The 288,358-nt window shown below is 40.0% G+C and overlaps 11 protein-coding genes and 1 long non-coding RNA gene across 15 annotated transcripts; 4 read left to right on the top strand and 8 right to left on the bottom strand.

Moving 5' to 3' along the window:
• Positions 1-9,028: 9,028 nt before the first annotated feature.
• Positions 9,029-10,328, bottom strand: LOC124286260 (the record flags this gene model as incomplete). The annotated part of the gene is made up of 2 exons (XM_046722606.1): positions 10,150-10,328; positions 9,029-9,809 (listed from the first exon to the last, which is right to left on the bottom strand). A coding segment is annotated over exon 2 (481 nt), but the record flags the coding sequence as incomplete, so codon positions are not given.
• An 18,111-nt stretch (positions 10,329-28,439) lies between these two features.
• LOC124286300 lies at positions 28,440-44,289 on the bottom strand. The gene is made up of 5 exons (XM_046722658.1): positions 44,238-44,289; positions 41,832-42,586; positions 41,397-41,549; positions 31,404-31,546; positions 28,440-30,766 (listed from the first exon to the last, which is right to left on the bottom strand). The coding sequence occupies exons 2-5, from the start codon at positions 42,574-42,576 to the stop codon at positions 30,626-30,628; spliced, it is 1,182 nt and encodes a 393-aa protein (XP_046578614.1). The 5' UTR covers positions 42,577-42,586; positions 44,238-44,289; the 3' UTR covers positions 28,440-30,625.
• A 5,582-nt stretch (positions 44,290-49,871) lies between these two features.
• Positions 49,872-60,466, top strand: LOC124286288 (Golgi SNAP receptor complex member 2-like). Its single transcript, XM_046722641.1, has 2 exons — positions 49,872-50,307; positions 60,025-60,466. Exons 1-2 carry the CDS (start codon positions 50,036-50,038, stop codon positions 60,386-60,388), a joined length of 636 nt encoding a protein of 211 aa, XP_046578597.1. The 5' UTR covers positions 49,872-50,035; the 3' UTR covers positions 60,389-60,466.
• On the bottom strand, positions 53,904-73,522 carry LOC124286291. Its single transcript, XR_006901003.1, has 4 exons — positions 73,300-73,522; positions 72,932-72,937; positions 58,062-58,068; positions 53,904-53,914 (listed from the first exon to the last, which is right to left on the bottom strand). It is a non-coding gene; the product is annotated as an uncharacterized LOC124286291 (long non-coding RNA).
• Positions 61,588-79,312, top strand: LOC124286289 (FK506-binding protein 2-like). Of its 2 annotated transcripts, XM_046722643.1 has the most exons (7): positions 61,588-61,639; positions 66,322-66,387; positions 68,687-68,749; positions 70,380-70,473; positions 72,963-72,996; positions 73,977-74,047; positions 79,066-79,312. In XM_046722643.1, exons 1-7 carry the CDS (start codon positions 61,601-61,603, stop codon positions 79,266-79,268), a joined length of 570 nt encoding a protein of 189 aa, XP_046578599.1. In that variant the 5' UTR covers positions 61,588-61,600; the 3' UTR covers positions 79,269-79,312. The 2 variants fall into 2 exon arrangements, with proteins under 2 accessions (XP_046578599.1, XP_046578598.1); XM_046722642.1 differs by lacking the exon at positions 61,588-61,639 and having other exon boundaries at positions 66,028-66,387.
• A 7,849-nt stretch (positions 79,313-87,161) lies between these two features.
• LOC124286332 (diacylglycerol kinase theta-like) lies at positions 87,162-145,526 on the top strand. Of its 3 annotated transcripts, none has more exons than XM_046722700.1 (23): positions 87,162-87,530; positions 92,522-92,601; positions 114,884-114,986; positions 116,302-116,390; positions 117,525-117,656; positions 120,622-120,751; positions 122,464-122,472; positions 123,326-123,442; positions 124,037-124,134; positions 124,406-124,478; positions 127,143-127,299; positions 127,632-127,734; positions 128,419-128,532; positions 129,290-129,440; positions 131,646-131,803; positions 132,351-132,502; positions 133,155-133,303; positions 133,828-133,936; positions 134,247-134,450; positions 134,941-135,262; positions 136,833-136,931; positions 137,362-137,488; positions 137,776-145,526. In XM_046722700.1, exons 1-22 carry the CDS (start codon positions 87,356-87,358, stop codon positions 137,482-137,484), a joined length of 2,847 nt encoding a protein of 948 aa, XP_046578656.1. In that variant the 5' UTR covers positions 87,162-87,355; the 3' UTR covers positions 137,485-137,488; positions 137,776-145,526. The 3 variants fall into 3 exon arrangements, with proteins under 3 accessions (XP_046578656.1, XP_046578655.1, XP_046578654.1); XM_046722699.1 differs by having other exon boundaries at positions 120,622-120,763; positions 127,155-127,299; XM_046722698.1 differs by having other exon boundaries at positions 120,622-120,763.
• Positions 145,527-147,565: 2,039 nt separating this feature from the next.
• On the bottom strand, positions 147,566-160,918 carry LOC124286259. Its single transcript, XM_046722605.1, is given in 5 exon segments — positions 147,566-149,410; positions 151,973-152,163; positions 152,652-154,117; positions 154,120-160,192; positions 160,194-160,918. Coding segments are annotated over 5 exon segments (9,570 nt in total). The 3' UTR covers positions 147,566-148,295.
• A 16,436-nt stretch (positions 160,919-177,354) lies between these two features.
• LOC124286258 lies at positions 177,355-187,834 on the top strand. Its single transcript, XM_046722604.1, has 4 exons — positions 177,355-177,411; positions 178,585-178,740; positions 185,704-185,818; positions 186,459-187,834. The coding sequence occupies exons 1-4, from the start codon at positions 177,355-177,357 to the stop codon at positions 186,743-186,745; spliced, it is 615 nt and encodes a 204-aa protein (XP_046578560.1). The 3' UTR covers positions 186,746-187,834.
• Positions 187,835-203,074: 15,240 nt separating this feature from the next.
• On the bottom strand, positions 203,075-203,758 carry LOC124286257. Its single transcript, XM_046722603.1, has one exon. The coding sequence runs from the start codon at positions 203,756-203,758 to the stop codon at positions 203,075-203,077; it is 684 nt and encodes a 227-aa protein (XP_046578559.1).
• A 6,339-nt stretch (positions 203,759-210,097) lies between these two features.
• LOC124286236 lies at positions 210,098-238,382 on the bottom strand. Its single transcript, XM_046722579.1, has 3 exons — positions 238,006-238,382; positions 216,836-216,979; positions 210,098-212,472 (listed from the first exon to the last, which is right to left on the bottom strand). Exons 1-3 carry the CDS (start codon positions 238,208-238,210, stop codon positions 212,222-212,224), a joined length of 600 nt encoding a protein of 199 aa, XP_046578535.1. The 5' UTR covers positions 238,211-238,382; the 3' UTR covers positions 210,098-212,221.
• A 3,532-nt stretch (positions 238,383-241,914) lies between these two features.
• Positions 241,915-253,611, bottom strand: LOC124286266. The gene is made up of 3 exons (XM_046722615.1): positions 253,137-253,611; positions 251,562-251,705; positions 241,915-243,802 (listed from the first exon to the last, which is right to left on the bottom strand). The coding sequence occupies exons 1-3, from the start codon at positions 253,420-253,422 to the stop codon at positions 243,279-243,281; spliced, it is 954 nt and encodes a 317-aa protein (XP_046578571.1). The 5' UTR covers positions 253,423-253,611; the 3' UTR covers positions 241,915-243,278.
• Positions 253,612-260,605: 6,994 nt separating this feature from the next.
• On the bottom strand, positions 260,606-281,668 carry LOC124286256 (protein kinase C-binding protein 1-like). Its single transcript, XM_046722602.1, has 24 exons — positions 281,587-281,668; positions 280,973-281,029; positions 279,435-279,596; positions 278,877-278,998; positions 278,580-278,723; positions 276,979-277,092; positions 276,535-276,627; positions 274,540-274,627; positions 274,255-274,310; positions 273,536-273,616; positions 273,070-273,129; positions 272,336-272,517; positions 270,241-270,434; positions 270,010-270,074; positions 268,650-269,800; positions 267,811-267,874; positions 266,275-266,340; positions 265,267-265,360; positions 264,579-264,703; positions 262,827-263,090; positions 262,275-262,349; positions 261,783-261,905; positions 261,190-261,346; positions 260,606-260,740 (listed from the first exon to the last, which is right to left on the bottom strand). The coding sequence occupies exons 1-23, from the start codon at positions 281,651-281,653 to the stop codon at positions 261,266-261,268; spliced, it is 3,528 nt and encodes a 1,175-aa protein (XP_046578558.1). The 5' UTR covers positions 281,654-281,668; the 3' UTR covers positions 260,606-260,740; positions 261,190-261,265.
• Between the last annotated feature and the right edge of the window lie 6,690 nt (positions 281,669-288,358).

Raw genomic sequence — 288,358 nt, 5'->3', positions numbered from 1 at the left:
TGTTACTGATGGCGGCAAGACTTTGCCACCTGTTAGCCATCGCTGTGTTAACAGTATAACAAATATATCACTGAGTGACTGTATTTCCTACAATGTCTAAAACGGGTAATGTTACTCCTATTTTGAAAGAAGGAAATGCATCCCTCCCAACTAATTACAGACCTATTAGTTTAATACCTATCCTTTGGAAAATCCTTGAAAGAATAATGGTAAAGCATGTGCACGACCATTTCCATGAACATAACATTTTAAGTAAATTCCAGTCAGGTTTTACTGCTAGTCATTCTACTACATCTCAACATAGGCATTTATCATAATATATGCTCAGTCCTAGATAATCACCACCTTTACTGTATGCTGTTTTGTGATATTTCAAAAGCTTTTTACAGGGCATGGCATAAAGGTTTATTGCACAAATTAGAAAATGATGGTGTTCGTGGAAACGTACTTAGTTGGTTAACTAACTATCTATCTGGGCCCGGTTGTTCAATACTCGGTTATCTTAACCGCCGGTTAACTCCTAACGGCCGGTTAAATCCTTAACCGGCCGTTAGGTAACCGAACGTTAAATATGCGTTGTTCAAAACATGGTTAGTCATGCCGTTAGCTAACGTCGCCGTCAAAGTTTAACAGTGTGGTTAACGTCACTGGTTAGTTTCCATATATCCCATAGTTCCGTTTTCTGTTTACTTCCGGTTTACCAAAAATGAAAACGCAAAATGTCGCCTGCACCCCAAGGAGAAAGAGAAGTCGAAATTTCTCTGCTGACGAAGAGAATGTAATCCAGTCAATGGTTGAGGACAACTCTATAGTTTATCATAGGCATGCGAAAGTCGTAGCGCTACGAACGTTTTGGATTGGAACACAAGGTTCCAGCCGTTTGCATAATTTATATTTCAAAGACAAATGATCCCAGCTCTGAGTGGGACCTACTTCAATTCCAACAACAGAAAAGACATTTTAATGAAAAACTATAGCACAGCTATAGATAAAATATGATGAATCCATGGAAATAATATTAATATTAGAAGCATGTGTTGTTGTCCGTGGATAGAAAATGTATAAATATTACACACAGAGTTAAGCTTAGACGGCTACAGTCTTAATGAATCTTTGAATTCCCACAAGACCTATCGCTCACTTTTCACTCCTTAAATTGTCATGACTGTATGGCCAAGTCGTGAAGATGCTATCAATATCATTTATTAATTATTTGCCAAGTCTGTCAAAAAGTGTAATGTATGAACACACATTGCCAAATCTTTTAACATCAAACAATATAGATGTTGTGACTATAATACCATTAGCTTTTATCTGAAATATGCATTCAATGCCAATAGAAACTTAATATGTTACTAGCACCACGTGCAAGCAGATCAAACTGTAATTGTACTATAGGCCTCAGGGCCAACACTGCTGAATAAAAATGATCTATTATCCGACCTTACTGTTGACAGGAATCTCGTGAATAATACTGTGCAATATCGTCATTATCTGAACGCCTTCACAGACGCATATTCCGGAAAGATGTCTTGAAAAACATGAAGCTGCGTCTAATTTATAGATGAACATAATTTCCTCGATACTCATTAATCAGATGGACCTTCATTTAGTTCAATTCACAAGTGACTGCAGAAAATGCATAATTCTTTTTAATGACTTCACGATCGGAAAACATGTATTATATACTCTCCCAAAAAAGAAACGCATATAGGAATTTCAACTGTATTTTTATGTTTATTTTGAAACATCTTGTAGGCTTTATGAGTCAATGAAATATAGCGAAATTGCACACTGGGAATGCAGACTTATCCGTCTTTGGCACCAACTCGAGGGAAGTCAGTTTGAGTGTCACATGGAGACGTGTGGTGGCGCTGAAGTCAATACCTCGTGTGACCACCGTGGGCATCCAGAACTGCACGGCATCGCCTCGGCATCGAACGAATCAGTCTCAGAATCTCGTGTTGCCCAATCGCAGCCCACTCTGCCTGTAGTGCCTGTGCGAGTTGCTGAAGTGTCTGGGGCTGAGGGTTACGGCGTCGCACCCGTCTGTCCAGGGCATCCCACAGATGTTCGATCGGGTTTAAGTCCGGTGATCTTGAGGGCCAGGGGAGCACATTGATGTTGTGGTTCTGGAGGAAGTCTCTAGTGTGACGTGCTGTGTGGGGCCTGGCATTGTCCTGTTGAAACAACTCCCTCTGGCGATCAATGATTGGAAGGAGGTGTGGGCGTAGGATTTCGTCACAGTACCGTTGAGCTGTCAGATTGCCCTGGATCATCACCAAATCACTTCTCCTACGGCAGGTGATCTCACCCCATATCATAACACTGCCCCGGCCGAATCTGTCCACCTGGGGAACGCATGCCTCGGCGAAACGTCCAGGTCGACGTCTGTACACCCGCATTCTTCCATCGTGTGGTTCCAATAGAAATCGTGATTCATCACTGAACCAGATTCTACGCCAATTCGGTAGGTTCCAGGCCTGAACGTTGGTGCACCATTGAACTTGATGTCGACGATGTTGTTGTTGAAGCACAGGGCCCAAATACGGTCTTCTGGCACGTAAACCTGTTCCTGACGGTCTGTGCAGAAAGCCTCCTCAATCCGGGTATTTGTCGAGCGGTACTGGTCGCCGTAGCTGTTCGATGACGCAGGTGATGTACCCGGATGTAGCGATCCTGCGCCGCAGTGGTCGCTCGAGGTCGCCCACTACGAGGGGCATCTGCTACCGCATTCTGCCGGCGATATCTCTCCCAGAGCCGTGAAATGGTACTTTGGTGAACATTCCTGCGTCGGGCAACTGCACGTTGAGACTGGCCAGCTTCAAGCAAACCAATGGCGATATGACGGTTGGCTTCACTTAGACGTGGCATTTTGCGTTCGTCAACAATATTCCAAATACAGTGAATAATCGACAGACAGCGATCAACCTTTTATACCCATCATTGAGACTATCTGATCCCCAACTTTCACGTGCATTGCATGTGAATTGTGTATTCTGTGACACTACACGCCGAAATTGAAAATCATGCTGTTAAATACGGGTATTTTACGGATGGTGCGTTTTGTTGTGATGTTTCAAACCATAAACACCATAGGACTCATAAACAGAGCAAAACCTTTTGTAAAATGAATCACGTTTTAATTCATTGCTACATGAAATTGCTATTTTCTTGATGCGTTTCTTTTTTGGGAGAGTATATTTCATAAGTGTATTATAGAACGCTGTAGTAGATGAACATAATTTCCTCGATACCCATTAATCAGGTGAACCTCCATTTAATGCATAGATAGTTCTTTTCAATGTCTTCAAGGACGGAAAACATGTATTATATTTCATAAGTGTATTATAGAAAGCTGCAACGATTCGGCAGAGAAATACTATTGTGCCAGTGTATTCCTTATATGAACCTATCAGTGTATAACATTAGCATTCAGATATTGTTATAAAATAAGTTAAAAATTCCAAATATTATCGTGTAATATGACAAGAGATAGTGTTGTGTTCGCTGTGACAAAAAGGTTTCGATATTCAAATATAACATTTAATCAAAGTGACTACGAAGTAGGCCTGCATATCACTCACAACAGAAATAGATACATAATAATGTTTTGTTTCTTTTCCTACACATCAGTTGCGAGAGCAATGTGTATGCTAACTAAGTTTTCGTCAATTTATATAGCATTTTTGAAAGATGATTTGCTTCAATTAAAACATTCGAAGAATGAAAAAGAAATTAGGCCTATTGCTGAAATGATTAGTAAAAATATAATTAAAATCCATCTATGGGAAGGGATGCCAGACGGACATATCAAAACAAAATCGGATAATTACTTGGAGTATAGACCTTCAAAAATAGCATATTAATTAACAATGATATCAGTTTTTCATAAAATCACTAATAATTCTGAAACGTTGCCGATAAACCTGGAATCGTGTTCAGATGTTTTCATAAATACACTCACACGAACGCCCAAGTGCACTTTGCGCCCTATTGGATAGTGTTTACAAAATCACGTTTCGCGAAGGCCGGTATTGAAACGCCAATTACATCACTTATATTTCTTATTCAGCGGCGACAAATGAATCACTGCATTCTAAGGCTGGGACGGGTACTCGGGTACTCGAATCCGGGTCGGGTACAGCTGGAATCGAGTCCTATTTCTAGGAATCGAGTATCCGGAAAGGGAGAGAGCTCTGTAATGACAAGGGCAGACAATAGCTTGTCTTTTTCATTTTTGACTTAACACACATTTACATCACTGAGTGAGTGAGGGAGTGAGTGAGTTTAGTTTTACGCCGCACTCAGCAATATTCCAGCTATATGGCGGCGGTCTGTAAATAATCGAGTCTGGACCAGACAATCCAGTGATCAACAACATGAGCATCGATGTGCGCAATTGGAAACCGATGACATATGTCAACCAAGTCAGCGAGTCTGACCAACCGATCCCGTTAGTCGCCTCTTACGACAAGCATGGGTTACTGAAGATCCATATTCTAACCCGGAAATTCACGGGTTTTTACATCATTGGTATTGTCCGATTAATGAAGCATAGTTTTAATGACTGTAACTTATCTGTGCATGTGCAGTGAGTAGTTAAGTTACAGTAGCAGCAGGAACAAAACGTTCGTTGTTATAACGAGGAATGTAAGTAATGGTGTTACTCTCTATATTGGTTAAACAGACGTAAATTAAATAGCTTGAGGTCAGTTTTAATGTCTTATTACCAACTGTTCAAGTTTTCCACAATAATCTCTGTCAAATCGTGATTGAATATTCAGAAAGTTGACCCGAATGTATTTCTTACATTTCCGGGTACTCGACTCCGATTCGGGTACGTACATGCGGGTACTCGATTCCATTGTTTCCTACTCGTCCCAGCCCTACTGAATTCCTCATACATTTTAGAATCTAATTACAACTGGTCTTTTTGGCACCAATACCAAGTGTCTAGATAAAGTGAAACGAAAGATATTGGGGGTGCTCGAAAGACAACACCTGTTTGAAATGTAAACAAAGAAAATTTCAGACTTTACACTGTGTAGCATTTTCTCAAATTTTCAGACACCCATTTGCATGGAAAGAGCATAGTAGCAAGAAATGGGAAATTAAAAATAGATACAATACAGGAATGTGATGTGTTAACACGGAACTGTCAAGTTTCTGTGCTGCGTGACGCCATGACTGATGCAAGTGTTAAAAGATGAAACGTAGGCATCATCCATGTACTTGTACAACATGTATTTTAGTTCCTATGATGTGCATAGATACAGTTTCGTATGTAACTCTTCGTCAGAATAATTTCCAATATCGAAGTCCAGTCCACGATACACCCTATCCTTTCTTTGCTGAACTGGCATCATGAAAGCAGTGTTAGCCATGAACGCCATTTGCGAGTTAACCACACTGTTAAAAAGTTAGCGGCGGTCCTTAGGTGTGTTAACTTAACGTCACGTTAACAGCCTGTTAAAAGTTAACAGAGTTTTGAACAACAAGATAACCCTCTGTTATTAGGTAACAGTCGGTTAAATGTACTTAACGGCTGGTTAAAAGATAACCGAGTTTTGAACAACCGGGCCCTGATAGACGACAGTGTGTCTCTGTTAATGGAACATTATGAAAACCAAATGTTACTGCAGGGGTTCCTCAAGGATCTGCCCTTGGTTAATTTGTGTTCCTTGTATATATCAATGATTTACCTGGAAATTTACAAAATATCACAATAATGTTGGCCGATGACACATCAATCGGTGTTGCGGGAAAATATGTAAAATCCATAGAAGCAACTCTCAACTATGATTTAGCCCAATTGAATAAATGGGCAGAAAAGTGGTGTGGTGTGTTCTAACGGTTATATCTAGCATACTTTAAGACATAGAGGGGTGGTGGTGGTTCTAACGGTTATATCTCTAATACATGTAGAGGCGGGAGGCCTAACGGGTATGAACAACAATAAAACTTTCATGCATTTATAACCCACATTTTCGAACCCTTTTATCGGTCTCTAAAAGGGAGCTGGCAATAGATTTTAATGAGCTTCGTCCTTCAAGCCTGAAAACCTTGTAATATGGTTGATTAATCCTTTGTCATTTATCAAAAAAAGTAGTGAGGTTGTGCTCTATTATTATAGATTTCTAAAATATATGGACACTATTGGGACGTTGGTAACTGTCATCAGACATTATTTGACGACATTTCTCATGGTTTGAATATAGCCGACTTTATAGAAGATAAATATCAGTTTACAACACAACTGCCTAAATCTTGGTATTTTCGGAACCAGAGAAGGGATATGCCGATATTTAGGTCGTTAACCTAGCATATTATGGTCACGATATAATTTTTTATTTATTACCGAAGTCTTTAATTGCGGAAATTACGCGATAATCTACTTTCCATCAAAGGCAGTCTCCCCGCCATCGTTGTATTTAGAAGGCGGCTTCTTAGAAGCAACGTGACGTCATAACATTGTTCATGATGTCATGTCACCATGATAAAGTGGTATTTTACCCGGTGCATATCGCATGAAAACAAATTATCCCCGATATGTTTGCCCTCGTAGGTTATAAGCATTGTTATGATCATTCGTTGAGGTTAATGCCACCCGTTGAATTCTTTGTTGTATTTTGAGCGGTGAAACTAAATAAATGATTTCTTTGGTCTACCCATAACAATTAAGGTGTCAACTTCCACTGTATACCTTACAGAAAGAAGTTTTGACTTTACTTTGATAACGAGCACATCTGATCGATTCCTTGAAAGCAAATGATGCAATTCAATATCATTTCTACATTTTATTTTAAATGCATCAATCAAATACAACAAATGAGTAGACAGATTGACTGCTATGTGGCAAGGAATAACCAGGCGCCAGCGATTTATGATATTCTTAGCAAATGTAACTTAAAATTCCCTCTCATAAAAATACAATAATATATAGTAATATGATGAAGAAAATAATACGAACCAGGTTAAACTATGACAACGCAATATAAGAATGTATGATCGAAACATAAATCATAATAAATCACATATGATTAAAACATTAAATTAACTTCAAATATGTCATTGCGTCAACATTGAAAATAATTCGAAAATGAATAAAAAAGAAACGTACATTTCAAAGCGTAAACAAACAATATCCTGTTATTTTGGGATATGCTATGAAGAACTTCAAAATGTAATAGAAATAACATTAAATTATTGAAAGCTATTGCTCGTAACATATGTCCTTGCGTCAACATCGAAAATAACTCCATAATGAAAAACAATTAACTTTAATTTTCGAAACATACACAAATAATCTCTGGCTTTTTTTAAGACGTGTCACGAATAATTTCACAGCTGGTAGAATTAACACGAAATTATAGAAACCATTTGCTAACAAAAACTTGAAAATTAATAATCACAAAGCGTCACAAACATAGCTATTACCCCCGCCACATGTCGATATCTGAATGTCGCAATTATCCTCTGTCTGACCCTGAAAATTATGTAAACGTTACCGAAACTGTCATCTGATGCCTTGATGCAAAATGCGAACAAATTCCATCCATTAAGTTTGGAGATATCGCAAGAATACTCGCTGTGACCTTGAAAATAATCCGAAGGTCACTGAATTCGACTGGCGTTAGACGATACTCCCAACGCATCTTGGTACTACCTTTAAGCAAAACATATTAATTCTGTCTTGTATTTTCGCACTAAAAAGTTAGACATGTGCAAAACACTTTTCACTGTGAACTTAAAATGAGCACAAGTTTCCCAATCAATTGGTGTTGGGGGAAATCCCGCCAATACACCTTGATATAAAATTGGATCAAAATCTATTAATACTTTCCTGAGTTCGCGGCTACCAAGCTTGGCATGTGCAAAACTGTTACACCTTCGCTGTGACCTTTAAAATGACTTCAAGGTCACTAAATTCAAGTGGTGTCGGTAAATCTCCGATCTCCAGTCAATAAACCTTGGTACCAAATTTGAACAAAATCCATCATTTCTTTCTCGAGTTCTTTCAGTAAACAGAATGGGGAGTCATTTGAACAAGCGATTGTAGTTTTGAAATTGCCTTTTTGTGCAGTTTAATATCTACGTTTGATTCTAGCCGACTTCTACCAATCTCAAACATAGCATATTTTGTTTCCTGAAGTTTGTGATGCATTTTATTGCAGATTTTACGTTTTTTGGGAGTACCAAGCCAAGATACAAAGTCTCACAAAATGGGGATCGTGAGGCTGCAACATAGCAAAACCAATTTGCTTGAGGCTGACAGATAATATGTAGAAAAATAAAACATAAAAAAACAGCTGCATTTGTATCATATTCTAGGTGAGGCTGACTACTATTTGAACGTCCCTCGTAGTTATACCCGTTAGAACACCCACCCACCTCTCCGACTCTACATGCATGCAAGTGTGTTAGATATACCCGTTAGAAACCCACCCCTACCCCACCCCCCACTTTATATGTATACATATCAAAACCTCAAAAGATATTTGCGAAAAGACATGATACAGAGGACAGATTATATCGATTATATATCAGGACGAATATCATTTTCGTCATTTAGCTAAGATTTGTCAATTCTTTCTTGGGTTATCGCGCTAACAATCTTTATGTTGGCAAAACCCTCAGATTTTTGCTGTGACCTTGAAAATTATCTCAAGGTCACTCCATTTCACTTGTGTCGGTGAATCTCGCCAATATACTTTGGTACCAAATTTGAACAAAATCCATCATTTCTTTCTTGAGTTATCGCCCTAACAAGCTTATTTGATGTATGAAATGCAACGAAAACAAACACCCGCGTATTTACGAGTGATTAAAACTGTTATTACAATTTACGTAAATATTTATTACATTTTACCGCAACGAAAATTATTACAATTTACGTCAATTTTATTACAATTTGCGTATTACAATTTACGTCAATTTTATTACAATTTACGTTTTATTACAATTTACGTCAAGTTTATTACAATTTGCTGCAAGTATTACAATTTGCGTTTTTATTACAATTTACGTCCTTGTCTCAGGGAGTAAAATCTTTCCTGGAGGAGGGGTAGCTGGTCTCCATCCCCAAAGACTCTTATCAGGACCTTAAAGATCTCTTCCGGCTGGCCTTTCAGAAGGTCTCCACGCCCTTGAATTTCTTGTCGGGCCCTTCCTGCCAGGTTGTCTATGATCACAGCAGCGGTATCTGAAGGATTCAGGCGCCTGGATTCAGCGTGGCTCCTGATGTCTGAAATCCACTCAGCCAGGGTGGGGTCACCCGCCCTCTCCGGCCTTCCCCTGAAGCGGTCCAGCTTCCTCCCTGTGACCATCATGACTGGCTTTTTCGACTCCTCTTGCTGGTTCCTAATCCAGACCTCCTGCTCCTTAATTCTCATTCGGAGCCTTTCCAACTCCGAAGAGAGTTCCTCCACCTTGTCAACTCCCTCATTAACTTCCTGTTCTCCTGTTCCTTCCCCCTCCCCTTCACCCTGTGGTCTATCTCCAGGCATCCTTAACTCAAGACCCTAAGATCTAACTTGAAGGAATCTTTAAGGGAAAGAAACAGGAAAATACCCAAACAACATTTAACAAAATTAAAGCATTATCTAAATCTTAATCTTCTACTGCTGATGCCCGTCGATCTTCATCTTTCTGGTTCCGGTAGCAGCGATATCCTGCAGTCCTGTGTCCTGTCAGGCCAGCAGTTGAGGGTCAATCCGTCGAGTCAGTATCCCACTTCTGACACCATGTAAAAAGCAGAACAGAGTCGTTCTCTGGGTCCGTATTTTATTGTACTGAAGATGATAGACCTAAACAATAAAACAAAACATTCAATATACATGGTAACATCATGGATGGCCTGTCACAGATGAAACATGTACATCGTAATCCCATAGAATTTTAGATAAGCACAGTGCATAAAAGTACAATATAAACATTCACATGGAAGAAAGCATCTTTTACATACAAAGTCAACTGTACCAATAGCACTTGCATAACTTCCAGCAAAAATACCAGACCCAGTGGGTATGTCACCTCTTATTTAATAGTTTTACACAAGTTAATCTAACTAATAACATACAATAACTAACATGAAAAATAAATGAAACTTTACACCGTTTTCCAGTTGAGGTAGATATATAAACTCACCCCCAACTACCTTGGATACATCTGTCCACAACCGGACGGGGCTTCCTTGCCTAGTAGGATGCGACTACAATACAATGAGTAAACTGACAATTTCAGGCAAACACATCGTGGCGATAATAATGATGAATTGCATACTTTTCTACAAACATTATCACACTCGGGGCTAATCTTAGTGCTCCCGCTAACACGCGGTTTTGAAACTAACAAGTTGGAACAAATCAAAACAATGGAGTTGGAGTGAATAATTACGGTTCACGGAAACTGTAGAATGGTAGTGAGCAAGGGAGATAACTGCTTACGGGGAGTGACAAATAAAATAACAGTACAACCTAAAATTGTCACTAATTAGTGGATCACTTAATACAAACAACATTTTATACACTATTCGTTCCCACACAACCATTGAGCAAAAACATGCTTTCAAGTTACAATTCTACTCTATAAACATTGATGACAGCACATTTAAAAAATGAAACATTTTCCCCATAACGAGTTATACATGGATGGCTACGAGATAATCACAATTACTAAAACAATCAACTTTCTGATCAAGTAAACTTTGCCAGTGGCTGTATCACAGACAAATACACTGTTATAGCATAACAACACAATTGATAAGCGAAGGGAGTGTACTTACTCGTTAAATGGTTGGCTCATTAGAGCTGGACAAAAACAATGCGCTCTGTGGTCAAACAACGTGCTGCTCGGCTGGCTGGCTAAACAAAGGGCCTGCCTTGGGCGCGAGATGAAGCGATAAGAGGAGCATTTTGGGTAAGCTCAAAGTAATTACTTACAGCTGTTATTATTCTTTTGTGAATGTGTAGAAATTAAAAGGGATCTTAAGCACAGACCTCAAGTACAGATGTGAAAATATAGGAGAGGTGACATAAGAAATAACCTCTTAATCAGTAATGTTTACAAAGTTTTCCGAGCCCTGACGGAGTTTGTCGAAGATAATGTGAGTAAAGACGTGTGACTGATGGCACTTTACATGTACAAGGTGACAACGTTCGCGAGAAGCATGTGCGAGGCAGGCAAACCTGGGTAGGGCTAAGTGTACATGTAGACTGTGTGCATGTCTCTTATCATTACATCTGCCCTCTCAAGTACGAAACTTCTCCAACCGGTGGGGAACCATCTGAAACATCTAACATGGTTAAACATACAATAATTAACAATCAATCCACTCACAGTCTCATGGGTGACTTGGACACACAGCCATATCACAGACACAGGAGACGTCACAGACGACGAAGATGGACTCGACAACGATGGAGTTGTAACATCAGCAGTTCCCTGGTCCAGGAGTGCGTGATGACAACAGAATATCACAACGATTCCGTCGAAGTAGACTACCATTATCTGTCTGAACATTGTAAGATCTATGGCCAGCATCCTGAACGACTGTACCACGTTGCGACCATTACACCGTTGATGATCACTCACTGCAACTCTGTCACCATACTGTAGCCTACGCAAGGGCTTTGTAGACCTGTCGTAATAGTGCTTCTGTTTTAATTTCTGATTCTCTTTAAATTTAACAACTTTACGAGACCTGGAAACTTGCCAAAGTTTCTCCTCAATAGTGAGATTAGCGCGAATATGTCTGCCCATGAGAATCTCTGCAGGGGATTGCCCACTATCCAAAGGAGAGCTTCTGTAAGCAAGCAATCCCATATAAGGATCCTGATTTTCCTTACACAAAATGTTTTTCACAATCTGAACTGCTTTTTCTGCCAAACCATTCGATTGTGGATAATTTGGACTAGACATGTTATGCTTGAATTGCCATTCATGTGCAAACTGTCTAAATTCATGACTACGAAACTGGGGACCATTGTCTGTAAATACCTCATCTGGGATACCATGGCGAGCAAACACTGTTTTCATGGCGGTGATGACTCAACGAGACGACATATCTGTCTAGGAGCATACTTCCGGATAGTTGGAGAGATAATCTACAATCACCAGATAATCCTTCCCACCACAATAAAAGAGATCTGCAGCAACTTTCTGCCAAGTGCGAGAAACTGTCTGATGAGGCTGCAAAGGTTCAGGCCGCTGTCTGTTCCTGTAGGTTTGACCCATAGAACAGTTAGACACAATATCGTCAATGTCATGATTGAGTCTTGGCCAAAATAGAGTTTCTTTGAATCTACGTTTACACTTTTCCATACCAAGATGACCAGCATGAACTTTGTCTAGCATGTACAATGTACTTTCTGAGTGAGGTAGGTATTACTACTCTAACACCTTTGAAGATGACACCATCTACAACAGTCAAATCGCAAAGATTCACGGGACATAAACTTCTATGCTCTGGCCAACCTGATTCAATAACTTCCATCAAAGCAAATAGCACTGGATCCTTCCTTGTCTCCTGACGTATCTCAGCATAGCATGTCGTGGACACAGGGAGAGAAAGACGATCATGTCAGCGTAGGCTTGAACACATTCTTCAGATGACGAAACAGAACCGGGCTTTGATGAAGGACATGAGCGTGACAATGTATCAGCTATAAACATCAACTTTCCTGAGGTATGCGAGACTTGAACATCATACTGTTGCATTCTTAACATGAATCTCTGTATTCTGAGAGGGCATTCATTGAGAGACTTGTTGAAGACTGAAACTAATGGCTTGTGATCCGTTTCTACAAGTATGGACTGTCCATATATGTACTGATGGAAATGTTCACATGCAAAGCTTATTGACAACATTTCTTTTTCAATTTGAGCATACCTTGTTTCAGCACTGGTAAGTTTATCATACCCAAAAACCTCTGGACATCTTTCTTACAGGTAGGTCTCTGCATAGATTGTATTGCTCCAACCTTTCGGACATCTGGCTTCACGTCATCACTGCTGATCACATCGCCAAGAAATGTCAACTCGGTGACCCCCAAAACTTCAAGTTATTCTGACGTGCGATATCAAGAACCTGAGAAAGATGTTTATCATGATCTTCAGGCGTTGAACATGACACAATAATGTCATCCATGGAGGTATCTACACCTCCTACTGAATCAAACAAGGCATGTATCATCTTGTGATATACTTCTGGAGCAGAAGATATGCCAAAGGGGAGCCGTAGGAATTTATATCTTCCAAAGGGTGTTATGAATGTACAGAGCTTAGAACTCTCCTCATCCAGCTTCAGTTGAAATAACGTGCATTCGAGAACTTTGCAGTGATTTCCTCTCATGTAGGAAGTTTAAAATGTTCACGTTTAATGGACTTATTTAAGTCTTTAGGGTCGAGGCAGACGCTCAATTGCTTGTTTGGCTTTTCAACAATTACAAGAGGACTCACCCGATCTGTTGGCTCATTCACCTTGGTTATGACGTCAAGCTTCTCCATGCGGCTGAGTTCTTCCTTCAGTCTGTCATGCAAAGCAAAGGGTAGTCGATGACATGCGTGCACAACAGGCGGAACATCATTGTCGAGCTTGATGTGGTGAACACCTGGCAGATCACCCAGACCCTGGAACATGTTTGCATAGTCTAAAGGTAACTCAGCACCAACAGAGAGAACACGACGTACCAAATTCAGCTGGTCACATGCTTTCAACCCTACAATAGACTGAACATGTAGTTACAACACACATGAGATCAAGTTGTGTGTTCTTGTGACAAACTGTAGCTGTAAACTGACCCATTACAGGAATATCAACAGGAGAGTAACCAGTATTGGCTTGTCAAGTAGCCTGTTGAAATCTTTCTCAGAAAGGATATTAGCTTGAGCACCTGTGTCAAGTTTAAGTGGCAAGAACGTGTTACTGACTTGTAAGGAGACTATCCAATCTTTGTCAGAAACGACATCAGTATCAATTGAATCCACAAAGAGTTCATCTTGGGTTTCCTCAACAAAGTGAACTTTACTTTTCGATGACTGATTCTTGGACCTACAAACTCTAGCAAAGTGATTCTGTTTCCCACAATTATCACATAATTTTCCAGATGCAGGACATCTTCTAGGAGCGTGTGTAAATCCACAATAGCCACATGTATCAGATTCCTCAGACGAACATGAACCATAACTCTGGGACTTTTTTCTGTTAGATTTTCGATGGCCAGATTTTGATGTACCGATTGGGAGTCTAGTGGATGAAGTTCCTTAACTTGGACTTTACTAGCTTCAGCAACTCTGCACATAGTAATAGTCTTATCTAAAGTCAAATCATCTTCACACAAGAGCCTTTCCCTTAATGCATCACTTGCAATGCCACAAATTATCCTATCTCAGATGAGAGAATCATACAAATCTCCAAACTCGCATGTTTTTGCTCTGCTCTTTAACTCTGTAACATACTGGTCTATTTTCTCCCCCTCCCTCTGGCTACAGGTAAAGAAACTGTGCCTTTCAAAGGTAATGTTACGTTTGGGAATGCAATAAGCTTCAAATTTATCCAAAATTGGCTGAAGTTTCATAGCATCCGTTTCATTCTCAAAATGAAATGTGTTTTAAATCTCAAGTGCATCTGCTCCAATACCAGACAAAAAAATAGACGACTTTACCTTGTCACCCTTCCCGTCCTTGTCAGAAGCAGTCAAAAAACAACTGAAACTGTTGCTTGAACTTACGCCAGTTCTCCGCAAGATTACCAGTCAACAGCAAAGGTGAGGGTGGATGTAGTTTGTCCATTCTCTGACGAAACCACTCCTGACACCATGTAACAATAGGACGAGGACCAACAATAGACTAAACAGCACACGTTTAATTGAGAAACTGAATGCGATGTGTACAGGGTGACACGGTTAGCGAGAAGCACGTGCTTGACAGGCACATCCGGGTAGGGGACCGGTCCGGCTTGCCTGGCTTAGTGTACATGTCGACGGTTTACAAGTCTCTTATCATTACAGGGACATGGTCTCACAGTGTGGTATCTGTTGTTGCTACAGAAAGCAGCAAATGAGAGAACCATGAAGTCACTCAGACACCTTGGCAAAAACTAGGATCAAACTTATTTGAAGCATTACATTGGTTTGGTACTACTATTAAAAATTCTTGGAAGTGCAAAAGTTAGCAGATATGAAAAGTTCTACCACCATAAATAAACAGTTTGCACGACATGGGATACCTGACACAGTTATCTCAGATAATGGGCCACAGTACGCAAATCATGAATTCAAGAGGTCACAAAAAAATATGGATTTGAACACAAGACCTCGTCGCCACAATACCCTCAGAGCAATAGATTAGCAGAAAGAACAGTGCAGACCATGAAGAAACTGTTCAGGAAAGTAAAGATGGATGAAGAGACCCATATCTAGCCTTGCTAGACCTTCTGAATACTCTGGTTGGTAATGTTGGCACAGCAACACAACTATTAATAGGAAGACTCACGAAGACAACACTACCCATTAAGCCATCACTTCTGAACCCAGGGTTCAACCATAAGGGAGTGAGAAAGAACTAGGACAGAGACAGATAGAACAAAAGAAGTACTTTGACAGGTACAAAGCTGCTGTCAGAACTACAGGAAGGAGAGACAGTAAGCATTAGAGAAGGGATAGAATGGAGACCAGGTACAGTGGTACAGAAGTGTACTGAACCACGGTCTTATGTGGTAGAGAACAACAACAAACTGTACAGAAGTGTGCTGAACCACGGTCATATGTGGTAGAGAACAACAACAAACTGTACAGAAGTGTGCTGAACCACAGTCTAATGTGGTAGAGAACAACAACAAACTGTACAGAAGTGTGCTGAACCACGGTCTAATGTGGTAGAGAACAAATGGTTAGTCTTTAGTTTGAAACCAAACCGTTTTCACTATAAGAAGTCTCAAATAAATGAATGCTTTATCTATGTATCTTCCAGCTTTGGAACGTGTTTTGCCGCATTTTAACCGTGATTAAGGTTAATTGATTATGTGACTTATCGTCCAGGTGAATGTTTAAAAGTTGCTAATATGTCATAACTGCAACGACATATTAATATTAGATAATCTTGAAAGCGCAGTCAAACTTAAAACCAAAAGAAAAGAGAAGTACATTGATTGGTTTCTTTTCCCGGACACATCCAATCATATTACAGCATTTACAGGCGTAATAAGGTATCACCGGCCCAGCTCATGAATATTAATCACATAATTGATCGCGTAGAACTGGGTCACAGTGACACTTACGTTGCCTTCACATTCTGTTTGCAAATAAAAAGGTAATAGATACTTCCATTGACATTGAATATCAATTGCTTTATTCAGGAACGTTTGGATTCACATATACATGTTGCATTATTCGTAGATTGGAAGTTGGAACAGCTACGTGTATGCTTGAATGTTGGTTTCAGATAAGCATCCAAATTGTCGGGTACTCGGGTCCGAGTCGGGTCTGACACCTCGAGTACTCGAGTCCCAAATTTTGGACTCGTGAGAGCCCTAGTCTTATGTGGTAGAGAACAACAACAAACTGTACAGAAGTGTACTGAACCACAGTCTAATGTGGTAGAGAACAACAACAAACTGTACAGAAGTGTGCTGAACCACAGTCTAATGTGGTAGAGAACAACAACAAACTGTACAGAAGTGTCCTGAACCATGGTCTAATGTGGTAGAGAACAACAACAAACTGTACAGAAGTGTACTGAACCACAGTCTTATGTGGTAGAGAACAACAACAAACTGTACAGAAGTGTGCTGAACCACGGTTTTATGTGGTAGAGAACAACAAACTGTACAGAAGTGTGCTGAACCACGGTCTAATGTGGTAGAGAACAACAACAAACTGTACAGAAGTGTGCTGAACCACAGTCTAATGTGGTAGAGAACAACAACAAACTGTACAGAAGTGTGCTGAACCACAGTCTAATGTGGTAGAGAACAACAACAAACTGTACAGAAGTGTCCTGAACCATGGTCTAATGTGGTAGAGAACAACAACAAACTGTACAGAAGTGTACTGAGCCACGGTCTTATGTGGTAGAGAACAACAACAAACTGTACAGAAGTGTACTGAACCACAGTCTTATGTGGTAGAGAACAACAACAAACTGTACACAAGTGTGCTGAACCACGGTCTTATGTGGTAGAGAACAACAAACTGTACAGAAGTGTGCTGAACCACGGTCTAATGTGGTAGAGAACAACAACAAACTGTACAGAAGTGTGCTGAACCACAGTCTTATGTGGTAGAGAACAACAACAAACTGTACAGAAGTGTGCTGAACTACGGTCTAATGTGGTAGAGAACAACAACAAACTGTACACAAGTGTGCTGAACCACGGTCTAATGTGGTAGAGAACAACAACAAACTGTACAGAAGTGTACTGAGCCACGGTCTAATGTGGTAGAGAACATCAACAAACTGTACAGAAGTGTACTGAACCACGGTCTTATGTGGTAGAGAACAACAACAAACTGTACAGAAGTGTACTGAACCACGGTCTTATGTGGTAGAGAACAACAACAAACTGTACAGAAGTGTACTGAACCACAGTCTAATGTGGTAGAGAACAACAACAAACTGTACAGAAGTGTGCTGAACCACGGTCTAATGTGGTAGAGAACAACAACAAACTGTACAGAAGTGTACTGAACCATGGTCTAATGTGGTAGAGAACAACAACAAACTGTACACAAGTGTACTGAGCCACGGTCTTATGTGGTAGAGAACAACAACAAACTGTACAGAAGTGTGCTGAACCACAGTCTTATGTGGTAGAGAACAACAACAAACTGTACACAAGTGTGCTGAACCACGGTCTTATGTGGTAGAGAACAACAAACTGTACAGAAGTGTGCTGAACCACGGTCTAATGTGGTAGAGAACAACAACAAACTGTACAGAAGTGTGCTGAACCACAGTCTTATGTGGTAGAGAACAACAACAAACTGTACAGAAGTGTGCTGAACCACGGTCTAATATGGTAGAGAACAACAAACTGTACAGAAGTGTGCTGAACCACGGTCTAATGTGGTAGAGAACAACAACAAACTGTACAGAAGTGTACTGAGCCACGGTCTAATGTGGTAGAGAACATCAACAAACTGTACAGAAGTGTACTGAACCACGGTCTTATGTGGTAGAGAACAACAACAAACTGTACAGAAGTGTACTGAGCCACGGTCTTATGTGGTAGAGAACATCAACAAACTGTACAGAAGTGTACTGAACCACGGTCTTATGTGGTAGAGAACAACAACAAACTGTACAGAAGTGTACTGAACCACGGTCTTATGTGGTAAAGAACAACAAACTGTACAGAAGTGTACTGAACCACAGTCTTATGTGGTAGAGAACATCAACAAACTGTACAGAAGTGTACTGAACCACGGTCTAATGTGGTAGAGAACAACAACAAACTGTACAGAAGTGTGCTGAACCACAGTCTAATGTGGTAGAGAACAACAACAAACTGTACAGAAGTGTACTGAACCACGGTCTTATGTGGTAGAGAACAACAGCAAACTGTACAGAAGTGTACTGAACCACAGTCTAATGTGGTAGAGAACAACAACAAACTGTACAGAAGTGTACTGAACCACGGTCTAATGTGGTAGAGAACAACAACAAACTGTACAGAAGTGTGCTGAAGCACGGTCTAATGTGGTAGAGAACATCAACAAACTGTACAGAAGTGTACTGAACCACGGTCTTATGTGGTAGAGAACATCAACAAACTGTACAGAAGTGTACTGAACCACGGTCTTATGTGGTAGAGAACAACAACAAACTGTACACAAGTGTGCTGAACCACGGTCTAATTTGGTAGAGAACAACAACAAACTGTACAGAAGTGTGCTGAACCACGGTCTTATGTGGTAGAGAACAACAACAAACTGCACAGAAGTGTGCTGAACCACGGTCTAATGTGGTAGAGAACAACAACAAACTGTACAGAAGTGTACTGAACCACGGTCTAATGTGGTAGAGAACAACAACAAACTGTACAGAAGTGTACTGAACCACGGTATAATGTGGTAGAGAACAACAACAAACTGTACAGAAGTGTGCTGAACCACGGTCTTATGTGGTAGAGAACAACAACAAACTGTACAGAAGTGTCCTGAACCACGGTCTTATGTGGTAGAGAACAACAACAAACTGCACAGAAGTGTGCTGAACCACGGTCTAATGTGGTAGAGAACAACAACAAACTGTACAGAAGTGTACTGAACCACGGTCTAATGTGGTAGAGAACAACAACAAACTGTACAGAAGTGTACTGAACCACGGTATAATGTGGTAGAGAACAACAACAAACTGTACAGAAGTGTGCTGAACCACGGTCTTATGTGGTAGAGAACAACAACAAACTGTACAGAAGTGTCCTGAACCACGGTCTTATGTGGTACAGAACAACAACAAACTGTACAGAAGTGTACTGAACTACGGTCTTATGTGGTAGAGAACAACAACAAACTGTACAAAGGTGTGCTGAACCACGGTCTAATGTGGTAGAGAACAACAACAAACTGTACAGAAGTGTACTGAACCATGGTCTTATGTGGTAGAGAACAACAACAAACTGTACAGAAGTGTACTGAACCACGGTCTTATGTGGTAGAGAACAACAACAAACTGTACAGAAGTGTACTGAACCACAGTCTTATGTGGTAGAGAACAACAACAAACTGTACAGAAGTGTGCTGAACTACGGTCTAATGTGGTAGAGAACAACAACAAACTGTACAGAAGTGTGCTGAACCACGGTCTTATGTGGTAGAGAACAACAACAAACTGTACAGAAGTGTGCTGAACCACGGTCTTATGTGGTAGAGAACAACAACAAACTGTACACAAGTGTACTGAACCACAGTCTAATGTGGTAGAGAACAACAACAAACTGTACAGAAGTGTGCTGAACCACGGTCTTATGTGGTAGAGAACAACAACAAACTGTACAGAAGTGTACTGAACCACGGTCTTATGTGGTAGAGAACAACAACAAACTGTACAGAAGTGTACTGAACCACGGTCTTATGTGGTAGAGAACAACAACAAACTGTACAAAAGTGTGCTGAACCACGGTCTAATGTGGTAGAGAACAACAACAAACTGTACAGAAGTGTACTGAACCATGGTCTTATGTGGTAGAGAACAACAACAAACTGTACAGAAGTGTACTGAACCACGGTCTTATGTGGTAGAGAACAACAACAAACTGTACAGAAGTGTACTGAACCACAGTCTTATGTGGTAGAGAACAACAACAAACTGTACAGAAGTGTGATGAACCACAGTCTTATGTGGTAGAGAACAACAACAAACTGTACAGAAGTGTGCTGAACCACAGTCTTATGTGGTAGAGAACAACAACAAACTGTACAGAAGTGTGCTGAACCACGGTCTAATGTGGTAGAGAACAACAAACTGTACAGAAGTGTGCTGAACCACAGTCTTATGTGGTAGAGAACAACAACAAACTGTACAGAAGAGTGCTGAACCACGGTCTAATGTGGTAGAGAACAACAACAAACTGTACAGAAGTGTGCTGAACTACGGTCTAATGTGGTAGAGAACAACAACAAACTGTACAGAAGTGTGCTGAACCACGGTCTTATGTGGTAGAGAACAACAACAAACTGTACAGAAGTGTACTGAACCATGGTCTTATGTGGTGGAGAACAACAACAAACTGTACACAAGTGTACTGAACCATGGTCTTATGTGGTGGAGAACAACAACAAACTGTACAGAAGTGTACTGAACAACGGTCTAATGTGGTAGAGAACAACAACAAACTGTACAGAAGTGTACTGAACCACGGTCTAATGTGGTAGAGAACAACAACAAACTGTACAGAAGTGTACTGAACTACGGTCTAATGTGGTAGAGAACAACAACAAACTGTACAGAAGTGTACTGAACGACGGTCTAATGTGGTAGAGAACAACAACAAACTGTACAGAAGTGTGCTGAACAACGGTCTAATGTGGTAGAGAACAACAACAAACTGTACAGAAGTGTGCTGAACAACGGTCTAATGTGGTAGAGAACAACAACAAACTGTACAGAAGTGTGCTGAACCACGGTCTAATGTGGTAGAGAACAACAACAAACTGTACAGAAGTGTACTGAACCACGGTCTAATGTGGTAGAGAACAACAACAAACTGTACAGAAGTGTACTGAACCACGGTCTAATGTGGTAGAGAACAACAACAAACTGTACAGAAATGTGCTGAACCACGGTCTTATGTGGTAGAGAACAACAAACTGTACAGAAGTGTACTGAACCACGGTCTAATGTGGTAGAGAACAACAACAAACTGTACAGAAGGGTACTGAACCACGGTCTTATGTGGTAGAGAACAACAACAAACTGTACTGAAGAAACAGGAGAGACATACTGAAAACAGCAGAAATTCAGTCAGAGACACCTGAAATAGAGTCAACACCCGAGCAGGAGGTTACCATAGCAACAGAGGCTCGAACACCAGACACAGCCCAACCAAACTGCATCAGTCAACCGTTATCTTCAACCGGTTAAGTCATCAGCCGTGTGAGTGGTCGATTCATCAAGAAACCTGCCAGATATTCAGACTAACTGTAACATGTATATAACCATTGTGTTATAGTACAAAACAGTCGGATTTTAATGATGGGTTCAAGCAGTGTATCTTAATTACTGTGAAGCTGTGTATTTTTCAGTGACTTTATCAGTTGTCTCTGGGACTTAAGCAGACAGTGTGTATTTCAGGATTTTAAAATTTAGTATTGTGTGAAAGAGTACATTAAGTTTATTATTTGTTGTTATTTGAAATAACATCTGATAATATTCACATTTACGTCTGATATTTTATTAATTCCAAGATTTTGATACTAAGTAAGGATAATTCATAAAGAAATGTTGCAATTGGAATTATTAGACAGTTTATTCTATATATAGACTTAAGGGTGAAGGTGCGAAGTATCATGACAGTATCATGAGCCAGGTAGTGTTGACCTTGATAAGACTGTCAGAGTGATCTCCCTTGATTCCATGCTATACCGCCCACGTGAGCCTCGTCCATCACACAGACAACCTAGTTCAGATCATGTGGGAAGAGTCATATAGAGGGGTTTCAGAGTTATCCCATGATTCCAGCCGCCGCCGTGTTGGTTGTCATTCACATCGCCAGTGTTAGGTGGCCTCAGACCACAGTTAACCCCCTTAAGTTTTACCATGACCCAGAAGGAAAATAGGAGAATATAGTGCCTTGTTTAAATGGGCTGTTCTGTTTGTGCTAATGTTTTCAGTGTGACTATTATTATTATTATTATTATTTTACAGATAAAAGCTAATATGCAGCTGAACAGAGAGGGTTCAGGTGATCCTGGCACAGTCAGGCTGGTAAGGCTCATCATCAGCTCAGGGCCCTCGTCCCCTCTACACACAGCCCAGACAACGAATGGAACTTCTCCCAGGAAACACTGCCTAGTCGAACCCACCAAGACCTTTCCGGAGAATATGAAGGCTCCCCAATACTGCAGCCTTCTGCATTACCCAGAGTGTCAGAAGGGCTGTGCTCCCGGGGGAGAACCCGGGCACTCTCCTGATCTACGCCAAGAGATCAGGAGGTACCAAAGCAAGGGCACCGAGAACAATGGGGAGCCTGACGTACAGTGTACTTGGGATGCAAGCGAGACATTTCAAAGGCGAGGTCCGCATATTTATCATGCTTTTCCTGAATCTTGCCAATCACATTGCTGTCAAAAGGGACAGAAAATTCAATGATATAAATAAATTCATTGGCGTTATCAAAAAGGACAAGATCAGTTTTGTTGGAACTTGGCAGGAATTCTTCTGAGGCTGTATATGGGCCTATTCCACAGAAGTTTGAAAGCATCATTTTCCATGACGCCCAGGATTATGTTCAGGGTCGTACCATGGATGGAGTCCTCGGAGTCAAAGCCACAAGCATGGTGAAGACGGTAGTAAAAGCAACGAGCTGTGCCATCATGTCTTTTAAGATATGCTGTTTGTGCCAAGGAAGGTCATCCACTGACAAGGTGTTGGACAGTCTATTATTATTATTACTTGTGATAGCTTAAATGAAAGGTCAGACATTGTACTTTATTGCCAAATTTCTTTGGTCCACAATCTGCATATGGTAATGACACCAGCCTTCCATGATTTGACCCTAAGTTCAAGGCTGTTTAATGTGTTTCAGCTCGAAACATCCGGTGATCATTGTTGACAGTGGACACAACAAAATTGAGATGGTGAATTCAGGTGGATTTTTTGCCGGTTAAGTGACAAGTGGCAGGTTGGTCAGCATGCAACAGGACGACCGATATTAATTATGGTGGACTGATATGTCACTGTAGATAGCAAAGAAGGAAAACAATTGTGGTCTGAGGCCTGATATGGTGAAGGTAGTACAAGTGTTTAATTTGCTATATGTTTGTTATTTTTCAAAGCATTGACTTGAAACTTTGCATATTTATTGACAGGAACGTTTGAAATATGCATATATACATGTTTTCAACTTGAAATATATTTTTTTCATTTTTTAATGAATTTATTTCAATTTTCATATTTTCAATATGAAAGCATATTGTTTTAGTTAGTGAGCGGAAGGATCATATTTAGCAATATTGGTTCCATTATGGTGAACGTATGTATCACTACAGCACACGTGCCTTGTTCATTACCTAAAATGGCTAATATTCAAGCCTTTTCAAAGGTTTAGAGCTAAGTTTTTGAAGGATTCAGTCCTCATTGAGCACAATGGCACATGTCATATCTGGACTGGAGCAAGCAAGCACAGTGGGTATGGGGTATTGATGTATTTTTGCCCCATAGCCTACCAGTGGCGTACTACTCATGCTCACTGAATTAGTTTCATAGTGCACAGGGAAAACTTTGACATAGGTCGTTATTACATCAGCCATTTGTGCCACAACTGTAAATGCAGCTATGTCGAACACCTGTCTGCTGAACCGCATAGCATCAATGCAGACAGAGTGGCCTGTGTAAACAGGGGTATGTGTCAAAGCCAATGCACCTTTCCTGGATTGCCTTTTGGCATTGAAGTTATAGAAGAACAAAAAAACAAAGGCAAAGTATATGAATAATACTATATCATATAATATAGCAAAATATTATTCAAGTTTCCTGATTTTCACCACAGTGACACTTGGTTGTGACACAGCACTTATTCACAAGACATAGCTTTACAGCAATTACAGCTTACAAGTACACAGTGTCAGTCATTTGCTAGTAATTAGCATGATAGTTTTGCAGCATCACTGCACACTTTCAATATTTTGAATAGGAGTGTTCATGGTTTTTGCTGAAACACGGCACCGAATGTAACTGACCCTTTCTGTAGTCCCCCCTCTGTTTGTCAGTCTGTTCAGACTTCAAATTTTCACAGATTTTGCTTCCATGCATGTATTTTTTCCAGCATAGTACTAGTAGGTACATTCACATGTGTATGAACAGTTCTTCAGCCATTCAACAAAGTTCATGAGATGGACAATGAAAGCAAAGGGAAGTAACTCTATGGCTGTACCAAGTTTGTGTAAAGTTACTATAAAGTTCCAGGCACAATGTTATATAAAGGTAAGTAGCTGTGGCAGTGTGCCTATACTATATAAAATCAGATGTACTTTATCTTATTGGTGTTGGTCAAGAATGGCCCAGTGTTTGCCAAAGAAAGGAAATGAAAGGCTAAATGCCAATAATACATGAAGTCAGATATAATTTATCTTATTGTTTGCGATACAAAGTTCAAGAAAGGAACAGTGTTTGCAAAAGAATTAATAGGCCAATAGTATATAAAGTCGTATGTAATTTGTCTAATTAGAGTTTTACAGGCCTATGTTTGAGAAACAAAAATTAAAGATTGGCACACTGTGTTTTCTAAAAAAAGGAAGTCACTCCCTTGGACCTTGGAAATAAGGTCAAGGTCACTCAAATTGTCTGGTGTCTGCATAATCCCCCAATGTAGGCTGTCACCAAATCTGAACACGTGTGCAACAGTTCATGAGATATCACGTTAACAAGAATCAGGACGTACATACGTACAGATGGACGCTGAGGAATACACAGTTCCCCCCATCCATTGATAACATACGCATGTTGATGTCAAGTTTCATTAACATTTATCATCTTCATCTTCATCTTCATCTTCATACATATAACATGCACATTTTGTTGGTGATTAAAAAGAACAGCAAGCATAAAAGCAAAGTTTCAGTTAACAATTGAATATCAGATCAAATAATCATGAGCTAGAACTTATTGAGATTACAAAGTTACTTGCACCATGTGCAACCTGCTAGAACAGATACAGAAATGATACATGTCCAGGAGATGAAAATGAAACAATCCAACTGTCAAAATACATAAAAACTGCCATTGGAGATGGCAGATACAGTATACTGTATTAATGGGAAACTAAATCCAGAAATATATTTAAGGAATAAGAGCGAGAAAAATGGATGATTTCTTTCAATTCAATATCAAACAATTAAGGGTGAAACATCAACTTGATTGTTATGAATGTAGCAGGCCCTTTAGCTTAACAGGAAATTAAAGAAAATAGTTTTATATCAATATGTATCTCTGTGACATGAATACTAAAATATAAAAAACCACTGGTAAATGTAATCATGTTTGACCCCACACAATTCCCTAATTCCAAATTATTACCAATAATTTAGAATTACAAAATGTATCTTCACTTTATTATATACTATATCATTACTACTGTTTTATATTATCATTTACTTATATTTATATTTCAATAATTTACTTATCCCCACTTATTCCAAATTGGCTTATCTCAAAATCATTACTGTATTTGAAACTGTAACTAAAGAGGATATTTATATCCAGTTTTTACTTGGATGTCCATGTCCATTCAAAATTTTATTCCTAAATATGGCATCCACGTCGGTGACATCAACTTAACAAATGTTAGATAATAAACAGCATGATAAGAGTGCAAGCAGACTACCAAAGCTGACATTCACCTTGCTGTCGCTAGTCAACTGAACAAACAACAAACTGTATTTTTGAATATTGTTTACTTTAAGATGTTGTCTAAACATATCAGAAGAAATAACTGAAAAAGATTCAATAGGTTTTTTTGTAGTATACGAATAAAGAAAATAATCCAGGGTAATTAGCCAAATCTAGTCAATCAGTCAGGGGCTGTGGTATAGCTACTGTGTATATGACATCTTATTTAGCCATCAGATGTGTGATTGAATGTTTTCATCTTATGGTGACATGTTTTGTACAGATGAAGAACTAATGCAATGTGTCTTCATGGGAATGGCAGCAGGAGCAGGATGGATTTAGAGATATATGGCGTTGAAACATGTATGCATTCAAATCACTTCACCCAAGTCAGAGGCAAGAATGGACTATTTGGCAAAAATGTGCACCAAAATTTAAGTCAAAACTACTGTGGGTTTGATGTTTGTAATAACTTGTTCTTTCCTTCCCTCCCCCACCCCGCTTTGATATAAGAGCAAGGGTGGGGAAGAAGTAGCCTAGCTCGGCCCGAATCTCCCCCTTTTGATATAAGAGCAATGGTGGGGAAGAAGTAGCCTAGCTCGGCCCGAATCTCCCCCTTTTGATATAAGAGCAATGGTGGGGAAGAAGTAGCCTAGGTAGACCAGAAACTCCCCATTTTGATATAAGAGCAAGGGTTGGGAAGAAGTGGACTAGTTAGTCCAGAATCTCCCCCCTTTTCATAGAAATCAGAACAAAATATCCTAGTTTAAACAGGGGGGAAACTTTGGCCTAGGGGGGGAACTTTAGCCAAGCCCAAACTTTCCCCAGGGTAAGAATATCCTAGGACAAAACCTCCCTGGAAAAGTTTAGACCGGGGAAGAAATGGCCTGCTACCCATGGGGACAAACTAAATTGTCAGTCCCGACCAGAAGTGATGTCGTTTAGGAAAGAATGTTAGTACTCTCAACAAAGGCAAAAATAATACTTAAACACAATATGTATACAGATACTTCATTTTAATCTTTATTAATCATCAACATTAGTGTAAAATGAGTTTGGCACACATAACTAAATCAAATCGCATGTTTAGCAGTCATTGATGAACAGGAATGATACCAAATGTACAGTAGAAAGTACACATTTTAACACGAAGGTAGTAGAAAGTACACATTTTCACATGTATACAGTAGAATGTACACATTTTTACATGAAGGTAGTAGAAAGTACACATTTTAACATGAAGGCAGTAGAAAGTACACATTTTAACACGAAGGTAGTAGAAAGTACACATTTTCACATGTATACAGTAGAAAGTACACATTTTCACATGTATACAGTAGAAAGTACACATTTTAACATGAAGGCAGTAGAAAGTACACATTTTCACTTGTATACAGTAGAAAGTACACATTTTCACATGTATACAGTAGAAAGTACACATTTTAACATGAAGGCAGTAGAAAGTACACATTTTAACATGAAGGCAGTAGAAAGTACACATTTTCACTTGTATACAGTAGAAAGTACACATTTTAACATGAAGGCAGTAGAAAGTACACATTTTCACATGTATACAGTAGAAAGTACACATGTATACAGTATAAAGTACACATTTTCACATGTAGAAGTAGAAAGAAAGTACATTTTCACATGTATACAGTAGAAAGTACACATTTTCACATGTATACAGTAGAAAGTACACATTTTAACATGAAGGCAGTAGAAAGTACACATTTTAACATGAAGGCAGTAGAAAGTACACATTTTCACTTGTATACAGTAGAAAGTACACATTTTAACATGAAGGCAGTAGAAAGTACACATTTTCACATGTATACAGTAGAAAGTACACATTTTAACATGAAGGCAGTAGAAAGTACACATTTTAACATGAAGGCAGTAGAAAGTACACATTTTCACTTGTATACAGTAGAAAGTACACATTTTAACATGAAGGCAGTAGAAAGTACAAATTTTCACTTGTATACAGTAGAAAGTACACATTTTCACATGTATACAGTAGAAAGTACACATTTTAACATGAAGGCAGTAGAAAGTACACATTTTCACTTGTATACAGTAGAAAGTACACATTTTCACATGTATACAGTAGAAAGTACACATTTTAACATGAAGGCAGTAGAAAGTACACATTTTAACATGAAGGCAGTAGAAAGTACACATTTTCACTTGTATACAGTAGAAAGTACACATTTTAACATGAAGGCAGTAGAAAGTACACATTTTCACATGTATACAGTAGAAAGTACACATTTTAACATGAAGGCAGTAGAAAGTACACATTTTCACATGTATACAGTAGAAAGTACACATTTTAACACAAAGGCAGTAGAAAGTACACATTTTCAAATGTATACAGTAGAATGTACACATTTTTACATGAAGGCAGTAGAAAGTACACATTTTAACATGAAGGCAGTAGAAAGTACACATTTGAACATGAAGGCAGTAGAAAGTACATATTTTAACATGAAGGTAGTAGAAAGTACATATTTTAACACAAAGGCAGTAGAAAGTACACATTTTCACATGAAGGCACTACTGCAAAATGAAAAGGTACATATGATCTTTTCATGATGTAAGCATATGGGTCCTTTTACCAAGCATATGTACCAACAGAACCTGTGATTGTGACCAGACCATTAAGGTGCTACATTAATATGTTAATACAGGTTACAATGAAGGGTTGAACACCCACAACTGTAATGCTCCTATTAAGGAGGGTGGAGTTCCACAGAATCATGCATGCTTCTAATTGGCACCTGGTCCTATTATTCCTCTATTTACACATTTTTTATCAAAACCATGGGGTCAATAGTCAAAAATATTATTTATTAAACATTAAAAGACCCATAACGAAATATACATGCTGCTTTAGTGTCTGCTGACAAATAATCAAATAATAGCATCATGTATAACAGAGTGACCTTTTTAGCAGGTCAAATAATCCAATAATAACCTCCCTTATAACAGAGTGACTTTTTAGCAAGTCATATAATCAAATAATAACATCCCATATAACAGAGTGACCTTTAAGCGGGTTTAATAATCCAATAATAACCTCCCTTATAAAAGAGTGACCATTTTAGCGGATCATATAATCAAATAATAACATACCATATAACAGAGTGGCCTTTTAAGCGGGTTAAATAATCAAATAATATCATCCCTTATAACAGAGTGACTTTTTAGCAGGTCAAATAATCCAATAATAACATCCCATTAAACAGAGTGATGTTTTTAGCAGACATAACAGAAAGAAGCCAAAATGTTCTCAGCATTTTGGCTTTATACATAATTGAGTTGCCATGCCCAAAAGTCTTTGTCTTCATTTCTGTGTTTTCTTAGACTCACATGCAGTGTCAGAAACAAAAATATCCTAAAATTCCAAAGCAAGGCTACAATGCCTTGGCAAGTCTGAGTTTCTTCAGGTTCTGAAATGAGGATATTCTCTTGGCTTCTATCAGACATTTAACATCAGTGTGGGAACTTTTCTGCAGTTGATCTTCCTCAGCCTGTACCATGTTACAAGGCACTTATGAGGCACATATGTGACAAGTTAAACAGCTGCCCTTAAACTGAGTTTGATTCTACCATGCATATCATGTGTAAATCTCTGCACCTTGTTGTCCACTCTCAGCCTACTATTGCTGAAGGTTTTGTGAAACCATACTCTCTCACTCACAAATCATAACTGATTATAATCAGATGTACATCATTCAAACTCATTTGTAAAAATATTAATTTGTACCGACCTAGAAGTCACAGCAGACATTCCACACTGCTACACACACTACAAAGGAATGGGGGCAAATATCACAGTAGTTTGTAAGAAGCTAGTATAAAAGTCACACTGCCATCATCAACATGTGTATAAACATAACAGCAATACATTTCTCAACTCACATATTTGTAGACATATCCATAAACACATCTGTGAAAATATCTGTAAACAATATCTAAGAAACCAGAAAAAACAATTAAATAAATGTTGATTTGACGTCAGATTCATGAAGAAGTTCGTGAACATGATGGTTAATTATAAGATGGGCATCCTTATTGTACTGGAAAACCCCTTGAAACAATGAAGGGTCAAAGAAACAAGTAACTACTCAGGCAGAAAATATCAACAGGAAGGGAACTGAAACCCCCTCAAGCAGCCCTGACATCAGGTGTCATGAAGTTGAGGCATATGTGTCTAGGTGCACCGAAGGCCAATAACACATAATCACACCTAAACAACAACAAAATATGTTCTACATATCTGACAATGTATATTGACATAATGAAGGTTTTCTTGCTGTGACCTTCACCTGACCTGGTCAGCCTGTACAACCAATAAGTCAGGAAATGCATACATCCATACAGTATAGTTCTCCACTTAACCGTCATTAACCATTAAAACAATAAATTAAGAAAAGTGTGCTGATGTTCCTGAATATTCTCTTTAAACTCTTTATACAACTGTAATCATGTTGTTTTTGAAACAAAAAAATCTAATCTAAGGCTGATCATCCTTACAAAACTGACACAAGACATTGCAGAAGAATCCGGGCTACATGACTGAGCAGACTCTGGACTTCTTGTTCTTTCGCTCTAACTCCAACATCTGCTTCTGTAAGGCCTGCAGCTCATTTGTCTTCTCCATCAGCTTCACCATGACTTCTTCCCGGCCTTCTTGAGACTTCTCTTGTTTCTGTGGAGGTAAGTAAGACTGAATAACACAGCAGGGCCTTGTTCTGGAAGAGTTAGGGACAGTTTTGGAAGGGTAGACCGAACAACACAGCAGGGCCTTGTTCTGGAAGAGTTAGGGACAGTTTTTGGAAGGGTGGACCGAACAACACAGCAGGGCCTTGTTCTGGAAGAGTTAGGGACAGTTTTGGAAGGGTAGACCGAACAACACAGCAGGGCCTTGTTCTGGAAGAGTTAGGGAAAGTTTTGGAAGGGTGGACCGAACAACACAGCAGGGCCTTGTTCTGGAAGAGTTAGGGACAGTTTTAGAAGGGTGGACCGAACAACACAGCAGGGCCTTGTTCTGGAAGAGTTAGGGACAGTTTTAGAAGGGTAGACCGAACAACACTTCAGGGCCTTGTTCTGGAAGAGTTAGGGACAGTTTTGGAAGGGTAGCCTGAATATTAACACAGGCCTTTGATCTACAGTGATATTGTGACAGGTGATCTCATGCCACTTTGTCACAGATATGTATTAAAAATACTGACAAGAAGTAGTAAATCTACTCTCATCCCAATCATATTACCCACCATGGTTTTACATCCTTACCATTTATCTCGCATGATCTAATACCATGTCTTTAAATTAGGCATGACCATCACCTGTCTCTCCCAGTGTTGTATTTCCCGGGCTTTCAGCATCTGAATACTGCCATCCCGACGCAGAAAGGCATCACCACGGTACAAGTACAGCTCAGCATGATCATCTGGGTCCTTCACCTTCACCTCTAGGACCTTCAAATTCGCTGCAACACAGATCACATCTAAGATCTGTTCTGACAGTCAGTTCTAGTTGTTACGTAGTGATGATTTAGTGTTCTTGCATTTGATATTTCAAATCCACAACATTACTCTTATTTTCCTGTCCTGCATCATACAAATTTAATTTATTGCAGTTAAAAGTACAGGTATCAAGCTCCACACTGAAAACACAGTATGTTTGTCTCCATTCTACCATGACAAAATTAAACATGCACTCTTTGTCATCAAGTGGATTTGAATGAATTTAATCCCTTGTGACAGAGATTGAAAGAAGAGCAAGCGAGAGCGAAAGAAAAATCATTTTTCTGGCACTCGTTTTGTAAATACAATATGACATCTATGTGTGTGTTAATTTCTTTATTATCCCCTACTCTTCAGAAAGCTTTAATTACAAATAACAGTGTTTCCCCGGCAGTGCCAATGCTGAAGGTGATAGCCGGGAAGTGTATTAATACAAATACAGCAAGGTCAAGGTTGCTGTGCACTGACAGGAACTGTTGTAGGACTAAAAATCTAGCGCCAATTTAAAACAGTCACATTCTGACAAATACAAGTAAAATATGACACAGTGTCAATTTTAATTACCATATAATTCCCTTTCTAATAATAATTTTTAAAATCATTTGTGAAATTTGAATTTCTCATAGTCAGACGGAGGAAACGAGAGTAACTGAAGCTGTAGTAAACACTGTATCCGTAGTAAATAGTTTTAAATGAAAAAAAAGAGTCCTGTATTCCAATGTCACGTGATTGTCTCTACCGGCTAATAAAAAAGGCCTCTTAGGTTTATTACATGTGTGCTACATATTGTAAATTTTACAATAAATTGTATATTTATATACTTATCCTATCTCACGGTATGAACCCCTCTTCTCCTTCTACGACCATGTGTGGAAATGTGCTGTCAGCTAAGTTGAATCAAATCTTCATGGCCTCTGACCCGCCCTGACCTCTGCCCCCACTCCGATATCAGCACCTGTCAATCATCTTCCTAAGCGTGCAGCTCGCTCAGATGATCACATGACCCCCTCTGCCTGTCATTCTTGTCTTGGAGCTTCCAGTAATCTGTGATGTTGGGCAGGTCGGGTGCGTATATATCGTGTGAGATAGGATAAATATACAATTTATTGTAAAATTTACAAATTTTTAAACTTATCCTATCTCACGGTATGCATAATCCCACGGTTGGTAGGCGGGTCGCAGATTACCCCGTTACTACTACAACCACGGGAAAATGCATAACCCAAGGAGGCCAGGAGAAAGCACCTACTCCCGATTTGCAAACTCCAAACTTGGGATGGGTTTCTTCATTAACCCCTTGGCTTACACAGCACCAAAAAACTCTAGGGAGTGGGCGCTCCCGAATTAATGTGGTTTTCAGCCGCAACTTTTCACAAGCAAAAGGACGTAGTTTGGCAAGTAGGCCCTGCCGCTCCACGATTTATCAGGTGACTCCAGACATTAAAATCGAGGACCTTAACCCGGTCAGTCCCTGCTTCGAAACTACCCCCAACAGACACGCTGGAAGGCAGTGAAAGAGGGAATAGCTCGGTTGCTCAACTAGTTTAACGTTCAATCTCCCTAACGTACCAAAAGTGAGAAAGAACTAAGGAGCGAAACGCTCCGAAAACTACGCAGGTAATCGTAAATCAACACTTACTGACGTAATTGCTCAAAGAGTAGAGGTCAGTAGGTGGAATAGCGACCATCTCTGCATGTTGCACAAGACTTGCCTCACAGTCTAACTAGTCATAGGTATGACAGTACAAACACGCCCTAGTTCCCTAGGTGAGAAGGGCCTAAGCCCAAAGTAAAAAAGTACCAAGATATGGATAACATTGATATCTTTTATTATGTACAGAGCAAAACCGACCGTAGAAGGATTGCTTTATCTGCGAAAGACAACTGCTGTGCCAGGACCAAGGGGCCGAATTGATGTAGGCCTTCCACGTCTGTCACCGAGAGGTCCCTCAGGTAGTGTGAAGCAAACACCGTGTCGGATCTCCCAAAACAGCCCTCCATGATGGACTGAAGGGAACAATTCCTGTGAAGAGCCATGGTAGACGCAAGGGCTCGAGTCTCATGAGGCTTAGCCGTTGATGGTGGAGGTAGGTCAGCAACGGCATAGGCACGCAGGATCGTAGTTCGCATCCAAAACTCCAAGGTATAACGGGACACTTCCGAGGTGGAGGCAGTAGATATTGGAATGAACAATCTCTTACGCAGTCTGCGGCAATCCTGCGAGGCAGCTAGGTAATTCCTTAATGCCCGCACCGGGCATAAGGAAAGATCTTCAGTGTCTTCTGGGCCCTAGATAGTAGACAACGGTGGTATCGTAAAAGTGTGATCCGGCTGTCCTGGTAACTGATTTTTGGCAAGAAAATCCCACCGCAAACCAAGGAAAACTTTCACATGTCTAGACCTTTCAAACCGTACTCGAGAAACATCAAGAGCATGCAACTCGGAGATACGAGCAGCTGTAGCCAAGGCCAAGAGAAAGAAGGTCTTAAAGGAGACATGTTCGAAATCTTTCTCCTCCAGAGGTTCATATTCAGCTGACGTGAGATGAGCAAGTACAACGGATAGATCCCAAGCTGGAGGCCGGAACTTCCGGGATTGGTCAGCCAATTTGAAAGACCTTAGGAGAGACTGGAGTTCAGGGACAGTGGAAATCTTCACATCTGAGGCTGTTGCAATAACTGTGTTAAGAGCAGCCAGATAGGTAGACAATGTAGAACCTTTAAGTTTCCTGGAGGTTCGGAGATGCTGAAGATATTCTGCCACCATCTGCGGGGATGCACTAGTGGGGGATGAGATGCCCTTCTTCCTGCAGTATGCTTTCGAAACTTTTCCACTTGTCATCGTAGAGTGACCTTGTAGAAGTACGATACGCTATTGTAATGGCAGTAGCAACCCGCTTCGAATAACCTTTAGCCATTAACGAATGAAGATGCGTCAAACGTGCAGATGGAGCGTCAACGGGGACCAATGTAGTTGGTCGGAGTGTGGATGAACCAGTAGATCGAGTCAATCGGGAAGCGGCACAGGATCTGGTTCAACTAGGTCTTGAAGATTTACGAACCAACTTCTGGCCGGGCAGTAGGGCGCGACCAAAAGCAGAGTCATCCTCCGAAGTTGCGCGCAGTTTCACTAGAATGCGAGGAAGAAGGGCCATTGGCAGAAACGCGTAAGGGTTCAAGTCTTCCCACGGGATGGCTGGAGCATCGAGGTCCCAAGCCAGAGGGTCCGGTATTGGTGACACAAACTGAGGCAGCTGATGATTGAACCTCATGGCGAAGAGGTCTACTGTCAGAGACGTCATTGGAAGGCAGAAGGTCTGAAACACCTGAGGATGTAATTTCAAATATGTTGGAGAGGGATGACTCAGACGAGACAGAGCATCTGCGATGACATTCTTCTTGTTGGCTCGTACCATGATGTTGAGAGAGTCCACCAGATCGAAGAACTGTTGAGTCCACTGTAGCAGTTGTGGAGACCCTGTTGCCCCATTCTGTTGATCTGCCAAACCACTGCTGCGCTGTCCAATCTGACCATGAGGGACGTTGCTCGTAAGACATCCTGCCAGTGACTGATTGCCAGAATCACCGCCCTGAGAAGATGAGCTCCCCACCCGTGTTGAGACGCATCCACATACAGATGCTGAGACGGAACAAATGGCTCTAAACAGACTGCGGCGCAAACTTTCAATTCTTCCATCCAAAACTGAAGATGAGGATGGAGCTCCATAGGTAGAGGGATCAGAGCACCGGGATCTCCCACTCTGATGTAAGGTGCCAGAAATAGCTGTACGGGACGGAGTTGTAGTTGACCCCTGAGGGTCAATGCCTGAGCCGACGTCAAGAGGCCCAGGAGCTCCTGCCATTGACGAAGCGTCCTGGGTTGCGCTAGTGCTAGGGAAACCAACTGCTGTATCTTGCAGAAACGATCCCTCGGAGTAAACAGTTTGTTGACTTCTGTGTCGAACACTGCTCCGAAGAATTGAAGTCGGCGCATTGGGACTAGTTCCAATTTCTGCAGATTGATTAACCAGCCTAATTGGCGAAGAAGCTGTATCGCAAACTGCATGTGACGAAGCAGAAGGGCATGATCGTTCTGTGCCTGAATGCAGTCGTCGATGTAAGCTTCGAACACTATCCCCTTGCGGTGGAGGAAACTGGCGATAGACCACGGGGCCGAAGAAATTCCAAACGGGAGAACACGCCACTGATAGTGGAAACCCTCGAAGAAACTGAAGGAACTTACGATGGGCCGGGAAGATCAGGATGTGGAGGTACGAATCCTGCAGATCCAAACTGACCATGTAGTCTCGCGGCTTGATAATAGTCTTGAGGAGTGCCACCGATACCATTTGAAAATGTGGCGGAGGCTGCAGAAATCTCTCGTTGAATGTCTTCATGTTGAAGATTAACCTCAGTTTGTCCGAATCCTTCTTGGGCACCAGAAAATTGGAGAATAGAGCCCCGGTCGGTCGGGGCCCGACCCAGGGATTCGATCGCAAGTTTCTTGAATAAGGTGTCTATTGTTGATCGAAGAACAGTCGACTGTTGTGCGGGATACGTTCTGCGATCCGGGAGTAAAGTGAGAGGAGGATTCCCGATGACTGGCAGCTGGAACCCCTTGGCTAACATGGACCGGCCGTAAGGGTCTCCCTAGATTGTCCAGTTGGGAGCATAAGTCCCAAGCCGGCCTCCTACTGGGGAAGTCTGAATGGGCATGACTGGAGGTGGAAGATACCAGCCATCTTGCAATGTCATCAAGTCATTGTTTGTCAGGTTTATGCGATGTGGGCTGGTCGGCAGTGGAAGCTGGTCATGGAGCAGTGGAAGTCCTTCGCTGACAACTGGATCGTCCTCTTCCATAGGCACCCTTTCCACGAAAGGAAGCTGTAGAACTCGATCGAAGGTCCGGATTGACAGGAACATACCAGGCTGTCGTCGCTGTCGCATCAATTCTTCCACCTGCAACCGCTGGAACTTTAATAATTCCACTGAGACTTGTAAATGAGCTTCTTGACCCGGCCTGTTAGCGACCTCTCTAATCGCCCCGTTGAAAAGAGACTTGCCAGACCATGGTTGACGAAACAGATCCGTTCTAAATCTGTCCTCCCATGAGGATAAGTGTAAAGGTCCTTTGCGACGCATACCCGTGACATACGAAAAGAAGTGAGCCAGCTGATCCAATATGGTTTGGAATTGTTCTTGCAATAAAACAATAGCTGCTCGAATGTACGCTTGCTGATGGGACGTAGCGTGTGCAACTGACATAGCCACCGCTTCGGTAGTCGTCAACACCATGTTGAGTGGAGCCATAATCTTCCTTATGGTACCATCTAAATGTAGAAGCTCCCGATCTTCGACCAGGAAGTGCGAGTAGGCCTTCGCTTAGTTCCCAGCAACATGATATCATCATCCACTGGAGGGGGAACGATGGTCGATGAAAAGCCATGTACATGAGCAGATGCTAAATTGAAGCGAGGAGCCGCAAAGCCATCTTTAATCTTCCTCAAGTTACCGAAAGCCTCATCCAGAGACGCTGCTAATTGAGTGGCACACAGTCGAGGAGGGTACGTGATGGAGCCAAAGTCACCTGGCTTCATATCAAAACTGGATAATAAATCCATCGCCGAAGTACTGCGCTGTAGACGGAGGTTATCAGCAATCCAGACAAGTAGTTGAGGTGTGTCAACAGCATCCTCGCTAGCATCCGAGGGAGACGTACCCTCCGAAGAAATGGATGCTGAATCTCCTCTACAGGTAGAACTAGAGTAGTCGCAGGTTTCGCAGGTGAGAATACTGGTGCCTGATGCCGTAATGCTGACGCTACCGCCAACACAAAGGCATCAAAGTCCATAGGCTGAGAAGTCGCCCCATCAGACACTGGATTCCAGGATACCGGCAAACAGGTCTCGCCATCGATACCATTGTAGAAGGGACAGATGAAACCGTAGTAGACCCCGAGGAATGAAGAGGCACCTCATGCCGAGTGGATGAACATTCAGCCGATTGAGACATGCCCCCATGAGATAACGATGAAGATGTAGGATCCCGAGCGTGGAATTCCAAAGCTGGACTGAGTGGGCCTAGCGCTGAACTTGACACCTGGGCAGTAAGCGCTGAACCCTGATGAAACATTGAACCATGAGACAACACTGTAGGCAGTGAGCTGTGAGGAAGCACCGAACCAGAGACACCATAAGTAAGCACTGAACTGGGAGTACCATAAGTGAGCGTTGAACCAGGAACCCCGGAAGAAACGTTGCACCGGTAATACTGTGAGTAAGCGCCGAACCAAAGCCAATATGAGTAAGCACCGAACTGGGAGCACCAGGAGGGCGTCGAACCAGGGATACCAGGAGGAAGCGCCAAACTGGGAGGAAGAGCCGAACCAGGAACACCGGGAGCAAGCGCCGAACCAGGAGGAAGCGCCGAACCAGGAACACCGGGAGTAAGCGCCGAACCGGGAGGAAGCGTCGAACCTGGAGGAAACGCTGAACCGGTAATAAGCGTTGAATCAGAAACCCTGGTATGAAGCGCCTAACCAGTAACTCCGGGAGGAAGTGCCGAACCGGTATTAAACAAGAGCTCCGAACTGGAAGTAAGTGGCGCTCTGAGCAAACACGTGGGATCAGTGACAAGCGGCGCTCTCCCTGTAGGTAACTGTCTTTATTACCAACGTGGTCCACATATGGGTAATTGCATACTAATCTTGTACGTCACACGAGTGTCGTATCGCGTTGACCTGTGTCGTAACGACATGACCTGAGATTCGAACGATTTGATTGGATAACCGATGACCTCTCAATTAGGTCATGTTGTGATGGAACTACTTGTTCATTCATAACAAACACGTGAATTTATTCATTCTACAACTTAGATGCATTGTGGGAATGTAAACATTGAGAACGTTGCCGCGTCACTGTTTCATTGTGAGTCGAACTGAGACATTATATGCGTTGAAAAACATAAACGCAATGTTCCCAACAGTGATGTTAGCCGAGTGAAGCAGTTGCAAACCAAGAAACGGGGTGCTACGGAGTAGTTTACTGAAGGAGGCTGTACGAGAGGCGATGACAACTGACATGCATCGTGACGTCGGTTACCAAGGGGACAGACGAGAAATGGCGTAGTGACGTCATTACAGTGTGACGTCATGCAAAAGTGTACGTCAGAACAAAATTCTTCCGCAACCTCTTTATGAAACCGGTTTCGGTTTGAAACCACAACAATACCAAAACTACGCTATTTTGTCAATTTAATGCATGTAAGACGTGGGTAATAAATAAAATACCACACTTGGTCTCATTACATACGAATTATACCAAACTCGTGACCTTCCTATGGTTTCTGACCTCACTTTTGCTTGGTCAGATACCATAGGAAGGACACTCGTTTTGTATAATTCGTATGTAATGAGACCTCGTGTAGTATTCTCTATTGGTGTAAGTGTCGCTTCAGAAGTAAGCGGCGCACTGGTAGAAAGCGCCGCACTGTAAGTAAGCGTCACTTGTGATGTAATGTTAGGAATCACACTAAACGCCGCATGAGTAGTTCCCGCCTCCGAAACGTAAGGGTGCTGAGGAACATTCACCACCAAAGACGGCCAGGGTTGAATACCAGACGTTTATAACACAACAAATTCTTGGTGGTGAAGAATCTTCTAGTGTAATGGGGCTAGAAGACTGCGGACGAAATAGTTGACGCAAATTTTCACTGAGGTAGGAATCAGACGCCTCGGCTAGGAAATCTTCATTAGGAGACTTGGACCTGCAGATTTCACACGGCGGTCTAACTTTTCGATTCAGATGGACCCTCAGATGGATTTCAATGATCTCTGTCAGACTTGGGTCTACAAGCTACCCAGCGATATTCAGAGAACGCATCGTCGTCAAGGTTTGCACACAAATTGCAACGTCTAGACCATTCACACTGGCCTAAACAGTCAACACATAGGTTATGAGGGTCTGCTGCCGAGAAATTACTGTTGCAATTATCGCAATGTTTGCGTTTTTTGGAACCATAACGATTCGATTTTCCCATTGTAGAAACACAATCAAGCTCTCTTATAGCCAAAGACACGTCCACACAACGTAGCGACAAGAAAGAGAATGACAGGCAGAGGTGGTCATGTGATCATCTGAGCGAGCTGCACGCTTAGGAAGATGAATGACAGGTGCTGCTATCGGAGTGGGGCCAGAGGTCAGGGTGGGTCAGAGGCCATGAAGATTTTTTATTTTTATATTTTTTTATTATTATTATTATTTATTTTTTTTCATGGTCAGAGGCCATGAAGATTTGATTCAACTTAGCTGACAGCATGTTTCCACACATGGTCGTAGAAGAAGAGGGTGCATACCGTCAGATAGGATAAGTTTAAAAATTCGAAAATATGTCATCACTTATTTTAACACATATGGATAACAAATTGTTGTTAGCCTTCAAGTTTATTTCTACACCACATCACTGTTATGATGTCATACCGCTTACTGACATCACAGACCACTACTAAAAGGCACCAAATTTCAAGCTCTCTGTCACCCAAAACTCTCTTACTCAATTTCTCTCATGCTGGCTGACAAACATGCATTGATAGACATATTCTAAAGACGTTAATTGTTGTTGTTTGTTGCTTCACGTTGCACTCAGCAACATTCCAGTTATATACCAGCAGTCTAAATAATCTAGACCAGACTATCCAGTGATCAACATCATGAGCACCAATCAATGCAAATGGGATATGATGATATGTGTCAACCAAGTCAGCAAGCCTGCCCACCCGATATTGTCAGTTTTGCGACATGCATGGGTTGTAGAAGACCAATTCTAACAAGGATCATCATTGTAAGTTATCTCATTTCAAAATGCCTCAAGACAATGACTGTGAAAGAAATAGTTTTTACTAAATAATAGCACCTGCAGTGTTCCAGATGTAAAATCAGCTGTTTACATCAGAGGTGGTTATGACGATTTGTAACCTCTGATGGACCAATCAGAATCAGAAGGCAGAGGTGGGATTTTAGATATTCATCCATCAAGGGTATGGATGTATAATACACAATTAATAACAAAAAATGTTTTCACAAAACATGTGAAAGACATGCTGAGGGGACATTGCACCTATTCAATCAAAATAATATTAGCCCGTCATTCTCAGTATCACTAAACTAAGGTCTCAGTCAGGGCATTCCATCCCAGTTCTCTCAAGAACCTTTCTTCCAGTCAATCAGAGTGTTGCTTACTAGATTAAGTAAGTGACAGAATGTGTTTACTATTCATGCAACCTCAAAATGGTTAATTCAGTGTATTCTGAATGGCCATCAAACTCTTCATCTATCACTTGCTTCAGTGGGATAAACAATGGAAATGGAAGAGACATTACCTCTGGTATGCACTGCCACACAATCTAGGCTATGTATTAGACATGCTAACATTTTCTACTGATCGGATTGAAACTTCTAAAGCATAGTCTGGAATGGAAGTTATCAGTCTTAACTACTGCTTGACAAACCTGCTTTCTGATCAGTCAATGTCGACTTCCTGTCAGTCAAAATTTAAGTTCTGACGTGACCTGTAATAGGATATCCTCAGATCTTTGCTAAGAGGTATTGAGAACTGAGATATGAGTTAAATTAGAATGACTATTTAGCATGTCCAAGATTAGTAGTGTCATTTTTCCTGTGTTGTCTGTAGCACAATCTGGTGTTGTAACATCGTAACAAACATTCAGCTGTTCAAAATTTCAAATTACATTTAAAACATTCTCTCATGTATTTTATATGTTTTAGCATTCCATACACAGGTGGGCAAACTGACTCACAGGAGAAAGAGTTGGCTTCATCCAGGACTGGTACAAAGTCGACAGTGTACAGGTTGGGTAGCAATGTTGGACTTATGGACTTGATGGCATGATCTATGGACAGTCGGTGTTTGTCCTCATCTTGCTGGTCGCACACAACACCAACTACATAGCCTGTGGACAATAACATCACATGAGCACAACACAACCACATTTTGGCCTTAATAAATGATATTTTCAATATGGCCGTATGGGCAGCTATGTCTAAAACATCACCCAGTTGTTTCAAACAAGTCAAAGATGCACAATTTTATGACAGAGACATTAACCAATGTTTAGATATTGCTATTTTATCTGTTAACAAAATGCCAACTGCCAAAAGAAAATATTAAAATATTTGACTGTCGTGAAAACATACATTTTCCTTGTTTCTAATGTCCTTGAAGATTCACCTACCATCATTGTCTACACCGATGAACAATGTCCCACCATTCGAGTTGAGAAAGCCACATACATACTTCCCTATATTGTCCTGTAACAGGTATTTGCGTTCACTTGCAACAAACCCTCCCTGTTTGAACTCAGCAGTCCGAGTCTCATTGCCTAAAGTTTCCCGGTAATGATAGAAACGCTTAGGTGCATTGGGACCCAGTCCACTGACTGATGTAGCCATGGACACCTGAACACTTTCAAGGGGTGGTAAGACTGGTTTTGATGTTTGTGTCGCCAGACCCGTGGTTGATGTCTGTGCATGATTGCCCTGATGAGTCGGACTTGAGAACGGAAGTTTCTTAACCTTATCAGCCAATGAGAACTGTGGTTCAGTGCCATTGTCAGCACCATTGTTACTGCGGTCAACTATTCTTTGTGGGGACTGTTTTGGTGGTTTCTTGTAGTCAACCTTGAGACGCTTGTTTGGGTCTTGTATTGAAGTGAAGTCAAAATTGACATCTGCTCTGTTAGTCTCGGAACTCAAGCGATGAAGAACGTACTTCACTGTTTCAACATGTTGCAGATCAACAAATGCATAGCAGTAGTCTGATTTCTTGCTGTTGATGACTGTTATATGGCGTCTTCTGATGTCAAGGTTGAGGCATTTGAACAGGAGGGTTAGGTAACCTTTCAGCTTTCGAGCAACCAGATCTCTCTTTAACCCTCCGACAAAAATACATGTGTCATCATTGTCAAATATCAAGGACATGGCCAGCAACCTGAAGTAAGAGACAACTATCAGTACATGATAAACAAGACCAAATATCATGTTCTCTATAGAATGTCAACATTTTTCTAGAGGAAACTTTGGATTCATAACCAATAACATGATACATCCAGATTACTTGAAGTTCAGATATTGTTTTTAAAGTGCCCAGCATAAACTTAAATCATTGTCTAATTTTTCTGGGCTTGGGATTCCCATAATTTACACACCCGTCTGAGACAAGTAAAGTTTGGATGTGTATATACACTTAATAAACCCCACAATTCTGCGGGAACAAAGAAAAGTAAAGACATCATGGGCTGTTTGAAAACAAAATTTGTATACTTACTACTTAGCCTGCAATATATTCACGTTTCTTAAGAATGAAGATACATGTGTGCTGAAAAACAAGTTGTCGTTCTAATAATTCATGCATTTCCAAGAATATGTAGGACATATCAGGAATATACCCTTGTGTCATGTAAGTTCGATCACTTAAGAACTGTCGCTAAATTTTCAAAGTTATATTCATATAATCTTTTTTTTCAAATATCTTACCTCTAAACTTGTTTATTTATGTCAAACATTTCCAAAATCCAGGTATTTTTACTGTTTTTCACAATCGCGGCATGGTCGCCCTCTCACTGTCAACACAAGTGACCCAGAAAGCTACGTCACATAAGTTCGATCATATGATTGGCTGGCTTGTCGCGTAAACAGGATGACTTGTAAGGACGATCTCTTGTGTCAAATTCAGAGCTAGAGCAGTCCCAAGTAATTTTTATGGTATTTATGTCCATGAAACGTTCATTTTATGTTTCAATACTTCTAAAAACGATGAAAAGTCACAAATATTCAGCTTATATACAAGTATTATGCTGGGAATTATTCTTCAGGCACATCGTGACGGGCATCAAACCTCAGATTGTAGACAAATACCACGAACTGGCTTGCAGAAACGTAAATGTGTTCTGTGCTGACATGTAGGGTGGGTACATTGTGCCAAGGTAGTATTTATCAATGAGGCAATAGCTCGAACTTCATCAGGTACAAATTCACGGAAATTCGCAAGAAGCATTAAGTTTTCTATAAGAAATGGCCATTACTTGTTTCCAAAGTTTTAAATTTTGACAAGGATATCGGTCACAATTAGACCAGCAACGTAAACAAACAGAAGACAGGGGTGCTGTCAATTTACAACGTGTGAAATTTATAGTTCACATTTTATTTGAGCTGATAAAGTTACATTATTGATCTAGTGTTAAAAAGAAGTTGTTTGCTGAAAATGAGCTATAACTTACATTTGGTAACTTGACACGAAACATTTTCCGGTCCAAACGAATGAAAGTGGTGTCACCAGAAGATCAAAGCTGCAGATATCGTAAGTTATCGCTACGTATTGCGACAATTACCATTCAAAATGGGCGATCGAAGTTACATGACGATCGAACTTGTGTGACTTGACGATACATATCCAGGAAACGTGAAGGAAGTTTCAGTAACCACACAAGCCTAGTTCCATGTGAGAAAATGCTCTTTTCCGGAATCAAAAGGTGATTTACAAACTCCAAAGAAAAAGATCACCAGATCTCCCTGGTATATTCTGGGAATTGCATAAATTATTAGATTGGCAACTCGCTGTTCAGTATATTGTTTATACATACGTCTTTGCTTCACGTCAACAAACATAACGACCTTTTTCCGACAGCCGGCAACACACTGGGTTTATCTAAAAGTAGGAATTTCAAAAGCGAACAGGGAATGTAATTCCCTAAACCCAATCTGAGGTAATCTCTCGTCGTTTCGGAAAGAAACATATTTCAGGCATAAAGGGCACAGTCTTAACATTTTATTTTCCTGAAACCGCGCTGATCGAGACTAGTCAAATATTATATAGATATGCATGGTTGTATTGTTTATATTTCTTTCCAGAAAAATATTCGCTAAATGGCCTCTGAGCACAAAATACCGGTTAGCGAGTTTTTGTCCAAATATAATAGAATGTATTTCTTCATTTGCAACAAGCTTGTCATAAAGGTCACATGCAACGTAAAACACAACTTTGCAGATTCTGATACCTTTCGGTATGGACTTACCGAAACAAATCATCAAAAATGCAAATTCAACTTATAAAGTTGAAAAATAACGCGATGCAAAAAACTGCGCGAAATCGGAGTTCAAACGATTCACTAATTTTCCCCCGACTTTCCGGGGGAAAACTGGTTTCAACAGCTGGGCTGCGCTCATAGCACGTGCGCAGTGAAATAGGTTCGCGCAACTTGGAAGCGGGCTGTCTGGTGAATACTCGGTGAAGGATTTGGTGTGAGCTATTTTCATAATGTTTTGTTGATATCTCACAGGCGCGAGCTTTTTATATGTTATGACAGTAAATAAACTGTTTATATAATTTCATTTGTCTATTTCACCAGGGATACTCTACAACAGGGATAGGTCACTCGCTTGCTTTCTTTACCATTTGTACTAATTAACGTGTGCCTCGTCATGCTCCAACGCACACAGTGACTTGGTTCGGTCCCAGCGCAACTTCGGCTGCGTTTAACAGTACTTCAGCCAGTGTATTGTATCAGTCGGAATTTTACAATGAATGAATGAATGAATTAAGAGCAAGAATTTTATGTGAATGAATGAAAGAAATTAAGAAAAAGAACAAAAGAAAAAGAACATATGTGAATGAATGAAAGAATAAATGATACACCACGGCCATCCCTCCCCAAACATGTTAAAGAACGCTAAACTGTCGGTAGAACACAAATGTTAACATCAGCTGTCCTTTTCCAAAAAAAATGATGATGAGTTTTCACGTGTTTCTTTAATTGTATCTGAACAAACTGAAAGACATATCCAACTTCTAAAAATGCCACTCAAAGAAATATTTCCTCATCGTTATAATTTAGTGCTGAAATATTGCTAAAAGCGGCGTAAAACTAAACTCACTAATTCACAGTGTTGAAATAGCTCCGGAGAACATATTAATCAATCAAACTTGCCCCAGTATGTCTAGTGAATGTAAAATCACCCACACCCTGATCACCCTCACATCTTCCATTCATTATATATATCAGGGATACTCTACAACAGGGATAGGTCACTCGCTTGCTTTCTTTACCATTTGTACTAATTAACGTGTGCCTCGTCATGCTCCAACGCACACAGTGACTTGGTTCGGTCCCAGCGCAACTTCGGCTGCGTTTAACAGTACTTCAGCCAGTGTATTGTATTAGTCGGAATTTTACAATGAATGAATGAATGAATGAATGAATGAATGAATTAAGAGCAAGAATTTTATGTGAATGAATGAAAGAAATTAAGAAATAGAACTGTCGGTAGAACACAAATGTTAACATCAGCTGTCCTTTTCCAAAAAAAATGATGATGAGTTTTCACGTGTTTCTTTAATTGTATCTGAACAAACTGAAAGACATATCCAACTTCTAAAAATGCCACTCAAAGAAATATTTCCTCATCGTTATAATTTAGTGCTGAAATATTGCTAAAAGCGGCGTAAAACTAAACTCACTAATTCACAGTGTTGAAATAGCTCCGGAGAACATATTAATCAATCAAACTTGCCCCAGTATGTCTAGTGAATGTAAAATCACCCACACCCTGATCACCCTCACATCTTCCATTCATTATATATATCAGGGATACTCTACAACAGGGATAGGTCACTCGCTTGCTTTCTTTACCATTTGTACTAATTAACGTGTGCCTCGTCATGCTCCAACGCACACAGTGACTTGGTTCGGTCCCAGCGCAACTTCGGCTGCGTTTAACAGTACTTCAGCCAGTGTATTGTATTAGTCGGAATTTTACAATGAATGAATGAATGAATGAATGAATGAATGAATTAAGAGCAAGAATTTTATGTGAATGAATGAAAGAAATTAAGAAAAAGAACAAAAGAAAAAGAACATATGTGAATGAATGAAAGAATAAATGATACACCACGGCCATCCCTCCCCAAACATGTTAAAGAACGCTAAACTATCGGTAGAACACAAATGTTAACATCAGCTGTCCTTTTTCAAAATTACTTTGAGACATGTTTTACATTAGTAACTAATTCAGATATCTTATTGCATGTGTGAATGACATGGGCATTGACAGAATGTTAACTGACACTGTCACAGACCCCTCAAGAACAGAAAGTTTAGAACTATCACAAAGCGTTGTAAACACCTTCCAGTTTGTCAAATACTAAGATCAACAAGAAAGAAAGAAGTTTTAGAACTATAACACTCAAGCATCACAAGCACCAATGGCGATATGTCATATTTTTCACACACCTCAAATACACACTAACAAAAAAAAAAAAAAAAGTATCAATGTTACTTGCAAAAACCTTTCACCTGATGGTATATTCCCCTCATAAAAATTGAAGGTGTATGTGAAAGATGTTTTAGAACAATAACTAGAAACACTCAAACAACGCCCTGTAGTATTTCAATGGCAGATCGGCGATATGTCATATTTTTCACACACCTCAAATACACACTAACAATTTTTTTTAAATTATAAAACTATCACTATTACTTGCAAACACCTTTCACGTGATGGTATATTCCCCTCATAAAAATTAAAGGTATATGTGAAAGATGTTTTTGAACACTAACTAGAAACACTCAAACAACGCCCTGTAGTATTTCAATGGCAGATCGGCGATATGTCATATTTTTCACACACCTCAAATACACACTAACAATTTTTTTATATTATAAAACTATTACTATTACTTGCAAACACCTTTCACCTGATGGTATATTCCCCTCATAAAAATTGAAGGTGTATGTGAAAGATGTTTTTGAACACTAACTAGAAACACTCAAACAACGCCCTGTAGTATTTCAATGGCAGATCGGCGATATGTCATATTTTTCACACACCTCAAATACACCCTAGCAAATTTTTTTAGTTATAAAACTATCACTATTACTTGCAAACACCTTTCAACTAAAGGTATATTTCCTTCTAAAAAATTAAACGAATATGTGAAAGAAGTTTTTAGCGATATAAGTTAAGGTCTTTTTCTTCGCTGTGTCTTGAGAATTGAAGCCAGTGAGCTACAACATGCCCACTTGAAACTTTACTACAAAGCTACTGTACTTATACTGACACTAATAACAATTATTTGACTTGAAATGAAGTGACAGAATAGGTAACTTATCTTCTACATGTAGGTTTTCAGTTGTCACAACACTCAGCGTATGTAATCAGCTGTTGAAAATAAACCGGGCTCAATCTTAAAAACCACGCTGCCGCCATATTGGCTACACTGGTCACGTGACGAGCCGAGGCATAGCTTAGGAGCTTTCCGAGGAGTGACCACTCCCCCTTATAGAGTCTCCCTGATTTCACCACACGTTCTTCTTATTGAGTCACTTTCTCAATTCGATACTTAAAAGCAATGTCATCATTTAGTGTTGACAGAATTTGTAACTGTGATATACAAATGTAGATATGTCGTTGTCACAGACAAAACTCAATGTCTTGTTTTATTGACACCCGTGTGTCTGCCTGGCTGTCTGCTAATGACAATATTCAATACACAACTGCGATCACTGACCACATGCAATTTGAACTTAACACCAATCAGGCTATACACCATAAACAAAACGCATTGATTTATGGCCCGAGTTCGGTCTCTGTCACATTATGTAATTACACAGACAGGCAGGTGTGATACTTGAACACATGACATGTTATGATGTCTGTTGATTGCAAAATGTTATACACAAAAAATGAGCATGTATTTACAAAACCCAACATCTCTATATATACACACACAATGAGCCGTGAGGGCATCTGCAAATGAACCAGCCGTTACACTTGAGTGCACACCCACCCGCTCTGACTGGGTTCGGTATCCCGGCTGCTTCGTTTCTTGGGAAGTAAACCGAAGTACACAATATTGCACTTTTGATTTGCGATTGTACGCTTATAATTTTGTTTATATATTTTTTCATAACCAGCAATGTATATTATATGTCATGAATAAGTGATAATTGTGTTTTAATTATGTTTGATTTTTTGGTTGCATGTGACCTTTTTAACCAACTGCACTTGTTACTATTCATTTAAATATCCGTATTTACCATCATGTACAGAGGCCATCAACTGATACTAAGATATATGATATTGAACGTGACACAAAAAGTTGTTCTTAGCTCGAAAACTATCCGACACAACACTTTAACCCCGGTGTTACCCTTTCTTGCAGGTACAATGTACAACAGAGTGAGTATAGTTTAAGGCCGCTTTTAGCAATATTTTAGCAAGATCAGGGCCGGGTACGCCATAAATTGACTGCACACATTCCCAGATAGCATTCGGACGTTGGCCCAACGTTGGCAATGTTGGCAAAACCATTGCCAACGTTGGCCCAACGTATGAATGCTAACTGGGTTGTACCCATGTTGGGAATCGAACCCGGGTCTTCGGCGTGACAAGCGAACGCTTTACCACTGGGCTACCCCACCGTCCTACGAGATACAGAACCCGCGTGAAGGTCCGGGTTAGAATGAACCTTCTATTCAGTAACCCATGCTTGTCGTAAGAGGCGACTAACGGGATCGGGTGGTCAGGTTCGCTGGCTTGGTTGACACACGTCATCGGTTCCCAATTGCGCACATCGATGCTCATGCTGTTGATCACTGGATTGTCTGGTCCAAGATCAATTATTTACAGACCGCCGCCATATAGCTTGAATATTGCTGAGTGCGGCGTAAGACTAAACTCACTCACTACGAGGTACAGACAGGTAACATCCAATTTTATTGAGATTACAAACAAAATCATCATTAAACATGATTATTCTTTTCTCATTTTGAGAGACTTCAGAAGATTTTTCTAAAGACGTTCTTTTCACACGCAGCACTTTAAAGGGGCTTCAGCGAACAGCGATAATCCAAGCAAACCACAGCATCGTGCATTTATCTTTATGAATGCTGCACATCAAATACCCTATTTTCAATTGAAAAAGAACGGTAGGCATGTTAATTGCTTTGTGCAATGTGCATATGTTTCACACTGATACCACACTCATTCGGTCGTTTTCGTATTTATTCGCTGTAATGTTGACATGTACTACCAGATCAGTTCATCTTTTTACAAACCATTGTCGTAATCATAGTGCCTGTAATTACATTTGAAATAGAAGTGGTAACTTCTCCATCACAATAATTCCTTTCACAACAGATCAATTATAAACCCAGTAACACAACCTTGTTGCATTGTTGACAAAAGTAGTATTTTCATGTACGACATGCTGAAAACGCTATTACACCGGAAGTGAAATTCGGCTCGACACGTCGAAGATAACACCGGTGATGTCGATGACATTTTACACATATTGGACAGCAGTACCGTTAGACTATCAACCTAGTAGGAATCGTGGTGGTAAACATTAGTTATTCCTTGCCCAATTGTGTATTCATCAACAATGGAGTCTTTGTACCACCAAACCAACAAATTATTGCACGAAGTGCAAGGCGACCTGGGGAAGATGGAACGTTGCCCAGCTGACAGTGTTCACATTATCGAAAATGAAATTCAAGCGAAGATTGATCATGTTATAAGTTATTCAGAACGGCTTACGATGCTAGTCAATAAAGAACCCCCAACCCGTAGAGCAAACGCTAAACTACGAGTGGACCAACTGAAGTACGACTGCCAGCACCTACAGGCAGCCCTCCGCCAGTTACAACATAAAAGGTGAGACGCCATTCAAGTCACAGTCACAATTTGGAAAGAATTCCAAACATTCCAGACCCATGTTTAGATGGACACTGTTAGGGTTGGTGTTCATATTCGTATTAAATATAATATTTGTTTTTAATTAATAAAAATAATATTATATTTGGTAAGACATTCCCCCCCCCCCCCAAAATTTTAACGATGAGGAAAACTTTATTTGAGTGGCATTTTTAGAAGCAGAATATGTCTTTCAGTATGTTCAGATACAATCGTTAAAACTCATCCTTATCAGATGAGGAATATATATTCAGGTGATATGATTTGACAGAATGAAATTTAAGATACAGCTAATAATACTTTGAAGTGGAGTGTCAGTTAATTTTAGAGGGTTATAGCTAAAACGGCACCACAGCAGAACGGCACCAAATTTGTTCGGCGACAACGGCACCATATTGGTGAAAAAGGCTACTGATTTCTGGGCTAAAACGGCACCATATATAAAACAAAGTATGACGTTGACTTATGTTTTATTTCATTTCATTATAACATTAGCAAGATTATATCAAAATATGAGTCATTCTCAAAATCTGTGCATATTTATGTTAGATGTTTGTACCCGACAAACTTAAGTCAAAATCAAACAAAAAATATTATGGTAACTAACTTATCCCAGTATATTCTACACTTTACAGTAACAAAATTAGGGAAAATATATTTTTAAATTTACTTTACACCAACCAATTTTACTCAATTTTCATGTGTCACAACTCCAGTGGCTGATGTCACAGATGTACCATTTGATTTTTTTTCTTTTTCATAAGAAATAAATATACAATTTCAAAACTCATTGGCCATGTTATATTGTAAAACTAGATATTTTAATATATATGTACATTAAAAAAATATTATCTTTGGATTTTTTCTTTTCAAAATGATGTTACAAATTTCCATAAAAGGCTAACTATCTTGTCGTGAACCTGGATAGGCTGACTTGGTTGACACATGTCATCGGTTCCCAACAAGCCTGGTGATCACTATATAGACGCAACTCCAGTACATTGTTGCTGAATAGCTGGATACATAATTGAAATAATTTGACAACAAAAGCAAAATACTGTGACAAAATAACAGATAAAAAAGATTGAATAATAAATATGTTCGGTATGGTGTTGGTTATGCCTAGCAACTAAATGAGCAGCCACGGAAAATCAAGTTATATAAAACTTGCCTTACATTGAATATATACGTAGATTTAATAATTACCTGAAGCGGTTACTTTTAGAAATGAACTGTTGTAATGAGTTCAGAATGTCACTATTAGTTGAGTTATTCAATGCGCGTTATCGTATAAAGTAGCTTTCACATCATATCCTTGAATATAAAAAATACACCCTTTGTTCTTAAATTTTGATAGTTCCGACATAATAGTAGATGTATTTACTATCTGCAATCCGATTATCTTATAACAAACTAGTTTTCCCCATAAGATTTTAGTTGGTGCCGTTTTCGCCATAAGATTTGTAGCCGTTTTCGCCAAGTCGAGGTTCCGTTATGTCCAAATGGTGCCGCTTTCGCCAGGTGCCGTTTTGCTGTGGGGACGTTTTGGCCTGAACCCATTTTAGACGGTAGTATACAGGACAAAAATAGTTAAGGATATATGTACATTTTGAAATTATGAATACGGATCTATTTAATCATTGACACACTGATAAAATATCCATCATAAAAATACCAATATACCTAACATATTTTGTCCAGTATATATAATGGATATGATTTGTTATAATGATTTTTAAGACAATTTCTAGTTTCCTAACACTGCCATGCTGCCCGACTGTGGCTAAAGAAACCAGTCCCAGAAAATATTTTAATGAAAATTGTAAATGAAGAGGAACAAGTTTAATGGATTGACAACTTCTTTATTGCAATAAATGTGATGGCTTTGTGTAGATGCTAAGACCATTTTCAAGCAAGTGTTTGCATGTCATTCAGTCATGCTTTCCAATTATTTCGTTGGAGAATTCTAACGATGTATTTTTCGTTTTTGCAATTGAACAATTTAATTTTGTCAACAATCAATCAATGACAGTGCCCCAACTAGCTGCAGTTACCATATCTCTTGTGTCATTGCTGGAGGCTATGGAATGTACCATAAGAACTGTCAGCCAAAAGAACACTTCGACATCTTAGATTGTCTGCAAATCGTAAAATATTTCATAAATCAATGGAAGTTTTTTCATCATTCACTTACCTCCAGATGTGTAGTCTCTGCTTCATCGAATCTTTGAATATGGATTCCAGATCAAAATCAAAGGTGGTTTATTCAATTAGGTTGCCTTCTTGTTTTCCCTAACCAGTACCAGTAAAGTGATGAAGGCGATGGGGGAAAACTACAGCGTATTTGTTGTCTTGACCAAAGCAGAGCTCAAGATAAACTATCTATATAAAAAATACACAGCAAAGTTAGTATTGTTTGCTTGCAAATACGCGTATAACATTTTCTGAAAAAACAATGGTATAGCACCACTCAGCATTGTTCATGATGTAAACCAAGTACCCATGTATCCTTTCAACTAGCATACCCTTGTTCCTTCATACCCTTTGCAGATCTATATACATAAGTCAAAAGCAGGCATCTCTCTGGAGAATCTCCCCTGAAAAAACTTGTTTTTGTTGTTTCTGATATTATTAGTTGAAACTGATGGTGTTACCATGGTTACATGTGGTATCAACCTTTTACCGAGTTTACTAGTGTCAGTCTCATTAGTTGGACCTTTGAACTTGTTGAGAGTTAATGCCTTGTTTGAGTGGCATTATCAGTGAATCATATGACTCTGGGAAGTGACCTTTGACCTCTTGTATGTGTTGCATGATGTTACTATTCTTGTTATGCAGAAGGTGTTGTGTGATTATTAAAGTGATGTTTTGTTTTTGTATGTAGTGTATGATAATAACTAGTGTATCAACCAGGAACTTCAACTTATCTTTGGGGTGGTGGGGTAGCCTGGTGGTTAAGGAGTCCTCTCGTCTACAACGAAGACCTGGGTTTGATTCCCCACATGGGTACATAGTGTGCAGCCTATTTCTGGTGTCCCCACCGTGATATTGCTGGAATATAGCAGCATAAAAACTCACTCACTTCAACTTATCGTTATCAGTGGTATTGAAATGCCTGTTGTACGTGTGGAAAACTTCCATATTGTAATGATCATGATGATACCAATGCTTAGCATAATTATGTTGCTCAGCACTGTTCACAATTGGGTCACTTCATTGGGCTTCATTAGGTATGTTGAATCATTAGTCCCGCTAAATACTTTCACGCTAAATACCGCTATGGCGCAGAAATGGAATATTGTTGTGTAAAAATGCCTACTGGATTTGTATCAGACTATACATTTGTGTTAATGAGTAGAGAAGATGTTCATGAAGTTACTTTTCCTTATCCTGACTCATGCTTAATTGCTTGTCTCTTTCTTCTTGCGAATGATAGTGGAACACTTGAATCCCCTTTGAAGCTCCCTTCAAAAAAGCGGACGTAAAATCACTCACCCAGTGTTACCTCCCTTGTGACTCTTTTGGCGGGAAAATGCGTCACATGATCAGATATGCCCCTCACTCTCTCCTTCGACCTTGAGGACGGTTGTGAGAGTGCCTGGGTCCCCTATACGGCATTATATCCTTTATTTTTTAGGCCTTTACTACTAAGTTAGATGTATACGGTTTTAGGATTAATATACCAACAATATGGTTTGAAATTTTGTCAGAATTATCGGTATTTGTTCACGTTGTTGACATGTGTTTTCATCGTGTTTACATTTGATGAAATCTTGCAGTCGTTGCAGATACCGGTTGTCGTTTGCTGATCCACATTTAATATATCCTAATTGTACTTCTCCATGTTCTTCCAGCTTTTTCTGTCAGTTTTGTCAGCATTTATCTGAATTTGAATTTAATAATTATTTAAATTACATTTTTAGGCGTGCCAAGGACAGGTCTAGACGACTTTCACAAGTCACGTCTAAACCAAATGATTGCGTTGATAACCGTTTGTTGTTGCCTACTGACATTCACCATTCTAGTAGTTTACCGGCTGTGTCTACGGTAGTGGTGTAACGATTCATCGATAGTATCGATGTTTGCATCGTCAACTACTCGATATGAGTGCATCGATACAAAACACGTTTAGGCAATATATCAGGATATTTATATCGCGAGGGTCCATGATACATCGATGTATCGCCACAAGAGACGATATTCCGATACTACTTAAATATTACTTAAAGTTGTAGGGAGTATTGCATAAGTAATAGGAAGGGAGTCTCTTTGAAATTTTTCTGAATTTTAAAAACAAACTGAACCTAAAAGGAATTATTTTGTGTCTGCCATCTTTTTTTACATGAACAAAAGAGTTAGTGTATCAGTGAAAGAAGTGTGAACATTTTTCAGTCTCTGTTAACTGTAAAGACTTGTCTTTAAGTAATTGAAACATGTTTTAGTTGTTTGACAATTAACACCATTTATTAACAACTATGAACGATGTCTTAGCTTTGTTAAGAAAGAGAAGATAAAATTTAGAAAGCATACTTAAGAGTTTTTTCAGTGATTCTGGTATAAATTACTGTATAAATTGTCTGTGAAAGCATTGGTGCAGAAACACAACTTTCCAAGGGAAACCTGGATCAAGGTATACTGAATATGTTTGATTGTATTAAATGCTGAAACTTAATTACATGAACAGCCTTTTAAGTGTGTGTGAATGTAACACATGTTCTGCCTAATAACAAATAAAGATTCAGTCATTTTATCTATCATATATGTCCTGTTTTTAGAATTGTAAAGTATCGGGATACGTATCGTATCGCCATCACTGTATCGTGATGATAATCGTCTCGCAGGTTCCTTGCCAATACTTTCATGATATATCATCTCGCCTCATTAAACTGGTATCGGGATATATCGTCTCGCCACTAAGGCCACGATACACAGCTCTAGTCTACGGAGCAGGTCGCTGTGACTGACGGCAGCTCCGGCTCCAAGAAGAGGTCGTCTACATCAACTATAACCTCATCGCAGTTGAAGAAGTCGAGGGCATCGTCTTCTCAGAAGAAAAAGTCGTCTACTAACAAGACTCCGGCGAAGTCTTCACATGGGGCAGCGCTTAAGATGAGATCTTTTGCTACAGAGATCATCCCAGCAGATGAAGTAGACGTTTATGATGAGCCACCCATCCTCATCCCTGAAGTGCCAGTGAGGAAGAAGACGAGGTCTTTATCTACAGTAACAGCAGCAGTCATCTCAACGCAGTCAGACGTTTTATCAACGCAGACATCGGATAGAGATGGCAGTTCGTCACAAGTGCAGCAGTCCTTGGGAGAAGCCTCGGTACTCTCAGATGGGTCGTCCGCAGTGCAGCAGCAGCAGTCGTCGTCGCAGAGCTTCAACCCCCGGGGTCTTCATGCAGCAGTTTACACAGCAGATGTTGGACCTGATGGAACGAAGGTTCGCGCAGGAGAAAGCAGCGACGGAGGCCCCATCTACATCGAGCCAACAATCACAACAGCCAGGGAGACAGTCTACTTACATCGGTATTACGCGGCGAAATCCTTCGTGCGTTTTCCACTCATCCTGCTATACACGTGTTCACTCGTGTAACTCCGGGAGATTACGGGCAAGGCCGAGTGTTGATGAAGAAATCAACGACTGCACAAGATTTTACGAGGATCATTTTCCTGCAACACCGGTGACGTCACATCGCGGGAATCTGAGATGAATCAAATGCTGCAATTTGATTGGTCCATGAGAGACAATGCCTTGCGCAGAAGTCGGGCATAGCTCACATACCAGGAAGTCGTCTACAGGTGTAAACAACTTTTCAATGTGGGAGAAAGGCTCCATTTACAGTCAAGTTAGCAGGGTACAGCATGTTTCGACTGTCTCCACGGGCCATAGGACCTTACCTGTCAGCAGATTGAAGATTGTTTATCCGGCGATTTGCAGCAACATACATTTGACGATTTTTGCTCGAGGCAGCCAGTCTACTATAAATAGACTTCATAGCGATGGCAGTTCCAGTACATCTAGAGACGACGAATTATGCATCATCACTGCACTTTGTTGGGATTCTGAGGACAAGTCTTCTTGACATATTATCGGAAGATTGAAGAAATAAACTTCAAGTCAGGATTCCAGAACCGGACATTACTCCGTTTCCATTACGGACATGGCAAGGGTTCCACTAGCTACTTACTTACAACGTAGGATATGAGCAGATTTCTGGGAAGATGTTCATCTCACCACAGAATCACATGGTCGTCTCAGAGGATCGTTGGGTCAAGATACAACAAATGATATCTCAAGCACTACTCTCTCCGTTACCTCTACGAAGTTGGCAGAGCCTACTTGGTCTTCTCATGTCAGCACAAGACATGACACACAGAGGACGACTACAACTGCGCCCACTACAAGTGTTCGTGAACGCTCATCTAGACAGTCTGGACTCCTTCGGACTACCTGACGGGCTGAAACCATATCTTCTATGGTAGACTCGGAAGTCGAATGTTTGTGGAGGAAACTACTTATCAGAGCCGGAGTGCAACACTCATCTCTACGTAGATACATCACTTCAAGGCTGGGAAGTTCACCTTGACAACGAAGTGGCAGCAGGGAAATTGTTGAGTCAGGAGCAGAGTCTGCACATCACCATGCTTGAGATGAAAGGAGTAATAAACACCTTACTACACTGGTCCAGCATACTGAGGAACGCACAACTGATGATCCATACGGACAACTCCAGAGTGGCGTTCCACATCAACAAACAAGGATCAACAAGGTCAAGGAATCTTCTAGACCTCAGCTTTCATCTGTTCAGCATAATAGACAACCTGAACATCGACATAAAGCATGCCACATTCCCTAAGCCAAGAATGTGATAGCAGACGCCCTATCTCGTCCAACACAACCATCCCCAACGGAATGGATGTTACATCCAGAAGTCTTCAGATGCATCATACAGAGGATAGGATATCCGCTGATAGACCTGTTTACCAAAATTCGTCTCTCCGGTTCCAGATCCACAAGCATGGGCAACAGATGCTCTAAGCATCTCCTGGGAAGGACTATGCATTTCCACAGGTGTTGCAGAAAATCAAGCAGACAAAGAAGCTGCAACTGATTTTGGTCGCGCCCTACTGGCCAGCGAGGGTATGGTTTCCTATCCTCATACAGGTACTAGGAAGTCCAACCATACAACTCCCAGAGTGGCCGAACCTACTAATTCATCTGCACACCAAGCATGCACACGGGAATCCAACAGTATTCCAGCTACACGCATGGATCGTATCAAGACTTGCTTGAAGAAAAGAGGATATTCCGCCAGAGCAGCGAAAGCAGTCACACTAGTTCTACGTAGATCAACCCGCAACTTGTACGACAACAAGTGGCAGAGTTTTGAGAAATGTGCATTTGAGGAAAGGCTTCACGGCAATGAAAGCAACACATCCTCAAGTGGCGGAATACCTTTGTCACCTAAGACAAACGAGGCGGTTAAAAGGTTCAACACTTTCTACATACCTAGCGGCCCTCAGCATGGTTATCACCATGAAGACAGGTATTAAGCTGACCAAAGTACCAGAGATACTGGCTCTACTGGAAGACCAACAAAAGAAATTTAAAGCGCATGCTTGGGATCTCAATGTAGTCTTACAGCATCTCACCAGTGACGCTTACGAACCACTAGAAAGGACATCCTATGAGTTTTTAGCACATAAAACTCTGTTCCTGGTCGCCTTGGAAACAGCAGCTCGGATATCAGAAATACATGCTCTGGACTTTGAACGAATACGATATGATGCACATTGCAATATCATACATTTGGGATTGAGATGGGATTTCATAGCAAAGAACCAACTGCCCAGTCAGCCAGACAGACAACTCCACATCCCAGCACTCTCGTCAATCCTTGGGCCACAGGATACTCAGGATCTATCCTTATGTCCAGTCAGAGCTTTAAAAGTCTACCTACAAAGGTCTAAGACGAGGAGACGAAAATTCAAGCGCCTTTTCGTCCCTCTATCTACGGAGAATCCTACAGAAATCTCAAGTACAATATCAATATGGATCAGAGCCATCATCTTAAGAGCCTACAAAGCAACAGGACTTGAGCCTCCACGAGCCTCCAATCCTCATGAAGTCAGAGCACTGGAATTGACACTCGCTGTACATGGAAACTGTTCCATCTCGACAATAATGGAGGGCTGCTATTGGAAGTCAGAGACGGTGTTTGCCAACCACTACCTCAGAGACATTGCTACCGAGGAGGTCTCTGGCATCCACCAGTTTGGGCCTCTTGTTGTAGCACAACAATTGACGGTTCCTCAAAGGCGCTGAGATGAATCTCACCCTTTTATCACATGACTTGTAAAAGCCAGCGCTTGGAAGAGTTAGAGCTTAGAGTCTATGTGCACGTCTAAGATAGGCTAGCATGAGTGACAGACCCTATAAGCACTTACTCGTATATGAAGAAGGGTCACTTCTCCATTGATGCGGAAATCAAATCATGGAGTCGTATAAATCCACTTTTACTGTCAGGAGAAGCGGTTACGGAAAATCTGACACGTTGTGGTCCCCCAAAAACTCATCAGAGGAAGCTGGAAGGAAGGATCAGCATAGTACTATAAGAAGTTCCCACAGGGGGGTATGCAGGACGTAAATCAGCATGGAATCCAGAGTGGCTTGACCCACCACTGTTTCCGTTTGATTCTACAAGCAATTAAGCATGAGTCAGGAGAAGGAGAAATATGTAATTTTTTTATTAAAATTCATATTTTATACTTATCCTGACTCATGAGGTAAGCCCTCCCAACCTCCCCTCATGGCACTCTTGATTCCCTGTAATCCAGGTGTCGGGCGCTTATTCAGGAGAGAGTGAGGGGCATATCTGATCATGTGACGCATTTTCCCGCCAAAAGAGTCACAAGGGAGATAACACTGGGTGAGTGATTTTATGTCCGCTTTTTTGAAGGGAGCTTCAAAAGGAGATTCAAGTGTTCCACTATCATTCGCAAGAAGAAAGAGACAAGCAATTAAGCATGAGTCAGGATAAGTATAAAATATCAATTTTGATAAAAAAATTACATATTTTACATCAGAGATACTGTAGAAATATTGACATCAGTTCTTGAATGAATACTAGTCCAGGAAGAGAGAATTATTTTTAAAAAATCATACTCTTTGATATATCATATATACCGGTATGTGACATTGACAGTTTGTTGGTGGTCAGCTACATAGCAGCTGTCTGTCTTGTGAAAACAATTCATGTCCTGTGTGCAGTCATCTATCTGGCTGTGTATACTGTTCTGTCTTATATTCCATTTCTCATTGAGTAGGCTTTGAGTAGACAAAACCTTTTCAATGGTGGTCAAATGAAACACAAGGTATATTTGGGGTAACACTTTCTCATTTGGGATTTGAACTTTCACTCTCAGAGTAAGGCACTTAATCACCAGAATACAAAGTCAGCAACTTAACCCACTCAGCCACTGAGGCTACCACAAAAATGTAAAGCTCACAGCTGGTAGTCTAGACCGCAAATTGTGTGCAAGCCTTTCTAACATATGTAACATAGCATGGATTCCATATGCAGAGATATATCATATTTCAAACATCTATTTACATTAACATTTAAACATACACAGTATCACATTGTGGACATTCTCTATTATTCATTGCCAGATATGTTCGAGAAGAAGAGGAGAGGGAAAGAGAGGCTCTTCTCACGACATCTTTCACTGCCAATGATGACACATCCATCTTTATTGACGCATCTGTCCAGCATCATAGTCGACTTCAAAATGCCCATCGGGGGTTGGATGATGCCATCGGTTCCAGTTCCAGCATTCTGCAGAATCTTCGCGATCAGAGAAGTACACTGAAGGGAGTGCACAAGAAGATTTTGGACATTGCTAACCATCTTGGTTTGACTAACACAGTGATGAGAATTATTGAACGAAGAACTGCTCAAGATAAGATTATCTTCTTTGTTGGTGTTTTAGTCACCTGTATCATTATGTATCTTGTATGGAAGTATCTTTCATAAGTCTGTTGTTACCCGTGAAATATTCCATTGCCATGTCATTTAATCAGAAATAAATTATTGTTGTTAAATGCTCTTTTTGTATATCTGTGTTTGTCTTTTTTGTTATCAGCATCCGATAGGGATTTTAGCTTGGTTGTCTCCAGAAACCTGTTGCTTTTCATGGAACTGAGAGGCCTGTGGTCCTGTGCATATAGCTGAGGTCACAAATCAGACGAAGTTACTCTATGTTGGGTGCGGACACACCTTGGATGGCAGACCGTGTTTGGCAGCTTGACTCCAGAGAGTGTCTGGGACTTCAGTCCTGCCCCACAACGAAGCACATATGATACATATGGTCTCACTTTTGCTGCTGTTCACCCAGCAGAAAATGGGTACCCAGTGGAATAAGTCATGTGACTATAATGTTCTAGCACCTAACAGGCAGCTTGGGTGCTGTGCCTTGATTGTTAGCGCTATGAGCATACCTAGTGTGGAGTTTGGCACTATATAAAGGGACACATTATTATTATTATTATTATAAACTAAATTGAATGGGTAGTCATCCTGATTGATTTGCAGATTGTGTGGCATCATATCCTACAGGCTCCTGTGACATAGCCACAATAAACATACCAGTGTTAAACAAAGAAATATGGTATCTGTCGTCAGGTGGTCAAGTACGTAATGACCACCATCAAACATGTCAAATGACTTCTGGCACTGAATCATATTTACTCAGCTACTCTACCGAGTAATGCTTTAATTTCAAATTATTTGTAAATATTGATGTAGTTATTTAATACATAACTGACTGACTGAGTTTGGTTTTACGCCGCTTTTAGCAATATTCCAGCAACATCACGGCGGGGGACACCAGAAATGGGCTTCATATTTAATACATAAGATCAAGGTGTTGACATCACTGTATGAACAGATAATGGCATAGTTTAGAAGTCTGATGTTAATGAAATTTACGACATATACAGCACCCCTGTTTAATTCATTGTACTTGAGGTTTTAAATATTGCCCAGTTTGGTCATATAAATGTAAATTCGAACATGGTAAAAAAGTAAGATGTTTTGACAGCTAAGGAAGGTGACTGTACCGACTTTTGCCTGGCGTCAGTGAAGAAGTAATCATACGTTTCTGAGGAATGGACTCTTCCAAGTACTGCTTCACGTCGTTGTTTGATTGGGAGAGCTGCCAGGTCAAACAGACGAAACCAGGAAGTCATGGCACTGTCTCCAACGCGTGTTTTGCAGTTATGTTTGGTGTCTTTGCTTGTAATTGCAGAATATCAGTGTTTGGATTTCCCTTTTGGTGAAATTTCAAAAAAAGAGTGCTTTCAAGGAAATTTTTGTCAGTCATTAAATACAAAAGAAACTATTGTGCTTTGATAAATAAACCGCTGTGATCAGTATTGCTAACATAATCAGTGGAAAGGATGCCCATGAAAAATGCCACCATACAATTGTGCATACAGGATATAAGCATACAGGTGTGCCTCAGTCAGGGCAGTATACAGGTGTGCATCAGTCAGGACAATATACAGGCATGCATCAGTCATGATAATATACAGGTGTGCATATGTCAGGGCAGTGTACATGTATGCATCAGTCAGGGTAATATACAGGTGTGCATCAGTCAGGGCAATATACAGGCAGGCATCAGTCCGGGCAGTATACAGGTGTGCATCAGTCAGGGCAGTATACAGTCATGCATCAGTCAGGGCAATATACAGGTATGCATCTATCAGGGCAGTGTACATGTATGCATAAGTCAGGGCAGTATACAGGCATGCATCAGTCAGAGCAGTATAAAGGTGTACATCTGTCAGGGCAATATACAGGCGTGCATCAGTCATGACAGTATTCAAGTGCATCAGTCAGGGCAGTTTACAGGTTTGCATCAATCAGGGCAATATACAGGTGTGCATCAGTCAGGGCAATATACAGGTATGTATCAGTCAGGGCAGTATACAGGTGTGCATCAGTCAGGGCAGTATACATGTGTGCATCAGTCAGGGCATTATACAGGTATGCATCTATCAGGGCAGTGTACATGTATGCATAAGTCAGGGCAGTATACAGGCATGCATCAGTCAGGGCAATATACAGGTATGCATCTATCAGGGCAGTGTACATGTATGCATAAGTCAGGGCAGTATACAGTCATGCATCAGTCAGGGCAATATACAGGTATGCATCTATCAGGGCAGTGTACATGTATGCATAAGTCAGGGCAGTATACAGGCATGCATCAGTCAGAGCAGTATAAAGGTGTACATCTGTCAGGGCAATATACAGGTAATCATCAGTCAGGGTAATATACAGGCGTGCATCAGTCATGACAGTATTCAAGTGCATCAGTCAGGGCAGTTTACAGGTTTGCATCAATCAGGGCAATATACAGGTGTGCATCAGTCAGGGCAATATACAGGTATGTATCAGTCAGGGCATTATACAGGTGTGCATCAGTCAGGGCAGTATACAAGTGTACATCTGTCAGGCCAGTATACAGGCATGCATATGTCAGGGCAGTATACATGTGTGCATCAGTCAGGGCATTATACAGGTATGCATCAGTCAGGGCAGTATACATGTGTGCATCAGTCAGGACTGTATACAAGTGTACATCTGTCAGGCCAGTATACAGGCATGCATCAGTCAGGGCAGTATACATGTGTGCATCAGTCAGGGCATTATACAGGTATGCATCTATCAGGGCTGTATACAAGTGTACATCAGTAAGGCCAGTATACAGGTATGCATCCGTCATGGCAATATACAAGTGTGCATCTGTCAGGGCAGTATACAGGTGTCCATCTGTCAGGGCAATATACATGTGTGCATCGGTCAGGGCTGTATACAAGTGTCCATCTGTCAGGGCAATATACATGTGTGCATCGGTCAGGGCTGTATACAAGTGTACATCTGTCAGGCCAATATACAGGCATGCATCAGTCAGGGCAATATACATGTGTGCATCAGTCAGGGCAGTATACAAGTGTACATCAGTAAGGCCAGTATACAGGTATGCATCAGTCAGAGCAATATACATGTGTGCATCAGTCAGGGCATTATACAGGTATGCATCAGTCAGGGCAGTATACATGTGTGCATCAGTCAGGACTGTATACAAGTGTACATCTGTCAGGCCAATATACAGGCATGCATCAGTCAGGGCAATATACATGTGTGCATCAGTCAGGGCAGTATACAAGTGTACATCAGTAAGGCCAGTATACAGGTATGCATCAGTCAGAGCAATATACATGTGTGCATCAGTCAGGGCAATATACATGTGTGCATCAGTCAGGGCAGTATACAAGTGTACATCAGTCAGGGCAATATACAGGTGTGCATCAATCAGGGCAATATACAGGTGTGCATCAGTCATTGCAATATACAGGTGTGCATCAGTCAGGGAAATATACAGGTGTGCATCAGTCAGGGCAATATACATGTGTGCATCAGTCAGGGAAATATACAGGTGTGCATCAGTCAGGGCAATATACAGGTTTAAGTCTGCAGGATGTGACATTACATTTTGATATTTTTATGAATAAAAGCAATAGACATGTATCTCAGTATACAATTTATGAAATGCTATTTCTTCTTTTCACCAAACTTGGACCAACTTTCATACTCTCAAAGTCTCTATCGTGCAAAACAGCTGTTCCACTGAGATGCTGCATCTTGTTATACCTGGACATTAAGTGCATTACCAATTCAGTCTTCACAGGTGTTTTACATCCCACATGTCTCTGATGAGGCTTCATTCATACTTTCAGGGTTGACACTGACAAAGACAATGTCACATTTTGTAATATTCATGTTGTTATCACTGAAAATATGACATGTACAAAGTGTAAATATTAATTTCAACACAACTTTGAAATGATTTAGGGAACACTGATCTGAGGTGAATTTAGAACTGTTTATTATTTTTTATTGCAATTTATCTTTGCAATAGAAAAATGAAACGGATACAACAACACAACTACTTGAATGTGAAGCAACTGTTAACATAGTACTTACACTGCAAATCTGGTAAAAACAAGCCTTCTCACTCAAGTTTACACAGTATTAGCGCTTATGGTTATGTGTGGAAAAAAACTCGAAAACATTCGTGCAAAATAACTGAAAAAATGTTTCATTTTTATTTGATCACCCAAACTTGCAGGTTAGCAAAAATCAGAAGACAACAAAATTAATTTTGGCATAATGTTCAGAACGTTTTGGCTTACAAAATGTCTTTGAACATTATATCATTTATATCACTACATGTCAGCTTGATACTGGAGGAGAGACAATCTGATGCTGGTACTACACATGTACCACTTCCGTGAATATAGGCAAACTTTATGGATCACTACTCATTTCGTGAATGACATTTTGATACAGGTGCCCTTGTCAAGCACTCACAACATGTAGTTGTCATCCATAATGTTGGTCTATAATGTACTTCCCATCTTCTGGAGCATTGCCACTCAAAGGAGTCACTTTGGTGAAACCCATGAGTCTAGGCATGATGCTAGACCTTTTCTGCCCAAACCATTTACTGTGCCCTTTTTAACATAAACAAGCTTTTGTGGAACTCAATGTTGAAATTATGATAAAATTGTAAGCACCCCCTGTATTTTTGCAATAATAGGTTTTCAACACGTTACATAAAACTTCTCAGTGGAAAAACATGAGATTGTCTGATCTGTATGATCCTTTGACTCATAAAAAACGACAAAATGACTGGAATCCATGTTGATTTTATGATGATAGTTGCTCACTTGTAAAAACCAACTGATTTCATACAAAACCATGTCTGTGCAAGTATGCCCCAGGAATCTTTAATGTTGAATGTATTGGTGAATGTGAACATTCAAAATGTCATATTGCATGTCTTACATGATTCAAGGTCAGTATCGAGTGTAACCTCCATGTGACTGCATCACAGCCAGTACACTCCTACTCATACCCCCTGTCAGCCTCCTTATCCTCTGAAGGGCAGTCTACACAATTCCTTGTGTAGAGCAGCTTCCAATTGGACCAGGTTCTGTTCAGGAGGATCCCTTTGTTGCACACAACGACCAATCATGTCCCACATATATTCCAAAGGGTTAAAATCGAGGATCATTCAATCATAAGATATGTCACGGGGTGCTTAACTAAGTTCTCTGAGTATATAATGAAACTATATCAGATAAAGCATGGAAACAAATAACTTGACTAAACTTATCTCTTGTGGCATATTTAATTTAATGTAAACATTTTCAATCCTTTTGTTTTTACGTTTTGTTCAACAGAACTTCAACACAAAAATAAGATAAAGTCACATATGGTCAGTGTGAGATTGTATGTCCACCCCATGGAAATAGGCAAGAGCTTACTCTACATAAATGGAATACAATGAAATTTGATATATATTTTTGTTTATTTGAAAGCAGACACTGTTTAATTAAATCATGCAAGCTACACAGACTTATACACAACATATATACATATTTGCTGTATGTTAAGCGAGTGAGTGTATTTAATACAATAATCAGCATTTCAGCTGTATCGCCTGATGAGCAAATATTTTTAGCGGTATTATATTAGTACACTAGTAGAGTTGTCCTACTATCAGACGACCAAATGAAAAGGGTTGTAGATAATGACCTGCAGAAATGTATGCACGATAACCCCGCTTGTGTAAGATTATATATTCAAATCTGTATGAGTTAGATTCTAAAGCGAACATGGTAAAAAGTAAGACGTTTTGACGGCTAAGGAAGGTGACAGTACCGGCTTTTGCCTGGCGTCAGTGAAGCAGTAATCCCCCCGGTTTCTGAGGAAATGGACTCTTCCAAGTACCTGCTTCGCGTCGTTGTTTGATTGGGAGAGCTGCCAGGTCAAGCAGACGAAACCAGGAAGTCATGGCACTGTCTCCAACGCGTGTTTTGCAGTTATGTTTGGTGTCTTTGCTTGTAATTGCAGAATGCTTTGCGAAGAACAAAGACCAAGTTCAAATTGTTGTCGAGGTATGAAAGAAATGTAATATAGCTCTGTCGCTATCAAGGCACGTCTCGCTCGTAATTGATTCCGTTAAACCATCAATAGTATATAATCACTTCGATTACAAGTGGTACATTTCCATTCTGGTAACTGCAATTTTGGTTTGAAATAGGTTTTTGTCTTGTTGGGGTTTTGAGTGTGTCTTTTTCAAGTGCATCAGTGAAGTGTGTGGTAGCGGAGAGCGTATAATGATACTTCTATGAGAAATGGCACCAGTGCATGTGTAATGATATTTAAAAATACTAGCCTAATGAGAACGTCTTAAAATACGAGAATGTAGATAAGAAGTTGTGGCACGTACCGACATGTACACGTTGATCATAGGGATACATTGAACAATATGTCTGGCGAATGATGTTTATTACAATCAGGAACATGTAAACCAGCTACTACAAATCAAATGATACTATATTCTATAATTTGTGAAAGTGAAACAAAATTAAATTGATCAAGTTTAGATGAAACGATTTTAAATACTCATGTACGTAATTACAGCGTACAAGAATAACATTCATCAGTATCAATTCTTTTCAGAAGAATTGCAGAAATAATTAATGGAATATGTCATACGTATACATATGTATGTATGATATTTATGAAAAAATTTCATTAAATCCTAAATGTGGTTAAGCAGTAGTTTAATCATGTAGAATGCTATTCCCAATTATTTTTCGTTCCAGATTTTTTTCTTTGTTATATCCTTTGTTTCTTCTGACAAAGCCCAACCTTTCACAAATATTCCCACGTCCAAATGTAATTAATTCAAGTACCCTATTCCCAAATATGTGATATATAAGAATGCTGTTGCAATATTTCAACTTCTAAGAGACCGAAACTATCATCCTCAGATCCAGCCAACATGCTTTGAAATAAGATCCAGGTCACAATCATGGGTCAGGTCAGGGCAAGCTAATGATTTCCTTATGTTACATGTGAATACCTAAAGTTTACTGTTCTGCTTTAGTATGTCATTTGTGCATAACATAAACAATTTTTGGATGTTAGTGGTGAAATTGAATCTTCATACCTCAGTGTACATTACATGAGTAGTACTGATATGAGATGCAGTGTGTAGCCTGTCCTGTATTGGTTCATGGTTTCGGTATTTCCCTTAAGATTCCATGGGCAAATTGGGCAAAAATTATTACATTGTTCAAAATTGTGATCTTTTTTGTAAGTTTTTATTTCCTGGATTTAATGTCAATTTAGCTTTGCATTCAGTGCAATAATGTAAAAGTAAGGATGCTGCCTGTGCCACATAATAGATTGGGCTGTTGTCAGGGATAAACATACAAGTTAGGGATAGTTCATTATTCATTCATTCATTCATTCATTCATTCATTCATTCATTCATTCATTCATTCATTCATTCATTCATTCATTCATTCATTCATTCATTCATTCATTTATTCATTCATATTTTATATTTTATTTATTTTGTTGGGGAGAAAAGAGGAAATGATGATTTTTATTTATTTTATTTTATTTTATTTTTTTATTTTATTTATTTTATTTATTTTTTTGGGGGAGGAGAAAAGAGGAAATCACCAATTTTGTTCTGGGGAGCTAGGGGCTCATCAATTTTGTACACACGTGCACTGGGGGGGGGGCATCAAGTTTGTACATAAAAATATGTGTAAAACTATGCTTAGAAATTATGGGAAGGGGAGGGGGTAATTGATTTTGTATATGACATGCAGGGGGGTCACTTATTTTGTACATAAAGTTTAGGGGTGAGGGGGCATTCACATTGTACATGCTTCTCCATAAATATCATCATCAACCCCCCTAGCCATTTCTTATGAACAGTCCCTTACCTCTACAAAGCCTTAACATTACTTGTAGCTATGGTAACAATCAATCCTTTTATGTTCTAGTTGGGGATTGTATACTGAAATTTGTTGAGTACTTGGTGCTGAATATCAGCCTTTGAACAGGTCTAGATAAATCCCTGGTTCCTGTCCTAATATGAAACCAATCCTTAACATCATTTTGCAATTTCCAAATGTCACCAAACTGATACAAATCAGCATTTTGGGCTCATATATTCGAGTGAAGTATCATAGATGACATGCATTAATATTGTGGGTTATAAACTATGACATTAGATGTGGAGTAATCTTCGTTTTTCTTTTATTACATGTAAAACAATTAAAAATAACAGTGCATAGTTATGTGCAGACAGTTTCAGCCAGATGAGCTATACATCTCATGGCTCCATACCTGATGTACTTGTGTAATGAGTGTAATATTCTGTTTGTCTAGAGGATGCCAGAGGACTGTCCCCAGGTGGCAGGAGATGGAGACCAAGTGACAGTACATTACACTGTAAGTCTGCCATTTGATTGGTCCACGGTCACATGTTTTTTGTGGTGGACGCTTAGGAACGATGTGCTACATATTTTGTTCCTTGTTGCAGTATTGAACTTGAGGATTAATCAGCTTGCTAATCACTTCACAATACAATATTACATATCAAATATAGTTGCGAGCAAGCATGTTCTATCTCGCCTATTGTGTCTGTCACATATCTGATGAAAGTAGTAATAGTTTTAGTTGATATGAATCATATCATTGCTAGTCGAATGCTCTTTGACTGGAAGGTCTTTAAGTTTCGATACATTCACCACAAAACCTTTTTTCTCAGATTAAAAAATATCACTTGGGTATCATGAATCTCAAAACAGAAGAACCCTATATTCAAACAGCTATCTTAATTACCTGTAACAATCATGAAGAAGATATGTACCAAACAGTGATACTTTTCACATGCACTGTAGAACAGAAACTGATCTGCTAACGTTTGAGATACATACAGCTAACTTTCATTGTGTTCTCTAAAGAACCGATGAAGATAGCAACTAAAGTGTGGAAAATATAATTTCACTTGTACCTCTGTTGTCTTTGGACATACATTACTGCAATCGGTAGTTATAATCGACACTAATAGCTCACTTGTACAGGTACATTTTGGTCGAAATCGGACAGTTGGTTTTAGAGTTACGGGTGTTTGAATTGTATTTGAGGGCTAGAAATCGTCCAAAACGGAGCCAGAACACGTTTTGGACAGGCGAGCGGATCTTCCAAATACAGCCCCCGGGGTCGCAGGGGGTGATGTACCTATTAAGAAGTTCTGGAGAAGAAATAGTTCCCTCTTTAAAAGGCGGTATCTCAGTTGTTCTTCGGTCTACGGTCAAAACAATTAGTGTTCTGGAATCACCAAGACTTCATCTATCATACTTTTTGTGCAGAATTTGTACAATGGTCACTTGACATCAGGTATGTCTAGAGCTGATGGTTCGAGGTCAGCACATTTTGGGAGCAAACTAGTCAGAAAACTGCTGCAAAACATGGCCAAAAACTGAAAACAAAATTAACTGCCAAACGGTACATTTTAGTGACTTGTTGGGAATTTGACTGTGCATCTGTACAAGAGATTTGGAAGAGTTGGAACAATTAGTTCTTGAGATATTTGCTGTCAAGCTTTGAACTTTTGGAATAAATTTTGAATTATCTCCCCTTTGCTATTGGGCCCAGAGCCTAGAGATTTTTAAGGGAATATCTTCACCTCGGTGGGCATCTGTGTGATTTTTTGTAAGTGATTCAGAGCATTGATTTAGGAGGTATGTTTTGTACAAAAATCGGTGGAATGATAAATAATAATAATAAAAATCCGAATGATTACAATAGGTCTCCTGCCTAGAGGCAAGGAGCCCTTATTAAGCCCCAATGTGAAGGATCCTCTGTCATTACCATGTTTAAAAGTTAAAATTGTGGAGGTCCCAAAATTCATTTACACTGGTAGAAAATCTCAAGGAACTGTTTAAGTAGTTTAATCATCAAATCAATAATTTATTTGTCTATCCAATTTTGGTAAAAAGAAAAGATAGACTGTGGCCTATGATACATCTGTCAAACATATATTTGTCTAGTTTGATTATTTGTATTTGAATTTTAGGGCTACCTAGAATCTGGAGCAGTGTTTGATTCATCTGTCCAACAGAAAAGAGATCCAATAGCATTTGTCCTGGGGAGCCATCAGGTTATTCCAGGTCTGTAAGAGCGATGTGACTGAAATTGTGACAAAGGTGACAGTGTACTAACCATATGTGTCTCAATAGTAAGATACACATCTCAATATTAACAATATACATCTCAGTGGTAACGGTACATGTGTCAACAGTAACTAAATATCTTTAGAGTAATAATACATGCATCAATAATAGCCGAACACATCTCAATAGTAGCAATACACATCTCAATAGTAGCGATACACATCTCAATAGTAGCGATACACATCTCAATAGTAGCAATACACATCTCAATAGTAGCAATACACATCTCAATAGTAGCGATACACATCTCAATAGTAGCATACACATCTCAATAGTAGCAATACACATCTCAATAGTAGCAATACACATCTCAATAGTAGCAATACATATCTCAATAGCAGTGGTATACATCTCAATAGCAGTGGTACACTTCTCAATAGCAGCGATACACTGCTCAATAGTAGCAATACACATCTCAATGGTAGCAATACATATCTCAGTAGTGGTACACATCTCAATAGTAGCAAAACACATCTCAATAGTAGCAATACACATCTCAATAGCAGTGGTACACATCTCAATAGTAGCAATACATGTCTCAATAGTAGTGGTACACTTCTCAATAGCACTGGTACACATCTCAATAGCAGCGATACACATCTCAATAGTAGCAATACACATCTCAATAGTAGCAATATACATCTCAATAGTAGTGATACACATCTCAATAGTAGCAATACACATCTCAATAGTAGCAATACACATCTCAATAGTAGCAATACATGTCTCAATAGTAGCAATACACATCTCAATAGTAGCAATACACGCAATAGTCTCAATAGTAGCAACACATACACATCTCAATAGTAGCAATACACATCTCAATAGTAGCAATACATGTCTCAATAGTAGCAATACACATCTCAATAGTAGCAATACACATCTCAATAGTAGCATACACATCTCAATAGTAGCAATACACATCTCAATAGTAGTGATACACGTCTCAATAGTAGCAATACACATCTCAATAGTAGCGATACACATCTCAATAGTAGCAATACACATCTCAATAGCAGTGGTACACTTCTCAATAGCAGTGGTACACTTCTCAATAGCAGTGGTACACATCTCAATAGTAGCGATACACATCTCAATAGTAGCAATACACATCTCAATAGCAGCGATACACATCTCAATAGTAGCAATACATGTCTCAATAGTAGCGATACACATCTCAATAGTAGCAATACATGTCTCAATAGTAGTGGTACACATCTCAATAGTAGTGATACACATCTCAATAGTAGCAATACACATCTCAATAGTAGCAATACATGTCTCAATAGTAGCAATACACGTCTCAATAGTAGTAATACACATCTCAATAGTAGCGATACACATCTCAATAGTAGCGATACACATCTCAATAGTAGCAATACACGTCTTTATAGTAGTGGTACACATCTCAATAGTAGCAATTCATGTCTCAATAGTAGTGGTACACATCTCAATAGTAGCAATACACATCTCAACAGTAGTGGTACACATCTCAATAGTAGCAATACACATCTCAATAGTAGCAATACATGTCTCAATAGTAGTGGTACACATCTCAATAGTAGCGATACACATCTCAATAGTAGCAATACATGTCTCAATAGTAGTGATACATGTCTCAATAGTAGTGATACATATCTCAATAGTAGCAATACACATCTCAATAGTAGCAATACATATCTCAATAGTAGCAATACATGTCTCAATAGTAGTGATACATATCTCAATAGTATCGATACACATCTCAATAGTATCAATACACGTCTCAATAGTAGCAATACACATCTCAATAGTAGCAATACACATCTTAATGGTAGTGGTACACATCTCAATAGTAGCAATACACATCTCAATAGTAACAATACACATCTCAATAGTAGCAATACACATCTCAATAGTAGTGGTACACATCTCAATAGTAGCAATACACATCTCAATAGTAGCAATACACATCTCAATAGTAGCAATACACATCTCAATAGTAGCAATACATGTCTCAATAGTAGCAATACATATCTCAATAGTAGCGATACACATCTCAATAGTAGCGATACACATCTCAATAGTAGCAATACACATCTCAATGGTAGCGATACACATCTCAATAGTAGCAATACACATCTCAATAGTAGCAATACACATCTCAATAGTAGCAATACACATCTCAATAGTAGCAATACACATCAATACACATCTCAATAGTAGCAATACATATCTCAATAGAGACAAAACATATCTTAACAGTAAATGTACCTGTCTCTTTGGTAAAAATTAGAATTACATTGGTTGCGACAACTTAATAAGGTAAGGAAATGAAAAATCAACACCTGCCATGCTAGAAGACATTCAATTAACATTTGCAGTGTCTAGATGTCCTACCTTCTGATTGTTACACACCCATCTGCAGTGTTATTTGTATGTTTCAGGCTGGGAAGAAGGACTTCAAGGGATGTGTGTTGGGTTTGTATTTCACTGGAATATTTCTTGTATAAATAACCTTACAGGCAATGCACGTCTTAAGCCCTTCTGTCCCCCCTCCCCCCCCCCTCTCCTGTGTTTCTGCTCTTCTGGGCCCTGATCCACAAAGTGTTCATAGCGCTACGACATTTGTAAGCGTTTGATAAACTATAAAGTTACGAACAGGTTGTAACGTTACAGAACGCTTTGTGGATCGGGGCCCCTCTCGTTAGGATTAATGGTAATAATTGTTTTAGCCATGGTCCTAAATGTTTATATCAATTTTGAGTAATTGTATGTGAAAACATTACATATAGGCTTAAATATGTGTATTCTCAGTGTATATACCTTAACAGATGTAATGTAATGGTTGTGTTTGTTCCTAATGACAGTTTGACCAAACAGTACAGTTATGACATAGATTAGCCCACATTCTAGTCACCAAAAGACTTTTTTTTTTTTTCTTTTTTAAAATAATATTTGGGTAGTACTTGGGATGGAGATTCATTGGACAAAATGGATATAGAGTTTGGAACTGGAGATTATATGGACAATCCTACAGTAACCTTGGTATCTGGGATTTATGTTGAAGAAAATTGCTCAGCAGAGAAATAATCTCAAAATAAAATATTGTTTCACACTTCTTTCAATGTAGAAAATTGCTTGTTTTGAAGCAATGACCTGTTTAACGTGCATGTTAAGCCTGAAGTGAGTCAACATTTGTATGTACACATCGTAACTCGATGTTTTACTAAACATATTACGTGTTTGGGGACTGTGGAATTTATTTTGACCAGACAGCTCATTTAATGCCATTAGCATAAGACATAGGAGCCAAACATTGGGATTGAAAAATCCACTGTGACTTAAAAAGGATACTCATATCTGAGTGATCTTGGACTGTTTTAAGATTTTATTATTAATGTTTTAGGAATCTGAAGCTGGTATATGCAATGTTTTTATTGGCTTTTTGCTTGTTCCAGTGAGAAGAGGAAATTAGTCATACCACCAAATCTGGCTTATGGGCCCAAGGGTCATCCACCTGTCATACCACGTGAGGACTTGATTCCTTTTGTTGTTAGAGTGAGTGAGTGAGTATGGTTTTACGCCACTTTTAACAATATTCAAGCAATTTCACGGCGGGACACCAGGAATGGGCTTCACACATTGTACCCATATGGGGATTCGAACCTTGGTCTTCAGTGTGACAAGCAAACGCTTTAACCACTAGGCTACCCTGGCGCATCTCTTGTTGTTTAGGTATAGGTTGGTTACAAACAGAAATGGTACATGTGATAGGATTGGCATGTTATGTGTACTACTCAAAACAAGTTAAGGCAAACCCATTTTTAATATGACTAAAGTAAATCTGTCTTGGCATGAAAGATTCTGACACTAGTCCTGAGGACCAAGTAAACTTTATTTCACTCACCCTCAGAATTTGTAGCTATTCCTGCTTGAACTTGTTTACATTTTCTATCAGATTTATTCCTTACCATATTGTAGCAAATTTGAGTAGTTGAAACTTTGTTCTGTCTTAACCCTTCTAATAGAACCAGTCAGTAAAGACTACCATTTTGATTGCCCTTAAGACAATTTGGCTTAGAGACCAGCATGAATTTCAAAGGCTGCTGTATGGAACTCCATTCAACGTATTTAGAGTATAAAAAGCTCAATACTTCTCATTATAAGGAGCTTTATTTGATCTTCAAATTGAATAAGAATCCCTTAGGTACAATTATCCACAATAATTTTTATGCCATATGACAAACACATGTACACCATTTTGGCTGTATAATTTGCACTTGAGTGCATGCTATTAGTAAAATATATGTCGTCATATGATGACATCACATTCTAGCAGTGGGTATATAGAGGATACTAAGCGACCTTCCATGTAATACCATTTTTATCCCCCGCCGCGCGTTTAGCTCGAAACGGGGGAAATAGTATTAGGCTCCGTCCGTCCATACGTTAGGTACATCCGTACGTACATACGAATTGGAATATCTTAAGAACCGTTTTCTAGATTTTTTTCATATTAGGTACCTAGGTTCATCACAGTATAAGAAAGGTCCAAGTCAGGTTTGGTGACCTTGACCTTCATTTCAAGGTCACAAGGGGACTTTCACGTTTTACCTGCATGTTAAGCTATCTCAAGAACCGTTCACTGGATTTCTTCATATTCAATACAAAGCTTTGTCTAGGGAAGGCGCAGGGCCCAGTCAATTTTGGTGACCATCACATAATTTTCAAGGTCACAGCGACACTTTGAAGATTTCAGCATGTTAACCTGAATTGTCAGCAAGATATTTCAAGAATGGTTCACTGGGTTTTCTTCAGACTTTCAAGACTTCCCTTAAATGTTTTTCAATAAGCAATTTCTTTAGTACTATTTTTGCATATTTCATACACTATGACATTCACCTTAGTGACAATGCTTGTTATTATACCAGTTAATGATTTGGTATCAATAGAGCAAAAGCCAGTTGAATAAAAATGGTATTTCATGGAAGCAAGTTTAGTATTCTGTTTATTACTCTAGAAACATAAACTGACAGAAACTGCCTACAGTGTGATGACTCTCATATCAATTTTCCGCGAGTCAAGCAAGGTCTTATACCACAGCGACAGAGGCATTAGCATTGTAACATCATAACTGTAACCATTATGAAGTCACATGTCTAGCAGTATTACACTAGTGTAATATTGCCATAAAAATATACTATTCACACTTTGTTAAGGATCAAATCATGGATTCAACAGAAAACTATGATGTGGGGTCAAATTGGATTTAAATATCTAAGCTTATTGTAAGCATGGTTCCTAGGTTTCAGTATGTCATTTCATCTTGTGTATCCCATACCTGCTATGGACAGGTGTTGTGTACTTGTCAATGACTCGTTCCATGATTTCAAAATGGTTGATTGGTGCCATGAAAACCAGTTTTATGGTTACTCATGTATCAAGTGCATAAGGTTAGATTAAAGTGACTGGGATTACCATATTATTATTCATCCAGTTTTAAATGGATACAATTTCAAATTATGAATCTAGGTTTAAGTAAAGTTGTGAATTTTTGTGATCCTTAGCAAAGTGTGAATAGTATATTACACTGCAGTATCTTCCACAAGTGAGTAATAACATGTTTTATGATATAACAGTATGTCACACAGAATAACAGACGTTGCATAGCTGACCAGAGCTTTAATTATGAGAGAATTATTTCAAGAATAACAGACTTTGATAGCTGACATAGCTGTTATTACAAGAGAATTTTCTCAAGCCTACCAAAAGAGATTATAGTACTGTCGGAAATGCTAGAAAAATGCTTTTTAGCCTTAATATCTTTATAAAGGTGATACATGTACTATGTTGTCAATATATCAACTCGTCTATTGTCTACCTAATTTTTATTTCAACCAATTTAACATTCCCATGCATTTAAAGGGCAGTTTACAGGAGAGAATTTGGTACCAAAACAGCAACTTAAGATTTTTTCAGAGTTCAACAACAGAAATCTGAAATAGTCTTTACATTTATGCTAATAATACAGGTGGTGTAAAAATATGAATTAACGTTTTTCCTAAACAAATAAATGTTGAATGTTTGTGTTACTTTACTTAATTATCATTTCTTTATTGAAGAAATATTAATATAAATGTTAAGTCTTGATAAATAAGTTTCCCGTCATGCATGCACATCTTTATCACAGCGTCCACTGTGGCCAACGATTTGCAGTCTATTGTTGCAAAGGTTTATAGGTTTTTTCTGCTTAAAAGACAGAGGTAAACCTTTCATTAGTTTAGAAAGGGTTTATTACAGAACTTGTAGAGCTGTTGGCATGTCTTACCAACAAGTTTACAATATTGTAAACAAATCAGACAAGAGAGGGAGCGTCTCAAATGCAAAACCGGGACGTAAAACCATCCTTGACAACTTTGACAAGGGAGTGCTTAGACGGGCGGTCTACAAACTTTATGAGAAGAAAAATATATATATTCTAAAGAAGCTACACCAGTGACTTCGTTAAATCTTTGGCCAATGTTCACAACTAGATTAAACTGACCGTATTACATCCATATTTTGCAATGAAATATACTGTTGACATGCAAAACATTTATTAAAACGTTGCACATTTCTACAATCAATCGATCGAAGATAACACAAGTGATAGGATTCTTTCCAATGTACAGTAATTCAGTATGTTTAATTCAAAACAAATACACATACACAAATGATCCCTTACATAACCGATCATTATACTATCGCATACACATATTCAACATTTTGCAGAAAAAACATCTATTGAGATGACCCCTCGCCCGAGCGTGTGCTCAGGTGTCAATTTCACCTGTCGATACCGTGCATGCTGATGACGTAACACAGGCAGTTAATGTTTGTATCAAATAACGTCCCACTACTCCTTATTTTTCTAAGTTTTTGGTATTTTCATCAGTAAAATCACATTTTAGAGCATGTCTCAAAATTTATTCCCTCGGTCTACATTAGGTAGATGTTTCTTGAAGTGATATTTGTTATTTATGTAACTGTAATACCTATGAATTTTTAAATGAAAGTCAAAAAGCATTTTTCTAGCATTTCCGACAGTACTTTAGTTGTTTATTTCTTTCAGCCATATTAAAAGTTTTCCTTTTGCCTACTGTCCTAGGTATTGAGATATGTGTGCATTATGTGCTGTTGTGATGATGATGTGTGCTGATGATGCCAAGTCAGATATGTTAAAACTCTCATTTGTTTTATTATCCCCCGCAACGCATTTTGCGGAGTTATTAAAATGGACTTTTCCGGAGCAGAACTCTAAAACCATTCAATATTTCTTCACTAAACTTGGCACATAGATAGATCTGGTGGTGTACTGGTGCCTTTTGGTTGTTTTGGAATTCTGAATAAAACATTTTTGGCGTTTCCATGGCAACAAGTTCGACTTAGAATGAAATTAGTGGTAGTGCTCGTTTCCGGGAGCAGAATTCTAAAACCGTTCACTATTTCTTCACCAAACTTGGCACATACATAGATCTGGTGGTGTACTGGTGCCTTTTGGTAGTTTTGGAATTGTGAATAAAATATGTTTAGCGTTTCCATGGCAACAAGTTTGACTTAGCCTGAAATTGGTGGTAGTGCTCTTTTGCGGAGCAGAATTCTAAAACCGTTCACTATTTCTTCACCAAACTTGGCACATACATAGATCTGGTGGTGTACTGGTGCCTTTTGGTAGTTTTGGAATTCTGAATAAAATATTTTTGGCATTTCCATGGCAACAAGTTTGACTAAAACAGAAATTAGTGGTAGTGCACTTTTCTGGAGCCGAACTCTAAAACCGTTCAATGCTTGTTCACCAAACTTGGGACATACATAGATCTGGTGGTGTACTGGTGCCTTTTGGTAGTTTTGGATTTCTGAATAAAATATTTTTGGCATTACCATGGAAACAAGTTTGACATAGACTGAAATTAGTGATAGTGCTCCTTTCTGGAACAGAACTTTAAAAACCTTTCAATACTCTCCTTCCACTTTTCTATATACACACCTAAATATGTGACATAATCATAACTCGTAGACATAATCATGAAGAGTATTTTGCCATTGCGGGGGATATTGATGACTTTGTCTTCTTGTTTTTCCTACTATGCACTTGAAGAAAATTGACTACGTAATTATTCAAAACCACACATTGTAAGCTTATTTATGGTCAGGCAGTGATTATTAAAACCAGTTGCTTTATATGTCCAATATGGAATGTCATTAGTGTATAAGGGTACGTGTGTCTGTGTTGAGAAAACATGTTCTTTTTTCTCCATCATTGTCAGCGGTGGGGTAGCCTAGTGGTGAAAGTGTTTGCTTGTCACACTGAAGACCCGGGTTCGATTCCCCACATGAGTATAATGTGTGGAGCATATTTCTGGCGTTTTCCACCGTGATATTGCTGGAATATTGCTAAAAGCGGCGTAAAACTAAACTCACTCATTCCATAATTGTATTACTTTCATGACCAAAATGTGAAATAGTATTATCTATTATCCTCGAAATATCCTGTATTCTTTATTCCAGCTGATGCCACTCTGACCTTCGAGACTGAGCTAATAAGTCTGAAGAAGAAGTCCGCAGATGAGTCCATTCTGAAAACACTCCAGTTCTTGGCAATGCCAGCTCTGGTGGTTTATGTTCTGTATTACCTCTATGACAAGTACAAGAAGGAGACCGCACAAAATACGTCTAAAAGTGACAAACCTAAAGGAAAGAAGAGGAGGTGATGTTTTTTTAACAAAAATAAAATGTGTATTTTTATACATTTTAATTTGTCTGTTGTTAAATTTGTACTTCAGGAAACGTGGTATAAGGAGACAACGAATTGTCAATTCTGTATTAATTTTTGTATATTTTATTGAGTTATGATTTTTCATTAGAATGGTGAGAAAAGTCAATGAGGTGAACACGACATTCAAAATGATACTTTACCTCCAACGGCATCAGTTGCATACCACTAAAAACTGTTAAGATTATTTCATGTTATTGATGTTAATTTGACATGGCATCAGTTGGAAACATACCAACTAAACACCTGATAAGTATTATTTCTTTGGTCCCATTGATGTTATCACTATTAGAGTCTGGTTAACATGGCATAAGTAAACAATGCTTAACTAATCGTCTTCTCATCCCTGGATTAATTTACTCAACAAAAGGCTGGATAACTAAATTAGCGATCACCACATGATCCGACATGAGGGGCAGTCGTGTCAGTCTCCAGTCAAACAAACATCCTACTTACAGCTCCCTGGCATCAAGCAGTTGACAATACACTGACAGCTGGAGGCCAGCCCTGATAAGTTGTTCATTGTTACATATGCATACATATACATGCATATGGTTGTCATTTGCAGGTTTTTATAAGTTTGGATAAGTAAAATACCTGATAAGTAAACAATTTTGGCAAGTCCCTTGAAATTTTACTTATCAGGTTTCCACTGTACATCAGATTACATTGATGGCATCTGTGTCAAGCACTGTTTTACCCTTCTGTCTGTTTGAACCAAATTCATTTGCTAACTCATTCAGGGTAGAAATCAAGGAAAGGGTGACATAAATATGGGATGGTCACAGTAATGGAGGCATGAGTGGCCCTGTCGGTCTAGTGCATCACAAGTTGCACCCCAACTTTTGCTAGAAATGTTTTGTGGTGGGTTTGGAGCCCAGATTAAGATTCTTTGTTCATCAGAAGTAAACGTCTCACGACTGTCACATGGTTTTTCTCTAGTACCCATTTGACATGCATAGACATAACAGACATTCTTTTTCACAGTGTTGATATAATGCTTCAAAGGTGATCACAAATGACAAACTAAAAACCCTATTGATGGCGACTTAAAAGATATGCCACAATGTGTAGAAACTCAATCTTTTCACGCTTCATTTGACCGGTTCAGGCTTGATTACTTCATACTTGTACTCAAAAGCTGATCTACACCTGACTTTGCTGAGATGACCTTGCATGTTGTGAAAGGTGTTCAACCCATACTGGAAAAATATGTGAAGCCAGTTCGTGGTTCCCCTTGTAATGGGTGGACTACAGAAGAATGACCTTGTACCACTCTCCCTCACACATTTGTCAGGAAGGAATTCAGATTGAGGGTGTCTAGTTTCCATGTTAAAGGGAGACCGTGCATCTGTGGCCCATTTTCAGTTTAATATGTTAATAGGTGCCATGTTTTAAAAGTGGACATTCTCCAAGTGATTAGGGTAAACGATTACCTGCAAGATGGATACGCATCTTGAGTGTGATCACCAGTGAAGGTCCGGGTTAGAATATTGTCCTTCAGTAACCCATGCTTGTCGTAAGAAGCGACTAACGGGATCGGGTGGTCAGGCTCACTGGCATGGTTGACACACGTCATCGGTTCCCAATTGCGCAGATCGATGCTCATGCTGTTGACCACTGGATTGTCTGGTCCAGATTCGATTATTTACAGACCGCCGCCATATAGCTGGAATATTGCTGAGTGCAGCGTAAAACTAAACTCACTCACTCACTTGAGTGTGATCAAAAGTTGGCAGTGTTAAAAAGCGTTTAAGGACTTCAGGTACTTTTGTAACACTTGTCTCGGTTGTCGTCTCCCTTTATATACACAAACCTCAAACAAACGTCAAACCTTCTTTGCGTTGCTAACCTCTGGAATGCCCACTTGTAGGCAAGTAGGTTTTCTGACAAAGCCTAAAGCGTAGGGACGTACTATAAGAACTCCAGGACGTTGCGACCCTATGATGTCTCTAAATACTGGTGTACCAGAGACTGAAGGTTACTGTCATGTCTTCGTTTCCGAGACTTTGGAATTCCAGTTGAACAATGAGAAAGACATTCCAATCAGTTTCAACTTAGTACGGCGACCCTTGTACATGCACCAATCGTATATCCCAGAAGGAAATGTATGTAGGCCTTTCTGATGCATTTCTTCATGCAGGGAGCTCCAATGCTGGTGTCCATATATTATATACTTAGGCAGAGGGGTATCGTATATGTAGAACAAAACGTTGAAGTTTATGAGATTGGCGACCAACTAGACCCTGTACAAGGCCAGTCACACACGAATATGATTCGCCTTGCCTGACGTTAAATGTTTCCATCGATTTACTGTTTTAAGGGTTTTTTGTTTTGTTTTGTTTGTTGTGGTTAACTATCAGCTGGTCCGCTACAAAAATTGTTACAAGCAATGATGAATCAGAGCATTTCTGAAAAGGTGCCAGAAGCCTTGGAACCCAATGTGCTGCTGAAGCTTTTACCACACCCGGGTATTTCCGCAGTATGTTCTCACATGATCTCACAACATGTATTTCGTCAGTTCGGGATGCTTGATGACACCGCGTAAGCCTGTTTTGTCCAATTTCATCAACAGAACATCAAGTCACCTTGATGCCTGCAAAAATATGCTTTCTGGTTTTGTGAGTGAGTCGGGTTTTACGCCGCATTCAAGGCGGGTCGTGGATTTGTAGTTGGTTGAACATATCCATTTGTAGTTGGTATAAATACATTCGAATTTATCGTAGATAACACATACGCTGAGCCACATTCTATATTCAAGCACGGGTAGGGCGCATTTACATATGAATTATCACAATACCATATTAAAGAAATATATAAAGTATACCAGATATACAGATTAATTTTCAGATCGCGGTAGATACCCTGCATTTATAGCTCAGGTCACAAATCAGTTGAAGTTAAGCAAAGTTGACCGTGGAAATGTCTTGGATGGGTGACCGTGTTTGGCAGCTTGATTCCCGAGAGTTTCCAGGACTTAAGTCCTGCCCAACAACGAAGCACACGTGATTGGTGTGGTCTCACCTTAGGCAAGTGAGTGTTCAAAATTGCACCCAGCAGAATAATGGATACCCGTTGGGATAAGTCACGTGACTATTTACCTTCTAGCGCCTCACAAGCAGATTGGGTTATCCGTGGTAATAATTATCAGATTGTTTGGGCGCTTGGAGCATGCATTATGCGTGGAGAAATGCGCGTGATAAATGGACTATTATTATATTCATTACCAATAATACAAAAAATATCATTTAATTCTGAACGAAAGGTGAGGTGAGGTGAAATTGGGTTTAACGTCGTGCTTGAGAATATTTCGCTCATATGACGACGTGCATGCGTGAGTATGTGTATGTGCGGCTGCCTGTACTAGCCCAGACTGAAGCTGGTATTATAGTGCTAGCCCACTGAGATACCATGCCGCAGTGAAGCATGAATACCCCACTCAGACACATTATACTGACTCCGAGCCGACCAGTCCCTGTTGTACCCATTAATGCCGAGCGCTAGGCAGGGACCAACAAGTACCATCTGAACGAAAGCAATGAATTGTAGCAAGATCACGAGAAACATTTAAATTAATCATACTTACAGGTGAAATAAGATATATTTTGGGTGTCACAGACTCCAACAAATCCCACAGTGAATGTGATTTAAGTAAGGTCTCGATTAGTAACTATGACGTACCATCATCTGACATCTTTAGCATGTTTGGGTTTGACCTGACCAGTGAGCCGAACCACCGACCTTCCGCACACTCTGACCACTAGTCTACATAGGTGGCATGGTGCTGAGAATCGGATGAACATAATCAATACGACTCCTTTATAACGATTTCATCTCTACTTTATTTTAGGATAGCCTTCATCATTAATTTACAATTAATACTTACAAAATTTAAAGGAACCCTGGGTGATGGATAAAACTATTTGAGTTTCACCTCCCAAACACAACAACAAACCCGTGTTGAACCAAACATGAGATTATCTTCCTAAGATTTCGTGGTCTTTAGTCTTACTGTGAAGAACAATGCATCGTCACAAAACATGCCTCAAAACATTTTCTGCTGAAAACAATTAAAGGTTTTCAATGGCATTAGTGAAAGTGGTTTTATGCCACTGTCAGGAATGATCCAACAAGTTCGAGGGTTCCAGTACAGTACAGTTTTGGGTAGACATACCAGTGAGCGATAGCACGTAAAACATGTCCAGCCTCGGGGTGCAGTGATATAACCTGCCAGGTCAGCAATATAACCACGTGATCCTCACCTCTTATCTCTTCCGACAAAGATGTACTAAACATCGTCTACCCGGAAAAAGTCCACGTGGTCAGGCGTGCTGAACCGAAAACTGGGTTGAGGTGATTAGTGTTAGTGCGTGTGTGCGCATGCGGTTATGTGCGGACTAATGCCGGTTTATAGCGTGAATTAACAATGGTTAAGTTAAACTGAATACCCCGATTACACACAGTCTACTAACCCTGAGCCCAACAGTCATTATGTTATCTCCTCAATGTCGACAGCTAGGCAGGGTAACAATACCATTTTAAATGTCTTTTTGCATGATCCCATCATGGGGTATGGAGTCGAACCACTGATCGTCCGCTCCCCAGGTAGGCCTCCTATCCACCAGCTCCTATCCCACGATTACCAGGGACGATTAATGGTAGCTGGTGAGTTTGGGGTTACACCCTTTTAGCAATATCACGGCGGGGGACACCAGAAATGGGCTTTTGTCTGTGCATCGCACCCATGTGTGGAATCGAACCCGGGTCGTCAGCGTGACGAGCGGACGCTTTAACCACTAGGCTACCCCACCGCCGCTTACCGTTTGTGAGCGGATCAGGAATTTTAACTGGGCTCGCACTGGAAGTGAAAAGTCAGCTTGGTGGGAGCGAGCTGGAATGGTGACGCTACTCTACATAGCCACCGCACACCTGTAGCATGCATGGATCATCGAGTGTCTTGAAATGGGAAACGTCGACGCCAGATATTAATTACGGTAAATAGTGGTGAACATTATATGAATGGAAATTAAAAATCAGTGACACCCAGCTGTTCACGAAAAGGGTAAGTACGTCCAGTTTAACTGGTAGCATCAACAAATCATAATTTGCATTAAATGTGGGTTTGTTGTCATACAGTTCAGACAAAAGCTGGGATTCTTAGACGTGCGTTCCGTCCATTGTGATTACACTTTTCTCCCAGGATCTTCTGGTCTTCGGCCAGTTGCTTACCTTACAGTTGTGTTTTTGTGCCCCGCGTATCATAGTCACCACACAAGGTGTTTGTCATGGTATCCAATAAAAGAATATACAGTTACACACGTTTTATGTCTCTGTAAATTCGAACGAAGTGGAAAGAAAAACAAATACGACTTATAAAAATACTGCTTTAGTAATCTGCAGTCAAAAATGAAAATACAGTAAATACAGCAATAGACTGTACATAGTACGTCTGGGCATGATTGAGTCGAGTGGGAGCAATGATCTATATAACCTTCGTGTTCGTTACCAGAATAAACTATTGACAAAGCAAGGCGCTCTTTTCACAGTTACAAGTGAGGGATCGTTTGGTGATTTTTTTCAATAACCCCTTCTCTGGCACGATGTTTTCTCAAAGAGAGTCGTACGACTCTTGCTTAGAAGTTGTTCGACCAGGCTTATAGCACTGGATGCCTTTGTAAAGCTTTTAAACTGGTTTGTGGCCGACATGCAGAGGATAAATCAGATTTTGACAAAATTTATGTCCGATGCAATTCACAATTTGACTTACATCTTGTTGCCTTTGCTGGTGTTTGAGCACTGACAATACGCTTACCTGTCCGTGAATACCTGGTATCGCCACTATTTTATTGGAGAATATTTATTTATATAGCTCACATATCCACGAAACTAGTACATGCTCAAGGCGCTGGTATACTATCGTATTCGGATTCCAATACACACCATTGCATTCTTATATGATATAGCCGTGGTCGTATAATGGACTCTGCCTTTAGCATAGATTTCTTATGACTACGGAAATAGTTTTCCCTTTTTGTGTAGATACAAATTAAGCCTATGTTCTATATTTCCTATTATAGCCAACATGATTGGACAAATACCAATCAATTAACTGAATAATCACTTATCGACACTAAAAAATATTGTACCGATAGGAGTAAATCTTTTTTCAGGTAACGGCACCTGGCAACATTAACTTTGCAATCACTATGTCCCTTCACAAGGTTTTCCCAAGCGTATAGCTAGGTGATACTGTGTCAGCGTTCATGTTCTCTAATTCAGTGCAGCAATGCCTCGCCATGGTTTATCCCAAAATCATATATTGGTATTAACGAGAGGAATCCATCTTGGTTCAAAAAAGTGATTGCTTGTATAAAAAATAGACACAAACAAAAGTTATTGAGAGCAGTAAAGTGACACTGATATCAACATACCTAATGTTAATACAACAACAAAAAACAACAACAGATTAAAGCTAGTGATACTGTACCACATACACATGAGAACTCTCACTATAATCAACTTAATGTACAAACGCAAACTATTCACAAAACAAAACTGGCAAATCAAGCAATGAACAGTTCTTGAAAAGACGAGCAACCCAAATATACTATCCATCAAAAGTTTAGACTCACTAGTGTAAATATAGCCACGTACTTCAGTCAACTGTTCTAAACTAGATTTTGCGAAATACTCCATACTGTTTAAAGGTACTGTTTACACATGAACTGAAGTATTGTAAAACAAATTCGTAACGTTGAAAAGATGATTGTCATGAGGTCAATAAATGATGACACTCAGTGAAATTTGGCGAATTCTTAACAAAACTTTACACCAAAACACAGCTGTACACATGCACGATATTTGCACATGCTTTCAGCAATTTGATGCACGATCTCTGTGCAATTCATCTGCATAAGGTTTGCAGTTGGTTCCCCCAAGTTAGTGGAGAAATTCATCTTCAATGTAACCATATATAAATATATACATAACATATCGTGAGTGCTTGAAGTGAGTCTAAACTTTCGATGGGTAGTATACATAATACATTAACGTTTAAACTATGTTTAAAAATGTGTTTATTTGACAGTATATTCACAATTACCATGCACAAACTATTTTCCGATATTTTTTTCATTTCTTTCTCTCTTTTTTAGTCAAAGACCAAAATTAGGTGGTTTATCATGTTCGTAAGGCCTTGGCAAAAAACCCTGCCCCCTAATAACTTCCTCCTTTGATCAACATAATTCTGTCTCTGTTACGAAATTTAAAAATTCAAACGACAAATATGGCATATGTTCTACATTTTATATATAACTATTTGAACTCGGCAAATAGCTGACGCAGCTAATGTGGCAAGCGTACCAGGAAGCAAGGCGCCACACGACAGTGTCAGCACGGCTATATGCAGCTATCAACCAAGCTAATAGACTGGGCTGCCATACATAAGTAGATTAAACAACATCATGGCGAGAACGTACATAAACCAAAGCATATCAAACTTCCACAACCATTCCAAACTTTTCAGTGTGTTGGTGCATCTACTTCTCCTGTCAGGGCTTGAGCTTCAGCTGGCAGTGTCAGTGTCGGCACGCTTTCGCAGTAGAACATCACATGCCGTTGTGAGGGATTCACGAGCCTACATGTCACTGGCATGAGTTTGACAAAACTGTACCTGGTTCAAAATGGCAAGGTGGCACTGGAACCGTCTTTGAATTTCCGTAACCACCCGCCATTTTGTTCCTGGAGCCTCGCTATCATTACGAAATGCTTCGCGGAGCTGTCCAAGAGTCTCGCTTTCGCTGGTAGAGGCCTCGTTTCCGTTGAGGGATTGATTGGCATATTATGATACCAGATTTATCCCCGGTATAAAATGGCCGGCTTCTCCAACCTAGAAACTAACTGAATATGTTTTGGAGTACTGAATTCCTGGTGGCTTCCCGGCCATATAGGCGAGCAGTCCTGTGTCAGGACTAGTAGAGCGTGTGTTTTATTCGCCTAGGTGGTTTGAGATCCTGACGCTGCAGTATGATGGCCGAAGAAGCGGAGCGAGGGGATAGCCCTGGTGGCTCCCAGCACGATCTCGATGTTCAGCTAGGACATGGTCATTTCTTCACTAAGAAAACGTTTCACAAGCCAACCTACTGCCACCACTGCACGGATATGCTTTGGGGATTAATTGGGCAGGGGTATGTGTGTGAAGGTAAGCCAACATCAAGCTGTATCGGCCAGCTTTCCACGTTCACTGGCAGAGCCAAGCATTGCCATTACCTCATTAATTTATTACAAATCCGTTATCAATTTTAATAATATGTCGGCAACGTCTATCGCTTGCTTTCGCTGCAATTTTTGACAGTTATACACACTGTTTAATATGTAGCTTCTTCGGGACATGCTGAAATGATGTTCGTGTTCAGGAAAAGAGAGTGCAAGAGGGAAAGATGGAATGGTTTGACAGACTTACTGACTCGATCCTTCCTACCCTTTTACCGTAGAGCGGTTAGCCGGCTAGCTCCAAAGCTCAGCTAAATCCCTTATCGTAACTATCATTGCCAACGGATAAAAAATGATACATTTACTCATGGGTAGAGTGCATGATGTATTAAATGTGTTCATTGTGCTAACGGCAGGGAATGTGAGGTATAATTTCTATTACTGCCTCTTTGCCAAGCCATGGTAAACTATGGGATGTTGAGTGGAAGCAATGGCATATGTGATATATGCATGTGTGTATTGCAAAGGTGTGTACAGCCTCTCTCCAGTAGGATATTCCTCAATACATATACAGATCATTAGCTGAGGGATACTGTTGCAATTACATGCAAAGCTGTTTTAATTAATATATTCTGAGGGTGTGCATTGTACTGAATGTTATCTGCTGACTGACTGAATGGCTATATTGATAAACTTGTCACCTGTTGCCTACCCCATGGGGATTCCATGTTAAAATTACTCAAGGTAACCTATGCTCGTCATATTAATTTAATAGCTACTAAAAATGAACCAGCTTGTCAGACCTGGCAACTGGATTGATTGCTTGTGAACATGACCGGACATTGGGACATTGCTCATTATGTCAACCACTGGTTTGTTTGGTCCAGATTTACAGGCAGCACTGATATTTCGGAAATATACCTGACAGTGGCATTGAACAACATGCACTCATTTACTGTTAGAACTGAGTGACCTCAACTCACCTGGCACACACTTTCTGTTCTATATGTGAATAAAACATGGACTTTGAACCATTTGTGTCTTGTTTTACTATCAAATTGTTTTTGTTGACCAATTTGTTTAATAGAATATGCATTTGTTAATAATAAATGAATGAAAATAATGTATTGATATCTGTCAACCAATGAAAAAGAATATTTGTTTTGCTTACATAAGGGAATGTTTTTCACAGTTTTAAGTTGTTATTCGCGTTTATTTTAAGAATAAGTGAGTATTTTCTAACGCTGCTTTTAGCAACATCACAATAGTGGGATACAAAAACATATATTTTAAGAATTAACAACAGTTTCCTGCCTAGTTTAGTAAGTCAAAAAATATTTTGAGGTGTTGACAATAATTTGATACTTTCAGAAACTTGTAGTTCTTTTACATTTGTTTATTATGATGTTACGTAATGAGAAAAAATGTAAATGCTGACCTTGATGTGTACAGAATGGAAGTTGATTGCATCCTCTAGTGCCTCTATTTGCCATTTTGTCTAGCATTAGGTAATAGTAACTTTGTGTCTGATGAAAGCCACTTTGTAATTTTCTCTCCTAATCTGTTATATGTATTCATTTTTTTATCTATTATCTTTTATCAACTTGTGTACTTAGTGCTGGCGATAAAACAATATGATAGTTGGTTATATATAGTAACAAATATGGCAAGTGAATTCTCAATGCTGACATTTTAAAATGTTTATGCTTTACAAGTGTTTAGTAAATTTGTGAGCTAGTTATAAAGTAGCCAAGTGGTTAAAGCATTTGTTCGTCATGCTAAACACCGGGGTTCGATTCCTCACATAGGTACAATGTGTGAAACCCATTTTGGGTGTTGATTGCCATGATATTGCTGTAATATTGTTAAAACCAGTGTAAAACCCAACTCACTGTAAATCATAAATGTGCTAATAACAGTATTTGCAATAGTAAACATGAGAACACCGAAACTTTACCCAGTCTAAGCAAAGACACTGGAAGGGGCTGACCAGTGGTCTGTTTCCATGGCAACAGGGTCTAAGCTATTTCTACTACTCTGTGAGAGTGGCCTAACAATGTGTCCCACCAGGTACCCATTCCATAGCGAGATATATTTCAAAGAAATATTATTGTTTCAAAAGATTACTAAATGTTGAGAAAAAAGTTTAATGCTGACTGTTATATTAAACAGTTAAGTTAATGTAAAGCTGGATACAAATTGTACAGAATAGGGAAAAGTAGTTAGGGGTGAAACGGTATACCGCGGTATTAGTAGAACCACGGTATTTTGCCTACGGTCCGGTATACCGTAAAGCAATCCAAAAATTCGGTATTTTCGGATTTCGTACAGTCAATTTCTTAACCTTTTTACACCTTTCTTAAAATGTCTAGAACTCCTTCGAATCGTTTTGTCAAAATCTATGCATTTCTTTGCCATATGTGAATTTTCTGCATTATGATCATATCTCGTATACTGTAAACCGGAAATATTCTGCGTCAGTTTATATTTTGCGAAAATTGCTTTTCTCTTTCCCGAACCGAAGGTCTTGTACCGCAATACGTGCCATACCATGGAAAGAGCATACCGTTTCACCCCTAAAAATAGTAAGAAAAGGGTAGAAGTGCATGCCCAAAAAAGACATTTTATTGCACAGACCTGCTGTTGGTGTAAATTACCAGGTTTGAAATTAGCTTAAGTCGACTAGTCTTAAGACTAGTGAAATCTTGAAACATCAGCAACATTGCCAGGACTATTATGTAGATGCTACAATGTAGAAGATCATTTACCCAGCAGACGAAACTAGATTTAGACTAGTGAAAATAAATAACAATATCTAACCCTGTTGTAAATACCTGCTTCTCTATTACCTCAACGCTAGACTAACGCTTAGTCTCTGAATATATGTAATTTTGATAGTAACAAACAAACCCATTTAAATTGAAAAGGAGCCCCAGGGAGACCAGAGATACAGACCTAAGGAAATCTAGACTTGCTTCATTTAGGGCTTTAGCATTGCAGAGAGTGCTTGGCAGCAGGGAAAATAATATTTTTCAGGGACTGTTAGACAGACTACCTTAACGCTACTGTATTTAGGTACACATAATGATATTTCATTGTTTTATCTGTCACTAAGTCTGTGGCATTGACACTTTGCCTTTAGTGAGACTACACAGTACACAAACCATCAATATTTAGCCAGTCAGCTGATTGTCACATTTCAGTGATGTGATGGGAAACAAGTACAGAAAGGAAGGAATAAGATGTTAATACTGGACAAATGTGTGGCCCAGGTGTCTCACATTATGAAATGAGAGCATTACAAACATTTTGAAAAAAGTTGTAAAACATTTGCTCAATATTGTAAGTTAAATGTTACTTTTACAATAGTAATGCCATTGTTTCAGGTAAATAGCACGATTTTAGCATCAGTCAAGGACAGTGGATGAACATTAAAATGTTAGTCTGTCTTGCAAAAATATGGCCTCAATTGCCAACTCTACATGCCCATTCAAACCTATTCTAGGTTTTCCTTCCAAAACATTGCTACAATATTACAGAAGTTATTGCCCATGATGAGTATAAGTGACTAATGGATCAGTCATCAGACTTTGTGATTGTGCTTCATTGTACCCAGTTTCTGGAGGTCCCTGCTGTGATATTGCTGGAATGTTCATAAAAGCAGCAGAAAACCTCACTCACTCACTGACTCCAAGATCATGTGATATTGCCCAGTCACATTATGCACTGGTTTGTCTCATCCTGATTAGATTCTTTGAGAGCGATGCCATGTAGCTATTTGATTTCAAACCTAAATTGTATATTTAATGATCGATAGGTTTGCCAGCACCATAATCATGCTCAGGTTGTCAACACAGTGGTAAATGTTCTACCATATGGAGCTGACATGTCCTCAATGAGCTGAAATACTGTTTAAAGCTGTACTAAATTTAGATTGTCATGTTTAGGTGCTTGTATGACATTTTGGTGTTGTAACATACAGCATAAGTGTGACCATAACCAATAGGTCAATACTACATTACTGTCCTCTCACCCGACACAGCTCTCAGGTGTCAACTGAATTTGAATAAATTAGCCCAGTAAGTAACCATGTTGACTGGCCTAAAACAAGTTTAACCTTCTTAGGCACGATACAGGAACAAGTACACCCTATCATGCTTGTTCCTGTTGCAGTCTACAGCAGTACAATATAAATATATGTGACACTGGCAACAGACCAGCCGATGTTTGAACTTGAATACATTTTGGAGCTGGGGTGCAACCTGCTTGTTTGGTGCAACTTAGTTTTCATGTCAACGTGCACGTGGTACGTTTTGAATAATGCTCTTGAGTCTTACTCCTATTTCATGGTAAACCTATTCAAGGCCAGCATTTATACAACCTCACTCACCTGCATTCCTTCATATGCCCTGAATATTTAATACCTGTATTTTTTATACAAGTTTGACATCTTTAAAAAATATGCCATTGAAATAACTAAGGTAGCAAGAGATAGAGGCAGTAGGGAATACGATCCAACCAATCAAATTACTACTCTTGGATTCAATGCTTTTCATGAAACACTGCCATGACCTGTGAAATTCAGACTGTGCTAAAAAAATCCTAAGTGGATCTGAACTTTTGGGGTGACTAAACAGACAATGTTACGTAATTTTTTATTTATTTTGTTTAAAAGAAACTAAAGAACAGCCAAACGTTTTCATGTGAGTGTTACCTTGTCATGACAAGTAAGTGTATTGTCATGAACACATTGGGTGTTCTTTGACATGACTATGTTTTTTTAGGAATGTTTTCATATGAATGTTTTCATGTCTGGACACATTCTCTAGTCATATGAAAAAATCTATATGTGACATGATGGTTTTACTGTAGTCATAGGGGAAAAAATCAAACTTCTTTTCCGTAGAAGCCGTAACATTTTCAGCGTTGTGTATGTGTGACAGTCACCCAAACCTTACACTAAGCTGTTTACTTTTTCAGTCTGCAACTTTGTTGTACATGATCGATGTCTACGAACTGTTGTGTCAGCTTGTTCAAGTATTGCTGCAAATCTTGTCAAGGTAAGTTGTATATTTGTTTAATGTTGCTCTTTATTAATGTATTCTATCATTTTGAATGAAACGTACTTACATGCTCAAATTTAGCATTTTCAATTTTCAACTGCTTGATTTCTGCGGGCAGTGTAAGACAGTTTGTTTGAGGCATATTGACAACTTGATTAGCTGGTGCGGCAGATGTTTTTGACGAGTCCTGCAGGTAGAGGTGAAACTGTGCACTCCTACCATGGTAAGGTACGTATAGCAGTACAAGGCCTTCGGTTCAGTCCGTTTTGGTTTGGTATTTGAGATAGGATCCTAAGGCAGACAATTGACAACAAGAGCCAAACCTTACAGAAATGCATAGATTTTGCCAAAATGATTCAATTTCTAGGTACTTTAAAAAGATTTAAAAAGGTTAATAAATGACAGTACAAAAAACAAAAATACTGAATCAGGGCTCCAGATAATTTTTCAACATCAGGAGTACGTACTCCTTATGTTTTCAATATAGGAGTACTGGAAAAAACTTAAGAGTACATTTAGAGTACTGAATGGAAATTAGTAATCAGTATTCTTGTGTTTCGTTTGGTATATGCACCACAACATTGCTTCTCTTGTGTAAACAGGTCAATAAACAATAAAACAATACTTTTTCATATAAATACGTCTGTAAATGATTCGTACACCATTGCTGTGGTGTGTATCTGCTATGTTTTCAAAATTATTTCCTATCGTATCGTGCATAATTTTTATACGTACATACGTCGATACGGCCCTTATCTGGAGCCCTGTGAATCTTAGGATTGCATTACGGTATACCAAACCGAAGGCAAAATACCGCAGTTCTACTAATACCGCAGTATACCATTTCACCCCTGTATGCACGTTCCCATGTCTTCCAATGGGCAAAATCTAAAACTGCTGGATGTCAGGAGGCCTCTCCAGTGCATTTTGGAACCATGTCTGATGTATTATTCAATAAAGACGCACTGCCTGGATAAATAAGCTGCTATGAAGAAGCTATTTGTTGCTATTTGAAAGACTGGTAAAAGTCACTATATATGTTTAGTGTACACTAGAAGAGCCTTGACCTTTATACCTGTTCAATTATTTCAATTTCGTTTCACTAAAGTTTCCTGTGAATATAATCTGAGAAAAAGAATATCAAAATTTACGAAAATGTTATCAGGACTGATTTGAGGATAATTTTCATGAACTGTTACCAAACCCAACCATGACCACCAAAAATAACAAACAAACAAACAAGAGATGCTCAAGTTCTTTCAGTTTTATTGTGCTTTGGTATTTGACATATTTTATGGTATTTAAGGTTTGCTCTTCCATGAAATAAGAAGTATAATTGATTTTACCTAAGTACACAATAGAGAAAGTCTCTGTGCCAAAACCAGGCCCAGCCCTGTATTTTAGCCTTAATTTACCACATTTAAATCTTTGATATGTATTTACATCAACTGATCTTCTACTCAACTCTGGCTTCGTACTAGTGGCACGAGTCACAGACTGAAATAATCAAACTGTGTTGGTTGCAACTCATCAGTCTATATATTGCATGTGCCTGCTGACCTTGGCTAAAGGTGATCACAACAGTAAACTACCTTGTCTGCAAAGGAAGTTTAAATTGTTCCCAAGGCTCATGAGGGAGATGGTTTTCCACAGAGGACTTGATGTTTGACCACCGGCTGCAGTGTATATCAGAGGACTTGATGTTTGACCACTGGCTGTAGTGTATATCAAAGGATTCGATGTTTGACCACTGGCTGTGGTGTATATCAGAAGACTTGATGTTTGACCACTGGCTGTGGTGTATATCAAAGGATTCGATGTTTGACCACAGACTGGTGTATGTCAGAAAACTTGATGTTTGACCACTGGATGTGGTGTATATCAAAGGATTCTATGTTTGACCACAGGCTGTGGTGTATATCAAAGGATTCGATGTTTGACCACTGGCTGTGATGTGTATCAGAAGACTTGATGTTTGACCACTGCCTGTGGTGTATGTTAGAGGACTTGATGGTTGACCACTGGCTGTGGTGTATATGAAAGGATTCGATGTTTGACCACAGACTGTGGTGTATGTCAGAAAACTTGATGTTTGACCACTGGCTGTGGTGTATATCAGAGGACTTGATGTCTGACCACAGGCTGTGGTGTATATCAAAGGATTCGATGTTTGACCACTGGCTGTGATGTGTATCAGAAGACTTGATGTTTGACCACTGGCTGTGGTGTATGTCAGAGGACTTAATGGTTGACCACTGGCTGTAGTGTATACCAAAGGACTTGATGTTTGACCACAGGCTGTGGTGTATATCAGAGGACTTGATGTTTGACCACTGGCTGTGGTGTATATCAAAGGATTCGATAATTGACCACTGGCTGCAATGTATATCAGAGGACTTGATGTTTGACCACAGGCTGCAGTGTATATCAAAGGATTCGATGTTTGACCACTGTCTGCAGTGTATATCATCAAAGGATTCGATGATTGACCACAGTCTGCAGTGTATATCAGAGGATTTGATGTTTGACCACTGGCTGCAGTGTATACCAAAGGACTTGATGTTTGACCACAGACTGTGGTGTATATCAGAGGACTTGATTTTTGACCACTGGCTGTGGTGTATATCAAAGGACTTGATGTTTGACCATGGGCTGCATTGTATATCAGAGGACTTGATGTTTCACCAGAGGTTGTGATGTATATCAGAAGACTTGATGTTTGACCACTGGCTGTGGTGTATATCAGAGGACTTGATGGTTGACCACTGGCTGTGGTGTATGTCAGAGAACTTGATGTTTGACCACTGGCTGTGATGTTTATCAAAGGATTCGATAATTGACCACTGGCTGCAGTGTATATCAGAAGACTCAATGTTTGACCACAGGCTGTGGTGTATATCAAAGGATTCGATGTTTGACCACTGGCTGCAGTGAATATCAAAGGATTCGATAATTGACCACTGGCTGCAGTGTATATCAGAGGACTTGATGTTTGACCACAGGCTGTGGTGTATATCAAAGGATTCGATGTTTGACCACTGGCTGTGGTGTATGTCAGAGGACTTGATGTTTGACCACAGGCTGTGGTGTATATCAAGGACTTGATGTTTGACCACTGGCTGTGGTGTATGTCAGAGGACTTGATGTTTGACCACAGGCTGCAGTGTATATCAGAGGACTTGATGTTTGACCACAGGCTGTGATGTATATCAAAGGACTTGATGTTTGACCACAGGCTGTGATGTATATCAAAGGACTTGATATTTGACCTGGTGTGACCAGCAGTGTATATCAGAAGACTTGATGTTTGACCACTGGTTACGGTGTATATCAAAGGACTTGATGTTTGACCACTACAGTGTATACCAAAGGACTTGATGTTTGACCGCCAGCAGTGTATATCAGGGGACTTGATGTTTGACCACTGGCTGTGGTGCATATCAAAGGATTCGATGTTTGACCACAGGCTGTGGTGTATATCAAAGGATTCAATGTTTGACCACAGGCTGTGGTGTATATCAAAGGATTTAATGTTTGACCACAGGCTGTGGTGTATGTCAAAGGATTCGATGTTTGACCACAGGCTGTGGTCTATGCCACAGGACTTGATGTTTGACCACCAGCAGTGTATATCAAAGGATTTGATGTTTGACCACAGGCTGCAGTGTATATCAGAGGACTTGATGTTTGACCACTGGCTGCAGTGTATATCAAAGGACTTGATGTTTGACCACTGCCTGCAGTGTATACCAAAGGACTTGATGTTTGACCACAGGCTGTGATGTATATCAAAGGACTTGATATTTGACCTGGTGTGACCAGCAGTGTATATCAGAAGACTTGATGTTTGACCACAGGCTGCAGTGTATATCAGAGAACTTGATGTTTGACCACTGGTTAGTGTATATCAAAGGACTTGATGTTTGACCACTTGCTACAATGTATACCAAAGGACTTGTTGTTTGACCGCCAGCAGTGTATATCAGAGGACTTGATGTTTGACCACTGGCTGTGGTGTATATCAAAGGATTCGATGTTTGACCACAGGCTGTGGTGTATATCAAAGGATTCGATGTTGGACCACAGGCTGTGGTGTATATCAAAGGATTTGATGTTTGACCACAGGCTGTGGTGTATGTCAAGGCTGGATTCGATGTTTGACCACAGGCCAGCAGTGTATATCAAAGGATTTGATGTTTGACCACTGGCTGCAGTGTATCAAAAGGACTTGATGTTTGACCACAGGCTACAGAAGACTGTATACCAAAGGATATGTTTGATGTTTGACCACTGGTTAGTGTATATCAGGACTTGATGTTTGACCACTTGCTACAATGTTACCAAAGGACTTGATGTTTGACCACAGGCTGTTTGACCACTGTGGTATATCAAAGGATTCGATGTTTGACCACAGGCTGTGGTGTATATCAAAGGATTCGATGTTGTTTGACCAAAGTTTGCTGTTTGACCACAGGCTGTGTGTATGTCAAAGGATTCGATGTTTGACCACAGGCTGTGGTCTATGCCACAGGACTTGAAGTTTGACCACCAGCAGTGTATATCAAAGGATTCTATGTTTGACCACAGGCTGTGGTGTATGTCAGGGGACTTGATGACTTGATGTTTGACCACTTGATGTTTGACCACAGGCTGTGATGTATATCAGAGGACTTGATGTTTGACCACAGGCTGTGGTGTATATCAAAGGATTCGATGTTTGACCACTGGCTGCAGTGTATATCAAAGGATTCGATGTTTGACCACTGGCTACAGTGTAAACCAAAGGACTTGATCTTTGACCACAGGCTGTGATGTATATCAAAGGACTTGATGTTTGACCACAGGCTGCAGTGTATACCAAAGGACTTGATGTTTGACCACTGGCTGCAGTGTATACCAAAGGACTTGATGTTTGACCTGTGGCGTGACCAACAGTGTATGTCAGAGAACTTGATGTTTGACCACAGGCCGCAGTGTATATCAAAGGACTTGGTGTATACCAACAGTGTATGTCAGAGAACTTGATGTTTGACCACAGGCTGTGGTGTATATCAGAGGACTTGATGTTTGACCACTGGCTACAGTGTATATCAAAGGACTTGATGTTTGACCACTGGCTGTGGTGTATATCAAAGGACTTGATGTTTGACCACTGGCTACAGTGTATATCAAAGGCTTGATGTTTGACCACTGGCTGTGGTGTATGTCAAAGGACTTGATGTTTGACCACAAGCAACAGTGTATATCAAAGGACTTGATGTTTGACCACTGGCTACAGTGTATATCAAAGGACTTGATGTTTGACCACAGACTGTGGTGTATATCAGAGGACTTGATGTTTGACCACAGGCTGCAGTGAATATCAGAGGACTTGATGTTTGACCACCAGCTTCAAAATAATCAACCACTTTTTTTATGTGATCAAGCTTGTATCTGTCTGTACCACCATGAAATTGTTGAATATAATTGCCCTCTTCCCTGTTGGCATTCTGGGTCTAAATAGCTCCCTTTGTTCAGTGATTGAGATTTGGTGAAACAATGAATGGCATTGCTGATATTGTCAATGTACCTTTATGACAAGGATCATTCATTGCTTAGGCTATCAACCAATGTATTGGTTTGACCAGGTTTGATTATTAACAGGCTGCTGTGATATAGTTGGAATATTCCCATTTGTGACATGGAATAACAGTCCCGTACTGAATAAATACACATGCCACTACATCGTGTGCTGCCTTTACAAGCACAGACATGATGGTGTGGGTTACATATGATTATTGCTACAACTCAAGTGCTAACCTTCCTTAATATGCAGTGTGAAAGGTCTAACGCAGCTTGACTTGGCCTCACACAGAGGGTGGCGTAATGTTCCAAACTGCAACTTTCATTATCATAATTATCAGTTGAGAACAAATAGACAAACAACTGCAAATAGACAAACTACTGCAAATAGACAAACTACTGCAAATAGGCACACACTGTTAGCACAGTAGCAGCACATACAGCAACAGTGTTACTGTAGGCAGGAACGCTGCAAGGGCTGCGGTTGACAGTAGCACAGCGTTACAAGAAGTTGTATTTTCATTTGTCTGTAAAAATGGTCCTCTTCAGATTGGCAGATTTTACTGAGATTTACAAGATTAGGGTCCACAGTACCCTTAACATCAAGGATCTTCACAGGTATTTGAATCCTGTAAAGTAATGAAATGGTTCAGCATATTTGTTCAGTACATTTTGATTATGGCTTAAATTTGTGGTCATAATATGTTTGTCAACTATTTGGGCCAATTAATATTTCTTTGTGTCCCTCAGAGCCTAACATATTTTATTTTTTTGTGTACATTTTCAGGGGATGGAAATAACTTTAAAATTGCTAGTGTAGTCCGTTACAGTGCCACATGTAAAATCACTTGCCCTGATAATTTTTCCACTGTACCGGCCAATTTTCTTGTTGATTTTTTAAATAAACAACACAATTAACATGGGAAAGTCAATCGGACACTGGTACAACTTGATATACAAATTTTCTTGCCCGACAGAAGACAACACTGGACTGGGGCATCGGGCAATGGGTTATTTCCAGCCCTGCATTTTATATAGTTGTGTATATTGGATGTCGGTTTCAGTATTTTGTAAAATGCTGGATTTACCATCTACCGAATGGAAAGGTGTTAGTCCACAAGGAAGTGTCACCAGTCCTAGCATTAATTGAGTGTCAGCCTAGAGAACTTATGTTGAAGTCAAACCCCAGTATCCCAGAAGTATTACACTGACGATGTACATATCAGTGTGTGTGTCATGTGGTGAGTTTCCAGTGTGTTGAAACAGACGATAAAGTTACATATCGGGCATACCTCCTTTAAGAGTAAAGCTGTGAATTGTTTTTGTGTACTCGAAATCTTGAGTTTTCGTGATATTCATGATCTCATGTGTTGGATCCAGATTCTGTTTGTGCAAAGAAACGTGTATGTGATAAACACTAAACATGGTGAAATGGAAGTCGCAAGGTGGTATAGAATGAAAGTGTTGTCGGAAACAATATCAAGCGAGTTAGCATCTCGCCAAAGTCCCCACTTACCGTAGAGTGTCATAACTGACTTACTGCAAGATGATTTTTGACCTCCCAATCGAAAACAAAACTTTTGATAGGTTTATCCCTGTTTTTTGACCATGAAATTGAAAACTATTTGGCTGCAAACGAAAACTGTTAGTCGACTCAGACTCAGACTAAATTTAGAGTTATTGTTCCTGACAAGGACTCTGGCGCGAGCCAAAACAGTTTGTTTCAGCAAAATGTTGACATAATAGGAAATTGTTGTTTCCTAAATTCAATAGAGTTTACCTCTGATGTTCATGACATGAATGGGTAGCCAAGTTATCTCATGTGGCCCACCTTTCAACAATAAATATGAGTCCACAATTGATAACGCAAAAACTGTAGGTGTAGAATTACATCATATACTATAATAGTTTAGGGTGATCAGCAGTTAAACTGCATAATATAATAATTGCTTCAGTTCTACTAACTTGGAAGGGTGGTAGTGTGAAGCATTGGATTGTCACATCCAAGCCCGGGGTTCAATTCCCCATATCCGTATTGTGTGTGAAACCCAATTCTAGTTTCCCTTGCTATGATATCACTGGAATATATCTAAAGTGGCATATAACCTTACTCACTCACTAATCAAAAGCAGTAAATTCCAAATAACACATGTATACTCACATGTTCAAATATTGTTATTACACTTGCAGTGGCTCAATCCTTCATAAATAAGTAGTTCTTTGTATTCAACTCTACTGTTGTAGGGAGAAGCGCTGTCTGAATCTAGCACTCAGATTGTGCACTGTAAATGGTTCGTAAAGTCACTGTTTGATCTGCTGTGGACGCTGTCATACACAGTTGGTGACTGACCACGGAGATTAGGCCGAAGCGCTGTCTGAATCTAGCACTCAGATTGTGCACTGTAAATGGTTCGTAAAGTCACTGTTTGATCTGCAGTGGACGCTGTCATACACAGTTGGTGACTGACCACGGAGATTAGGCCGAAGCGCTGTCTGAATCTAGCACTCAGATTGTGCACTGTAAATGGTTCGTAAAGTCACTGTTTGATCTGCCGTGGACGCTGTCATACACAGTTGGTGACTGACCACGGAGATTAGGGCGAAGCGCTGTCTGAATCTAGCACTCAGATTGTGCACTGTAAATGGTTCGTAAAGTCACTGTTTGATCTGCCGTGGACGCTGTCATACACAGTTGGTGACTGACCACGGAGATTAGGCCGAAGCGCTGTCTGAATCTAGCACTCAGATTGTGCACTGTAAATGGTTCGTAAAGTCACTGTTTGATCTGCCGTGGACGCTGTCATACACAGTTGGTGACTGACCACGGAGATTAGGGAAAAGTCTGAATCTAGCACTCAGATTGTGCACTGTAAATGGTTCGTAAAGTCACTGTTTGATCTGCCATGGACGCTGTCGTACACAGTTGGTGACTGACCACAGAGATTAGGGAGAAGCGCTGTCTGAATCTAGCACTCAGATTGTGCACTGTAAATGGTTCGTAAAGTCACTGTTTGATCTGCAGTGGACGCTGTCATACACAGTTGGTGACTGACCACGGAGATTAGGACGAAGCGCTGTCTGAATCTAGCACTCAGATCATGCACTGTAAATGGTTCGTAAAGTCACTGTTTGATCTGCAGTGGACGCTGTCATACACAGTAGGTGACTGACCACGGAGATTAGACCGAAGCGCTGTCTGAATCTAGCACTCAGATTGTGCACTGTAAATGGTTCGTAAAGTCACTGTTTGATCTGCCGTGGACGCTGTCATACACAGTTGGTGACTGACCACGGAGATTAGGGAGAAGCGCTGTCTGAATCTAGCACTCAGATTGTGCACTGTAAATGGTTCGTAAAGTCACTGTTTGATCTGCTGTGGACGCTGTCATACACAGTTGGTGACTGACCACGGAGATTAGGCCGAAGCGCTGTCTGAATCTAGCACTCAGATCATGCACTGTAAAATGGTTAGCAAAGTCACTGTTTGATCTGCAGTGGACGCTGTCATACACAGTTGGTGACTGACCACGGAGATTAGGAGAAGCTGTCTGAATCTAGCACTCAGATTGTGCACTGTAAATGGTTAGTAAAGTCACTGTTTGATCTGCAGTGGACGCTGTCATACACAGTTGGTGACTGACCACAGAGATTAGGGAGAAGCGCTGTCTGAATCTAGCACTCAGATTGTGCACTGTAAATGGTTAGTAAAGTCACTGTTTGATCTGCAGTGGACGCTGTCATACACAGTTGGTGACTGACCACAGAGATTAGGCCTAAGCTTTAGTCTGAATCTAGCACTCAGATCATGCACTGTAAATGGTTAGTAAAGTCACTGTTTGATCTGCAGTGGACGCTCATCATACACAGTAGGTGACTGACCACGGAGATTAGGCCAAGCGCTGTCTGAATCTAGCACTCAGATTGTGCACTGTAAAATGAAAGTCACTGTTTGATCTGCCGTGGACGCTGTCATACACAGTTGGTGACTGACCACGGAGATTAGGGAGAAGCGCTGTCTGAATCTAGCACTCAGATTGTGCACTGTAAATGGTTCGTAAAGTCACTGTTTGATCTGCTGTGGACGCTGTCATACACAGTTGGTGACTGACCACGGAGATTAGGGAGAAGCGCTGTCTGAATCTAGCACTCAGATTGTGCACTGTAAGCTTTGTTAGTAAAGTCACTGTTTGAGGGACTGCACATGGCAATAAACTCACAATATAAATGTGTCTTTTATTAATGCAAGCAAAGGACACTTGCATTTATCACAATAATGTTATGATATATAGTAGTTCGAGGCACTCCAATGAAGGACAAGTTCACAGAAGTTTTTCGAAACCTTAGGATTTTGATGTTTTTATTCAAAAAGGAAGCCATGCATTTATCAGACTGGAAAGAAAAACTATACATAAGTGTCAACACCTGTTGTATATCATGGTTGTGACTGATATCAAGGTCATCTCAAGGTCATTCACTGATGAAAGACCTTTGGTTTTGAAGTCATATTGATTTAGGCAAGTATTTCATGTCTGTTGCTTTGAATCCGGACCAACATTGATCAGACTGAAATATCAACAAATATTGGTGAGGTCAGCTGTCACCAGATTTTTCTGAATTCCAAACTGTTTGTGACACAGATCTTGAGAGGGATTTAATGTCAAAAGTGTTAGTGTGTTACAGCTGCATGGGGCTAGGTCTTGATGTATTCCTACCGAGACAAAATCTTTCATTGAGACAGCAGAGCCTAGTGGTGAAAGTGTTTGTCACAGTGAAGATCATTTTTGTTTCTCCCCATGGGAAAAATATATGTAGCCAATTTCTGGTGTTTGCATGCCATGATCTTGCTAGAATAGGATAGAATGTAATGTATACATTATAAAAATAGAAAACTAATTTACAGATAAGGACATGAAGGAAAACCAAGTTCCATGGATAGTCAACTTCTTTATTGCAATGAATGCAACGTTTAGGTGTAGATAATAACACCGTTATCAAGCAGGTTGCATTCATGATCACTTGCTTGACAAAGGTGTTAGTATCTACACAAAACATCGTCACATTTATTGCAATAAAGAAGTTGACGATCCATAGAACTTGGTTTCTTTCATATTTACAACTTCTAATATGCCTCTCAAAAAAGATAAGGACATAAGCCTTGTTTATAATAGAACCTATGATACATGTTGGTGGGTGAGTTTGGTGCCTGTTTGAACAGTATTTTAGTTAAACCAGCACGTCAGCTTGATGAGGAAAGACAGCCCAAAGCGATGTTGGTTCTGGAAGTGTACTACTTAGTAACACCAGAGACATTGGGTATTGTACTGGCACACACAGAAATGTAATTACCAGGATTCCAACCAACAAATATAGGTTTCTATCATGCTGAAAGGTGCAATACTGTGCACAGAAAAAAGGGACATTAGATGACATGTCCGATCATGATACAGATGTAAAATTACTTGACTCGCAATGCCGACATTTACAGGCCGAAAAGATAGTTGACCTGCAGCTTGTACAGTAATGGTCGAATACACAAACTTTTAAAATAGTGTATGCAGCCATATTGATTAAATTTCTGTGTCCATGTTAGCCCTAGAACTGATACCACTGACAGTTGTGAAAAGTGCAAAACGTTCAATATCTAGCTAGTCACCGGGCATTATGATTTCGTGCTGCATTGATTGGTGTTGTAGAAATGGTGATGACACCAAACCAACCACTGCATATCTCTGAAGACAATGTCACATACTGTAATCGTAGTTATTTTCGCATGGGATTAATTTTCGCGCTTTTAGCTCAAAAAGATCGTGCGTCAATAATCATACCAAGCGAAATATTCATGGTCAAGTCATGACAAAATTCAGACAAATACACAAGTAGGAACAACATGCAATTTGTTTAATGCAGCCAATCAGTGATTTGACCATGTGAACAACACGTGTTCATAAACAACAAACATTACTTTATGATTTCTATGTTTAATTATTGTAAGAACTTCCTTAATTTGTTGTCAGTTAATCTCGCATATGGGACAGGTGTTGTCATGTTGACACAAGTATAATCCCACCTCTCTCTCTGATTGTTTTAGTAAACACGATTCAATTATGGCAGCTAGCTTTGATCATTGCATGTCTATTGGTTGTGAAAACTTTGTGATGGATGCCATCACTCATGTGTTTGAAATGCGGGGAAAAACAACTGCGCTAACAGGTCTTTGGTGCACTTTCCGCGAAAATTGCACCCCGTGAAAATATATAGGATTACAGTATGTGGCAAATAAGTGTATATATTTGGGTAATGTTAGCGATGACAACCAGGGACTGTGCTGTTTCCAGTTACATGAATAATGCATATAGGAAGTAGGACAGATTGATATGAAAGTCTAGCCTGACTGGTGCTGGTCCACCTGATTGATATAAATGTCTGGTTCATACTAATGCACATCATACTGACCCAACTCCCACCTAAATAATACTGCAGTGCAGATGGTTGTATTTGCCTGTCTAAATAAAGTACGTTTTTACATTTTGAAGAGATGAATACATTGTCAATCACATTGATCTAAAATTTATTTCATGTAATAATAACTATGAAAGGACAGAATCATCATTTACTTTTATGTAAACTGAATCATGGGTCATTGGACCATCGGTGTGTATTGTCCAGACTTCATTAGCAAGCTAAAGTACTGTCGGAAATAGAAAAAAACTGTTTTTAGGCTGTTACTCTGTATCCTTAAAATTTACACAATTGCAAATAGCATATGTCGAAAGAACCCACTTCGGCCTAACTGGGCGTTCAGTGGGATGCGTAATACGATATCCAGAAAAGCATGTTTACTCGTAAAATCGGGCAAAACTTAGAAAAAATACGAAAAGCTGCTGAAAACAATAGATCAGACTATAGATGGCAATTAGGTCGCTCAACCAGGTATGACGACGGACCGTCGACTCACCTGGCATGAAATGCACGTGCTGCCTACAGGCACAAGGGGTCATCTCAAAGATATTTTGTGCTTTTTCATGTGTGTTGACTATGTCTCATCTATTGATTAACATCTTAGGTGTCTTTCTGTCATATAGTTTCATATAGTTTATGTTGAGATATGTAAAAGAGTATGATACCCGAAAACCATAGAAATGCATCGTAGTATATAGGTGGCATGACCACCCGAAGATCGACAGGACTGGATATTATTTGTAAATTGTTCTGACGTGCCGTGTACCTCCCCAGTATAATTGCCCTAAAGGATTATCTTATCTTAGCTGATATCTCTATCCCCAAGCCCGACCCCAGGTTTTGCTTTTGAGACGGACCCTCCTATCTGTTTCTTTTTATAGTGACAGTGAGACTGCATGGTAGCTACATCCTTAATAGTTTCGGCATAAAAGTTATTATTTTTTGACGTCAGCTATCGTTTATAAGGAATCTACGTCTAATTTCAAATTGGGCATTTAAAAAGTGTCCTTTGCAATACAATATCGTCGCACACTAATTTGCATAAAGCCATGGTCTGTTCCAAAAAAGTCTTTTTGGACTTAGAAAAAAACCGCATTGCTCGTTTCTGCACTAATTTCCCCTCAGTAAAGTCCTTTTTCTCCGTTTCCTATCTCTCTACCACCGAGACTGTAGTTTGGCCGAACTTAGTTTAACAGATATTTCACACTTTCACATATCAACTACCGTATATGACCGTCTATAAGACGACCCCATGGATAAGACGACCCCCAAACTTGACCCTTAAAATCAGTGTCAAAATGGTATGTTTCGTGCATAAGTCGATCCCCCGCGATGGGGTCCTAATCGCGGCAAACACAGACCACAGACAACTGGCAGTTACCAATAATTATAACTTTGGTCCACATTATTCAAAGAATTCACAGTCATATATATTGTGTCTACTCACGGATCGAAACGAAGTGTAGTTGACAGAAAATGCATACCGGTAATATATTTTGCTTCTCTAAATATCATATTTATTGTAGCAACAAACTGGCTTGCTTATTTTACCCCATTCAACAATCACAAACTGATTACCGCCTTGTTTTCCATTGACTGCTAGTTTACAGTAACATCGGTAAAAATGTGTGAATTTAAATGGCTTCCGTATTTTACCACATTCCATGTGCGTACAACTGCTTACCACGTTCATGAGGGTCCGTATCACCTTAGTGTTGATTATATATATTTTAAATAAAAACTGTAATTAAAATGACACAATGCTAGGATATATTTCTTTGGGTTAAATAATAGTATTCTGTATTATATTTTACTGACGACTCCGTCAGAATTCATCCCGTTATATTATTGTGCATGTTTGAACTTGTTCACCGGGAAACGTGTGCACAGCTGATTGCTATTTCCGGTTCAAATACACACGGTAATCTTAATCTTAATTAATTTATAGAGCAAAAACTGTAACTAAAATTGCACAATGCTAGGATATATTTCTTTGGGTTAAATAATGGTATTCTGTATTATATTTTACTGATGACTGCGTCAGAATTCGTCCCGTTATATTATTGTGCATGTTTGAACTTGTTCGCCAGGAAACATGTGCACAGCTGATTGCTATTTCCGGCTCAGATACACACGGTAATCTTAATCCCTGCAAATAATACAATGCCCAGCAAAAACAACTTATAACTTAAAAGGTAAATAATCTTGTCTAGTGATGTTTAATTGCAAATTTGACGTCTCTACTGACAAAGTCGTCTTCTGTTGTTTGTTCACGCGAAGTGATACGATTTTGTTTTCTTACCCCTGGAAAAAAGTTTGACGAAAGCGTAACCCATGGATAAGACGACCCCCTTCTACAGACTGCTTTTTTTGGTCCTCAAAATTCGGCTTATAGACGGTCATATACGGTACATAAATTGTAGAGATAAATGAGAAAATACTGTTTTTTTCTATTTCCAACAGTACTATAGTAACATGCTGGTATCTGAAATTGGAATAGTGAAGGAAAGCTCGCTCACTCACTCACTCACTCACTCACTCACTCCCTCTCAACTTCATTAACAAGCTAGTGACATACTGGTATCTGAAATTGGAAAAGTGAAGGAAAGCTCACTCACTCACTAACTCAACACTTTAGCTATGGAGGATGTCAAATCCCAACATTTGAATGATATTAAATAACCCTTGGTTTGTCCTTTATACCTCAGGCAAAGTCAGTAAAACAAACATTATGTATGTGTTTTCATCCACATAATCAATGATCCAGACATGGCATGATATGACACTCTGTCACTTACTAACTAACAATAAGTCTCTGAAAATGTATATTACCTCCATATAAATTGACAAGGAGCCTTATTGAGCAGGGAGATGCAGAATCTGAGGTTTGACTTATTTTATTTAGGGTTTTTGCATTGCCAAAAGGCCTGTGTTGTAGGGAAAATAATGTGGGTTGGATACTCTGAGAAGACAATGTTCCACTTTATGCAGAAAGTAATTATGGCATACCACTAACATGACTAATGCAACTTCAACACATATTATTTGTTATTTATTTTGTTGAACTACATTATCGGTGCCAAGGGAAATGTCACTGTGAAATTTACTTGTGGATGTTTTCTCCTCATTAGGGTAATACTAATAGTACAGTGTTCACGAATGGTGTTTCAAAGTAACAGGACATTGGGTCCTGTAAGTTTCGGATGTCTGTCTGACCCATTGAAAATTCACAGGACCCATAGAATGAAATTAAACACACATTTCAGATATAAAATTTCTTATAATTGGCATTTAAAATTACTAACAAACATAAGATTTATAAACAGCAAACAGGTGTCACATGTGACATATAACAACTTCAGTCAAAGTCATTGTGAAATATACAGTCAGACACTGGGGCCAGCGGACTTCTATCGGACCTGTTGGCGAATCTGCCAGATTTGTCAGAGGGTCAGACACTATTCGTGAACACTGATAGTATCATGGTGATGGCTTTCAATTGTACCCTCATGTTCCAGTCCATAGCTCATAACATCAATCCCAAATGATCCCGACACACACAGGATGTGTAATGTCATCAAGGTTTGTCTCAATTCATAACCATTTGTGGTTACATTACCCCCAACAGCAAAATTGGGTGGTGGGGTAGCCTAGTGGTTAAGGGGTTCGCCCGTCATGCTGAAGAGCCGGGTTCGATTCCCCACATGGCAACAATGTGTGAAGTCCATTTCTGGTGTCCCCTGCTGTGATATTGCTGCAATATTGCTAAATGCCGCGTAAAACCAAACTCAATCACTAACTCACCCAACAGCAAAAAGAACAAAAGGTAGCATCCCTGTGCAAATTGCTCGTGAAATATTTCATCCCCAAATGACACAAGAAGTTAAAAATTCATCTTTTGACTGGACCTAGTTGATACAAAGACTTTGAATTCATTATCATATTGAGTATTTCTAGAATATAGCATGATTATCTTATTATGTTAATCACCATTGACCAGGCCATGGTACTATCATGGTGATGCTATTTGCTAACACTCTCCAGATATACACAATCTCAAGTAGTATGAAGGTAATGCAAACTTATTGCCAGGAATATAACTCATTGCAGCTATGTTAAACAAAAATTTGCAATTATGTCCTAGAAAGAATATGTTGGGAATTTTGTATTTTGATTGAGTTCGTCCTTGATTGCGGGTTTTGCACTGAGGTTAAACCCAGATAGCATTCTGACGTTGGCCCAACGTTGGCAATGTTGGCAAAACCATTGCCAACATTGGGCCAACGTCTGAATGCTATCTGGGAAGTGGTCAACAATTGTCACTTAATTTCTGTGTGAGTCACCTCATACAAGACTTGGTGCAGTGGACGTTATTTCACTGGTGATGAGATGCTTATAATGACAATGACCAATTGCTAATGAGATGATAACATCACTGCAAGATAGTACATCTGTGAGATATGAGGTTTATACCACAGTGGTACCGGACATGTTGGCTATCACACTCTCCGTTATTTATGCATGTCTCAAAGCTGTTTGACAATAGCTTGTGAAGCAATGATGTTTAGGTTAGAGGTACAGATCTGTAACACATGAAACTTATTGAATTGTTCTAGCCATGGCTGTATTGTAAAGTTTATTCGAGACAAGTTTGATTCAGCTTAAAGTAATTAGCTGACCAGCTAGTTCACAAATGTCACTTACACTTTATATGATTGTGAAGAAGCAGGTTTATATATGCAGGAATATTTGATTGACTGTGTGACACGTAACCTGTTTGGTATAGCGACACACGTCCAAATTCTCTTTGATATTGATAACAACTGGTCACACACACATCTCCTCACTATTTCAATATGACCTGGAATGATCGAGGTCACAGATGTAGAAATCAGGTGACTGTTGTTGACCACCAGTGAAGTCTGGCACAGACTTGATTGAAGCCTATCATGTTTCAGTTGTAGACTGTTGTAGTACAAACACCTATGTTAAAGGTCGTATCTACCACGTAATATCACATGCCTGCTGCATTCAGCTGGACATGTTACAGACTGTTCCGAGGTTTTGGCGTACAATTAGGATTCATTACCCTGTTTACTATCAATTTTGTGGCTTCCATTAGGAATGGGAGCGTATCCTGTTTGTCCAGACCGTGGGAATTGCGTATTTTACATGTACTTACTGCCATTGTACAATGGTACATGATGCAGTCAAAGTTTATCTATTGGATAGGTCCATGGACCCCTTCCAGCCCCATTTGCAAATGGCTGCTTTGCATCTGTCAACAATTCTATACATCAATCCCTTGCCCATGAACAGACATTATAGTTCATGTTAGATAGAGACTATCCAGTGTTTGAACTGCGAGTCTGAAACTGAGTAAGATTCTCCGGATGGCATCATTGGTAAGAATTAGCATTCATCACATATGAAATTGCTCTATGCAGTTTTGCTATGAGGTTTGCCCAGAGATATATTTCAGAGATCAAAGGTGTTAAATTTCGCGAATACAAATTTAGAATTTCCCGCATTGTGGTTGCCATATTGTATGCTTGAGTGTTGTGTCTATTAAGCGACCCCATATATTGGACAACATCAAGACCTTCCATATCATTGCAAATGTATATGCCCCATCTCTGTAGTGAGCAGGAGCGAAGCACATCAGCAGATGATACACAAGCCCTACATTTACAATGACAACATGAAGGTTTTCTGTTAGTTTCAGTTTGATGCTTAGCTCAGAACTCCAGCATATGGGGACCATTTTGTGTGTTGACATGATGCAACAACAAATTTAGTTTCTCACAGATTATATGACCAGTAAAGAGAAAACTACTGTGCTACTCAGTTGGTGTAACACTGGCTTATGTCTACATTCAAGAACAACTGTGTTGGAATTAAATGTCTTTGGTGCCAGATAAGTATGATGAATCCTGGTGTACAGAATGACGTATGGACACTGATATTGTGTGGAACTACCAGTATGATACATACAGACTTACATGCCCAGTGGAACATTTTCTGAATTTCAACAATTGCAAGGACCATATGTATGTGACTGTGACACTAGTGTTGTGTCGTATTCAGTGGATAATATACAGATAAATATAATAAACAACCACCGTGTGTGTATGGATGCTGTCTCAGTGGGGATCACTGATGTTGTCGTGTTGTTGAAGCAACATTACTTCCAACTGACAACTGTTCAGGCAAAATATTTTCATTGTAAAATGATATTGATGTTATTCTGTGCTGGGGTATTGATTTTCTGTGTGCTGTGTGCTGCATGGCTGGTGAATGCTGGGACCACACTGGTGACCTGACTGACCCGTTAGCCCAGCAGAGTTGACCGTTTCGCGGTGGTGTAGGCTGTAGTAGGCACTGAATATATAGTAAAACCTTGTATCCACGCTGGACACTGCATTTCAAGTAAACATGTCGACTATGCAGGATATATGAGTGAATATATACCGACCTTGGTCAACACTGAATATATAGTAAAACCTTGTATCCTCTCTGGACACTGCATCTCAAGTAAACACATATAGACTATGCAGGATATATGAGTGAATATATACCGACCTTGGTCAACACTGAATATATAGTAAAACCTTGTATCCACTCTGGACACTGCATCTCAAGTAAACACATATAGACTATGCAGGATATATGAGTGAATATATACCGACCTTGGTCAACACTAAATATATAGTAAAACCTTGTATCCACTCTGGACACTGCATCTCAAGTAAACACATACAAACTATGCAGGATATATGAGTGAATATATACCAACCTTGGTCAACACTAAATATATAGTAAAACCTTGTATCCACTCTGGACACTGCATCTCAAGTAAACACATACAAACTATGCAGGACATATGAGTGAATATATACCGACCTTGGTCAACACTAAATATATAGTAAAACCTTGTATCCTCTCTGGACACTGCATCTCAAGTAAACACATATAGACTATGCAGGATATATGAGTGAATATATACCAACCTTGGTCAACACTAAATATATAGTAAAACCTTGTATCCACTCTGGACACTGCATCTCAAGTAATCACATATAGACTATGCAGGATATATGAGTGAATATATACCAACCTTGGTCAACACTGAATATATAGTAAAACCTTGTATCCACTCTGGACACTGCATCTCAAGTAAACACATATAGACTATGCAAGATATATGAGTGAATATATACCGACCTTGGTCAACACTGAATATATAGTAAAACCTTGTATCCACTCTGGACACTGCATCTCAAGTAATCACATATAGACTATGCAGGATATATGAGTGAATATATATCAACCTTGGTCAACACTAAATATATAGTAAAACCTTGTATCCACTCTGGACAGTGCATCTCAAGTAAACACATATAGACTATTCAGGATATATGAGTGAATATATACCAACCTTGGTCAACACTGAATATATAGTAAAACCTTGTATCCACTCTGGACACTGCATCTCAAGTAAACACATATAGACTATGCAAGATATATGAGTGAATATATACCAACCTTGGTCAACACTAAATATATAGTAAAACCTTGTATCCACTCTGGACACTGCATCTCAAGTAAACACATATAGACTATGCAGGATATATGAGTGAATATATACCAACCTTGGTCAACACTGAATCTATAGTAAAACCTTGTATCCACTCTGGACACTGCATCTCAAGTAAACACATATAGACTATGCAGGATATATGAGTGAATATATACCGACCTTGGTCAACACTGAATATATAGTAAAACCTTGTATCCACTCTGGACACTGCATCTCAAGTAAACACATATAGACTATCAGGATATATGAGAGAATATATACCAACCTTTGTCAACACTGAATATGTGGTTCATAATTGGTGGCCAATTTGAACTCATTATATATGGTGAATATATACTGGCCATGCTTGACTGCATATGGCAAAACTTTGTGGTCAGTCTGGACACTGCATTCATACCAACTGTATTAAACACTGCATATATGGTGAATAATTTCCAGCTATGCTTTAACTACATAAATATTGTGGCCATTCTAGACACTGCATACAGGTAGCTCTTCAATAATACCCCATGATTTCGATACAATACGTAACACGGTATAGACTTCTCGGTTCAGTATATTTAGATTCAATACACAATGTGCACACAAAATAAAAGAAACATAATATTTTGGCTAACAAAAAAATGTAAATGATTAACTGCCAGTCACTTACTGGAATTACGCCTCCGTGGGTGTAATGCTAGAGCGTCGAGGCCGAAGGTCGCTGGTTCGATCCCGACGTCATACCAAAAGACGTTAAAATATGGTACTTGTTGGTCCCTGCCTGGCTCTCGGCTTTAATGGGTACAACAAGGACTGGTCGGCTCGGAGTCAGTATAATGTGTCTGAGTGGGGTATTCATGCTTCACTGCGGCGTGGTATCTCAGTGGGCTAGCACTATAAAACCAGCTTAAGTCTGGGCTAGTACAAGCAGCCGCACATACACATACACACGCATGCACGTCGTCATATGAGCGAAATATTCTCAAGCACGACGTTAAACCCAATTTCACCTCACCTCACCTCACTTACTGGAATTAGCATGGATGTAATATGTAATTACGACTGGCTGAGCTTAAAGGATCAACCAATCAAGAGGCTGATTGTACTATCAATTCTTAATGCTTATGCCGCACCGAAGTGAAATGAACAATAAGATAAAATATTGAACTGATGGTAAATATCACGGTACATGGAGGACCGCAGTTATCGTTGCAGCTGTACAAACAGGGTAAATACATACCACCTGTGCTTGACACTTCTTATATGGTAATATTTAATTACAAATATACTGTGAACAATACCCATCATACTGTCACTGGTATATTGAAGGAATATTTACCAACTTGACCAGACTCTGCGTAGATGGACAAATCTAGTGGCTATTCTAAAGTCTTCTGACAGGATGAAAGTATACTGGAATGTTCGATACTACATATGTGATGAAAACAATTGACATACAGACCATTCGGGGCAGTAGACATGGTGAAAACTTAAAATGTAATAGTTCCACTGAATTAGTCCTTGTAACTAGTCCTTGTAACTAAGTTGTTAATCATTCTTTGGATATGTTTTGGTCTAGAACACTGATTTGCATTTATTGTAAAACATGGGTAGATTTGTCATTTTCAAAGGCACAGCAATCTATTCAGGAAAGAAACCTTCCACATCATATCTGCATGAATTTTATCAATTTTTTCCAATGCCAAGGTCACAGCAAGGTTGCAGCAATTATAATGTTTGTATAGGACTTTTGGCTGCAGTAGTAATGTGATTTGGATAACGCCGGATGACCAGTTTGTCATACCGGTATACATGATCCTGCATGCAACTGCACATGAATTCTCAAACAACACTGGACTTCATTACAGCAAAGAGCTTTTGTCTGTGTCACAGGTTAACTCCTGGGTTGTAAATCTAACTGCAGAAGACAATGTTTCCTAGCTTGAATGTGCATTGTCAGACTCAAACATCATTAAATACTCTCATCCAGTAATCAGACACATTTTGAAGCATGGGTATAGTTTTACTTCTTTAATCCAGTGAATAATAATATTCATGTGATATATTAACCCTTAACTGTACTGGGAAACATGTCAGGTTCGGAGTAGTAGAAGCTATATGATATTACAATTCCTAGTTGTATCGACTTCCAACTATGATGAATCAGTTCAGTTTCTATTCAGTGAATTTTAAGGGATAATAAAAGACAACATGATGTGATGAAACACAATAATCCTGTTTTCAAGACATCCTGTCATAGTTACTGTTTATTTCATGGTCAATTGTCTGGTATATATATTGGTTCAGAATTGAGTATCATTCCTTTAATTCATATATTGAAAAACTGTTCTAAGTGGCATTAAACCCAGCTTACGCTCTCAGATACGTTTCAGTACCTAGTGAGAGATGGCAAATAATGTCTTTAACAACGTTTGAGGAAGAAATGGTTGCCATCCATGTGTACCATCTCAATTGTAATGGTACCAGAATATGCTATATCACGGATAGTTGGTAACTGACTGATATTTTCCTTGGCTAACTTCAACATAGTATGCTAGGCAGAGCACAATTGTCATGTGACGTTCATGCTGTTTCAGCATTGTTAGAGAACTTTGTTGCTTCGGAAATAGGTTCAGATGAGACATGTTTGTAAAGGCTTGTATTTCTTTGTTTCAGAACCCGGTTGCTCACTGCTGGTCGGAGCCGGGTCATTTCAAACGAAAATTTTGCAACGTCTGTCGAAAACGATTAGAAGACAGTCTTGCGATACGATGTGAAAGTAAGTATTGTTATCTTAAGGTGAATTTGTCACACTCTTTAGGAGTGCTATGAAGCAAATACTTCCACCCAGATTGTGCATATTTTCGCTTTAATCAAATTGGAAGCAAATCTTTTTGGCAGTATAGCTACCAGAGCTCTAGATGATTCATGTCATTCCCTTAAACATCTCAAATATATTTCCAGGACCTCTTCATTTTTTTGTTCCATACAAATAATCATGAAAAATGTAAAAACCCAGTTGTAGAACAAGACTGCATTGTACCTTTAGTAGCTGTCATAGTTTGCCTGCCTGCATTTCTATATTTGTCGATCAGATGCAAGCATCATGTCTTAATGAATTCTGCTACTGTGAACAAAGCACAGATTGTCAATGGAAACAATATTTTAAGCACAATTACTGATAAGATTGATTATTGTTGGTTTAGAAATGCACAAAATACTCGACCCAAGGGTGTAAAAATGTATTAAATACCCATTAAAAACTATAGGTTGATCTTCAGTAACCCATGCTTGTCGTAAAGAGGCGACTAACAGCATTGGGTGGTAAGGCTCGCTGACTTGGTTGACACATGTCATCAGTTCCCAGTTCCGCGCAGATTGATGCTCATGATGTTGATCACTGGATTGTCTGGTCCAGACTGAATTATTTACAGACCGCCGCTATATAGCTGGAATATTGCTGAGTGCGGCGTAAAACTAATTTCACTCACTCACTAAAAACTATATGAACCAAACATGAGTGAAAACACTAGTAAATGGTTCACAAAATTAAATTGAGCCCTGAGCACCAAATATCGCATGCATGGAAGACAGAAGATAAAATTTGAATACTTTAGGCCCAAGCAGTGTTTTCCCTGGTAAAAAGACAACCAGCATATTACATTGTTTGAAATGTCAAGCATTGGTCTGTCCTTCCCATATTATACTTTTTACAAGCTGCTAAGATGTAGGTGGAATACTGTTGACTGGTAACAACAAACAAGTCTGCTGCTGTAGACTGCTACATGAAGCAACATTGTGTCATGTGTCAATAGGGAGGTGGGGTAGTTAAAGTGTTCACTCAGCATGCCGAAGACCCGAGTCTGAGTCCCCACATGGGTACATGGGTGCAATACCTATTTCTTGTGTGTCCCGCCATGATATTGCTGGAATATTGCTAAAAGTGGCGTATCACTCACTCACTCACTCACTCACTCACTCTCACTCACTCACTCACTCACTCACTCACTCACTCACTCACTCACTCACTCACTCACTCACTCACTCACTCACTCACTCACTCATCAATACATGTTATTGTGTTTGTGTTTCAGTCTGTGAGTATTATGCCCATCTGGATTGTCAGGACTTTGTTGTGAGTGACTGCAAGGAATGTGCCACATATCTGCCACAGAGAGATAAGGTGAGAATGCTGTCTGATACTTTAAGTTTAGTCAGTTCTTTGTTTGATCAGCATTCTAGAAGTTGGTGAGTCAAAAAGGAAGTATACAAGTTTATGGATGACAACTTCTTGTTTATTGCATAGAGTGACGTTTCAATGTGGATTCTTACTCCATTATCAAGCTTTTAGCTGTATGCAACAAGCAAGAAATTGTCATGCATTAAGTTCTATGCTTCAGTGAATTCTTTGTTTCTGTGGTGTAGGGGATAGAGCACCTGCCAAGAGAGCAGAAGGTCATTGGTTTGATGCCTAAGTCATTCCAGAAGTTAATCAGTGATACTTGTTGTTTCCCTGAGTGTCACTCAACAAGGAGATCAGCATAGGGTCTGATAAGCCTTTGTAAGCTGGTGAAGCATTCACACATTTTAGGTTCAATTCCATGCATGTGTACAATATGTGAAGGACAATGGACAAATTGGAAATAACTGTCCGGATAACTGGATACGGTCGGATACCCAGTGGTTGATGATTTACATATGCTGAAGACGCAGGTTTGGATTTCCGCAATGTGTACAGTGTGTGGAGTTTATTTGTTATATCCCCAGCTATGATATTGAAATATTGCATTGTATCTCACCCACACAGTGGTCTACTCTATTTGATGCATAAGCAGTGTATGAAATAAGCCAAAAATCCAGCCAGACATCAGGGCTGGTAACTTCAAAATGTTACCAGCCAAAAATGGATTTAACCAGACCAAATATGGTGAATTTACTCAGATGTATGGAACATCTGAATTTTTTACCAGACCATGGGGCTGGCTAGCTATAAATTTAGACCGTCCGTCAGAAATCTAGCCCAGCCTCGGGCGGTCTGATGGGCCTTATTTCATACTCTGGCATAAGGGTTGGAATCAGCTTCTCAGCTTTTGGAGATCAAGACATTGTTAACACTGTATGCTTGGTTTCTGATTGAAAATGTGTTGATGTCCTTGACTATCAAGATCACGATATTGAATAATATCCTCCTGGTGCAAATCTGAAAACTATCCACTTATGCTATTTTTGAAGAATGTTGCCTAGCCTGTTCTGTTGTACTAAGTTTGAGTGAGTTTTAATCACTTCTTTGTATGACATGTTTTGTTTTGTGTGGCAGGGCACCGTGGTCCACTTCCACCACTGGAGGGAGGGAAACTTGCCCCCCAACTCTAAGTGTGTAGCATGCAAGAAAACCTGCTGGTCTTCAGAGTGTCTTGCTGGCATGAGGTGCGAGTGGTGTGGAGTCACGGTAAGTGGACATAGGTCATCCGCCTGCTTAGTCCCAATGTCCTCCATAACCTAGTGGTTACATCATCTTCAGGCGTCTGGGGAAAAAATGGAGGTCCCAAGCAGACTATGTTTGTTGTTATACGATCTACTGGTCAAGTTCACTTGCAAGGCACAATGCTGAGGATGTCAGTGACTGAATTGTTTTGTCAAGACTTGATTGCTGTCATATACCTGGAATATTGCTGAAATATGACAACAAACAGATAAACCAAAGCAAGCTGACAAATATCTTTCGTTTTCTATTTTCCCTGTTTATGTTCAATCTGATGGTCACAGGATTCACATATACTTCGTAGACATAATTGAAACAATAGCAAGACAAATATACAAAATGTTCCGATATTTTTCATTTTGTAAATTCTTGCACATAGAGCACAGTATGTTTGCAAGGCATGGTCAAGCATAACAAGTTTCATATCACAGTCGACATCCAGTCACGGATGCTCATTAGTTGATAAATTTGATGTTGATCAATTTAAATTGTTTGAAGTCCTTTTTCCTCTAATCAGGGTTGTAAGGCTTAGCTTTGTTTTCCTAACGTGAACAAGGACGTAGGTGGGCGGAGTTGAAAGATGGGGGGTTTGGTTCGCCAAGTGATGAAGAAGTTTTAATCCCTCTCCAAGCCAGCCGATTCACTAGCCCAGATTACTGAGCCCTCACAGCGAGGGCTGCCACTGTCATTGACCTCGCTGATAACATATTGATTTTACGCCAAGCTTGCACAGAGTTACCTCCCTTCTGCTGAGCTAAATTTGTACCATTTATTGATTATTTTTTTTCATGCAAGTGTCTTTGGTCAGTAGCTTGCGCTCACATGCTAGGGAGAGGCGAGGCCACATAAAATTATGTAAATGTGATCTGCCGAGCACTAGCTTGTTTAGTGTGCTGAAACAGGCAGTTGCGGTGACAGCTGAGTGAAGGGACAGTAGGGTTGGGCACGTCAAGGCTCGTAGTGCCTCTCACTCAGCATGATCTATCTGATATACAGACCCTTATCAACAGTGACTCACATAACTATCATGAGAATTGAATTATCAATGTATCTATGGCACGAGTCTTTCATAACTGTATGATCAATCATACTATATCAGGTTTTGAAATAGCCTAGATAAAACATGCTGAGATAAGTGTGTCTCTTTCACTTTTCATGACAATGTTTCTCACCAGTCTGTACTGAGACTACATATGAAATAAATGTGTATCTAGCACTGTTAGATGACGATGCTCTACACCAGTCTGTATTGAGACTAGATATGTAATAGGTGTGTATCAAGCACTGTTAGATGATGATGCTCTACACCAGTCTGTATTGAGACTAGATATGTAATAGGTGCTCTACACCAGTCTGTATTGAAACTAGATATGTAATAGGTGTGTATCTAGCACTGTTAGATGACGATGCTCTCTACCAGTCCGTATTGAGACTAGATATGTAATAGGTGTGTATCTAGCACTGTTAGATGACGATGCTCTCTACCAGTCCATATTGAGACTAGATATGTAATGGGTGTGGATCTAGCACTGTTAGTTAATGATGAGCTATACTAGTCCGTATTGAGACTAGATATGTAATAGGTGTGTATCTAGCACTGTTAGTTGACAATGCTCTCTACCAGTCTGTATTGAGACTAGACAGAGGTACAGATAAGTAAGTTACACAAATATTTATGCGAAAACTCAATTCCTATTAAGTCTATTGCGTACAAGTACGCTTTAAGATTTGTAAATGCTCAATAAATTTGATCTTACATGTGTACAAACAAAAATAGATAAAATATCTGAGGTATATTGAGAGGTTCTTTTTCAGGAGTATTTCTTATCGTTTCTCATACAACAGATCAAATATGAATAACAAACACGTAAACCAACATTTAAACTTTATTATATATTTTTTGCAATTATTGAAAAATGGCAAAATACCCAATTGAGTTTGAGTCAGGTGGGTACAATTTATTTGCTTACTCAAAGGAAAATTAGAATACCCAATTGAGATGAACACAAGCGAGTACATAACTCAAATGACCAAAAAGTTATCTGTACCTGTGGACTAGATATGAAATATGTGTGTACATGTATCTAGCACTGTTAGATGACGATGCTCTGCACCAGTCCGTATTGACACTAGATATGTAATAGGTGTGTATCTAGCACTGTTAGATGTCAATGCTCTACGGCAGTCTGTATTGAGACTAGATATGAAATAGGTGTGTATCTAGCACTGTTAGATGACAATGCTCTACGGCAGTCTGTATTGAGACTAGATATGAAATAGATGTGTATCTAGCACTTGTAAATGAACGATGCTCTACACCAGTCCGTATTGAGACTAGATATGAAATAGGTGTGTATCTAGCACTGTTAAATGACGATGCTCTACACCAGTCCGTATTGAGACTAGATATGAAATAGGGGCGGTGGGGTAGCCTAATGGTTAAAGCGTTGGCTCGTCACTCCGAAGACCCGGGTTCGAATCCCCACATGGGCACAATGTGTGAAGCCCATTTCTGGTGTCCCCCGCTGTGATGTTGCTGGAATATTGCTAAAAGCGGCGTAGAACCAAAACTCAGTCAGTCAGTCAGATATGAAATAGGTGTGTATCTAGCACTGTTAGATGACGATGCTCTCTACCAGTCTGTATTGAGACTAGATATGAAATATGTGTGCACATGTATCTAGCACTGTTAGATGACGATGCTCTACGCCAGTCTGTATTGAGACTAGATATGAAATATGTGTGTATCTAGCACTGTTAGATGACGATGCTCTACGCCAGTCTGTATTGAGACTAGATATGAAATATGTGTGTATCTAGCACTGTTAGATGACGATGACCTATATTGATGATACTGTTGTTTCACTAATGATACTGTGTTGTTTCACTAATGATACTGTGTTGTTTGACTAATGATACTGTGTTGTTTCAGGCACATGCCCTGTGTTACCGCAGCCTACCAGCGGAGTGCAAGTTCGGTAGTCTCCGCGACATTATGCTTCCCCCGAGCTGCCTCACCATCCCCAGAATGGACGTCCCTGTGGAGACTATTCTCGGACTAAGTAGGATAACCAGTAGGCACCCGCTTTCGTCGTCATATCATTTAGTTTCTTCAGTTGACAACAGAGCTTCTCGCACTTTTAATACATACCCCAAGTATCGTGTAACCTTAGATCTAAAGTTTCCTTTACTTGACTAGCGAAATCCTTTCCTTTCCACTCGTCAGAGTCCTACCTGACAGAAATATTAACTATATTTACATATTTTATCAGTTCTATTCAGACAAATGTGTAACAGATTTGAAGTTTTGAGAACTGGTTCAGAACTGAAGCCCTGAATAACAGCAAGTCAGTTGTTAGCTTATTACTTGTCCTAAGCATAATTGAGGAGTCTCGGGCTTGCAGAAAAGTGTGAATTTAGAAGGCTGATTGTGACATTCAATTAAGGAAAAATATGACTCAAAATACACCAAATGCACAATATGTTTGATAGTCAAACTGATGCAATAGATTTGTTGTATTTGGCTTGACGATTCGGATGAAGTAAGATAAATTATTCATTATTCATTTAATATCCGCAGTATAAACCATTTGACATGTTTCTGTATGGAAATGGTGTGACGGGAAGCTCTGGGTGTTGTTTTTACTGCCTTAATCAGTTTGGTAGTCGTTTACCATTGTCCATGTGTATTTGGTGAAGATCTGTGGAGCTTGGCTGTAACGGAACAATCAGAGTGCAGTATACCAGGTGGTTTACCAGTTGTGAATTTAGTGCTTTTTTATGATATTTTAAAAATTATTTTCAAGTTGCCAACATTTGTGCTTTGGCATTTTGTGCAAGTTTCTCCCTATGTGTTGAGCAGTGGTCATTCTAGACGGTATGACAGTTGTTACACCTGACTTCACTGTACTACAGAAATTACAGGTGTGCATGTTATGCATGAGTGTAACGACCTCTCATGTCAGGTAGATGATGTGGAGGATGCTGTGTTCAGCCATATCCTGTCACACTGGGATTGTGTGTTGAGTTTGCCACCCTTGATATGCTGGCTTGTGTTTGTTGTTGAACATCCAGCCTGGGATTATATGTCTACAGTGTTTACAGGAATGCTGACCCTTGTTTGCTGTATAAGCGCTTTGTAAAAACTTATTCTTTGACTTATGTGTAATGTCAAAACAAATTTAAATTTTCTGAAGTTTCAGGCGATATCTTAATTTTAGTCATAAAATTATGTTTGAAGAGAAAGAGTATCTAGCTATTCTTTTAAGATGCATTTAAAACACTAAAACATATTTATTTACTAGAAACCCCACCTCCATGGAAAACTGATAAACATTGTGTCAAAGTCTGTTTGAGACTGTTTCAATCTTGGACTGGATCTCCTATGCATTAAGTAGCTGTATTGTGCTAACCACATATTATGCAGGGATTGGCATGGAGAATTTTGACAATGGGCCATTTTCAGGATCATTAGCCATTTTCTGAATTTAGAATGGGCCACTGCCCTTGTATCAATAGTAAACTTCAAAATTTGAATGGGACATTTTTTATTCTAATGTGCAAAATGGCCATGGCCCCTGCCTTTCCCAATCACTGTTTAAGGAAGGAATATTTGTAATTACTTCAGGCAATGAACCAAATCTTGAATCCTACAGTAAAAGCTACTGAACTGTTGTTTTATAGTCATGGTGAATATGTCCTTATTGCCCGCTCATGTTGTTATGAGTTTATTCTGCTACTAATGCTCTGTGTTTCCTTTCCATCTGTCCTGCAGCACTACCTGGTAAGTAAAATGTTGACAGCTATGTCTATAGTCAAATTCCATTGTCTCAAAACTCTTACTCGTTTGTCACAGTATACATATTCATGGATATGTAGAACTGGATGTTTCCAATTACTGGTTGTCCCGATGTAACTGTGTAGCCCAAAATATATAAAATTTAGCCTTTCTTGTCATAACTGAATATAAATAGAACAAAGTTTGTATTTCTATCAAGTGTAATAGCTGGAACATAATGTCAAACTGTCAAACAACAGGACACCAATAACTAGCCAGAGTATTGGCCACCATGGTTAACTAAAGAAGTACATCTTCCCTCATTGAAGCAGTAATTTCTGTATGTATGAACATCTGAAGCGGCCTGACAGCATCGCATTGTCCAGATGTTTCAGCATATAGCAGTATATCATATATATAACATGCACAGAGGGATGTGCTTGTTTTCGGTTTTTATTATGACTGGGTATTGAACCCTTGATAACTCCACGAGTTCGAGACAGTGAGTTTTCGATTGTATTCAATGATTTCTACTGAAAACCTTTTCGGCTTGGTGTCCTTGCATTGATTGCATATTAAGTCTCAGTGTATGTTAGAAAAGTTATCCTGTTATCCTGAATATTACTATGACAGTAAATAGTATTTTATTTCATCTGTTTCTTTAAGTGCTGCTGATATTATATGCAGTATCTCTCTTTTCTGTGTTGTTTCGCAGATATTTTTAATGTTGCATCTATTCCGGGCTAGTGAATTATATTGTGGGCTAGTAACTTTCAGGCATAGCTATTTCTCACACTGGCACATGTGATCTGGAACATAATGATGAACCTATTTCACCTTCCCACCCCACATGTTGCAGTACGAACTGTGTCTGAGGAGTGGTCGTCTAGCGGCGACTCCAAGAACGAAGAAGAGGAGCGTGAACGTCGTTCTCCCCGAGAGAAGGACAGCAAGGATAAAGACAAAGACACCGACAGTAAGTACATAATAATTATATTGTTCCTTGCTTTTCTTGAAATATGCTAGCTGATGGACTACTGTAAATAATGGAGTGTGGACCAGACATTCCAGTGATTGATATTAGGATCATTGATCTGCAGAATTAGTGAGTGAGTGAGTTTAGTTTTATGACGCACTCAGCAATATTCCAGCTATATGGCGGCGGTCTGTAAATAATCGAGTCTGGACCAGACATTGCAGTGATCAACAGCATGAGCATCGATCTGCGCAATCGGGAACCGATGACATGAGTCAACCAAGTCAGCGAGCCTGACCACCAGATCCCGTTAGGCGCCTCTTACGACAAGCATAGTCACCTTTTGTGGCAAGCATGGGTTGCTGAAGACCTATTCTACCGCGGATCTTCAGAGGTCTCTGCAGAATTAGCATACAATGACATGCATTAACTAAATCACACTGCCTGAACACCCTGTCCGTTTAGTAACATGAAGACCAATAATAACGGAGATTTTCACGGTCTCTGTATTTCTGCCAGACATTAATAATTAAACTTTTTAGCATAAATACCTTAAGGCACATTTTGATAACCATGTCTGCTTTCTTTTTTCAGCGGAAATTATTCGAGTGTTTGATGGGAACGCCTCGTTAAAGAGGCGACTCTACCGCACAATATCAGTCCCCAGGAACGCATCAGCTCAAGCCATCCTGGTAAGAGTTATCTCCCATAATGTATTTTCTGGAGTTGATTAATTTAGAAAAACAATTTTTTTCCAATTTCTACATTTTTTTTCTGAAATCATGCAGTGAAATATTGAATAACAGCTTGTAACTTGTTTCTCTGACAAATGAACCTTGATTTTCATTCTCAGGCCTGGATTCGCAAAAATGACATACGGAAAAATAGTCACATCACTCATTAATTATAAATAAACTTGGAAAATGAGAACCGAATACATAACTTGAAAATGTCTACCTTCAGGAGGCGGCTCTGAAAACATTCCACATATCAGATGATCCCAAAAATTACTATGTGTCGGAGGCGTCAGAGACAGGTAAGTTCCCTGGGTAGTTAAAACAAGTTGACCATCATGCCTTTCCACTAAGTGGATGGACATGATTAGCATTTTGTAGATGAGTTTGTGTAGATAGAAACTGCACTTACTTGAGTAGATTTTCTGTGCACATTCACACCTCCTGAAGTCCAATAGTATTGTCTGGTAACATCTTGAAACATTGTAGTATTGACATATTGGCACCTTGGAGCACAGTAGCTTTGACATACTGCACCTTAAGCCATGTAGTATTGTCCTAGTGACACCTTGAAGCCCTGTAGTATTGTCCGTGATGCTTTGAAGTCCTGTAGTATTGTCCCATTGATCACCTGAAGACCTGTAGTATTGTCCTAGTGACACCTTGAAGCCCTGTAGTATTGTCCCAGTGATGCTTTGAAGTCCTGTAGTATTCCTAGTGACACATTGAAGGTCTGTTGTATTGTCCCAGTGATCACCTGTAGTATTGTCCTAGTGATGTTTTGAAGTCCTGTAGTGACACATTGTCCTGTAGTGTCCTAGTGTTTTTTGAAGTCCCTGTATTGTCATGATGTTTTAGTGTATGCTTGATGCTTTGAAGTCCTGTAGTATTGTCCTAGTGATGCTTTGAAGTCCTGTAGTATTGTCCTAGTGATGCTTTGAAGTCCTGTAGTGTTTTCCTAGTGTCACCTTGAAGCCTGTAGTATTGTCCTAGTGATGCTTTGAAGTCCTGTAGTATTCCTAGTGACACATTGAAGCCCTGTTGTATTGTCCTAGTGACACTTTGAAGTCCTGTAGTATTGTCCCAGTGAACACCTGAAGCCCTGTAGTATTGTCCGTGATGCTTTGAAGTCCTGTAGTATTGTCCCAGGAAACACCTGAAGTCCTGTAGTATTGTCCAAGTGATGCTTTGAAGCCCTGTAGTATTGTCGCAGTGATCACCTGAAGCCCTGTAGTATTGTCCCAGTGATCACCTGAAGCCCTGTAGTATTGTCCTAATAGTGCTTTGTAGCCCTGTAGTATTGTCCTAGTGATGCTTTGAAGTCCTTTAGTATTGTCCCAGTGAACACCTGAAGTCCTGTAGTATTCCTAGTGACACATTGAAGCCCTGTTGTATTGTCCTAGTGATGCTTTGAAGTCCTGTAGTATTGTCCTAGTGATGCTTTGAAGCCCTGTAGTATTGTCCTAGTGATGCTTTGAGGTCCTGTTGTATTGTCCTAGTGATGCTTTGAAGTCCTGTAGTATTGTCCCAGTGGACACCTGAAGTCCTGTAGTATTCCTAGTGACATATTGAAGCCCTGTTGTATTGTTCTAGTGATGCTTTGAAGCCCTGTAGTATTGTCCTAGTGATGCTTTGGAGTCCTGTTGTATTGTCCTAGTGATGCTTTGAAGCCCTGTAGTATTGTCCTAGTGATGCTTTGAGGTCCTGTTGTATTGTCCTAGTGATGCTTTGAAGTCCTGTAGTATTGTCCCAGTGGACACCTGAAGTCCTGTAGTATTCCTAGTGACATATTGAAGCCCTGTTGTATTGTTCTAGTGATGCTTTGAAGCCCTGTAGTATTGTCCTAGTGATGCTTTGAGGTCCTGTTGTATTGTCCTAGTGATGCTTTGAAGTCCTGTAGTATTGTCCCAGTGAACACCTGAAGTCCTGTAGTATTCCTAGTGACACATTGAAGCCCTGTAGTATTGTCCTAGTGATGCTTTGGAGTCCTGTTGTATTGTCCTAGTGATGCTTTGAAGCCCTGTTGTATTGTTCTAGTGATGCTTTGGAGTCCTGTTGTATTGTCCTAGTGATGCTTTGAAGCCCTGTTGTATTGTTCTAGTGATGCTTTGAAGTCCTGTAGTATTGTCCTAGTGATGCTTTGAAGCCCTGTAGTATTGTCCTAGTGATGCTTTGGAGTCCTGTTGTATTGTCCTAGTGATGCTTTGAAGCCCTGTTGTATTGTTCTAGTGATGCTTTGAAGTCCTGTAGTATTGTCCTAGTGATGCTTTGGAGTCCTGTTGTATTGTCCTAGTGATGCTTTGAAGTCCTGTAGTATTGTCCTAGTGATGCTTTGAAGCTCTGTAGTATTGTCCTAGTGATGCTTTGAAGTCCTGTAGTATTGTCTGAGTGACACCTTGAAGCCCTGTAGTATTGTCCTAGTGACACCTTGAAGCCATGTAGTATTGTCCTAGTGACACCTTGACGCCCTGTAGTTTTGTCCATATGCTTTGAAGTCCTGTAGTATTGTCCTAGTGGCACCTTGAAGCCCTTTGGCATTGTCCTAGTTACACCTTGAAGCCCTGTAGTATTGTCCTAGTGACACTTTGAAGCCCTGTAGTGTTGTCCTAGTGACACCTTGAAGCCCTGTAGTATTGTCCTAGTGATGCTTTGAAGTTCTGTAATATTCCTAATGACACATTGAAGTCATGTAGTATTGTCTGAGTGACACCTTGAAGCCCTGTAGTATTGTCACAGTGACACTTTGAATTCAGAGTCCTATAGTATTGTCCCAGTGATGGCCTGAAGCCCCTTAGTATTGTCCTAATGCAACCTTTGAAGTCCAGTACTATAGTAAAAGTGACACTTTTGCCATATTTATGTTGAGATAATATGTTGCATGGCCATTATAAGTAGCTAGTTGCTGAATGCCTCCTTTGTTTGCTGTAGAGTTTATTTTCTTATAGCTTTTTTTTCATTGCTTTCAGTGAATGTTGTAGGTGAGAGGGAACTAGAAGAAAACAGTCCAATTCGATCGCAGCTTAAGACCCCTGATGGAAAGCGGCCGTCCATATTTCTACGATACAAGGACAAGAACCCAGACAAAGGCCATATTAGAGTGTACCCAGGCGGACTCCGATACAGGTAGGCACACGAGGCAGGTGCTCAAAATATCAGTTGGAAACCTGTGGTAGAGCTGGAAGCTGGGCCAGGCAGCCAGACCATAAACAATCCAAGTTGAATAATTTGGAATCATCAAACAATATTTGGATGAAACAAACATCAGGAGAAAGAAATGGAGAATTAACTGCCAGAAGAGTGCAGTCAGTAATTTGAGCCGCATGGCAGAGTCTAGCCTAACTTTTGTTCAACTAAGGTCAGCAAAATTAGATATAATCCCTGTGTTGAGACTAAGATGTACTGAAGAAATCTCCAAAATACAATTTCCATCCATTCCAAATATTTTTATGTTTCAGCATTTGCCATCGAGTGACCGCAGGCTACAAAAACATCTCGGTCAACAAAGAGATGACCGCTGAGGAAGTCATCACAACTGCACTCAGGAGGTTTGGGGTTGAAGTAAGTGGCCAGTCACATGATTAATCATATGACAATCATATGACCAAAGCAAGTGATCATAAATCTAAGGGTGTGATTGGTATCAATTTCTTTCTTTGGGTGTTGCAAGATTTTCCTTTTATATTCATATTGGAGCAAGGATAGCACTTGTTGTTCAGGTGATTAGTAAAGGGAGATTACTCAGGATGTAGAGACATTAATCTGACATGCTAGTTGGAAAGCATTAACTATGGATTGTCAGAATATTGTGTTATCTGCAATACGATGGATAAATAAGTCTGATGAACCAGCCGATTTCATTTAATGATGTTACAAAAAGTCTGGATTTGGTCTTCCATGAAACGAAAATATAATTTTCCGTACATGGTTTTGTCTCATATGTTGAGGATGTACATGGTTTTGTCTCATGTGTTGAGGATGTACATGGTTTTGTCTCATGTGTTGAGGATGTACATGGTTTTGTCTCATGTGTTGACGATGTACATGGTTTTGTCTCATGTGTTGACGATGTACATGGTTTTGTCTCATGTGTTGAGGATGTACATGGTTTTGTCTCATATGTTGAGGATGTACATGGTTTTGTCTCATGTGTTGAGGATGTACATGGTTTTGTCTCATGTGTTGAGGAAGTACATGGTTTTGTCTCATGTGTTGCGGATGTACATGGTTTCATGTTTTCTTCAGGATGCTGACCCTGACAACTACAGCCTGATTGAGGTGTTGCTAGACCGCGGCGTCAACGAGAGGGTGCTCATGCGGGATGAGAGGCCATGGCAAATTATACAACAAAGTAGAAAAGCAAGTACACATTTTTGTCCGTCTCATCATGAACTAGAAAGGGCAGTGGCGTAGCCTGGTGGTTAAAGCACATGCTTGTCATGTCATATTCATTTCTTCATGTGGGTACATTTCTGTGTCCCCCTCTGATGATATTGCTGGAATACCACGCATAAAGCTTGACTCACTCACTCACACACTCACTCACTTACCCCAAAATTGGTAACTGTCCTAAGACATATGTATTAGTTATGTACCTGCAACTAACATACAGAAATTTGATTTCGGCCTTTATTCATGTGAACAATATTCCAGTGTGTATTTAAAAACCCACAAGGACTACTTTTTAATGGACACCAGTAAAGAGTGGTATCTAGCTGAACACCCTATGCAGTGAACATGAGCGTATGAAGTTTGTTTATTGTCTTCAATCTGTCAAATAGAGATTCTCCACTCATATGATCAGAAGTTATTGTTGTCAAAATGGAAACTGCGCGATATGATTTATAACTGAGTTAATCATATGGCCTAATTGTCCTATTTATTATCAGGTTTTTGTGTCTTTACAATAAATGGCCGAAACATTGAAATTTTAAATTTTTGAAGGCTCGCAACTGTGCCTGATCAACTCGATATGTTGTGCATGTCGCTGCCATATAGCTGCAGTATTGCTGAGTATGGAGCTGAAAAACATGCAGAACATGACATAAGTTGTGTTTGTGTGTTTATTTTTTAGTTTATTGTTCCTTAGTCTAATTTTGATTGCACCTGATTTCAGGACTCGTTACGGCAGAATCGCATGACTCGGTTCTACCTCCAGCAGAAGGAGGACCCCCATGGGCCAGCTATCTCCATGTTTGTGGGCAATTTACCAACAGGCTTGTCGCAGAGGCAATATGAGAAAATTTTATTAGATATAATTGGAAAAGGTGAGAAAAACATTTCCTCATAATCATTCAAGTACTACTTTTACGAGTATATTCAATTGTTGTAAAGATTAACCCTTGAGAATTATCCTTTTAGATTAAACAATTCCATTGTAGTATTAGACATTGCCTTAGGGGAAAACATTACTAACTAAATGGGTTTAGCAAAGAGAACTGCCATTTGAACCAAGTTTTGTCTCCTTCAGTACCTTCTCTTATACAGCACTAAAAACAACCTTATGATCGTTTCGAGAATTCTCAAGTACAGATTAACTTACTCTTACGATAAACCAGAATAGTCTTCTTGTATTTCCTGTTAGAGTTAAAGCAGATATATTTGTTTTGGTCCTGAGTTAGTACTCCATATACAGTGTATGAAATAAGGCCCGTCCCACCACCCGAGACTTAGTAGTCCATATACAGTGTATGAAATAAGGCCCGTCCCACCACCCGAGACTTAGTAGTCCATATACAGTGTATGAAATAAGGCCCGTCCCAACCACCGAGACTTAGTAGTCCATATACAGTGTATGAAATAAGGCCCGTCCCACCACCCGAGACTTAGTAGTCCATATACAGTGTATGAAATGAGGCCCGTCCCACCACCCGAGACTTAGTAGTCCATATACAGTGTATGAAATAAGGCCCGTCCCACCACCCGAGACTTAGTAGTCCATATACAGTGTATGAAATAAGGCCCGCCCCACCCACGAGACTTAGTAGTCCATATACAGTGTATGAAATAAGGCCCGTCCCCACCGACCACCCGAGACTTAGTAGTCCATATACAGTGTATGAAATAAGGCCCGCCCCACCACCGAGACTTAGTAGTCCATATACAGTGTATGAAATGAGGCCCGTCCCACCCACCCGAGACTTAGTAGTCCATATACAGTGTATGAAATAAGGCCTGGGCCACCAGACTTAGTAGTCCATATACAGTGTAGAAGGCTTCCAGTAGTCCATATACAGTGTATGAAATAAGGCCCGTCCCACCACCCGAGACTTAGTAGTCCATATACAGTGTATGAAATAAGGCCCGTCCCACCGCCCGAGACTTAGTAGTCCATATACAGTGTATGAAATAAGGCCCGTCCCACCACCCGAGACTTAGTAGTCCATATATAGTGTATGAAATGAGGCCCGGCCCCACACCTCGAGACTTAGTAGTCCATATACAGTGTATGAAATAAGGCCCGTCCCACCACCCGAGACTTAGTAGTCCATATACAGTGTATGAAATAAGGCCCGTCCCACCACCCGAGACTTAGTAGTCCATATACAGTGTATGAAATAAGGCCCGTCCCACCACCCGAGACTTAGTAGTCCATATACAGTGTATGAAATAAGGCCCGTCCCAACCACCCGAGACTTAGTAGTCCATATATAGTGTATGAAATGAGGCCCGTCCCCACCACCCGAGACTTAGTAGTCCATATACAGTGTATGAAATAAGGCCCCGGCCCACCACCCGAGACTTAGTAGTCCATATACAGTGTATGAAATAAGGCCCGTCCCCACCACCCGAGACTTAGTAGTCCATATACAGTGTATGAAATGAGGCCCGTCCCCACCACCCGAGACTTAGTAGTCCATATACAGTGTATGAAATAAGGCCCGTCCAATCACCGAGACTTAGTAGTCCATATACAGTGTATGAAATAAGGCCCGCCCCAATCGCCACCGAGACTTAGTAGTCCATATACAGTGTATGAAATAAGGCCCGTCCCACCGCCCGAGACTTAGTAGTCCATATACAGTGTATGAAATGAGGCCCGTCCCACCACCCGAGACTTAGTAGTCCATATACAGTGTATGAAATGAGGCCCGTCCCAACCACCGAGACTTAGTAGTCCATATACAGTGTATGAAATAAGGCCCGTCCCACCACCCGAGACTTAGTAGTCCATATACAGTGTATGAAATAAGGCCCGTCCCAACCACCGAGACTTAGTAGTCCATATACAGTGTATGAAATAAGGCCCGTCCCACCACCCGAGACTTAGTAGTCCATATACAGTGTATGAAATGAGGCCCGTCCCACCGCCCGAGACTTAGTAGTCCATATACAGTGTATGAAATGAGGCCCGTCCCACCGCCCGATGTCTGGCTTGGTTTATGGCTTATTTCATACACTGCCATATATTTGAAGAAGGAATATATTTTATGTCCTTGATGATACAGTTTGTATATGTTCAATTTCCACAGAATTGAAGTGGCAAAGCTTTGATGTGATATACTATGAGTACGGCTCCCTGGTATTAGTGTACACGTCGCCAGAGAAAGCTACGCAAGTCTTCAACATTTTAAAGGATGCAGTTTTTGATGATAAGCAACTTTTAGTTATGTTACTCCCAAATATACAAGTAAGTAAACTTCTACATTCATTTGCAATCTTAAAAGCACAGCTATTTGCCCTGAGCCCTTGCCTAAATATAATCTGTTTGGGCCAGTTAACTCAAATAACTTTGACCCAGAGAAGCTTGTACTAAGAGTTGACCAAGACCATCACATGGCTAGATTCTCCAACTTTGTAGATGCATGGTATCCAAGTTTGATGCTCATTGTGGCAACACTTTATTGTTCAGTCCAGACTTGATTATTTGCATATGTTCAGCAACCAGGAAATAAGACTTGATATTTCCATCAAAACTATTCTCTTAAACAGATGTTTGTAGTTAGCAAGTCACTTCAATCTATAAAGCTCCATGACTCTAACCATTCAATCATTAATCTGCTTATACCACAGCTTGGCAAGCTGTTGTGGATATTACTTGACTTTCAACTCACCTCACCTCACCCCAACTCCCTCACCTCACCTCACCTCACCTCACCCCAACTCCTCACCTCACCTCACCTCACCTCACCTCACCTGAGGGCAAGTTCTGTAATTATGATGCATTTGGTCCTCAGGCCCACATGATTCCAGACAACGTGAATCCACTGCTCGTGTTCGTCAATGTCAAGAGTGGTGGGTGTCAAGGTCTGGAACTCATAACGTCTTTCCGCAAACTCCTCAACCCTCATCAGGTCTTCAACCTGGAGAACGGAGGCCCGCTACCAGGGTAGGTGGACCTCAAAAAGAGCATGCAAGATTTGTCCCCATGTTAATTATTATGTCCTATACAAGTCATGTTAAGAGGATCCCTAATTCCCATACTCTATAGTACTGTTTTACGTTCCGAGTAATCAAAGATGAAGATTGCATGATGCATAGAACTGACATCTATCCTGGTGAGAAAAATCTAAGTCAGTGTTCGCTTTTTTAAATCCCATTTATAATATCAATTAAAGGCTTAATTATATGACATCAGTAAATGTCTAAGTAATCAAGTAATTTATGCAATGGGTCTCAAGCTCAGAACTCCTGTGTTCATGCATGGACCCAATATTCATATCTTGGACCCAATATTCATATCTTGGACCCCATGTTCTTGCATGGACCCAATATTCATGTCTTGGACCCCATGTTCTTGCATGGACCCAGTATTCATGTCTTGGACCCAATATTCATGTTCTTGGACCCCATGTTCATGTCTTGGACCCCATGTTCATGTTTTGAACCCCATGTTCTTGCATGGACCCAATATTCATGTCTTGGACCCCATGTTCGTGCCAAGGACCCTATGTTCATGTTTTGAACCCCATGTTCCGGGGGATCCTCAAAAGGTATTGCTGACAACTTCCTGGGCTTGACATGATGTTGTGTTGTTTCAGGTTGTATGTGTGTAGAAACATCTCCTACTACAAGATACTGGTGTGTGGGGGTGATGGCACAGTGGGCTGGGTTCTTTCCTGTCTGGACAACGTGGGGCAGGATGCTGTCTGTCAGTCTCCCCCCATGGCGGTCGTTCCCCTGGGCACAGGTAAGCACAGACCATAACAATGCTGAAATAAATACAGTTGGAAATATGTTGACATAAGAATTTCTGTCCATTCAGGGACATTTTCATGTCTTAATCGCCATGGGCATAATCTGTGAAAGAAAATTTAGGTGATATCTGTACGTACATTAGCTCTAAGGCTCCAGTATGTACTAAGCTCCGGTTACACAGACTATCAAAAATCCTGTAGAGTTACACACACTATCAAAACTGTGTCATCCTGTTCAGAGTTTTCACCATGCTGAGAGTCACTTGTGGCCAAGTGGGCTGAGGTGCAGTCCTCCTAGAGCCACTGTGTCAAGGCACAGCTGAGCCTGTTCACATTTTGAGTCACCATGCTGAGAGTCCACTATCAGTCACTTATCAGTCACTTGTTAGCATAAGGTTCTATCACAGTAGTGTCATGATCTCTATCAACACTTCATTGGCAAGTTTGCAGCCGGCCCATATTATCAATATAAAAATAACATTTGTTCTACCACTGAGAGTGTGTTCGTGATGTGCAGGCAATGACCTGGCACGTGTGTTACGCTGGGGACCAGGCTACACAGGAGGGGAGGACCCACTCAACCTCCTCCGGGATGTCATAGATGCTGAGGAGATCAAGCTGGACAGGTCAGTAGATGCTTTACACCAACAACTGCAGTCCAGAACAACTTTTAACACCCCCAAAATGCACCTTCATGTAATGTTATCGATTCAATACACATCCTTTGGCAGTATGAACATTTTCAGTTCTTGAAAAATATTATTTCGTCCCATACAACCCTAATGTAACTAGTGTAAAGTCAGGTTCTGTTGTATTTTGTGTCTCAATTCACTTGAAATGAGGTCGCTTTTTTCAATATTTCCTAAATCAGAATAGTCATAGGTATTGTATGAATGTATTGAATATAAACGAGGCTTATGAATGGTCTGTTTCAAGGTGGACCGTGATATTCCATCCGAGGGAAAAGGAGCAGGCTGAGACAAGAGTGGCCATCGCCAACGATACCAACACTGCCAACACCAGCGAGGACACCTCGTCAATATTTGTGATGAACAACTACTTTGGCATTGGGATTGATGCAGACTTGTGCTTAGATTTCCACATGGCTAGGGAAGAAAAACCAGACAAGTTTAATAGCAGGTGTGTGTTCTAGTAAGATTTTGTTGAAGAACAATTTTTCGAATAATCAAGAAATAAAATGAAATTTTTTTTACTTTAACAGGTAATTAAGACCTTTGATTTGAGGCACTTTTTACTCACCAATCGGTACATCAAAGAGAACAGGGTTGCCAGTAAATTTGAAAATATGTAGAAAGTATAATTTGTTTATTTGATCCCCTTTTTTGTTGTTAGCACATAATATAATGTAATAAAGATGATATCAAATGTGAAAAAATGTTATTTGCCTACCCTTTTTGACCTGCTTTGAATATATTTTTCATCACTCAAATGGGTTACCATACTTGACCAGGAAGAAAGAAAGACTTTGATTTAACAAATGTATAAACACTTGAAAATAAAAACGATAGCCCAATCATTAGAAGGAGCATATGTGTGTCTAAAAAGGTTACATATTTCAACCATAATTGAGCAAACAACCTTTAAACCTGTAACCAACACTCTTTTTCAGATTACACAACAAGGGAGTGTATTTGAAAATGGGACTGAGAAAAATGGTGAATCGAAAATCTTGCAAAGATTTACATCGCCATATCAAGCTTGAGGTAGATGGCAAGCTGATTGACTTACCTCAGGTAGAGGGAATCATTATTCTCAACATCCTCAGTTGGGCCTCAGGATCAAACCCATGGGGCCCTGAAAAGGAGGACATTTTTGCCAAACCAACTCACTATGACGGCATGTTGGAGGTGGTTGGTGTGACAGGGGTCGTGCACATGGGACAGATCCACAGTGGACTACGTACAGGGATGAGGATAGCACAAGGAGGACATGTAAGTCATTCAGCCCCTTGCGGATCTCAGAATTGTTTTTTTCCAGCTACCAATGCTGGCCCTGAGAGGCTATCAGGTGGTCAGGTTTGGTCACATGGTACCCAAAGGGTGTGGATCGTTGCTATCGATATCAATCATTGGATTTTGAGGTTTAGCCTTGATTATTTTTAGATTTGTATCAGGATCTGTGGAATTCCAGGCCCAAACATTAGAAATGGTTGGCCCATAACTCCATGCCAACATGGGATTTAAATGGTAACTGTCTGTGTGGATGGATTATTATTGAATAACCAATCTTTGCTATTACCTTGTATTGAGTAGGCTCTTTCCCTGACAACATATATTGTTGCTCATGCTTATGGCTACAGGTGTCTGTTGTTCTGAGGATATATGCCTTATTTCTCATAAAACAGTATGAATTCTCAGCCTACTGTGGATTAATATTTGCTGATTACACAATATGGTTAGTGCAGCAATCAATCTTCACTTACAATCAGCAAAACAATTGCATTTGTTATATCCTCAAAGTGATCAATTGAAGAGCAACTTTTCACAGACATAAGATTGCAATCACAAGTAGAGGGACCTCTTTCTTGTTGGAGATCAGAAATATCAATAATAGAATAGAGACTGGTAAGGAACTATTGTTTTCATTGTTTCGGATTGTTTTCGCTTTATTGAGTAGTCTTATGATCTTAAGAAAAGTTAATAATGATCTTACAAGGACGAAGTTGTTCCCTTGCTCTAAACGGGGGCAGTGGAGTAGCCTGTGGTTAAGGCTTCATGACAAAGACATGGGGTTTGATTCCCCACATTTTACAGTATATGGTGTCCCCAGCAGTAACATTGCTGGAATATTGCTAAAAGCTGCTTAAAACCGTACTCACTCACTCACTACCGATAGTTTTAGCATTACGACTGCTTCATGGAATGAGCCTATGTAAGTCCACAGGTTTGTTGTGGGAAGGCTGATTGTGCATGGTTAGGTCTTATGCTGTAAGCAGGTTTATGCCAAAACACACCACGCATTATTGGTAAATATCCACTGCCTGCTTTTAGCTTTTGTCCCCCTTTAGAATGACATGTTGTGATGTGACGACCATACTGTTTAAAGCTGCGTCAGCCAGAGTTCATTCAGGTTTTTGACAGTTAATGTGGAATAACTTTATGTAATGTTTTTGACAGTTAATGTGAAATAACTTTATGTAATGTTTTTGACAGTTAATGTGGAATAACTTTATGTAATGTTTTTGACAGTTAATGTGGAATAACTTTATGTAATGTTTTTGACAGTTAATGTGGAATAACTTTATGTAATGTTTTTGACAGTTAATATGACAGTTAATGTGGAACAACTTTATGTAATGTTTTTTTGACAGTTGACAGTTAATGTGGAATAACTTAATGTAATGTGTTTGACAGTTAATGTGGAACAACTTTATGTAATGTTTTTGACAGTTAATGTGGAACAACTTTATGTAATGTATTGAAGGATTTTCTATCATTATTACTGTTAATGAGGTAATGGTTGCTATGTGTTTGTTGTGATTATAATGAATTCTCTCTTCAGCTACGAATCACATTGTTGACGGACATCCCCGTCCAAGTTGATGGTGAACCTTGGATTCAGCCAGCTGGGCAAGTTGTAGTTCTTCGCTCAGCCCTCAAGGTATGCAGCTAGTATACAAGCTATGTCACATGCTTAGTAAATAGATTGTCAGGTAGGGAACCGTACAGTGGTTTTAACGTTAATATTCTCAAAGCATTAAAACTTGAAACAGTGTTTTGGCTGTGACCTGTTACTTATAACATGGAGGCTTTGTTCGGTGCCCTGTCCATTTCCTCCATGTTCCCTGTTGATGTGTTCCTGGATTATTGCTAAAAGTGGTATAAGACCCAACTCACTCCCCAAAACACTGAATATATTTTTCAAATTGGCAGGATTGATAGATTATATGCTTGTCGACCCTGTACAGAGCTGGATACTTTCAAATGATGAGCATGTTTTTGTTTCATTTGGGGAAAAGATTCATTTACTTGATAAACTGTAGTTTCTTACCATTGACAGTCTCACAGTATCATGTTGTGTGTTTCTTCAGGCGACTATGCTAAAGAAAAGCAAGAACAAGATCAAGAGGCGGAACACGGAGCCTAGTATCTTCTTCCCCGAGAATGAACCTCTCAAACCACAGTCTCCAAGTGAGGAGAGTGGACCCCTTTAACACTGTGAGTTACTTCCCTTACTCAGACCTTATGCTGATATGGGATGATAGGTGTTTGCGTCAACATCTGATGACATTGTCCAACCAGAGACCATCACGTCAGTTAACTATGCTCTGAGTAAACTTTGACTATCGGCTGATCAGATGTCAGCTTTCGAAAAAGAATTAAATCCCTTTCTTTGCCGTATAGATTTTGAAAATTATGTTTGTACAAATGAAACAAAGGACAGAACACAAATATTGCTTGAGTCATGTGCAGTGATGTTGACGATGTCGTCCTCGCTATTTCAGATTAGCCAGTGAGATGGGCTGTGTATGTAGTGATGTACATATACATTATGCCAAAAGTAGCTGCAATAGTCTGGAGCTTGGCCGAGGGAACCCTCACAAGGCAAGGACAAACGCACGAACAAGCAACTGATGGGCGAAGAGTCTGACAGTCAGATAGTGGACATTTAGGATACTGCGTCATGGAACAAACCCTGGTGCTTGCTGCCGTTTGGAAGGCGACTGACAAACCTGAGATGGAAATATGGTTGCTACCCAGTGGTAGGCCAATGATTTGAGATATGTTGCCATGTATTGGTTGGCAGTGAACAGACTTAGATTTGAGGTATGTTCACTTCTTTTTGTTAGATAACAAATTTAAACTATTTGTTGCCTAGCTTCAAGTAGTTTACACGCTTTGATTTGAGATCTGTTTTCTTCCTGTCAGTAGGTCGAGTTGTCCATTGGTCATCAGTGGGCAACGATGGACTTCGGATAGAGAAATGTTTGACTGTTCGACAATCAGACTGTGATATAGCCAAGCCCCGCAGAGCCGAAACGCGTACCTCAAGATTTGATTGGACATGTACCTGATATTGCAGATCTGCAGCAAAAGCTGGGCAGTATCTGATTGGCTGTTAATGTACATGGATCTTGCCGTGGTACAGGGAGGCAGTGGGTTTTCCTAGATTTGTGTAGTCACTAGCAAGATCAAATTTGCCATCTGTCATTTTACCCTTTTAAATGTGTCTTTTCCTTCAACTGTTCTCTGTGTCACCGGATTCAGACAAGGATTCTATGCATATTTTTAACTCCATTTTTACCCTAGCATAAGTATCAAAACCATAAGTACATGTTACCCCTCAGCTGCCAGAGTCGACCCATGGTCACTCCGAGCTGACTCCGTCAGTTGAAGGGAGAACAGGAAACAGAAAACTTGACCAACAAAACGAAGCGGTAATTCAGACCAGATAAAACTCATTATGTTATAGAGGTTACTGTTACATTGTTCTGGAAATACTGAGCTTAATGATTAGACCATGATAAGTATTTTAGTTGAATTTGAAATACCATACCTGCTGTGCTCTGTGCAAGAACTAGAAAGATTTTACTTGGAGTGTATGCATCACCACTGCCCTTATCAAAGTATTCAGAAGTCCATATAGCAAATACTAATGAAAATATGTGTTACAAACTGATATTTGAATTGCTTTATAGTAAGGTCAATATTGCAAGTAAACATGCCAAGGGATCTAATTCAGAACAAAAGGGAGATAACTCAAAACTGATTGTGTTGGAGACCACGCTCAAGTAATAGGAATATGAACTCCAGTTCATCTTGGTCAATAAACAATGCTTTAAATTATAGCCAAACATTTTGTTGAGAACTTATTTCCTATCTTTGTTGTTTTTGAAAGATCTGACATGTCACATATATATATATATATTTTTAAAATGATTATTATGTGCAAGTTCTTTATTTCTTGCCAACGTTGCTCTTAAAGTTATAACATTTCACTCCAGTTCAGATATTCAGATTTTGTTTGATAAGTCGTGTATATTATCAACATTGCATTTTTTGTTAAGTGTCCAAATTAATATGAACTTTACGTTAAAGCGAATATCACTGATTGGTGGCTAAAATACTCGGCAGTGGACAATTATTAGGATATGCTGTTATGGACTTGCAGCTTCTACTTCTGTAGCGGAGACACCTATGTAGATAAATAATGTGAATATGAAGGGGAGATAACTCCTTTATCTGATCTACTTCATGGTTATGGGATATAGGGATGACTAATTATTGAAAATCTGGTCAGTATTTTGAGGTGTTGAATATGTTTCAGTGTTACTAATACTAGAAGTATGCATTATTAATAATGTAAATTTGTTAATTAGTTCACATTTATCCAGTACATAAGCAAAAATGTGATTTATAACTTTCGTTGTTACATAAACAATTAGGTTTTAGATCTGGTTACGCCATGCAGAAATGCATTTTTGTGTAACCAAGGTGCTTGTCCTAAATATGAAAGTCTTCAAATGTTATCTTCTCCTATTGTTTGTAGTAGGCTCCCTGTTAAAAGCAAACCATTCTTTTGACAAAACCAAATCTGTTGTCATCTATTGTTTATTATTGACATACCTCTTAATACCCCCACTAGCTTTAGTGTAAGCAATCACATTCTCATATGGAAGGTGCCATTTGGAATTTTGGGGGTTGAAGGGCTATACTAAGGCTAATTAAACAGATTACCAAGTTGACAAGGAAAAGAGTGTATTGCTCTCAACTCCTTAACAAAGATCGTGTTATGTGAACAAAGTTGTCAAAGATATTTTCAGTCATAAAATGCTTCAATTTTTATTGTATCACTCATTATATTATTATACATATACTTATATATAAATATATATATATAAATATAATTACGCTCAGATATGTACCTAGTTCTCTCGTTCTGTAGAGGGATATGGAGCTTATCCCATGCACCTTACCATTACTCTGTTTGTATGTATGTATGTACGTACGTCAGTCTGCATGTCTGTACATAGTTACTTTTAACATACTTAGGAATTATTTCTCATTCAAAAATTCATCCATGCATATTGTCATTGCCATATATTTTGTTAAATTTTTCATCTGTTTATTTGCGTCTTCTTTATTTATACATGAAGGTTGGTGTTTTAATATGGTATGTGTAAACAAACCAGAGATGATTTGCTCGTTAATAACACAATTTACTTTAGTTGAGCAAGAGAAGGAGTTGGGTTTAAGATTGTATTTATTGTCACAAAAGTTCAAATCTAACAGATCTCATTGTAATGTGCTCATGAATAGTGGAAAACCAATGCTTCCTTCTGGCACTGTAGGTTAGAAGAAGATTAGCCCAGTCACAGAATCTACTCCGCTGGATTTAATTTGTTGTTCATTTATTTATTAATTTATTCAGACTTTTTTGCTGTTCAGGTGCTGTGAATAATACATTTTTCTCCATTGTGTCAAGCTACTAGTCTTGGTTTTGTTTTCAGACTTTTCACTGTTTTTATTTGATCAAATCAGGCATTGTATACTCTCATATTTCTTTCAATTTCACACAGATAATTTGATCTAATTTGCCAGTTTTCATTGTTTAGATAAATAAATATTGTTATTTTCAAGTTCCATCGGGACCAACAAGTTTGCTATATCACAACAACATACAATCTACCTACTCACAGTAGTGTGATCAGCAACTGAAAGGGGAATAATTCAGGAAGGGGAGATAATCACTGTTATCTTGCATCAAAACAACATGTTAATAATTAATTCTTCGTGACTATTTTCATGATTTTTAACCATCTTCATCTGTCTTACCTCATGACAAACAGAAATCAAAGTCTCAAACTCTGTTCGACAATGATGACAGGATCAATTATGCTAAGTTTCTTTGTACCTTCAACAAACTAATAACAGATTTTTGCATTAATTATCCCCAAATTATGTTAAAAACATATATTATTTCTGTACCGTGGATATTGTTGAATGAGAAAGTGAGCCTGTTATGAGTCCTGGATAAGGATGACACAACAAACCAGGTTTTCCTGCCCCTCTGTCTGGAGGCAAGACATTACCTGCTGGTATCCTGTCATACCTTCGGTCTTTCAGTGACATTTAATTTGCCCCTTTGCCCAAATTTTGTCATTTTCAAATTTTCAGGTTGAAAAGTTGTATATTTATCTAGTATGAGTTTTTTGCAGTTTCTTTAGGTTGGTACATAGTTGGTCTTGGAATGCTATCGGCCAAAATGTATTGCTTATGAGACATTTTTGCCTCTCTATATTCAATGGATTTCTGTCTTTGGCGTAGGAGGCATAGGAATTCATCTTTGAGAGAACCTCAGTCCTTTTGTAAGTATTCTGCAGGCATTAGCTTACAACATCTGATCTCCCACCTAACCTTGCTCAAATGATATTCGATCATTGAAGGCGTTCAGAGTTACCTCCCTTGTCAACTTCACCTCTTGAAACAAGTGAAACGAAATATTCAATTTGAAATAGTCTTTCTGAAATGTTTTGGGAAGTGTTTTTGAGTTTTATATCTCAGCATATTTAAATATTTCATTTTTGTGTTTTAATTCATGTTATCTGGAAGATCTGTTTTAGTTACAGTTTCAGCCTAGTGTGCTGGGTTTTTACACCAACATGTTGACTCTGGTACTTCGAAGTTATGATAACTGAGTTTGTTAGAATTTGATGGGTTTGTGTCAAGACCACAGATCATAAAGATATGTAACTTATAAATGAAAATGATCTGGAACATTTAACACAACAGGCTCAAGGGGAACATGTTCTTGTTTTATTGTTCTGTGTATATTTTCTCTCCCACTGAAGCATTTCTCTAGAAACCTAGGTTAGACCTGGAATGTTGCGGGAAGCCAATGAATGGACACTATCAGAGTCTTGTGTAGATTAATATTGTGAGCCGTTATGATGCTCACATTGATGTGATACATCTGTATCTACAATAAACAGTTTAATTTTGTCACACTTACATTAACTGTTTTTCACTATTCAATTTTACGGCCATTTATAGAAAAAACGTTAGGAGCCTAGCGAGGGGAGGTTTCACAAGCTGTTGCATCTTTTCTACCTGTTCCTTTTGAGTTGGTGCAGTATTCATATTGTGCAAGAAAGAAATTCTTGGGTTAAGATCATGAAGCAGTTTTTACTGCTAAAGAGCAGGTGTGTTACATATTTTATAAAGAAAGAATTTAAATTCATTGTTAAGGAGGTTGATTTATTTAGAAAAGAATTGAGAACTTGTGAGACGTCCCCTAAGCCTTCCATGGTAGTCCTTGTAAAAAAGATGTGCAAAGCATAAAAGATGCTGTCTCCATGTTGATAAAAATGAACATATGTGTTTATATGAATCTTGAATATAGCGTTATATGGTGTATGCTCTGTTAAATTACTGTTATTCAAAGTATTGTTTATACAAGCTTGTACAAAAGCTATAGAGAAAGGGGTCATCTCAAAAGTTCAAATTCTGAGTGTTTAGCTAGACTCACTTTCAATGATTGTTTTTCATTCAGATTATTTCTTGTTAGTTCTCCAATGAGCTAACTGGTAAGCAGAGATTACCGTTTCATTTAGACTTTTAGAACTTTTGATATGATCCCCATTGCATTATCATTTTATATGACTATGTAGCTAGACCAAGGTTGTGCACCTCAGCATGCTGGGTTCGTTTGTTTTTCACTATATAGTATATAATTCATTATATCAGATTAATATGATTATTATAGACTGTTAAATTTATTTTATCAAGAACAGTGTAATTTTACATGTTGTGGCCACATTTACTAGTATGTACATAGGCAGGATGTACAAGTTCTGTAACCATGGTAACAACTTCCATTAAAGGGCGAAAATGTGAAAATCAAATTCTGATACGTTCTTCAGACAGAAAAATTGGATAACAACCTGGACTCCTTTTTTTCTGCAGAACATTTTCCATTTTTGTGTGAGTGTTACAAAATAGATTTATGTTTTAAATATTCTTGAATATTCCTCAAGAGGACATTAGACCAATTTCTGATACAGGATTAATATTTTGGCATCTCAATGTGATTTTTATATTAGAAGATCTTAGATTTGAAATTTCTATTCAGTCAAGTTCTGGTTCCAAGCATTGTTGTCTAATCAAACTGATATGTAGATTATTGTATGTGATATGTGATTGAATTAATTGTTATTCCTTCAGCAGTAGATGACATTATGGAAAATTTTCTATATTAGAAAGAACCTATCAGACATTTGCTTGATAACCTTATGGTATTGGGGAATCCCAGTGAGTGCACGCTGTGACATCTGAGACTTGCTCTATCTAAACATGGCAGAAGTTCTACAGTGTTCTAACTAGAAATGGCCAGATATGTTGCATTCAATATTATTTTATTGAAATAGATTTTTTTCTTTATTTATATATTTTGTTGTATATGGCAGAATTGATGAACTGTTAAAGATTTTACTTTGAGATTCTATGCTGTGTGGTACTGCAGTATATTTACTGAACTACAAAGATCTACCTGAAACCTCGGCCATCATGTTTTACTGAAATATGGCACTATGAACTGTATGCATATGACATAACAAACCATTTGAAATTCGAATGTTTCACCTTTCGAAGTATAACAAGCATTAAAAGTGAAATTATTAACAAATCAAACTGTTATCAAATGTTACCTTGTTTTAATTATTGGGGCTGCTCTTTCATATGTTATTCCTTTATAGTATAGCAATCCTGGTTGTTTATTTAGTATATGTTACATTGGTTTTACAAGTCCTTCAAGGCATCGTGTTGTTTTTAAATACAGGTGTTATATAGCTCAACAGTGAATATAGCCTTCCCAACCATAGTATATCAGGGACTGTGTCAAAACTACATGTGCTTTTTACACACAAGATTCAGTCTCAAGTCATGTTGGCAGAAATTTCACATACACCACAAGTGTTCCACAAATGGCATCCGTCAGTGTCCTCAGGTCAAAAAATGATCAGTTGACACATGTTCTTAAATCACATGGAAACGTTTGATACAGTCCCTTCATTGTTTCCTTCAGACCTTGTGTGCAATATTCATATGAAAGTATTCAACATTGTGAGTCATTTAAGTTTTATATCAAATTTACTTATTTATTTATTTATTTTGCCATCTGTAATGTTCAACTTTTAACCTTGTATAATACATGCGAATGAATGTTTTGATTTTGTTTGTTGTTTATGAATCAAAATGCTTGTACAGTATTTTATCATGAAGATTTAAATTAGTATTTTGTTTTCAGTTTATCACGAGGGTGTCACTGAAAAGGGTCTGTGCAGTCATTGCTCTCAAGTCAACACAATGGGTTAAAGCCTTTGTCAAACTGTTTCAAGTAATTCAAAGATGAAATTAAAGAACAAATTGACATTTTGAGAAAGCCCCAAAAACAACAAATTTCTGAAATCTCTTAAATAACGTTTAGAAATACTTTGGTTTTTGTATATTAAGTGCAACTGTAGAGTTTTTTTCACTGAATATGGAAAGCAAAGCATGAGGCTGATATGTCACCACTGGTTGGACTGTTGTGTTGACTTTTGCACCATGAGCTAGAGGTTCCCTTTTCCTGGATGATCACTGACTTTGTAAGGCAGGCATTACTCATTAGGTGGCCCCTGGAACGGTAACCTTAACTTGTGATATTTGTCTGATAATGCTAGACCAGTACCCAAAGATGAGGAATATACAGATTTAACATCTATGTGAGGACTTTCTTATAGCATATGAGCATTTTGTGAGTGAATGGGTGAATGTTTTGAGAAAGATGTTAACTGCAAATTATTCATGTATGTTGTCTCAAGGGAGGTAATTCTCCAAGGGAGACAACTCACAGTGTGATGTGGTGGCAGCTTGTCTCCACAATGTTTCATCATTTTTTCCTCATACGAGTACAAAAATTTCATTTTTCGTAACCATGGTAACTCAAGACCATGCGTATGGTGGTCGTACGTACACTCTGTTGTTGAGTGCATGCGTCCGTATGCTGAACGCATGCTCCCAATGCAGAGTATGTGAACGTGTCATGTAATATATACCAAGTGTAAGGACGCTACCTCTGTACCGGTATCCTTACGATCATGTTTGAGAAATTTGTTTTTGTGTAGCAGTTGCCAAGTGCTTGTGTCACTCTCTGCAGTCTCTACCGTTATGTTGATTATCTGTATATGTGAAATAAACTAGAGGTAAGTCCAGCAAACTGGTCTGACTTTGTTGTCATTTCAATCTATCACAGTTTGCAAAGACACAAACTGTCATCACAGTCAAGCCAACATATCCTACAAAACAGATGGTTACATATACAACCAATATCTAGCTGTTTCAACACTTGAATCAATAATGTGACATCACTCCTTATTCCATTCTCTATTATAGCATTCCCAGAAATTATTGAGAAAGTTGTTTTGGCAAATATCTAATACATGTATGTAAACTATAGAAGTTTTACTTAAATGAACATGTTGAGATATGATTCTGATACAGTCTAAATGTCTTTTCAGTACGTTGTGAGACCTCCTTGCCCTGCAATACACGACTGAATGCGCCAAGGTACAATACCGATCAAAGTTTGTAGGAAATCATGTGTCAACGTATCCCAATATTCGACCACTTCTTGTCCTTTTTGGTTTATTCTGTCCTTCAGTAGTCCCCACCCATTCTCAATAGGGTGAAGATCTGGGCAGTAGCTGAGCTTGAACATTTTCGTCCGACAACCAGTTTTGTGTAGCCCGCAGTGTGTTTTGGGTGGTTATCATGCTGGAAAATCCAATTATCTTCATACAGTGTTCGGGCCATTTAAGATGTCAACATATCGTTCCTTCATCAAATTTCCAGTGAAAATACACAATGGCATTACCCCACATGTGAAATTTTGGGCGTTGGTAGATAAGTTTCATGGTATCTTTTGTCCACATTTTCACGCAGTTCAGAAAAAGGCCAGACGGAACTTTCATCAGAAAAGAAAACAGTATCCCAATATTGATTTTCGTGAACCAGTTTAAACATGTTTCTTTTTGTGCATCTTTCATGAATGGTGTTGGAATTCCACCCAGTTAGTCTTTGTAATTCTTGTCTAATTACATACCTCTATTAATCATCTCATTTCTGATATTCTCAACGCTTTTCAATTTTCCCCTATTCACAATCTGACCAAGTCGCCGGCCATCCGCAGTACTGAACTTCCTTGTCCTCCCTGCCCGCCTTGTGCTCAATCCCACATTCTTCAAAGTTCTGTATACTGTAGACAGAGGAATGTCATGTCTACCAGCTAACTCTTTCGCATTAGTCATACCCTTTCAACATCATCTTGAACCAAATTTCTTTGTCAACAAAGGAAGCTGTCTGCTACACCAGGGTAGATAACTCTTGGTGTAGTAAGGTTCATTCTTAAGCCTACAAGAGTTGCCTTCCATACATACCTTAATACATAATGTAACACCTATTTATCCCCCGCAACATGTTTTGCGGGGGGTATTAAATTGGACTCCATCCGTGTGTGTGTGCATCCGTCCGGCCTTCCGTGCACATGTCTTTTCCGGAGCAGATCTCTAAAACCGTTCAATATTTCTTCACCAAACTTGGCACATACATAGATCTGGTGGTGTACTGGTGCCTTTTGGTTATTTGGAATTCTGAATTAAATATTTTTGGCGTCTCCATGGCAACAAGTTCGACTTTGACTGAAATTAGTGGTTGTGCTCTTTTCCAGAGCAGAACTCTAAAACCGTTCAATATTTCTTCACCAAACTTGGCACATACATGGATCTGGTGGTGTACTGGTGCCTTTTGGTAGTTTGGATTTCTGAATAAAATATTTTTGGCATTTCCATGGCAACAAGTTTGACTTAGACTGAAATTGGTGATAGTGCTCCTTTCTGGAGCAGAACTTTAAAAACTTTTCAATACTCTCCTTCCACTTTTCTATATACACACCTAAATATTTGACATAATCATAACTCGTAGACATGATCATGAAGAGTATTTTGCCATTGCGGGGGATATTGATGACTTTGTCTTCTTGTTTAAAATTCCATTGTCAACATCCACAGGTATCAGTGGTTGTGTTTGTGCACTAGCTCCTCAGTGTTAAATTCAAGTCAAGTGATCTGAAAGTGTGTAATCACAGAACTCATGTGGTAGCTTTTTGTGTGTATGTAAAAATTACTTTCTTCGTAAGTTGATTATTCTTGGCAGTCGTCTGTAACCTTATGAAAGCTGACAACAAAACAAAACAGATCATAGCTCTCATAACGTTTATTCAAAAATATTTGGTTTCATTTATTTTGGTTTAGTCATAAATATACACAAGAAAGTAACAGTAAAGGGATGGAAATTCAATAAAAGTAATTTCGTACCCTGATATGTAACATATTTAGTCATACAAACAGAAACTGAACCTGGAAACATCAATCCACTATATTTCCTCTCTTGACACCCAGGCTTGTTATGGTTACAGAGGAAATATGGTACATCAAATTTGATTACAGGTAACAAAAACCATAAGAAAGAGCTTACTCTATGTAACTGTTTAGAGCACTGTATGGTGGAAACTAGGTGCAATACAAATCCATTATTATGAGATTATCAGACACAACAATGGCTACAACACTCTAAACAATCAAATATACAAACATCTGGCAGTGCAATTTGTTTGGTTTTGTGACACAACATTCAAGCCCGAATTTTGAGGGGTTTATTCTCAACATCATCATAACAAGGTCCTGAGAGCAAATCAACTGACCAATCATCTGCTGGAAAAACTCTGATCACTCTTATTGTAACATCAAGTTTACATTTCCAATGCAAATATCTGAACAAATAATGTAACAGGGATAACAAAATAGCATTGAAAATATGAGAAGTGATTCTATAAAGGGAGACCAACTTTCATTACTTCCCCTTGAGTTGCATCATTCCTTTACTTTCACAAATACAAATGGTCAAATTTCCACATATGAGGAACGAGAAATCACTTCATTGAGAGCCAGCTATGCAGAGTGTCAAAGACATTGCCTGAATCATCTTTCCTTTGTCTCTCCTCTGGTTCTTTCACCTTAGGAAGAACAACCTCATTTTGGCAACCTGACTCAGGAAACTCCCCATCAATTTCGTCAGCAGAGGCACTGCCATTCTCTTTATCATCAAACGAACTGTCCAAATATTTGGAATTGTCCTGCATAGATCCATTGCCACTGCTTGGTTTACTGTCTGCTTCGACGACTTCATGGCCTTCCTTGCTGTCTTTATCCTGTCTCATTTCAACATTGGGGACAACAGCATCTTCTACAAATGCTGATACTTCAGCAAGATCAAAATCTGGAGTCTCTTCCAATTCTCCTATGCTTGAAGACACCACTGCTTGAGGATCACAGTCATCAGACACAGAGGTAATGGCTTTTTCATCCTCCACTGGAATAGCTTGACTACTTTCGTCTGCAGGATGATCTTCAGGATGATGTTCAGTGTGATCTGCAGGATGCGCTCCAGCCTCCCCTACAACATTGACAACATTCCTATCTTCTTTTCTCTCTGATGCTGTCTTGTCCACAACAACTTCTATTCCCACAACATCCACATCCACATCCACATCCACATCCTCATAGCAGACACTTTTATGTTCTCTTGTCATCATCTCTTCCAAGTCATGTTGGGTCATAGTTGTAATATCCTTGACCACAACTTGTGGATCCAAATCAACCAGTTTGGGCAGGTTTGTTTTCTCTGCTTTTAGATACTCAACGTAGCTAGAACAAGATGAAAGGTCAAGTACAGTTTGTTCCATGTCTGGATGTTGATTGGCTGAATGGAACTTCACGTGAGCACGTGTATATGCACTATAGTCACAATGAGCACACTTAAAAGAGCGGTTTTCAAAGTGAGTCGTAATGTGAAAGCTGAAGTCTGATTGGTCAGTAGCAACAAAGGGACAGAAACCACATTTAAGAGGCGAGTCATTCAACAGGTCTGTTTTGAGATGTTTGAAAGTTCCATGTAACGGCAGGTGGAGCCTATATTGGTATAAGCTCTCATTTCGATAGGAGCAGAAGTTGCAACAGTACGTCACTGACTGACTTATTCGTCTCTCTGTAAATAAAGCAACAAGCATGATAAAACACTGTTGAAGTTATGAATGAGAAATACAAATAACCTGACTTGCAATGGAAGTAACTGCACTGGTTCCGTTCCGTAGACATATGAAAGTAATGCCAAGCCAAATGGCAAGGTTTTTGTTCTTAACGACCTAACACATTTCAGCATAAGTACTTAAAATATTTCTACTAAAATGAAAACAAATCACTCTGCCACACATTTGACAGTGAAAGGCAGCATCATATCATTAAACACAAATTTCATCATTTTTCTTAAATCCTTTATTCTCAAGCCTACTTTTCTTTCTTTTCTAACTTAGTCTCTTACAGAAAGTACATATTGTAACTATTATTATTATAGTCATTGCTGGAAAGTATGTAATTTCAGATGGCTTTGCGATAAGTTTGCTTTATCAATGTTTAAACGTTGTTTCAGATGCTGAATCTATGTGATTTGATTGTCAAGTAAATATTTCTTTGCTCACTCTCAACTTGCTTGAACAGCCCAAAAAGATGGTCAGTTAATATTGTGACCAAGCATGCATGGAATGAAACAATAACATAAATGGTAACAGGCCCCCACATAATTAAAACCATACATGCATGATCTTAGAAATAAGGCAAACAGGAGTTGTCTCCCTTACACCACACCACACATGGATTTCAATATCAGCGGTCCAAGAATGAGTGGCATTAGCTGAACATGCAAAAATGGAAGCCATTCCATATATTTAAATGTCACAAGAGTCCTTCAACAACTGATTTGCACAGACAGGGCTGGACATTAAGTGCGCGCTTTGGGGATTTTAAACATTTTGTGTTACTTTATGTCTTGCATTACTGGTAAGAATATAGCCCTAGGTAACCTAGACATTCATTCTTCAAATTTTTAATTCAATATCATATTTTTCGCTGAAAATTCCAACACCATAGCCTAAACAAGCTTGTCTCCTAGAAGCCAGATGCTAAACTTGCACCTCAGATTAAGGAAAGTTAAGAGTGAAGACTTCTTCAATCGTGATTACAGCCAAAATACAGGAATTATGGCAAGGATGGATCATTACAAAGGCTGTATATGCAAATGCTGTATCATGATAATTCAAAATGACTCAAATTAAAGTAGAAACAAATATACAGTTCTGTTAAAAGACATATGAGAAGAATTCCCGTCATGAAGTCTAGTATCGCGAGAAATTTCCTTCTTACTGAAGACCACACAAAACTGTTGACCATGAGAAAGTTCAAACAATGGCCAGTATTCCAGCAACATCACGGCGGGGAACTGAAATATCTCTGGATTTGAACTAATACAGACTGTGTATGAGTGAGTCTGGTTTTACGCCTTTTTTAGCAATATTCCAGCAATATCACGGCGGGGACACCACAAATGGGCTTCTCACATTGTGCCCATATGGACTGTATGAAGGTTTTACCATGAGCATGAAATATGACAGAAGTTGGGATGAAGCCTTGTTTAAATTAAACAAACACTCAAGCATGATTAAGATGTTAGTTTTATGTGATACTGATTAACCTTAACTGTATTAGTGACAAGTTAGTTTAAGAGAAACAGGCAAAACAGTAATTAGTAACAACAAGAGTACGTGGGCGAGTTGGGCGTAACACCAATTTGAACAGTGTTTTAGTGATGTAATGGCATCTCAGCTTATGTTGGAGGGAAGCCCAAAGTGATGTTGGTCTGAGACCACTTTGGTGAAACTTGCGAGAATAAGTGTGGTGATGAAAAACCGAGAAACATAACCAGACCAAACCAGATTTGAAACTAGAAAGGCCTGATCATAAGTTTCTGGAGTGCCCAAGGGAAGCAACTCTGTATAGAAAACTCTATTAATGTGCCACCTGATTGATAGCAGAACAGTCAAATGTTCATGGTCATGGACTGAAAATTTGTAAGATGGTTGTGAGTGGTTCTAAGCAAAGCAGACATGACAAAATAGGAGATATGAGTTGTCTGAATTCTGCCCACCATGAAAATGTGACTGATTGCTTTCACTGCTAAAACTTACATCACAAACCCTGTTCCTTTCTCTGATATTAGTCTTTCCATCTAGAAGGCGAAATTGAGGACACTAATAATGCAAACTATGACTGCTTTGGGAGCACCAGAGGAGGTTAGTAGTTAAGTGAGTGAGTGAGTATGGTTTCATGCTGCTGTTCCAGCAATATCACAGCAGGGGACACCAGAAATGAGCTTCACACATTGTACCCATGTGGGGAATCGAACCTGGTTCTTCAGGGTGAAGAGTGAATGCTTTTATCACTTGAATACCCAACCACCCTGTTAGTGGTTAAGGGGATGGTGTCCAAGTGTTCAGCAGATATGACCAAATTACAACTCAAAATTCACATTTTTCAAATGATTGCGTTAGCTTGAAAAATACCCATGAACATGAGACAACCAAAAACATGATAAATGTAATAATGTAGCAAGATCAAAACAATTTGCTGTACCGACTTCAAGTAAGCGTTGACCATACAGCTCTAATGTGGGACAACTGAAGCAGCAGAGCAAAACGTTTAAGAATAGGAAACCAACCATCAACAGCTGCAGCTGATAATGCCTCATCCAGCAACTCTTGCTTCACAGATATGGTGGAGGCAACCGAGGCAGAGGGTTGCGTTGATGTGGCTTGAGGTGGTCTGTGGCCAGCATTCTTTTCCAGCATGTGAAGCATCCAGATCTCCTGGCCAGGATGGAAAGTGCGCTGGTGCTTCTCCAGGTATTCCCTGCACAACACCATATCCAGTCAGTGATGACACAATAAACTTTAGTCCACAAACATTTGTAAAGATTACAGGTTCTTAAACAGGCCTGTTATACCATCACATATATTTTTATTATTTAAAACCATTTGAAATTCAGGTGGCAAATGAACTTCATGTTATCCATTCATATTGAAATGATATGAAAATACGTCACATATTTTCTGATTCCTGTCAAGATGGCAGACTAGATTTCGTTCACACTGTTTCACATTTTCTTTATATCAACAAACCTAAACCCCATAATTATTTGGTAAGCTTTTGGATTTATAAACCACTGAAATTAAACAGATCAATTAAACAAAACAACAGAACTTTCAATAAACTAAAAAGATAATGAACATTTACTGAATCTGAAATAAGTACATCTAAATCTAAATAGCGCATGGTCCAGTTCAGCCAAGCTTTCTGAAAAGGAGTAACGTAATGTAAAGGATGTTGACGCTACTCACTTGTTACTGTAGCGGAGATGGCAGTAGGCACAGAGGTACTTCTTGGGCAGATGACATCGGCAGTGACTCACCATGGCTGGGAGATACCAGGCTGAGAACGAACACTTGTTGCAGTAGAACTTGGTCTTTCCAGTATTGAGTTTTTTGGAGGCATACAAGTCATAAATCTTGGGGATTTCAGCCAGGTTTCCGCTTTCCACTATCTCCCCATCAATGGTACAGATGTTACCTTGACGAGTGTCCACCCAGAGGAAGTCCTTGTCTTGATGTGCTTTAGTGTGGTGTTGACGCATTTGATCCACACACACTGTGTGTGGGATGTCACACCAATAGCAGGCTATGTCTTTGGTCACAGCCTTGCTGTCTCGATCAAGGCCTGTTTTCATGTACTTCTTCTTCAAGGACTTTGCCGGTGACATGGGCATCTTCATTGATCTCTTTATACCTTTGAACTTGAATTCAGTTGACGGTTTACCTTCTTTTAACTTTTCAGAACTGACAGGTTTTGTAGGAACAGCCACTGAGTCACTATCTGGAGGAGCACCAAGATTTACAAGAAGAGCATTTTTTCTGGACTCCTCCAAGAATCGGTTAATCTTCTGCTCCTTTTTCTCATGTTTTCTATACTGAAAGTTGTCTGAATGTTGCAGGCTGCGTACATGTTTGCGAAGTTCATCAGTGGAAGCATAAGGCTGGCTACAAGAACTGCAAGTGTATGGCCTATATTCAAGATGGCGATTGAGGTGACACCTCATCTTGCTGCCAGCATTGTTTTTGAGGCCACAGATTCTACAGATGTACCTCCATGGCTGGGGAGAAATGATGCAGAGTTTGCTGGAGTGATGCATGGCTTTATGGTGGTCCTTCAGTGCTTGAATTCCAGGTGCCTTGAAGGTACAATATCCACAGTACAACATCTGGGATTCAGTAAATGTTCCTCTTTTAACAGAGGACTTTTTTATCACATGTTCATGTGTTGACACAGTGACATCTGGGTCTGAGCTGGCAGTTGACTTATCACCTGCAGCCGAGTTAAAAGTTTCTCCACTTCCAGGAGCATGGTTTTCTCGAGTATGTTTTATAATATTTTCTGCAGTGTTTGTTTCAAAGTTACAATATGCACAGGCATAATGCTTGACAGTCTGACCTGGACTGGAGGACGAATGGGGATCTGGCTTTGGTTCTTTGGGTTCTTCCTTCACACTGGTTGGTGTGTCCTTAGTGTCTCTGAGCAGAGATTTTCCTCCATGCTCAACTTCTATATGTTGATTCAGTAGGACCTTACTGTAACTTTTGTATCCACAATATTCACATTGCAGTTCTCTATATCTCTCATGAATCCTCAAAACATGTCGATAAACATTGGATCTGTGTAAAGATGTAAATCTGCACTTTTCACAAACATACTTCTTGAAACTTCCCTCCTCTATGCATACAACCTTAATCTCAGTGGTAACATCGACCATGCGGAAGTTGTCTTCAGCTTCTTTGGTGTAATTGCTGAGTCAAGTTGAGATGGTTCAGCAGGTTCTAAAGACTTCCTCTTCTTTCCAAACATTGCAACCACCATCTGCTTCTTATCAGCCTCCGTTGGTTTTTTGTCTTCTTCATCATCTTGGTATTCTGTCATAGACTTAGTTGGAGTCATGACAGGATCTGGAATATCTTCATCATAGTATGTGGGCGGCTTCCTTCCTGAGGTATGTGATCCAGTTCCACTGGCCACCTCACGCAAAACCTCTTGTATTCTGTGATCCATGTCAACTTCTAGGATTCTTGCTTGAGGTGCCACTTTTGGATGAGCTTCTTTCATGTGAGAGACCACAATGTACTTCTCTGCTCCCTGAACATGGCAGTGAGTGCACCCATATAGTCCAATCTTTAAATGCTTCATAAGTATGTGACGATGGATAGCATACTTTCTTGGGAACTTCCATTTGCAAAGGTTACACTTGTAACTGTCATTCTTCTTGGAAAACAGAGGCATCAGCTTGTTGTGGAGTTTGTCTTTACCAAGGCAATATGCCTGTGGACCAAAGGATTTTACAGGTGAGGGAGAAAAGAGGGGCTTTACATCTACTGACCCTGGTTCTGACTTAACAACATTGTATGTGTTGAGAAATTCTTGTACCTTTCCCTCCATATTGATGTTCAGTGGCTCAAACTTGATGGGTTGGTTCTTATGCTGCTCGAGGATGTGGTCAATGACGACATGTTTCTCAACCCCTTCAAAGTTACAATGTCCACACTTGAGGAGGGATACCTTCAGGTGGTTCACAACTATATGCCGATGAATGGCATATTTTCTTGAAAATTCAACACTGCACAAATTGCATTTATTTTTTCCTTCACTGCATGTGTATAGACATAGAAGTTTCTCATCCAAGTATGAGGTGCCTAGAGGACCAGACATCTTGTTCGCACCATGAATGTCCTTCCCTGGACTGCCAGAGTGGACAGAAAGATGTTTGTTGTCCATAAAGGTCACATTGTCCCCAGAAGGTGGAGGACTTGTTGTTGCAGCAGCAACAACTTTCTTCTGATGTGCCAAGAACTCTGCAACTTTCTTTGGTATATCATTCTGCACTTCCTCCACACAATTCTGGTGATCTGGATGGTTGGTTCTAATATGACGGCCGATCTTGTACTTTTGCAGACCCTGGTGGGAACAGTATGGGCACTTTACAAGAAAGATATTCAGATGACGCAGAAGATGAATATGCATAAAGAACTTCTTTGGTTTCACAGAATTACAAATGAGGCACTGCTGTCTGTCTCCAAAGTTCTTGTAAAGACATGCAATCTGTTCATCTAAATCACCAGAGCCAATGATGCAACTTTCATCTCTCTCTTGAGGTGAAATTGGTCTCTTTAGTTTTTTCATTGTTGCATGTTCTTGTTTCATCGACACAGCATGTGCAGCTTCACCAGAACCAGTTTGCCAACCTGGCCATGTACATTTTCCCATTGCTGTAATCTCTGGATGATCTTTTGTGAGGTGAAGAACCAGATTCCGTCTGAAGTAGGTTGTAAAGTATGGGCATTTAGGACATTTAACAGCTTGAGTGAAGACTTGTCTGTCGGGCACAAGAAGCACTTCATTATTGAGAGTGGATGGTAAACCAAAGAACATTTTTCCACTTGGACAAATCTGTTCGACTGCTGTACCCTTGTTTCTTATAACCAACATAACACTAGGATGGTTTGTCTTCATATGGTCAATAAAAGCTGATCGGTACCCAGAAGCATAGTAGCAATTGCAGCATCTTGCTGGTGAACTGAGCTGGTCACCAGCCACAGCTTCTGGAATGACATACACCTGTTCAATCACGTCAACAGGACTTGGTGTCACCTCAGGTGCAGGTCTGATCGATGTGTCGTCATCTTCAGGTTGTGGATGATCAACACCAGTTTCCATATCCTCCTCATCAACATCATCATCAGAGTCCGCATTCATAGACATGCCAAGTATTCCTCCTTTTGTGGTGTTGTGAAGTTGAACATGAACTTCAAACTGTCCTCTATTGTTTGTGGCAAATGAACAAGTTTCACACTGAAACTTATCAATGCCATGACCGCTTGAGGATGTCACTGCAACAGGAGCTTCAGTAACTGACGTCTCCGAGAAAGAATTGTCCGTGCCACTACAATCAATGGTCACTATCTTTCGCACAAGAACCATTGGTTTCCCTCTATGTTTGTCCCTGATGTGAGCATAGACAATTTCTCTTGCGGTTGAGGAGAGACTGCAGTACCTACACCTCAAGAAATCCAGTGTGATTTTTCCAAGATTAGCATGTTTTTTAACATGAGATTTCAAATCTGCTGCTTTCGGGACAAGATATCTGCAAAAAGGACACTTAAACTTCTTTGACATATTTTCCTGACAGGTGTCACTTGATGAGGAACCGTGTTTGGGAGGAGAAACCCAAGCCACTTGCTTTGCAAGCGAATGTTTGTCTGCATCCGTTGAAGACTGCGCTGCTGCTTTAACAACCTTATGTTCTCTCTGGTAGTGAATCTGCAGATGAAGCTTGTGTCTGGTCTGATAGTTGCAGTGCTCACATTCAAGAACTCTGCTCTCCACAATCCTTTCCACAACAGAAAACATATCCTCCTCATTTCCTTCATTAAAATGAAGTTCATCTCTGGTACGAATGTGTCTCAACATCACGTAACGTTGATTAGTGTCAAAATCACACCTTTTACAACAATACATCCAATATTTGATCAAACCAGGATGACAATTAATATGCAGTCTGAATTTTTGCGAACTATCAAATCCTTGAGGACAATACAGGCATCGAAATCTGTGTCTTTTGATAACAGGTAGACCATGACACTTCATATGACTTTCAAGTCGTTTCTGATCTCGAGCTACAAATGTACAGTGACTACACTTTGGAGCTTTTATCTGTTTCTCAGGAGGTGAACCATCAGTAGGAGTCTTTGTAGCAGCAGCAGCAGCACGGGCACCGGATGATATCTTCCCGTAGTCATTGTCACATACTGTATTTTCTACTTTCACTTTTGTGGCATCAGACTGTGAAGTAGTTTCATTGTGTTTGAGGGTAGTGTAAGTGGCTGAGCTTGAGGTACTACTAATTTGCTTTTTCTCAGGAACTGCTGATGATGCAGCACCTGGTATTGATGTTGTTTCTTGCACCAGTGCAGAATCACGTTTGTACTGAGCCTTCACCTGCTTATAGTTGTTGACCTTTCTGTCTTTGCAAATGATCTGTTTAGCAACAGACACCATCTTGGCCTTTCCAGGATGGTATTCTGAGATGTGCTTCAGGATCATCCTCCTGTCCGTTCCCTTACAAGCACAGTGTGGGCAGTTCACAACATGAATAAAGTTCTCATCAAAATGACTCACAAGTTCCTTAACATCAGAAAATGTTTCATTACACTCTTTGCAAATGTACAAAGTTATATCATGATGTAGAATTTGCATATGATTGAGCAAATCTGAAAGAAGGTTGGTGCCAAATTTACATCTCTGCATTCCACACAGATACAATGGAGCAATCTTGCTGTAATTGTGAGCATGGTTGGTGATGTGCCTTAACAAGCTCTCTTCAGTATGTGCAAGCCAGCCACAATAGTAACAAGGGAAGACTTTCTCTCCAGCATGCCCCATGAACAGATGGTCTCGGAATTCGACGGAATTGAGGCAACTGAAATTACAGTTCAATCCACACACATAGAAATTTGGATTACGCATGTGCTTCATCTGAGCTGGAGTAATGCCTGGTACTGTTGGTGGTTTTGGTTCGGTTGTTTTGGATGCAGGTTGAGTTGATGCTGGTGGTGGTGATGAGGACATGCCAACAGAAGTGGGGAATGCAGCTGTTCCAGACAAGAGTTGCCCAAGCTTGGACTGCTGTGGTTTTGATGGAGTCACAGATTCAACATCAACGTCAGCAGTTTGTTCTGAAGTTTTGAACACAGTCTTATCTGCTTCTTCAGATATGGTTTCTTTGGTATTGTGAACAGATATCCGTCCATCTTTAAATACATCAATAACCAATCCACTTGTGTCATCAACAGATGTGTCTGTTGTTTCGACTGATTGTGCCTCCGGAGTAGTCATCTCAGAATCATCGCCGTCCTTACCTTCTGCAGGCTTGCAAAATTCATCTCCATCAAGGGAAAATGATGCAACAATTTTCAAGCCCATGTCTCCTAAATCATTGCTGCTAGTATCATCAGCCTTCTCGCCAGAGTTAATATTACTTGACTCAGAATGCTGAACTTGATCATGATCTTTATGACACACCTCATCAGTGACTGTATTTTCCGAGGCCACATCATCATGACAACTAGATTGTTCTTGTGCATGTCTTCCATCACCTTCTACATGATCAGAAATCCCTGCTCGACTTTCTTCATAATCAAGATTTGTTCTGCCCTCATGGGTCTCACTATCCACAGCCTTATGTTTGTCTTCTTGAGCATCACTGCTGGACCCTCTCTGTGTGTTTGCAGCTGAGTTTGGAAAAGCATCCCCAGGAATTTCCATTTCAATGTCCTTGGATTCACCTCCTGTTATATCCTGTCCTGCAATATCATTGACAACACTTATAGGGTGACAATCTCCTGACACATCCCTCTCAATAGAATCACCCTCCCCATCTCCTGAAACTTCCTTCTGAATGTTGTTCTCAAAATCTCCCGAAACTTCCATGTCAATTGAATTGTCCTTACCATCTCCTGAAACATCTTTATGATTGTCCATACCATTTTCTAAAACTTCCTTCCCAGTTGAATGGATCTTGTATCCTACTGAAACTCCTTTCTTGTCACTGTCCTCACTATCTGCCAACATTTCTTTATCATTGTCTTCAACATCTAACATTGCTGTTACAGCCTTTTCTTCCCCTTGAAATGATGCCTCCTTCATGTCATCATCCTCAGCAGCTTCTGATGCTTCATTGACAACATTTCCCTCTATCTTATCTGTTACTTCCTTTTTGTCATTGTCCTCAGAAGAACCTGACACAACCTCACCCAAATCCTTGTTTACGATACTCTTAACTTCCAAAGTATCTAACACTTCATCCTTGTCAACACACTCTGGAACATCATTATCTGATTTTCTTTGTGTCTCTTCAACTTTGGTAATCCTACAAGAATCATCTCTTACAAATGATTCTGGTTTCATAGTGTCATCAGAAAGATTAGTATCAGGAACTTGACTCACATTGTTGATGAGAGCATGGCTCATAGGATCATCTTCTAGCACTTCCTTGTTCTCTTCTTCACAAGAACCAAGGTTTGTTGTTTCCTTCCCTGGACAGTCTGGTGTAATATTTGCTGGAACATCTGACATTTCAGATAGCTCACTGTCTGGAGCATGTGCCTTATCTTTGGTAACCACTTTTGTCATAGAGTCATCTTTGGCTTCATTCTCTGAAACATTACCACTCTTTAAGGAAATGTCTGTACAACCATCGCCATCATCTTTATTGACTTTTAGTTCCTTTCTGTTATCACTGATTTCTTCCAATGTCTCATGCTCTATTTTATCATTTTCTGGTGCATCTTTAGAATCATGTTGTGAGTTCTCTTCAAGTTCTTCACTCTTGTCTCCTATTGGACTATTTCTGGAACCAGGATCTTCTTGTGTTTCTTTGATACCATCCATGACATCCTTCAAATCTTCCACAGGCATGGTTTTGTCTTTGCTAGAGCTACTTTCTAATCTCTCTGGTTTTAAGGAATCATTTTCACTCACACAAGATGTCTGCCTGCATGGTAGCTTGGGCAATGTAGGCTCAGAGCTATCTGATCCAGAAGACGTTCTGGATAGAGTGCCAACAGATCCGATTGATTCCACAGAACGTTTTCGCTTTAAAGACAACTCGCTACCAGAAATAAGCGCACAGAAGACACATGAGTTGTTCTTTTTAGCCTGAAGCATTAGATTCTTTGCTCGACTAAGGGCCTTCAACATACAATTCAGCTTCTTCCCCTTATGCATAGCGGAAAGGTGTTTTCCAACTTCTTTTCTTGAAGCAAAAGCTTCTTTGCAGTAGGCACTGATACGGTTTCAGGATAAGGTGGCACATCAGATGCTCCTCAAAGTGATGACCCTGTCCAGTAAAATCACATTCAGTGCAAGTGAACTCATCTCCACTGTGTGTGACAGTAATCTGTTTCTGGTCTTCATTACTATCATGACTCACAGTACTCTCATTTGAAGGGGTTTTGGCCAGATTAGGTATCTTTGTATCCTTTTCTCCCATCTTCGCTTCAAGACCTTGACCACCTGATCCATCCTTTTCAGGTTCTTTATCCTTGCTTTCCTCATCTACTGGCTTCAGATGCTGACCCTGAGAACTGGATTCCCCATCAGTCACAGTTTCTTGAGAAGTTCCAGAACCTTTAATGTCCTTTCCTTCTACTTTCGACAGTAGACTCTCAGATTGAACTTCACAATCATCCTTAATAAAGAGCTTGCACTTGACATCAGATATTGACAGATCACTACTATCTAAAGTGGGTGTATATTGTTCAACTGGTTCATCAAGGGTAGGTGTTGGGCAATCCAGAGCTGAATATTTTTCATCCACTGTTGGTGTAGCACAATCTCTAGATTCTGAACCTGTCATAGAGCCAGTAGGTAGTTCTGGAGTTTGATCTGCATCATTTGAATTTTGTCCTAACATGGTGTGAAAGTTACAGGTTTCGGACACCACTGGTTCATCTTTTGTTGGGGTAGGAACATCCACATCTGCACCTGATTGTTGAATGCAATTCATTTTCTAATGCTTCTTCATTCCTCAGCAACTGAACCCTGCAAAAAAGAAATATATACATAAACCTCTTCTGCAATGGAGTTAAAGCTTTGCTTTGGGTTAAATCTTGTTACAAAAATGTCCACCTGAGGTACCATGGTTGAGACAAATAATAATAATAGTGTGGAAGTAAAAAATGAAAGCACCACAAAATATTCTCGCAGCATGAAAATGTGAATAGGATGTGTCACTTCAATACACTTAGATTCTTAAGATATTGGCGGGGGAAGCCACTATAGTAACTGGGTAGAAAATGGTAGCACTGAATATACCAACAACCTATAATTCAGACTATTCTGGATTTACAGTCAGTGATGAGTAATAATTCTAAATATCTTTCAAAGAAGTGTATATTGTATCTTTAACTAGATAACATACTGGTGTTACATGTTCACTTTCAAACTGAAAACATGAAAATATAAGTCAATGTACAAGAAGATTCAATGTGAAACCAGCAGATAATGAAGAAATGTCGTACGATTAACAAATGTAGTAAAATTCAAACAGGTCTGCTAACACATTACTGCAAATTAACAGAAGCAGAAACATTTGAAACATTGTTTAATAATAAATACTCATTGTGAGAACTTGCTTGCCAACTAAGGTACAAAACCTTCATTAGTTCGAACTTGGTGACATACTTCGTTGACGATTCAGTTATTGATTCTTGGTATTTGGTTCAAGTCAGATTTAGAAACCGACTTCACCATCAGGCTTTGGCACAAGAATGGAAGGTGAACTGCAATAATTGATTTGGTTCGATAATGTCATTGTCCAGCATGTACTAAACTTCCTTCTCAGAGGCTTCCAGATTGATTGGATTCAAGCAGCAGGGTTGTTGTTTCACAGGCACAGACAGCGTCACCTACATCAACATGACACACCAAATCGGTAGGGCCAGGTTCATCAGACAACAAGTGGGGGGAACTCACAAATTAACTTGGATACTTGAACCTTTTGGACAGATAACAAACGATTGAACTTAACATCTATGTTCGTTGAAATATTTTCACTGTTTAGCCTAGGGTTTGCATAGTCAGCAAAAAGCCATCAAAGTTGACTCGGTCATCAGCAGTGATTGGGAAAGGCAAGGGCCATTTTGCACATTAGAATACAAAATGGCCCATTAAAATTTGAAGTTCACTAATGATACATTCTAAATTCAGAAAATGGTTAATAATTCTGAAAATGACCCATTGTCAAAGTTCTTTATCCCAATCCCTGCATCAGAATAACAATTTCATACAATATCTAGGAGTCTCAGTGAGCTGCTGGTTTTTGGGGGCATACTGTCTAATCCTTTTGATCTGACAAAGTTGTTTCATTTTATGACAGTCTAGTATTTCTTCTTCACAATCAGCCCCACTATATTTCCTATCAATAATACATGGACTATGGTACCTAGCACCTAATGGTCCAGCTGGGATTGGCATAATCACAAAGATTAATCAGCCAGACAGTAATTTCTCTCTTGAGACATTTTGTCATAACTGTCATTTATCCATGACTCTTTCAAATTATCCCAAGCAACTTGAAATGACATACTTCAACAAAATAATTTCAGACCTCCCAATAAACCAATGCTACTTTAAGTGTTTCAGTGGTCCATGAACTGTGTATAGGACTCCTGAACTGACTCCCTCACAAGGAAAGGATGTCTACATCCCAATCTATCTCGGTCCCAAAACAGTAAGTCCTTATCATATTCTCAAGAGTCTGATGTAGCCTCTGTAAAGCTCCCTGAGATTCAGAATCATATGCGCTAACCATTACTTGAATTATTGCTAATTGACGGAAAGTCTGTTGGAAAACACCTGACATATAATGAAAGACCTTAACTGACTGCAAACTCCAAGGCAAACCAACCATGGTGAAGAACTTCACCAAAGCCATGTTAATAACCTGGGCTTTAAGTTTCTGTAAACAATGGTAACTGAACAGCCTCTAGAAACTAGGGGTGAAACGGTATACTGCGGTATTTTGCCTTCAGTACGGTATACTGTAATGCAACCCCAAAATTCAGTAATTTTTCTGTTTTTGAACCGTCATTTTATTAGCCTATTTAAACCTTTTCAAAAATGTCTGGAAATTGAATCGGGTTTTTTCCATGTTATTAAACAATGTAAAGTTTGGCTCTTGTTCATTTCTTGCATTATGATCATATCTCACAAACGGAACCGAAGGTCTAGTACTGCAATGCGTACCGTGATAAGAGCGTACCGTTTCACTCCTACTGGAAACCTTTGGAAGCACAATTGAACATAACCATGTTGTGATTACCTGAGCTAGTTTCAAGCATAGTACCTTCACCATCAATGACGACTCTGCTGAAGTGTTATTCAAAGGCTGGAATGGGTTTCAAAGGTGTGGTTTGGGTTTTCTTATAGAGTTATAAGGTTTGCAAACCATTTGCAAAATTGGGCCCAAAGTAGTGGGATAGGACTTTGTCACCCATTTTGTTCTAACCCACATGACCTGACAAAGGACTTTTATATAATATTATCTACTGATCACATCTATGTGAAATCTGTCAAATTGACCATGACATTTAGCCAAGTAGGCATCCCTATGGTCACCAAGTAGGCATCCCTATGGTCACCAAGTAGACATCCCTATGGTCACCAAGTAGGCATCCCTATGGTCACCAAGTAGGCATCCCTATGGTCACCAAGTGTGCATCCCTGTGGTCACCAAGTAGGCATCCCTATGGTCACCAAGTAGGCATCCCTGTGGTCACCAAGTAGGCATCCCTGTGGTCACCAAGTAGGCATCCCTGTGGTCACCAAGTAGGCATCCCTGTGGTCACCAAGTAGGCATCCCTGTGGTCACCAAGTAGGCATCCCTATGGTCACCAAGTAGGCATCCCTATGGTCACCAAGTAGGCATCCCTATGGTCACCAAGTAGGCATCCCTATGGTCACCAAGTAGGCATCCCTGTGGTCACCAAGTAGGCATCCCTGTGGTCACCAAGTAGGCATCCCTGTGGTCACCAAGTAGGCATCCCTATGGTCACCAAGTAGGCATCCCTGTGATCACCAAGTAGGCATCCCTGTGATCACCAAGTCATCCCTGTGGTCACCAAGTAGGCATCCCTGTGGTCATCAAGTAGGCATCCCTGTGATCACCAAGTAGGCATCCCTGTGGTCACCAAGTAGGCATCCCTATGGTCACCAAGTAGGCATCCCTGTGGTCACCAAGTAGGCATCCCTGTGGTCACCAAGTAGGCATCCCTGTGGTCACCAAGTAGGCATCCCTGTGGTCACCAAGTAGGCATCCCTGTGGTCACCAAGTGTGCTCCCCTTCCTGCTGCCATGTTTCCATATGCTTATGAATTGTAACTATGTTCAGATTGCAGAACTAAAAAGAAGGAATTTGGTCATCTATTAAAACAAAACTTATTAAGGCTTCAGGTGTTCTGGTGATGTGAATCATGTGACATCATTTACTTATGGTCCAACCATTGATTTCCCCTCCATTGATTGAGCCACCTGAACAGTGAACCAACATGTGCACAAAAAATTCCAGAAAACAAAAGAACAAACAAAAGAGAGTTGTGTTTTACGCTGCTTTTAGCAATATTCTAGCAATATCACAGAAATGGGCTTGCACATTGTACCCATTACGGGAATCGAAACCAAACCATACACATTTTCTGTTTTCAACTTATGTGTATTACATGAATGACGTGAATCTACCTTACACTTAGTATAAAAGTATAAAGACCTAAAAAAGATGCTGTGCTTCATTGCAAAAAGTCATCATTACTTTCTCAAATACACATTTTTAAGGGAGAAATGACTTTTGGACAATTCTAACTTGTAACAAGACTGTCAAGTAATCATGATAATGTCATAATGTCACACACAAATAGTTCACAAGTCTCACAGTACTTGAACTGCATTATTTCCCATTTTGCTTAGCCCTTCCTGCAATGCTAATATTCTAAATGAAGCAAGTCTAGATTTCCTAAGGTGCTGAATCTCCCATCCCACTGGGCCTCCTTTACAATTTTAAAGGAATGTTTGTTTCTATCAAAATTGTATATGTTCAGAGGCCAAGAGTTAGTCTGATCTCACTCTTAAATACACATCTGTTACAACAAACAACTGGTTTGTTTCCATTTATCCATAAGAAAATGTATTACCATTTATGTTTATCATGTTTATATCTAAGAAAACATATTTTGAAGCTATTTATCATGAATAAATCAGTTATCAATATAATTACTCCACACCCTAAACATTTATTACTGTTTACGATTCAAAATCAGTGACGTCATTTGCAGGGCTTGTGTATAATTATGCAACATAAACCCTGCTAACTTTTATCTGCCAGTCATGTAACAGTAATCTCGTAGTGGACAGAGACTCTTTTTTGTAATTAGGTTTATGAAAATATGAATATCAACTTGTTTGGTTAGCCAATCACATGCCATGGAATCACATGAAATTGTTTGGTTAACTAATCACTAGACTAACAACTAGTCTATGAAATGAACATATTTTACAGAAAAAAACTCATAATAAAAAAAATAAAATATAATGAAAAGGAGCCCTGAGACTTATTCTTTTCAGAAGCTGTGGAAATCGAGACTTTCCACATTTTCTAGACTTGCGTGGGCTTTCTTGGATATATTTGCTTCAGGGTCTGTATGACAGACTAGCCAATCACATGCAACTATTTCATTAGTTGCCTATTAACACATCTGTGATATTTTCTTAACCAGAAACTAAAACATATCTCACGGTTAGAATGCAGCACAAAATATCCAGAACAGCTACCAGTTGGATAGAACATAATAAACAACACACACTCCAAAACTATACATTGTTTGGTGACATAATTCATGGCTAGAGGAAAGATGTCCACTCCATCAGACAATTCTCTTTGCGATGTGCCACCCAGGTATCAAGGATGGTAAATAGCTAGTGTTGATGACAACTCTGCAAACATGTATCTTCCTACAGAGACTGGCCCCAATCAATATGCCTGCCTCTCTCTGATGTCAGCTCCTCAGAGCAACTGCAATCACAGTTGAAAGAATGCCAGCCATTGCTACACGAACTGCTGCCAGAAGATTGCAAAAGCACTTCACTGCAACACAACCCCCTCAATATTAGTTACCTTCTAAACTTACACGGGAATTGAAAAGGCTGTTGGAGTTTGTATCAGGTCTTTGCTAAGCAGGAAATGTTTGGAACTCATGAATATTTGTATCACAAGTATATTTTCCAGGGCAAGCTCTGACTGTGTCCGCATGCTTTAGAAAAACATACAAGACTAGCTGTGAGACTTGGGTTTCTGACAGGCAGTAGAAAGTGTTTTTAACATGTTGAGAATCAGAGAAGCAGAATTAGCATTAATACTACAGTCCTGCCCAGAACTCAGTCTGGTTTGGACAGCAATAGAACACTTAAAATTTAGCAAACGTTAGAAGTTTTCCTGTACACAGGCTGCACAGAGATAATTGATCAAACTGACTTTGACTTTTAGACCGATTTAGACTACTTATAAACATATATGCTTGTTTGAAGAAATATGTCATTTATTATTCCTCAGGGTAACACACATATGATCTTATTATTCTTATCTCATTATTTTTTCATAATAATAACCATAAATCAATAAATATTAGACATATCACACTCCTTTTCTAGATACTCTCTGCTCAAAAACACTCAGCCATAAGCTCTTTAGAAGAGGATGATTTGAGTGTTGCCTACAAGCTGCTGATTATTGATCTCAAGAATATCAAACCATGTCACTGAAAATAACACATTTCTTTACTGACATCGTGCTCATGGAATCACAATGCCCACCAGCTACGTATTCCATGTAGACTGTCCTAGTTTATGCCCAACACAAGGGCATGACACCAGTGACCTCTATGGTTCAGTCCCCTCAACACAATGTCAATCAATGGCACCTGCCTGTCTCAACGATAGATGCGGCCAATCCCACTGAGTCCAGTTCACAGTCCAGACCCAGTCAACTCTTACTTATATTTATCAGAATATTTACCCGGATGTGATGAACGTCAAGCATCACATCCTGGTTGTTTTGAACACAAATTATAGTCGTAACAAATATGGTGAAACTTATCCTTGTAAGTCAGGCTCATTGTTTAGATATATAAAAATATACTGAACCAAACCTAGTCCTTGTGTAATGACCTAAACACAAATACGGTGTGAAATTTCAAGGACAGGAAACCTAATATGCCTGAATCCTGTTGCACAAAATGATCTTAACACAAATACTACCATAAGCCTGTGTTAAAGTATGGAAGTTACAGCTACAATGGCTTTGAGAAATGAAACCCTGATGTGCTACAATTTCTTTCTGCTTTCTGAAATCTAGGTAGGACAGAACCCTGAAGAAGGTGAACTATTCTATGAACCCTGTTCCAGAGCGCGCTAAGATGATAACAACATCCATTCCTTAACACAGAAGTCCTGGGCCCCTATTTTCGAAACGTTCGTAGCCCTACGAACTTCTTAAGCCCATTCTTAACACATTGGCTACTATCAAAGTTAAGAATTCTGTGGGCTACGAATGTTTTGTAAATAAGGGCCCTGGGACCCGTTTGACAGAGGTATTGTAGCGCTACAACTGTCGTAAGTCTATGCTACAGTGTAGGAGGTACGATTGCTACGAGAAAAGTTACGAGAGCTTTGTGAAACAGGGCCCTGGTCTTCAGAGTTCTTAGACATCAGAGTCCGACTACAATTGGCAGAGTCGCAGATGCAGTCCAAAGCAATATTTACTCTCTCATTGTTTCTTTTTTTACTTCTTTAAATGATGCTTAAATGGTTAAATTGAAACAATTTGAACCTCCATAAGTGAAACTGGGAGTTAGATCGTAAGTCAGTTTACTTTTGTGTCAATACATCAAACACGCTGCAGATGTAGCAGCTGATATGATATCAGTTGGAACAAGCCATCCTTAACCAACTTTCCTGTTTATCACATTAAATAATAACCAGTTCCAGGGATGATTCATTTGATTGTAAAGTTTACAGGCGAGGTGAAGTGAAATTGGGTTTAACGACGTACTTGAGAATATTTTGCTCGTATGATGACGTGCATGCGTGTGTAGGTGTAGGTGCGGCTGCTTGTACTAGCCCAGACTGAAGCTGGTTTTATAGTTCTAGCCCAGTGAGATACCATGCCGCAGTGAAGCATGAATACCCCACTCAGACACATTATACTGTCTCCGAGCCGACCAGTCCTTGTTGTACCTATTAATGCCGAACGCCAGACAGGGACCAACAAATACCATATTTTAACGTCTTTTCACATGACGCGGTCGGGGATCAAACCCGCGACCTTCCGGTCTCCGGACGGACGCTCCAACCACTACACCACGGAGACGGTCCGTAAAGTTTACATGTTTTGATTGGAAACTTGAACTCCACATCACGATGGACAATGCTGGATATCACAATTCTTCTATATCCTTGAAGAAGAGAAAATGCACAATAGCATATTGTCTATTTATGGGAAGGTTAGAAACGTTCTAAATGCTTCTTAAGAAACAAACAGTCCAGTTCATTGTTAATTGAATAAGAAAAGATTATTAGGTTCTTTTACAGCTTGTACTGTGAAATAAGTTGTCAAAAAAAGGCGTTGGTATCTCAAAGCTTGTCATTTGGAACATTTGGTTGTTACAGACAAAGCAATGCAATCCATAGAGTTGCGTCCCTTAGTCATGCAAGGCTCTGCTGATCATAGGTTCAAATGCCACATTCACCCCTATCTAATGCTAGGCATCATACCTGCAACATTCATCCATACTTCCTGTGTGGACATGTTTAGCTTATTTCCATTAGTGCCATCAGCAATGAACTTGCTTCTCAGCATCTTTGGACAAGATCTTAGTCCTAACATCAACTAATAAGCATACTAAGCTGAGTTTATCAAAGATATGTTCCCAGACTAGGCTTTATACATGTGGCTAACTGCCAACCCTTTTCCAGATCAATGGTTTGTGTCTGACTGGTGTATGGTCAACTGGATCTAAGCAGCCTGGAAATGTCTTCCTACCACTGTTACTGAAGTGTGCTGTAAACTACACAACTACAACGAAAAAAAGGAATATCCTTTACGCACACTGACATCACACTTTCACCACTATATTAAAATTTTCCATCAATCATAAGTGAGTACCCTGTTATTGTTTAAAAGATCTTACTTCCTTTGGTGGTCCAGGTCACATAGTAGTAAAATGACAGCAAGAGGCATTATGCATGGACACTCTCTACCAAATAAAAGATGCAAGATCAGACCTTATGTTTTGCCCATGACCATACAGACTAATCCATCTGGTCCACAGAAAGTTCAGGCTTCTTCAAACAGTCTTTCCAGCTCTGCAGTAGTTCATGTTTAACCCTGAGCTTCAGAATGCTTAAAGAATAACACCATCTGCACATTCGACTCCTTCAAGTTAACTACCAGTGTAAAGGATGATTCATTTATTGTAGTAAAAAGATCAACAAGATTGTGCTGTAATCTGATAGGTTGTAAAAATTCAAAGCCCACAAAACCTTCCAGTATTCACAGTCCAAAATTTGGCTTGGCTACATGGGTACATCTAACCATAATATTTCAGATTGATCCATATTTACCAGGACAACTTAGATCTAGCTGGGGTGTTACTCACACTCATCTAACTAATCAACATTTAACATTAGAAACCTCCAGATAATGCTGTCACTTCCAAATGACATTTCCTGACATCAAATACTTAATGAAACCCATAAATCAAGAAAAATGTAATGTTGATGTTCTACATGAGGACACACATCCATCAAGTTGAGCGACCAGCCCATCAATGTAATCACAATATGCTCTAGAGGTTTTGTGTAGACAACATTAACATCCAGACAGTAACATGGAATCTGATCCTGCACCCTTTAACCTATATATGAAATCATGTGACAGTACTAAATGTGTACAACATATATCTCTACATTAGAGCATATGCAGGGCTAAATGAAAACGAATTTGGTAGACAGACCAAAAGGACTGAACATCAATTTGAATAGACATGTTATCTCAGAGGATGTTGCATAATGCCTTAGTCATGGTCAATAATATTTCAGATAATTACAGCAGTCTGCAAGTAATCAGGATGAATACCATGCTGTCAGTAGCAAGTCAATATAGGCAAAAAAAGAGACTTCTCCACAACTATGATCTAAGAGCATCCACAAATGGACCCCATTGGACAATTCCATGTTTGTTTTGAAAGGCAACTATAAAGACAGGTTTGCCGTCTGTCCTGGCTTCTGTGTCCTTGGCCTTGTGCTCATGCCATCAATTACTTGTTTAACTGATTCAGGCCATGTTGCCGCCATATACATACCGGCCATAACATACCTCTTACTGGGCAATGTCAGTGCAAGTGGATGCAACATTGTGCTCACTCATTCCAGCAGTGGAGTGTCATGATAAAATGAAACCTGCCACTCCCCGGTCAACTTTTATGAACAACTATGACCAACAGTACTCTACTTTGGTAAGTTCCAACTTTATTTGAAACATCTGATTTGTGCAACTACCGATTTTGAACATTCACTGAATCAGCTGAAACAAACACAACACAACTAAAATCATGTGTGTTGCAAATTATATCCATCAAGCCAAAGATATGTGCAAAACATTAAAAAACATTATCAAGATTCCGCATCAAAGTCATAACCACTTTTATTCACAGAATGGTACCACGATATCCGATGTCCATCATCATACAAAACAATAAATGTATGTTAACTAAGTCATGGCAATGCAAACAGATCTTACATTGCCATTCTTGGCATTTAAAAATATGACATCAATCTTATTAAATAAATATTGAATTATATGGGTTTTTCACAAATTTCTATTAAACAATTTTTTTTTCAATTATAAATCATATTGACAATCATTTCTTAAATGTTAAAACTAACGATTATCCAAACACAATCTTCACATTATCAATACTCAACTGAAAAAGAGTATGATATACCTATGGTATATGTACATGTATACAAGATAGCAATGACCTTGACCTAAGAAACAGAACTCCAAACCTTTTCAAAAATAGAAGTTCCACTTTGACAGACATAAGCATGTATTTAAAATAATCTCCATGCAATATCATAATTGGTCACTAAATATATATATAAAAGAATGAGCGTGGCATGTGTCTAAACAGTAAGCAGGTATGAGCATGTCCTCCTCAGATAATATTATGCAATCAATCCTTTGAACAACTTCCACACCTGCCTGCCAACAATTGGAAAAAAAACTTAAGTGATACAAACATTTACTATATTTAATAACAAGTGTATCCAAACACCACGATTGACTATGTACACATTTACATTTTATTGTAAATATTTTTTCTAAGGCAAAGCGTAAATCTGCCAGAATAAAACGACTGAAGTAATCCTGAAATTTCAGTTAAATGCTTCAAGCTCAGACGATAAACAACCGACCTGACATCGTCCAAACCACGCCACGCCATGAGTTAGCAAAGACAACGCTGAGTGTCTCGTTCTCTAGTTACTCGCAACGAACAACCATTGTGCGTATTTATATCTCCGCCAAGCCATCGACTGAAATCACACTGGCCTCACTAGCGATAGCAGGGCCCAGTACATGCCGCCATATTGCCTACAAGTTGAGGAACACGATCGGGCACTGGCCAAGTCTGAACAAAGCTTTAGTTATCGCAAACAAAGAAAATAAACATGGGGAGTTATACATACAGCAAATTTCACCATTGTGACACATAACTATCGCTATAAAACGCAACTACATTCACCTACCGAGAGTGACAATCTGTTAGTCCTGCTTAGCTCCATCTCGCTGTGTGCCCCATGTCTGCTTTTCGCTGACTGACTGTGGGCCTCGTGCTATTTCCGGTAGATCTGCAGTGCTGACGGGCGAGCTCACGAGTGTCTCTGGCTCGTTCAATCGGACTATCGCCGAGGCTATGGATCAGACATCTCCTCAGCGAAACCTTTGTGTTGCTTGTTGGCTTTGATGACTGGGGCTTTCTGGTTTTGATCCAGAATACCATCGGCGTGCTGGCGGACGCCGTGCAGCTCGCTATAACGGCATGGCCATTGGTGATGAAGGTCTTTGAAACAAAATTGGGACGATGGATGGAACTATCGGCAATGATAAATAATAAGCATCGTACATCGGTTTCGCATCCATGCTTTGACAATCTTCGACTCTACTGTTGCATGTTTAGGACTGAAAACCGAATGACGTACACATTTGCAGTTCAGAATAGGCATATACCCATTTTCGTTATACGTTTTGGCTTTTTCGGAAACATGAATCTCTTAAGCCTCATTTGGTACTCGGGATGTGGAGGGTATATTCTTGATAAAGTAATGTGGTACAAGGGGTGCAGATAACATCGATATTTCCAAAACAAATTACGTACCGCAAACGTTAACTTAAAATATTGATTTTCATTATACCTTTGAGGCTTTCAGTAAGTAAACTTCTAATCGCACCCTTTTCTCAGTTCTGTCGAAAATTATGTTAAGGTTGTGTCCGGGATTCAGGAGTGAGCAATGAGACTCAGCTAGAGTGAAAAAGTCTGTTCGGGATTCAGGGATGGGCGGGGTTCGCAACCTCAAACATGCTCACACATAGAACTAACTTCAGACTGGCCTTCATACAATGTCAGTGGTTGTGGGTAGCGATTATGACCTCAACAAACTTTATATGGCCACGCAGTTATTTATAGATCGATATTTGCACTGTCATAAACCTTTGCGTTATAAGACCTAAGTTACACAGCAAACGACTCTACAAATTCCCTCAAGTCTACGCGTATTGTAAGGGGTGCCTTTCTGTTACCACACTTACAGGCGTTATGCGAAGAGGCACTGCATCGGCTGTCCACAAAATGTGCTTCAGAATGTCGATCCTTATACACAGACCATCACTGCGTTTTAAAGTCCGTCAAAACAGCCAAACGGTTTCTCTTGAAACTTTATCAATGCCCCAAATGATTAAATTAATCATAGAAAAGAGGTGACTTTTGATGATGATCCACTGACATAGGGGAGGAACGACTTAAGCCATCGATTGACGAAGGCAACGAAGTTTGGCCAATGTTCATGCATCAATCCGGATTGACCTAAACCTTAGTGAGTTGAGATTTGCCTTTCAGCATACCGGGCGTTCAACAAGCCTACAGAGTCCGTAACACTATCACACAAACAAGATGACATGTGTTCATTTGGAAATGTGATGATAAATGTTTCGAGCACTATTTTTAAGTACTTTTCTATGGTTCTAGCATGTTAATATTACAACACGCTTGTATGTAATTTTTGATATCTTTATATTTCACTGAAACCGGTTCTTGTAATGCTCGCATGCGACTCCAAAGGGCACGGGTGGCGCAGTCATCTTTGGAGTCTCACATTCGCTGCCCAGAGTTGCGACATGTACTCCGCGTGCCAGAAACATATTGTCATGAGTTAGAATGCCATATCTCTCACGTTTCTATAGGTCTGTCAGATCCATACCCATGTTAAACGTATTTAAGACCTGTCCCATTTCGGACCTTCATCCCACACCAACCTGATGTAACTGAAACACTCTTCCAAGCGGAGTTAACCCCAGTTTACTCACTCACGCTCTTGGTCACAGATATTGCATGGCTGCAGCTCCAGTTCCCGGTGACTGTTTTTGCAACTGTTCTTAATGCAGCCAGTTAATGTTTGAAGTAGCTTTAACAAGGAAGTGACACCGGGAGAACGCATTAAACGTATGGCGATGCTTGAACAAGATTCTGACCTGATTCATTCTTGAGCGGCCTGCAGTACGATAAGCCGTGTAATATCCTCTTAGATCACAATCTATATGCATGTACACATACTACTAAATAACTAAGAACCTTTTCTGTGTAATATTATATTGCAACTCAGAGAGTTGACGACAATAAACGATAATAGCCTTAAAGGTTTAGCGACATACATTTGACAAGAAGTATACTTAAAAGTATACATTCTATCACAGTTATGTATCATTGAGACGATGTGTTTTCTTTCAAGCAGAACTTCATTGATTTTGAGCTACACGGTGATCAGCTCAGTTAATCATGTGTCGGGAGATCTGCAAGTTATACCTGTTTTTCTGTAATCGACGAGACTGCCTTGTCGAGAGAGCTGCATATATATCAGGTGTCACCTTTCAGTTACTTCCGAAGTATCCACGAGTTCTATAGATTGAGACACCGTGTCAAGGACAACAATTCCTACAGCTGATCATTACCACTTGTCGGAACAAATATTTAAGATCACTAACAAGGAGGTATGCACCTATTCGTATGGCAATGTCAAGTCAAGGTCCTACACTCGAATTACTAAGTATTACAGCTGTGCGTTGTCGCGATGGAGTGACATGTATTATACAGACATCACTAGGTGGTTAAACAGACACGGACTTGGTTTGCTGAGAGGCCACGACAGTCAATGAGCATACTGCACTGATGAAAGATACCTAGTCGTGTACCTTCACGATGCAAGGTTTCAAGACACGGTTCATCTTTTTTTAGTACCCACCAATAGTGGACATTTTAGTCATGGTGAACTGCACATTCGTGACCCAATATTAGCAAAGATTGTATTGGTATTATTCTCCTGCTAATCAGGAGTAATATGCTCTGCATTGATATCAAGGCACAGTGTGGTACTTAAGGATGAAATATTCCTGGACAGTCTACAGCTAGTAGTAATTGACCAGGTACCTTCTGGACCAAGTTTGTCTAGACAGTGTACAGCTGGAAGCATTTGGTCTGGTCACTTCAGGGTCAAATATGTTTTGACAGTATGAGGATGGTTACCCTTAGTCTTGCATCTTCAGGACCAAGTTTGTATGGGCAATGTATTGCCTGAAACATTTGATCTGATACATTTAAGAACAGGTATATATGGATAGTGTACATGTGGTAACATTTTGTCTGCCACCTTCAGAATCAAAGCTATCTTGACAGCCTACGGTTGGTAACATCGTATATAGTACCTGATGATCAAAGCTATCTTGTCAGCCCGCAGTTGGTAACATCGTATCTAGTTCCTGAGGATCAAAGTTATCTTGACAGCCTACCGTTGGTAACATCGTATCTAGCGCCTGAGGATCAAAGCTATCTTGACAGCCTACCGTTGGTAACATGGTATCTAGTACCTGAGGATCAAGGCTATCTTGACAGCCTACGGTTGGTAACATGGTATCTAGTACCTGAGGATCAAGGCTATCTTGACAGCCTACCGTTGTTAACATCGTACCTAGTACCTGAGGATCAAAACTATCTTGACAGCCTACAGTTTGTAACATCGTATCTAGTACCTAAGGATCAAAACTATCTTGACAGCCTACAGTTTGTAACATGGTATCGAGTACCTAAGGATCAAAGCTATCTTGACAGCCTACGGTTGGTAACATCGTATCTAGTACCTGAGAATCAAGGCTATCTTGACAGCCTACAGCTGATATCTAGTATCTTCAGGATCAAGTGTTTCTGATCAGTCGTCAGCTAGAACTATTTGATGCGGTACGTAAGAATAGAACAGTTTCTGGAAAGTGTACCAGTTGGCTATGTATGGTTTGGTGTACCTTAAGGATTACGTGATTCAGGACACTTGTATCCTTTCGTTGGGTAACTGTGTTGGACTGGCTGATTATGATCCGGAGTTACTTTCCGGTCATGTATTCCCGAACAGTGGGTGAATGATCTGATAGCCAAATGGTTGGCGTCTGAAGAGCCTACCCAATCAATATCACATCTAAATCAATATTCAGTAAGTTTACAACAAACTCACGTAGATCTTCGATCTGGAATCAACACATCTCCTTAGAGGTTTGAAAGGAAAATGCGGTTCTATAGACTTTAAAATCTAGATGTAACACGTCACCTTGGAGACTAATAACAAATAATTATTTCTGTAGACTTTGATATAGAATTAGGTGTGAGAATTATGTAGGGATGTGAACCTTCTGGTTAGAACAAACGCATCTCCCAGAACACATGATTTCAACAACGGGATCATATCATTAGGACTACTTCAAGCATATGCATGGGACACATATAGTCATGTGTATGGTGTGTTTACTCCAGTCAAACGTAACAACTAGGCGCTACTGTGAGACACGACCCCGACAGTAGCACGAAGACGGCGTCATCACCAACGTACTCTCAAGTAATGAGGACTGGCACCAAGTCTATTGCAAACATCCTTCTTGTCCCCTAGCTACGGGCTTGCGGAACATTGCACAAGTAGGCGTCGTGCATCACCTTTGCGCTCTACACAACAAAGTGGGAAGTAAGAACTCGTGTTCATATTTCTGGAGAGTAGGCTACCTATTTATATCCCTTTCTCCTTTCTATGGTCTGTCACATCTTGCATGATAGAATGCTGTGTTGCTATCCATGATCACCAAACCTGGGCTTATCAACCTCCATGTGGCTATATCCAAACAGCATGGTGATATGCTTTGTCTATGCATCCAAACCCTTATACAGAGCATTACCGCATCACTATAGAAACGGCAACCATTTCCTTCGGGTTTCACATCTGCCACGGAATGACAGATCATATTGACATCCCATCACTGACTCTCCCATTCCTGCAAATGCAGTGAACATTAGTCCAGCTCCAGTTATTCTGAATGACCCCGACCTGCCCAGCCTTACAACGTGACAGCAATATTCTTTTGACTTAACAACAAACAACTGTCGTCTGCCAAGGCGAGGAAAAAGCGGGTTCAGACAAGCGCTATCTGCCTCTCTGTACTCGCCCTAGGGGTTTTCTCACTGCGGGAAGCGTGGTGAAGCATATCTCTTGTCGACTACGAGCTAGCTAGAATGACCTGGTTTAGGTTTTTGAGCAGGTCGATTGTTTTACAGCTGGCCAAGGCCCCTGGCGCAAAGTTGTTAATGTTGGACTTTCAATGGTTCGCTCTCGACAATATATCACTATTTGAAAACAACTACACCTATGTTTGTGATCGAACATGACGAACGCTAGCGCGAAAGACAGTAAACAGGATATAAACGGCCATGCCTATAATTAGACACGTCCGCTTCTCAGGCAACTTGATCTGGTACGGGAATATACGCATTTGAGATATTGGGACGGTTGCAAACCAGATGCATTGGTAGCGATATTCACTCAACATATTCTCAGTGATTCGTGATAGATTTATCCTCTATCGATTCTTTACTAGTTCACTCTTGTTGGTATAGCAATCGATCCTGCATGAGTAGGTTAGTTCAGCTGAAGTCCAGAAGCCTTCAATGGACGTCCATTCTGCTTTCAAGTGGAGTGTTCACGTGCACGAGAGCACAACCCCACCTACTCAAGGCATCCGTCATATTACTCAACATGTATCGACATCCAATTTTAGATCTCTTGAGTCCAATCTGTACACAGCAGGTACAGGTATGTTAAACGGCGATTTCCACTTAGAAACAGCCCGTGCCAATAATTTAGAGGTAAATGTTTTTATTGACTTGTCACTCTTTGCCATAAACAATAAGAAGATTTCAACATTGAAATACTGGCTAACAGACAAACATTTCATGGCTGGACTGTGACCAAGCTGGGATATGCAGAGAATGTTCCCCCTGTTGTGAAGAGAGCGTATCTCATGCGACAACACACCGAAGCGCATACACACGTACGCACGCTCACGCTCACGCACACTCTTTTGTCACATGTTCATTCCTCGGGATGTCATAAGCAAATCCATAGCAAGTATCTAATACCGTCCATAGATTGTTTAACAGATGCAGGATGTAGTGTCGGGCGTCAGTTCTGTTCTTCAGGTGAACCCGGAAGTGCAGCTGAAGGCGGAAGGTGATGCAAGATACATTTACTTTCTCGTGGATCATGGCGGGCTGCAAAAGAACAGGAAATGAATCTCAGTTGCCCAGGCTAAGGCTGTTAATTTTTTTAATACCCGTTCATGTCGACACTGACATTGTGCGTGTGTGTGCGTGCGTACGTGCGGACGTGCGGACGTGTATATAGGCAATATTAGGACAACCGATAGGTGAATTTTCTTTAACCAAGCCATGCCTTATTCTGAACTTAATACACACGATTAAACCATATCCACAATAAGAAGTCCATTGTGCAATATACTTAGCATGTGGTTATATATTACTATTACATTTGCGAAAAGGGTAGCGTATCCAGCCCCACCGATGGCACCTGTCAAAGACACACGCAAAGACTAGTCAGTTGAAAACAATACACCGGCACATGTGGTACAAGTGAAAATAGGAAATAGTATCTATAAGGATGACCCAAATTTAAGAATGTCCTCAAAATGACTTTTACAGAACTGCTCCTGCAGTAGTACTTCACACAGAAGGAAATGTGTAATATTACAAAGTTAAAGTCATGGCTCTGGTCATACTATATTTTTGATGGCTACATTATGCTATTTTAAATATTTAGGCATAGCTTTAAATTACGGACCTGATGAGGTCGGTTTCAGTGGTAAGATCTACGTTTGATCGTCCGAGACACCCAAGGAGTAATGACACCGGTTTACAACCAGGTCGGTTCTGTGGCGGCTCCTTTCTCATTAGTTATTCCCTTCTACAGATCTTCTCACGTGGAGCTAACTGTCGGTGGCACTGTGGGAGACTCTTGGTATTCCCTGCCAGGTCGGAGTTCTTTCAACTGATCCTCCTGCAGCGCCGAACTCTCAGCAAGAACGCTTCGTTCTATGGTCTGCCAGTAGAAATGTACCGCTTGAAGGTAACATCAGGTATACATGTATTCCGTAACCTTCGTCATAGACAACATATTCAAGAGCTTATTTTGTGTATGTTCGTGTTGATTTCTGTCAAATATCCGAGTGATCTGAACAGATGCAACCAATACTTCAACAGAGAAACATCAAATATAGCGTACTATACAGATATACATTATTCTTTATCCTTAACCAGCCGCCATTGACGTCAATTTCTATTGGTGTAAGGGCGTTAATTAAGAGATGCCTCGTATTCCTTGTGTCTCACAGTCCCTTGACTATACTATTTTCCCACCACCAATAAGCCTAGGTAATTTTCTTTGTATCCCGAAACATATGGCATTCCTTGATAGATAAGACCAACCACAGAGTACAAGGAAATCACCATTATCTGTGGAATTATGTCCTTCCCAGTGATCGGTTAGGCAAAACTCGAGTTCGGTGTGTAATGAGAGTAGCACATTTAAAACAATACATTATTTGAAGTCCTGGAGTAATCACTGTTTTCATTTTTTTAAAATGCGAGAGGGGAATCAGCTCATATGGCAGAGGTACCAACGTGCACTACCAATCTACACGGGGCGGTAGGGCAGCATAGTGCTTAAAGCGTTCGCTTATCAAGCCGAAGACCCGGGTTCGATTCCCCACATGGGTCAAGTGAGTGAGATATTGCTGGAATATTGCTAAAAGCGGCGTAAAAGTAAAACTCGCTCACTCACTCACCAACCCACACAGCAACACAAGACCTGAGGGAATAAACAATCACTTTATTAGCTCGCCACAGAGTGATTTGTGATTGTCCGTCGTCCGAATTTTAAACCGATTCTGGCTACTACTGAAAATCTCGTTTACTGATCAAACTGATGATAAGTTGTTATGGCCGAAGCATTTACGACAACTGTGTACCGGTATAATAGTTGACCAGTTGCTAGTATGCCACGAATGTATACGTGGTCCGTTCGATTTGATGAACGTGGAATATACACTTTGAGGTAAATACAGATAAATGCATTGCACCTTTGGGCTTGTCAGTAAGTGATACTTGTCCGTGATTAAGTCCTATGCTCGTTATCAATGTGTCCGATGCTCGTTATCAGTGTGTCTCTTGTCTAGTTTTAGACATGGCGAAACATGGGTGGTTAGTTCGGAATATTCACAGTGTCCAATCGCACATAACGTGCTAAAATATTTTTGAGACTTTCTCAATATCGTCCATGTTTATAATGCGTTGTTAAATTACACGTGTACCCATCATGAAGATGACCGAAACTTGTTGACGTGTTATATCTGGCGCAGCCCGCTGTAAACATCAGTGCCGGGACAATGATCAGATTTCCTGGATTTCTTCTGCTCAGCGGCCTTGGCGTTAGATGTTAGCACAGTCGCTAAGGTCGGTTTGTGGAGAGGCGCCATGTTCTGCGTTCCCCACTTGGCGACCACTGACTAATGGATGCAGGCAAACAAGATCTGTCCGTGTCTCTATGGAGTCTCGTTCCACAAAGCTATTTCAACACTGCAAATGCTGTCATTCTCCTTAGTCGTCCGTCTGTACCTGAACGTATTTTCCGTTCTACACAGGCCTTACTAAACAAATCTGAAATAAGGTAGGCTAAATTTCCCCTAGTACACAAGGAATTTCCCACCTTACTGGGGCTCTTTATATTCTAATGGAGTCCTTTGTTTCTGTCATATTTAGATATTAGAAACTTAGCGTTAATCTATCACCTTAGTCCTGAGATCTTTGTGGAACAGGGTCGCCTGTATTGGGTGTCTGATAGTGTTAATTATATACGCTGAAGGGGTCGTTGTCGGCACAGGTACTACAGATACGTACCCCAGGTACCTTTCTGTATACAGATATGTACCCTAAACAAAGTCAAAATACAGAAACGTACCCCTAAAAGGCGGACGAGTCCATATTCCGTAATCCAAAAGCGAAACCGTAAGTACTTGTTCCCGTTCAACTGATTCCGAGTGGTATTCATGTGCATCGCGAAATATCCGTTACTGTGTATTCTTATTATTTACATAACGCAATCAAATGTATCTAATACAACAGTATGACAGTTCCAGTCAAGAATACGACACAATGGGAATGGAATCGTCCTAGGGTACGTTTCTGTATTCTCATTATGGCCAAGGTACGTTTCTGTATACAGAAACGTACCTGGGGTACATATCTGTAGTACCCCTGCCGACCTGGTTCTGGTCAACTGAAAATTATTCCAGTGGCAGATGTAATTGATGACGATGTGGGAGGTGCAGAGGTTGTTACAATTCTCTATCTGTATGAAATATTCGGAGCTCCCATGTGGATGGGATGTAGGGTTTTGAAGAGATCGTTCACTGTCAAGAGGACAAGACCATAACACATATAGTGCTCCAAGGGGCAGTCGAGTGGCAACTGAAATTTGTTCATCCATTCTCTTTGCTCGGGATATATATATAATCCTAAACGAAACATAACACTTACTATGTACTGGTATCCATACAATTCATTGTGTATAAGAGGGCATCTTTAAAGAACGTGTGTAGTGGATGCATTACAGCTGGAATCTGCCCAAATGGCAGTTTGGTTCTAGTAGACTCCACGGATTGTGCCTTAGACTAACGCTTAGTCCCTGATTATATGTGAGGTCACCGAGACGCTGTGTGGTTTCTCTTGAGAAGGTTTCATAGAAGATCCTTTCACTCTTAGCTCACTAAAGTCCTTGTAAGATCCAACACTGAAGTGATTAACACTGACACCATGCTACAACATCATGTAGGACGCCAGTACTCATGAATCTGGTCTACAGCGCCATGAACCTCATCTACAACTGCATTCAGACAGCAGTCACCTTACCCTCCAGCTACGTGTGGATATATGGCAGATTAGCTCCTGGCTGGGTATTTCGATTCTGACAATACAACTCGACCGCCTCGACAGACCTTAATGGCCTCTACAGCCGACAGGCATCACTGTAAGGAGATTGTGACAAGATGTCGCGCTAGAACGAGGCCGATCAGGATGCGCCAGATTACTTGTATTTCTGACAGATGAAACGAAAACGGGAAAACTTTAGGGGTTACAGAGTAGGCCTCGATATGTGAGAAATACAGTGCCAGGAGAGTTGCATTGTGTCAGTGTTAAGAAAGGCTTCGCTGTGTCACTTTATACTTCACCGAGTATCAAAAGTGATTGAGTGTAGGAGACATTATGGTTTCAGTTAGGCCGTCTCACTGTCCCGGAACCCTTTCTCTCTACCCTATAAAGCATTATGCGTCAACAGTACTACCTTTATGTGTTAACAATACTATCATGTACCAACAATACTATCATGTACCAACAATACTATCATTATGTGTCAACAATACCATCATTATGTGTCAACAATGCTGTCATTATGTGTCAACAATACTATCATTATGTGTCAACAATACCACCATTATGTGTCAATAATACTATCATTATGTTTCAAAAATAATATCATTATGTGTCAACAATACTATCATTATGTGTCAACAATACTATCATTATGTGTCAACAATGCTGTCATTATGTGTCAATAATACTATCGTTATGTGTCAACAATACTATCATTATGTGTCAACAATACTATCATTATGTGTCAACAACACTATCATTATGTGTCAACAATACTATCATTATGTGTCAACAATACTATCATTATGTGTCAACAACACTATCATTATGTGTCAACAACACTATCATTATGTGTCAACAACACTATCATTATGTGTCAACAATACTATCATTATGTGTCAACAACACTATCATTATGTGTCAACAACACTATCATTATGTGTCAACAACACTATCATTATGTGTCAACAACACTATCATTATGTGTCAACAATACTATCATTATGTGTCAACAATGCCACCATTATGTGTCAATAATACCATCATTATGTGTCAACAATACCATCATTATGTGTCAACAATACTATCATTATGTGTCAACAACACTATCATTATGTGTCAACAATACTATCATTATGTGTCAACAATACCATCATTATGTGTCAACAATACTATCATTATGTGTCAACAATACTATCATTATGTGTCAACAATACTATCATTATGTGTCAACAAGTCTATCATTATGTGTCAACAATGCCATCATTATGTGTCAACAATACTATCATTATGTGTCAACAATGTTATCATTATGTGTCAACAAGTCTATCATTATGTGTCAACAATGCCATCATTATGTGTCAACAATACTATCATTATGTGTCAACAATGTTATCATTATGTGTCAACAATACCATCATTATGTGTTACAATTACAACCATTACATAACATACTCATGCGAGTTTTTAGTGTTTTCCCTGATAACTTTGATTGCATCAAAAAACTAATACGCAACGATATTGTAGTTATAAAGTTGATATTTTAGGTGACAAATTCAAGTCTGTTTATTTCTATATTTCATCATCTGTCCCAGTATTATATATATACCAACTGATATCTAAGGCGTTGTAACTTTATCTGGGGTATCCAGTAAAAGATAACGAGATCATTTAGCATTTATTAACTCCTCGGCATAAGTCCTGTTATCTAACAACACTCCCTAATGTTACGTAACCCACCCTTACAAATTCACATACATAGATGCCACGCCTTTCTGTGCAATGTATTATCATATTACACGTAGGATAAAGAGAGGTTGTCCCTTACGTACAGATTACATATGTATGACAATATCTGGTTTATTGCATAGAGCGACGTTTCGATGTAGATTCTTACACTGTAGTCATTGTAGCTTGATAACGGTCACCCATAAAGGTGTAGCCTATTCTCCGCCCTTTCTCACCAACACCTATAAGCGCCTAGATACTTATCCTTTTCTCAGCTCTAGCAGTCTGTACTCTTCCCCCTCTCAGCTCTAGCAGTCTGTACTCTTCCCCTTCTCAGCTCTAGCAGTCTGTACTCTTCCCCATCTCAGCTCTAGCAGTCTGTACTCTTCCCCTTCTCAGCTCTAGCAGCCTGTACTCTTCCCCTTCTCAGCTTTAGCAGTCTGTACTCTTCCCCTTCTCAGCTCTAGCAGTCTGTACTCTTCCCCTTCTCAGCTCCTGCAGTCTGTACTCTTCCCCTTCTCAGCTTTAGCAGTCTGTACTCTTCCCCTTCTCAGCTCTAGCAGCGTGTACTCTTCCCTTTCTCAGGTTTAGCAGCCTGTACTCTTCCCCTTCTCAGCTTTAGCAGCCTGTACTCTTCCCCTTCTCAGCTTTAGCAATCTGTACTCTTCCCCTTCTCAGCTCTAGCAGTCTGTACTCTTCCCCTTCTCAGCTCTAGCAGCCTGTACTCTTCCCCTTCTCAGCTCTAGCAGCCTGTACTCTTCCCCTTCTCAGCTCTAGCAGTCTGTACTCTTCCCCTTCTCCGCTCTAGCAGCCTGTACTCTTCCCCTTCTCAGCTCTAGCAGCCTGTACTCTTCCCCTTCTCAGCTCTAGCAGTCTGTACTCTTCCCCCTCTCAGCTCTAGCAGTCTGTACTCTTCCCCTTCTCAGCTCTAGCAGCCTGTACTCTTCCCCTTCTCAGCTTTAACAGTCTGTACTCTTCCCCTTCCCAGCTCTAGCAGCCTGTACTCTTCCCCTCCTCAGCTCTAGCAGCCTGTACTCTTCCCCTCCTCAGCTCTAGCAGCCTGTACTCTTCCCCTCCTCAGTTCTAGCAGTCTGTACTCTTCCCCTTCTCAGCTCAAGCAGTCTGTACTCTTCCCCTTCTCAGCTCTAGCAGCCTGTACTCTTCCCCATCTCAGCTCTAGCAGCCTGTACTCTTCCCCTTCTCATCTTTAGCAGTCTGTACTCTTCCCCTTCTCAGCTCTAGCAGTCTGTACTCTTCCCCTTCTCAGCTTTAGCAATCTGTACTCTTCCCCTTCTCAGCTCTAGCAGTCTGTACTCTTCCCCTTCTCAGCTTTAGCAGTCTGTACTCTTCCCCTCCTCAGCTCCTGCAGTCTGTACTCTTCCCCTTCTTAGCTTTAGCAATCTGTACTCTTCCCCTTCTCAGCTCCTAGCAGTCTGTACTCTTCCCTTCTCAGCTCTGGCTTCTTCCCTTCTCAGCTCTGCAGTCTTCCTCTTCCCCTTCTCAGCTCTAGCAGCCTATACTCTTCCCCTTCTCAGCTCTAGCAGTCTGCACTCTTCCCCTTCTCAGCTCTAGCAGTCTGTACTCTTCCCCTTCTCAGCTCTAGCAGTCTGTACTCTTCCCCTTCTCAGCTTTAGCAATCTGTACTCTTCCCCTCCTCAGGTCCTGCAGTCTGTACTCTTCCCCTTCTTAGCCTTAGCAATCTGTACTCTTCCCCTTCTCAGCTCTAGCAGTCTGTACTCTTCCCCTTCTCAGCTTTAGCAATCTGTACTCTTCCCCTTCTCAGCTCCTGCAGTCTGTACTCTTCCCCTTCTCAGCTTTAGCAATCTGTACTCTTCCCCTTCTCAGCTCCTGCAGTCTGTACTCTTCCCCTTCTCAGCTCCTGCAGTCTGTACTCTTCCCCTTCTCAGCTTTAGCAGTCTGTACTCTTCCCCTCCTCAGCTCCTGCAGTCTGTACTCTTCCCCATCTTAGCTTTAGCAATCTGTACTCTTCCCCTTCTCAGCTTTAGCAGTCTGCACTCTTCCCCTTCTCAGCTCTAGCAGTCTGTACTCTTCCCCTTCTCAGGTTTAGCAATCTGTACTCTTCCCCTTCTCAGCTCCTGCAGTCTGTACTCTTCCCCTTCTCAGCTTTAGCAATCTGTACTCTTCCCCTTCTCAGCTCTAGCAGTCTGTACTCTTCCCCTTCTTAGCTTTAGCAATCTGTACTCTTCCCCTTCTCAGCTCCTGCAGTCTGTACTCTTCCCCTTCTCAGCTTTAGCAATCTGTACTCTTCCCCTTCTCAGCTCTAGCAGTCTGTACTCTTCCCCTTCTCAGCTCCTGCAGTCTGTACTCTTCCCCTTATCAGCATCAGTCTTCTAGCAGGCTATACATATTCTAGAGCGATTTCTTGTGCACATCCTTCACCCAAGGGCATACAGACATTGTTCTGCTTGATATACAGCTTCAAAGACTCCAGAACCTGCACAGGTGCCCGAAGCCATCTTGTTGTGAAGGTAGGCTGAAGGCCTAGGGGGCACACCCCTGTGCAATTACTTACAATGACTGATGTCTGTCATACCATGTATGGCTGTCCGTATGGGAGACAACAGCGTGGAATAACTCGACGATGTCTGTCAGACCATCGCGAGATCACGGTTTGTTAGCTCACCGCGAGACTATCAACACTAATGCCAGCGTATGCACACCATAAACGTTAGCTGTAGACTTTGTATCACCGAGTATCATTACCTACTCTTTATCCATCCGAGGGTTTGTGAGACAACACTGACAGTCTGTATGCTCGTCACCTAGATTGTTTGCTAGCCCACTGCAAACATGTTTTGAACCACTGAAGGATGACTGTACGTTAAACAGTTACGGGAGCCCAAGCCATACGTTAAATGACGTCCAAGCCCCGAGATTCCCAAATACAACAGATTACCTCCACATGCCGTGTATGGCCTGTCCATGAAGGTAAACCTTCACCGCCTGATGGAAGTGATTTATGTGACACTGAAGATCACAACTACCGTATTTGAGGATGATAATGACAATATGATAATGCTCAGTAAAAGCCACATCGTCAGTTCTGACTATCATATATATTCTCTCGATTTCACCTATATTCTCTTTTTCTTTTCCGACTATTTGCAGTTGATATCATCTCTGACGGTGATGAGGTCACAGCCGGGACAAATATCCTCAGTCACCAGATTGTAGCGTTAGATCAACGACAGCGGCATCACAGACCAGTCAACACCAACACCAGCTGTGACGCCGACCTACGTGCTCCCCAGCCACGGTTGTATGTGGACCATACGCTGATGTCGGTTGAATCCGCCTCAAGTGATAGCCCGTCTAGAGAGCTGGCAGAATGTCAAGAGAACGCGGAGTGCATCACCGGGCTGACAGGAGATTATGTTTGTGCCCAGTTCACGTGATTGGAGGCTTAATCGGATGGGCACTGGGCACCAAACGTTAGTGGCAGAACGTGAGGTAGTTGTGATCGATGTCTTCTACAGATACGACGGTGTCGTCACCCTCCAAAATCTCCCTACTGTTGATGACGTCGTGCAGACTGTAAGGTGCCTGTTCAGGAAGGAAAAGAATGCCCTAGTGTTTGATCTTCTCCTTCTGGGAACACCGCTTCATCATGTGCTACACTGCTCAATAGAACACCTGCTTGTTTGTGGAATTAATCTCTCATGTCATGACAAGTTGACTTCAGTAATATATAAACATGGTTCTACAAGTACTCCAGAGTAGGATGTATACACATTGCAATCAACACCAGGTGTCTCTGTGAAAGGGTTTCTCACGAAAGAATAATAAACTATTCGATATCTTGTACTGAAAACCCCTCGCATAAAATAAAGTATTTCCCAATATCTATCTATTTCAAACAGTTACTAATGGAACAGATCCAGATGACAGTCCCAGAGGTTAAAAACGTTATTTCCAGTGGAACTTTCAGAGTACTCTGTATTATCTCTGAATCTACGGAAAGTGCTGAGATATTATCTGAAGCACCGAGCTTCTTGCTATTGTCATCGTTAAACATTCCACCTTTGTGGTTCCATAGGCTGACCGCGGCCGTCAGTTCTGTTATTCATGTGCCGACAAGTTGGAAAGGTTGAAATACTGCGTGAGGCCCTGTCCACCATAAGTATAAACATATGAATATAGCAGTTTTAGGAGATCCCTACCACCGATAAGATTGACAGGGCAATATACTTCAGCTTATAAGATGTCGAAGAGAGACCATGCCACACACAGGAACATTCAAGGTTTTGGTGCTGAATATGACCATGCTGTTCTAAAGACTGGAACTTACAGATTATTGGTGGGGAATATGACCATGCTGTTCTAAATACTGGAACTTACAGATTATTGGTGGGGAATATGACCATGCTGTTCTAAAGACTGGAACTTACAGGTCATTGGTGGGGAATATGACCATGCTGTTTTAAATACTGGAACTTACAGATTATTGGTGGGGAATATGACCATGCTGTTCTAAAGACTGGAACTTACAGGTCATTGGTGGGGAATATGACCATGCTGTTTTAAACACTGGAATTTACAGGTTATTGGTGGGGAATATGACCATGCTGTTTTAAATACTGGAACTTACAGGTTATTGGTGGGGAATATGACCATGCTGTTCTAAAGACTGGAACTTACAGGTCATTGGTGGGGGATATGACCATGCTGTTTTAAACACTGGAATTTACAGGTTATTGGTGGGGAATATGACCATGCTGTTCTAAAGACTGGAACTTACAGGTCATTGGTGGGGGATATGACCATGCTGTTTTAAACACTGGAATTTACAGGTTATTGGTGGGGAATATGACCATGCTGTTCTAAAGACTGGAACTTACAGGTCATTGGTGGGGGATATGACCATGCTGTTTTAAACACTGGAATTTACAGGTCATTGGTGGGGGGGATATGACCATGCTGTTCTAAAGACTGGAACTTACAGATTATTGGTGGGGATATGACCATGCTGTTTTAAACACTGGATGATTATTGGTGGGGAATATGACCATGCTGTTCTAAAGACTGGAACTTACAGGTCATTGGTGGGGATATGACCATGCTGTTTTAAACACTGGAATTTACAGGTTATTGGTGGGGAATATGACCATGCTGTTCTAAAGACTGGAACTTACAGGTCATTGGTGGGGGATATGACCATGCTGTTTTAAACACTGGAATTTACAGGTTATTGGTGGGGAATATGACCATGCTGTTCTAAAGACTGGAACTTACAGGTCATTGGTGGGGGATATGACCATGCTGTTTTAAACACTGGAATTTACAGGTTATTGGTGGGGAATATGACCATGCTGTTCTAAATTCTGGAACTTACAGGTCATTGGTGGGGGATATGACCATGCTGTTTTAAACACTGGAATTTACAGGTCATTGGTGGGGAATATGACCATGCTGTTTTAAATACTGGAATTTACAGATTATTGGTGGGGAATATGACCATGCTTCTAAAGACTGGAACTTACAGGTCATTGGTGGGGATATGACCATGCTGTTTTAAACACTGGAATTTACAGGTTATTGGAATATGACCATGCTGGTCTAAATTCATGCTGGAACTTACAGGTTATTGGTGGGGGATATGACCATGCTGTTTTAAATACTGGAATTTACAGGTTATTGGTGGGGAATATGACCATGCTGTTTTTAATACTGGAATTTACAGATTATTGGTGGGGAATATGACCATGCTGTTCTAAATTCTGGATCTTACAGGTCATTTGTGGGGGATATGACCATGCTGTTCTAAATACTGGAACTTACAGGTCATTGGTGGGGAATATGACCATGCCGTTTTTAATACTGGAATTTACAGGTTATTGGTGGGGAATATGACCATGCTGTTTTAAATACTGGAACTTACAGCTTATTGGTACGGAATATGACCATGCAGGTCTAAATACTGGAACTTACAGATTATTGGTGGGGAATATGACCATGATGTTCTAAAGACTGGAACTTACAGATTATTGGTGGGGAATATGACCATGCTGTTCTAAAGACTGGAACTTACAGATTATTGGTGGGGAATATGACCATGCTGTTCTAAAGACTGGAACTTACAGATTATTGGTGGGGAATATGACCATGCTGTTCTAAAAACTGGAACTTACAGATTATTGGTGGGGGATATGACCATGCTGTTCTATAAACTGGAACTTACAGATTATTGGTGGGGAATATGACCATGCTGTAGTAGAGACTGGGACTGACCTGTCAAGGCCCTTGACGGGGATTATGACCATCACCTTTCACAAAAAGGAACTGACAAGCTATTTGTTTGATACGTGAACCTGATGTAGGTGTTAGATGTATATGTATGCGCAGGTGTAAGTATAAGTGTGGATGTAGGTGTTGATGTAGGTGTACTTGTAGGATGAGATGACAATGTGATGCGCTTATCAAGTGACGTTTCACAAAGTAAATCTTATACTATAACATGGCAGTTCCAGCGCTAAGATGATCGTAATTCCCATAGTTAAACACAGGCTTACAATATTCGTAGCGGTTTGATTGCGTCGTGACAACCAAAGGATTACGAATGTGCTCTGCGGCTCCTGTGACGAAGCAATCTTTACGAAGGTTAACCGTTACTCCCATTCTTTAACAATGCACTAAAGTTAACCGTAACTCCCATTCTTTAACAATGCACTAAGGTTAGTGCTTTGTGAAAGGAGGCCCCGATCTGTTGACCGGAATAATGCCGGACTTGCCTTGAGTTGTATATGTGTCCCGCTTCTATTATATTTAGTACTTCCTGTAAGATGAAATATTATTTGTGGATCTACGGGCCTGTTGATGAGCCTAAGGGTTGATATGAGAGTGATTATGAATCTATGTCGCAATCATATCAATGATATGTTAGATGGTTATGTGCAGTCCGTCCAGCGGTGATACAGTTCCCCTGTATACGTAGCACGGTAAAACAAACAGCGGTTGAAGTAATAGCCATGGGAAGTAGTTTCACACCTCACACAGCCGACCAGTAGTTCTCGGAGCACGCCAGCAGCCCTGTACCTGTCGAGCCCGTTACACACGACCTCACTCCGTGTAAGCTAGGTCCGGCTGGGGCACGTCAGCACATACCAACCTATACATGTCACGTCCTGCTAGTCCCAATATCTTCACACGAAAGAGGTCACCAAAGAAGTTTAAGTGTGAGAGCTGCAGTTCAGAAAAAAAAAGACGCACTGACTCTATCTAAAACATGAAGTGCTGAATTAAGTCTATATAGATCATAGGCATTTACATCATCAGTCATCAAATGTCAGTCGTTACTCCGTGGGGTGGTCTTTGGCTTTACTCTGCCTCGAGGGGCATATTCCCGTCCTAATCCAGTTGGGTTTTGCGCCGCTTTGAACAGCATTCCTGTTCAAATTTATAGATTGCAATTATAGGACCTCTATGTAACGCTGAGTAAGGATGCAAGCCATGTAACCAACATAGACCCAACCGCATGATGAATTGTATGTACTATGGCTAACATATACCATAGTCCCTAGAAATATGACCCATGCGCAAAATGCAGGACCATGTTTTGTACTATGACCCATATTCAACAGTAATCGCAACAATATGGCCTGTACATACTTGCATATGAACTAGAGGCCATTGTGTTTACAAAGTTGATGTCCTGATTGAGCTCACAAGGGATCGCCAAGCCATTGGCCCAATGGTAGCTGCGCCCAAAAACGTACATACAAATGTAACTCTTTGCTACGACTTCGTAGCTTGGATCTGCTACGGAGTTTCTGTCCGACGTCAGCTGGTTGTACGGCTTCTTAGCTACGACTTCGCAGGTAGCCCAATGTGTACGTGTGTCACAGTTGTAGCTGATTGCTGGGGTGTCAAGTCTTCATGCTCACGACTAATGGCTACCAGCCATGGCTTGAGACCTGAAGTAGCAACACGCGATGTGTAGCATTGTCGGTTTTAGGGGTCAGTACATAACGTTCCTGAACTACCTCAGTGCCAGCTGCTAGTCATGCTCTGATAGCTATGTTGTAGCCTATTGTATGCCTGCACTCGGTCGCTTACACCACGAACACAGCTGACATATTGCTTCCGTGCCAAGTTTGACATTGTCTCTGCTTGCTTGTCACATGCTTGAGTCAGTTCACCGGATCATGTACACACTACAGTCATGTGTTTAGGACTTTGGCTTATTAAATATCATAGGACACTTGTTCGTGTTCTGCGTATATTGGTTGCTTGGGTCAAAAAGTATAGGTTAGGACGTTGGAGTCCGTGCCATATGTTTCCCTTATACGATTGATCTAAACAGATCAACGCCGAAAGAACTGCTATCTCATTTTTCGTTTGTCTTAATTATTATTCTAGTGATTAATTGTTATTATAGTGTAAGACTCGGACATGGTATTAAATAGAGATCTAGACTTTTGCAACGTGGCACGGGTAATATAGTAAGCTAATTTTGCCTGTGTCCTCTATCACGTCTTACTCAACGACGACTCAAAGGCCACAGCAGGCAAGTATAATCGCCAGGCAAACATGGCGCTCTGAAGCCCTTCCGTGGCGCACTGAGGAATTCAAGCACAGGTCAACCGTCTATTCAGGTCCTCGATCTCCTTCAGCACTTTGTAGTCAAATCCTTCCAGAAACACATTATCTGTCAGACCCAGTCGCCCGGGGGAGAAGGCGCGCGCTAGTCAATAGGGTTGCCATAGCAACGTGCTAGTGTACCTCGACCTGGCAGAGCAGCCGACACTTAGCGGCAGCTGATCCCGACGCTGCAGTGGATGCAGCTCTGTTGAGCTCTGGACGAAGTCTCTGGTTTCTCATGATACACAGATGTGCTCCATGCTGATATGAAAATGCAACCTGGTGTGTAGACAGGTGCGATAGGATGTATGAAATGGATGAATCATACAGCTATTGTTCATTTGTTGACAATCCACATCATAGTATAGTAATGTTTTTAGGACAGTGGTAAATTACAACACTCATCTATTTTGGCACTGACGTACTTCCTGGTCAGTACTTTTTCAGGAGAACACTTAACCTCCTATTGCATGTGTTCGTCACGGGTGTCAACAGTGGGGCAGAAGAAGTTCACCTTCTACCGAACACCTTATAGCATCATTTTGTGAAGGGCGCATACTTTGGAAAGGGTTTTATCGCCTATATTTACGAAACACACAGATAACAAGTTCATTGTCCAAGAGACGCACTTTATTGTATCTCTTGGATATGTGTGATAATGTTCCAGAACATGATATCAGACTGGTCTCAGTCACAGATCTGTCAGAAGTAGTAATGACCTCAAGGTCAAGGACGCTTCATTACGTTAGGACGAAGGTTATGCATGCGCACTTATCAGTGCATCAAGTTTCCTTTCAGATAGCAAACAAAACAGTTGATCTGCACATGGGCCAGATATCGATAAGTCGTCTCTGCTGTGCCAGATCAAATGACGTCATCCCAACGTTCAGAATACATTAGTAAAGGGAAAGCTTTGTGAAGTACGCCGCCATTTGTAAACGTCGGAAGGTCATTCTGTTTTCCTTCAGTGTAGATAAAAATAACAAATATATGTCACATTGAAACTGGGTGTAATAGTGGATATAGTATTGCAGTAATGCCTTATGTCGGTGACGGCATGCTGAGCCTAACAAACACGGTCAGTGGAAGTACGACAGAAATCAAATTATTGTCCCTAAAGTAAAAATATGAAACGAACAGACTGTGCCGGATGCCATTGTCAGGGAAAAGCTCTTCAAAATTACTTGTGCGGGATTGCTCTGCAGTGCGTTTAATTCAGCAACATTGTTAAAAATGTATTTTGATTTAATCCGTTAGTGTCCAATTGAAATGTTAATTGCACTGATACCCTTTGAAGTAGTGACGGAGTTTGTTCACCAAGAAGGATATTGCATTCATGTTAATGTTACTTAAACACCATTTTCGAAATTCATCTGTCCTTGACAGATATATTCTTTCAATTGGGTATGAAAGACCAACTAATAAATGAGCACTTAGACTGAATAAATGTACGCCGTTTTTGCAAAGAGCATTTCAGAAGGGAACCTGCTCAAGTAAAAATAATTCATATTTAGACTTGCTGGAAGTCGAGCAGAGAGAGGCATTAAGAGAAAACTAAATCTACCATAAGCTCAGTTGAGAGTCTTGTTCAAGAAAATATCGATATTCCTGGATCAATTGTTTGAGAGGAAGATTTCTTTTTGCATTGTGTTCAGCGGTTTTTTTGTTAGTCAGAAGATCGACGGCTGCCACTGCATTGACAGAGCTCAACTGAGGCATAAAGAACATAGCATGACAAGTGACCCGGTACAGGTAAAACCTGGCGAACGGCAACGCCAGTTAAAAGTCTTCACAAGGCGACTTAACAAATACAAATTTTCTCCGCAAAAATCCTGCTTGTGGGACGCAGGCTCGGCATAGAGCAATTGTCGTCTGCTTCAGATATGCGATGGCGAAGTCTCAGGGGATTGAGCGAGACTTGCCTGTGGTAAACATCTATCTCAGCCACGAACGTTTCAAGAAGGAGCAATCGGCCTATGTGCAGAGATCTTGACACACTACTGTCGATAAGGTCTCGGCAGAATGACAATATGTCAGAGAGGAAAGCCGAGAGAATGTTGAATTACATCTACACCATGCCTTTAATCCCAGCTCCAGGCGGGGAGGCAGACAGCAGCTGAAGTGATAGCATGATGTTGGCAAGCAAAGCGTTACACATGGTTCGACGATGCATACTATGCCATTAATTAGTCGTCTATGTTTCAAAGAAATCTAATAGCGACAGTGTTCTCATTTGAAAAGGTCATTGGTCACATGTTGGAGGTGGGACATCAATGGCTTACAAATTGTGATCAATCTCTCACTCTGGTTCTAGTAGCTGTAATGTTTGTACAGTTCAGGGTCCCGTTCCTCAAAGCGATCGTAGCGCTAAGGTGATCGTAACTCCCATACTTTAACATAGACTTACGACAGTCGTAGCGCTACGATCGCTTTGAGGAACAGGGCCCTGGCGTGACCTGAATAGTTCGGAAGATTATCAACAAATTGTTTCTTTATCCAATCAGGATGAACGGCTTCGTCTTGTATTTCACCCCGATGTTTATCAACTAGCAACCCAAAATGCCGCATGAAGAGTTTCGTCCCTTGGTTCGACGTCAACACTTGCGTCCATTCACGGTTTCCGTCTAGACCATGTACTAGACGACTTGCCTCATACTGAGACACTATCTGGGTGCGATAATGTTAAGCATTAACTACTTGACTGATAACATTTGATTGTTTAACAACTATGGATTTACAGGGTCTGTCAAATGGCCTGGTCTCCCTTCAAAGAAATCCAACAGCCTGGGGCTTCCTCATCTGGGAAGGATGTCATATCTACAGCCTTGATATTCCTACATACTATTGATCAAGTCACATCTCACATTTACGGATGGAAGACCGCCACTGTTGTTCATAGAATATGTGATCAATAGGTCTTCTTACAGTACGTACATCAAACATGGCTTGTTGTGGTAATGAATACGACGCGCCTATCAAACATCAGCCTTTAAGTGATCAACGTTGTTTCAACACTGTGATGTATAGGTAAAGACATTCAAAGCAGCTGCGCATTGTTGTAAAATGGAACTAGCTAAGTTTGCCCAATCAAAATTGATGTCTGATTCTACTGCCACGACACTGTTAAATGATATATCTACGAGTCATATGTATATATATTGTCTTAAATGGCCATTAACACAAAAGTTAAGTGTTCAGTGCTGCAGTTCAGTCCAAACTGAATGTGTTGAGATTAACTGTTCATGGTTACCTCTGACAACGCCAGTAAGAGGCGTTCACACTGTAAACAGAGACTTATATTATGACTTCTGATGTATGGGACAGGGACAGGTTATCTTCCAGTTCCCTGGGGCTCGGGTTTCGTGATGCCCTTTGGGTGATATTACAATGAATAACTGACTGACTGCCTCATATATAGCTATCATTCAATCCCAGCAGTCACATGCAAACACAGTCAACCATACCTGGTCAAGAAACGAGCGCAGATACTAATTATTAGCATATACTTTCCATCCAACCTCCAACCCCAACCTTTCAGGCCAGGTTTACCACGCTAACAGTGTAGCCTGTTAATTAATCATTCTAGAACGCTTACAGTGGATACCGTAGGACCCCAAAATAACGTTTGATTAGGACAATAAACGTACATTTTACCACCTTCCATCGAAGCGGTGAGGAAGCCAGTTCAACCTACATTCGCCACCTTCCATCGAGGCGGGAGGAAGTCAGTTCGGTTACTTATCAGATACATCTAATTGGACTCTAGTCAGTGTATAACCTCAGAAATGTGTGGATGAGGACTGGATTTGACTCTGCATTGAACAATACTAAGTTCATATAATATAATGTCAGACTGATATTGAAGGAATGTCCGCGGTGAACAGACCCAAGTAATAGGGGATGCGAAGTTGCCTGTGCCCCTGAACAACGTTAGAATCCCTTCAGCCCAGCCCTTTCTGCAATGCAAAACAAAACGAAGCAAGTCTAGATTTTCCCAGCTCACAGAGGCTTCTTTTCAATTTAAGTGGTGTTATCTGGCTCTATCAAAATTACACATTTTCCGAGACTAAGGATTACTTGAGCCGCAACTCTGCTCAGTAGATGAAGGACCCCAAATGCTGGCCATCCCTGCCGTCTGTATTGACTGATCAGTGTCCTAATGTAGTACACATTTACCATACTATCACAACTCTCCTTGAACACAAATGGTTGTGTAGTTACAGTTGCTACAGACAACGGTTTGGATATCGTAGTTTTGTTGGAGTACATCGGGGTTAATCTGAGTATGTTTGACTAACTTCCTGTTTATCTCAGTGTTTCTCCCTGATGAGCCGAAGTAGCCTGCATGCTTGTAAACGCCACTCAAACAGTTGCAGCATTACCTGTGTTTCCCCAGGGCAATGCAGTGTTTGAAGACGTGGCCACCTGTTTACCGTCTGCTCTAGTCATGGATGATGGAGTGTTGAACTCGTGCAGCATGAGAGACAATCGTGGTGACAGTTTCCGAGATGCGGCGTGGCCATTCACCGTCGTATCTTCCTTGGCTTATGTTTAAATCTACATACCTATTGGACATACATATTAAAGATATAGGTTAAAGTAGTCTACAACAAAACGTTTTGAATATGGTTTCGGTATTGCTGGGAAGAGGCAGGGAGACTACATAACGTTGTAGAGTATCCCTGGCAGAGGCAGGCAGCACCGGGGCGCGCATGTGCAGGAGTAAGCTATAGCAAGTTCACACAGATGATCATCTGATCAAATTGTTCATCTAATAAAGTACCTTTCACAGAGTCTTGTCTGATCTCATGTTAACCCCCTGACTCAAAACAGGCATCATGGCTGGAGAAAATATAGCGTTTTATAAGCTACTACCTTTGTAACATAGAACGATTTCCTTCTGATGTACATTTCAATTTCTATTTTTCGTTGGTATCATGTGTTTTGGCGTAAGGTAAGTTAGACTGAGTGACACTACGAGAAGACATGCTGGGACGCGAAACTGAGAATAGTCCGGAAAACAACGACATAACGCTGACCCCGTGCCGCGCCTTGACCCTGTGATTGCATATATAACCCAGGGATGGTCCACTAACGTCACGTGGATTACAAACTTTATCAAGTGACACGGTGGACCACAGGGCATTTCTAATCTGCAAATCATTGATAGATATGAATTAGATAGAGTTTGTCCTTTTGGCACGACTGATGCCGCACCAACACGTGACCCACCATACTATAGTGGTCGCAGTCGATTCGGCCAGTTGCGGTTTCGTCATCGTATAGTATGATTTCATAATCTTGACGTGTTGCTCAAATAATGCCGGACTCATAGCTTTATCGATATATTAAATTGCTCTGTACGATGTCCAGATATGGGACGCATTGGTCGGTGGCATAGACAGTGGCCATTGCAGGCTGAATTTACTCTCTGACTGCCGCGTGGTCGTATCACGATATCGGGACTATATATTCGGAGTAACTAGCGGCATAACAAAGGATGCAATTTGTCATTGTATATTCCATCAAAACACAACACCAATCTCAGTGGCAGAGACGACGTAATGGATCAAGTGCCCTGCGGATGACTTGGTTGATGGCGTGTCCCGTGAATCATTATTCACAATGTCAGGTGACTGACTGGCCCAGATCGAATCATTTACAGATTGTGTCATATAGCTGGAATATTGCTGAGTGTTGTGTTGATTAGACACCAACAACCATCTTCCGCAGAAATATATAATTTCTATTACCATTGGTGCGTTCAAACTCCAATCCACTATGTCCTCGTGCACGCCAAACGATCTGAGCGTTATGACTAATGTAATGATATAACAACTACAGCAGGAAATACTCTGTCCCGATTATCTGCCAAAACAGATTCCATTGATTCCAGGTAAAATTAGCTGACAGATGTGAATAGGTCATTGTTACACATGTAAGGAGTCGGGTCAGTTACGCTGTCGTAAAGTTACGCATCTCCGTGCTGAAAATGAGACAAGAACTCGGGGCAATCAATGGAAGAGAAGCCGTACATCTACGTCCTGATCATGGTCACTATGGCAAAGAATGAACGTTGTTTTCTTGGATACGATTTACTCATGGTATTAAGATTTGAACACGTTTCATCAGGAATACGGTCTTAGCGGGCGTGACAGATACAGTTACATGCCAAACACTATACGTTCATGTACAAAACTGAGCTAATCGTAATAAGGAGGTCGAACAACTTTGACGGTGGATTACAAACAGAGGCTGAGTCTGACAACACCGAGTCGGCGATTGATTACATTCAAAGAGCAAGGAAGCTGACAGCTGTACTCGTGATGAAGTGAAGCAGACGACACTGCGACTGAAGAGATTCACCTCCCTCCTCGACCGGGAATCAATATAAGCAGCCGACGCCCAGATTGGAATACATTGGCCTCGCCCTCAGTTTCAGAGCGACCCAGGAACAGCTGTAGGCTTTGGGCAATGGCGGACATGTGTGTGGGAAGGATTGGGCTGGCTGTTTTCGTTCAATGTGGCTGATAGCACAAGGTGACCGAACGTCAAGAAACTCGTATGCAGAATATTGCATTCTTTATATTGCGTTAATGTGCTGGCACTTATGTGTCGTAACTGCAACTTAATAAAGCTACATGATTGCGCCAGAGAGTCGATGGCATGAGATGGACAGATAGGTCTCTCAATAAAGGGATTTGTTCCGCGTTATAAGAACACAATGGCTTTTGATGCGGTAAACATGTGGCGACAGTTTAGAAAGCACTTTGTTTTCTCATGATGATAGTGAGGTGGAAGCTGCCCTCACTGATACCTGCAATGCAGAAGACGGCCTTTCTCTAGAGACGGACAGGTACACAGAGTTGGACGGCTAAGAATACTCCCTCGTTTAAACGCGCTGAATGTAAAGCAAATAGCTTCGTGCGATGTCATGGCGGCTTTCTGAACGATTTGTCTACAACGCGTCATTGTCGTGAGCAGCCTTCTTAAATATTAAGACCAATAAACTACGATTCGCTAGGACACAAAACAAACTCACTTTCAATTTTAACGCTATACACATCTTTATCACAGATCCTTCTTGATGTTGTCATTAGACACCAAGTTGGCAACTTGAACTTGCCGTGTCATGCACACCGCGTAGGTGCTTCCGGTTGCGATAATTGCCTGCTTCGGAACTACTTTCAGGGAAAGCATTCGCAGTTTTCAAATTGCGAGCAGGCTTCGACTATGAATAGCGCACAATGTATGACTGCGCTAATGGCGTCATTATAAGAAAAATATGGATTTCGATAGATATACTAAATATTGTCAACAGCACAATCATCCAGGTAATATTGCTAAACAGGTTGCGAACCTAGGACCCTATCCACAAAGTGTTCACAGCATTACGTCATTCGTAAGCCGGTGATGTAGCGTAGAGTTCCTATAGGTCGTAACATTACGAACGCTTTGTGGAGAGGGACCCTGAAGTCCAAGGTTTAATATCGGCATCGATCCACTGATCAGGAGCCTCATTTGGATTTTTGCTTTGACCTTTATAATACGAGCTACACTGTAAACTGAACAAAAGTCACGATGTATCGATTGCAGCATGATCGGTGGCAATACATATTTGTGCCTGACAAGTTTTTTGCCAAGTGGCTGTGTAATATTACATATAGTATATATATAGGATCATATTATGAACGTCCGTCATCACGTGTGTTTCAATTTGTAATGAACCGAACGATTATTTACCAAACAAGATGTGCTAAAACTGATACGACCTTGCGAACATAAGTAGACGAATGTGACAGTAATCATAAGGTTTTAGTTTGAAATATGGTTTGTAGTCACGCAGGCAGGGAGGACGCAAAAAGACAATTTGACACTAGTTTTAGTACACTTGTCCCAAGACATTTGTTCTGACATTATTCGGATGGAGGCAGCTAGTGATTCGTTGGTTCCTGAACTGGAACCGAACCTTTTACTCGCCTTAACGTAAGTTATAACCGGTAATACTTGACCTTGACCTTGAACTTTGAAGCTTGGAATTACCTAAAAAAAGCAGTGTTGTGGCTAAGCGTTTATATAATTGACTTTAGTCGGGTTCCAAAATGAACTTAAAGAATAGACTGTTATAATCATACATTAACAGAGAATAATTGCCTCTAGCTATAGCTATAGATTACAGTCGTATAAGAAAGCTTTGTGAAAACAGCAATCCTTTCCCAAAGGCGATCTTCGTGATACGACCAACGTAAGTCTATGTTAAAGTGACCGTAAAAGCGCCCTGGTCGCTTTAGGCACAGCGGGTGCCTAGGAGTGGGACTAAATGGTCTTTTGAAGGCATTCGTTCTGCAAAGGATGCTCTCCTCCTTCACAGGATGAGCCATGGCTGATCCATAGCATTGCAATATCAGTAGCAGTAGATGGTGCGAGCTGATGGAGATCTCCCATACTTTAACATTGACTTACGACTATCGTAGCGCTACGATCGCTTTGAGTGGCGGGGCCCAGAAGTCTCTGAACCGCACGCGTTCTTGTTCATCTATTATACACCATAGAACTATTTATTCACAATACCAGATGCTTACTTCAGACATCACGGCCTTAGTTTCAATACGTGTCGATTCGGCATTGAAATAGAAAGAAAGAACTTTCTACGACATAAATGACCCGAGCCGACACGTGCTGCCGGGAGACGCTGGGAGAGGATTCAAATGACAACTCCTCAACCACGACCTGTACAGGGGAGCATTTCTAATCGATGTGAAGCCCCAGCATGATCTTTACCACTTCTATCTCATATCTGCAGATGGTTACAGCGTCACCTAAATCCATTACCAGGGCTTGTGGGATGCAAGAGAGGCCCGGAATGAGGATGCCAATCATTAATGAGCACTCCAGCAGCAGACACCCTGGCACTTACAGCAGCCTCAATACTTGAGGTATCCTCGAGGAGAATTCATCAGCTCGGTAACCTCGCTCTTCACTCCCAGCGCTGCTCACGGGCGATGTTTTACTGTCAGCGGCCCTATACATGAATACGACAAACGGGTGTATACCCGCTCGCGCTGTGGTCAATGTCGACTGTGTTAGTACCGGAGGTGTAAATACAAAAACGTTTTTGCCTCACACGCGATGTTGTCCGTGTGTACTCTGTACGAGCAATCAACGAGTATCTGCTAATTCGTGTATGTATATTGAGCTATATTGAGCAATGCAAGACTTTGCCCACAGGGTGTCAACACACCAACTATTAGTATAGGGAATGTTAAATGCATCTATGCACACATTTCACAAGACCAGAGACCATATAATAGCCTCTGACGAAATAAAAGTAACGTGTATATTTTAAGTCACGATGGTTTTATTGATTTCCTTCTTTGAAGTTCAATTTTAAAAGCTGTATCTTGATACATCAATATTTAATTCATTATCACTTTACGAGATCATATTCGTCAAAAGACATCGTACTATCTTGGCACGTCATTAGTTTTCTGAAAAGCAATCTTGACAACGTGGACATGAAAGGAAAAGCAATCTAAAGGGAGGTAAGTACTGTGTAGGAAAATATACATAAAGCGCCATTGTGCACTGTTCTTAATATACAACACGATGCGGATGTCAAGTGATATCGGTTGAACAGTGTCATATACTCGTATCGACGACGAATGGTCCTACATATGTGCTAAATTACATTTCAAAATGTTAAAATGTATCCCTTTGTCGATTTACCTAGCAGCTTGTCTGATATTGTCAGCGAAAGGGAGATAACTCTGTTGAGCGATACTAAAAGATGTGCCTAAAATTCCCTAAGTCATTACATGAAAGTGGTTCGTATCGTCCCTAGTACCCGACAGTAGCGTAAACCTGTTTTTCGCCGTTTGCAGCAACTCCAGCCCGACCAGTACTGGAGACGAGTTTTACAACACGTTGGCCATATAATGTCATGTTTACAATAATTGAGGGTCATACGTATGTTGTGCTCACCGAACTGTCCTGCTTAGTATATAGTGCCAACTGATTTGCGCTGTTTGGTAACATAAAGAGGCACCTATCTGGAGTGAGTAAGTGAGTGAGTTATTATTATTATTTAACGTCACATCGGCAATATTTCAGCCATATCGTGACGACAAAGCTCTAAGAGAACACCAGACAATGGAGCTCCTAGCATGTAGACATCGATATCGACATACTACTCGACATGTCATAGGGATAGTAACTAGTAAGGTTTTCATGCTGTTGTAAAACATGATAAAACCTGGGACGGTGGGGTAGCCCAGTCGTTAAAGCGTTGGCTCGTAACGCCGAAGACCCGGGTTCGATTCTTCACATGTGTGAAGCCCATTTCTGGTGTCACCCGCCGTGATATTGCTGCAATATTGCTAAAAGCAATACTCACTCACTCACTCACTGATAAAACCTGTTTGTTTCGTGTTCGTCTCAGTTCCTTAACAGTGCAGAATACAAACAACATCCATCTCAAACATTGATACCATCTACGTGACCCCATTTGCATTCCTTTGGGATCTGGATACCAGGTGTATCAGATCGGTATGGATTTTGTGTCGAGTGTTTTTAACGCAAGTATCCCACAGAAAATTCTTGCTATCCCCATATGATTATCACAGACGGTCTATTGTTGCGGTCTGTTGTAATTAACTCTGTTTTAGACAAACATGTATGGATTGTGTAAAGTTAACTACATTTAATAAAGATCGATTGTCAAGCAGTGTTCCTGAGCGGCTGATTTGAGAATCATATGAAAGTTAAGTGTGGTTGTTGAGGGCAAGGGGGGAGTTTACATTTAACTTACATGTGCGGTATATCAAAACAGAAACATGCACATCAACTTCACAAAGTAAACACAGAAGTGCTAGAAGTATAAGAAGAAGAAGATTTATCCATGACGTGTTTTATTATGAAAATGTTCAAACATAATAACAATAGTTTCAGAATTGTACATTCGAGGTGTTCTATTAGAAATATTGTGATTTCGATATCGTATACAATATAACATGACACTCTCCCGCGACATTGTGGAGAGGTCGATGTAAAACTGAACAGATAGGTTTGGGAATCTTACTATTACATTGGTCGAAACTGGCAGATGTTTCCAGTCATGGACAGAGCAATGCCCTGTCTCAGCGAAAGTTTCAGTCTGACGAGGAAGCTTTAGACTCCGGTGGCCATTTCACCGGATCAAATGAGTGCAGTCGATTGACGATAGCCTCCACATCACCAGTAGAATACTGTTTTCCACTGGACGTTTCATTTTTGGGTGCGAGATCTGACTCAGCTGGAGTCCCTTTCGACTCGGCGGGATGCTTCTTGGGATTGTAATCACTGAGCCTCTGGACTACCTGGTGTATTTCTGAATCCGTATATCCCCTTCTCACACTGCGTGGCGTTTCAGGATCTTTCGCGGGGAATCCTCGTGACTCTGGAACGCGACTGACGTCATACGTTGAAAGCCTTGTTGTGATTCTCTTTACATCAGCAGACGTGAACCTGCGTTCTGGAAGAACCGGAAGTGATCTGAGAGTAGGTAGATCCCGGTTGGACATGCTGCCGGATGCGTCATCAGCGTCTGTGTCAAGCTGCGATAGGTATGGGAGGTAGCATTTGGGGAGTCTGGTGGGAAGACGTTGACGTTCGATGATTCTTCTTCCTGATAAGATGTTGATGGCTGGGTTCTCGACAGTCCGCCTCGAGTGCATCCTTCGTGGAACGTTTCTGTGAAGCGTGGCCTGCATGCCTGTATCAGACGTCGGGAACACAGACCTGTAATGGTAGTACTGTCGACTCGACGACCACGCCAAAGGAGTTGATGACGTCATGGTCGGGGTAGGTTACGGTCAATATAAGATACAAATCAACACATGTGTTAAACAGTCATTTGGTGAAATGAGAAAACACAACTGATTGTCTATCTTCCACAATCGTTGAGGGTTCGATGACAAAGTCTCCAGATGCCTCAGTGGTTGGAGCAACGTGACAAGTTAGCGTGCAGCCAAATGACTTGTGGTCTGGACAAGGACTCCTGACCAGTGGTAAGTGTTGCCTACCCCTCAGCTGTTAGATATGGCTTTTGTCATCATGACAACGGTGTGCATTGTTACTGAGATCGGATCCTAGCAAGGTGGTAACTAATGCGATTTATCAGGTTAACACAGTCATAAGAAGGGTTAAACTAACGAACCGTTCCCAGAGGGAATTAACGAAATCTCTTCTGATCGGTAGACTGCAAGGAGTGCAAGTATTACTTCTTTTCCCATCATGGCTGTAAGCTGTAAGCGTTTTACGCCCTGGAAGTTAGATTAACAGAAAAATTTCGTAAATTATCTTATAAAAATGTAAGAAAAGAGAGCACAGAGATTTTCTTCATTTTCACAGAAACTGCAGTGATCTAGATTTGATAAATAGTATGCATGGTTAAACTTGTTACAGGGTCTTAGTTAAAACGTTAGTGGTTCTGTTCTTGTTAATAATTGGAACAGGAAAACGTGTTTTCCCCTTCCACTGTCGGTTTCGTAGTTGAAGAGGCTCATAACGTTTTTCGTATTTGTCCTGCAATGCATGACATACGCAGGTTATACAACACCATGTGTCTCGTGGATATATGTAATGTAATGCTATTGCCATGGTGATATTGCTATTTGATATATGTATACCACATGTCTGTCTGGTATTACTCAGGCAAGGCCTATACAAGTCCAAGTGTTTCCCTAGGTAAAAGCAGGCAAGGCCCTGACCACGTCTCACGTCAAGCCGGTTGTACAGTTACCTTTATACGGATCTATATGTATCTTACAAGGCACTAAGGGAACGCTATGGCAAACCATGTATGTATTCACTAATCCCACGTTAGCATGGCGAGTTCATTGATAACCACCTGTGTTTCAGCAGTATTGCATTTAGATGGGAGTTCGTTTGTTGCTGTGTAACGTCGCACTCTGCAGTGTCGAGAGTCGAGTCAACCGAGCTACTGATACTGTGAACAAGGATTCACATCATGGGGCTATGATGGCACGCAATCATCCAAGTCATCGAATCTCACCATCCAATACATTTGTTTGCCTTCAATGATCAGCATGAGTTTCTGGGGCCAATTCTGACACGGAATAATCGTAAGAATGAGAGTGTGAGAAGGGAGCAAGGGGCATTGGTCGGTAATTCCATAATGTAAGGACGTGTCAATGTAATGCAGCCACAGGTGCGTGTCACGCTTAGAAACAGCGTTAGAAAGACATATAGGTGTATAGACCCTATCCTAATACTATCCTTTTATATAGTACTAGGGTAGGGTCTATATACCTATATGTCTTTCTAACGCTGTTTCTAAGCATGACACACAGGGCGTTGGGGTAGCGTAGTGGTTAAAGCGTTCGTTCGTCACGCCGAAGACCCGGGTTCGATTCCCCACATGGGTACAATATGTGAAGCCCATTTCTGGTGTCCCCCGCCGTGATATAGCTGGAATATTGCTAAAAGCGGCGCAAAACTAAACTCACTCACTCATGACACGCCCCTCTGATGCGGCAAGAACCCAGCGGGTGCAGTTCGGAGACGTTGAGTGAAACATTTGAAAGCCTCATGTTTGCACTTTGCTAGCATTGTTTGTTTTATATTGTTTAATGTTTCAGTTATTTGTTCATGTTGATTTTTGTCTAAATTTCGATATTTTTCTTGATAGTTCAATTATACTACTTCAGTTTCGAGTGTGTTCTTTCAGTTATTTGAACTTCATTCCAAAACCTCGGCAATTTCGAGTATTATCTCGAAAATAATCAAATCACATAATTGAAATAACGAGAGATTTGGTTTTAATAAATATTTCATGTTGCCAATGTGGCCTCATTCGGCTTTCGTAGAAACTCACTGGCAGAGTAAGACACTTGGCCACGCTGGGATCAAGAACTATGATCAATGAATCTGTGTTTGCCAATCTGGGACGGAAAACTGCACAGCCAGTCCTGTGAACCCGATATGACTTTCATTGTGTGTGAGAAGGCTATTACTGAGATATGACTTTTATTGTGTGAGAAGGTTATTACTGTGAAATGTCCATTGTTGAGATATGACTTTTATTGTGTCAGAAGGCTATTACTGTGAAATGTCCATTGTTGAGATATGACTTTTATTGTGTGAGAAGGTTATTACTGTGAAATGTCCATTGTTGAGATATGACTTTATTGTGTCAGAAGGCTATTACTGTGAAGTGTCCATTGTTGAGATATGACTTTTATTGTGTGAGAAGGCTATTACTGTGTAATGTCCTTTGTTGAGATATGACTTTTATTGTATGTCAGAAGGCTATTACTGTGTAATGTCCTTTGTTGAGATATGACTTTTATTGTATGTCAGAAGGCTATTACTGTGTAATGTCCATTGTTGAGATATGACTTTTATTGTGTGAGAAGGCTATTACTGTGTAATGTAGTTGAGGACTTTTATTATGTCTATTACTGTGTAATGTCCATTGTTGAGATATGACTTTTATTGTGTGTCAGAAGGTTATTACTGTGTAATGTCCATTGTTGAGATATGACTTTTATTGTGTGAGAAGGTTATCACTGTGTAATGTCCATTGTTGAGATATGACTTTTATTGTGTGAGAAGGTTATTACTGTGTAATGTCCATTGTTGAGATATGACTTTTATTGTGTGTGAGAAGGCTATTACTGTGTAATGTCCTTTGTTGAGATATGACTTTTATTGTGTGTGAGAAGGCTATTACTGTGAAATGTCCATTGTTGAGATATGACTTTTATTGTATGTCAGAAGGCTATTACTGTGTAATGTCCATTGTTGAGATATGACTTTTATTGTGTGAGAAGGTTATTACTGTGTAATGTCCATTGTTGAGATATGACTTTTATTGTGTGAGAAGGTTATTACTGTGAAATGTCCATCGTTGAGATACGACTTTTATTGTGTGAGAAGGTTATTACTGTGAAATGTCCATTGTTGAGATATGACTGTTATTGTCTGAGAAGGTTATTACTGTGTAATGTCCATTGTTGAGATATGACTTTTATTGTGTGAGAAGGTTATTACTGTGTAATGTCCATTGTTGAGATATGACTTTTATTGTGTGAGAAGGTTATTACTGTGTAATGTACATTGTTGAGATATGACTTTTGTTGTGTGCGGTTATTACTGTGTAATGTCCATTGTTGAGATATGACTTTTATTGTATGTCAGAAGGCTATTACTGTGTAATGTCCATTGTTGAGATATGACTTTTATTGTGTGAGAAGGTTATTACTGTGTAATGTCCTTTGTTGAGATATGACTGTTATTGTCTGAGAAATATGGTTATTACTGTGTAATGTCCATTGTTGAGATATGACTTTTATTGTGTGAGAAGGTTATTACTGTGTAATGTCCATTGTTGAGATATGACTTTTATTGTATGTCAGAAGGCTATTACTGTGTAATGTCCATTGTTGAGATATGACTTTTATTGTGTGAGAAGGTTATTACTGTGTAATGTCCATTGTTGAGATATGACTTTTATTGTGTGAGAAGGTTATTACTGTGTAATGTCCTTTGTTGAGATATGACTTTTATTGTATGTCAGAAGGCTATTACTGTGTAATGTCCATTGTTGAGATATGACTTTTATTGTGTGAGACGGCTATTACTGTGTAATGTCCTTTGTTGAGATATGACTTTTATTGTGTGAGAAGGTTATCACTATGCTATGTCTATTGTTGAGATATGACTTTTATTGTGTGAGAAGGTTATCACTATGTTATGTCCATTGTTGAGATATGACTTTTATTGTGTGTGAGAAGGCTATTACTGAGATATGACTTGTATTGTGTGAGGTTATTACTGTGAAATGGCCATTGTTGAGATATGACTTTTATTGTGTGAGAAGGCTATTACTGTGTAATGTCCTTTGTTGAGATATGACTTTTATTGTCTGAGAAGGTTATTACTGTGTAATGTCCTTTGTTGAGATATGACTTTTATTGTGTGTGAGAAGGCTATCACTGAGATATGACTTGTATTGTGTGAGAAGGTTATAACTGAGATATGACTTGTATTGTGTGAGAAGGCTATTACTGAGATATGACTTGTATTGTGTGAGAAGGCTGTTACTGAGATATGACTTTTATTGTGTGAGGTTATTACTGTGTAAAGTCCTTTGTTGAGATATGACTTTTATTGTGTGTGAGAAGGCTATTACTGAGATATGACTTGTATTGTGTGAGAAGGTTATAACTGAGATATGACTTGTATTGTGTGAGAAGGCCATTACTGAGATATGACTTGTATTGTGTGAGAAGGCTGTTACTGAGATATGACTTGTATTGTGTGAGAAGGCTATTACTGTGTAATGTCCATTGTTGAGATATGACTCTTACTGTGTGAAATATCTATGAGACAGTGTGAAATATTTGAACATTTTATAGATACTTGCAAAGAAAATAAAACCAGACAATTTCAATTGTTAACAGTTTTATTAGGAAATTCAAATGACAATGAAATTCTCATGTTATATTTCCTCAAATACAATGGTATTGAAGAAGCACATAAAAATATTACTAAAGAAAACAAATTCAAAGCTAGTGATAAGATGTCAGAGTTATTGCTAGATTATCAGATGAAGCAGCAAGCAAGTCTTGTCTTGAGCAGAAAGCAACAAGTGCCAAGTTCCACGTCAGCAGTCACAATTCGATTCTACCAAAGCCATAACAAGTGATTCTGCAAGAAACCTAGGGATTGTTTTCGATTCTGCGATGAATTTCAAAGGCCATGTCAGCAAAATTTGCAGTAAGTCATACTGCCACATCAGGAACATCAGCCATATCCGACAGTTTCTGACTGAGGAGGCAGTCACACACTAGTCCAAGCTGTTGTCATCTCCCAGCTGGACTACTGCAATAGCCTAATGTATGGCATAACCAAGACTCAGTTGGTCAAACTGCAGCGGATACAGAACACTGCTGCAAGAATGATCATGGTACCCGGAACATCACTCCAGTACTGAAAGGTCTGCACTGGCTGCCAATGAATGAAAGGATACAGTTCAAAGTCCTGGTTCTGGTAGGCCAAGTAGAGCCTTAAGATCGACATCAGGCTTGACTGTCGCTGTGCCAGTAACATGAACAGCAACATATGGAGATCGGTCATTCTCCAAGGGTGGTGCTGACCTCTGGAACAAGCTCCCTGAAGATCTGCAATCCACTGAGACTCTGGGAAACTTCAGAGGAAAACTGAAAACATTCCTCTTCTCGAGAGCATATGACTGAGCGTCTTTGAGCAGAGTCCTGATAAAGGCGCTATATAAATATCTAGTTTATTATTAGTATTATAACTACAAGTCCTTCAACAAAGATTTGCAACAGTCCCAGTACCTCTACCACTTGCATGACACTTCATCTCAACATACAATACCGCGTCTCAGCTCCTGCATTTTAACGTAGTAACTCCTGCACAGGCTGAGACACGTCCTACAGTGGTCACATGGACTGCTGCTTCACCTCAACACGGACTTATGCCAGTGGAAGTGTATTGTAACTGCTGAGTGGAACTCCTCATGTAATGTAACAACATAAACATTTGTTCCCACAATGACTATATCTAACTAATTAAACATTTTATCAGATCTATTCTTTACCCACATACGAGACCTGCTCGACAGTGCTGCAGCCTTATGCCTGCTATGCCTGCTTAGATCGCCTTTTGATATTCAGAGTATTCATATACCTAACTGACCAACCGAAACTCACACAGTGATTATAATCAAACAACCATATCAAAAATAATATTCAAATTTCCAATCACAGAAGCAAAGTATCCTGTGTCTCCTATGTTTTTGTAAGAATAGTGAGTTAGTTTGGTTTAATGCCACATTGAACAGTATTAGATATATACTGGTGGAAACAAATATGGGAACACATGAAAGTACAAGCGTTCCTATATTCCTTTCTTGGTTTATCCCTACGCTTTGTATTGAACTCTGGACATAGATATAGGAACAGTTTACATTCATGTGTTTCCTTATATTTTCCCATCAGTATATCATGACAAGTCAGCTTAATATGTCATCTCACTTCGGTGAAACCCACATGTACCGATATGGAATTGACACACCTAGAAACATAATCTAGGTGTTCAAGGATATTAGTACAACAATCGTTTTGATTTTGACTTATAAAACATTTTACTGCTTGTTTTGCTAACCACCTCGTGATCTCTTTGTTTTTATATACATTATTATCTGGGGCCTGGTGTAGGCATGGATGTCGATTACTAAGATCAGTGCTACTCGCTCAGCTTATTACCAGGCTTGAGAATATTGAAAACTGATCTAATTAGAACCAGGCAAAGAAAATACATCCACTTCTTGGACTAATTTGCATGAAAATATTTGCAGGAAGAAAAATATGATATGATTCCACACAAGATACCCCAAAAGTACATGTATGTACAGCTATATACATGGAGACATGGAGACGTTCGCAGTGACTGAAGTCACCTAATGCTTGTCAGGATAATGGAAGCCCTGACTCATCTCAAAAACATTCTTTGGTCGTGACAATACCCTTGGAAACAAATTACCACTTGTCCAAACATGAAACAGGACAATTCAATACCACTCTCATGGGCTAATATATGGGCTAAATACTAAATTATCAGATTAAGGTAACCACATAAAAGATTTGTTCAAACATGAAACAGGATAATACCATACGACTGTTTAAGGCTAATATCATACTAAGTTTTCAGATTATTAAGAATCGGATCAGAAAACAGATTCAGTCCAAAGATTAAAACTGATAAAGTTGTAAAAACAGGAAGACAGACAATATTTTTAGTTCATAACATAACAATGTAATATGTAGAGTGTAAAAATGTAAATAATGCAATTCAGGTGGAGATACATGCTAACACTGTAACAGGTGTGTGATCACTGTGTAACAATTCTAGAAACACAAACAAAACCCATACATTAATGTCTAATAAATACTATTTCAGCTGTGTATGATATTTGTGCATCTCTGTTTAACAATGTAGAACACAACACTAAAAATCATTACAAACAATAGTTCCCCTTTGAATGATGGGCTTTTGTTAAAACGACAACAGAATTGAGCTGGAGAGCATACAGCGACAAGAAGACATTGAAGCACTCTTAAAATCCTGTGGATAGCCTCTCCTTCCAAAGGGAGACTACTCTTGCTTTCAGACATCCGTTGAATGTTACCACAAGTACCAAGCACCAGATATTTCATACACTGAAGGAAGGATTTTAAAATATTGAAAACAAGATAAACATGTAATAAATATATTGTCGTATACTTGGAATATCATAGTCCAAATGTCATTTCCAAATGTGTAAATTTAACATGTTAAGTAATCTTGAAAAACGATTTGATTTTTCTGAGATGAATGCACAATATACTGAAATATTGAATCATATTTAGGCACTTGAGATAAATGCTTGTAGAAATATTGTAACAAACTAATAAGACGATATCTGTTTCCAGTGTAACACATGGCAGTATTTCTGTTGACATACACAATAATATTATGAGAGATAATGAAAGCGCTCAAATACATTCTACTGTTGTTTCTTCAGAAAGTATTGAAACAACACTGTCATATATAGTTATGTTGGCATACATCAAAAGATGTGTCTACAGTAAATTTGGGATTTGATTCACATTATCAAAGTTACTTGGATTACCTACTTTTCCATGAAAACATAGAAATATCATACAGACCATGAAGTCATATTTCTGCAAGTAATTTCTGCAGTGCAGTGAACCTTTTAATATGAATCATCAATTTTTATTTACAACAAACAACAAGTTAAAATCATAAACATGAGAAAATAAATATTCATTATTGTTTTGGTGTAAGTGCAATTTCTAAAGAAATTTCATCACCTGTTTAGTCATTTATCAATGACACATATATTATATCCATTTCAGACAGGATTATTTCAAGAAGAATCGTTGAATCAGTTTTAAGTAATCAATTTGAATGGTTAGTTATAAGTTTCAAATTTGATAACCAACATATTTACATAAATGAGCCCACTACCAAAGTGACAATGAGATTAGAAATTTAATAATTCTCACAGCAGTAAACCCCCTCCCCACTTACCATAGGTAACAAGTTTAACAGCTGTGATAGATACACATAGCAATGCCTTTAATGTATTGCAGATAAGGTTTGCATCGTTAGTAGAAATTAACTCAATACAGTAAACCTGTATAAATGTGTAGATGCAATCATATCAGAAATCCTAATCCCCTTAATTAACCATATGTATGCCATTAGGCATTGTCCTGGTCCACAAACAGGGTGTAGGGCGTGGTCCACACGGTCAGACGATGTTGCATGTTGCGGATGAGGTCTGCAGCACGGCTCGCCTCCATGGCGTGAAGGACGATGGAGAGGAATATGAAGCAGAGCGCCAGAATGGCCACGTGGAATGACCAATCAAGGGCGACCGTGTGGCCATCAAGGCCAAACATGTCCTCGCAATCCAGGCCGAATAGAACAACAGCTACAAGCTCGATGGACACTGTAAACAAATTAGATTTGGCTTATTAATTATCTGACTTGTGATGGCAGGTGTTTGGGTGTTTGGGTGTGGGTGTGATATGGGTGTGGGTGTGGGTGTGGGTGTGGTGTGGGTGTTGATATGGGTGTTGATATGGGTGTGGGTGTTGATATGGGTTTGGGTGTGGGTGTGGATGTGGGTGTGGGTGTGGGTGTTGATATGGGAGTGGGTGTTGATATGGGTGTGGGTGTTGGTGTTGATATGGGAGTGGGTGTTGATGTTGGTGTGGGTGTGGGTGTTGATGTGGGTGTTGATGTGGGTGTGAGTGTGGATGTGGGTGTGGATGAGGGTGTTGGTGTGGATGTGGGTGTTGGTGTGGGTGTGGGTGTGGGTGTGGATGAAGGTGTGTAGGTCTTGATACTGGCCAACGTTTTACATCTGGCAAATCTCTGGACACAGTGTGCTTTAAGTTCTTGAATAAATCATTAAAATGAACTCCTTTAGTTATGACTAAATAGCAAATTATATTCAACATAAATGAAACAAACAACATGAGCAATCTCAGACAGTTGTTACACTTCAACTCATGAAATTGTATATATTTTACAGGTGCTTCAAACACCCTTGATCAATGACGCCCCAGCTGTCCAAGGGTTCCATAGAGTATGCTCAGGTTGTATATCAACAGGTGACACCATTACAAGCAACCCTTGTGGAAATAAAGACATCAACAGCAGGGATCTCCCCATTTAAACTGAGCAGATTTCATACATATGTTTCTCATATGAAAAAATTACCATACAGGCGTTTAAAAGTGAATGGCATGTACCATTTTGTTGCCTGAGTGATGAGGAATGGGTTGTCTATATCTTCCCCCTGCGTACACTAAAAGGGGGTCTTGGACTCATATCACAAGAACCTATTGTCGATAAAAATGCTACAAAGGATGGAGAGATCAGGTTTGGTGCCATGTTAATGCTACAATAAACTACAACTGTCCACATGTTCAAGACTTCCCCAACATGGCGCCCATGGCCATTACAGAAGGGTGGATGTCTAAGCAGTGTTCTGATTTGTTGGTCATTCCTTGAAGGATCATGAAATATCCCGAGTTACAGAGCAATGTAACATACACGACACCTCAGAGGACCAAGGATGGAGGGAATAAATAGGATAGAGGGAATATATAGGATAGAGGGAATAAATAGGATGAATTATTCATCGATCATTTAGTACAGGCACGGGGGATTATGCGAGACCAAGCGACTCTGAAGCCACAGTGTTAACCAGTGGAGTGGTAACGTCTATGTACAATACTATGTAACATACATGGATATTCTCAAAGACTTTTAGGGGCGGTAGGGTAGCCTAGTGGTTAAAGCGTTCGCTCGTCACCCTGAAGACCCGGGATCGAATTTCCACATGGATACAATATGTGAAACCCATTTCTGGTGTCCCCTGCCATGATATTGCTGGAATATTGCTAAAAGCACCAGACTTCCAGGGGGTCAGCTGACCAATGCTAAAGGATTACAAAATTCCTTAGTTTTCTACAGTTGAAAACCCTGGGTTTGTTTGGAAAAGCAGTTGTAGATCTAGATTCTGTTGGACTCGGTCATTGTTTCGTTTACATATTTTCAGGTAATTTTTCTTGATACACTGAATAGATTGCCATGTGAGCATGCCCTGTATGGGCAGTCTTCCAGCTAATTTTTTGTATGTACGTTGTTCATAGTGAACATGCCAGTTTGCATCTGGTGGAATATAAACATAGTTCCTTTCTGACTGTTTCCCTCCACACTTTTAATTAGCTTATGGTTGATGGATCTTGAAGATCCAGTTTAAGCAAGTGAGTGAGTGAGTTGGCTTTGAATAGTATTCCAGTAATGTCAGATTAATGATGGAGGAAAGCCAAAAGAGCATTGCTGTTCTTTTCTTGGTTTGTTATTTTTTAAACACTTGGACATTATCTAAATTATTTGGTCCAAATTATTAAAAACAATTCATAGTTTCCAAAATGTCATTATTTAAAGTTTCCCACTTGAGTTACCAACTTTAAGATTTCTGGTGCAGTGTTGGACTCATCTTTGAAACAGGTGCATGTGAAGGTTTATACGCAACAAGTATTTTGTAGAATTGTAATGAGATCAATTTAGGCCTCTGCCATATTGGCCAGCAGAGGTAGAACAAACTGCTATTTATGTATTGTTGTTTTCTAGAAGAAGAGAACATTTCAGGATATCATGAGAAATAGCTGGTTGGTAACTTGAAATACATCCATCTCTTTTGGCCATATAGATTTAATAGAGCTAAGCCGAATTTTCACATGAAATATCAGTTCTTATCTACGTATTATTGGATATGTTCATGCAACTGGAGATGATGTATAACACTTCTTAGGCTCTAACCAAGGTCATCACCATATCAACCTACAGCCAGGTGATAAGCCACAATTATCACATACCTATCAAGAATATGATGCCTTTTGTGTATGTGAAAGAGCTGACACACAGATGGATATATCACAAGGGGTGTAAAAACCAGTTTCCTATAACTCTACCTGCCAGGCTGATACGGTCTGTCAATCCATTGTGCATGTTCAAAGTGGCAATATATTCCTAACACAGTAAAAATATATTGCATTCACTTTCAAATACTCTTTACAACCTGTTGTTCATCCTCGATAATCTCCAAGGTATATGTTCCGATAGAATCTCCACTATTATACCCTGGATGCATCTACGGCTCGGCCCCATAATCTCTTTACCTCCCTTGACTGGCTTTTTATCCAATCAGGTGTCTATGCTGGGAAGTTGAGCGTACCAATCACAACTCACTTTCGCTTCTTTTATCTAACCGATTAAACTTGGCAACACATTTGTTGCAGAGGTACTTTAAAAGTGGTAGAAAGGGTTCTTGCATATATTTTTCAATTTGTCAGTGTGACTTCCCCCAAATCTGAGTCACACTGTGAACAAACCTTCGCGGCTGCTACTGCTATCTTTGTTGACACTGGCAAGCTCAGTTGTAACAACGGCTTAGCTGTTTGGTTACTGTGAGCATGTGGAGCCAGCAAGGGGTGGTAATAAAATTATTGGGTTAAGCCATAGATGCATCCAGGGTACTAGTGGAGTTTTATCGCAACGTATACCCTGGAGATTATCAAGGATGCCTGTTGTTATGCCATAGGATAAACATTTTCCAGTATCAAGTATATGGTGGTTTCATATCATAGCATTCTGCCAAATGGCTGATTCAATGGTTTCAGGTTTACATTGAGGAAACTTATGAAACATACAATGTAATAATACATACATATCAACCAGTGCCATGTGATAATACATATATTATACAATTATAGACTCTTGTAGAGGTCGATATCGGTTTTATTGACCTGAGAGCGAGGTCGATATTGTTTTCTCAGGTCAATAAAAGCCGATATCGACCTCTACAAGGGTCTATAATTGTTTTATTATATAATGAAAGAGAAACGGGTTTTAACATAAACTTTTAATGCACACACTGTGCCATCTATCCGAGTGATCTGATTGGCTGAAAAGCGGGTTAAGCCCCTTCGTACGGGATTCCTTCTCTATTTTTAGTAACCCAAGTCAATATCGTAATTTATCAGAAAACTCAAGTCAATATCGTGTTTTGTAGTCAATCATGTGACGGTCTTTTGACCAATCGTGGTACAGGAAAAATGCTACCTATATAATAAAGTAAAATATGGCAAGGTGATAATACATAATAGTAAATATACCACCCTATGGCAAGGTGATAATACATATATAGTAAAATATACCACCCTATGGCAAGGTGATAATACATATATAGTAAAATATACCACCCTATGGCAAGGTGATAATACATATATAGTAAAATATACCACCCTATGGCAAGGTGATAATACACTATGGCAAGGTGATAATACATAATAGTAAATATACCACCCTATGGCAAGGTGATAATACATATATAGTAAAATATACCACCCTATGGCAAGGTTATAATACATATATAGTAAAATATACCACCCTATGGCAAGGTCATAATCAGCTGTCAGCAATAATCCAAGTAATAGTATGATGCCATATGTTATACAATTCATAAAGCCTGTCACCAGAATCTATATTGAAAGAAGGAACCTGTAGATGTGAATGGGTACTTCATAGGGATGGGAAAGCCACATTAACTTTGTGCGTCTAGTGGCTGCACGAGTTGTATGGTCCCCAGGGAGTTGTGATTGAAAATATGATGTGCCGTTGAGATTGACATCCAATGATTGAGGGAAAACATGCTTTGAGCATGCGTGTAGATGGGATGGACTATAGCGCTATATAAATACCCATATAATAATAATAATAATAAAATAGATACTCACGTGTCATGATGTTGACAATGGTGAGAGACTTGAATCCGCTGTGAGACTCGAAGAATCGGATATGGTAGAGGAAGGACATGACCAGTCCCAGGAGTGATCCGACACATCCCAGCAGTAGAGTGGCCTGCACAGTCCGGAACCACACTGGAACACACACAATATGTCGTCGTCATTAAACACAGGATATATGGAGGAACCATGCAAATGTCACCTTGGTTAGTCCACGAACATCAGAGAAGAAGAAATATTCATGTGAAAAACACTTTCCAAGTTCAGTGTTTGGTTTACTGGGGTCACAGAGTCACTTTCAAATATTCTGATACAAGAAAGAGACTCTCTTTGAAGTGCTATAGGTCACCAGCCCTCACCTTTTCTCTGAAGCAATGGCTGTTTTGGCTTGGAATTACTAAGAGGGCAACAGGTCAAATTGGTCAAGATTGGGAGATTATGTGAGACAAGGTGATTCTGAAGCCACAGTGTTATCCCATGGGGTGGTAACGTCTATGTACAACACCATGTAACGTACATGGATGTTCTTCAAGACATTTAGGGGCGGTAGGGTAGCCTGGTGGTTAAAGCGTTTGCTCGTCACGCCGAAGACCTGGGATCGAATTTCCACATGGGTACAATATGTGAAACCATTTCTGGTGTCCCCTGCCATGATATTGCTGGATTATTATTCATTCAATATTGCTTACATTAAAGTCAGCAAAACCAAGTATTAAGTTATTTACAGCAGCGCTACTGACACCTTGAAATGAACTTTAGTTGACAGAGATTGGATGCATTTAACATAAATGCCATACTTTGACTTGTCTAACGTGATATTTGTTGCAGTTTGACTATAACCTGTCAACGTCAAGTTTTCACGATTGCAAACACAGTATAAGGTAGTTTCACCTGACGTAAGACACAAGGAAGCTGTAGAGAGGTTTTGTGGGAATGACTGGTTTGCCCTCAGCAGGGGGTCTTGGACAGAAGGAAGGTGCTCTATGTGTGTTGTGACCTCTACTTTTGGGGACTGTAAGATTTGTGAATAATTTGACTTTCAAAATATTTATTTCCTCATTAATCAAAACGAGGGAAGGAACATGTGATAGTTTCATATTATTAAAGTTAGGGGCATGACAGATTAACGATCTACAGCTAATTCATCTAACTGCATTTAACTGTGTTAAGTATATGATTGATTTGATACCTCGTCCTTTTATGCTAATCAGAATGTGTCAATTGGGGGAATTTTTATGTTTCTTCATGGTCATGCAGGTTTCGAATCAAACAAACATACTTTAAAATAACCAACAAAAAGGTTTGTATATTTTTCTAGAGTCTACGATGAACAAACACCCGTTGATTTCAGCCTAGGCCATGAATGTTATAGTATTGTGGAACATAGGCAGATCCAGAGGGGGCTGCCGGGGGGTGCACCCCCCCTTTTGTACTGAAAGTTTATTAAATGACCATTGAAACTCAGGTGAAAATGAAGTGTGCACCCTCCCTTTTCTCAATAGTGTGTGCACCCCCCCTTTCTCAAAAAGCTGTATCCGCCCCTGGTGGAATTTTGAGAGTGTTGTGGTTTTGTCTATTGGGGCAATGTTACGTTTATATTTGTATATTCTCAAATGCTAAACTTTTATTAGAATACTACACTGGATTGTTTAGAACATATACCATTGCTTACCATTTGCAACCAGAATTCACTGATACAGCCAATCCATAAAGGCTAAGTTTGTCCATTACCCCATACCCTTTAATCCATGTGTCAAGGTTAATGACATTTGTCCAAACAGGCTATATATTATTAAGGATTGTTATAAGTTTTCCTGAACAAAACTGTTCAGTTGTGCTTAATAGTTTTACAGTTGTCATCAGTTAATATCTAATTATTCTAACATTAAATGAGGTGCCATCATGTGAACCGGCAACATCAATCTTCTGCATGGACAGCAGACAATTCCCATCAAGTTTGCACTTGACATATTCTTACGGTGGTGAATGGTTATTTTACTCATGGGGAAAGTAGCCTTAAGAGTATGATGGAAATGGTGAAAATTATTCGACTTAAGGGAAATCGGGCTATAAAATTTGTCATTCATCCATCAAAACCTGAGAAAGTCCATAAAATAATTGTAAAGAGGATAATGACAGCTAAAGCAGCTGGATTCTGAGCATGCCATCTTTCATTGCGAGAAATGGCTATTACAAAGGTCATATTCAGTTTGGCAATGCTCAGTTGGTTCGATATATGGGGGCTAGTTACTGACCGACTGACCACAGCTAGCCCAAATCAATATTGAAGCTGAATTACTGCCAGGGAAAGGATGTTTAGCCCCCCGACAGCCTATACACCCACTACTGAAATGACTTGACAGCTTACTGGCCATCTTGACATTATACAGACAACAGTGAACTGATTCCAGTTTTCATACAAAAGGTCTCATGTACGATGACCAAAGTGCGGGTTTATCTTTAATAATTAACTGAAAATATTGCATTGAAATGTTTTTCAATGTTTTCATCCAGTTTTGTAATCACAAGTGTGGCAAGGGGTCTTAGATTATATACTCACTCTGATAGGTAAAACATTTTTCAGGGCCTGATCGCTTGCAGAAGCCTTAGGTCTGCCATTATTGAACAGACCAATGACTTCCACAGATGATGAAGCCCTGAACCGTGTTACTGTTATTGTAGCTAATATGGACAGAATCAGCCCTGGGCATGATGGTATATTCTATACCAACCTAATCAAACAATGGCAGTTGTGACATCCACACAAAGGACCCTGAGGTCAGTCGTAATCAGCAACAAATTACAGTGTTAAAAGTTGCATGATTTGTCTTCAATTCAGCCAACATGAAAAGCCAAGTTAGTTGAGCTAGTCTAATGACTGATGTTGACAAATGACCACAATCCTGCCAAAACATTGCCCTTCAGCGGTGTTCACTGCTGGCCAGCGGTATCACTGTTTACTTTCCTAGGAGTCTACGTTTCCATATTCAATGCTCAAAACATCATCAACCCACATACCATCAGTGAGTTTGTGAGTCACAGTTTGTTTATGCAGATAAGCAATAACATCATATTGCAAAATGATCGATAATGACCAGTCGTCAGGCAATATAAAGGCATTATCAAGCAAATCCTGAGTCTCATAACATTCACTGTTGTATAACTCAATATTCAGTTTATATCGATTGATATTACCTACCATTACATTATAAGCATGCCTATATTACAAGTATTTACATCCCCAGGGGATAATATATATGTTGTGTCACCTACATCTCTACATATTACTGGTAACCATATATTTTTACGAAGGCAGAATTTGTTTCCATTCCCATATATGGTCAACTGACCTATGAATATATTTTTGGCTTTCAGATTTTTTCCTCCAATCAGCTGTCATACAAGGGAAGAGAAAATAGACATTAGCCTCAACCTGTGGTTCCTTTGATTTTGAAAAGTTTGATTTTCCTTGAAATTTAAGGTGTTAAATTGTCCAAGCTGTTTTATACACAGGGTGAGACTGCAATAACTATCTTATATCCATGTCTTCCAGTGACACTTTATGCATGTCTGTTGTCAAATATATCAAATGAACTCTTATAAAAACACTTGACCATCTGTGTAAACACACTGTGTACATAGTTTGTTTACATGTGTATCTTCACAGAGGTACGGTCTAGCTGGCTATGGCTACTGTCAAGGATACAAAGCTTACTCTGCCCAGACTTGGTCGTATCACATATACTTCCTAAATCTTCCCTACTCAGTTAATCGGCTTTATTACAAGGCTGACAGTGGCAGACAATTAAACTATCAGATATACAGACTTGCTGTCAACGGCTTCAGGTTAAGAACCTTAACTTAATTTGTCAGCACTGATAGCCCCATTAAGCAAGCGACCGCAAGCAAGGTGAACCTCCAGCAATCAGTGGGGATGTTATGAAGCGTCTCCCAAACTAGTGTACCGCTAATGTTACTATGACAGCAGTGTACGCTTAGTGACAGCAGTAGTGTACCTGATTAGTATCACACAAACAAGTGTGTATTTGTACAGTGTAGCCAAGATAACAATAGTGTACCTTCAGTGTTAACGGAAGGATTAGTCGTGTATCTGTGTTGCCATGACAACAGTAGTGTACTTCTAGTGTCATCACGTGTACCTTCAGTGTTAACAGGGGGTTATTAGTGTATCTCTGTGTCGCCATGAAAACAGTAGTGTACCTCCTCTGTCATCACGACAGTGTATTTGTAGTGTCGCCAAGACAACAATAGGGTACCTTTAGTGTTAATGGAAGGATTATTAGTGTATCTCTGTGTTGCCATGACAACAATAGGGTACCTTGTAGTGTTAATGGAAGGATTATTAGTGTATCTCTGTGTTGCCATGACAACAGTAGTGTAAATCTAGTGTCATCCTGACAACAGTGTATTTGTAGTGTCGCCAAGACAACAATAGGGTACCTTTAGTGTTAATGGAAGGATTATTAGTGTATCTCTGTGTCGCCATGACAACAGTAGTGTACCACTAGTGTCATCCTGACGACAGTGTATTTGTAGTGTCGCCAAGACAACAATAGGGTACCTTTAGTGTTAACGGAAGGATTATTAGTGTATCTCTGAGTCACCATGACTACAGTAGTGCACCACTAGTGTCATCACTGACGACAGTGTATTTTAGTGTCGCCAAGACAACAATAGTGTACCTTCAGTGTTAACGGAAGGATAAGTCATGTATCTCTGTGGTGCCATGACAACAGTAGTGTACCTTCTGTGTTAACAGCGGATTATTAGTGTATCCCTGTGTCGCCATGACAACAGCAGGGTACCGCTAGTGTCATCATGACGACTGTATTTGCAGTGTTACCAAGACAACAATAGTGTACCTTCAGTGTTAACAGGGGACTATTAGTGTATCTCTGTGTCACCATGACAACAGTAGTGTACCTTCCGTGTGACAGAGGTATTAGTAGTGTACCTCTATTGTCTCCATGACAACAGGAGGCCACACTAAAACAACTATGATGTTCTTATAACATTTTGCCAGACTTCTCTTAATGTGTTTTATGCACTCCACCTCACCTGACTCAAGTGAATAATTTCACCGAAGCAGTTCTTACAGTGACAGCTGTGACAATGTACATTTGCTTATTTATCAACTATGACGCAAGCAGCCTGCCACATTAATGCAGGAACAGACTAATTCATTGTCTTGCTTTGTTCCTGATGGGGGCATGAGGGGTCATATACAGAACAGAATGTTTGAAGCAGTGTTTGGAAGTTTCAAAGCATGTTCTCTTCAGACCAGATTTTCTCTACATACTGACTGAGTCGGTTTACGTGTAGGTTTCCAAACTGACATACATATCCTCATCACCAGTTGATACGGATGCTGTAAAAGTCAGTGTTACCATCAGCTGTACTGTACAGCATCTTTCTCTGATTTAGATCATTTCATGGACAATATTTGTGTTGCATAACATTTGTTTTCACGCTACAGGAAAGCAGGACTTGCAAGTGATGCCAATAACAAAACTAAGGTTCATGATCTGATCAATAACAAATCTGTTACACTTCGAATTGTTTGTTCGGCATTCTAGACTGACTGACTGAGTTTGGTTTTACGCCGCTTTTAGCAATATTCCAGCAACATCACGACGGGGGACACCAGAAATGGGCTTCACACATTGTACCCATGTGGGGATTCGAACCTGGGGTTTTTCGGCGTGATGAGCCAACGCTTTAACCACTAGGCTACACCACCGCCCCTGCATTCAGGAAGCTGGTGAATCAATGATAAAGCATACGACTTTATGGATAACAACCACTTGTTTATTGAGGTTCTTGAGTCGTATTTAGAAGTTGGTGTTCAAGTAAAAAGCAAATATTATGGATGACAACTTCTTCTTTATTGTATGTCACAACGTTTCTGGGCTATTCCTTGCCCCTTCGTCAGGTGAATTGAAACATACAAGATACATCAATGAGTATATGTAATAAATGTACAACTTCTTGTTTATTGCACAGAGCAACATTTCAGTGTAGATCCTCTGACTCTTGGGGTGTCGGTTCAAATCCTGGATGGGACTCAACCCAACAAAAGTACTTGAATCTGTATTTAATTGAGAAAGTGTAATCTCAAATATAACGATTTACATTTGACGACTTTCTAAATGTCATTGTGTATTCACAGTTTTCAAGCTGAGAAAATGGTGTAAGAATCTACACTGAAACATCGCTCTGTGCAATAAACAAGTTGTTATCCATAGAGCCATATGCTTTTTTACTGTTATAATTCACCTTATATTAGTCTAAGCTCATGTAATTTGTCATCATGAATGGACCCCAGGACAGCATACACTATGTTGTAAGGCCACGTCTTACAGGCAGGACTCAGAGGTCACAGTTTGAGGTGTTGACCTCTGAGTACCATTCCTAATTCACTGGTATACAACTGTGTGTGAATTACGGCCATTGTCCCAACTGATAAACTGTGGTTGTCCTGGCCTGTCACAAGCCATAGTCACCCTGCTGCAGGTGACTATAGAAGCCTTCATGGCCAGTTTACTCAACACATGCCTCCAAGCTCTGTTGGCATTCCAATGTAACGATAATTATCCCCCTGTGAACATTTTGTTGATACATAATGCCTGGGTTGAAAGATAACAAGTCAGGCTATAATAACATATATCTCTCTCATGGGCAGACCTATATCGGGTCATTTAATGTCCTGACCAGTGGTCTGAATTTCAAGATCTAGTTTCACATTATGATTATGATGTGTGTTTGTAGGTACCATGGATACCATTTTGAAGGGTCAATAATGTGACACAAAGTTTAACATTGGCCACAAATTCTGTTGATTGTTGCTTGAAGGAATGTATTAATCTACCCAGCTCACAAAATCTGATTTGGTTTATTTCTCATAAATGCTGATATTTTGCTGACTGACAATGAACTAGGAATGACATGGATTATCAACTTGTTTATTGTACAATAGCGCTGTTTTGGTATAGCTACTTATACTGTTTTCATGCATGCGTCAAGCTCTATTAACCATTCCAACATTCCTGATGTGACAAGTGTATATATAACATATGTTCATTTCAGTTATTTGACTTATTATCTATATGTGGAGTTTTCTGAACATGCATCCCTCTGTTCGTGGGCACTGATTCAGTGATTAAAACACTTGGTGGTCAGTAGAGAACCTGAGGCCACCCCTGGGGAGATCTTGACACTCTCTTGATAACGAGGTGGGCTCAATGTTCACATGTAGTCCCAGTTTAAGTTGCACTGTGATGACATAATATTACAGTTATACACCAACAGTTATACACCAACATACAGCTAAACCTCATACTGCCATGTGAAAACCCAATCAGTTGGGTAGACTAACAACTAGTCTCTGAAATGAACATATTTTACTGAAAAAAGTTCATAGTAAAAAAAAATATATAATGAAAAGGAGTCCTGAGACTTTCTTCATTCCTGAAGCTGAGGAAATCTAGACTTGCCACATTTTCTAGACTTGCGTGGGCTTTCTTGGATATATTTGCTTCAGGGTCTGTACGACAGACTATCAGTTGGGTTAAACTCAGACAATCTTGTTTGTACTTTTGTAACTTTTCTTCCAAAGGTTTTTAATAACTTAACCTCAGCCCTCCCTAACAATAATTTACTTAAGATTTCATTTTGTCTACTGCCTCACTGCATGTTGATACTGTTAATTAGCAAGACTGACTGAGTTTGGTTTTACGCCACTTTTAGCAATATTCTAGCAACATCACGGCGGGGGACACCAGAAATGGGCTTCACACATTGTACCCATGTGGGGATTCGAACCCGGGTCTTCGGCGTGACGAGCCAACGCTTTAACCACTAGGCTACCCCACCGCCCCCTAATTAGCAAGAAGAATAATGGTACATGCTAACATGTATGTTGCCAAGTACTTAATGTTGGAACATCGTGGAACATGGTATTTTGTTTTCTATCAAAAATTTGATTGAAAATATAACTTCGAGACGATGCTACAAAACCATATGTTCAGTCCTTATTTTTGTACCAGTCCTCCTGACAGCTTGCTATGATTTTAGAAGATCAATAATCACAGAACACTCCTGGGAATCAGTAACACTAAGCTTGAAGATGCAGCTCCTTCTTACTTTGGGACAACTCACCCAAGTCAACACAGTATGAGCCTACACATTTTACTCACACCAAGTTTTAGACAAAACCAAAATGGTGCCAAGATGCACCTTCAGGACCGGGAAGAATAATGTGTGTCTGGATAGAGCACATCTCATCAAGTACCCTGACAGGGCACCACAACGGGGAATACACATTAATCCCTGCAGACATCGAACACTAGACACATGATGTATATAGTTTGGGACATTATCTCACACCACTGATCATTTTATAATGATTGGAATCAGTCATAGTCAAGCCATATTCCGAGATAATCTGTATTGTGATTAAAGAGGAAGTGGAAGATAATGAATGAGTAAAACACTAAACACCAACCACAGAGATAAAACATTCTCGATTCTCCACAGAGATGGATTCCTCTTGCCGTAATAGACAAATTTGAAGTGAAAATTACATGAATTAATCACTGAAAAGAGGTGTTTGCTAAAAGAGTAAGCATATATGTCTAACTTGTTGCCTTTGCCATTCAGACGATTATAAAAAGTGAGTGTTTGTTTCCTTGACAGAGTGTTGCAGTCCCAACAAAAGGCAGCCAGGGTGACCTCCTATTTATTCAGATTTCTGAGGACTCAGCTTCCCCTTTTTAATTCAGTTTGGGACAAAGCAAACCAGTAGCTGATATTATAAGCACCATAAAACACCACCCCGCCACACATCAGGGCACATGTGGAAAAATCATATAGCAGCCTTAGCATAGCACATCTAGGCCTCTGTTCAGTCATTCAAACCACTATTTAGTAGAATTGGTCTTCAGACCTATGCTTGCTGGGATTGGGTGGTCAGAGTGCAATGTCACCTTATCCAAATTTCGATGTTCATGATATTGATCACCGGCTCCAAACTCGACATTTACAGACATCAATATAGCTGGAATATTGCTGAGTCGCGGTGTAAAACAACACACCAACAAACCAAACCAGTCCCATCTCTGTACAAGTGTTCTTGGTATGATGAGACACCGCTTTACCACTGTTTGCATAATCACTTTATGTCAGCAGTGATGGTCCACTCAGTGATGTCACTTCTTCCAAGCCCAATTAAAACAGAAATCGAACCTTTTCCCAGCCCTTTACTGGTCTTTGTTGATTGAGCCTTCATTGTGATGAAACATGGCCACTGTTTTTGTAATGCATACACTTGTATCAAAACTTTGCCATGTGCAATCACAGTGTGTTGATCTTGACAAAGCAAACTTCCTCTGCAGACCTGGCTATCAATGCAATCAACTTTCCAAGAGGCTTCACAACACACTCCAAGTTTTCACTCAGTCTAGGTACCACTGTTCTTCAGCATCAACGCAGCCATGCAGAAGGTTCAAACATTCCCCAAGTATGTCTGTCTTGTGGAGATTGCCCAGGCACCTGTATGTCAAAAGCAGTGACTGGAGGGCTGAGGCAGCACCTCTGAGGAGTGAGTGAGGGAAGTTTCCACTTCTCGGGGCTTCTCAGCCAGTTCTCATGTGGAAAACCTTGGCATGATGAAAACACACTAAAACCACTAGGCTGCCACACAGCCCCCTTAATTCAAATTTTCAATGACAATTACAAAGCTTAGCTTTTTTAAACAGTGTGTTGGGTTTTACCCTGCTTTAATAGGAATATTCCAGCAACATCACGAGGGACACCAGACATGGGCTGCACATATTGTACCCATGTGGGGAATCGAACCCGGGTTTTCAGCGTGATGAGCGAATGCTTTAACCACTGGGCTAGCCCACTGCCCCTTTTTTAAACAGAGTTAAGACACTGAAAATTCACAGTCACTTACTTAGGCTGTTTGTTCTCAACTCCACTTAATGGCCTGCAAAAAATACAGCTGGCATCACCATAGCCGTAGTTCTATTTGGTATTTGTCTTTTTCCTGCAACTTACCCATGAAGTAAATAGCCCGTAACTGTATCAGGGAAAACAAACTCACACTGGACAAGACAATCAGTTGCTAGATACTGAAATCAGGCTACAACTACACACGACTAAGCAAGCCACCAAACCTGATCACAAGATGCTCTAACCCGGGCTCCTCATACTGTAGACCTACTTTTAATGCCATTAAGGAACCACTGTACAAGAGATGATATCATACGATTCACTCCACACACAGGGTGTTAAATCGTCGTATTCCATCCAAATGGAATGACTTATGACCAATCAAATCTACTCAGTAGGTTAAATAACAAAGAATCACTTAATTTGAACACACATTAAAACGTTAAATAAAACAATTCATTTTCATCTCCATTATAACACAGAACATATACTCCTTCACTATGTGTATCTCTCAATTACACACAGAATTTATTCTTGTAACATGAAAAGTATATCTTTAAATAGAACATACCTGAGTATACCCTACCAAACGTAGCGTAGGACTTGTATGTGTTGTAATATTACTGATATCACGAAACAGTACCCTGAATCATTTGTGAATCCTCACATCTCTTCCATGTGACAACATTACAAAGAACAAAATATATACCTCATTCTCTGGATTACCATTCATAAGCATTTTATATCTGAATAAACCATGTAAACATGTGACATATTTTCTGTTTCTGAAAGAAATGTCACTGAAATGTAAGCGCCACTGTTCAAATTCTTCTGAGGATTCGCCCGCAAATTTATATCTGGATTGACTTCCACTAAGGAAGAACAATATTTCAACACTGCCTGCTTCACAGGTGTAGGACACATAGATCTTTCCAATGTTAATGTAAAATGCAACCAAATCTATCAAGAATGAAAAAAATCATCACATGTAATTCAACACCAAAACCAGGAGCCAGTGATTGCCACGGTTACCCAGAGGAATCTGCCTGAAACAATTTATTTATAGTCCCTAAGAAACAATTTATTTAAGGTTCCAGAAAGGTTTTTTGTCTTTTTTTCTAAAAGAAGCATTAAGAGATGTAATGGGATGTGGTAATGACTGACTTCATGTTATGTATTAAGAGTGTGGGATTTTTTGGGGGCAAGCATATGGAAGATTGATCAGTAATCAGGGGCTAATCCTGCTTGGAACATTCAAGGGGCGGTTTCTAAACTTCTAAATTCAATTTGTATCTGAAAGTCTGTGTCCAGTTGTTTAATGCTGCACTCAGCAATATTCCAGGTATATGACAGTAGCTAATAAATAACTGAGACAGGACCTGACAAAACCCATGATTGACAATGACATCATGTGCATCTATCTGCACAATGAGGATACAATGACATAAATCAAACAAGTCAGCCAGTCTGACATTACAAGATCCTGTTAGACAGTGCTTACAACAAGCTTGGATTACTGAAGACCTTCATAACCCAGATCTTCATGGTTTGTGCTTGAAAGTGAGTTAGCAAATGTCATGTTCAACAAAACATCTGTCTTCTATACATCTTGCAGGTGTTGTCTTTATAGTACAAAAGCAGGATCTATAAAAAAAATATTTATAAAAACTGCCAACAAATGTTTGAGATGTTCCCTTGGCTGAGAATCAGAGTAGGTGTGTGAGATAATTACCCGATCAATCCCAGATGTTCCAGACACAGCCTGTGTTCACCACAACCTGGATATAAAGCACCATAAGCTCACAGCCACTGTGATACAATGTTACAACAGGTTTCCATACTCTCATTGTTATGTTACAGCTGTGTTGTATAAGAGAATCATGTTTTACGACCCAGTGAACAATATTCCAATTATATCACAACTGCTGCATTTAACTTATTGTTATTAATGCCAGGCTCAGAAAAATTCCAGCTATATGACAGTCTGTGAATAATTGAATCTAGACAAAACAATTCAGTGACTGACATGAGAATAAGCAATTTTGATACGATGATATAAGAAATGTCAGCAAGTCTGATCACCTGATCCCTGATTAGTCATCTCTGATGACAAACATTTGTTGCTGAAGACCACTTCTGAAATGGAATCTTTACTGGGCTGAACTAGGCTCACTAGTGACTTAAAGGGGCAGTGGGGTAGCCTTGACTAACGCTTAGACTCTGAATATATATAATTGTGATTGTGACAATAAACCCATTTAAATTGAAAAGGAGCCCTAGGGAGACCAGATATCCTGAACCTGAGGAAATCTAGACTTGCTTTATTTAGGGTTTCAGCTTTCCATGGAGTGCTAAGCAGTAGGGAAAATAATATGGTTCAGTGAATCCCATTTCAAGGCAGCTTAAAACTTATAAAACTCACTCACTCAGTGACTAAAAGCGTGATCATTTATACACCCAGTCATGCCCTGAAGACACTCTATACATATGACCCTGGTGCAGATCCCTACAATGATAGTAGTAGGTATCTGAACTCTAACAACACTGCCTCTATCCTGGCCTGCCCGTGAAGATCTGAGTTAGAATTGACCTTCAGTAACCCATGCTTGTCGCAAGAGGCGACTAATAGGGTAGGGTGGCCAGACTCACTGACTTGGTTGACACATGTCATCATATCCCAGTTGCGTAGATCTATATTCATGTTGTTGATCACTGGATAGTCTGGTCCAGACTCGATCATTTACAGACCACCACTATAAAGCTGGAATATTGCTGAGTGCAGTGTTAAACTACAAACAAACAAACAAACAAACAAACGAATCTATGATGGCCACTACAGTGTAGATTGTGAATACACAGTTAGAACAAGTGCAACAACCAATCAGTCCAATGGATACACTCAAGTAAACTCAGAATATCATGACAATAATTCCATTATCTAATTCTGTGGTGTTAGCATGGGGTCATGTGATCCCCTCCATCCAATGCACCCCCCTACACTCTTCCTCCTCTGGGCATATCAATGATCACATCTCTCTGATCGATCAAGTATCAATCTGCTCAGCTAACAAGTTCTGTCTCCCTCTTAGCCCCTATAAGCCGACCACGACAGTTTTAACCACCCAATAACACCCAATTACAGACAGCTAGGAGCATTCAGAGCCTTCTCAGACACTTGATGGGTCTAGAAGAAACTCCAGTTCTTGACCAGGATGAAATTGATGCCATCTTATTCACCCAATAGAATGAAACATCACAGGGTTGTCACATTCTTCATACTCATGGCGCTGATGGTGTCACACTGTTGAATACTTCATCACTTACATATCTACCAGTGTCTGTCTCAACTCAATAGAAAATCAATGCTTATAAATAAACTGACACATTAACAACTTCAACGTTGCATATTTAATCATTGACAGGAAACCCCTGCGAAAAATGGTACAAAATCAATGTCATCGATCAGCTCAATATCGCACAAGCTCAGCCAACTCTATTATCAACCAATCCAGAAACAGTAGACCAGAACAGTGATCAGCAATCTTTTCAAGATATTTCTTATGGTCTTGACAAATATCTCCTCTTCCTGTTTAATGCAAAGAGCAGGTGTTTGTCATTCATTAGTGCGTCTTTGTTGACCTGGGCAGGCCTGCTTGCTCCCAACCAGCCACATCCTGGAAAGGTCAACAGCTCAACCTCCCAGTGTCTTGCTCAATGGCATTCTTCACAAGCCTCTCTTCAGGGTCACCAACAAACTCACGGATAATTGTAGACGGATAATTACAGACAAAGACATCCCCAATACCTTAAGACTGTGGAGCAGAATCCATTTTCATAGGATTACTAAATCATGGTACAGCTACACCCTTGCACAAACCTATCTGGACTCCCAAACAACTTATGTTTGTAATATGAAGAAGCTAAACAGTTTGGCTGATTGTATGCCATCATATCCCAACTGCATGAATCATACCACCTACCAAAGAAAATCCTATTTGAAATCAATACACAAATCAAATGTAAAAATCAGAAACTGAAACAAATTGTACTCCAGCGTGCTTGTCTTTCGTCATAACATATTGTTACATGACCTTCGGTAATTTTTTTAATGGCCTAGCTACATAGGTTCATATTGGTCACAAAGCCTTGTTAATGTTGTGTTTGCCTGTGTTAGGTTTTTAGGATATTTAATTTGTTCATAACAATTCTAACTGTTCTACACTTATTGCTTGATAAGACTCTTTCAGTTATTTGTGATAATCCAACCCTAATATCTTTCAATTTTCTCTAATAACATAGCTGTTGAGGCACATGCCAGATTTAAATAATCACAAAGTATTCAAGAATTCTACATATCTAACATACATACATACATACATACATACATACATACATACATACATACATACATACATACATACATACATACATACATACATACATACATACATACATACATTCAGAGAGAGAGTGAGAGACATACATACATAGAGACAGAGAGAGAGCACATACAAACATAGAGACATTCAGAGAGAGAGAGAGAGAGAGAACAGAGAGAGACATACAGAGAGAGAGAGAGAGAGAGAGAGAGAGAGCGAGAGAGAGAGAGAGAGAGAGAGAGAGAGAGAGAGAGAGAGAGAGAGAGAGAGAGAGAGAGAGAGAAGAGAGAGAGAGAGAGAGAGAGAGAGAGAGAGAGAGAGAGAGAGAGAGAGAGAGAAAGAGAGAGAGAGAGAGATCCTAGTTTCCCATCAAGGTTATTTACACTGTGACTAACATGAATTTCACACCAGATTATTTCACAATAGGCTGGCAGACAAATAAATCATTTGGACTGAACAGTTTCCATCCAACGCATGTGACAATACATTTCTTCAAGGATAAATGACACCCTCCCACACTACAGTAGATACTGATCTGGTTACTGCGGTTTAGTACTGACACAGTGCAAGATGAATGTCTGGTCCCTGAAATTGAAAATAATTCACAGTGAAAAAACAGCTGCTGGATTATATGAACATAATGTAATAAAAAGAAACCCAGAGACACTCTACTTTTTTCAGAAACTGCAATAGTCTGGAATTGCCAGCTGTCATAGACTTGCATGGTCTGCATGGGATATATTGGTCTATGACAGACAAAAGAAGAATCACGAGCTTGTTCAAGTATTACAGGTCAAAAACTCTGAAACATACTGAAACACATTCATCTCTGTACTTCAGTCCTTGGTTTCCAGATCCAAAGGTCTCAAATAGGATTAGAAAACCTTCATCAAAGAAGAACACAGTCAAAATTAGATTGATCATAGGCACTGACTTGCCAGTCAATATCTCAATGTCTGTGGCAGTACAGCACCCTTTTCATTTCCTTCTACCAACTTTACATTCAACCTCTTCAACAGATTGTTACTTGTTTTTGCCATTTTACTTTTGTATACAGATTCCACTCATTTACCCATTTGAAAAAGCAAGGAGTTAAAAGGCAATGTTGTGAGTACACTGGTGAACACCGACAGAGCTCCAGAGCTTGTTTTCGAGCATATAGTTCTTCCATGTTATCATTCACCATGGTCACATACTGATCATGCTGATAGTTTAACGTTCCAATCCATTTTACTCGATTGGGTCAACTCTAGTGAGTGAGTGAGGTTTTATGCCGCTTTTAGCAATATTCTAGCAATATCGCAGTGGCTGACACCAGAAATGGACTTCACAAATTGTACCCACATGGGGAATCAAGCCCAGGTCTTCAGCGTGACAAGCGGACACTTTAACCATTAAGCTACCCTGACGTCCTGGGTCAACTCTAAACATACTTTACAACAGTGAGTAAACGTTTCATTTATAATTGTGATTCAAATGCCATTCCAGTTGACTTCTATTTGTATCTGTTCTCCAGCTGACTGCACTGCATCTATTCATCATTTCATGTGCTTCCCCAAGTGTGTAACATGTGCACAAACTCACAACAGCTTTACGTGTACATGACTAATTACAGAGAGATAGCATCTTCTCTGCATTATTCATAGAGTTTATGCATGAGTAATGCCTGCCTTTGATCAGTAAATACACACCTGTAATGAACTATATTATATTCCATTTGAAAAGCACTGGGTACTAACACCATGAACCCTATAGATAATATAATACGTTCATGCTAACACACAGCATATGCTGGGTACTAACACCATGAACCCTGGGATAATATTATATACGTTCATGCTAACACCATGAACCCTATAGATAATATTATACGTTCATGCTAACACACAGCATATGCTGGGTACTAACACCATGAACCCTATAGATAATATTATACGTTCATGCTAACACACAGCATATGCTGGGTACTAACACCATGAACCCTATAGATAATATTATACGTTCATGCTAACACACAGCATATGCTGGGTACTAACACCATGAACCCTATAGATAATATTATACGTTCATGCTAACACACAGCATATGCTGGGTACTAACACCATGAACCCTATAGATAATATTATATGTCACGTATGCTGGGTACTAACACCATGAACTAAGATACACACCATGCATATGCTGGGTACTAACACCATGAACCCTATAGATAATATTATAGATAATATTATACGTCCATGCTAACACACAGCATATGCTGGGTACTAACACCATGAACCCTATAGATAATATTATATCGTTCATGCTAACACACAGCATATGCTGAGTACTAACACCATGAACCCTATAGATAATATTATACGTCCATGCTAACACACAGCATATGCTGGGTACTAACACCATGAACCCTATAGATAATATTATATGTCGTTCATGCTAACACACAGCATATGCTGGGTACTAACACCATGAACCCTATAGATAATATTATATCGTCCATGCTAACACACAGCATATGCTGAGTACTAACACCATGAACCCTATAGATAATATTATACGTTCATGCTAACACACAGCATATGCTGAGTACTAACACCATGAACCCTATAGATAATATTATACGTCCATGCTAACACACAGCATATGCTGAGTACTAACACCATGAACCCTATAGATAATATTATACGTTCATGCTAACACACAGCATATGCTGGGTACTAACACCATGAACCCTATAGATAATATTATACGTCCATGCTAACACACAGCATATGCTGAGTACTAACACCATGAACCCTATAGATAATATTATACGTCCATGCTAACACAGCATATCCTGGGTAACTCATATAACACTGGTAGAGAATTCAAATGTTTTCGAAGGATGCCATTCGGCACCAGCCAGATGATTTGATCACCTTTTGATGATCCAATTAAACTTAAAACATTGCAGCAATAATGTCATTTCAATTTAATGTGTAATCAGTAAACATCATGTAATCCTGTAAAACTGAGAGCTAGATTTCCTGAGCACTATCATGACTGTAAGAATAGTTCTGCTTCCAGGACCGGGCCATGCACTAACCTACAAGCCATGTTATCATCCAAAGGGGGATTTCCTGTTATGGACATGGATATGGACACGCAATATAACTGGTTTACCGGTATTTACCGGTTCAGACATGAAAACGATACGTATTGCGATACGCTGATCGAAAACCGGTATTTTGACTTGCATTCGGAAAACTTCATAACACTCAGAAATTTTTGGATATTTCCTTGTTATGTTTGTGCCAAATATTATTCACACTTTTATTTTATCATGATTAAAAGTTGTTATTAAAGCTTAATCAAGCATAGTGATTTTGTTGTGTTTTTTGCTCTATAAATCAAGCATTAACTCGACTATAAGCAGTTTTTTGTTTAAAAATACTTCATGCAATATATTGCAATACATATCACAATACATGCTTTCACATCGCAATATGAAAATTCTCTGCAATACCCACCCCTATTATGGACACGGGCATAGATTGAGAGTGCCACAGATAAACAGTTTGATGGGTTGCAAAAACAGATTTTGAATCATCTGTACCATTTCAATATTTACTGTGCCATGGCACTCAAATCGAGCACTATTTCGATCCCTGTAACACCATGGACCCAATAGGTGATATCCTTTATGCAATTAACTCAAATCTACAGACTGATGGAATTATCTATTAGCAGAGACAATACCAAGAAATAAGAGAAAATGTCATGAGAAAATTCACAATATCAACCAACACACTTCATAAGTTTGCTTATGTGAAATGTTTCGAAACACCTTCACGATGAAGACCTTAATATCATTTGAAAATCAAACTCAGAACATTTGCTATTTCTACTCTTTTTCATAACTGCTCAAGAGGTGAGCCCCATTTCCAGAACAACACCACTGTACAAATGTCGCACTGTTTGATCGTGTCTGTGACACAAACTCAACACTGTTTATTGTCACATATAAATACCTAGTCGACTTGACATCCGCGATAAGTAAAAATACCCCTCGCCTGCCTCATATTTCTTATATCAACACTGTCTTGCATTACTTCAGATGGATTCACATATTGAATATCGTTCAAATTCAGCAGAGATGGTCTCAGCCTAAGTAGGAAGCAGTATATTCCATCGACAAATCTGTCTTCTCACTATACTACAGAGACTATCTGCTTCCGACCAACAAATTCCCATCAGAGCAGAGCACAGAAGAGATCACGTCTATCTGGAATCTCAGAACGTTTTTGCCAATGGCCTCAATATAATATGTGATAAATTGAGTCAGAATGTCACATCCACCAAAATGTGTATCAATCTCTTTTATAAGATTTCAGAGAGGTTAATTATAGCAATCAGTGGCATGTATCAAACAGAAGACAATCTGGCCAAGCAATGCCTGTCTTCCATTACAAGATGGGACAATAAATCGCTGATCTAATCATCCCAAACACATCATTCCAATGTGTGGAGATGCATTAAAAGATTCACGCTCTCTAACAATCTCTTCCATAGCAATTGTTTCACACGGATGGGTTGTTATCATGAACACTTCATGGAGTATTCCATGTATTTATGTAAAAGTCTGCCACGTTTGGACTTGGGTTTATGGATTCTTGGGTCAAGTTAAGTGTCACTTCTGATGCAGTAAAGCTGGATAGGCAACAGGAAATAATATATTATGGGCAACAGTATTGGTTAAAAATGTATATTGCAATCCTATCTTTTATACTTTATACAGAGTAATAACATATTTTTCAACCACAAAAAGTACTTATCATAAGCATATTTTCAAAATTATATTTGTTAATCTTGGTAAAGAAAATTCTTGACATTCATCATGTTCCTTGTGATTGAAACACAAGTAGTAACCAGGTTTTCAACCAAACAAACCAAAAGTGCCCAAACCAAAATTATTTCCATAATTACCTGAATATTATGACATGAAACATTTTGGTTAAATTTTCATTGTCTAAGGGACACAAACAACATGTATAATATACACTGTTAATTAAATACTCAATCAACCATTTTGTACTTCCAGAAACCATAGAGATTGACAGAGATAACAAATACCAAAGATTTATTTGTTTGTGGCTAAACTCAATCATACTAAACATTGCTAAAACATAAATTCTTTGAGCCAATTGATGGATTAGGAATGGCGTATAGAACTGGAGATATAGCCATACATAAGGTGTCTGAGAGCAGAAAATTTAATCTACAATAACTATAAATTTTATAAAGTGATGTATATGCATGATTTAATGTGTTTCTGGTTCTTGCCACGTGCAACAGGGTCTTAAAGTCTATAATTTATATACAATAATGTTGACAGGTTACTGCTATATCACCACACCAGAAACTGCCCCAATCACATCAATTTGGTAAACATCAAAACCCTCTCGAAATACCACCACGACTTCACTAAAACTGTTCAGATTCGGTGCCACAACCCCGGCCTCCATCAGCAGAGATGAAGGTTGTTACACTTAGTTCACCTACTTTGAACTCATTAAGCAGTAGCTGTTAGTCATCCCACTAAGTATTTAGTCAGGTTCAATTGGCGTCCTGTATAAATGGTTCCTTTATCATATGTCTCTGTGTATCATGTTGTTAGAATGTTATCCTTCTGTTACTATCTTTTAGTGAGCCTACTTATGTTATCCTTCTGTTACTATCTTTTAGTGAGCCTACTTATGTTATCCTTCTGTTACTATCTTTTAGTGAGCCTACTTATGTTAATCCTTCTCATGAATGATTTGTGGTGTTACTGTGAAACCTTCAACAATCACACATAACTGTAGTGTGTTCATTATAGAGTGTTGTTACCAGCTTGCTACAAATCAATGCTGGATTATCTCAGTATTCAATGCATTAATCAGGAGAATGCATGTGCTAGGGAGTACAATCTAAATTACCCTTCATTAATCTGCATAAAAGATTATAACATAAAAAACTTAATTAATCAACATTCATTCAATATTCATTGAAATAAAACCATTTGCAATCTATCTGATTTTTCATCCAGGAAACAAAACTAACATAAGAGCAATCTCCCTCCAAGGCTTAATTCCAGGAAACAGAACAACGTCAGTGTCAAGAGGTTACCAGATGTACACCCATCAAGTCCTCCTTCCTTGTGAAGCAATAGTTGACGAAAGGTGCACAATACCTGTGCTGGGCATATATAGAAACACGTCCCTGGCATATCCTGGTGTAATCTTGGAAATATCTAAGAACTCAGTGTTTAAGAAGTCATTCACATGCAAGATGTATTGACACTTCAAGGGCAGTATAAATACTTATTGCTGGTTGAGGACATTCTGTCATTTTCAATTTCAAGATGTGATGAGAGAAATAAGGCAAAGCCACTTATCATTTTGTATATTACTAAATTATATATTCCATTTTAAGTACTGTTAGTTATTCCTGTCACGAATGATCACTACCTGATAAATATTGTAAACACAAAAGTTGCCAAACTGGTTATTTCAATCCTCACAATTGTATTGACATTCTTGTCAAATGGAAAGTTAACAGGATTAATGCATGACTTGCAAAAAAATATATTAACAAATAAAAAAGGCTTTTCAGATGAATAAATAAATAACGTTATCTCCATGTATAAATTATTGAAAACTGAATTGGATATCATGTTTCCATAACGTCACTGAGGCAATACAGTTGTGACAATACCATGTGACAAGTGTACCACTTTGTTGTACAATGTATCTATATTACTGTGTCATAATCATGTTTATCACTCACCTATATCTTTAGAGTTGATGATAGCTCCCAGGCTGTCCATATCGCCGCAATATCCACTGTCGACATTACAGTGTCGAAACACGCCGATGTCAGTGTTTGAGCGACCTCTCGAAGCAAGCCAGTGAGGTGTGGCGATCGCAATGGCATTGAACGTCACACTCAGTGTAGAGCAAAGAAAACCAAGAATCGTCACAACAGTCGCCATTTTAAACTGTTCTGTAGTGTAAGTGACACGAAAGAGATAAATTAAATAAATTAATGTGACGACGCTCGCGGATTACAAACTCTATCACAACGCTCGTTCGTACACACTCGCAGGTTGGACTTGTCCACAGACCAAAACAAACCAGCCAGTCTGAGGAAATACCCTGTCACGTGACACTGACGTCGTGCTTACGTCACAAAGGTTACACCGTTACAACAGGTGCGTGACCTTCTCGGGGTATCCAAGAAAGGTAAACACCAACACAACAGTAAATATCCATATAATTGTAAATATCGCGAATGTGTATAAATGAAAGTACAACTTGTATCAGTGCTTGCTATCGATACTGACATCGTGATGTGATATGAAACGACAGTGAATCAATTCTTGACATTGTATTAACCAATGGTCGGGTTTATTTCATAAGCTATGTATTACACAAGGAAAGATGTCGTAACTGCGGTCATTTACGGAACTTGTAAACCCGGACATATTTGGGCAATAGCAGTGTTCGTAATACACTAATAATCCGCATGTAGCTTAATCCCTGTTAAGATCCTAATACCTAATGCTACTTTGGCAAATATCTAGCTCCTTCCCCGGCTTACTTACGAAACGTTTAATTACTTCTATTAGTGAGTCTGTAAGGATCTTAGCCCTTACATACACACCCTACTTATATATGACATATCCGGGCTAACTGATCACTTTATAATGGAACATACACTTTCGATATGTTGTAAAACACATTGTACTTTTAGACAACGAATAAAAACAAAGGCATGGATTCAGTCTTGTTTGTTATTAAACCACGTATGCAGAGAATCCTCGTTTGCCCGGACCCTATTAATCTGGAAACCGCTCATTCGGGACGACCAGTGACGGAGCGCGTCTTCACAACGCTGTGGGAAGGTTGTAGATTGGTAAAGTCATGACACAACGTTTCTTAGAACTTGTCACGATAGAGTTTTCTGTAAACGTTTTCACTTTGAGATTCTGTCTTCACTAGTCAGCTACAGCTTCAGAAAACACACGACCAAAACAGCATGCAAATTGACCAATAAACATTGAAGTGACTTTCTGGTTTGTTGCTTTTGTACTGGTCACTATTGGGAAACTGTTCTGCTATTAACGTTAGATAGAACGTTAAGACAATGTAAAATACGTTAGCATCGAATGCATTGTAACCTTACCTTGTGGCGACATATTATTTAATGACGTATCACAATTTTTAACGTCACAGAATAACGTTGTGATGACGTTGTGACAACGTGAAATTGTTAGCTGGGTACATGTATTCAAAACTGCACACAATTCTGCAATGTGACTTAAACAATAATATAATAGAATCTTGTTCATGGTGTTATTACCTTTAGACCCAAACGCTTGGTAAGCCAGGGAAAAAAGCAAAAAGACATTTTTTTGTTCAAGATGCTCATGTTGTAGATCACTGGATTGTCTGGTCCACACTAAATTAATTACAAACCACCACCATATAGCTGGAATAATGCTGAGTGCGTCGTTAAACATCAAACTAATTTTTTTAGACTGCTTGAATATTATGTTGAGTAATGCTGGGTAATATTCAGACATTGTTACATATACGGACAACAGAAATGGGCTTTAAAACATTGTTCCCTTTAAGAAATCGAAGGTGAACTTTGGTGCGAACGCATTAGCCATGATGCTACTGCTTTTATTTCAGTAGAAACACTACTGTTCCGCTAATAGCGAGTTTACTGTTGTCGCGTATATTGAATGCTAGAAATATCACCGATTTATACATGTATATTGATTAGCGTGAAACAGAAAAACAACAAAATAGAAATCATGAAATGTCGTTGTGCGTCTGAAATTATTGCCAGGAAAAATGAATTTATGCCGAAAAAAGCACAGAACGCTAAAGGCGGAGCAGACGAAAAGCATGTCTGTATATCTCCATGACTTTTAGTGAATTTATGAAACCTCCTGATAGATTAATGCCCCTGGATGAAAGGTACATAGTTTACGGGCAATATAAAACATGGGTTTGCGAGACGCGTGACGTCAATGGGGCAATGTCGCGAGCAGACAGACAATAGACAACAATGGAATATTTTTATGGGTGTTACAAAATGCCACTCATCAGGCAAATTAACATTTTCACATCCTGTTGTAGCGAATGGAGGCTTTATTGGGTTTGTGTGCTAATGACTGGCTCTCATTAAAAGACAGTGGATTAATTGTTGTATGAACAATGTACTTTTATAATACACCTTTAATGATAATCCAAACGTTTCTTCCACCCTTAATTTCGTTGATCACGACTGAACACAGTCTGCAGGCGGTCCAACGCTGGGGACATGTGGCGCCCTCACCATATTTTACGTACGCCTCAATCAATTCGGGTGCGTTTCATTCGTTTCTAGGTATGTTTATTACTATGCAGCTCGCGGGATTTTAATGCTTGTAATATTCTACTTTACCACATTACTCTTTAAAAGATACCCCACTGTCTATAAAGAGAGCACATATAGAAGAAAAGCAATTACCCCAAACAAATCAATAAAGATCATTATGATTGTAAACAAGGTTGTTTTCCTATTATTCCATGATTTTGTCCTTGAGGTTGTTTGATGGTTGTTAAATGCCGAACACAGCCATATTCCAACTACATGGCGGCGGTCTGTAAAAACTCGAGACTGGACCAGACAATCCACTGATCATGAGCATTGATCTACACAATTTGCCTAAGATGACATATGTCATCAGTGAGCCAGACCACCTGATCATCTTACAAGCATGGGCTGCTGAAGATTCTAGCCCGGATCTTTACGGGTGAGTCCGTGAAGTATTCACTCAGTAAGGCAGAATAACCAAATCGCTGTTGTGTGGAAACAAATGACTTCTGGACAGCGACTTGTCCAAACATTTGATACCGTGTGAAAGTATATTTCATTAACATCTGAAACTTAATGCACGATTCCAAATTCAATTTTGACCTGTTCAAACAACAGGTAACCGTGCTCTACAATCACACTTATCATTGTTATATCTTGGGCGGAAGCCGATGTGATGATCTGTTATTAAACTGGTGTATTACCATGTCCTCGTTAGAAAACATGCCTAGAACCATTGGAATATTCTTTTGCATTTAAGTAAGTTCATTTTAACCCTGCTTTGAACAGTACCTGTGATCGTCAGTTTGTCAACTAACTATGGGCATCTTTGATGGGCATTTAGAAGTTGTGTTGATGAAGAATGATGACAATTGTGGATATACAACTTCTTTTATTCTGTGAAAGGCGACGTTTCGACATAGCTTCTAATGTCATCACTTGCTTGACAACGGCATTAGAATCTAAGTCGGAAAAATACCTGTCACCCTTCACAGAATAAAAGAAGTTGTATATCCATAACAATTGTCATCATTCTTCTTTAACTATGGGCTGAAAGCATTACGTGATACAGGTCTCAGACATAACCACTGGGGTGAAACTCACGGATCTGATGCCGATAAACCAAGTCCGAGCTAACCTGGTTTGAACCCACAATCTGAAGTTTCCGATGTGCCAAGGGACGCAACTCTGCACAGCGAATTATAGCGCCTGAGCCACCTTGCCACCTGTTCCCATTCTAAATTAAGGGAGATGATTTATAAGGCTGCATCTGTTTTGCATTTAAGCAGTAACTTCCCTTGTTTAAATATAACAACACAACAGACATCAATATAAAATATTTTATTACAAAATTTCGGAATGATTCATGAGTACTAAAATATATATGACATAATGTACCCTTGATTATCCACCGTAATATATCCCCATTCTATCACTTTATATATCCTGGTTGCATTTCTCAGTTAGGAAGTGACCTCAGCATCCCATTCTCTCTCAATGTTATCATAGCAGAAAGTTCCATGGTGTTGAATTTCATTGGATGACTACTTTAAGAAGCATCCGTGGTGAATGGTAGGGTAGTATATATTGTAACAGGCTGGAGATGCAATTCATTGGATAACCAAAGGTTGATATTATGACAAATGATCAGTTTTTCTGTTGCTTGATATGGCAAGACCACTTATTGGTGACTTACACACAAAGTAAGGCAAGACTATACAATCTAGATCAATGATACTGTGATAAAAGTCATACTTGTGATAGCAAATATACAATAAAAATGATCAAGCATTCATTTCTAAAACAGCAATTATATAAAAATTCTTATGTTTAAAATTCAGAAATATCAAACCATTAATTTTGCAAACAAATAAACAAGGAATGAATATCCTCATTTTACCATGAATTCTCATTCTCATAATAATGCTAATTATTTGATTTAAAACACATGGGTATAGTGGGATACAAGTGTATACAAAACTATGTACAGAATCAACATCAACTTTTAAGTCAAAATGATGGAAAGAATTAAAACCTGATAAATGGAATGTTCATATGAGATTTTTATGTAAAACTATTTGAAATAAAAACATATATCAATTTAAAAATATTTTTGGAGAATGACACAATAAAAAAAAGGAGCAAGATGTAGACATCTCTACAGTTTCCAAAATCAACATCAGAATTAAAATTATCAATAGATGTTGATAATGTTATGTACATTCCTCGTGATATAACAACTGTGTTGACAATTACAGCAGCAAACGCACTTCCTCCCAAACTAGTACCTACAAATCTTATATCAATCTACTTACCAAAAGATATTCTACTGACAATGTTGTGTTCTTAGATATCCAAACACATGTACGTCTTAAAATTGCCTCCCCTTGCAATATCTTTAAATATTGAATCTATAATTTTTAGAAAACAATATACATGTACCACTAATAAATTCACCTATTTATGGTGCAGGATATCATTCAACATTTGTTCCTATAGTTTAACCAATAAGTTTTATTCTTAGTTCAAACAGTGAAGCACATAGTCCCAAATACTATATTTTTCATTTTTCAATATGGGTAATGTACGGTAAAATTACATACCTTACAAATCTAAAGTTGTCTTTATATGGCCTCTGATATCCTCACAAATTAATTCCTGAAACCCAGCTTAACAATAAAGTTGCCTTCTTACAACTCTACTTGACGTGACACATAGCCTGGCTCAGGGTTGTAGCTTCGCATGGGTTGGGGGGAGTGCTGGTAGTCCCCGTACCGAGGGGGCTGGGGAGAGGGCTGAGGCTGAGCGATGAACTGCTGTGGGGGTGCTCGGCTCAACACCATCCCTGTGTGATGAGATTGGGAGTACCCTTCTTTGGGGTACCCAGTTTGGGGACGGGGAACATCGGCATACGTGAAACGGCTGTAGCGGATATCTGGGTATGGCTCTGGTTTGGGTTTCGTTGTCAACTGGCGGCGTCGGATATCTTCAATACTCTTGCAGAGTTTCAGTGATTCAATAATAAGGAGGACAGCTCCGAAGATGGAGAGCCCAGCGCCGATAACAGCAACATAGAATCCCCAATCGAGGTTCATTTCAGGGTAGGAAGTGATGACGACTCGGTATGGATCTTCTAGAGGGAGCATGTGCCATGTGCTCTTGCCACTGATGCTTGTGATCAAAAGAAACACAACGGCGATCACCTGTGAAATTGCTGCAATAGAAAAAATGTAATTTTTAGAGTAAAATTGATATTTTATACTTATCCTGACTCATGCTCTTTTGCTTGTCTTCTTCTTCTTGCGAACATAGTGGAACACTTGTATCTCCCTAATTGAAGCTCCCTTCAATGTAAAATCACTAATTAGTACTCATCACGAGTTACCTCCCTTCCACAAGCTCGGGAACGAGGGCGCCACCTCCACCCATGTGCCTCACTCTCTCCTCATATACTGAGCCCAACATTTGAATTTACAGGGAAATCCAAAGTGTTATGTGGGGAGGATGGGAGGGCTTACCTCATGAGTCAGGATAAGTATAAAATATCAATTTTACTCTAAAAATTACATATTTTTCCTTATCCTGACTCTTGCTCTTTTGCTTGTAGATTTCGGTGAACCGAGGTGGGAATATATAATACTTTGGATTTTAATAATTAGTGATTTGAACTGTGATGATTGTAATAACCCTATGGGAACTTCATAAAGGTACTGAACTGATGAATTCCTGCTGCTAACTTATCAGCTGCCATATAAAGGTTATTACAATGTACTTATTATGATAAAGTATATATAACATTAATACAATGCTTAAGACTAATAGACTTAAGCTTGTTAATATGCTAGTATAAACTCCTTAGAGTTTGTTAGCTAAAATACTTTAAGATATAAACATAGTACTAAGCTTAAGATATGATTAAACTTAAGCTAATTATATAATAGCAAAACTCCTTAGAGTTTGTTAATATACTTATATGATATAGATATAATGCTGAGCTTTAGATATGAATAAGCTTTAGCTACATATATAATAGCAAAACTCTGTAGAGTTTGTTAGCTAATATATTTTTACAATATGAGTATAGTACTGTGCTTAAGATATAATTAACTTAAGCTACATATACAATAGCCAAAAAAAAACCTCTGTAGAGTTTATTAGCTAATAAATTTATAATGTAACCATAGTACTAAGCTTAAGATATGATTAGACTTAAGCTATATATATAATAGCAAAACTCTGTAGAGTTTTGTTAGCTAATACATTTTATAATGTAACCATACTGCTTAAGATATGATGAAACTTAAGCTAATTATATAATAGCAAAAAACCCTTTAGAGTTTGTTAGCTAAAATACTTATATGACATAAACCTAGTATTGAGCTTAAGATATGAAGGAAAACCTTAAGCTAAATATATAATAGAAAAAAACCTTTTAGAGTTTTGTTAGCTAATATACTTATATGATATAAACATAGTAATAGAAGGAAACCTTTTAGAGTAATTGCAAAACCTATGAAGGGTTAGCTAAACCTATATGATATAAACATATATAATAGCTTTTAAAACTCCATATGGAAACCCTTGTTACATATATAATAGCAAACTCCTCACAGAGTGTTAATGTAAACCATAAAGCTTAAATTATGATGAAACTTAAGCCAAATATATCATAGCAAAAACTCTTTTTAGAGTTTTGATAGCTAATATACCTATATGATATAACATAGTACTAAGTGCTTAAGATATGAATAAGCTTAAGTTACATATATAATAGCAAAAACTCGTGTAGAGTTTGTTAGCTAATACATGTTATAATGTAACCATATTGCTTAAGATATGATGAAACTTAAGCCAAATAGCAAAAAACTCTTTAGAGTTTGTTAGCTAATATACTTATATGATATAAACATAGTACTGAGCTTAAGATATGAATAAGCTTAAGCTACCTATATAATAGCCCAAACTCTGTAGAGTTTGTTAGCTTATATATTTTACAATATGAGTATAGTACTATGCTTAAGATATAATTAACTTAAGCTACGTGATATAATAGCCAAAACTCTGTAGAGTTTGTTAGCTAATGCATTTATCATGTAACCATAGTACCACTCTTAAGATATGATTAACTTAAGGTAAATATATAATAACCAACTCTGTAGAGTTGTTAACTTATATATTGTATGATGTAATAATCATAGTACTGTGATGATAAAAGAACTTAAGCAAATTATATATCGCATGTAGCTATTTAGTACTGTTATAAGATAAGTAGAAATCTGTAAGATTGACTTATCTTCTCCGAGGAACTGTCAACTGTTGTCTGCGGGACCATGGGATCGAATTGGTGGATACCTGAGACGCCCTCGGTGGTGATATCTCTCAGATAATGGTTGGCAACCACCATATCGGATCTCCAGAAATAAACCCTCCATTATTTCAAATAACATTTGTGTAGATCAATTGTAGAAGTTAGCTCTAATATCATGAGTATTAAAAGCTCATGGAGGGTCGGATTGGGTCCATCCGCCTTGTATGCACGTAGTATGACAGTTCTGATCCAAACGGAGATATAGTACGTGAGACTTCATTCTGGCGTAAGTTGATGATAGAGGAAATAATCTGTTGCATTTTTCCTCCTGTTTGGTTCGGGTGGAGATAAATTTACAGTGCTCTTGCTGGCCATCGCGATAGAATCATCGTTATCATGGAGTCCAAGTATGTCATCCAGGCGTGTTCATAAACCTCACTTGTGTGAGGTGTTGGAGCACTATATTCAGATCCCCAAGTTGGAGGGTGAAACTTCCGCTTTAATTCTCCAATCAGAAAGCTTAAGCAGGTTTACTAACCATCTAGTTATGTTAGTAGCTTGATGATGAAATTCAGCTGTTGTCTGAGACGCTGTGGATTTAGATCCACTTGTATCCCGTCGCCTAGGTTATTCGCTCACGAAGTCCTTGACGATGTAGGTGCACAACCAGGTGTGTCTGTTCTCGTTGAACTTTATGTAAAATCGCCTGACTGCCGTGCCCTCGTCCTAACTTGACAGGGGAGGTCTCTAACCTGAAGAAAGCAGCCCAATCATGAAGGTTCAGATTAACTGGACTGTAAGGAGGCTTGCTCGTTCACTGATATATAGTTGTCACTTGTAACGTAAGTCTTGAACTGTGAACTAAGATCGACCTCTTCGTAGGTCGTTGTCCAACGATTATGAGTTATACTCGCTGTAACAAGGCTGCTGTTCAATTTCGATATTGAATTGTCTGCAGATCTGTGTAATGGTCACGCATGTAGATAATCGTGTCGTATCGTAGTCCGGGATTGCATATTCTAGCAATCTATACGGAAAGGTTGATTCCTGTGAAGATCTATGAAACGTCGTTGACTAATTAATACAGCGACGTTCTGTGTTGTAAATAGCCTGTGCAATTGTCTTCGCGTAGGCTTATAGACGGCATATGGCATACAGTTGATAGACAACTTATGCGATGTCTTGAACGGACTGACGAGTAGCTATATATGACGAGTGCCTAATATATGGAGACCTTGGAGGAGATTTCCTCGGTGGACGCCGGAGACTTCGCGAAGCTCTCGAAGTATCCATTCTAGATTTTCTGTGTGAAGTAGACTTGGAGCCACTTAGCTTTCGCGACCTTCGCGAAGGTATCGAGTCAGAGCCCGATCAGTATATATATATATATGAGCGCTTGCTTCGCGAACGACCTCTGTGTTCAACATGAGTGAGTGAGTGAGTTAGTTTTACGCCGCACTCAGCAATATGTGGGGTCGGTTGGGCGCTTCTCCTCCGCGGCGTCCCTTGTAGCTGGTGAGGCTCTAGCTCCTTCGCGGAGGTGGCCTGGGACTTCCTTTAGCGGTGTCTAGAGTCCGATCAATATATGAGCGTTAGCTTCATACAGGGTGTGGTTCTTGCTGGTTCTGCATAAGTAGAGCCGAGTAGATCATCCTATCATCTTCAGAAGTCGCGTCACGAAATCTGGTGATAAGAATCTCATTGATCGTTCTAGATCTATTAAGGCCAAGAACATACGCCTCTGGCGTTTGAACTGTTATGGCTTTATGGTAGGCTGTGTCCACATTCTGTGGCACAGCAGCAATCGAGTCGATCGGAGGTAAGGTGATGGCGTCTGCATTGTCTTCCTTTATCAGGTATGTCTGCGCCGAGTTGCCACTCTTGGAAGGTGAAGAGAGATCTAGGTTGTTTACCATCCAATATCGTATCTCAGCGTCTGAGAAAATGATGCCTCCATCATCTTCTATCCCAGCATCGCTGATGAGAGGTTGATGCTCTTCTGATGGTGGACTGTGTATTTCTATCTCTATGTCGGGTGGCGCCTCGGAGACCTGACTGTAGACTTGTGCAGACTTGTGTGGTGACCTGTGAGGCGATCGACGTGGTGATGTACGAGGAGATCGGCGCGGTGAACGGCGAGGAGATCGTCTTGGTGATCTGCGTCTATGGGTTGACCTTCTCGGAGACCTGTGAGGAGAATGTTGATAGCTTCGCGAAGCTCTTGTGTAGTCAGGTGTCCTTCGCGAAGGCCTTCGCGAAGCTTCCTCTGCGTCGGTCCTGGGGAACGGCGACTTGACCTTCGCGAAGGCTTCCGTGAGGTCTGGTGGTCTGAGTCCGCATCTAAGGATGAAGCCGAGGAAGGTGATGATCTATCCCGCCTTCGCGAAGGCTGTACATCTGGGTCCTTCGTCGAGGTGGTCTGCGACTTCCTTCGCGAAGGTGGCTTCGTCGTGGCTGCTACGCTGACGGGGGTGCCTCTGGGGTGTCGTCTGCGTTGGAACCTTCGCGAAGGCTCAGGCCTTGGGCTGGCTGCTTCTCCAGTCTGTAGTGGCCCTCCATCATGATCATGATTTGCCGCAACAGTTCATCTGGGATGGTCTGCGACGAAGTAGTCGGTGCCCTCTCTGCGATGTTAGCGGCGGGGCCCTCAGGGAAGTCGTCTGACGTCAGTGTAGAGACATCAGGCTGCATGGCGATCTCTGCTGATGTCACTGTAGCTGTCTCCGGTCGCTTCTTGTGGCGTACGTCGGGGATGATGATCGGCTGATCATCGTAGAGGCCCAGTTCAGCGGCTGGAACAATCTCGGTTGAGAAAGTCCTAGTAGACTTCGTTGATTTCCCCTCAGAGGTCGACGCTGCCCTGGGGGTGCGAAGTCTGCGTTGAGTGTTGGTAGCGACGGGACCCTCAGGAAGATCATAGAATATCAGCGTTGGTACATCAGGCTGCATGTTGATCTGCGCTGACATCACTGTTGCCGACATCGGTCATTCTTTTGATGTACATCAGGTATGATGATCGGCTGATCATCATACAGGCCCAAATCTGCGGCGGGGAACAATCTCGGCTGAGAAGTTCAAGTAGACCGTTGATTTCCCCTCAGAGGTCGCGTTGAGATGCAGTAGAAACCCTCTAGTCTTCGGCTGCGGCGATGGGATGTCTGGGGAAGCAGGGCGCTTCTTGGAGGCGGCAGGACTACGTCCCCACTCTCCACCCTCTAGCGGAACACCAGACGGGAGGGGGTCGACCAACAGCAGTAGACTGGCGAGGGGTTCAGGTGTATCAGTCATGGCTAGACTCTGCATCGCAGCGACCTATCTGCTGCGGCGTCTCAAATGCAAAGTAATTATTTATTAAAGGCAGAATTGGATAAATTAGTACCGCAACTGCAACGTGAATAAAATGAACATGGCGCGAGTACAACTAGGGCATATTAAATGCGGATCAGCAGCAGAATAAAAAGCGTAATCTGCAACAGTACAGAATTTTCATCAACGTAATCCACTGAAACAAACACGGCGTCCGTGAATAAACAGTAGAAACACGACTAAATATCAATATATAATTGTTGAAGGATACTAGCTAAACCTCTATAGATGTCTATACGAGGTAACTAACTAAATATAATCAAAGGATATAGTGTGTCGGGAGACACAGTAGCTCTCGATCCAGCTCACTGGGCGAAGAAGGAGAGAGTGAGGCACATGGGTGGAGGTGGCGCCCTCGTTCCCACGCTTGTGGAAGGGAGGTAACTCGTGATGAGTACTAATTAGTGATTTTACATTGAAGGGAGCTTCAATTAGGGAGATACAAGTGTTCCACTATGTTCGCAAGAAGAAGACGACAAGCAAAAGAGCATGAGTCAGGATAAGGAAAAATAAAAGATATGGAACTTGTGTCATGCATGTACAAAGCAACTATCACGTGGGGGTCTTTGGGAGGGTAAATATTTGTATGTGGAACATACATTGCATTTAGCAAAATAACTGTTCCCTAAACAAATCTTTTCTACAGGCCTTTTGGAAAGTCAGTTCTACTAGAGTAACTGCCTTATAATTTATATATAGGATCTAGATAGTGAAGCAGACATTGCATTTGTATACAGTCTGTCTGGCTTGCCATAACAATATATACTGCAGTCTGACATCCACAGATTGACAAGAAAAGGTAACTATTCTGATCTATTTGAACCCTACAATTACCTGCTCGCTAAAATGTTTAACAGTTTATCTCTCATGAGTTACTCAAATGTGGCTCAGCTGCATCCCTTTAGACACTGATTTTCAGTTCCATGGACTATAGCTTTGATAAAGACAACACTCAGCTCATTCTGATCTTACATATTTAATCCTGACTGACCCTTCCCAACTTCCCTGTACAATCATTAGGGTCAGGTGCCCTTTCCGATCCCAATCAAAGCTTTCCTATACAATCATTAGGGTCAGGTGACCCTTCCCAATCTAGCTTCCCTATACAATCATTAGGGTCAGGTGACCCTTTCCAATCTAGCTCCCTTTACAATCATTAGGGTCAGGTGACCCTTTTCCAATCTAGCTCCCTATACAATCATTAGGGTCAGGTGACCCTTTTCGATCAAGCCCCACTTTACAATCATTAGGGTCAGGTGCCCCTTTTCTTTCAAGCTCCCCTTTCCAATCATTAGGGTTAGGTGCCCCTTTCTATTCTAGCTCCCCTTTACAATCATTAGGGTTAGGTGCCCCTTTCTATTCTAGCTCCCCTTTACAATCATTAGGGTTAGGTGCCCTGTTCCAATCTAGCTCCCCTTTACAATCATTTGGGTTAGGTGCCCCTTTCCAATCTAGCTCCCCTTTACAATCATTAGGGTTAGGTGCCCCTTTCCAATCTAGCTCCCCTTTACAATCATTTGGGTAAGGTGCCCCTTTCCTATCAAGCTCTCCTTTACAATCATTAGGGTTAGATGCCCCTTTCCAATCTAGCTCCCCTTTCCAATCATCAGGGTCAGTTTCCCCTTTCAGATCAAGGTCCGATTTACAATCATTAGGGTAAGGTGCCCTTTCCCAGTCAAAACACTCTCTCCTTTGGGTTAGTTGTTAGTAAGAAATCAGATTACCTATCCTACCACTTCTATTGTATATATGAATTTATGCCAGTGAAAAGGGAAATTGGAAAATCCATATAGCAGTTTTCAAGATTCCAGTTCTACTTAGAAAAATAGCTACAGCCCATCATGGTAAACCACTGAGCTAATTAATTTCTTTGAGAGGCATTTTAGAAGTTATGAAGATGAAGGAAAACTGATTTGTATGGATAGTCAACTTCTTTATTGCAATGAGTGCGACGTTTGGGTGTAGGTACTAACACTTGCTTGATAAAGGTGTTAGTACCTACACCGAAACGTCGCACTCATTGCAATAAAGAAGTTGACTATCCATACAAATCAGTTTTCCTTCACTGAGCTAATTGTTTGTGATAGTGCCCATGATAAATGTTTGGCTATCTGATCAGCCAAGCTTCTGGTCACAACTCTTTAGCAAAGCCTATCTTCATGCTGACAACATGAATTAATTTCTTCCCAAGACACAGTGCTTACAGATATCTGAAATACTCACAAAGTCTCGAAAAGTACTCTTAAATATATACTTAAGTTGGCATAATTCTTATTAAGAGGGAAAAAATTAAGCTCACCTGCAATGAGAGTGAATACAGAAAGACCCAAGCTTCCTGTGAGGGATCCGAACTCTCGTAGAGCAAGAATGGCAGAACCGCCAAAGCCAGCAGCGATGCCAAATACTCCAATACAGTAGAACACCTGGCCAGCCTTAAACCATCCTGCAACACACAATCACCAGTCAATGGTAGGGCTGGGACGATTCACCGATGTATCGATGCATCGTGATACATTTAAGTTTGATACAGCTATCGTATTGTTGACTGGTGTATCGATACAAAACTATACACAACTTTTTTTCAAAGCAGTATTATCTTAAACATGTTACAGTGCATTTAGAGATAGAGTTACTTGTTTGTTTGTTACAATAGTGTTATTGTTATACACAAATACCTTGAAATAAATCATTTTTAATCTTGATACCGTGTCATTCTTTCAAGTTGTATGTATCGTGATGCGTATCGTATCGCAGGTAAAATATTGCGATATGTATCGTATCGTGACATAGTGTATCGTCCCAGCCCTAGTCAATGGATGGTCAACTGACATGATTCACAAAATACCGAATAACAAAATAATACTTTTGTTTTAACTTTCTCATTTACCATTTGTCTTTGATCTTAAAACATATGCTATAGATCGGTCAGTCTGTTTTGTATATGGGTCTGCTGATTTATCAACAGGTTACCATGGTTACTAGTTTATGTATAGGTCAGCCAATCTGGGAACAGTTTAACCATTGTGTGAATGGTGTACACAACTCATCCTTTCTTCATTCAACCAATCATTTCATGAATAGTGGTGTAACAAGACAGAGATACAGTCTTGTATTATAGTAAGAGGTCCATCATTTCACTAGCATCACCGTATGGCTATGAACAGAATCACATTCACATGCCCTCCAGCACTGAGTGTCTAGCCTGAATGTTTTACCCTAACGTTTTCTGAAATATGAAGAAAAATTTGGTTTGGGTTTACCTGGCTACAATTTGTCACACTTCCACTTTGTGGAAGCCCCAGTGGTGGAGAGGATAAGACTGATGATTCTGTGCTGGCTCACTCTGAATTAATGACTTCCGATCCCAGAAGGGACTCAACCCCCCAAAAGTACTAGAATTTTGTAGTTTATTATGAAAGTGTGGTCCCTCATAAAACTTCTTATTAAAACAGAATTCGTTTCATTCTGACAGTGTTGGTTAGAATCTTAGATGGCACTAAACGTCACAAAATGGAAAGATTTCTGCTCGTAACCCCCGTTTTATTATCATTCTATGCCTAAGATTTATAGCAAGAATAGATGGTTTTTATACTTATAGAAAGCCTATCCTAAACATAAACCTAACATAATGCTGAATCTAAACCCTAAACCTAAATCCTAACCCCTTGAAATAATCATAATAATTAGAATATTTTTCAAGCGGGGGTTACGGGCGGAACTCTTACCCACAAAATACTAGAATTTGTTCTTCCCCATGTTTACACAGAAACATTTGTTCCATATTTATTTATTGTAACACCTGTGTCCCACTGTTTATCTTAATTAGTTAACCGTGAACAGGATCATTGGTAACAAAACTTGTGAGAATGTGTACCTGGTTCCACCTGCAGATTTGTGGCCTCCCCCAGGGCAACGAGGCTGGTCATGAGCACCTTGGTTCGCTCGGGGCCAGGCTTGTTGGGTTTGTACATCCAGAACACACCGATCTGTAGTTCCGCCTCTCGCTCACCCATTGAGCCATACGTCGCATCAGCCGCGTCGAAATGAAGTCGGAACCAAAATGGCAGCAGGGCACATAGCACGGAAACTAATGTGGCAATAAGAAGGACCAAAACAGAGAGTGCTAGGATTTTCGAATCAAAGAAGTTGCGAAGCGCCATTTCGGAAGATATAAGTTTCTGATGAACGTAGCCCCTTTGAGGTGTCCCTTGATTGGTTCGTCGTGTTAAAACATGCACACGTGCGTTATTCTACAGCAGTCTAAGCGTCCGATCGTGTTGTATTTGTAGAAATTCTTCAGATGTTTGTCATCTGACGCTCAGCCCATGAACGCCATTTTGAAATTAGATTTGCGGAAGTGTCGCACCTGCACAGGTAAATTCCAAGGGAGACAATCAAGGTAACTTTTGACATTGTGTGAAAAGGTGATTGATGCAGTTTACGGTTCGAAACTGAGCCCTGAATATTAACTGGGTTGTAAGATTGTTATCACAGACAGACAGTTTGTTCAGCATGTAAGGCGACCAACGTAATTTTGATAGATGTTATTCAACAACCAAGTTACTGAGACTAAGGCCATATATAAAAATATTCTTGTTTCTCAATCTCAATCTCATTACCGCCCAACCCAAAAAATAAACTCGACCCTAAGGGCTTTTTTTTCTCACACTAGAGAAAATGCAACTTTGTCACACTTCTAAGTTTTGAGAAAAAGTGTAAATTTCCACAGAAATCAAGCAGTTTTAGACATAAAATGTAAAAATAAAATCTGCCTACCGTCCATATTTTTTTTGAAAAAGTTATGAGAAACAAGAATATTTTTTTATGTGGCCCAACTACCCGATACCCTTATTTGCCACCTCTTATGCTGAGTGATGAGATGTAGATATATACTGGCAATGTTACACGTTCAACATTCTTATTTTATTCTTTTATCTGGAAACTGGGGCGGCAGGGTAGCCTAGTGGTTAAAGCGTTGGCTCGTCACGCCGAAGACCCGGGTTCGAATCCCCACATGGGTACAATGAGTGAAGCCCATTACTGGTGTTCCCCGCCGTGATATTGCTGGAATATTGCTAAAAGCGGCGTAAAACTAAACTCAGTCCGTAGTCAGTATCTGGAAACTGGAAACTCCCAACAGACGCATTAGGAGAGTGCCACCTTTCATGTAATACCCTGGGTCCCGATCCACAAAACGTTCATAACGTTATGACCTGTCGTAACTCTATAGTATATAATACGCTTACGAATGTCGTAGCGCTACGAATGTTTTGTGGATAGTGACCCTGAATCCCCAGTACGGTGTTATTTCAGATGGGTCAGTCGGGTAGCCTAATGGTTGGAGCATTCACACATCACGCCAAAACCATGGGTTTGATTTCCTACATGGGTATTGTACCATTATGCTGTCCTCGGCCATGATATTGATGCACTATAGAAATGGTACAAAACCATACTCACTCACTCTTCTTTGAGATATTGGCTCTGACAATTACAATATACAAATGACATTTTCACATTTACAAGGAATGTTTTTCAATGTTGATTCTGCACACCAAATACGATTATATCTGCATTCCGCGTTAAATATTGCTGAGTATCCAATATCCTCCCACAGACCCCGAACTTGAGTAACAAAAGGAGGCTGGCGTCCTCAATAATCTCTGTAGTCCGAGACCCGTGAAGGTCCGGGTTAGAATGAACCTTCAGTAACCCATGCTTGTCGTAAGAGGCGACTAACGGGATGGGGTGGTCAGGCTCGCTGACTTGGCTGACACATGCCATTGGTTCCCAATTGCACAGATTGATGCTCATGCTGTTGATTACTGGATTGTCTGGTCCAGACTCGATTATTTACAGACCGCCGCCATATAGCTGGAATATTGCTGAGTGGCGTAAAACTAAACTCACTCACTCACTCTGTAGACTGATCATCTATAGTCAGGAGGGTCAGCACATCACCCAGCATAATAGAGTATTAGGCAACATGCTTATACAACTTATAAAAGAAGATGATCATTTTCTCCATGTCTAATGGAATCCTTCACTTTATCTAAATTAAGACACTGCCCTGGCCTGCTTGTCTGCCTCTTTGTCCTCGTATTGTTGTCTAAGTTGGAAGCAGAAACTTGTCAAGCAGTCCATGGTCAGTGAGATCTGTATTGTCTCAATGGGTTCTGTTGGTTGGTTGATCTGTTGTTTAATGCCGTACTCAGCAATATTCCAGCTATATGACGGCGGTCTGTAAAAATTCGAGTCTGGACAAGACAGTCCAGTGATCAACAGCAAGAGCATTGATCTACGGAACTGGGATACAATGACATGTGTCAACCAAGTCAGCGATCCTGACCATCCGATCCCCGTTGGGTTACTGAAGACCAATTCTAACCCAGATCTTCACAGGTGCAATCGGTTCTGAATCCGATTCAAAACCAAATAACTCTTAAAGAAAACTGAAATGTGGTGTTGTGGTTGGCCTGTGCAAGAGGAAGGAAGATGTGTCCAGTAGGTTTTATCACAGGTGGTATCCAGTCACCCATGCATCACAGAGCAGTCATCCTCAGGGGTGGAAATAACCCATTGCCCGACGTCCGAGTACAGTGGTTTTTTTCTGTTGGGCAAACAAATTTGTATATCAAACTGTACCGGTGTCCAGTTGACTTTCCAATGTTAATTATGTTGTTTATTTAAAAAATCAACAAGAAAACGTCCGGTATAGTGGAAAAATTATCAGGGCAAGTGATTTTACATGTGCCAATGTACCGGAGTACACTAGCAAGTTTAAAGTTATTTCCACCCCTGGTTCCTGGAAATGCATAATAAAGTCCTTCTTTACTGGGATGAACTGTTTGAAACGATTTGTCTAAATTCTACACAGATTATTCGCTTATCAGGCGATGGGGTAGCCTAGTGGTTAAAGTGTTTGATTGTCATGCCAAGGACCCGGGTTGGATTCCCCACATGGGTACAATATGTGAAGCCCATTTCTGGTGTCCACCGCCATGATAACGCTGGAATATTTCTAAAAGCGACATCAAAAACCCAGCTCACTGCACAAGAACATACAGGGTAATAACATAGCTATGGCTAACCCAGAAGCTGTTCTGCACAAGAACGTACAGGGTAATACCAAAACATTTGCTTCTTAACAGCCTTTCCATTGAATAATGGCATACAGATGAAGTGCTGGGAACACATCTTGGACTCCACAAATTACAAGCAAGACTGCCTATCATTCCAAGGAGGTATTTTGAAATACCAATTATTTATAATTCCCTCCCTAACATAATTTTCAAAGCTTTTTTGCCCGTCCATCAGTGTGAAGCTTGTGAATCCCTGCTAGTGATGAGAGGTGTATTGAAAACAAAGGACAGTTTAATGATTCACATTTATTGACTTCTGCTGAAGACAGACATTCCTGGGGTACCACAAGTATATGTCCTGAAACAGTACACATAGTACATAGCTGAATCACATGCCACTGTGGTAGCATTCCAAAATAGCATCGGGCAAGCATCTTGAGGCAGTTAACTAGTTACATGTACACACTGAATAGCCACCATGTTCCATCAGTGAAGTGGTTCACACCAATTTTCAAAGTCACAATGTAGTTATCACATATGTAGGCTGAAATAACAGTTTCATGTCAAAGAGTATCTGTGAACGACTGTGCGTATTGTGAGTCAACAAATTGTTTATTAACATGAGTATGTAAGTATGTTTGCATTTGTGTGACTTCATTATCTGAAGATGTTTGAACCTTGGTCCAATCTATGTTCCATTTGAGCATATCACTATATCTTTATCTCTCCGGGAGATCAACTTGCAAACTACTGCCATCACAAGCACCAGGGACAACCAGTAACACGAGCAGCTCATTTTGGCGCAACTACGGTCGGTCGTCACAATAGGTACATCTCCGCAATATTTGTACATGGCACCTAGAAGCACTAGTAACAATAAACAGGATAAACTCTACTAAATCCAAGCATCCAATTGATGTCTGGATTAATGAAGTTCCAATGACTTGACTACTGTATACTGAGACCCCTGTATCCAACTGATGTCTGGATTAATGAAGCTCCAGTTATTTAACTAAGATATGCTGATATTTCTGCATCCAGCTAATGGCTGGATTAATGAAGCTCCAGTTATTTAACTAAGATATGCTGATATTTCTGCATCCAGCTGCTGTCTGGATTAATGAAGCTCCAGTGACTTAACTGTCACATAATGAGAGTTGCCTTCAAAAGGACAGCAATGGCCAGTTCCAACTGGTAGCGGACTATAATTTTAATCATAATATTTTGCAATGTATCGTGTCGGATGGTCACAAATAGAGCAGACAGGTAAATATGATAAACCATTTATTGTGTTTGGGTTTGTGACTTTGACTTCTTTTGGTGTACCATAAACCCAAAATATACAAGACTATTTCTTGAGACAGAGCACCATTCACAAGGAAAACACCTTCATATTGTGACCTGTAAATACAGTGGAGGAATAACCATGTTATCACACACTGGCCAGAAGTTACATATGTCATGTTTGGGATTACACGTCTCAGTAAAGTACAGATTCTATTACTTTTGTTAGGTTCCATTCAGGATTCGAACAAACACTTTGTCAGGCACCTAATCACCAGCACACAAAGTCAGCGATGTAACCGCAGCTTCAACAAAATGGGAGTCTGAAAACCGGTAGTCTAGATCACATACTTTGTGTACCCCTCTGACAAGTGTAAATGTGGAAGCCAGGGATGGCTGACTGGGTTCTCATCATTGACTGTGAGAAGTGTAGTCCCAAATATAACATACATTACATTTGACCACTTTCTAAATGGCACTATGTATTCATTTCGAAAAATTCTATACATTTGTATGTCATATATACATGTTTTGGTTTCCAGATACAGGTCTATTTGAAATCATGCTATACTTTTGTGACAGACACTCGACCTCAACTGTTAAATTACAGTGTGGACCATGGCTAGTAATCAGCATCAACAAAACTCATCCTCTATTTGAGACATTTAATGAAAAGTCAGATTAACACAGACAATTACTCCTCGACTCAAACTACTGTAGGCTATCTGATGACACTTACGTCATCCCTGTTTTCCACAGGAATGCCACCTCACTCCCACTCACAGGAGCAGGGATTATATCATCAAATGATTCTCTTCAATCCACCATTGCATCCTAAATAAATGATCCCACCAAATCAAACTTTCATTACTAACAAAGAACATAAAACATGTAAAGCTTAATACACTGACTCAGACCTCATCAATGTTTGAGAGAGGTAAACATAATTCACACAGGTTGAAAAGGAGAACATCACAAACTGTTTTCTTGGTCTTGACTATTCCAATGGAGTGAGGAAGCCAGTTTAGTTTAATGCCACACTCAGCAATATCCCAGCTATATGGCAGCGGTCTGTAAATAATCGAGCCAGGACCAGACAATCCACTGATCAACAGCATGAGCATCGATTTACGCAACTGGGATACGATGGCATGTGTCAACAAAGTCTGCAAACTTGACCACCCAATCCCGTTAGTCACCTCTTACAACAAGCATGGGTTACTGAAGATCAATTCTAACCCAGATCTTCACGGGTCTGTTCAAATGGAAGTAGACCTGCCTCTATTGTAAAATAGGTGGAGCTTATGTCCAGAGAAAGGTAGGCCGGTGGTTCGACTCCCCACCCATGTTATACCTACACTTCTTGTTACCCTGACAGCTTGGCATTAACGGGATCACTGTCCGGAGTCTGAATACTTCATATCTTGGGGCATCCATAATTGACTGCTATCATGGTGGGTTAGCACTGTACAACCAGCATTAGTCTGGGCTTGTGTCTAAGACAAACACACAGGCAAATGAATGAATCTTGAACATGATGTAAAACCTTATTTCAACTCAGAGGCTCACTCAGATGGGAGTAAATATAGTCTGCAAACCATCAGTATGGTATACTTAATCAGCACCTTTAATGTAAATACATACTGATTGAGACAACAACATCTAGGGCCGATGCTTTAACAATCACAGACTCCCTCCCTAGCCTTTGGCCTTTGGCAATTTAGCTCTACCTCATCAACAAGCAATGGATCAGTACATTCAGTTGGGTTTAAGGCTGTATTCCAGTTACATCTCGGCATGTCAGCTTACTGATGGAGGAGTGAGTGAGTGAGTGAGTTGGGTTTTACGCCGCTTTTAGGAATATTCCAGCAATATCACGGCAGGGACACCAGCAATGGGCTTCCCGCATTGTACCCATGTAAGGAACTGAACCCAGGCCTTCGGTGTGACAAGCCAACGCTGTAACCACTAGGCTACCCCACCACCCCTGATGAGGGAGAAAAGCCTAAATTGAAGCTGGCCTTGGACGTTTTTCACCTTGGTAAAACCCACAAACATGAGTTTGGTGCAGACAAACCCAGACACATTACCATGGTGAACATGGATTCAAACCAACAAATGCAGATTTCTAGCACGCCAAGGGGATGCAACTCTGCACAGCGAATTGTGGTGCTTTGATGATGAGGCCAACTGTGGCCCCATCACAAGATATGATGTGTATTCATTTCTATTCAGTGGAAAGTAAACCTAAATTACACTCTGTCATGGTAGAAAAACCCCCATAGTGTCTAAATAAACGATGGCTTGTCATTGGTCCTTTGCCAGACACTCATAACTGAGAAAAAGTAAAGCATCATGCTCAAACAAAGTTCAACAAATGGAATTACATCTAGAAAACATTCCTTGCAAGAAATCAACCTCAGCTACCCTGTATTAAGTGAACATTGTCATCTTTGGTATATATGAACTCGATCCACACAACATATTGATCCTTGCTGGTATGAAGACGTCCCACACCAACACGTCTGTCACCAAGTTTGTCGTTTCCAGTCCTGGATCCCTCAGCAGTTTTGCAATGATCACAAGTTACATGGAAAAACAAGTTACCATGGTGAAGTGGTTTAAGTGAAGTTTGTCTGTCATGAGTGTTGTCAGAATCACTTGAGGACTTGGTGTCATTACACTTGATGTGACTTGAGTCAGGAACATTTAAGGCTTGTGTCATAACAGCAACATGTCTCTGGTCAAACACTTGAGGACTTGTGTCGAAGGACTTGTGTCGTAACACTTGATGTGACTGGTCAGTAGTATTTGAGACTTATGTCATTATGTGAGAAACACTTGACCATTATCACGTCTGGTGTGGCAGTCGACCCATATTTATCTGGAAAGGCTGCATTTGTGCCCCCATGTTTGAGGGGGCACGCTGCATTTGCACGTTGGGGGCCAGGAAGATCTGATTGCGGGGCAGGTAGTTCCCTGCAGGGCTGGACAGCTGGGACTGATGGTGTTGCCGCAGCATGGGGTAGACTCCGGGGTTGTTCTGGACTAAAGCTCCACTCTGCAAAACAGGTGCCTGGCTCTGTGGAAGGTGGAAACCCTGAAGACGAACCTGGAGAAAGGAAACACAGCCATGTCAGTTCAGGAGGAGGAGCAATATGGATTGTTTGATTGAAAACAAAATGGTGTAAGGTCATTATTGATGTAAACAATTTTATAAATTTCAGTTTTGCAGGTCCATGGGTGGATCCAGGAATTTTGAAAGGGGTGGTGGGGTGTGTGTGTGTTCAGGAGGCTCAAACCCCCCTGAACCCCCATTGGCTCCGCCAACGCAAGAAAACATCTTCAATGTGATCTGAAGTCATTTTTCAAAAGGGGGGTGCAAACACCAAACACCCCCCCCCCCCGATCCGCCAATGAGGTCCAATCATATCTGAGGAGCAGAACACATAATATACCCACGTGGGGAACTGAACCCGGGCCTTTGGCATGATGAGCAAATGCTTTAACAACAAGGCTAAAACAAACAGCTCATTGCAATGATACGAAGCACACATTCACCTGCGGTGGGGGCTGGAAGTTGGGCACCGAGGATGGGGGAAGATGCACTGTCTGGGATCCCTGAGGGCCACCACTGTTAGGGACTTGCTGGATGTACTGGATAGACATGGGTTGTCCCCCCTTGGAGGAAGGACACATTGTCTGGCTGACCTGCAGACTGTAAACATTGGGACATGATGTAATACAATATGGTTAAATGATTCACACTAAGGTCTGTTTTAGACTTTTTGAACTTAGCTGACTGATATTTTGTTCTTTAGGTGTTTTTCTGTAATTGAGGTTGAGGAAAACAAATTTTAATTATTTTATGTTAATTTCAAATGGCCAGGTTTTCAATATTTTCTCTTAGTGTGACAACATATCTCAAAAACCTATGATACCAAGATAGTGACTTGTCAAAGATAAGCAGTTAATAATGGCCTATCTCTCATGTCAAAGGAATTCTGATTACAAAATAATGAAACTGATTATATCTGTTCCCTTCTTCGATAAAACACCATTCTCAATATGAAATTAATAATATACATAGATAGGTTTTTATATTTGTTTGAACCACAAACCCACAGGGCTCCAGGTAGGAGCACCTGACATACCTGTGAGGGTTGTCCTGGGATGAGCTGGGGGGGCATGAACTGGACTGGCTGGGAGGGGTGGGGCTCCTCCTGACGTCGCAGCACCTGCTCCAGGTTATCCCGAGCTCGGTTCCGCCAGGCCCCCTGCAGACAGAATGTCATGTTAGGGTCTCTGGAAACTAGCATCAATCTGGTCAGCACACAGTTGTTACAGATCTGGCTCGCTGGATGCTAGTGGTTTATACAATATGTTTGTTATAGAACCTTCTCAATAGATGCCAGTGTTCATACTACAGTATAAAGTTGTTACAGATCTGGCTCGCTGGATGCTAGTGGTTTATACAATATGTTTGTTATAGAACCTTCTCAACAGATGCCAGTGTTCATACTACCGTATAAAGTTGTTACAGATCTGGCTCGCTGGATGCTAGTGTTTCGTACAATACAGATTTATAGATGTGCAATTCGTTTTAGCTCTGTTAATGCTACAGATGGTCATGTGACTCTACTCACGGTCTGAGGGCTGGAGGTGGAAGTGGTGGATGCCGCTGCAGTGGAGGGTGGGGCCAGGTTAAATGTCCTCTGGGTCTGTTGGGGGTGATTTGCATCATTAATGTACCAAACAACAAACAAACCGTAGCATGAGTGAGTAACATTTAATGCCGCTTTTAGCAATATTCCAGCAATACCCTGGCTTCACACATTGTACCCATATGTCTTCCGTGTGACAAGCTAGTACAACTATAGATAGAAGTAGTAGAAGACAATTGTAGACATCAGTTTTGTGATATAATCAAACTGTGTCGCTGTTAAATTGTGCATCAAGCTGGGACATTTTTTCAATCGAAAAAGTTAAACGTTATGTTTCCGAGTGAAGCTACTGCAAACCATGGGGTGCTACAGAGTTGGTAGTACTGAAGGAGACTGTGCCAGGCAATGACATCCGACATGCATCATTACGTCGAGTATCATGTTTGATTATGAAGGGGCAGGCTAGAATGGCATAGTGAGTGGTAATGCAAAGAAGACACAAAAACCCATCATCACCATCATCATCATCAATACCTGAATAGCCTCCTCCTTCTCAGACCATTCTGTTGACTGTTTGGCAGGAGGTGAGCCTTTCTTGTTACTATCTTCCTTGGCGCCTGTATTACTGGCGTTACTGCTGGGCTTTGATGGCTCCGCCTTCTCCTGTTCCTGACTGGCTGCAAGAGTCTGCATGCAGCTGGGCATGTGTTCTGGCCAGTCGGACTGTTGACATTCGTATGTGCAGTAGCTGGTGTTCCAGCAGCAGTAGTAGATCGCCTCCTTGCCACACTGGGCACACTGGGGAGGAGAACACAACAGCATCAATAACACTATCTAGGCTAAGGCCTCCTTGCCACACTGGGGAGGAGAACACAACAGCATCAATAACACTATCTAGGCTAAGGCCTCCTTGCCACACTGGGCACACTGGGGAGGAGAACACAACAGCATCAATAACACTATCTAGGCTAAGGCCTCCTTGCCACACTGGGGAGGAGAACACAACAACATCAATAACACTATCTAGGCTAAGGCCTCCTTGCCACACTGGGCACACTGGGGAGGAGAACACAACAGCATCAATAACACTATCTAGGCTAAGGCCTCCTTGCCACACTGGGCACACTGGGGAGGAGAACACAACAGCATCAATAACACTATCTAGGCTAAGGCCTCCTTGCCACACTGGGGAGGAGAACACAACAGCATCAAAACACCATCTAGGCTAAGGCCTCCTTGCCACACTGGGCACACTGGGGAGGAGAACACAACAGCATCAATAACACTATCTAGGCTAAGGCCTCCTTGCCACACTGGGCACACTGGGCTGAGAATGCAATGCAACAGCATCAATAACACTATCTAGGCTAAGGCCTCCTTGCCACACTGGGCACACTGGGGAGGAGAACACAACAGCATCAATAACACCATCTAGGCTAAGGCCTCCTTGCCACACTGGGCACACTGGGAGGAGAACACAACAGCATCAATAACACTATCTAGGCTAAGGCCTCCTTGCCACACTGGGCACACTGGGCTGAGAATGCAACAGCATCAAAAACACCATCTAGGCTAAGGCCTCCTTGCCACACTGGGGAGGAGAACACAACAGCATCAATAACACTATCTAGGCTAAGACCTCCTTGCCACACTGGGCACACTGGGGAGGAGAACACAACAACATCAATAACACCATCTAGGCTAAGGCCTCCTTGCCACACTGGGGAGGAGAACACAACAGCATCAGTAACACCATCTAGGCTAAGACCTCCTTGCCACACTGGGCACACTGGGCACACTGGGGAGGAGAACACAACAGCATCAGTAACATTTTGTGTGTGTTTGAGTAGCATTCTAGAAGTTGGTGGCATAGAGATGACAAAACTTTATGGATCATAAACTTTTGCCAATGTTGACTGGATGCTTGAAAACAATATAAGAATCTATACTGAAACATCGCCATTGTCAAATTAAAGAAGTTGATCATCCACAAAGTTTTGTCATTTCTAGCATCAATAACAGTATCTAGCCTCAGCCCTTCTTGCCACATTGGGTACATTAAGCTGGAGAACAAATCTTCATCAGAAACATTGTCCAGTGCAGATGGGACCTTGGGACCATTTCATGATAGCAAATACCAAGGGTTTCACAATGATGGGACTTGAACCATATCTTTGGCATGATTAGCAAAATGATTAAAACATGCCTACCTTGCCCACATGATTTAATGACAGCATAAACACAACATAACACAGTGCCAGATTCTTATCATTGTTGTTGACTGACCCATTGTTTCTTCTTGATCTCGGCAATTGCCTTGTTTTTCTCCTTCTCGCACAGCTTGCTGATGTCCTTGAACAGGCGCTGCTTTTCTGCATCCCAGCACGCCCGCATCTCCATCACCGTCAACTCTGCAACACACAATCCATCACTCAACATCACAGCGCCATGTGAATTCTCCAATCTGGGCCATGCAGATCAGTGGTGTGAGTCCTTCACTCCGAACATAAGGCGACACCTTGCTGCAGAAACCTACAAGAGCTGTGCTAATTCATATACCCAACCTATACTGTAATCCCAAGAGCAGAACATCAGCAGGAAACCATTTCAATAAATAGATGTTTCTCCCCAGACTTAAGCTTTTTATAGTGCTTGCTTTTGTAAAATTAACATTTATTTATGAGAACTTTGTTTTAGTTCAAGCAAAGTTTCACTGGCAAATGTCAATGCCACTTTCAAACACCCTTAACCCTTGTCAGTGGAATGTGATACAGCTAAAGATTAATGTGTGATCTTCTGGTTGTTATGATAAGCACTGGAGATGTATTCGAAGCATTGGGTTCTTATCACTAAACCTATAAAGATGACAAAATTAGGTCACACATGTACAGCTGAACAAAAGGAGGACTGAGAAAAACGTTGATGGGTGTGCAGGTATTTACAAGGCTGAGAGTTTGGAGACAAGGTAACTCACTGAAGTTGTGTTTGAGCTCGGCCACCTCCTGCAGGTGGATCCAGCGCAGCTTCTCCAGCTCCTGCTGATAGTGCTTGTTGCTGGTGCTGGTCTCCTGGACAACAAACAGACACATAATGTACACACTGAATGCAGGAGGGTGGATGTGTGTGCATGTGTGTGGGTGGGTGTTGGCATGGTTGTGTTGGAGTGTGAGTGTTTTGGTGTGTGTCTGTGTGAGTTTGTTTGTCAAATGAGGGTATTGTTGTGGATGTGTGATGTCATTGTGGTTGTCAGTGGACATAAGGCTGTGAGTCATGGAATGTTGGGTGTAGGGGCTATGGGTTGACTGGATGAGGATGGAGGTTGTAGATGAGGATGACGATATGGATATGGATATGGCTGTGACACTAGTGGGACACAGGTGGTGTATGGAAGGGGAGGGTGCCTAGTGAGCTTCAACTTGAGGGTGTGGGTGTGCATAAGCCATGTGGGTGGGTGTGGGTGTGCATAAGCCATGTGGGTGGGTGTGGGTGTGCATAAGCCATGTGGGTGGGTGTGGGTGTGCATGTGGGTGGGTGTGTGGGTGGGTGGTGGTGCATAAGCCATGTGGGTGGGTGGGTGTGCATAAGCCGCCATGTGGGGTGGGTGTGTGCATAAGCCATGCATGTGGGTGTGATAAGCAATTTGGGTGGGTGTGGGTGTGCATGTGGGTGTGAAGGGTAGATGTGGGTGTGTATTCAGGTTTGGGGTTCAAAGCTAAGGCTCTGTAAAAGTGTCAGGTTGAGGGTATATGTGTGTGTTTTAGTTTGTGGGTAAAAATAATCCAATAAAGATTTTAGATGTGTTGATACATAAAACATTAACCTGAAATCACATTAAAACTTCATAGCAAAATGTTTGCAAGAACATTGACCACAGGTCGTGCTTTGACATTGTTTTTGTGGAATGCGTGTCTGAATTAGTGCTGATATTAATGGTGGAACATTTTTTGGGGTGGATGGGTCTGGACAGTGCAGCAGTACTTACCGGGATGGCATTCTTCACTATGTCTGTGCACATGTCATCCAGTGAGGTCTTGATGGCATTAAGCAGCTGTCAAAACAGAATATGAGTCGAGTGACTGTACCATTAAAACATGACATACAATACATCCTGGTTATAAAGCCACCTTTTGTACAGGGGGAAATCTAGAACCACATTGGCAATATCACCAGGTGTAAGATGGACCTCTTGGACATAACACAGAAAATGTATTTATAAGAGGCAAAACACATCTTACTACAAGTACTTATTTCAGACCATATAACCTTAAAACTACTTCAAACTCATCACCCATACAACCATTCCAGAATGTTGCATATTGACCGAGATATTACCAATGTGACTTTCAAGAACGCACCTGCACATGTCTCTGCTGGTGTATATTATACATAATTCATAGTACATTGTATGATATTACCATGTGATATAACCTGATCCACACCTGTGTGGCAATATTATAACATACAGAAGGTGCTGGGCAATGTAGTGCCACAATACCAGACGTGTGAGTGAGTTATAATGCCCAGTTATATCATGGCATGTCAGGTTGTTGTGGGAGGAAAGGGCAGGCAATGTTGTGCCACAATACCAGACGTGTGAGTGAGTGAGTGAGTTATAATGCCCAGTTATATCATGGCATGTCAGGTTGATGTTGGAGGAAAGGGCAGGCAATGTAGTGCCACAATACCAGACGTGTGAGTGAGTGAGTGATAATGCCCAGTTATATCATGGCATGTCAGGTTGATGTTGGAGGAAAGGGCAGGCAATGTAATGCCACAATACCAGAGTTTATAATGCCCAGTTATATCATGGCATGTCAGGTTGATGTTGGAGGAAAGGGCAGGCAATGTAGTGCCATACCAGACGTGTGAGTCAGGTTGATGTTGGAGGAAAGGGCAGGCAATGTAGTGCCACAATACCAGACGTGTGAGTGAGTGAGTTATAATGCCCAGTTATATCATGGCATGTCAGGTTGATGTTGGAGGAAAGGGCAAAGTGATACATGTATCAGACATTGTCACCATGGTGAAACCCACAAACCCACAGTGCTCGTGTGCCCGACTCTGCACGTACATGAGTGAGTGAGTGAGTGTGGTTTTATGCCCCTATTAGCAATATTCCAGTAATATCATCACTAGGCTACCCCACTGTCTTGCACATACAAGACACATATCATGAGCTTACGCACTCAAACAAGACAACATCTGTTTTAATGCAGATGAGGAATGCATGGTATTTGATGTTGTAAAATACTGATGTTACGCACCACAATTGTTATGATTTGGAATTACACTTACTAAGTTAGGTGCCTCACTCTGAGAGTGTGGGTTCGAATTCAGCATGGGACAAATACAAGTACAAGAATCTGTCTGTTACTGAGAAAGTGCAGTCCCAAATATAACATAAGCTGACCTCTTTCTAAATGGCATTGCATATTCATAGCTTTCAGACATGGGAGCCGTGCCAATTTACACTCATCAGAGGGGTACAGTTCGCCCCTATGGTGGCATCAACACCTACCTTGTCCTTGTACTTCTTCACAATGTCCTGAGTTTGATGTTTGGAGTTAGAGGATTCATCATCACTAACAAATACAAGATGAATGCTGATTATAGACTTGTTCTGGGAGGACCTGAACTTTTTAGTCATCATGGTTATCGGGCACTATAGTAAATTGATATTACTTGCTGAATCAATGTCTGTTTTGCTCATATATGAACGAACACACAGTATACTTTAAAATGAGAATAAATAAGCACAGGCACATCAATTCTATTTGCTCTGACACAAGGGAACCAAACTACATACTGTAGGCATCCAGCATACCACTTAATTTGCAACTACTACTGCAACAAAGAAGTTGTCTATCCATAAAAAGTGTTCCACTTCATCATATCAGCTTCTAAATGCAACTTAAGGAAGTCACTTAATTTGTAATGGCTTAAAATTAAAAACTCTAAATAATAATGAAAGTTAGACTGGGATTTTTACATAGAACAGGGCTCCACATCAACAATACCAAAACATTGAAGGCACTCTATTAAGTTTGCAAAAACTAGATTTGCTTGAGAGTGATATTACTCTAACATTATGGTAATAAATTGGATCCATCCAAGACCATTGATTCCTTTGGGAAGTGACCACATCCATAATCTGAATTCCACTCAGTTTATCTTAAACATGACTGTTTTTCAGTTAATACCAAACACCATATCAGTTAAATCAGATTCAAAATAGAGCTATGGAGTTTCCATGTTCATCATCGGGAGATAAAAATTTATCATCCAAAACTGCATTCAAGCAGCTTAATGATATCTCATTCTCCTAGCAGTCAAACTCTACCATATTGTGACACGTACTCTTGAATTTCTTCAACATCTGGAATGTTTTTCTCTGAAATTTCCTCAGATTTTTTCTTCTTCCCACTGGAGAATAGCGCCACCTTCATAGTGTCTTCAGGCAGGGGTGAGCTTCGAGGTCTAGTATCGGGTAAAGAATCACCTGTCTTAGCTGGTTTCTTGGTTAATGGCTTTGCACTAATTGTCAGGGAATTGTCCTTGATCAAAGACTGAGCAGGAATGAGCACAGATGATGAAAGATTCGATGGCTTTGGGGCAATGGTCTTTAGGAAGCTCTGCACCACCACGGGCCCAGCTGCTTTGTCAGCACTGACTTTACGAGGAAAGGAAACCATACTTGACTGCACTTTAGCTTTGGGAGAAACTGAGGTAGGTTCAGGAGATGCACTCTTTGTACACACAATAGTTTTAGGGGATTGACTGTCTGATTCACTGAATTCTGTCACACTGTCTTCATCCCCTGAGTCAACCTCCATTACCAGAGAAGGTTGGAACTCATCATCAGAGACTGTCTCTGTTTCTAGAGCCTCTTTATTGCTGTCATCTTTCAAAGAAACATTTTCTGAACACTTTTCTTGAGCACTTGTTTTTGATCTATCCTTTTCTTTTGACACATCCATTTTACTTTTGGAATCAATGCCTCTCACACACTCACTGACTTTACCATCTTTGGCTGTATACACAACATCCTCATCGGCAGAATCACTTGGCGTCTGCCTCCCATCAGAAGAGACAGGATCTCTTTTACCATTGGAGTCAATTAATGCTGCTCTTAATTTTGAAAACTGCTCAACATTGTTCAATGTCTGTTCACATTCTTCATCTGTTTGTACAGGTTCTTTCTCTGTCTCTTTGAGGTCATTCTCAGTATCTCTTGGATCTGTCACTGCCCCCTTTGGATCTTCCTCAGTTTGTTCATTTTCAACCAGCTTTTGCTTTACCTCTGTTGATGACTGTTCTTGTGTTCTCTCCTCTTCAGCATCAGTCTTTCTATGAAACACTGCTGACTCTTCATCAGGCTCATAACACCTCATCCTCAATGGGCTTAGTTTCAGACTTACCCCTATCCTCAATGGGCTTAGTTTCAGACTTACCCCTATCCTCACTGGGTTTGGCTTCAGGCTTATACACACTCTCCTGAACACTGACCTCTTTCACTGGAGATGCTGACTCACTTTCAGAACTATCAAGCACTTTGTCCTCCACGACATTGACATTGTCACTGTCGGAACTGCCACTTCCTAACACAGAAACATCAGTAGTTTCTTCAACCCTGGGCACTGTCCTTGCCAATACTTGTATCAATACTTGATTTATCAGTCCTTTCATCAGCTCCCTTAGAATCCTCCTCAAGTCTTACCTTCCCTCCCACACGCTCGGCAGTCTTGTACACATTCTCATTTGTCTTTCTCATCACAACAGGATCTACAAAGGGAGGTAAATCTGGACTCCTTGCACTATCGTCTGTCTTTTGTGACAAACCTTTACCCTTTGTTGTTACTGTGAGAGAGGCAGCCTTTCTGGTTGTGATGATACTGTTGTATTTAAGTCTGACAGCTGAGGCAGTCTTTGTTACAGACGACTTGGGATCAATTGTCTTTTCGCTTCATGACATTGAAAGAATGAGATGTTTTGGGGAACTTCGAAGTGTGAGTTATTGCAGGATATTTAATCACTTTCTTAGGATATGTCAGTATATCCTCCTTTTTCTTCAAAGGTGAGTATGTTCTTGTCTTGTCATAGGGTGTGCGGAATGGTGCGTACTCATAGGTCCCAAATCTTTCTCTGAAAAATGTGACACTTAGTGAGTTGGATTTAATGCCTATTGCAACAGCATTCCAGTTATATCGTGGAGTGAGTGAGTGAGTGAGTGAGTTTAGATTTATGCCACACTCAGCAATATTCCAGCTATATGACGGTGGTCTGTACATTATCGAGTGGACTAGACAATCCAGTGATCAACAGCATGAGCATCGATCTGCGCAACTGGGATACGATGACATGTGTCAACCAAGTCAGCGAGCCTGACCACCCGATCCCGTTAGTCGCCTCTTACGACAAGCATGTGTTGTTAAAGATCAATAGTCTAACCCGGACCTTCATGGGTCATATATCATGGGAGTGTCAGTGTAATGTGCGAGGAAAGCCCAAATGTGAAACAAGTCTCAGACATTTACCTGTTTGTTGAAACCTACAAGCATAGAGCTGGTATAGTGCTGACAAATTCTAACAAGAAGTTAAAGTCACTATCCCCAAATTCAGTTGAAGCTAAAATACTCTTCCATTGAATACGCCAAAAATTATGATTAAAAGTCAAATGTTTAGACCTACCTATGTATGAAATTTAGCTTAGTGGAAAGAGTACTGAAAGGTTTCAAAGTTCTGCTCCAGAAAGGAGCACTACCACCAAATTCAGTTGAAGTCAAACTTGTTGCCATGGAAATGCAAAAATATTTTATCCAGAAATCCAAAACTAGCAAAAGGCACCAGTTCACCACTAGACCTACCTATGTATGAAATTTGGTGATGAAACAGTGAACAGTTTTAAAGTTCTGCTCCGGAAAAGAGTACTACCGCCAATTTCAGTCAAAGTGAAACTTGTTGCCATGGAAACGCCCAAAACACTTTATTCAGAAATCCAAAACTACCAAAAGGCACCAGTACACCACCAGACCTATCTATGTACCACGTTTGGTGAAGAAACAGTGAACGGTTTTAAAGTTCTGCTCCGGATAAGAACACTACAATCAATTTCAGTCTGTCAAACATGTTGCCATGGAAACACAAAAATATTATATTCAGAAATCCAAAACTACCAAAAGGCACCAGTTCACCACCAGATCTATCTATGTGCCAAGTTTGGTGAAGAAACATTGAACGGTTTTAGAGTTCTGCTCCGGAAAAGAGTACTACCACCAATTTCAGTCTAAGTCAAACTTGTTGCCATGGAAACGCAAAAAATATTTTATTCAGAAATCCAAAACTACCAAAAGGCACCAGTAGGCCACCAGATCTATCTATGTGCCAAGTGTGGTGAAGAAATACTGAACGGTTTTAGAGTTATGCTCCGGAGAAAAAACAAATGTACACGGACGCACAGACGGACGGACGGTATTTTAATACCCCCTGCAAAAAGCATTGGGGGGATAAAAACTCAGTGGTATTCTTGTCTGATTTGCAGGGGCACAAGAGTGAGTGAGTGAGGTTAGTTTTACGCCACACTCAGCAATATTCCAGCTATGTGGTGGCGGTCTGTAAATAATCAAGTCGACAATCCAGTGATCAACAGCATGAGCATCGAGTGGGAACCGATCACATGTGTCAACCAAGCCAGCGAGCCTGACCACCCAATCCCGTTAGTCACCTCTTACGACAAGCATGGGTTGCTGAAGGTTCATTCTAACCCAGACCTTCGCGGGTCAGGGGCACAAGAAAGAAAGATACCACAAAGCAATAATTTTACAGTATCAGTCACTTGTGCCTAATTTCACTGCCTGCCTTACCTGAAAAGTGTAAAGTTTTCTATAAAGTAAATCAGTGAATGATTTTTTTTAAAATTATGCTTTACACAGTATCTCAGTTTTATCACTGCATGTTGGCAGGATCAGAGATGAAAGCCTGATGTGCTGCACGTCTAAAATGTTTACCACTTCGGCAACCCTCTCAAGTTGCTGTGAGACTCTCACCTCAGTTTTTCAATATGTGTGTTTGTTTCTTCCATGGCATTGTCGAAGCCTGCTTGCCGTTTGTTCCTCATTGGTGTGGGGATGTCCTCTGACAACATAAACACCTGTGACGGAGGCACCCAGGACCGATCATGGGCCCCGAAGAATCTAACATCGACCAGTCCATCCTGTTCACGCAGGGCCTGTGGACAAGAGATGGCCATATGTATCAATCTCAAAGTTGATCACCCATATGGGTAACTTATGTTATATACGGTAACAGGGATTTACTGTTAGACTGCTAGGGGGCTGATATTCTGCCTGTAAATCTGCTGCAAATGTCAGAACAAATTCCAAAATTGGAATTGAACATTTTCCAATTCATGCTATTATAAGTAAAACTAATGTTATGACTTTGTTGATGTGACTTGTATTTTGACTGTATGGACCAACACAGAGAAAGATGCTTAGTTCAACATAAACCATACCTAAGATATTTTTTAGAATAATTCTCCACTTTCATTGTAGGTTAACAGGATTTTATTGTTAAGGACATCGTCTTTCTGTTACCATCACAATTGCAGCATGATTTGCTGGTTATCTTATCTACTTCTCAAATGTCAGTCAACAACATATTTCTTTTCCACACAAGCTATTCATATTTAAAAAAACCCTTTATTTCACAGGATGACCCATGGAAACAGAACTGTGGTGCTGGAGTTAAGATGAGACTGGATAATTCAAGAATCTCTCACCTTGGCAGGCCAGAAGGGGTATCCCTTGAGTTTGGCCCATACTAGTGGGTGGGGTTCCCTCTGAAATAATAATGTCAAGTTTCTTTGTTGTTTAATGAAGCAATATTCCAGCTATATGATGGTAGAGCTTAACTACTCAAGTCTTGACCTGAGACCTGATATTTCAACATCAATCCAACTCCTCTAAGTCCAATGACATGCACTCCATAACATCATGAGCCTGACCACCCCATCTATTATGTTGGTTCTTACCATCAAAACTGGTTGCTAGGGATCAATTTAGGATCAATATGTGATAAAGTGAAGTCTTCATGTCTTAAAAGAAAACTACATCATAAACTGAATACATTGTGAACAAAAACACCAGCTGCAAAACCTAAGCATAGATGTCCATATTTCACTCCAAAGTTTCTGTTTTGGCTTTTACATATCAGATTCCAGCTGTATCCCACAGAGAAATACTCACACAGGGTTCACAGAACCACTCATCGTTTCTCTTGACACAGGAGTTCAGGTAGCAGTCGGGGCACACTTCAATCTCACTCATCTGAAGCAAAAGTCACATTATTCATCAGAACGTACACAAGTAAATTACAGACAAGACTTACCTGAACATTTGCAACATTGTAGGAATGCTATATTCATTTCATATCCTAACACATTTATTGAATACATGCTGAACATTTCTGTCTTTTTTCATCTGATTTCACCTGCAATGGCTTCTGGACAATGACATGGAGCAACAAGGAGATACACATGTTGTCTCATCAAGGAAGAACTATTTAGATAATTTGCATGTTGAAGCAAATATAAAGCTTTTAGGTCAAATAATTAAACACAGTGCCCTGAAATGTAAACAAAAGCTAGCCTTGCAAGATCTACTTCTAATCCACAAAACACTACAATATGAGACAAAAAACATCCAGTTTGATTTTCATTGGAAAAAAAATTGAAACACTACTTTTTTTGCTGAACAGATATGAAAAGATGCAATCATCAACCAAACTGTTTCAATTAGTGGTAGTTACTGAGATTTGAAACATCAGATTACCAATGAAAGTTGAATATTTTCATGGGTGTGGTTAACTTGTGAGTGATGAACAATGACATTTTGTATTGAGACCTGAAACTGTAAGGACAGTGGAGTCTTGGGGAAACAGACCACAAGATGCAGGAGACACTCACCTCATGCCTGCAGATCTTGATAATAGTCTTGGCAGCAGCTGTCAGCTTGTTGTGTACTGCAACAAAGTTAACCAACTATTTATCCCACACTGTAACTGAAAAGGCTTATGTTTATAAGATACAATTCACGTGGAAGGTCAGTCTTGCCACTGAAAGATAGCTGGCATAAAGAATTATGGTTGCACAAATTAAGGGTTTCAAAGTAGATTCCATACATCTTAATTTCATTTGAAATCCAACAAACAGGACATTATTTAAAGGGATTGTCAGTTGGTAGAAGCTCACATCCATTGAAGACAATACAGTTGTGTAGAATCCACTTGGCATCTGCCATGAAGGCCTCGGTGCACCCATACATCTTCTTCTTGATGTTCTGAAATAGAATATCAGTGTATACTTTGAGCGTCAACACTCATCTCATACAGACACAAAACCATCCTCAAAGTCTGAACAAGCAAAACCAAGTACCATATGTACTTGCATCTAAACAATGGTTTGGGACAATTAATTAACTGTCACTTATCATGAGGAAATATGGCTTCAGATGTAGTATATACATGAATATTATCAATGCTTGAATCAGCAATAATCCACATTACCTTGGGATCCCAGACAGCTCTGGCACAACACTGACAACCCACAAAACCATGAGATCTCATCAGGCAACCCTGGCACAACACTGACAACCCACAATACCCTAGAATCCCAACATAGAGCTCTGGCACAACACTGACAACCCACAATACCCTAGAATCCCAACAGACAGCTCTAGCACAACACTGACAACCCACAATACCCTAGAATCCCAACAGACAGCTCTAGCACAACACTGACAACCCACAATACCCTGGTATCCCATCAGACAACTCTAGCACAACACTGACAACCCACAATACCCTAGAATCCCAACAGACAGCTCTGGCACAACACTGACAACCCACAATACCCTAGAATCCCAACAGACAGCTCTGGCACAACACTGACAACCCACAATACCCTAGAATCCCAACAGACAGCTCTAGCACAACACTGACAACCCACAATACCCTAGAATCCCAACAGACAGCTCTGGAATCACTGACAACCCACAACACAGAATCGGCTCTGGCACAGAATCCCACAGACACTGACAACCCACAATACCCTAGAATCCCAACAGACAGCTCTAGCACAACACTGACAACCCACAATACCCTAGAATCCCAACAGACAGCTCTGGCACAACACTGACAACCCACAATACCCTAGAATCCCAACAGACAGCTCTAGCACAACACTGACAACCCACAATACCCTAGAATCCCAACAGACAGCTCTGGCACAACACTGACAACCCACAATACCCTAGAATCCCAACAGACAGCTCTAGCACAACACTGACAACCCACAACACCCTGGTATCCCAACAGACAGCTCTGGCACAACACTGACAACCCACAATACCCTAGAATCCCAACAGACAGCTCTAGCACAACACTGACAACCCACAATACCCTAGAATCCCAACAGACAGCTCTGGCACAACACTGACAACCCACAATACCCTAGAATCCCAACAGACAGCTCTAGCACAACACTGACAACCCACAATACCCTAGAATCCCAACAGACAGCTCTGGCACAACACTGACAACCCACAATACCCTAGAATCCCAACAGACAGCTCTGGCACAACACTGACAACCCACAATACCCTAGAATCCCAACAGACAGCTCCCAGCACAACACTGACAACCCACAATACCCTAGAATCCCAACAGACAGCTCTAGCACAACACTGACAACCCACAATACCCTAAATCCCAACAGACAGCTCTAGCACAACACTGACAACCCACAATCCCTAGAATCCCAACAGACAGCTCTAGCACAACACTGACAACCCTCAATACCCTAGAATCCCAACAGACAGCTCCAGCACAACACTGACAACCCACAATACCCTAGAATCCCAACAGACAGCTCTGGCACAACACTGACAACCCACAATACCCAAGAATCCCAACAGACAGCTCTAGCACAACACTGACAACCCACAATACCCTAGAATCCCAACAGACAGCTCTGGCACAACACTGACAACCCACAATACCCTAGAATCCCAACAGACAGCTCCAGCACAACACTGACAACCCACAATACCCTGGTATCCCAACAGACAGCTCTGGCACAACACTGACATCCCACAATACCCTAGAATCCCAACAGACAGCTCTAGTACAACACTGACAACCCACAATACCCTGGGGTCCCAACAGACAGCTCTAGCACAACACTGACCTTCTCCAGGATGCCAAGATCCATGGGATGGAAGACATAGTCACTGTAGAGAGGCACAGAGGCAGGATCGACAGCCTTCATGAACGGGTCAGACTGTAAGAGAGTAACCATTAGATGACAAATCTCCACAGTAACAAGGTGTAGACATAGCACTGTTATATGGGCCAAGATATACAAACATGTATGGGGTAAGATATTGGAGACTTTATGCAAAACTTATGTCTATTCCATCAGGGGTTTAAACTTGCAATGCCCCATGCTTCAAACAAATATTTCACAAGTTGGACAATCTAACTGAAACTGATTTTCTATCTTGGTTCCTCATTGGGATGAAAGCATGAAAACTAAATCAAACAATATAAGGAAACTTTCAGAGTGTTGTAATCCTTGAATTTGTTTCTGACTATTCTTTCAGATTGTCTGAGGTTTTTCTTAACATGTTACCCCGCCATGTTTCATCCTTTCCAGAGCAAACTTGAGCAGAAAACACAATGTTTCCACGGTGATCATCGCCATGGCGTGTGACCGGGAGTCGGTACACTCAGCTCGCAAGATTTTCTGGAATGAAGAAAACATGCAGTGTTGTTGACTGATGGAGTTACAAACACCTACCAGTGTAAAAGAAACTTAAAAAGTGAGATAATGCATTCCTAAGGGTTCCATGCATCTCACTCTTAAGAAACAATGATAGTACTACACATCTCACACTTAAGAAACAATGATAGTACTACACATCTCACACTTAAGAAACAATGATAGTACTACACATCTCATACTTAGGAAACAATGATAGTACTACACGTCTCACACTTAGGAAACAATGATAGTACTACACGTCTCACACTTAGGAAACAATGATAGTACTACACATCTCACACTTAGGAAACAATGATAGTACTACACGTCTCACACTTTAGGAAACAATGATAGTACTACACATCTCACACTTAGGAAACAATGATAGTACTACACGTCTCACACTTAGGAAACAATGATAGTACTACACATCTCACACTTAGGAAACAATGATAGTACTACACATCTCACACTTAGGAAACAATGATAGTACTACACATCTCATACTTAGGAAACAATGATAGTACTACACATCTCATACTTAGGAAACAATGATAGAACTACATATCTCATACTTAGGAAACAATGATAGTACTACACGTCTCACACTTAGGAAACAATGATAGTACTACATATCTCACACTTAGGAAACAATGATAGTACTCTCACAGGAAACAATGATAGTACGTCTACACACTTAGGAAACAATGATAGTACTACACATCTCATACTTAGGAAACAATGATAGTACTACACATCTCACACTTAGGAAACAATGATAGTACTACACGTCTCACACTTAGGAAACAATGATAGTACTACACATCTCACACTTAGGAAACAATGATAGTACTACATATCTCATACTTAGGAAACAATGATAGTACTACACATCTCACACTTAGGAAACAATGATAGTACTACACACGCTCTCACACTTTAGGAAACAATGATAGTACTACACGTCTCACACTTAGGAAACAATGATAGTACTACACGTCTCACACTTAGAAACAATGATAGTACTACATATCACACTTAGGAAACAATGATAGTACTACACATCTCACACTTAGGAAACAATGATAGTACTACACATCTCACACTTAAGAAACAATGATAGTACTACATGTCTCACACTTAGGAAACAATGATAGTACTACACGTCTCACAATTAAGAAACAATGATAGTACTACACGTCTCACACTTAGGAAACAATGATAGTACTACACGTCTCACACTTAAGAAAGAATGATAGTACTACACATTTCATACTTAGGAATCTGATAGTACTACATATCTCACACTTAGGAATATGATAGTACTACATATCTCACACTTAAGAAACAATGATAGTTCTACACATCTCACACTTAGGAAACAATGACAGTAGTTCATATCTCACACTTCGGAAACAATGGTAGTACTACATATCTCACATTTAGGAAACACTTCCAGAGCAACCTACCTCACATTCAGGACACACCCAGTCCCTGGGAACATCGCTGACCATGTCCAGACACTTCTTGTGGAAGACTCGTGGACACAACTCACAGCAGATGAAGGTCCCTTCCTTGTGGCAAACCCAGCAGAAGTAGTCATTCTTGTTACCCTGGAAAGAGACAGTTGTTTAGACAGACACAACAAATCAACCTTGTGCAGACTAAATATGAGTTACATTACTGATATACATCACTGCACCATCTGGTTTCCTACAATGTGTCAAGACAAGGCATGGGTTTGTTTAGAGTACTGTTGCCATTACCTCTCCAGTTCCATCATTGTGGCCAATCTTCCTTCTCTTCGGTGGCAACTGTGCCATTTCACTTGCAGCAGACGACCGTTTCCGGCCATGAGATGCAGGAGAATCTGAAGTCAAGACTGCAGCTGGTGAGGAAAATATTGAAATCAGTGAATCAGAATTAACAACCACATTCAAGATTGTCGCGCTCATATAGCTTCAGCTGTCTGTCTGCCTGTCTGTGTGACGGATTTTCTGGCTCTGTTTGAGGTAAGGATCAAAAGAGGTATTGAATTCAAAACAAAATGAAGTTTAAAGAAAAAACAACTTTGAAAGAAAAAAATGACTTTTTCCATTGCTGTCAGTTTAGAATCCTAGACGTATCCCTGGGGCTCCTTTCATGAAGCAATCTTTACTAAGGTTAACCTTAACTCCCATTCTTTAACATTGTGAAAGGATGCCCTGATAACTTATTGTTGCACATCTATTGTAATCTTGTGTTTCTCAGCACAAAATTCATTTAGAAATTAATCATATGATGTAAGTATGAAACTCAGTACCCTTCTCTGTTCTCTGACTTACCTCTGGCAGGTGCCATCTTTTGGCTGTCATTGGAATCATCAGAGCCCTGGAGCATCCTGATATCCTTGAATGTTTGGGTTCCGTTCATGTGCAGTGTCCCCGTGGAGAGACGCGTCCTGATGTTGCTCTGTCCGCTCCCACTGGTGCTGGGAGACTCAGTCTCTGTTTAGCAACAATGTAATCCGTAACTTCACCCATTATCAATACATAACAATCACATCAGGACACTAGAATTGCCTGTAACTTTGAAAATCAGTACTGAAAACAGTGCAGCATGTGTCCTTAAAAATATCATATATAGGTTGTTTGCAGTGAAAACGTACCAATGAATTTCACTTTAAACAAAAAAGTAAATCAAATAAAGTGAAATTAAGATTGCGAATCCTCATAATTTTACCTTGCCAATCGAACATTTAAATTAGGATAAAAGTTGTTTAACAAACGATCATAGATTCAAATCGCTGGTTTGCATTATAATGGGGTAAGCGCAGTAGTTGGAACAGTGAAACAAATGCACGTGCGGTACGTGAAGACCGTTAACTTATAACAACCCTTGTCGTTTTCGGTGTTTCATTTGATGTGCATACACCCTTGTAATACAAACCAATAATAGCCATGCGAGACTATGATCATTTGTTAAACAACTTTTATTCTGAGATTTAAATGTTCAATTGGCAAGGTAAAATCATGAGGATTCACAGTCTTAATTTCACTTTATTTGCTTTACCTTTTGATTTAAACTGACATTCATCGGTACGTTTTCACTGCAAACAGACTATAATGTGTATTAAACAAAAGTATCTTGATCCAATCCTACAAATTCATAGTGACTGGTTTCATTTAAGAAATATCAGATTAAAAACTGCTGACATTTTCAATACAGTGAAAATCTGAACATCTTGTTCTGGTGTACTCCTAGATGTTACACTAACGTCAAACAACATCAGGGCGGTGGGGTAGTTTTGTGCTTAAAGCGTTCACTCGTCACGCCGAAGTCCCGATTTCGAATCCCCACAGGGGTACAATGTATGAAGCCCATTTCTGTAGTCCTCCGCTGTGATATTGCTGGAATATTGCTAAAAGCGGCATAAAACCAAACACACTCACTCACTCAAACAACATCAGAAACTGAACAAACAGATACATCACTGCCATTAGCCACAGTTGACAGATCACATTTATCAGCGTTTCCAGGACAACAAGAAATACAAGCTGGCATTTCACCTTTTTAACTTTCAAAACATCACTTTGAATGGATTAGTTACAGACCACTGAGTATGGCACTCAACATACGAAGACACAAACAAACACATGCTCATTATATAATCACAATTGAAATCAATCCAGCTTTTCTTATGGATGTGGACAGGGTTTTTGTTGCTTACATTTTGTAAAATGTTAGGAGTCTTGTGTTTTATGGTAGCAAATCATGAACCACAAAGAAAGTATCTAAAGCCTTCACAATCAACATACATACAATGTAAAATTTGAAATTCTAATCTAATGTCGATTATGGTAAAAATATTTCCAGTACCAACCTTTTTCCTTCTCCATCCTTTCTGTTGGGACAGACCTTCGCCTCTGAGATGATTCATCTGTACACAACATGTTTTACATGAATTACCCATTTCTACTACCTCTAATCCAATACAAGCTATCAAGAAATGCTACATTCATCTCTGCAAAGGTTCAGCTTTTTCACAGTATTACTTACTCATGTGAGATTTTTAGATCACAGTTTTTATTTTCATCACCTTCACAAACACAGGACTGTATAATGTGCCCCAGACCTCCCCCTGCTAGTGGAGGAGCCAAGGGAGATAACTGGTGTTGTGTTGGAGAGATATATTGATTACTTTCCCCTGGACTCAAACGTGACAAGCTCAAGTTGTTCCGACACTGAAGGCAATCAGTTTCTTACAAAATATGTAATACTGTCCATGTTAAAATCAATGTTTCTAACATGAATAGCTCAGTATACCATAGTGGATCTCCTTACATCCTCAGCATCCACATTAGTAAATATAAAATATATTACACAGTACAACTCCACAACACACAACACAATGGTAAATCATCCTTCCTCTGACTGGACTATGACAGATCTTCCTGCTGCCACAGAGTTACCCAGTGAGAAGGGTATGGTGTTTACCTGGAACATTCAGTGGCAATAGACCCAACCGAGTCATGAATTGTGCTTGCTGGAGGTTCAAGGTCATAAGCTGTTCCAGCTTGCGTCTGTTGTTTCACTGAGTCATGTATGTCGCCGGTGGCAGGATTCACCACAGATTCCTGTTCATTGAGCTGGCACTGTTACAATGTTGCTAGGAGTTCATTATGCTGGCCATACCATAATTACTGGGGCTGCTCATTCCGTCAGTTGGGCAAAGACTATCACAAACTTGGCATAGCTTCATTCAATTTACTAGGTCTGCATGTCAAGAGGTATACAAGAACTCTCACTCACATAGGATTTCCTTTTGCAAGTCGAATCATTTTTTCAACTCGAACATGATTTTTCGAGAGGAAAATATTTTATGACGTCTGTATGACGAATCGTATTAACATCATACTATTTGGGGAAAAAACATTTGAAAGGTTTGTTGCATATTGCATTTGTAGCATATTTCTTGTCTCTGCAGTGTTTTGGCCGTGTATCTTGGGAACCAAGTTGATAATCAGTGTGAGGCTAATAGCTGGCCTGATTTCACTATTTATATTGAGAAACTTTCATTTGATATAAAAGGTGTGATTCTTTGCTTAAATACAGATTGACACTTGGTTGAACTGAGGTGGTTTCACAGAGACAATTTATCTTGTTACACTAGGGTAGCTTTACTTGCTTGTAGTGAGATGGTTTCACATATTGTATTGAGATGGTTTCACATATTGTATTGAGATGGTTTCACCCAGTTGTAGTGAGATGGTTTCACTCAGTTGTAGTGAGATGGTTTCACTCAGTTGTAGTGATGGTTTCACTGGTTTTTCACCCAGTTGTAGTGAGATGGTTTCACTCAGTTGTAGTGAGATGGTTTCACTCAGTTGTAGTGAGATGGTTTCACCCAGTTGTAGTGAGATGGTTTCACTCAGTTGTAGTGAGATGGTTTCACATGTGTTTATTTGGTTTTATTGAACTGGTTTCACTTGGTTGTTCTGAGTTGGTTTTACATTTTTGTGAAGTGATTTCACCCAGTTGTTTTGGGGTGTACTGAGGTGAGATGGTTTTACCTTGTTAGTAAAGAGATGGTTTCTTTCAGTTGTACTGAGATGGTTTTACTTGTTGTAGTGAGATGGCTTCTTCTTGTAGTGAGATGGTTTCACTAAGATGGTGAGATGGTTCACCAAGTTGTTAGGTTTCACCCAGTTGTAGAGATGGTTTCTTTCAGTTGTACTGAGATGGTTTGACTCAGTTGTAATGAGATGGTTTCACCCAGTTGTAGTGAGATGGTTTCACCCAGTTGTAGTGAGATGGTTTCACATGTGTTTATTTGGTTTTATTGAACTGGTTTCACTTAGTTGGTTTTACATTTTTGAAAAGTGATGGCTTCTTTTGGGGTGTACTGTGATGGTTTTAATTGTTAGAAAAGAGATGGCTTCTTTCGGGTGTATTGAGGTGGTTTTACTTGTTAGAAAAGAGATGGTTTCTTTTGGGTGTACTGAGGTGGTTTTACTTGTTAGAAAAGAGATGGCTTCTTTCGGGTGTACTGAGGTGGTTTTACTTGTTAGAAAAGAGATGGCTTCTTTCGGGTGTACTGAGATGGTTTTACTTGTTAGAAAATAGATGGCTTCTTTTGGGTGTACTGAGGTGGTTTTACTTGTTAGAAAAGAGATGGTTTCTTTTGGGTGTACTGAGGTGGTTTTACTTGTTAGAAAATAGATGGTTTCTTTTGGGTGTACTGAGGTGGTTTTACTTGTTAGAAAAGAGATGGTTTCTTTCAGGTGTACTGAGAAGGTTTTATTTGCTAGAACAGAGATGACTTCTTTTGAAAAATGAAACAATATACTTCAACTTTAATATCTATTTTAGATGCTTTATGCAAGTAGCAAATTCTTTCATTTTTTTTCAATGATATATATTTTATATGCTATTTACTATGCACTTAAAATGTGAATTATTAAGTGAAAATAACTACACACAATTTTTCTGTCCCTGAGGATTACCCGCCCATTATTTAAAGAAGGTCAGTCCCTCCTACCATGACAAAAGCAATACAAAACAGCCATTATCATGGTTTATTTGTCCTGCAAGACTGCTAGCCCGTCACTGCTTCATTGTGCAGAAGACAAGTAAAATGTCAATGATGGTAGTCCCTTCAGGTAAGAGGCTTTTGTGAGCTAGTGTTCTAAACCACTTCTTAATTTTGCTGTGAATTGGAACTGAATAAAACTGTAAACATTTTTGTTTTGTTCAAACAGCACTAGCAACAAACTGAGGAAAGTGAAATTAGGTTGACAGTACAGGTGTACTGATATGGTGAGGTGACGATACGAAACATATCCCTGAAATATGGGTGCAATACAATTGTATCCTGATGCAATATTCGTATTCATAAGTTCATATTCTCTGCCTTTTGCAGGTGAATCACAACCCAGAATTATTTGCTTTAAAAAATCTGACACCAAAGACAGTATATCGAAGGGGATAAACATATAACAGTGGGGCCACTGTACAACTTCTGCTTTTGTCGCCAACAAGGAAACACTTGAAAATATGTATAAACTGGTTCTTGAGCAGTTTCTATTATTATTCAGATATTTTTACATCAACATAACTTGTAAAGTAATGATTTGTATATATTGCGATACTGGAGATGCAAATCGATGTATGGAATCATGAGCCTCGCATCACGATACCATAGTATATTGCCATCTCTTTTTACCACTAGTTTACACTCCTTGAAGAAACTTGACTTTGATGGGCCATTATTACTATGGATTCACTGCTGTGTTGGAGATATTTGATCATGCCTACTATGCCTGCATGCAGGTCAACCATACCACTGTTGTTACAAGCTTGGGGATTGTGACAGAATGCACAAAGACCCTGTATGATATTTCCAAGGATTTATCATACTTTTGCATTCATGTACACCTACAGCAAGGTTACTGTTTGTGTGGCTATTCTCAATACGAAACATCTACCCTCAAAGACTGAGACATAAAACTATGAAACGAATTCTAAATGTCATGCTATTATAATAATGATTGAATATGATGAATGAAATGAATATCATGTGTGGGTTCATTCAAAACTCAGGCAAAATCAGTACCATCAGTGACATGGACAATAACTATACTTGCTGGCTGCTTGTTAGTGCCATGGACAATAACTATACTTGCTGGCTGCTTGTTAGTGACATGGACAATAACTATACTTGCTGGCTGCTTGTTAGTGCCATGGACAATAACTATACTTGCTGGCTGCTTGTTAGTGCCATGGACAATAACTATACTTGCTGGCTGCTTGTTAGTGCCATGGACAATAACTATACTTGCTGGCTGCTTGTCAGTGACATGGACAATAACTATACTTGCTGGCTGCTTGTTAGTGCCATGGACAATAACTATACTTGCTGGCTGATTGTCAGTGCCATGGACAAAAACTATACTTGCTGGTTGCTTGTTAGTGACATGGTCAATAACTATACTTGCTGGTTGATTGTCAGTGCCATGGACAATAACTATACTTGCTGGCTGATTGTCAGTGCCATGGACAATAACTATACTTGCTGGCTGGCTGCTTGTTAGTGCCATGGACAATAACTATACTTGCTGGCTGCTTGTTAGTGCCATGGACAATAACTATACTTGCTGGCTGATTGTTAGTGCCATGGACAATAACTATACTTGCTGGCTGCTTGTCAGTGCCATGGACAATAACTATACTTGCTGGCTGCTTGTTAGTGCCATGGACAATAACTATACTTGCTGGCTGCTTGTTAGTGCCATGGACAATAACTATACTTGCTGGCTGCTTGTTAGTGCCATGGACAATAACTATACTTGCTGGCTGCTTGTTAGTGACATGGACAATAACTATACTTGCTGGCTGATTGTTTGTGACATGGACAATAACTATACTTGCTGGCTGCTTGTTAGTGCCATGGACAATAACTATACTTGCTGGCTGCTTGTTAGTGCCATGGACAATAACTATACTTGCTGGCTGCTTGTCAGTGCCATGGACAATAACTATACTTGCTGGCTGCTTGTTAGTCTTCCCCATCGTCCATTATTTTTCTAGTCAACCAGTGGAATGGACTGGACTGAGGTATGGATGCTATGCTCTGTAGACACATTCCTGTGTGTCTGAAATGACTGAAGTATGGATGCTATGCTCTGTAGACACATTCCTCTGTGTCTGAAATGACTGAGGTATGGATGATATGGTCTATAGACACATTCCTCTGTGTCTGAAATGACACATTCCTCTGTGTCTGAAATGACTGAGGATTGGATGCTATGTTCTGTAGACACATTCCTCTGTGTCTGAAATGACTGAGGTATGGATGATATGGTCTATAGACACATTCCTCTGTGTCTGAAATGACTGAGGTATGGATGCTATGTTCTGTAGACACATTCCTCTGTGTCTGAAATGACTGAGGTATGGATGCTATGTTCTGTAGACACATTCCTCTGTGTCTGAAATGACTGAGGTATGGATGCTATGTTCTGTAGATACATTCCTGTGTGTCTGAAATGACTGAGGTATGGATGCTATGTTCTGTAGACACATTCCATCTGTGTCTGAAATGACTGAGGTATGGATGCTATGTTCTGTAGACACATTCCATCTGTGTCTGAAATGACTGAGGTATGGATGCTATGTTCTGTAGACACATTCCTCTGTGTCTGAAATGACTGAGGTATGGATGCCATGTTCTGTAGACACATTCCTCTGTGTCTGAAATGACTGAGGTATGGATGCTATGTTCTGTAGACACATTCCTGTGTGTCTGAAATGACTGAGGTATGGATGCCATGTTCTGTAGACACATTCCATCTGTGTCTGAAATGACTGAGGTATGGATGCTATGTTCTGTAGACACATTCCTCTGTGTCTGAAATGACTGAGGTATGGATGCTATGTTCTGTAGACACATTCCTCTGTGTCTGAAATGACTGAGGAATGGATGCTATGTTCTGTAGACACATTCCTCTGTGTCTGAAATGACTGAGGTATGGATGCTATGCTCTGTAGACACATTCCTGTGTGTCTGTGAAATAACTGAGGTATGGATGCCATGTTCTGTATACACATTTGAGTGGAACGTATGTTCTTGATTCACACAAGCTGCAGTGTTTGTAAAAGGCTGTATCCATGGCTGCAACACTCTGCCCAGTAGGAAGTTTGCATGCTTGCTAAGGACACACAATCCTGTGTCATTACCGCAGTGTTCTACACAAAGAGGTTTATCTCCTGGCATCCATGTTCCTCCTGCTCTTGTCCTTCGGTTCCAATGGTACCATTTCTTTCATCCATTATGGTTAACCGATGATCTTCTGATGAGGGAAGTCTATACTGATTAGACCTCAGTGCAGGACTTCAAATACTGTACTCCTCAAATCAACCTATTGACAATCAATACTCATGCAGTGATAGACAGAACATGTGTAGTTCCACACACACAGAGCAGGAACCTTCTGCTGTTTACAGTGGCTTACATGTACTCACCTCTTGTCCGTACTGGTCGATCTCTCCGCTGGCCACTCATTGGCTGAAATGATATATGTCACCTTTAAACATCTCTTACATGAAATGATAACAAATTTACGTAAATGGTAGGACAGAAATTAAATTAAAATATCTTTTAAGTTGTATCTGAATCCTGCAAGCCTGAGAGAAATGTGCTGAGATAATCAGTGAGTGAGTGAGTGAGTGAGTGAGTGAGTCGGTTTTACAAAATTGGAGTCATTTAAAGTAAACTATGAAAAGTAACTTTAACTAAAATATATTCTTCTGAAAATGCAGTAATAAAGTGTCATGTCATAGTATTAATGTGAGGCAAATCTTATTGGCAGATCTGTTTGTTCATAGTTTCAAGGTGACAGAAAAGAATGCTCTTATCATCTCTTTGTTTTCAGAACTCAATAATAATTTCGATGCACAGAAATCACCTAACAGCTCCTTTCTATTTTGACAACAATAGACCGAAGATGAACACACAGAGAAGAAATTCCTTCAGTGAACACACAGAGAAGAAATTCCTTCAGTAAGCAGAAGCAACAGGCAGATCCATAACTGATTGACTGCCTCAGAGGCACTAGCCATATAAGGATTACCAGCGTTTCTGTGATCTGTCACTGTCAAACTTCACCTCAGTACAACATCCTTCACTGTTCGAGTTGTATGTAACAAAGACCAATAGATCTACTGCTGTACTAATTATCCAGACAGTGTAAGGAGATAAAAACATCACCTCTTTAGGTCTAGACACAACAACATTCTCTAATGGAGGACTGTTTAGTCAACATCTCAAGATAGCAGGAAAATCCCGCCAGGTCAGACCAGCATGATCAGCTATCAGTCATTACCATAGCAACAACACACATTGTCATTATATATTTGTAACTGTAGTATGGGTTCATGCCATACACATAAAGAGATTAAGACAATTTAATTCTAAAATCTGGTTCTCTTGATAACTCATGTTATATCACATGGTGCACATAAAGTTAATCAACAAATACCAGGGTATCACGTCTATAATTTATCTCTTGTGAAACAATGCAGGAGATATGCACAAACCCTTCATGACAAATCATTACATAAAATATTGAAGCTTTGCCATATACAAATGTGCACCCACCAGTCCAGATAGCCAAGATGGGGACAAAATGGGCCTGCATTTCATAAAATCATCAAAATTTCACCAACAGAAGGGAATGTGCACATTCAACATACAACTGCTGTTTTTCTA

The sequence above is a fragment of the Haliotis rubra genome, unplaced genomic scaffold, assembly GCF_003918875.1.
Source record: "Haliotis rubra isolate DU_JTF1 unplaced genomic scaffold, ASM391887v1 Scf38, whole genome shotgun sequence".
In the NCBI taxonomy this organism is placed as follows: domain Eukaryota; kingdom Metazoa; phylum Mollusca; class Gastropoda; order Lepetellida; family Haliotidae; genus Haliotis; species Haliotis rubra.
The sequence above is the reverse complement of the archived record's forward strand: the minus strand, read 5'-3'. Positions and strand labels throughout refer to the sequence as shown.

What these genes read in the sequence shown, in the direction of transcription:
- LOC124286300 (XM_046722658.1), bottom strand. Translation starts at nt 42,576, where the DNA reads ATGTCCTTGATATTTGACAATGATGACACATGTATTTTTGTCGGAGGG. An exon ending in CATCGGTGTAGACAATGATG is followed by an intron (nt 41,550 to 41,831) that starts GTAGGTGAATCT and finishes TATTGTCCACAG; the next exon opens with GCTATGTAGTTGGTGTTGTG. An exon ending in TACAACACTGGGAGAGACAG is followed by an intron (nt 30,767 to 31,403) that starts GTGATGGTCATG and finishes TTACCTCCACAG; the next exon opens with AAACAAGAGAAGTCTCAAGA.
- LOC124286288 (XM_046722641.1), top strand. Translation starts at nt 50,036, where the DNA reads ATGGAGTCTTTGTACCACCAAACCAACAAATTATTGCACGAAGTGCAA. An exon ending in CGCCAGTTACAACATAAAAG is followed by an intron (nt 50,308 to 60,024) that starts GTGAGACGCCAT and finishes ATTCATTGCCAG; the next exon opens with ATATGTTCGAGAAGAAGAGG.
- LOC124286289 (XM_046722643.1), top strand. Translation starts at nt 61,601, where the DNA reads ATGGCACTGTCTCCAACGCGTGTTTTGCAGTTATGTTTG. An exon ending in GTGTTTTGCAGTTATGTTTG is followed by an intron (nt 61,640 to 66,321) that starts GTGTCTTTGCTT and finishes CAGTTATGTTTG; the next exon opens with GTGTCTTTGCTTGTAATTGC. An exon ending in AAGTGACAGTACATTACACT is followed by an intron (nt 68,750 to 70,379) that starts GTAAGTCTGCCA and finishes TTTGAATTTTAG; the next exon opens with GGCTACCTAGAATCTGGAGC.
- LOC124286332 (XM_046722698.1), top strand. Translation starts at nt 87,356, where the DNA reads ATGATGGCCGAAGAAGCGGAGCGAGGGGATAGCCCTGGTGGCTCCCAG. An exon ending in CATCAGCTCAAGCCATCCTG is followed by an intron (nt 124,135 to 124,405) that starts GTAAGAGTTATC and finishes GTCTACCTTCAG; the next exon opens with GAGGCGGCTCTGAAAACATT. An exon ending in TTCTTCGCTCAGCCCTCAAG is followed by an intron (nt 136,932 to 137,361) that starts GTATGCAGCTAG and finishes GTGTTTCTTCAG; the next exon opens with GCGACTATGCTAAAGAAAAG.
- LOC124286258 (XM_046722604.1), top strand. Translation starts at nt 177,355, where the DNA reads ATGTATCGACATCCAATTTTAGATCTCTTGAGTCCAATCTGTACACAG. An exon ending in TCTGTACACAGCAGGTACAG is followed by an intron (nt 177,412 to 178,584) that starts GTATGTTAAACG and finishes TCCCTTCTACAG; the next exon opens with ATCTTCTCACGTGGAGCTAA. An exon ending in GAAGCCATCTTGTTGTGAAG is followed by an intron (nt 185,819 to 186,458) that starts GTAGGCTGAAGG and finishes GACTATTTGCAG; the next exon opens with TTGATATCATCTCTGACGGT.
- LOC124286236 (XM_046722579.1), bottom strand. Translation starts at nt 238,210, where the DNA reads ATGGCGACTGTTGTGACGATTCTTGGTTTTCTTTGCTCTACACTGAGT. An exon ending in CATCAACTCTAAAGATATAG is followed by an intron (nt 216,980 to 238,005) that starts GTGAGTGATAAA and finishes TGTGTGTTCCAG; the next exon opens with TGTGGTTCCGGACTGTGCAG. An exon ending in CATTGTCAACATCATGACAC is followed by an intron (nt 212,473 to 216,835) that starts GTGAGTATCTAT and finishes ATTTGTTTACAG; the next exon opens with TGTCCATCGAGCTTGTAGCT.
- LOC124286266 (XM_046722615.1), bottom strand. Translation starts at nt 253,422, where the DNA reads ATGGCGCTTCGCAACTTCTTTGATTCGAAAATCCTAGCACTCTCTGTT. An exon ending in AAATCTGCAGGTGGAACCAG is followed by an intron (nt 251,706 to 253,136) that starts GTACACATTCTC and finishes TGTGTGTTGCAG; the next exon opens with GATGGTTTAAGGCTGGCCAG. An exon ending in TGTATTCACTCTCATTGCAG is followed by an intron (nt 243,803 to 251,561) that starts GTGAGCTTAATT and finishes TTTCTATTGCAG; the next exon opens with CAATTTCACAGGTGATCGCC.
- LOC124286257 (XM_046722603.1), bottom strand. Translation starts at nt 203,758, where the DNA reads ATGACGTCATCAACTCCTTTGGCGTGGTCGTCGAGTCGACAGTACTAC.
- LOC124286256 (XM_046722602.1), bottom strand. Translation starts at nt 281,653, where the DNA reads ATGACCTTGAACCTCCAGCAAGCACAATTCATGACTCGGTTGGGTCTA. An exon ending in ATTGCCACTGAATGTTCCAG is followed by an intron (nt 281,030 to 281,586) that starts GTAAACACCATA and finishes TGTTGTGTACAG; the next exon opens with ATGAATCATCTCAGAGGCGA. An exon ending in GGGTGTGTCCTGAATGTGAG is followed by an intron (nt 277,093 to 278,579) that starts GTAGGTTGCTCT and finishes TCTTCATTCCAG; the next exon opens with AAAATCTTGCGAGCTGAGTG.